At 44.1% G+C, this 288,358-nt stretch overlaps 2 protein-coding genes and 1 long non-coding RNA gene across 5 annotated transcripts in view; 2 read left to right on the top strand and 1 right to left on the bottom strand.

Annotated features, from left to right (window-relative positions):
- The first annotated feature begins 57,406 nt into the window (after window positions 1-57,406).
- PLXNC1 (plexin C1) lies at window positions 57,407-212,477 on the top strand. Of its 3 annotated transcripts, XM_056574326.1 has the most exons (31): window positions 57,407-58,560; window positions 66,730-66,864; window positions 67,504-67,638; window positions 68,393-68,493; window positions 70,777-70,885; window positions 72,071-72,230; window positions 76,717-76,804; window positions 77,112-77,211; window positions 81,883-81,933; window positions 88,084-88,214; window positions 89,890-90,060; window positions 99,721-99,808; window positions 102,781-102,978; window positions 120,656-120,832; window positions 121,954-122,053; window positions 125,207-125,308; window positions 131,299-131,405; window positions 132,021-132,074; window positions 133,866-133,999; window positions 134,178-134,376; window positions 134,979-135,125; window positions 138,623-138,800; window positions 140,897-141,000; window positions 155,523-155,577; window positions 168,760-168,794; window positions 176,206-176,310; window positions 180,784-180,947; window positions 187,301-187,448; window positions 195,476-195,616; window positions 208,953-209,027; window positions 211,115-212,477. In XM_056574326.1, the coding sequence occupies exons 1-31, from the start codon at window positions 57,658-57,660 to the stop codon at window positions 211,217-211,219; spliced, it is 4,500 nt and encodes a 1,499-aa protein (XP_056430301.1). In that variant the 5' UTR covers window positions 57,407-57,657; the 3' UTR covers window positions 211,220-212,477. The 3 variants fall into 3 exon arrangements, 2 of the variants coding, with proteins under 2 accessions (XP_056430301.1, XP_056430302.1); XM_056574327.1 differs by lacking the exon at window positions 195,476-195,616; XR_008892709.1 differs by lacking the exons at window positions 187,301-187,448; window positions 211,115-212,477 and having other exon boundaries at window positions 208,953-209,025.
- Window positions 212,478-231,933: 19,456 nt separating this feature from the next.
- On the bottom strand, window positions 231,934-274,605 carry CEP83 (centrosomal protein 83). The gene is made up of 16 exons (XM_056574323.1): window positions 274,377-274,605; window positions 261,330-261,604; window positions 260,331-260,481; window positions 257,812-257,904; window positions 256,313-256,444; window positions 255,667-255,918; window positions 252,875-253,006; window positions 245,385-245,499; window positions 244,685-244,829; window positions 244,459-244,608; window positions 243,684-243,759; window positions 242,826-242,983; window positions 240,362-240,491; window positions 238,420-238,523; window positions 234,183-234,366; window positions 231,934-232,290 (listed from the first exon to the last, which is right to left on the bottom strand). Exons 2-16 carry the CDS (start codon window positions 261,509-261,511, stop codon window positions 232,120-232,122), a joined length of 2,175 nt encoding a protein of 724 aa, XP_056430298.1. The 5' UTR covers window positions 261,512-261,604; window positions 274,377-274,605; the 3' UTR covers window positions 231,934-232,119.
- A 104-nt stretch (window positions 274,606-274,709) lies between these two features.
- Window positions 274,710-288,358, top strand: part of LOC130369277 (uncharacterized) — a 26,050-nt gene continuing 12,401 nt past the window's right edge. The window contains exons 1-2 of the long non-coding RNA XR_008892708.1: window positions 274,710-274,771; window positions 283,213-283,254. This is a non-coding gene — a long non-coding RNA (uncharacterized LOC130369277). The remainder of the gene's footprint in view (window positions 274,772-283,212; window positions 283,255-288,358) is intronic.

Raw genomic sequence — 288,358 nt, 5'->3', positions numbered from 1 at the left:
ACCACATATGTGGGCGTCAAATGTTCTGCAGGCGCACAACAGGGCTCAGGAGTTAGAGCACATTTGTACATTTGAAGCCTAAATTGCTGATTTGCACAGGGGGGGCTGATTTTACACCGTTCCTGACATGAACACAAAATAATAAATACTCACATGTGACCCCATTTTGGAAACTACACCCCCGATGGAACTTAACAAAGGGTATAGTGAGCCTTAACACCCCACAGGTGTTTGACGATTTTCGTAAAAGTTCTATAATTTCACTAAAATGCTGGTGTTACCCTAAATTTTTCAATTTCCCAAGGGAAAATAGGAAAAAAGCCCCCAAATTTTGTAACCCCATTTCTTCTGAGTATGAACATGCCCCAAATGTGGATGTAAAGTGCTCTGAGGGTGCACTACAATGCTCAGAAGAGAAGGAGCGCCATTGGGCTTTTGGAAAGAAAATGTGTCCAGAATTGAAGTCCCCATGGTGCCAGAACAATGGACCCTCCTGCATGTGACCCCCATTTTGGAAACTACACCCCTCATGTAATAAGGGGTGCAGTCAGCATTTACACCTCACAGGTGTCTGACAGATTTTGGAACAATGGTCTGTGAAAATGAAAAACGTAATGTACTGTTCCAAAGATGTTCAAATTTGGGGAAAAACACCTGTGGGGTGTTAGGGCTCACTGTACACCTTGTTACGTTCCTTGAGGGGTGTAGTTTCCAAAATAGTAAGCCATGTTTTTTTTTTTTTTTTGCAGTTCTGGCACCATAGGGTGGAGATCAGCGAAGATACAGTGATTTGATTCGTCACAAACTTCTCGGCTCAGCAGTTGCTGACTGTAGCCTGCTAAATTAGTTTAGCTTTCAGGTGCTCCGGTGGGCTGGAAAAGGTGGATACAGTTCTAGGAGACTCTCTTCTAGGACTGTATCCACCCTTTCCAGCCCACCGGGGCACCTGACAGCTGAACTAATTTATGCAGGCTACAGTCAGCAAATGCCGAGCTGAGAAGTTTGTGACTAATCGAATCACTGTATCTTCGCTCATCTCTACCATAGGGGCTTTCTAAATGTGACATACCCCCAAAAGCCATTTCAGAAAAACTCACTCTCCAAAATCCCATTGTTGCTCCTTCCCTTCTGAGCCCGCTTATGCGCCCACAGAGCACTTTACATCTACATATGAGGTATTGCCTTACTCGAGAGAAACTGGGTTACAAATTTTTCCTTTTACCCCTTGGAAAAATTAAAAAAATGGCTCGACAAGAACATGTGAAGATTTAGATTTTTCTCCTTCACATTGCTGCTATTCCTGTGAAACACCTAAAGGGTTAACAAACTTTCTGAATTTCTTTTTGAATGCTTTTTAGGGGTGCAGTTTCTATAATGGGGTAATATATGGGGTATTTCTCACAGAAAAGCCCCTCAAATCCACTTCAAACTTAACTGGTCCCTGAAAGATTCAGATTTAGAATTTTTTGTGAAAATTCTTAAAATTGCTGCTATACTTTGAAGCCCTCTAATATCTTCAAAAAGTAAAAACATGTCAACTTTATGATGCCAACAACATATTGTATTTGTGAATCAATATATAATGTATTTGTAAAATGTCAATTTTCCTTACAAGCAGAAAGTTTCAAAGTTAGAAAAATGCAAAATGTTCAAAATTTTCATGAAATAACGATGAATTTTATGATGTAACAACGAAAATTTACCAGTATTTACAGTATGTTTAAGTAGAATATGTCACGAAAAAAATAATCTCTGAATTAGAATAAAAGGTGAAAGCATCCCAGAGTTATTAATTCATAAAGTGAGAGCGGTCAGAATTGCAAAAAAGGATCCTTAAAGGGGCACTCCCATGGAAAACTTTTTTTTTTTTTAAATCAACTGGTGCCAGAAAGTTAAACAGATTTGTAAATTACTTCTATTAAAACATCTTAATCTTTCCAGTACTTTTTAGGGTCTGTATACTACAGAGGAAATGGTTTTCTTCTTGGAACATAGAGCTCTCTGCTGACATCACAACCACAGTGCTCTCTGCTCACATCTCTGTCCATTTTAGGAACTGTCCAGAGCAGCATATGTTTGCTATGGGGATTTTCTCCTACTCTGGACAGTTCTTAAAATGGACAGAGATGTCAGCAGAGAGCACCGTGGTCGTGATTTCAGCAGAGAGCTCTGTGTTCCAAAAAGTAAACCATTTCCTCTGTAGTATTCAGCAGCTAATAAGTACTGGAAGGATTAAGATTTTTTAATAGAATTTACAAATCTGTTTAACTTTCTGGCACCAGTTTTTTTTTTTTTTAAGTTTTCCACAGGAGTTGGCTGGGTCCCTAAGGGGTTAAACTGACAACAGGTTATCTTTTAGAGGATGCTCCTTTGGTTGAATTTAAACCTTTAACACCAGCATCAAAGGACAACAGCTGTCAATTGGGCCATTGTGAGCAACCAATATTTCTTTCCATGCTCTCATTATGGGATATTGAGTACAGGGGGGGAGGGCATTTTATTTTTTTGTTAATAAAAGTCTTCCATCAGTGATGACAAATGACTGTGTATAATGTTAATGGTATGGTTGGCCATTACTTTCATAATCAGCCATTTCTGCTGATTTTTTACTTGCATGTCTTTCCAGTTTTACACTTTTGCATAGTGAGATCAGTAATGCAGTTAGGCTAAGTTTCCACTTGTTTTTTTTCTGGTAGTTTTTGGAGATCCGCCACTGCAGTTTTTGAGCCAAAGTCAGAAGTGGATCCATAAGGGAGAAGTATAAGTCCTTCCGTTATATGTCCTATTCCTTTTGAATACACTTCTGGCTTTGGCTCAAAAACTGCCAGAAAAAAAAACAAGTGGAAACTTAGCCTTAAAGAAGACCTGTGGTCAATTCATTCCAAATAAGGGTGGGTTCACACTACGTTTGTAGTGTACGGTTGCTGGATCCGGTTGAGAGGGGTGAAAACCGGCCGCTCCTGTATCCCAGCCGGATCCAGCCAGAACCCCATTCATTTCAATGAGCCGACCGGAGTCAAACGCTGACTCTGGTTGTCTCATTTTTCCCTGTATACGGTTTTCTGATCGGACCAAAAACTGTGGTATACCACGGTTTAAGGTCTGGTCAGAAAACCGTATGCGGGGTAAAAATGAGACAACCGGAGTCAGCGTTTGACTCCGGTCGGCTCATTGAAATGAATGGGGTTCGGGCTGGATCCGGCTGGGATACGGGAGCGGACAGTTTTCGCCCCTCCCAACCGGATCCAGCAACCGTACACTACAAACGTAGTGTGAACCCACCCTAAATAAGATTTTACGATCAATAATAACTTAGGCGACCCGCTCAAACACCTTTTTACAGATTCTTCATATGCCATTTTGTTGCCAACATATGTTTATAGCTTGTTTGAAAATTTAGGAAATCGTCAGATGGGCTTGAATAAAAATTTGATAATGGAAGTAAATATCAGGTGATGGGTGGGATTATACAGTTGGAGGGTATATATTACACATGCACACCCCTCAATGTGAAACATTTACACCCCATGACTGCAGGCTTATATTTACCATAAGACACTTGTGGGCAGCACTTTAGCGATTAGAAAACAATGATAAATACTTTAAATGTAGATGCTGCTCCTATGCTGTGGCATAGCACATGGCTAAGGTCCTGAAATTTCTACTTTGCCTTTTCATATGCATTGTCGCACAATACTGGACTTAAAGGGGTATTCCAGGCAAAAAAAAAATTTTATATATCAACTGGCTCCGGAAAGTTAAACAGATTTGTAAATTGCTTCTATTAAAAAATCTTAATCCTTCCAATAGTTATTAGCTTCTGAAGTTTTCTGTTTAACTGCTCAATGATAATGTCACTTCCCGGGAGCTGTGCATGATGGGAAAATAACCCCATAGGAGCTGGACAGCTCCTGGGACGTGAGTCATCAGAAAGCAGTTAGACAGAAAACAGGAACTCAACTTCAGAAGCTTATAACTATTGGAAGGATTAAGATTTTTTAATAGAAGTAATTTACAAATCTGTTTAACTTTCCGGAGCCAGTTGATATATAAAAAAATTTTTTTGCCTGGAATACCCCTTTAATTTGGATGCTACTCTGACACATACCCCCTACCTAAACATTGTTGCAGACCAATTATTCGTCTTTGCTGCAGAATTATTATTTTATGGAAGTGGATTCTTTTAACAGAATAATGCTGCACTGCAAATAGCACAGGAATAGTTTGTGAAGCATGGCAAAATGTTTAAAGGGATACTCTGCTGCTAGACATCTTATCTTCTATCGATAGGTGATAAAATGTCTGATCGAAAGGGGTCCTTCCCACTGCTGCCCCCCCCCCCCCATGATCTCCCACAGCACCCAGCGTTCTAAACAAACGCAGGGTTCCTGCAGCAGTGGTCGTGATGTCATAGACATGAATGGAGGGGGCGGGGTGTGACAACACTAGGGGGCTTGGTCGTGACATCACGATTACGGCCTCCGGCTGCAAGCATTCTGAACAAAATGTTCAGAACACAGGAGCACCGGAATACCCCTTTAAGGTGTTGGCTTGTCCTCCAAGTCATCAGATCTCATGGGATGTGCTAAAAAAAAAAATCTATGGAGGTACCGTCTCTATGTTAACTAAACTTTTTTGCATTTAGATTCATGAAATACAATTGATCTTAAAACAAAATTGTATACTTAAAGAATGTTGACATATTTTTACATTAATTCTTTTCAGTGAGCTCAGAATGTATTGAAGTGCAGCCCCATCTCCTGGTTAAGTAAAATAGTTTTCAAATTTTTATCATTATGTAACAGAAGGCTCAATAACACTAAGAAAATGTACTAAGTATAAAGTCATATAAATTGAATATTTATATTGTTTTATGTTGTTGTGACATATGTTGGAACTTTATAAGTTTTGTATATTATTATCAAAATAATTTCTCTTATTGGGGAATAGCATAAGTATTGTTCACAAATCTATTGTTATTGTAGGCTACAAGCTGTTTGTGCCATCTCTAGAATGTGCTACAGGCCATAAATCATATAATTTGACTTCAGGACTACTGAGACCAAGTAAATCATTTATGTGGTCCTTGGTGTTGATCCTTATATTCAATATTGATTTATATGGCTAATTGTATGCATATTGTACATATGTTGCAGCTGGTTTCCAACAAACATCCATCACAGACTGTGTTGACCAAACTGAATCCAGATTTCTATTGTGTATCAGATTCAATGGATCCCATAGGATAGTTAGGTAACTCGTTTTTAGACAAAGCTCAACACTTTTTTTTAATGAGCCAGTTGTTGGATGAGAGTCTTCCATAGCTTTGCCATATTTAGCCATGTTGGTCTTGAGAACTGTCTTAGCATTATTACAAAAATGTTTTACACGCGGTCACCATTAAGGTAATAAGACAATGCTAGAAACCTTGATCATGTCACAAACACCAATTTTCTGTCTGTTTTTAGGTAAACCTTTTAGACATGGTTTTAAAAGTTAAAGGGGTTATCCACCATAAGGTGAATTTAGAATTTACCTGCCAGACAGTGGGGTTGACCAGTTATAATTGTCAAGGAAAGAACATTGTGAGTAAAAAATATTGCAGCCTAGAGCCACTGTTACCTGTGATATTACTGTGAAGGTTTTTGCTATTTTTTCCCTGACTCCAGCAGGATATTAGGAAAAAGACTGGATAATCCCCAAATTTCAAAGCTTCTCTTTACAAAGAAAACCAAAACAAATAAATGTTTGCCTGTTTTGAATTATTTATTGCACATAGACAATCTGTACTGGCCTAATGGTGTATCGGGGTGCCCATCATGGTAAGGATTAGGAATAAGCAAAGCACTGAAGACCTTAGAGCAAGGTAACAGTTTACTGAAGACAACAAATCTTCTTTATGATGGAGGCACAATGTATGATTACAGTAACAAATAGGATTTGGCCAAGGGTTTGAAGTGGCAGTGTATACTGGAGTATCTGTAAGTCACAGTCTTTGCTCTATTCTTGGTCTTTTAGTCCTTTCTGATTTTTTTCTTGAAAGCAGGTTGAAAACGGTTTGGCTTACAGTGTGTGGTAATTACTTGAATCATGGAAAAACAGGAGTAGAAGGGTCTGGTCTGCTTATCCGACTATCTCTTTGGTGTCCCTCTGGGAGACAACCTGCACTAGGCCCAGCCTGATGCCCTGAAAGGCCCTAGTGTTCAACTATGGGGTCCTTGTACATTTTATCCCCAAAGTCTAAGTCTCTCTTTTCTTCTCTCTCTTCCAGCATGTGAACTATGATCAATCACCAGGATATTCCAAATGTTATGTTTTCTTCACTAGAGCAAACAAGCCAAAAGCGATTGTGGGTCTTAGGCCCTGCTAGCCCTGCTCTCCGCTAAGGGGAGGCAGCAGAGACAGTTACCAAATCCTCTCGCTAGGAGAGGCTACTGTAGTCTCAATTAACTTCTCTCTCCACATAGCAGAGGGGACTGGCTTAGAGCTAATTCCACATTCAGATAGAATATTAGTAATAGCAAGTGTAAGGTTCATTTTCGATGTATTGGCCTAAGTGAAGTGCATGAATTAACCCCTTACTCATAGTCAAATACAATAACATGTAAACTTTTAATCAGGTCTATTTGGGTTATTTCTGTTTTAATTACAATTTAAAAAGGACCAAAACAACTATGTGATAATAAATGGCCTCATGTGATCACTATCCTTAAATTAGACAGTTTTGTGGCATGACTAGTTATATTTTCTAAATCATGCAGAAATTCTACAATTTCTGCCAGGGTATCCAAACTTTTAAACATAACTGTGACACCCAACCAACAGGCCCCACAGGGTTCTGAGTGGGGCATGGCACACCCATCTCACTTTAAAGGACAAGTTTCTTTATCAAAAACGTATCCCCTATCCGAAGCATAAGGAATATGTTTTAGATTGCGGGGGGGTCCGAGCGCTGGGGTGACCCCCACCCAAAGCGGAGGCCGCCACATAGTTCTATGGGAGAGCCGTTTGGCAATATTTGTCTCTCCCATAGAGCTATATGGAGGGGACATGGCAGCCTCCGCTTGTGTGGGGGTTGTGACGCACTACTGTGCTAGCGCATCGGGGCTCCAAACAGGAGATCGCGGGGGACCCCAGTGCTCGGACCCCCCGCAATCTAAAACTTATCCCCTAACATGAGACTTGTCCTTTAATGTATCTAAATAGCACCTTTCCTGCTACATCACTTAATAAACTGATCTGACATTTCTTATTATGTATATTGCATTTTGAACAGCATGTGTCCTTTTAGAAAGAATACAAAAAAAAATTCAAAAACCAAAATCTACTAAATCATCTTGGAACATCTATACATAGTGTGGTTATAAATATAATCTTACTTTATTCCTTGTATTACCCAGCAACACCAATGTATTCTTTCTGTACTGTATATTTTCTTCTCCATACAAAGCATCTCAGGATATGTAGGGAATGCGTTAAAAATATGGATACACTATTGCCCATGAAAAATGGCTGGACATCTTGAAAGAGTTTAGAAATCAAATATAGTAGAGTCTTTGGCATTTACTGTACATATGAAAATGTTAAGGCAATCTGATTCCTGGAAATAGCAACCACTCTGAGCTAGTTTAGTAAAAAAAAAAACTTTTGTGTACATTGTACCAGAATTTACAGGGCAAGCAGCCATTTCGGGTGATAAAAGTAGATGTTGCAGCTGTGATTCTCAAAGTACAAGACATGCTAACTGTAAAGGATATGGCTGATCTGTACAATGCTTTTGGTTCCCCATGTTGGGCCTCTGTACTGCTTTGTCCTGCAGGGTGTAAAACTGATAGGATGATCTTGAAGATGTTTTTAATGGAGCTTAAACAAGGTTCCAGCTGTTGCTATTTCCTGTTTTAATGAACATTGCTAAAAATCAATTGCTGGCATGTGAAAGCAGGTTACGTCAATAGGACATCTGAGGACAAGGCACGATAACAAGGAAGAAAATAATCAGGTTCTACTTAGGAAAACAATATAGATTTAAAGTTAATCTGCGCTTATGCTGACTGGCTGCATTTATCCTTGGTAACTACAGGCTTCTTATTGGGAGCTTTTCCCTTTGCAGAATGAAGGCACTATTTTCTACTGCAGTATTTTCTTCTTCTTCTTTGAAATGGTGACTTAAAGGGGTATTCCAGGGAAAAAAAAACTTTTTTTTTAAATTTTTTTTTTTACATCAACTTGCTCCAGAAAGTTAAACAGATTTGTACATCATATATATTAGTGTATCAAAAAGCCCCTACCATTAAATCCAATAAAAATCAGGGAGCAAAATGCCGAACAACCCACAACAATCAATTTTTGCAAATAAAAAAAATTTTTTTTTCCATGTAAAGCTTGTAGTGCCTGCAAAACAACTAGCAATTCCCACCCGATATTTGAGGTAAAAAACAAAAGGGATAATACTACATAAAAAATCAATAGCCATATCCATTGCAAAACTAAAGGGGTCATTTATGCTATAATTTGCCCCTGTGATAAAACATATATAGGTAGAACCAAGCGACAACTGGGAACGAGAATTAAGGAACATCTGTATAATATCCAACGTGGATATGATGGGCACCTCCATGCATTACAAATTTGTTCACAAACAATAAGCTGTAGGATCCCATTTCTTCGGTATAGAGAGAATTGCCCCACATTGGCGGGGAGGCAACTATATCGCAACACTATCTAGATCGGAAAGTAAATGGATCTTTAATTTAAATTCACTGGCCCCTTTTGGACTGAATGAAGAAATTGAACTTTTTGGCTTCTTGTCATAAAAAAGCATAGAAAACCAGAACTCCCCCATGTGTAATACAATAGCACTGCAAACTGTGTGTGATCTGTACAACACTCACCTGTTCCAGAGGTCAATTAAGGGTTAACTTTCAAACCAAACTCGCCTATAAATACCAGCTACACTTCCATTCGGCTGATCTGATGAAGGAAGCCTGCAGTACTTCCAAAACGCGTCATCACTAAGCCCTTTGGACCTCACACGCCCTTATAGTGACGTCACTATCTACGGCCTACTCCATCTAGCCAGTGTGCAGCGTGGACGCGGTCTGGTCGAGACGCTACCGGCCGGAGCGTTCTCCCACTGCCCCGCCAAGAAGATCTTGATACCTACCGGAACAGATCACGGACATCAGAAGACTACAGGTACTCTCTGGAAACAAAACCAGTCAGCCCTATACCATTCATGTTTAGCAGCAATCTACTTAAGAGTATTTTTTGTTGCTAGTTACAGCGCTGCAGTACCTGAAAAGTCAGCCCACTCAGTCTGGGAAGGAATCGCTTTTTTCCACACGCATAACACCCCTATCCTATATATTTTTTAGGACACTGTATCAGTCGCCTTAAAGCAGATATCCCATGCAGCAAAGAAAAAAAAAATACCTAGCCATTCCATAGTATATTCACCTACCACCTCTCTGACATGTTTGTGATTTTTTTTCCGCCCCCCATTCACCGGCTATTCAGCTCATAAATTCCAGTTACTTCCTGGTTATGGTGGCTATGCCTGTGATCTCAAAGACTACATTTCCCTGCATGCACTGCTCACATTTCCTGCTCTCAGCTGCCTGAGCAGAGAGCTTGTTACCACCCCTAACTTATGTTAGTCACTCCCACATAACACTGAGCTCCAATCATAGCCCTATACAGCAGGGTGGCCACGAGGAAACAAAATGTAATCTCAGTGCTCAGAGAGAGGGACCCTGGAGTTGAAGCTGCAGTTTTACACTGTAAAATCCCTCCCTCCCCCTCCTCCTCTCAATGAAACAGCTTTACAGTGGCACAATCACCTCCGCCCCTTCTCTGCCCTGCACTTCTCTCTCCCCAGTGCTCAGTGTGACAATTCTACTCTCCCTCCCCTCCATTCTCAGTGTGACAGGTCTATGCTGGCAGCTCCCTCCCCTCCCCCCTCTCCTCCGTTATCAGTGTAAAAACATTAGCAAGGAGAGGGGAGAGAACTATGATCTGAATCAGCCGGCATATAGGCAGTGCTGCTCAGCCAATCACTGCAGAACAGAGGGAGGACAGTGTGAATATTCATCAGATGGGAGGGGCTGCAGAGAGCTCAGGGAGCTCTCTGCAGCACAGGGGTTTTCTGGGTAATTGTGACGTCACGGCCCCTGGATGCTGCTGATAACAGCCTGAATAGGGGGTCGAAAGTCATGAAAACCTGGAACAGCTGAATTTCCTGTCAGACAGAAGAATGCAGATAAAGCTTGTTTCTAAGCAGCACTGGTAATGGAAGTGATTTACAAACCTATATAACTTTACCTTCTGCACTAAAAGCTGAACAATTGTTTACTGTGAGACTTGTCCTTTAACTGTTATCCAGGTATTATATTACATCTTTATTATTACGCATACACTTTAAATGCCTTTTTATCTGCACATTTTCAACTAGCTTATTTTCATTTTTATCTATTTTAGCTGTTCGCATCAGATGTTCATTCTATATTAGCATCAACAGTACGTTGTTACCATAAGGTAGGCTTATATACCCACCTAATTTATTTCATTATTTTCTTGCATCATTTTCTCAGCGCACACTCCTATTTGTATTTATTTTTTACAGATTTGTACATCACTTCTATTAAAAAAAAATCTTAATCCTTCCAATAATTATAGCTGCTGAAGTTGAGTTTTTCTTTTCTGTCTGGCAACAGTGCTCTCTACTGACATCTGTGCTTGTCTCGGGAACTGCACAGAGTAGAAGAGGTTTGCTATGGGGATTTGCTTCTCCTCTGGACAGTTCACAAGACAAGTGTCATCAGAGAGCACTTAGAAAGAAAAGAACAACTCAACTTCAGCAGCTCATAAGTACTGAAAGGATTAAGATTTTTAAATTAAAATAATTCACAAATCTGTTTAACTTTCTGGAGCCAGTTGATATATAACAAAATTTTTTTTTTTTCCTGGATAACCCCTTTAATCCTGCCCCATAGCTATTCATTTTAGATTTTGCTGTTTCAATTGAAACTTTTTTTACAATTGTAATTTGTACCAACCTGAGATGACTGGACAGTTGTTCCAAATATATATCTTAATTCAGTATTAGTAACAGACAATATGCAGCACATTTGACATCTATATTATTTTATCTGACTCATAAATGGCTGCTAAAAATAAGAACCAAATACTTTACATATTAATGATGTCAGTAATACTACCAAACTTCCTCAAAATAAATGATTAGAACTGTAAAAAGGCTAATAAATATTAAAACAAATAGACTGTTTTATATTAGAGCCCTGTGCGTGACTGTTTTCTTAATCCTGCTCCCGATGGATTTCTGACCATTACCACCCACTCCTGTAAGGTGTGTGTTCCACTCCCACTCGCAACACGCTTCCAATCTCACCCACTCTTGCAATTTTCTCACAGCTTTTAGAGATAGTACCCCTTGTGCCGTTTCATCACCCACTTTTGCCCGTTGATCACCCCTTTGTGACATTTTAGAGGTTTGCTGGACTGCGCAGGGTTTGCAGAACCCACTGTAGGTTTTGAAATTGCCAACTCTCGCCCACAACAACCTCATTACTGCTCATGCCTGTAATTTTTTATTGGGTCCTGCGATGTAAGGTTCTTTAGAAATATAGATGATAGATAGATAGGTAGTGTGAGAAGGTGAAGGGCATTGTGGTTGATGGTCGGTATGTGTCACCAAGGCTCCTGGCCTTGGTGAAATAAGAGCAGATAATTGTCCAGTGTCTGCTCTGCGATGCAGACTGACACTGTTGCTGTAGTATGGGTGGAAAGCCAATCCGGGACGGCTCATACTGGGAATGGTCAAGTGTAGGGTGGGGCCATTCCCCACAATCCAGGCCGCCTTTTGTTGGCCTTAAAGGCAGGCTGCTCCTCCAGCTGACGGGGATTTGCATGTTGCAGCTCTCACTGCCAGAGAGCTGAGTTTTAAGTTCTTCCTTGTGGAGTGTGGAAGCTGGTGAGCAGAGTGCCTGGAGGCTTGGAAAAGACTTGCTTGATGCCGCATGGCATGGACTCATGGCATGGTGTGAACAAACACCTTAGGACCACAGGTGGACTTTTGTTACTTTTTGTTTGATCTGCATTTAAGACGGTTTGCCAAGTGTGAATAAAACACTGAACTTTGATTTGAAAAGTCCTGTTTCCATGCCTCTTTACTGCAACCGCACCTGTCTAAAAGAGTGAGTCATCACATTTGTAGGAGGATGCGTGCAACGCAGTAAGGTCAGCAATTGAGTTGCAGCAAGCTGTTGCTAAGAACCAAGCCTGGGATAACCCTTCGGAGTTGTTGCTAGGGGCAACAATTCTGCCGACAAGTTACTGTCAGTACGGCGGGAGTGTCTTCTCCAGTGAGTCAAGGCAAAGCAGTGTTCCAGTGACCGCAGTGTTACCAAAATGGAGGCTGTTATAAAAGCGCTCATGGAGGCCAACTTGCAACAGCGGGAGACCAACAGGCTCCAGCAGGAAACTAACAAGCAATAGCAGGAGTCCAACAAGCAATAGCAGGAGTCCACCAAGCACCAGCAGAAGTCCAACAAGCACCCGCAGGAAACCAACCAGCTGTTACTACAGCATGTAATGGCACTACAAGTGGCAGTGACGACCCAGAACGCCCCTGACGCCCAGAAAGCTGTACGGTTGGCGATCCCCAAGATGACCCCCCTCGGATGACGTCGAGACCTACCTTGTGGTCTTCAAGAAAGTGGCCATGAGGGAGAAGTTTCCCCAAAAACAGTGGGCCGAGTTAATCGCTCCATTCCCGACCTCTGGACCCCAGCAGGCATACTTTGAGTAGCCTGCTGACCAGGCTGTTGACTATGATGTCGTCAGGGGTGAGATCCTGGCAAGACTGGGGGTGAATGTGTTGGTGCGGCCCAGTGGGTTCATCAGTGGGAATACAAGCCGGCTGAGCCTGCCAGGCTGCAGTATTATGACCTGTTGCACCGTCTGCAAAAATGGCTGCAGCCAGCGGTGCTAAGTCCCCATGCTATGCTGGACCATATCCTGGAGGGCTTTGCCTCATTCCCTCCTAAGCTGGATTGGCCAGGTAGCCCCACTAGGGATGGTGGACCTGGTGGAGAGGGTCGAGGCCGCCATGAAACTGCGGGAGGGGGTGATAAAATCCAAGAGGTCCCCACACTTGCCCAGGCGGCTAGAAAGCCCTAAAAATCACCAGGAGGTGTTTCCCAAAGGCCCCGCCCCGTTGCTGTGTTGAGGGTGTCAATAACCGGGAAATGTTAGGGCCAACTGTCCCCAGCAGGAAGAGCCCATGAACATGAACTATGCTCTCTGCCCCTCCATGTACGCCCAGATACTGTGTGCTACAGGTGTGCCCAGGGCAGCGGACTCTGGTCATCTCTGCCAGGTGAGAGTGGGAGATAGTGTCATGGTGGCCCTCATGGTCGCCATATGAGTTGATAATTGGGAGAGACTTTCCATGGTTCATGTCTTTGTGGCCTCAGACAGGAGTCCCCCAAACCCGTGAGGCAGGGGTGTTCCCAATAGACTGGCCATATTCAGGGGTGACCCCGGAACCCTGGGAACCTGAGCCAATAGGGACAACAGTTGGAGTGACCACCACTATGGTGGAAGAGGAGGTAATGGTGTAATGGTAGGAGATGTGGAAGAACTGCCGTCAGAACCAGAGTTGGCAGACCTCAATGTCTAAGGAGAAAATTTTGGTACAGCACAGCACAGCACCAGGACCCGACTATATCTCAGGCCTGGGAAAATGTATTAATTGTAGAAGGTGCACCACAACAACCGGGAGCCGAGACTGTATACCCCCGTTTTGTGGTCCACCAAAGGATGCTGTACAGGGTAAACCAGGTACGGGGTGAGAGTGTGGAACAATTGGTGGTGCCTAAAGCATATTGGAGGCTTGTGTTAGAATGAGCCCACCAACATGTTCTGGGGGGGGGGGCACCTGGGCCAGCAGAAGACACAGGACCGAATTTTGCAGCATTTTTACTGGCCCAGCGTGTATAAGGAGGTCGAAATTTGTGAATCTTGCCCAACATGCCAAATAACTAGCCCCTAACCACATTACCGTAGTCCCCTGGTCCGTTTGAATGGATTTCTCTGGATCTTGTAGGCCCGTTGCCTAAATCCCCTAGGGGGCACCAACACTTCCTGCTAGTCCTAGACTATGCGACTCGGTATCCCGAGGCGCTATCTCTGCAACATACCTCGGCCAAACTCATAGCTAAGGAGCTAATGGAGATGTTTTCCCGAGTGGGCTTTTGTTGGCCTTAAAGGCAGGCTGCTCCACCAGCTGAGGGGGATTTGCATGTTGCAGCTCACACTGCCAGAGAGCTGAGATTTGAGATCTTCCTTGTGGAGTGTGGAAGCTGGTGAGCAGAGTGCCTGGAGGCTTGGAAAAGACTTGCTTGATGCCACATGGCATGGACTCAGGTGTGAACAAACACCTTAAGAACGCAGGTGGACTTTTGTTACTTTTTCTTTGATCTGCATTGAAGACTGTTTGCTGTTTGCAAAGTGTGAATAAAACACTGAACTTTGATTTGAAACAGATTTGTAAGTTACTTCAATTAAAAAATGTTCATCCTTTCTGTACTTATGAGTTGTTGTATGCTTCATAGGAAGTTCTTTTCTTTTTGAATTTCCTTTCTGTCTGACCACAGGGCTCTCTGTTGACACCTCTGTCCATGTCAGGACCTGTCCAGAGTAGGAGCAAATCCCCATAGCAAACCTTTCCTGCTCCGGACATTTCCTAAAATGGACAGAGGTGTCAGCAGAGAGCACTGTAGTCAGACGGAAAGGAAATTCAAAAAGAAAAGAACTTCCTATGAAGCATACAACAACTCATAAGTACAGAAAGGATGAACATTTTTTAATTGAAGTAACTTACAAATCTGTTTAACTTTCTGGCTGATTTAAAAAGAAAAATGTTTTTCAGGGGAGTACCCCCTTTAAATGTGTCAAAATCCATACAAGGACACGCCAAAGAGGCAGACATTGCACTTGTTATGTATCTTGCTCCCATTACTCCTTATAGCCTTCATTATACATGTCTCCTAATGCTGATGACTGATGGTAACAGACAACAAACCAACCCTGTGTAGTCTGACTTTGCATTATATTTTTTACCTACTACTTCCTGTGGAGCATACAACAACTGATAAGTACAGGAAGGATTAAGTTTTTTAATAGAAGTAATTTACAAATCTGTTTAACTTTCTGGCGCCAGTTGATTAAAATTTTTTTTTTTTCCAGGGGAGTTCCCCTTTAAGGAGGAATATATGGGTTAAGGGGGATTTAAACCATGGGCAATTGATCATATAATGCCAGGGCATACCAACGATGTATAATCAGAAGTCAACTGACCATTGAGAAGTTATTTATGAAAAGCATCAAAGCCACCGTTAATAGGATACTGAGAGTCATGTAAGCACAGACAAGATGGGGACAGGTGAGTCTAGTTTCTGAGTAATGATAGGTGAAAGAGGCAGTCCAGTATCAATAAACGTATTCTGCGGATAGGGGGTAAGTGTCACTTCGTGGGGGTCCGAATGCTGGGAAGCTGTGGTCAACACATCCCCTCCATGCATCTTTATGGGAGAGCCAGAGATACCCGAGCGCTGTATCTCCAGCTCTCCCAAAGAGATGCATGGAGGGGACATGTTGGCCATTGCTTCATATGGAGAGAGGAGAGTAGGGTGCCTTACGGGAGATCGTGGGGGTTCCAGCCGTCGGACCCCCGCGATCAGACACTTATCCCCTATTCTTCGGTTTTTCGATACTGTATAACTCCTTCAATCAGATTTTGTCCTTTGTTTTAAACTGAACAATTTGTCCTAATTTTACCTATCATTTGAGACATTAAAATGATTCCATGTTTCCTACTGAAAGCATTTTCATCATCTGATTATAGAATATATCCTGAGAGCTATCGCAGGCCTCTGCTGTCATAATGATTAAAATCTGATTTAATAGAAAATTATATCATTACTGCTTTAACCATTTTATGTATTTTGACATTTATTGTCACAAGTGTAAATCAGTTTATCCTGGACAGCATCACACTCCTAAATAGGAGACAATTCCGTGAAAAGCATTACAAGTCTTCTACTGTAAGAACAAATACCTATCTCTGGAGAGCAAACATGCTAGGAAGAAAACTTGGGGTCTGGTACAATTTAGCCAGACACAATATTAGAAACCAGAGCACCACTGCAAAAACCAGAGCAATGCCAGAGTCAGTCACAACCAGCAAAGCATCATCAAAGGGAGTCACAAATAATGACAAATGTTATAAATCCACACACTATTGAAGATAGTTGTATATGGACCAGGAGTTTGTATAGAAGCACTCACCAGTTTGGAGAAATCTTTATTCATTAATGTAAGAACCCGAAGGGTTAATCTGCACCGAGGTCTTTTGTTATGCTGGTTTCTGTGGAAACGCCCTGTTCTCTGGATGGTCAGCTTACCTTGTTGGCTTTTCAACTGTTAGCTCCCTATTTAAACCCTCAGTATTCACTCAGGCGTCACCTGCGAAAGAGTTCATACTCCTAGCTAGCGTTTGAACTGTATCTTGTATTTCTGGCATATTTGACCCATTGGCTCCGCTCTCTGACTCCTCTCCTGTTTCTGCGATTTGGCTTTTCTGTGGGGCAAGTGGGAGTGGGTGAGTTCAGGGCTCCACTCTTTCATGCCCATACGTGACAATTAATACTGAGAATAAATGAAATAGCCATTGCTTAACTTCTTTAAGTATTAATAAGCTAGGCCCCAAACTTTCAAAGACCTTATAATCATAGGCGCAACTATAGGGGGTACAAAAAGTGCAGATGCACCTGGACCCAGAAGCCTAAGGAGTCCATAAAGTTTCCCAACCCCATGTGAGAAGACCAATACTATAAATATATCATTAAAGTTGAAGGTGTTATGCTCGCCACTAAATTACATATGTCTCTAGGAGCCTCTGAGGATTTTACATGGGAAAGTTATAACTGCAGAACTTCTGCCATCTTATTTTGACACATATTTTTACCTAAGGAGTAAAGACATTTTAAAACATAACATTTATTACTGCTATTAAAAAAACAGTATCCCCACTGACACAAACACAACGAAAATTTGTCAAAAGGGGCTCAGAAGCCATAACATGCGACAGCAGTCAGAGTCAATAATACCAATGGCCCAAGTAGATGACAATGTGGGGTGACAAGGGTGTTGAAGGAGACCAGATAGGATGGGGCTGTGGCCCTAATTACACCCTAAAAGGGGAGATGTACTGCCCACTCAACCTGCTCGCTCAGGGAACTGTCGGGGCACTCGTCCACAGAAGGATGAACCCTGCCCCGGTCAACCCCTTGGTCAGCCCCTATGCTAGAAAAAATAGTCAGCCCGCCCAACGCGTTTCCCCCACGTCACTGGGTTCATCAGGGGCTATAGGGCAATATGATAAGTCACGTCAATCAAACAATAAGCAACTCAATGTAAACAATAATACATAAAGTGAAACAAAATAGTAAAGTTCAAACAAAGCACATAGGCCAATAAGGTGCAACAGTGATAATAAAGTGCACCACTTAGAACAAACAAGTCCAGCACGCTGACAAATGTCAAAGCAACAAGCACATTTCCCTTAGAAGATAGCCAAGGGGCGTAATAGCATATGGCGTGCTGGTTACCCAGAGCAGAGCCCTGCTACTGGGTTTGACTCACGTGACCACAGTGACGGTCTGCGAGGTATCGGGAACTGCAGTGGCAGAGTGCACAGCTACAGCGTCTGTTTCCCGTTGGTCACATCAGTGAACCGGGGATCCTTAAATAGCACTTACCTAGCCGGCTGCTTCCACGCTCACTAGTGCGCCCGCCGCTTCCGGATGCCGACATCACAACTGTGCGCTGGCGTCACTTCCGTGGGCGCGTTTGTGCTACGGAGCAGAGCGTCCTTCATTGCCAGGCGATGCTGGTATTAAACTGCGCATGCGCCAGCGGCAACATAACTTTTAATAGTACAAACGAGTATTTAAAAACTGGTGATGGCAATTTAAACAGGTAGGTATATTTACAGAGAGAATATTAGTCACTGAGTCAGTAGTGAAAGTGAAAGCATAGGTAATGATGGTTAGAGCAATAGAAGTTGATGCAATGTAAATCTAAAAACGTGGCTGTACATGGATAATAGCGGAGATATGCTGGGTATGAATGTAGCAATAGGGGGAGATAAATGGGGGGACCATGTAGTGGATAGGTAGGACTACGGGGACAATGTCAGGGACATATTATACATAATAATTTTAATAGCACTAATAAATGTTATGTTTTAAAATGTCTTTACCCCTTCTGTGAACTGATTTTTGATGCAGGGTAATCGAATTGCTTTTTCTGTGAACACATATTTTTACGGATTTTACGAATGCCTTCTAACTTCACTACACTGACACTATGGGATCTCCATATTGTGGTCTTCCAGGTGAATAAAGTAAAATTACCTGTTACATTACAGTTCTTGTTTACAACATCTTCCTTGCTCTCTGTGCCCTGGGCTGAATTCCACATGTGTACCACCAAGGGGGCCCTAAGCCACCATCAGCCAGGCACTGTATTCAGGTGCATCTGTGCAGCCCAAATATTACTACTGCCATATAAAACAAGAAACTTACTTGGCCAGTAGTACATTCTGCCTACCGTGGACCAGTGAAGCGGGTCTAATTTATCCTCTTGTCCTCATGTCAGCTGCTTTTGGATGAGTTTCAAATGCAGTGACTCTAAAAGATCACCTCTTTGAGAACACCCCCTTGCACCTTATTTAGATAAGATTTTGTCTGACAGATTTTCAGTCCACTATACATCCACCATAGTCTTCTTTGACAAAACCACCCCATATTAGATAACATTTTCCAATACCATTTTGGCCAATTTTCTAAAAGTTTTCACTGCATGTAAAAAAACAATAGTAAAACACTCTATGTGGTGTGTCCTTACATTTTCCTGCACTTCTATTCAGGTTGTACTTCTATTCAGTGGTAAGTAGCTCCTTATCAGAAAATTAAAACTCCAATCTCTATAGAGATAGACTACATGAATAAAAATATTACAATACCAACAGGAGCTTTTAGGACATCCCATTCTAAATATAGGCATTAATATGGAGTTGGTTCCTTTCTCTACAGTTACAACAGCTTACATTCTTTTGGAAAGACTTTCTACAAGATTTTGGAGAGTGTCTATAGGAATTTTTGCCCATTCATCCAGAAAAACATTTGTCAGACACTGAGGTCAGACACTGATATTAGACAATAGGGCATGGCTCGCAATCTCTGCTCTAGTTCATCTCAAAGGTGTTTGATGGGGTTGAGGTCAGGGCTCTATACTGGTCAGTCAAGTTCTTCCGCATCAAACTCACCCAACCATTCTTCTATCAATCTTGCTTTATGTGTTTGGGCACAGTAATTTAGTTATTTCTCCACAGCAACCAATCACAGCTCAGCTAACTCACATGGCTGGTAAAGTGAACCCTGAGCTGTGATTGGTTGCTGTGGGAAAATCCCTCTATTTTTTCTCTCACACAGTTTGATAAATCTCGGCCAAATCCCTTTTGCTAGTTCAGACGTTCCTGGGGAGTTGTGGTGGTGCCATGTTGCATTTGTTCCTACAAAGGATGAACAGGAGACTGGTCTGATGGGAGGAGTGGAATGGGTGTAGATGAGCATTCCTGTTGGCATTCTCAATCGCTTGTCCAAGCATACAGCTAGTGTCATGGCCTTATCAAAAGTAGCTGGGGAGGATAACTATCAGGTCTTTGAGGGTATCAGACAGGCCTAGTCTGAACTGACATCTTTTTAAAGCTAGAGATTGTTCCACACACCATTTCCTAAAATCTGCACACTAATACCCAACTACAGTCCTGTGCAACCAACTGCCACTCTTAAAGGAGACCAAGAGAGGCAAAAAGATGGTGCAACAAGGGAAGTTCAGGCTCATTAGGGTAATGGGAAAATACCTATTTTTGGGAAAGATAACATTACCAACTTTTTGGGTTAAACAAAAATATATATTACAACTTTCTCAGAATGTCACCAAATCCTTTTTGACTCTAGAAAATCAGTCAGGAAACTTAACCCAAAGCTCTAAGGGAATCAGGGAAGGAGTAGCAAGTCCCTGAGGCATCTTGTGATGTCCGACTTATACAGTCAAGTTCTGGACCGACTGAGCTAGTCAGTAACTGCACTAATGGAACAAGAAAAAATATGTAAGGCCTGTGAAAATTTCATGTCTGATAGGGATCAGTACAGCTTTGCTCTCATCCGGCTACTGTCCCTACCTAGTTGGACTGAAGTATCCACCCTAAACGGTGGCCTCAAACTGGGTGACAGTCCCAACTCTGAGCTAAGTTCTCAAAAAGTTTAATGTTTTGCCAAGATTTACAACTTATAAAAAGTTTTGGAATCTAGCAGTGCCTATATAACCACTTAAGGACCTGGCCTACTTTGGCTTTTAGGATGCAGTAATATTATTTTCATCTCTTCCTTCTACTTCTCCCCCTCATCCTGACAAGTCATACCTTCATGATTTTCCCACTCAGCCAATCACTGGCCACAGTGGGGACCTGCCATAGCCAGTCATAGGCTAGATGAGCATTTCCTGCAGGGCGAAACATCAGAGGAAGCAGGATACAGCAGCAACCCCTAGAAATCTGAACAGCAGCTGTAAAGGATCAGAGCAAGTGTGTATGCTTCCTTTTTTATTTTGAAAGAATTCTGAATCTAATATAAAAAAAAATCTAAAATAAAAAAAATAAAAAAACATTGTATGCCTGGAATAATTTTTTTTAAAAGTACTTGGTAGTGGTACAAATAGTCTCTGCCTTGTCTTAGCCTTCACCACTTACTCTATAAGGCCTCTTCCTTCTATTGTGCAAAAACAATACTGGTAGTGAAATTTGCTAGAGATAGAAAACTGCTCCAATTGTGTGTTAATATTTATGATGCTCTTCCACAGGGTCCAATACTACAATACAGATGGTACAACTGCGACAATGTCATTTAATTTCCTAGGCTACACTATTGCTGTGATGACCTCCATATAGACCATGAACTTATCTTTACATCTTTATGTCCAGCCTTGGGCAAGTGCTTATTGATGGTAGTAATTTCACTTGAGTAGGTGCTGTCCTTGAATTTCTGTAACAGACTAGCTGTGTTACTGTGGAAATGCTGGAGATGCATTTAGAAGATTTAAAGGGGCATTCCAGGCAAAAACTTTTTGTTATATATCAACTGGCTCCAGAAAGTTAAACAGATTTGTAAATTACTTCTATTAAAAAATCTTAATTCTTCCAATAGTTATTAGCTTCTGAAGTTTTCTGTCTAACTGCTTAATGATGATGTCAGGTCATGGGAGCTGTGCATGATGGGAGAATATCCCTTGCATGATGGGAGAATATCCCCATAGAAGCTGGACAGCTCCCGGGACGTGAGTCATCAGAAAGCAGTTAGACAGAAAACAGCAACTCAACTTCAGAAGCTTAATAACTATTGGAAGGATTAAGATTTTTTAATAGAAGTAATTTACAAATCTGTTTAACTTTCCGGAGCCAGTTGATATATAAAAAAAAGTTTTTGCCTGGAATACCCCTTTAATATGTAAATTAAGAACCAATAATACCTGGATTACACAAAAACAGTCTCATACATTTCTTGTTGTTCAATTTATATGCAGATCCAATGACTCTTCTTTAAAAATAACTTCCAAGATTGAAATGTTTACATGAAAAAGTTTATTTTTTGCAAACTTGTCCGTAATAACTTTAGTTTATAATCCAGGACCCAACGTCTTCTTTTAGCACAAGCACAGAGAAAGGAGCCAAATGTCTTCTTTTCTTGCTGCCAAAGAGGAAATGAGACTGGAAGAATGTGAGATTAGGACGTACGCCAGCTCGCTGCAGATAACATTTTTGTAAAATAAAATCTATAATTTACTGTACTTCACCTGAGGACTTTGAGTCTTGATAAAGTCTGTGGCTGGTATGCAGCTGGAAGAACAGGATCTGTTCAGTTCTATCAGTCAACAAGATGACCTATTGAACATTTCCTGGAATAGTCTTGCCAAGTCCATCAAACGCTTTCTTGGAAATACTCTCAGAAAATGGCTTTAATCCAGGAGGGATATGCTGAAAGTCTGGCCTGGATTGGAAGATATATTAAGATGTTAAATATATTCAGGTGGTATTTTTCATTGCCCAGGGCTTTTGCCTTACAGTATAGAAATGTTCAATATGCATAGGTTAAAACACATTTGTGTGATCCTGCAGAATTGGTAAGAGACAGCAGTATAAAAAGATCACAACTTGCTAAGTTAAGATACTTTTGAAATGTACAATTTCTATTTATTATAGGTCTTTAATATTTTGCATACGGTTTACAATGCTGAAATGTGAACTTGATCGACAGCAAATGAATCTCCACAGTTGGAATTCTTTTATATATTTCCATTACTTATTTATCCAGAGGTGATTGGAAATCCATTTAGGAGTATATACCGTATTTATCGGCGTATAACACGCACTTTTTAGGCTAAAATTTTTAGCCTAAAGTCTATGTGCGTGTTATACACCCCCAGGAAAGGCAGGGGGAGAGAGGCTGTTGCTGCCCGCTTCTCTCCCCCTGCCTTTCCTGGGGTCTAGAGCCCTGCTGCCGGCCCTTCTCTCCCCCTGGCTATCGGCGCCGCTGCCCATTCTGTCCCCCTGACTATCGGTACCGGCGCCCCATTGCCGGCGCCGATAGCCAGGGGGAGAGAAGCGGCACCGACAGCCAGGGGGAGAGAAGGGGCAGCGGCACCCATTGTCTGCGCCGCTGCCCCGTTGCCTCGCCCCATCCCTGGTGGCATAATTACCTGGGTCGGGTCCGCGCTGCTGCAGGCCTCCGGCGTGCATCCCCGGCGTCGTTGCTATGCGCTGCACGGCGCGGTGCATGACGTCAGTGTGCCGCGCCGTGCATAGCAACGACGCAGGGGACGCGCACCGGAGGCCTGCAGCAGCGCGGACCCGACCCAGGTAATTATGCCACCGCTGATGGGGGGAGGCAATGGGGCAGCGGCGCCGGCAATGGGTGCCACTGCCCCTTCTCTCCCCCTGGGGGTCTACGCCGCTTCTCTCCCCCTGGCTATCGGCGCCAGGGGGACAGAACGGGCAGCGGCGCCGATAGCCAGGGGGAGAGAAGGGCCGGCAGCAGAGCTCTAGACCCCAGGAAAGGCAGGGGGAGAGAAGCGGGCAGCGACGGCCTCTCTCCCCCTGCCTTTCCTGGGGGTGTATCGGGGTATACACGCGCACACACGCACCCTCATTTTACCATGGATATTTGGGTAAAAAACTTTTTTTACCCAAATATCCTTGGTAAAATGAGGGTGCGTGTTATAGGCCGGTGCGTGGTATACCCCGATAAATACAGTATTTTCTTTTTAAACCTATCCGCAAAGATTTCAAATAATCTGATTATGAAAAAAAAACTTTTACTTTTTAGAATCAAGAGTTCTAGTCAATAATTATACAACTGTACATTGCAATTGATCTTCATTACTTAGTTATTTATATTCTATTTTTTACTCTGTGAAATGTAAGTAACTATCTCTTATTGGTACATGGAAATAGTCGAGTCGCTGCATATGTGTCTGTTTAGTGTATGGCTTCTGTTTATAACGGAGACAAAACAGATTTTTAGATCCATTTTCAAACGTGATCCTTTCAGTATTTTATTTATTTATTTTATTTTCTTGAATTGTTTTTTATTTGGTTTTCAAAATATTTACAGTAATAACATGTACAAGAATATTGAAGAATAAAATAAAGTTAAGTACCAATGTAATATACACTGCTCAAAAAAAATAAAGGGAACACTTAAACAACACAATTTAACTCCAAGTCAATCACACTTCTGTGAAATCAAACTGTCCACTCAGGAAGCAACACTGATTGAAAATCAATTTCACATGCTGTTGTGCAAATGGAACAGACAACAGGTGGAAATTATAGGCAATTAGTAGGTTACCCCCAATAAAGGAGTGGTTCTGCAGGTGGTGACCACAGACCACTTCTCAGTTCCTATGCTTCCTGGCTGATGTTTTGGTCACTTTTGAATGCTGGCGGTGCTTTCACTTTAGTGGTAGCATGAGACGGAGTCTACAACATACACATGTGGCTCAGGTAGTGCAGCTCATCCAGGATGGCACATCAATGCGAGCTGTGGCAAGAAGGTTTGCTGTCTCTGTCAGCGTAGTGTCCGAAGCATGGAGGCGCTACCAGGAGACAGGCCAGTACATCCGGAGATGTGGAGGAGGCCGTAGGAGGGCAACAATCAGGCAGCAGGACCGCTGCCTCGCCTTTGTGCAAGGAGGAGCAGGAGGAGCACTGCCAGAGCCCTGCAAAATGACCTCCAGCAGGCCACAATTGTGCATGTGTCCACTCAAACTGTCAGAAACAGACTCCATGAGGGTGGTATGAGGGCCTGACATCCACAGGTGGGGGTTGTGCTTACAGCCCAACACCATGCAGGATGTTTGGCATTTGGCAGAGAACACCAAGATTGGCAAATTCGCCACTGGCGCCCTGTGCTCTTCACAGATAAAAGCAGGTTTACACTGAGCACATGTGACAGACGTGACAGAGTCTGGAGATGCCGTGGAGAATCTTCTGCTGCCTGCAACATCCTCCAGCATGACCGGTTTTGGCAGTGGGTCAGTAATAAAGTGGGGTGGCATTTCTTTGGTGGGCCACACAGCCCTCCATGTGCTTGCCAGAGGTAGCCTGACTGCCATTAGGTACCGAGATTAGATCCTCAGACCCCTTGTGAGACCATATGCTGGTGCGGTTGACCCTGGGTTTCTCTTAATGCAAGACGATGCTAGACCTCATGTGGCTGGAGTGTGTCAGCAGTTCCTGCAAGAGGAAGGCATTGATGCTATGGACTGGCCCGCCCATTGCCCAGACCTGAATCTGATTGAGCACATCTGGGACATCATGTGTAGCTCCATCCACCAATGCCGCGTTGCACCACAGACTGTCCAGGTGGACACCTCATCAGGAGCATGCCCAGGCATTGTAGGGAGGTCATAGGGGCACGTGAAGGCCACACACACTACTGAGCCTCATTTTGACTTGTTTTAACCTCTTAAGGACGCAGGGTGTTCCTGTGCACCCTGCGCCTGGTCCCGGTATATAACGCGGGATCACGCCCTACTGGGTTAGTCCCGGCAGCTAATGAAAGGCGGGACCCTGGGCTAATAGTGTGCGTCATTGTGCCGTGCATTATTAACCCTTTAGACATGGCGTTTAAAGTTGATCACCATGTCTATAATGAAAGTGAAAGCTTTCCAGAAGCTCAGTCGGGCTAATCGGGAGCATCGGGGTGAAATCACAATTGCCTGAAATCCAGGCTTGAGCAATCGACTGTCGATAACACTGATCTTTGTCGTGTCAAGGCACGGCAATAATCTGTGTAACAGATCAGTGTGTGCAGTGCAATAGCTACTAGTGGAGCCTATAACACTGCAAAAAGAAAGTGTGAAAAAAAGTTAATAAGGATCATTTAACCTCTTCCCTAATAAGAGTAAGAATCACCTCCCTTTTCCCATAAAAAAAAACTGTTTAAATAAAAATAAACATATGTGGTATCGCCGCATGCGGAAATGTCCGAACTATAAAAATATATTGTTAATTAAACCGCACGGTCAATGGTGTACGTGCAAAAAAATTCAAAAGTCCAAAATAGCGTATTTTTGGTCACTTTCTATATCATGAAAAAATGAATAAAAAGCGATCAAAAGTCCCATTAATATAAAACTTCAGATCACAGTGCATCATATAAGTAGGTATACCTATGAGTAGGGTATCATTTTAAATGTATGGACCTACAGAATAAAGATAAGGTGTCATTTTTACTGAAAAACGCACTGCGTAGAAACGGAAGCCCCCAAAAGTTACAAAATTGCATTTTTCTTCAATTTTGTCGCAGAATGATTTTTTTTTTCCCTTCGCCGTGAATATTTTGGTAAAATGACTAATGTTACTGCAAAGTAGAATTGGTGGCGCAAAAAATAAGCCATAATATGGAATTTTTGGTGCTAAATTGAAAGTGTTATGATTTTTAGAAGGTGATAAGGAAAAAATTAAAATGCAAAAACGGAAAAACCCTGCGTCCTTAAGGGGTTAAGAGTGCATTACATCAAAGTTGGAACAGCCTGTAGTGTGGTTTTCCACTTTGATTTTGAGTGTGACTCCATATCCAGACCTCCATGGGTTGATAAATTTGATTTCCATTGATAATTTTTGTGTGATTTTGTTGTCAGACCATTCAACTATGTAAAGACGAAAGTATTTCATACGATTAGTTCATTCATTCAGGTCTAGGATGTGTTTTCTTAGTGTTCCATTTATGTTTTTGAGCAGTGTAAATCTGTCCATACACTTAACTGTCAGTGTATGTTTCCATTAATGCATGTTTAAGTATTTTTGATGGCAAACGGTCAGAAACTGCCCAAAACACAGAAACAGAGCAACATCCTTATTGTATATCTTTACATAGCACTTGTAATAGATACAAGATACATTAACATGTGCAAAATATTCTCAAAATAAAATTTCAGGGAAACCTATCCAATAAACAACTTCTTTGAAAAGACCACCCCCTTATCAAGACCAAATGTCATGTAACAGATTTTAAGTCCATCATACATTATTTTTAATCAGCATTTTCTTTGAGAAGACCTCCCATATAGAAGACAATTTAGTTTGTCTTCTCAAAGAGGCTTCACTGCAAATGCCTAATAGTTTATTTATTTATTTTTTTTTTAGAAGATCTCATTTGTATGTTTATTATGAATGTTTTCAGTGCTAGTATTCTCACAAGCTCATTCCCACGGTCAAGATCCTATTTTAACAGGTTCTTCACACCTTTTAGGTGGACATATTAGGGCCATTTACTAAAGTGATCCCAACAGATTTTTCTCGGGTTTTGCGCCCAAATTGTGTTGCATGCTTCGTGCAACAGAATTTGCGACAAAAAATCCAACCAAACCTTTCAACTGGCCACTGAGGAAAGGTGGTGTGGACACCAAAAAGGGATGTGTCCCCAACATTTTTTTTTTAAATCCCAACATATTTACTAATGTTCCCCCATAAATGTGGTGAATTTGAGCCGTGACAAATTAGTAAATACTACGGAAAAATACTTGTCTGAAACCCCCCCCCCCCCCCCCACAAAAATACTCCACTCCACTCTGAGGGCCACTGAGTGGAAATTAAAACACCAGAGAATGCCTTTACAAGTATGCAATTACAATCTATCGACACAATAGCATTTTAATTCCAAATAACAACAAGTGCAACCAATACATCAAAAGATAAACTGTGCAGTGCCTAAACACAAAAATAGTCCCCCCCCCCAAAAAAAAAAAAAAAACACTTCTAATAGAATATAATACTTATGTGTCAAAAAATATCTCTATTGTAAACATATAATAGTACAGCAACATAGGGGGACATTTATCAAAGCATTTAGCAGGTTTTTTTTGCTTAAAATTGTCACAAAAAAGTCACATGTGCGACTACTCTGTTTGTTGTGTGACTTTTTGATTGTGCAGTGCCCCACGCAAAAAACGAAAAAAAAAGAAACTTGCTTACCAAAGCAAGAAGTGATTTTTGACTTGTAGTAGTCAGAGATTTATCAAGTGCGGAAGTTGCAAAAAAGTCGCATTGCATGAAAAAACTTACTAAACTTACTCCAGCTCAGACATGGAGCAGAAAAAAACACTACCAATGCAAAAAAAAAAAATGTTAATATAAATAATTGCTTATGTGAAAGAAATTTATCAACAGGCTGAAACCAGTTGATAAATACATCACACATAAGCAAAAAAAATTGTGTGGAAAAATTACTAAAAAAGGAATACATAAGCAAACACTGATAAATGTCCCCCATAGAGTATTAGCACATGAAAAAAATCCATAGAAATGAATAAGTACAAACTCCGACTAACAAAAGTCTCCTACTGAGACTGCAGCAGCCTCAAGTATCAAGGGAAATAAGCCCTTTAATTCCCCTGATATTTGTAGCAACATTTTAGCTCCAATAAATCTTCTGGACTTTAGAAGGGCAAATTTAAAGGGGTTATCCAGCATAAGGTGATTTTAGTATGTACCTGGCAGACAGTAACGGACATGCTTAGGAAGGATCTGCGCTTGTCTTGGGGCTAATTGGCTATGTTGTGAGATTACCATAACACTGTGGCTAGCTTTCTCTGAACTTGTATTTCCTGTTTTCTGTTTTCTTGTTTGGCTACAAATCCCATGATACCATTTTCCTCCTTCCCACACATCAGCTACCCCACCCATTGAAACATAAATGAGCTGCAGACCTGTGGTTTTCAATCAGGGTGCCTACAGCTGTTGCATTAGTTGCAGATTGATCCCTCCACCCATTGAAGCAGACAAGCTCCCTGTCATCAGCTGACTAGTGAGTCAGGTCTCGGCCGCATTGCAAGCTGGGAAAAATTCCGAGACAGCAGTCATTTTGTATGCTGTTAAAAATAAATATTGGGATGAAAATCACATAAGAATTGTGAGAAAACCATCACACACAGGTACAGACACTATATTATGAACTACAGCCCCCTAACTTTACAGCCCCTGTAGCATAGTCAAATAAAAAAAATTCCTGGAATACCTCTTTAAGATGGAATCTTATACTGAACAGAAAAAATATTTTATTACTTTATTTCCAACATGATCAATAAATGGAAATTGGATTAGTGGGGGAAATTAAAAAAAAAAATGTTACACATAAAACAGGTTTAAACCCCTCCAAAATTACTTTAATTTGAAATTAATAAATTTTAGACTTGTGCACTAGAAAAATTTTCGTTTCGTTTTTTCGTTTTGGAAAAATGTTTTGGTTTGGCAATATTTTCGGTTTTGATTTTTCGGATACATTTGGTATTCGGGTACATTCAGTAAATCTTTTTATTCTTTTTTGGACTTTAGCGATCCTAAGAAATTATGGAGATACCTTTTTTTTTTAATAAAAATTTCGTAGGGTACCATAAAAAAATAATAATAAAAAAGATACAGTAGTGATGGAAAAAATTGTATCTAACGAAATGTATCTTTTTTATTATGAAATGTTTATTCATTTTTAAACAGGGATCAATTTATGTGAGCGGGTAAAGCACTAAAAATGTAGCCGACAATAATAAAAATGTATTGTGTGCGTGTTTTTCATTTTTTTTTTTTACATTTTTAGCTAGTACTACTACTCCCAGCATGGGACACACTGTTCCATGATGGGAGTAGTAGTTACCTGTACTAATTGACAGATTGCCGGGGTCCCTTGCGATCCTCTTGTATAATGTATAGATGCGGCAGCCGCTCTTCTATGGTCCCCTGCACTCACGTATATATACACATATTCATATTTCCCGCAGAGCTGTGATTGGCAGGATGGTTCCAGCGAATCACAGCTCTCTGTGACAAATAGGAATATGTGTATATATACGGCCGTGCAGGGGACCATAGGAGAGCGGCCGCCGCATCTATACATTGTACAGGAGGATCACAGCGGGCGTCAGGAGTGATACCCGCAGTCATCTTTCCTTTACTACAAGTACTACTACTCCCAACATGGAGTACACTCTGCTCAATGCTGGGAGCTGTAGTACCTGCATTAATAGACAGATCACAGCGGGTGTCAGAAGTTACACTCGCTCGATATGTCTATTAATGCAGGTACTACAGCTCCCAGCATGGAGCAGAGTGTGCTCCATGTTGGGAGTATTAGTACCTGCAGTAAGGGACACATCTTAGCGGATGTCACTCCTCCTGACACCCGCTGCGATCGTCCTTATGTGAATGTCGGGATCAGCTGTTCTCAAGGCTACAGAGCCGGGAGAACAGCTGATGCTGAGCTGTAGGTATACATCGTATATCTACTGCCCAGCAAGAACTTACAGTGAGCCTGCAATGTGTATACAGTATACACATTGCTGGCTCACTTAACCCCTTGCTGAGCTGGGCGCTATGTGCAAGCCCAGCAAGGAAAGAGTTAACTTACACTGCTGGACAGTGTAGGTTAACCCTTTGGGCGGTATACACTATATACAGCTATCTATAGATAGCTGTATATAGTGTATACAGAAGACGAAGTCCGCTTACTTCCCTCGAGTATCGGGCAGGTCCGTGTAGCTCCGCCCCCTAGCGATCATGTAATTAGGGGCGAAGCTACAGAAGGGAACTAGGCTAGTTACTCTGAAGCTCTGTTCTCATTGTCCGTTTTGTATAATGTGAACATACCCTTCTGGCAGTGTCTACCCAGACAGGGAGACTCCAGCTGTTGCTAAACTACAACTCCCAGCATGCCCAGACAGCCAAAGGTTGTCTGGGAATGCTGGGAGTTGTAGTTTTGCACCAACTGGTGGCTCCCTGTTTGGGTAGACATTGCATCATAGGTGCTCTCCCCAGCGGACAAATGTCATAACCAATTTTTTGTGTTTTTTTTCTTCTCGTTTCACATCTGTGTATGCAGAGGATTACTGCGGATTCGATGGATTACGACGGATTCATTTTTTTTCTTTTAATAAAATGGTTAACGAGGCCTGTGGGGGAGTGTTTTTTTAAATAAAATAATTTTTCCAATGTGTTGTTTTTTTTTTATTGAATTTTCAGGCTTAGTAGTGGAAGCTGGTCTTATTGACTGAATCCATTACTAAGCCAGGGCTTAGCGTTAGCCCCAAAAACAGCTAGCGCTAACCCCCAATTATTACCCCGGTACCCACCGCCACAGGGGTGCCGGGAAGAGCCGGTGCCAACAGGCCTGGAGCGTCAAAACTGGTGCTCCTGGGCCTAGGCGGTAACAGGCTGGTGTTATTTAGGCTGGGGAGGGCCAGTAACAATAGTCCTCGCCGACCCTGGTAACGTCAGGCTGTTGCTGTTTGGTTGGTATTGTGCTGAGAATGAAAATACGGGGAACCCTATGCGTTTTTTTATTTTTATCGGGTTGTGCACAAGATTCTGTCTCCTTGCACCAGATTCTGTCTCGTTGCACCAGAATTCTGTCTAATTGCACCTGAAATGAAATAAAACCCGACCAACTTTCCATTTTACTGAGAGAACCCGAAAAAGGGTCGTGGTCGTCGTGGGAAGGGGCGTGGTCACAGAAAACGGGGCGTGTCCCCGACATTTTCACAGAAACCCATCATATTTACTAAGGTTTCCACATAAAATGTGGTGGATTTCAGCTGAGATCAGAGCATGTGTAAAAAAAAGCAAAATGTAGGAAAAAGTGCAAAATGTAGGGAAACCTTAGTAAATACCGTAGACAAAAAATGTAGGGAATTAAAACCCACAAAGAAAACAACACTCCAATAAATACATAGAAAATTGGGCAAATTTGCACCTAAATCAATTATTTTGTGCTCCAACCCACCACCTCCCATTGTTGGTGCTGATGATTATTCTTGTGGGGAAATAAGAGAAATTATAATATTAAAAATCCTCAACTGTTCCTTGTGAGAAAAAGAAGAGGTGAGTCTGGATAAAAAGAATATTTTAGATGTATACCAATGCTAACTTTGTGGCCAGTTTTTGACCTACTGAACTCTTCAGGTAGGTATTTAACTCTTCAGCTCCAGCTGCCACACCACTGGGTTCTCTTCTGGGGGTCTGATTGAAGGTCTAAATAATTATAGGCTCTGGGTTGAGATCAGAATCATTTTGGGGTTTTAACTGGGGTCTGAAATAATATTAAGGTCTCCCCCATGGCCTAAATAAATGTAGAGGTCTGAACAATTTTTGAGTTTATACTGAGGTCTAACTTAATTTTGTATTCTGGGCTTTAAATGTAGGGTGTCTGGTCAAGGGTTTAATTTATTCAGCGTTCTAGTCTGGGGTCTGGTGCAAGGTCAGGTTAATTTTGGGGTCTGGGTACCTCATTAATTATAGTTATTTATAATTAAACTAGCAAAATACAGGTCTTCCTACCCAAACCTTGTGGGAAAGAAAAAGCAAATTATAAGGATGCCCTTGTCCTCAAATCCCAAACCTCCTATCCCGACCTCTGGTGAAGCTGAGCTGTGATGAAGATATTGTAGGCAGAAACTAGAAGTGCCACGGCTTTGTCAGAGGGGTGTGGCCTGCAAGCTATTTTCATTGAAATATTTTTAGCCATTTGGAAGTGATGCTGGAACATATACACACATTGAATTATATAGACATACATACATACACACATTTAATTATATACACTGTTATGGAAACTAAACAGTTAATATTCTCAAAGTACCGAATTTGTTAGAAAATAAGCTGAATTTCAGAATAGCTAAGAAGTTGGTTCTACTTTGTAACAGTGTAGGGTAACAGTGAGCTGAGGAGTTTCTGGGAGATTAGCCAAGGGCTGAGATAGCAAGCATGTGTCCTCTGGTTAATTGCTATGTATAATTGTATTCCCTGTGACGTACACTTAGTACATACCCAGTGTATAAGAAGTGGGTAGCTCTGCATAATAAACAGATCAGCACATTTTTGTCTTCGTACCAGCTTGTCTGTATATTCATTAATGGAACTTTTCTCATTTGGCCAAATCATAACTCTTATCCTAATTTGGACCCACACAGGTGACCTGTAAGTGGATGGTTATTCTGATTAACACATACACACATTGAGCTGACTTGGGGCAAGAAACATGGCACTTTATACATGATGAGATTCAGATCTATACAGCTTATTCCCTATCTTTTGGTTAGGGGATAAGTTGCTTTCCACTGAACAACCCCTTTAATTATACCAATGATATTCTCTGAATGATCCTCAGGCCCTGTTATCATGACAGTACTATATTTAAAGGAAATTGATAGCAATGGGACACCTGAGGGAGCAGGGAGCACGCACAGTATTGGTAGTTTCAGCAGAATGGCAGTGTAAAGAAGTTGTTCAGAAAAAAATCTGAAAGTATCTGGAGTCTGTTACTCATATCTACTTGCTAGTGCCTCTTGATACAGAACATGTGACTGCCGGAGCCATTCTATACTGAGGGTTTATTGACCTGAACTTACAACATACAGGGCTCTATGATGCTTTCAGCTCGAGTAAATCCAAGGTTGGGCTGAAATATGGTCTCAGAAATGTTCTGGTAATTCACCCATGTGAAACTGGCCTACATTATATGTCTTATTGACAGATTTGAGCGCTCTGTTTAATGGGCAGAACCCTACCCTTATGTCTGTTTATAAAATACATTTACTGCACTGTCTTTTCCTAGAAAGCTTGGTCAATGATTTGCATGAACTTTCTCTTCTCAGCCTTTAATGGAATACTGTACAAACATGTGACATTCATATCTTATCAGTAAGAATTATTGCACTTCAATAAAAAAAATATTTTGGCTCTATCCAATTATGAAGCGGACGCAAAGAGATATGTTGTCAAGAAGAAAAAGAACTTTCATTGCATGTACACATATAGGGGGAGATTTATCAAGGGATTTAGAGCTCTTTTATTGCTTACAAAAGTCGCATGTGCACCTAAGCAAATTTTTGTGCGACTTTTGGCGGTAAGCAAAAAGCTACAATAGAACCTATATAAGTGAATTTCATTTTTCACTTTGTAGTGGTCAGGGATTTATCAAGTGCGAAAGTCCCCCAAAAAGTCGCAACACCTCCAAAACTCTGTAAATGTAAGCCAGCTCAGACCTGGCGTACAAAACGGCTTTTGAGAGAAAATGTTTATATTTCCTGCTGGCAGCCATGATCACAGCTCCAGCGGAAATATGATTTAACAACTGTACAAAGGAACCTGGGCTGGCATCACTCTGCAGCCACCGGGTTCGTTCTGATTCTAACTCTGCTACCCTACCTAACATAATGATGGGGAAACTGCTTTACATCCCCCCGCTTGTCTCCCACTCTGCACATCTCCCATATGTCTGCTAACTGTTGTAAGACTACAACTCCCAGCATGTCCTTACAGTGAGGGAATGCTGGGAGTTGTAGTCTTGTAGTAGGTAGCGTGCGTGAGATGTGCGGCACAGGCGGGTGTGAGACAAGAGGGGTGGGTGATGTAATGCAGTATCCTCGTCATTAAGTTAGGGTAGCGGGGAGAAAATATGACGGAGCCCAAGCAGCTGCAGAGTGATGCTAGCCAGGGCTCCTTTTGACATACCTTGGCACCGTACAGTTTTTCTAGTTCCTAATGTAATTTCCCATTTCCAGCTGGGTCCCGTCATTGGCTGGGACCGAGCAGCCAATCACGGGACCTGGTGGGAAATTTGATATTACAGTATGGGGTATGGAAACTCCTTGGCTCTGATATATGTTAAAAGGAGCCCGGGCTGGCATCACTGCAGCAGTCCAGGCTCCATCTGATGTTATCCCCACTAATCTATCTAACTTAATGAGGGGACGGGGACGCTGCTTTACATACACCCCCTTGTCTCCCACCGCCCGCGCATCTCCTGCTCGCCACAAGACTGCAACTCCCAGCATGCTGGGAGTTGTAGTCTTGTAGCGGGCGGGAGAAGTGCGGCGTGGGCGGGTGGGAGACAAGGGGGGGATGTAAAGCAGCGTCCCCGTCCCCTCATTAAGTTAGATAGGGTAGCGGGGATAGCATCAGATGGAGCACGGGCAGTTGCAGAGTGATGCCAGCCCGGGCTCCATAACGGCGCTGGCGAGTATCTCTGCTCCTATGTAATTTCACATTTCCCGCTGGGTCCCGTGATTGGCCGGGACCGAGCAGCCAATCACGGGACCCAGTGGGAAATTTGATATTACAGTAGATATAGAAACTCTGCATCTCTGCCTGCGGGAGTCCAGGCTGGCATCTCTCTGCAGCCATCCGAGACTCCTGCAGATGGGCTGGGAGAGGTGCAGGAGCCGTCCCTGCCATCCCTCAGCACTGCGGTACACTCTGAAGGATGGCAGGGACGGCTTCTGCACATCTCCCAGCCCATCTGCAGGAGTCCCGGGCGGCTGCAGAGTAATGTCAGCCCGGGCTCCCCTTGCTACGGCGCTGCAGAGTTTACTGTAATTTCAAATTACATTGATTTTATGATTACCGCCGGCCAGGGAGCGGAGCGCATTACCGCTCGCTTCCCTGGCTTGCAGAACTACAACTCTCAGCATGCCCTTACAGTAAGGACATGCTGGGAGTTGTAGTTGTGCAGTGGGGGCCGGTCACAAGCTTGTCACCTGCCCTCTGCTGCATAACTACAACTCCCAGCATGCCCTTACTGTAAGGTCATGCTTGTAGTTGTGTGGTGGGGTGGGTGACAAGCTTGTCACCTGCTGCACAACTACAACTCCCAGCATGTCCTTACTGTAAGGGCATGCTGGGAGTTGTACTTGTGCGGCGGGGGGTAGGTGACAAGCTTGTCGCTCGCCCGCACATCTTCAGCACCACATGACTACAACTCCCAGCATGTCCTTACTGTAAGGGCATGCTGGGAGTTGTAGTCTTGCGGCACGGGAGATGCGTGGGCGGGTGTCAAACGAATTAACCTATTTTTCTTGGGTTTTTTTTCTCTCTAATTTCAGATCTGTGTATCCTGTGAACTACTTCAGATTCGGTGGACTGCGTCGATGACAGCATTTAATGTTATTAAAATGGTTAACTAGGGTTTGTGGGGGGAGTGTTTTTTTTTTTTAATAATTTTTTTTTAAATGTGTTGTGTTTTTTTTATTTACTTGATTGGCTTAGTAGTGGAAGTTGTCTAATAGACGGAATCCATTACTAAGCCTTGGCTTAGCGTTAGCCCCCAAAACAGCTATCGCTAACCCCCAATTATTGCCCCAGTACCCACCGCCACAGGGGTGTCGGGAAGAGCCAGTTCCAACAGGCCCGGAGCATAAAAAATGGCACTCCTGGGCCTAGGCTGTAGCAGGCAGACGCAATTTAGGCTGGGGAGGGCCAGTAACAATGGTCCCAGTCCACCCTGGTAACATCAGGCTGTTGCTACTTGGTTGGTATTTGGCTGAAAATAAAAATACCGGGAATCCTATGTGTTTTTTTTTGTTTTTTATATTTAATTATTTATGCAAAATAAACATAGGGTTCCCCCTATTTGTATTCTCACCCAGATACCAACCAAGCAGCAACAGCCTGATGTTACCAGGGTGGGCGAGGACCATTGTTACTGGCCTTCCCCAGCCTAAATAATGCCAGCCTGTTACTGCCTAGGCCCAGGAGCGCAATTTTGACGCTGCGGGCCTGTTGGTACCGGCTCTTCCCGACACCCCTGTGGTGGTGGGTACCGGGGTAATAATTGGGGGTTAGCGCTAGCTGTTGTTACGCCGAGCGCTCCGGGTCCCCGCTCCTCCCCGGAGCGCTCGCAACATCCTCGCTACGGCAGCGCCCCGGTCAGATCCACTGACCGGGTGCGCTGCGATACCGCCTCCAGCCGGGATGCGATTCGCGATGCGGGTGGCGCCCGCTCGCGATGCGCACCCCGGCTTCCGTACCTGACTCGCTCTCCCTCGGTCCTGTCCCGGCGCGCGCGGCCCCGCTCCCTAGGGCGCGCGCGCGCCGGGTCTCTGCGATTTAAAGGGCCACTGCGCCACTGATTGGCGCAGTGGTTCCAATTAGTGTGTTCACCTGTGCACTCCCTATGTATACCTCACTTCCCCTGCACTCCCTCGCCGGATCTTGTTGCTCTTGTGCCTAGTGAAAGCGTTCCCTTGTGTGTTCCTAGCCTGTGTTCCAGACCTCCTGCCGTTGCCCCTGACTACGATCCTTGCTGCCTGCCCCGACCTTCTGCTACGTCCGACCTTGCTTTTGTCTACTCCCTTGTACCGCGCCTATCTTCAGCAGTCAGAGAGGTTGAGCCGTTGCTAGTGGATACGACCTGGTTACTACCGCCGCAGCAAGACCATCCCGCTTTGCGGCGGGCTCTGGTGAACACCAGTAGTAGCTTAGAACCGGTCCACTAGCACGGTCCACGCCAATCCCTCTCTGGCACAGAGGATCCACCTCCTGCCAGCCGGCATCGTGACAGCTGTTTTTGTGGTTAACGCTAAGCCCCAGCTTAGTAATGGACTGCCTCTATAAGAAAGCTTCCACTACTAAGTCTGTCTAGTAAATAAAATAAAAAAACACATTAACCAAGCCCTTGTTAACCATTTTATTAACATTAAACCAAAAAAACGCTGGTCAACGTACTCCTCCGTATCTAAAGTAATCCACAGGATACATGGATCTGAATTGAGAAGTAAAAAAAAAAAATAATGAGTTAGTACATTTAGGGGAAAAAAAGTGATTAAAAAAATGTAATAAACACACATATATATCGCATTTATTTATTTTTTGCTTATGTGAGCCAAATTTATCAACCCCCTGTAGTAGTATAATAAATGTGTCATACATAAGCAAACCCAAAAGCAAAAAGCAAAAAAAAAAAATGACTACAGAACTCGCTTACCAAAGCAACCATGATAAATATCCCCGATAAACTTTTGTATGCATATAAACTCTTTGTAGTGACATTAACCCCTTAAAGACCCAGCCAATTTTCACTGTAGGACCCGGCCATTTTTTGCACATCTGACCACTGTCACTTTAAGCATTAATAACTCTGGGATGCTTTTACTTTTCATTCTGATTCCGAGACTGTTTTTTTCCTGATATATTCTACTTTATGTTAGTGGTAACATTTTGTCAATATTTGCATCATTTCTTGGTGAAAAAAATCCCAAATTTGATGAAAAAATAGAAAATTTTCAAATTTTTTTTTTTTTTTTTTTTACTTTGAAGCTCTCTGCTTCTAAGGAAAATGGATATTCCAAAAGTATAAAGTATATATTGATTCACATATAAAATATGTCTACTTTATATTTGCATCATAAAGTTGACATGTTGTTACTTTTGGAAGACATCAGAGGGCTTCAAAGCATAGTAGCAATTTTCCAATTTTTCACAACATTTTCAAAATCGAAATTTTTCAGGGACCTGTTCAGCTTTGAAGTGGATTTGAAGGTCCTTTTTATTAGAAATATCCCATAAATGACCCCATTATAAAAATTGCACACCTAAAATTATTCAAAATGACATTCAAAAGGTTTGTTTACCCTTTAAGTGTTTCATAGGAATAGCAGCAAATTGAAGGAGAACATTCAAAATCTTCATTTTTTAAACTGGCATGTTCTTGTATACCCAGTTTTTAGGGGTAAAAGGAGAGAAATCTTCCTAAAATGTGTAACCCATTTTCTCTTGAGTAAGGAAATATCTCATATGTGTATGTCAAGTGCTATGTGGGTACACTAGAGGGCTCAGAAGGGAAGGAGCGACAGTGGGATTTTGGAGAGTGAATTTTTCTGAAATTGTTTTTGGGGGGCATGTCACATTTAAGAAGCCCCTATGGTGCCAGAACAGCAAAAAAAAAACAAAAAAAAAACAAATGGCATACTATTTTGGAAACTACACCCCTCAAGGAACCTAACAAGGGGTGCAGTGAGCCTTAACACCCCACAGGTGTTTGACGGCTTTTCGTTAAAGTTGGATGTGTAAATGATTTTTTTTTTCACTAAAATGCTAGTTTTTACCAAATTTTTACAAGGGAAAATGCCCCCCAAAATTTATAACTCCTTCTCTTCTGAGTATGGAAATACCCCATGTGTGGACATCACTGCGGGAGCACTACAATGCTCAAAAGAGAAGGAGTCACATTTGTAAATTTTGCTAAAATGGTGGGGGGGGGGGCATATCGCACTTAGGAAGCCCCTATGGTGCCAGAACTGCAAAAAAAAAACACATGGCATACTATTTTGGAAACTTCATCCCTCAAGGAACGTAACAAGGGGTACAGTGAACCTTAGCACCCCACAGGTGTTTGACAACTTTGGATGTGTGAATGATTTTTTTCCCACTAAAATGCTGGTTTTCCCCCAAATTTTACATTTTTACAAGGGGTAATAGGAGAAATGCCCCCCAAAATGTGTAAACCCATCTTTTCTGAGTATGGAAATACCCCATGTGTGGTTGTCAAGTGCACAGCGGGCGCACTACAATGCTCAGAAGAGAAGGAGTCACATTTGCAAATTTTGCTGAAATTGGGGGGGGGGGGGGCATGTCGTATTTAGGAAGCCCCTATGGTGCCAGAACTGCAAAAAAAAAAAAACACATGATATACTATACTATATATAACTACACCCCTCAAGGCACGTAACACGGGGTCCAGTGAGCTTTAACACCTCACAGGTGTTTGATAAATGTTCATTAAGTGGGATGTGAAAAGGAAAAATTTGATTTTTTTACACTAAAATGCTGGGGTTACCTCAAATTTTTCATTTTCACAAGTGGTAAAAGGAGAAAATGTCACCATAAATTTGTACGTACATTTCTTTGGAGTGAGGACATACCTCATATCTGGGCATACACAGCTCTGCTGGTGCACACCGGTCATGGAAGAGCAGGAGCGCAGTCAGGGGCCTTGAGCTTCTACATAGCTGCATATGGAGCCAGAACAGTGGGACCCCCCCTCAAGGAGCGTTACATGGGGTAAATTACAATAATGGGGTACACTAAGTTACTAAAGTGGGGTACAGTGGGACGTAAAATCACAAAAAGGTTATGTTCCCAGAATGATGACCCAGAGCATAGCCAAAACTAAAAAATATGCCCACCCAAAACCCTATGCTCTGAATCATCATTCTGGGAATGTGATGTGTGTGGCCGTCCTTAACCTGTTGCCTCAAATGCGCACCCCACTCAGGTGGAGAGAGAGCACTGCGCATTTGAGGCAACATAAAAAGTATACAAAAAGAAGGTTGCAGCAGCACTCGGTCAAAAAATGGAGGCTCTTGGAGCACTTTTTGATCAAAACGTGTCCCCCCCATCCACCATGCGGAGGTGGCCTCATTTCGGATGGGCCCTAACACTCATTTCACTCACCTCTGCTGGGCATATGGCCTCTGACTGGGTGACATGCTGGATCCACTATCAATATAAAACACCTCCTGTGAAACGGGAGGGGTGCACGGGTACAGTGGGTGCCGCTCCCCCTAAATTGCACAGCAAAAACAAAAAGAAAAATAACCAGCAAAACTACCTAATACACGGGTGCACGCTGCTGTGGCAAATACAGAGTATGCAAAAAAATGGTTGCAGCAGCACTCTTGATCAAAAAATGGAGGCTCTTGGCGCACTTTTTGATCAAAACATGTCCAGGATATTTTTCTTTTTGTTTTTGCTGTGCAATTTAGGGAGAGTGGCACCCTCTGTAGCCGTGCACCCCTCCCCTGTTTCACAGAGGTGTTTTAAATTGATATGCCCAGCAGAGGTGAGTGAAATGAGTGTTAGGGCCTATCTGAAATGAGGTCACCTCCACGTGGTGGATGGTGGACACGTTTTGATCAAAAAGTGCACCAAGAGCCTCCATTTTTTGACCAAGAGTGCTGCTGCAACCTTCAATTTTGTATACTCTGTATTTGCCACAGCAGCGTGCACCCGTGTATTAGGTAGTTGTGCTGGCTATTTTTCTTTTTGTTTTTGCTGTGCAATTTAGGGGAAGTGGGACCCTCTGATGCCGTGCACCCCTCCCCTGTTTCACAGGAGGTGTTTTAAATTGATAGTGGATCCAGCATGTCACCCAGTCAGAGGCCATATGCCTAGCAGAGATGAGTGAAATGAGTGTTAGGGCCCATCCCAAATGAGGCCACCTCCGCATGGTGGATGGGGGGGACACATTTTTTGACCAAGAGTGCTGCTGCAACCATCTTTTTTGTATACTCTGTATGTGCCACAGCAGCGTGCCCCCATGTATTAAGTAGTTGTGCTGGCTAATTTTCTTTTTGTTTTTGCTGAACATACAAAAGTCCCCAATGATAGTGACTCAGTGACCCATGACCCATTTTTGGAAAAAAATACCCCCAGAAGTCTTATCAGGTTTTTATTTATAAAAGAGTTTTTTGGGCAATTTAGTGGTTTTATGGGATTACATTTTGGAATGTACTTTGGACTTGGTACATTGGGGTCAAATTATGGGAAATTAAAATGAAAAGGGAAAATTTAGTACTGCATGGAAGTGTGATACTCCCTGAAGCAGTTTTTAATGCAGAGGCCCGGATGATCGGGGCAAGTGTCACATTGTGTGATGGTCTCCTTCCATATCCCCCTCCTGTTGCACACTCTGCATTTTTTCTGGCACCTATAACTTCAGTTCCTTGGGAACTCCGGCCTGCTCTTTCCCGGTCACCAAAGATCAGGACCTTTAGGACTTCTTCTTGGAGTTGAAGGTATGTCCCTATGTTGCCAGCATACTGGGACAGTACAAAAGAGTTGTACATGGTAACCTGTACCAAGTAGACCGCAACTTTTTTGTACATTATCCATGTTTTGCGCATGGCCATGTATGGCTTCAGGACTTGATCAGTGAGATCAAATCCCCCCATATACCGATTGTAGTCCAGAATACAATCGGGCTTGAGGACCAGTGTTGTGGTACCTTGCACAGGGACAGGTGAGCTGCCATTACCATGAATTGTGGTCAGCATAAGGACATCCCTCTTATCCTTATACCTGACCAGCAACAGGTTTTCATGGGTAAGGGCATGGGACTCACCCTTAAGCATAGGTGTCTGGATCAAATTTAGAGGGAGGCCTCTCTGGTTCTTCCTCACGGTCCCACAAGCGGACGTGGATCTGGCGGCAAGGGATGTGAACATAGGGATGCTGGTATAAAAGTTGTCCACGTACACGTGGTAACCTTTATCCAGCAATGGGTGCACAAGGTCCCAAATGATTTTCCAGCTAACACCCAGAGTGGGGGAACATTCTGGGGGTTCAATACGGGAATCTTGTCTATCATAGCCTCTAAACTTGTAAGTGTACACTGAGGTACTCTCACAAAGTTTGCAGAGCTTCATGCCATACCGCGCCCGCTTCGAGGGAATGTACTTGCGAAAGATAAGTCTCCCCTTGAAGGGGTACTCCGCCCCTAGACATCTTATCCCCTATCCAAAGGATAGGGGATAAGATGTCAGATCGCCGGGGTCCCGCTGCTGGGGACCCCGGGGATCGCTGCTGCAGCACCCCGCTATCATTACTGCGCAGAGCGAGATCGCTCTGCACGTAATGACGGCCAATACAGGGGCTGGAGCATCGTTACGTCACGGCTCTGCCCCTCGTGACGTCACATCCCGCCCCCGTCAATACAAGTCTATGGGAGGGGGCGTGGCGGTCGTCACGCCCCCTGCCATAGACTTGCATTAAGGGGACAAGCCGTGATGTCATGAGGGGCGGAGCCATGACGTCACGCTGCTCCGGCCCCTGTCTCGCCCGTCATTACGCACAGAGCGAACTCGCTCTGTGCTGTAATGATGGCGGGGTGCCTCAGCGGCGATCCCCGGGGTCCCCAGCAGCGGGATCGCGGTGATCTAACATCTTATCCCCTATCCTTTGGATAGGGGATAAGATGCCAGGGGCGGAGTACCCCTTTAAAACTGATAAGAGACTCATCTACCGAGAGCTCCCTGAGTGGTACGTAGGCCTCCAAAAATTTGGCCCAAAGTGATCTATGACCGGCCTCACTTTGTAAAGCCGGTCATAGGTGGGATCACCTCTGGGGGGGACATGCCACATTATCGTCCGGCCAATAACAGCACTCCTGGGGGGGTGACGAAATCGCCACCTCCCCATAGATGCAGTATCTCCGGGTCATCGGGTCACACGTGACCCATATGACCCGAATCGCCGCAGATCACCGACATGGGGGGGTCTGATGACCCCCCTGGGCATTTGAGCGGGGTGCCTGCTGATCGATATCAGCAGTCACCCCGGTCCAGTCCCCGACTGGCGTGCGGCGGGGACAGAAATTCCCACGGGCGTACAGGTGAAAAATGAAACTTTTCCTCTGGACAGGTTTTGATCTCCCCCTAAGAGCCTACTGTATACATGCATTTTTCACAGCTTTTTTGTTCAATTATGTCATAGCCAGATGTTACTTTAATGTCTATAGCATAATATTGTAAAGTCTACCTGCATACTGAGTCAGACATGTTGCACTAAGAGAGCAATTGTGTTTGTGGGGGCAGTGAGAGGGCACTTGTGCATGGGAGAGTGCGGAACATACTTGTACACCTGCCCTGTCAGGTGGCTGTCACTTTATTGTGTCTACTCTGTCCCACAGCTCCAGGTTTAATTGTAATGTATGTTGGGATTGATGCCAATGTATTTTCACGTGAAGTGTTAACTGTAACTGTGAAGGAGGATGCATAGGAAATCATAAGAGCACTTTGTCCAATCAGGGCCTCCTGCCCTAACCCCCTCCCCCCAGGTCTTTCTAAATGAGGAGTTAGTTAGTCATTAGTAGTGTGAGTATGGTGACCTGTCACGTGTGTGACCTGTTTCTCCCCATATAAGGACAGGCCCAAAAGACCCAGTTTCTGCAAAGATTCTAGTTCCTGAGTAACCTCATCGTCCATCTGTCAAGTTCAAGTCAGCTTTGTGGACAAGTACGAAAGAGCTGTTTGGCCCTATAGCTAAATCAAAAAATAAAGTGAGTGAAGATCCTCTGGTCACTTCTGTCCATACAAGTCCACCCTGGAATTGGATTCCACAAAGTTAAATTGCAAGAGTCAGTGACAGACAGCTCCCAAGTCACACTAAGCCTAATTACAGTAAAGTCTCAGTCAATCAGTCTAGTCACATCAAAGCTAGCTCTGTTAAGTCTGTCCACATCAAGTTTGGACCAGTCAAGTCACATCTTAGTAGGAAAGGACCATAAGATTGCCATTAAAACAACTTTAGTTCCCTTTAGCATCCTTCAACAGAAATTGCACTAAAATTGAAATCGCCAGCAGCAGGCACAGGATAGTACTGTTAGAGGAGCAGCAAAATGGCAGGTTTGTATAAGGGGTGGGGAGGGCATCTACCACTATGTGGGGTTAACATTAGTTTGTACATAGTGGGTCTCATTTACCAAGAGTGGGGGGTAGTTTTATTTGTGGATTCTTTTCTTTTGTCTCCAACAGGTATTTTTCCACAGTATTTACTATTGTATCTTGTATTTCCTTATGTTTTTGCTTTTTGTGCACATGCTCTGAGCTGTCAGGCTTTCCAGAGCTTAAATCCACCACATTTTATGTGGAAACATTAGTAAATTTGTAGGTATCTTTTGAAAATGTAGGTTTTTTTTGGAGACTTGCCCCACTTCCCTGATGGCCACGCCTCTTTGTAGGGTTTTCTGAGTAAAAGTGGAGAGTTAGTAGGGTTATTTTTGATTTTTAGTCGGGAAATCTGACGCACGACACATGCGACACAAAAAAAGCTCTTCAACTCTACAAAAAACTCTACTCGGAAAAGCCTTAGTAAATGAGGTCCAGTGGGATTTATTTAGTAATACTGTAATGGTGTGGTGGTATTATTTAGTAGAAGTATGGTGATATTAATTAATCACCAATCAGATTATTGTGGTCAGTACTGGAGACCGTGGCCGGCATATATCATTGTAGGTGTGAAGCATTTTTACACCTTTTTTTTTGTGTGCTGGTAATGTGTAGGATCACCAAATTTATTAAATGGTCACAGAGCATTGATACATTTTGTACAGGTCACATTTCTTGAAATTTCTCTCTTCACATACACTAAAAAGCTGAGCTAAGTCTGGGCTTGTTTAGTTTAGAGACTTTTCTGTAGCTTTGGGCCTTTTTTGCACCTTTTCACAAAAAGGTGCAGTTCATAAAACCCATCCATATTATGTGTATTGCCAAAATCAGTGGATTGCAACTCAAAATCAGAAGAAATATGTTAACCAAAAGGCGCAAATAAACCTCACTTGCATCTTTTTTGCGCCTTTTGTAGACATAAAAAACTGCCTAAAGACAATGATAAATGTTGGCCACGGTATCTCCAGAAAGATATTGATATTTTGGAGAGAGTTCAGAGAAGATACTAAACTAGTACATGGATTGCAAGATAAAACTTACCAGGAAAGGTTAAAGGACCTTAACATGTATAGCTTGGAAGAAAGAAGAGACAGAGGGGATATGATAGAGACTTTTATACATAAAGGGAATCAACACAATAATGGAGGAGAGCATATTTAAAAGAAGAAAAACTACCACAAGAGGACATAGTTTTAAATTAGAGGGGCAAAGGTTTAAAAGTAATATCAGGAAGTATTACTTTACTGAGAGAGTAGTGGATGCATGGAATAGCCTTCCTGCAGAAGTGTTCACTGCAAATACAGAGTATAAGCATGCATGGCATAGGCATAAGGCTATCCTTCATATAAGATAGGGACAAGGACTATGGATAGTATTCAGAATATTGGGCAGACTAGATGGGCCAAATAGGTCTTATTTGCTGATACATTCTATTTTTCACCATGTGATGGTAAAATGTGGTCATTATTACTGTTTTTTTTTTTTTAGCCCCTCCCCCCTGATAAAATCCATCAAAAGTGCTGTTTTTTTTTTTTTTTTGGTTATTTAGTCGGATTTTTGCAGATGTTATTGGCATTTTTTTTTTCAAATGCAGCATGCTCTAGATAGAACATGTTATTTTGTTGATGCATTGTCTGCATGGAGTGGTGACTTTTTGCTATTTGCTGCATGTTTGTGGATGTACACGCACTGCCCACGTTATTATGTACACCTGTTTAATTGTTTGTTAGCACAAATGACTAATCAGCCAATCACAAGGCAGTACGTCAATTCAGTTAGGCATGTAGAGGTGTTGTAGACAGCTTGCTGAAGTTAAAATCAAGCATCAGAATAGAGAAAAAAGGAGATTTGAGTGACTATAAATGTGGCATTGTCTGAGTATTTCAAAAACTGCTAATCTACTGAGATTTTAATGCACAACCATCTTTAGGGTTTTCAGAGAAAGGTCCAAAAAATTAAAAAAAATACCCAGTGAGCAGCAGATGTGTAGATGAAAATACCTTGTTCATGTCAGAGTAGAACAGGCAGACTGGTTTAATATGACAGGCAACAGTAACTCAAATAACCACTTGTTACAACCAAGGATGCAGAATACCATCTCTAAATGCACAACACAGGAAACCTTGAAGCAGATGGGCTACAGCAGCAGAAGACCACACTGGGTGTCACTCCTGACAGCTAAGAACAGAAAACAAATGCTACAATTTGCACAGGCTCACCAAAACACAACCATACAGTTAGGGAACACTCTGGCCTATTCTAATGAATCATGTAACCTTTGCTATTGGGTCATTTGATATTCTATCTGTTATTTCGCTTATTAAAGTTATATATTAATAATATAGAACATAATATTTAAATATATCACCTTTGATAAAGGTGACTATGATTTCTGTAAAATGGAATGCGATATATATGTTGTATAAACACTAGAGGGCACTTTAGCTCTTGTTATGATTTCCTCTCAGCCATGCAAAGAATTACTCAAGGGATTATTGGAAACAATGTCAACTCCTAATGCTAGCATTTTCAACACATTTTGTCACTACATCAGAGGAATATTTCAGAACACCTCACTAGTAGACTATGCCTTTTAAGTCCTGCAATTTTTTTTAACATATACCTTCAGAAAGTATATTGAGGAAGAGTCTGTTGATATGATGTTGAGCCAGGTAGATTTTTTTTTGTCTATAGTTCCATAGCGTGGAATCACCGGCCGTAGCAATGTCCCACCCCGGTCGGTGATAGGCTGAGCCCACTGTCATGTAAGGAGCTCTGGCCGCCTTCTTACATGACAGTGGGCTCAGCCTATCACAGGCCGGGGTTACGGCCGGTGATACGCCGACGGCTCTGCGGCATCCCCGTCCCCAAGAAGTGGAATGACGTCAGCACTGCCGGACCGTGAGGCCTGTGCCGGACCAACGGGGGCTCGTAGGAAGGTATGTATGAGTTTATTTTTGAGCCACGGGCATATATAAAAGTGTACCACTATAGTTGTCCTTTAAGGGAGTGACATAGATGTAAGGAGACTGGCTGCATGAGGTAAGTGTATTACAGTGGTCTCCAAACTATGGACCTCCTGCTGTTGCAAACTACAACCCTCAGCATGTCTAAAAAGCATTAGTTTTGCAATAGCAGGAGGTCCACAGTTTGTACATGACTGGTGTATTGCATGAGAATGTGTTAGCCCCTTAGCCCCCATGTTAACCCTACAGGGACATAGAAAGTCAAAGTTTTTTTTAAAATGTGAATAAGCCTCCATCCCTAATAAAAATTAAAAAAAACTCTTTTCCCATTTTCAAAAAAAGTGTAAAAAAAGATAAAGATGTGGAAGTGGGACCTGAGGAGGATGATTTGAAGATAGAATCTGTCAAAGGGATAGGGGATGAGAAACCTACACAAGGTGACAGTGAGGATGATAATGATGATGATGAGGACCATAATGACCAACCTTGGCAGCATGGAACAGGGCAGGGTATAGCAACCTGGGCCCTCAGAAAAGCTGGTAAGGATGGTAAGCTGTATGTTTTCCTGCTTGCGCACTGACATTCATATTGAACACTTGAAGTAAAGAGATGAGTATGTGGTGTCCCGGTACAGTATTGCATACCGTACCTAGTGTAGAGGTACCCAAAGTCAGAGTAACTACGTTCAGGTAGGGTTCCTCAGGTGGGACAGCCCCTAGTCGCCTCTCCTCAAGTCTAATTCTCTAATGATAATATATGTACCGTATATATTTAATAATAGTATATATTTTATGATGATGTATAGTGCTTACCTTGTTCAGCGTCGCAGGACCTTCGGTCATGTGACCATGCTAATAACCTCTATGGTATGTTAGAGGACCTTTGGAGGTTCTTGGGTCATGTGTTACCCACAAGTCTTTGTAATGGTGATTGACATCAGTATGGAACAATTAGCACTAGTTCAGCCCCTGCCCATATATGGGAGCTGCGTCCAATTATCGCACTTGGGTTGCTGCTCTTGTGGATGCCGGACTAGCAGGATGGTTCTGCGCAACATTCAAAGACATGCTAGGCCTAACGAAACCTGCCGGCCTCAGCTGAACCAAAACCGTGAGTTCAAATCTAAATCCCCGCTAATGCTAGCGTGACTACTGGACCGCAACTAAACAGCGCACAATACTAAAAGACTCTAAAAGCTAAAGTCCCAATCTTTGTCAATCTCCAAGGAAAGCCGTTGTTATGCTAAGAGACAGTTCTGTTATTGAAGCTGGCAGAAATTCTTCAGTAAAAGTTAATCCTGTTTCAGAAAACTCTCCGGTTGTGGACAATCTATTATTTTATACCTCCCTATCGCTCTTGGGAAGAGTGGCGGTAGGACAAGCGTTACTGAGGAGCCCTCACTCTGGCGTCACGAATAGCAAGGGTTAACAAACACCCTTTAATTACAGCACAGCTACGCTCCCCATACCCTACATCCCCCAGGCTATCACAAGTACTTGCCATACCTTTCCAGCACCAAATGCCTTCCGAACAGGGGTCCACTCTTCCCGATGAGTCAATGCTCCCCTCCCTCTGCCATCACAACCCCTGCAAGAGGCTGGAGCAGCAGTGGCATTTTCACATTGGAGTACATGATAAAGTTTTTACTTTCAGACATAATGAGCCCAGATCCCATGGACTTCTTGGTCACCAGATTAGAACATTGGCCAGAACTTCTCTGGTTTTTCATGTGTGTTCTGTTCCTCCAGTGTAGCATTAGATAGAGTGTTCAGCTCAGCAGATGTTGATGTCAGTAAGCGAACATGACTGCCTGCCAGCAACGGGAAAATACTCCCTTTTGTTAAAATGAATCAGTGAGGAATTTGCAGCTTTGCCAGTTTGCACCAATTTGAAACTTTGACAATTCTACCATCACCCCTGCTGTCCACTGGATACTACGACTTCTACCAGTTCACCACTGGCTGCTGCCCACTGGCTACTACAACTCCCATCAGTCCACCACTGTCTGCTGGCTGTTACAACTCCCACTCACTACTGTGGTGTCCCAGAGCAGGAACATTTTTACTATGCTCTGTTTGGGTGGTTGTTGTCCCCTAAGGTGCCTGTCTCTGACCAAATTCTATGTCTTCATATGTTTTTCATAATTTCTTGCATACTGTGCCTTCAACTACTATGCAATAATAACTTTTCTGCTGTAAAAGCTTGTGAATAGCCACATGTCTCCCTGTAGCCAATTTGAGGTAGTCAGTCTTGCCTTCCCCTTTGTCCCCTGGGACAGGTAGGAGACCAAGATTTCTTAGCCAGTCTGGCTCTGGCCAAAAGTAAGGTCACATCTCCAGTCTGCAGTCCTTAGTGAGAGACTACATGCAAGCCAGCTACTCTTATACCTTCAATGAGAGTAAGCCCCAAGCATCACCAAGATCAAGTTCCTGACCTAGCTGCAGTCCTTAATGGCGAATCCTGCTACCGAGGTGGTAACATCGCTTAAGTGGCACTTTAGGGAAGAACCCTCTAGCAACTGGATGAAGGTATGGGAATCCTGCTGTTAGTCTGTCACAGCAGGATTCCCGTACCTTCATCTAGTTGCTAGAGGGCTCCTCCCTAAAGTGCCACTTAAGCTATGTTACCACCTCGGTAGCAGGAGTCAGTGACATTTTTGCTACACCAGAAAAAAAAGAAGTGGGGAGAAGGACTCTTCTAACTACCACGGACTGCCTCTGTGAAGATCATTGAGGTTAGCACTACTACTGGAACTCCGTCAGCTAAGAGCCTAGCTTAGTGTCTACAGTGCAACCACCGGTCAACTGCCTAGTGCCCCCAGAGTTAAGCAAAAGGGCCAAGCCAATTTTTACAGAGGTCTCACGTGTCGTAGCATCAAAAGTCAAATACATAAATAGTCTTCAGTCAGCCAAAATCCTGTCTAATCTAAGTCAAGTCTGTTAAGTTTGTACCACATAAATTCTAGAGTCCCAGTCACTAAAAGTAATACAAGTCTCAAACTCTCTACCAGACTGCGACTATGGCTGCTCACCAAGCTCACCTACTCCTGTGTAACCATACCACTGCAACATTGTCTGTGACATCTGGACTGTAAACTGTATTCTTTGGACCTGTAATATCTCAGTACTACAACCACCATCATCGCAACCTATACATACTACTACCACACTCCTGACATCACAAACTGACAAAAAGCCAGCCTAGTATCCCAAATATACTAATACACAGTATACTTAATCTTCCATCTACTACACTCCTACAACTCCCACCAATCCACCGCTGCCTACAGTCCGCTTCCTACTGCAACTCCTACCAGTCCACGGCTGCCTTCTGTCCTGTCCGCTGGCTACTACGACTCAAACCAGCCCTCCACTGCCTTCTGTCCGCTGGCTACTAAAAGTCCCACCATTCCACCACCACCTACTACTCTATCCGGTTGCTACTACAACCAGTCAACCACAGCCTGTTGTTTGCTAGCTATGACTACCACCATCACCCTTGCTGCTGCTATTACCAGCCAGGCCTAGACACACATTACTGTCCCATGTTTTGGGCTTTCCATACAGAAGTTATTTCTTGTTAAAGGGGTATTCCAGGCCAAAACTTTTTTTTATATATCAACTGGCTCCGGAAAGTTAAACAGATTTGTAAATTACTTCTATTAAAAAATCGTAATCCTTCCAATAGTTATTAGCTTCTGAAGTTGAGTTGTTGTTTTCTGTCTAACTGCTCTCTGATGACTCACGTCGCAGGAGCTGTGCAGTTCCTATGGGGATATTCTCCCATCATGCACTGCTCCCGGGACGTGACATCATCATTGAGCAGTTAGACAGAAAACTTTAGAAGCTAATAACTATTGGAAGGATTAACATTTTTTAATAGAAGTAATTCACAAATCTGTTTAACTTTCCGGAGCCAGTTGATATATATATATATATATATAAAAAAAAAAGGTTTTGCCTGGAATACCCCTTTAAGTGTTTTGGGACACCAGTCCTGTTTCAACTCCCAAAAAGGGATAATTTTTGTAACACTTTGAAAAATCAACTTTGACATTAAAGTTCAACTGTCATGAGTTTTAAGCCCCCCAGACTACTACAATGTTGTTACATATGTCCATATTGTGAGTGTAACCATACCTTGATGGGTTTTCCTCCTTCTTTTATTACTTATAAAACACATTTATCCAGCGGTCAGGCACAGTCGGATAGACGTGGCTTGGGGTTCGCAAAGCCCCGCCGCTGCCATGCCTATCCTCTCCTTTCAGCCCTGGGATCACTGTGCAGTAAGACACAGCGTATCCACAGCGCATGCGCCCCTCCTGACGTGCGCGCGCCACCGTCCTGCATTGACAGAGCATGCGCTTGCTCATGCTGCCTATGCACTCACTGCGCAGGTGCAGTACTAGAGGAAAGGAGGGGCACATGTGCTGCGTCTTAATACACAGTGATCCCATCGCTGAAAGGAGAGGATAGGCATGGTGGCGGCTGGACTTTGCGAACCCCAAGCCACTCTTATCCGACTGTGCCTGACCGCTGGATATATGTATTTTATAAGTTATAAAAGAAGGAGGAAAACCCATCAAGGTATGGTTACACTCACAATATGGACATCTGTAACAACATTGTAGTAGTCTGGGGGGGGGGGGGCTAAAAACTCATGACAGTTGTGCTTTAACTTAAAACTAAATGTTGGCACCCCTGAAATTTTTCAAGAAAATTTATTATTTCTCACAGAAAAGGATTGCAGTAACACATGTTTTGCTATACACATGTTTATTCCCTTTGTGTGTATTGGATCTAAACAAAAAAGGGAGAAAAAAAAGCAAATTGGACATAATGTCACACCAAACTCCAAAAATGGGCTGGACAAAATGATTGGCACCCTTAACTATGCAGGACGTAAATGTATGTCCTGGTGAGGTGGTACTTTAACGCACCAGGACTTACATTTACGTCCTATACATAACCGCGAGCAATCGGAGCTATGCTCGGGCCATGCGCGGCAGGTCCCGGCTGCTGATAGTAGACAGGAACCCGCCGGTAATGGCCGACATCCGGGATCGCACGCATGTCCGCCATTAACCCCTCAGATGCCATGATCAATACAGATCACGGCATCTGCAGCGCTGCGGTCACTAAAATGGATGATCAGATCACCCGCAGCGCTGCCATGGCGATCCGATCATCCATAAAGGCAGCCGGAGGTCCCCTCACCTGCCTCCGCTGCCTTCAACGGGTCTTCTGCTCTGGTCTGAGATCGTGCAGACCAGAGCAGAAGATGACGGATAACACTGATCAGTGCTATGCCCTATGCATAGTACTGAACAGTATTAGCAATCGAATGAAGTGTAAAAATAAAAAAAGTTTAAAAAAAATAGCAAAATCCCCTCCCCCAATAAACATGTAAATTGGCCCTTTTTCCTAATTTCACCCCCCCCAAAAAAAAAAAATTTAATAAACATATGTGGTATCGCCGTGTGCTTAAATATCTGAACTATTAAAATATAATGTTAATGATACTGTACGGTGAACGGCGTGAACGTAAAAAAAAAGTCCAAAATTGCTGTTTTTTTACAACATTTTATTAAAAAGAATTGTTAAAAAAATTATTAAAAGATATATCCAAATTAGTGTTGAGCAGCATAGGCCATATTCGAATTTGCGATATTTCGTGAATATATGGACAAATATTCGTCATTTATTCGCTAAATTCGCATATTTGTAATATTCGCGTTATATTTTCGCATATACGAAAATTAACATATGCGGAAATTCGCATATGCGAAATTTTGCATATGGTAACAGCATAAATGAAAATCCGCATGTGCGAAAATTAGCACATGCGAAAATAAGTGTATGCTAATTTTCCCATATGCGAAAATTCGTATGCCAGTCTCACACAGTAGTATTAGAGCCTTCTTTAGACCACACAAGCTGGAAGCAAAGAGGGATGATTACTGTGATGTGTACTGTAAAAAAAAAAAAAAAAACAATATTCGTAATTAGGAATATATAGTGCTATATTTGTGAGTATGCAAATATTCGTGAATATGCGATATTCGCGAATAAAATTTGCATTGCGAGTATTCGCGATCAACACTAATCCAAATATGGTATCAATAAAAAGTACAGATAACAGCACAAAAAATGAACCCTCATACCGCCGCTTATACGGAAAAAGGATAAAAAGTTATAGGTCTTCAAAATAGAATTTTTTACGTACTAATTTGGTTAAAAAGTTTGCAATTTTTTAAAAAACATGTCATTTTTGCCATAAATTGTACGGCGTGAAAACGAAACCTTCCTAAATTTGCAAATGTGCGGTTTTCTTTTTAATTTTCCCACACAAATAGTATTTTTTTGGTTGCGCCATACATTTTTATGGTAAAGTGAGTGATGGCATTACAACGGACAACTGGTCGCGCAAAAAACAAGCCCTCATACTAGTCTGTGGATGAAAATATAAAAGAGTTATGATTTTTTGAAGGCGAGGAGGAAAAAAACAAAAAAGTTAAAATAAACTTGTCTGAGTTGAGTCCTTAAGGGGTAACTTAATATTAGGTTGCACACCCTTTGGAAAAAAAATAACTGAAATCAGTTGCTTCCTATAACCATCAATAAGCTTCTTATACCTCTCAGCTGGAATGTTGGACGACTCTTCCTTTGCAAACTGCTCCAGGTCTCTCTTATTGGAAGGCGCCTTTTCCAAACAGCAATTTTAAGATCTCTCCACAGGTGTTCAATGGGATTTAGATATCTGGCCACTTCAGAACTCTCCAGCTCTTTGTTGCCATCCATCACATATGTCCTGCTGGAAGACCCAAGATCTCGGACGCAAACCCAGCTTTCTGAAACTGGGCTGCACAGTGCGACCCAAAATCCATTGGTAATTCTCAGATTTCATGATGCTTTGCACATCTAGTTGCACCTAGTGCCAGAGGCAGCAAAACAACCCCAAAACATAATCGAACCTCCACCATATTTCACTGTAGATACTGTGTTCTTTTCTTTGTAGGCCTCATTCCATTTTTGGTAAACAGTAGAAGGATGTGTTTTACCAAAAAGCTCTATCTTCGTCTCATCTGTCCACATGATGTTTTCTCAGAAGGATTTTAGCTTACTCAAGTTCATTTTTGCAAAATGTTGTCTTGCTTTTTTATGTCTCTGTGTCAGCAGTGGGGTCCTCCTGGGTCTCCTGCCATAGCGTTTCATTTAATTTAAATGTTTACGAATAGTTTGTGCTGACATTGATACTCCCTGAGCCTGCAGGACAGCTTGAATATCTTTGGAACTTGTTTGGGGCTGCTTATCCACCATCTAGACTATCCTGCTTTGACACCTTTCATACATTTTTCTAATCTGTCCATTAGCTACAGTGCCATGGATTGCAAACTTCTTGATAACGTTACGCACTGTGGACAAAGGCAAATCTAGATCTCTGGAGAGGCAATTTTAAGCTTGAGATTGTTGATTTTTTTTCCACAATTTTGGTTCTCAAGTCCTCTTTCTGTAGTCCATGCTTAGTGTGGCACACACACAATGCAAAGACTAAGTGAACTTCTCTCCTTTTTATCTGCTTTCAGGTGTGATTTTTGTATTGCCCACACCTGTTACTTGCCCCAGGTGAATTTAAAGGATCATCACATGCTTGAAACAATCTTATTTATCAACAATTTTGAAAGGGTGCTAATAATTTTGTCCAGCCCATTTTTGGAGTTTGGTGTGACATTATGTCCAATTTGCTTTTTTGTCCAATTTGCCTTTTTGGTTTAGTTCTAAACCAAATAAACATGTGTATAGCAAAACATGTGTTACTGTAATCCTTTTCTGTGAGAAATACTTGATTTTCTTGAAAAATTTCAGGGGTGCCAACTAGTGTTGCTCGCGAATATTTGCAATGCAAATTTTATTTGCGAATATCGCATATTCGCGAAAATATTCTCGAATATAGCACTATATATTCGTAATTACAAATATTCATTTTTTTTTCACAGTACACATCACAGTGATCAACCCTCTCTGCTTCCAGCTTGTGTGGTGTAAAGAAGACTGTAATACTACTGTGTGAGACTGGCGCACGAATTTTCGCATATACGAAAATTAGCATATGCTACTTTTCGCATATGCGAATTTTCGCTTATGCTAATTTCCACATATGCTAATTTTTCTCATGTGCAAATTTTCGCATATGCGAAAATAAACGGGAATATTACGAATATGCGAATTTAGCGAATATATGATGAATATTCGTCCATATATTCACGAAATATCGCAAATTCGAATATGGCCTATGCCGCTCAACACTAGTGCCAACATTTACGGCCATGAGTGTACATGTGTTGAAGCTTATTTCATAACCAAACTTTTTCAGAAAGTTTGGCAAAGCTGCTGGCTAAACTTTTGACCTTGGAGATATTATATGTAGCTTTGGAAAAATTATAAATCTGCAAACAAAACAGTTAAATTGGCACTGACAGATACAAAAACTTTTTATACGTTGTACATCTTGGCAAAATGTTAACTTCTCTAATATACTTCATGAGAAAATGTTATTTCCTTTTTATAGAAATCACAGTTTATAAAATCATGGCTTTGTCCAAGCTTTGTCTAAGGCATGGACAAAGTCCAGTAAGTGAGGGTGGGATAGCACTCCTGTGTGCTCTCTCCTGTCTGATAGGACAGGAGAGAACACAGATGAGTACTATCAGACAGGAGAGAGCACAGAGGAGTACTATCAGACAGGAGAGAGCACAGAGGAGTACTATCAGACAGGAGAGAGCATAGAGGAGTCCTATCAGACAGGAGAGAGCACAGAGGAGTCCTATCAGACAGGAGAGAGCACAGAGGAGTGCTATCAGACAGGAGAGAGCACAGAGGAGTACTATCAGACAGGAGACAACACAGAGGAATGCTAACAGACAGGAGAGAGCACAGAGGAGTCATATCAGGCAGAAGAGAGCACAGAGGAGTCCTATCAGACAGGAGAGAGCACAGAGGAGTGCTATCAGACAGGAGAGAGCACAGAGGAGTCCTATCAGACAGGAGAGAGCACAGAGGAGTGCTACCAAACAGGAGAGAGCACAGAGGAGTCCTATCAGACAGGAGAGAGCACAGAGGAGTCCTATCAGACAGAAGAGAGAACAGAGGAGTGCTATCAGACAGGAGAGAGCACAGAGGAGCGCTATCAGACAGGAGAGAGCACAGAGGAGTCCTATCAGACAGGAGAGAGAACAGAGAACTACTATCAGACAGGAGAGAGCACAGAGGCCTACTATCAGACAAGAGAGAGCACAGAGGAGTACTATCAGACAGGAGAGAGAACAGAGGAGTACTATCAGACAGGAGAGAGCACAGAGGAGTACTATCAGACAGGAGAGAGAACAGAAGACTACTATCAGACAGGAGAGAGCACAGAGGAGTACTATCAGACAGGAGAGAGAACAGAAGACTACTATCAGACAGGAGAGAGCACAGAGGACTACTATCAGACAGGAGAAAGCACAAAGGAGTCCACCCACACTTACTGGACTTTGTCGATGCCTGTGCTTCAGCTTGGACAAAGCCATGATTTTATAAGCCATTATTCTATAAAAAGGAGATACCATTTTCTCATGAAGTATATTAGAAAGGTTAATGTTTTGCCAAGATGTACAACATATAAAGAGTTTTTTTGTATCTGACAGTGCCCATTTAAGTATTGTTGTATTATATATTTTTTTACCATTCAAACTGAGAATTATACTTTAGAACTAAGGTTGGTACAGGGGGATTTGGGCCAAAAATGTTATTAACACATCTTAATTTCTACTCTGGGCAATATATTTCGCTCTCCAGAGTGGCTATGACTAAGTTTGTACTGTGACCAAAATGTTTTCAGAATCTTAGCCTATTGGTTGTCTGTATTTTATCTGTAACAATAAAAGATTGTGCATCTGAAGAAACATCTGTGCTGGATTTCCACTTCTGCATTTACATTTGGACTGTATTTTTAAAGTTAACACTTTAGAGACCGATCAGTAGAATGAGCAGAGAGAAGTGCACAGTTCTAGACTTCATTCTGCTGCCAATCTCTCTAATAGGTAAGCCTCACCAGCCCTCCATCCACCAGCACTCCTGATGTCAAATATTGTACTGGCTACAAGGAGACCGCAAACTAGAACCAGTACTCACTACTTCACAGGCCAGTAGCAGCTAGGCACAGCATACAGACCAGCTGCTCTCCCCTCTATTGGCATAAAACCTTCCCCATTATCTACTAGCTACTGTTCCTTCCAGCATCTACATGTCACAGTGCAATGGGCAGTGCATTAGCATCACCCTGCAAGTGTCCCATGGTCTTCATGGGCCATGACCCCCATACAAAATCCATGCCCGAGTGCATAAGCTCTTGTCCTAATTTCATTGTTTAGTGGTTACATCTAATAATAAGAAAATAATCTGCTGAACTTCCTGTTATGGATTTTTTTTGTTGGCAGACACAAGGAAAGACAGAAGAAATAACTATACAAGTGCCAGTTGTGTATATTCCTCAAACTCAACATAAAAATACAAATAAAGCCTCCTTGCACCTCCCTGTAAATGATTTCGTAATATAGGAAGTCAGCATTTTTAGAGACTGCAGATCAGTTATAATTTCAGGTTGTAAAAACAGGAACTAGTGCACAATTGCCAAATACCTTTCACATGTAGGGTTCCAGCAAAATGTACCACAAGACAACTTCAGGACTTGACACACAATAACTGCAGAGCTACAGTGTAGAGGTTGGTGGATCAAGATGTCACAGATTCTGCTCTTTCTGCTCTTCATCTTCACATTGACCGATCCTGTTTACAATGAAAAACCTTTTAGTTTCAAATATCCCATTAACAACATCGTTCTTGGGGGACAATATGTGATAGTCGCCACAGAGAATTGCCTGTACCAATTTAATCACACGCTGTATCCACTGAAAACAACGGGACCATTTGGAGAAGATGATTCAATCTGCACAGGGGACAGTGACCAAAAACCAACCTATCAAAATAAAATCTTACTTGTCTACAATGACACTCTGCTCACTTGCTGGAATGAGAGAGGAACTTGTAATGAGCGCCATGTGGACAACTTTACAACTGTGGAAAAAGCTGGAGATTGTATTGTTCCCCTGAACAGGACACATCCTGCAAGGGGTTTTATATACTTTAAAGAAGATTCCATTAACTTATTTGTTGCCAAATTTCAAAATAATGATGGTTGTGATAGCACTCAATACAACATTGCTGTAAGACCAAAAGATAAAATAAATAAGGACTTTACATTGGGGAGTAAAGCTTTATTAAAGGCTAGCACACCGGGTCTGAACTATGTTGATGCATTCCAATGGAAGCACTTGTTTATCTTCCCTTATTACCTGTCTGATTACAGTAGTGCCAGGGTTGTTGTGCTAAAAGAAAATAACTTGGATTTGGATTATCATACCCAGTCTAATCTCATATGTGGGAGCAAACCACAAAGAAAGATCATTTTATCCTCATTTGCATTTCACTCTTCAGACAGTCTCCTCTGGGCTGGAATATTTACAACAAACAATAAAGCATCCACAGATAGAACAGCATTATGCATCTATAATTTTACGGTCCTGGAGACAGCCAAAACATTGATTAAATATGAAGACTTTCACGTTAAATCTCTTCATTCTGTGAGTATTAACCACACTTATTTTAATTCTATTTTTTCGTTGTTCAGATTGTGTGATATGGCTTACACTTATAGCAGTACTGTTATGTTTACATATTTAAAGTCTACACATTTTGTTAAAATTATGTGAGCACACAGTTGTATCCAAATTTTTATAATTTAGGTTGACATTTTGGAGACTTTGGAATTACTAGTTATGATCTCAAAATATGGTGGTTTCAACATTAAGGGAACACATTCAAAAGGTTTTCACACCACTTTTTGTCGCAAAACAATCACACTACAATGTTAAAGAAGTTTACACCAAAAAAAAAAAAAAGCTTAAAGGGGTACTCTGCTGCTCAGCATTTGGAACAAACTGTTCCGAACGCTGGAGCTGGTGTCGGGAGCTTGTGATGTCATAGCCCTGCTATATATATATATATATATATATATATATATATATATATATATATATATATATATTTATATGTTTACTGGATAGGGAATACCATATCAGGGTGCAAAAAAAACATGAAGATACACAATCACCATGGTGGGACATCTATCACCAGGCTTATGATCAGCTAAGTGCTATATTTTTGTTATATACAGTGAGACCTAAGAACCAACTGGGATAAATATTGCAGGTTATATTCATCTCCTGCATCTTTAATCCCTATAAAATTTTCTATCACAGTTTAGATATCAATAACTGTTTTTCTAGTGCATTGCCTTTAAGATAAGGTCCACATTTATAAGATCTTAGGTATATACCATGTACAGGCACCGATTTATATCCATATCCATTAGCATACTGACATTATGGTAGCAATTATATATAAATTGAATGCAAATGACTGTGGCATTGCCATCCCTCTCTTTAAAAACAAAACAAAACAAAAAAACATATTTTATATGTGGAGAGTCATTAAGTGACGATTATCTTAGAACATTTTAATTCTGTTGTGGACCCAGTACAAATACACCCAGTTTTTTAATAGGAAATATTAAAGTTACATTTAATACTTATACCCATACGTGGAGGGATTATGTTAGAGGCGCATACTTAGCCCCGCTGGTGGTTGTATAAGAATAAGGAATAAGAAAGATAACAGATGAAAAAAACACATGGATCGGGGGTAGGTAAGTATTGATATCATCAGTGTCACCCACATTACCTGCCTGCTTAGTGCAGGTAACACTGATGACAGATTCCCTTTAAGTACCTTGAATATTTAAAATAAAATGTACATGTATGCATACAAATGGTAGTTGAATTTATGAGTTAGAACTGATAATGTTGGAGGAGGGATGGAGTAAGCTTATAAAATTTTGTTCAAAGGAGTAGTCCAGTGCTGAAAAACTTATCCCCTATCCTAAGGATAGGGGATAAGTTTCAGATCGCGAGGGGTCTGACTTCGATCTACTGTACGGGGCCCCCTGGCTCGAAGCGGCGGCTGACACGTCCCCTCAATACAACTCTATGGCAGAGTCGGAGCACTGCCTTCGGCAATCTCCAGTCCTACAGGGCCCCGTAGGGAGATCGCGGAGGGCCCCATCTGAAACGTATCCCCGTCTCCTTAGGATAAGGGAAATGTTTTTCAGCACTGGACTACTCCTTTAAGTCCAATCATATGGGATAACATTTGGTATAATTAAATTGTGTTGTCCATATAAGCATATTTGGAAGTAAAAACACTGCAACTGAGTATTGCTTCTTGTGATCAGCCATTTTAGACTTGGGGGAGTTTGGTTCTAATGGCCTTCCATTGGATAAGTAACATGAAGTCACCTCATAAAATGTTTCTGGGGAAAGCAAGGGATTGCACATTAGACGGTTAGTGTGATATGGATACTTGGCTGGCTGGTTGTCAGGACAGTGATGCCAGAAGTAGTAAAATAGTCTATATGTAGAATAATGATGATTGTTGTACTATAATGACAGTTCCAATTACCAATACTTCAAAGGAAGCATTCCATATAAAAGCCTTAGGAAAATAAATAACCTAAAAAGCCATAACATTGGATAACAGCTTTTAAATTTACTGAGGTGCAAGTCCAGAAATACACAATCAGTGCAGTAGATGCAAATTAAATATGACATCTTGCTGGACACTTGAATAAACTGGTCCCCGGTCTTGCAGTCTCTAGCAATTATGTGGCTTGTAGTTCTTCTTGGTAACTTTGACTAGAGACTAACTTAAGACAGACTTGATTAGTGACTGACTTGACTGAAGACAGACTTAGTACTGACTGGACTTGGGACGGATTTGTGCTAGACTTGACTGATAACAGCTTAGCTCCTCCTTTATTGTACTATCAGGCTTAGAGGCTTGCGGTCTCAGGATCAGTACAGTATGTGTTGACCTCTGGGTGCACCTGGTTTGTCCCTTTAACTTTCTCAGGGTTTACTAATCTGCAGATGAGTAGCTGATTTCCTATGGTAACAGGGATCGAGTAAGAGTGTGTACTGGTTGGGTGTTTACGGGGACAGTGTGTGGTTACTTGCAAGAGCATATCTCTTACATACATTCCCTTGAGTTTAGCTGAGAAGCCACTGCCCTGAGGGAATCCAGCAGAGACCCCAGACACTAGTCTGTCACGAGGACAGGCTGGCCCAGAGGATTCCTGTACCAACGTCAGACTTGCTAGAAGGCTCTTTCCCTAAAGCACCACTTAAAATGGTTCTACTCTGGCAGCGGGATTCACGAGGAAGGTTGCAGCATTGTTACCTACCCTGACCAGAAGCCGGGGCTAGACAGACCATGTGCTTTGGGTCACCGAACAGTGTCTGTAGGAGCACAAGGTGATCCCACTCTGGGACAACACATTTACATACATGTGCATTTTGTTAAGCTGTGCGGTTGTACCTCTTCTATTGTTGGATTTGTATTAAAAGAAAAGTGAAAGATCTTTTCTTTTTAGCGGTAAGATTTAAATGTTCTGGAGAATTGTCAGATCTTAGTCTAAAATGCAGTCAGGCAGTGGTTAGCTGGTTTGGTGTCATCTGAGGTGGTAAAAGATGGTGTCATGATATTTTTTTCTTCTTGATTTGGTGCAGACCACAAGAACTTGTTTCTCCTCTATGTAGCGTTTGATGCCCGGACATCTTTAGCCCTTAACCTCTGCAGCAAATCGTCATCCTCTACACCAAGACAACCTTCTCATAGTAGCTCACATTGTTGTCCCTGTAGCTCCACGCACATCCATCTCTTAGATTTTTCATCAATTTTCTTTTTGCGGCTACGTCCAGCGAGGTTGGCTAAAATGCCATCAACCTTAAAGGGGTACTCCGGTGAAAACCTTTTTTCTTTTAAATCAACTGGTGGCAGAAAGTTTTATAATATATATTTGTAAATTAAAAGGAGGATTTGGAGTGGCTCTTTGTTCAGACCGTAACCAATAGCAACCCGGGCTACCCAACAATATCACCTATACCCAAGGTGAATAAAAATATTACTAATTTACAAGAGAGAATTGGGGCTCAGGGTAAAGGATGTATGGGCACAACTGGCTTGTTATGTTAAATATTAATATTTATTAATTTATTATAGTAATAAATTTACTTCAATTATTAGACGTGGTAAGTACGGTGACCCACAGGGCCCTTGTAAAGCCACGGCACTCCCTACAAATAATTATATAGTATGAGATAAAATAAATATAAAATAATGTAATACTATACATACATATAAAATGTTAATAAAACATGATGATCCTACTGAGACCAATCAATTGTTTAAAAATTGAAAAGTTGAAAAGGTTTCAAGTTAAACAGATAGTCCTCTTTAGGGTTTGGACCTCTTTAAGTATTGGTAACTAATAGCAACCAAGTATAGCAAGTTGTCCACAATCTGATAAGTCTTTTGGTGAATAGCTTGATAGGTCAGTATGCAGTTCATTAAAGCACATCAATGTCCTGCAGCGCTGTTATAGATATATATCACTTGGTAACAGAGTTGCAAAAATAGTTGCCGGCAATTGTAACAGTTAGTAGAAATAGTGTAAGTAGTTTAGCAGTTACAGTTATGAGCGGTAGAATGATACAGTTATGCTCACCGCCCCGGGACCGGTACTTGTCAGGATGCTGTTGCTCTTTGGGGATGCTGCGATCCCTCCTGCGGTCCCTCCTGCAGCTCTTGGGGATAGTTGGGGATACTGCCATCCCCCCTGCACTCTCTCCTGTATACTTTGCTGGAACAAACACCGTTGAATCTCTCACTGCGGGAGAGGACACTGTTGGGAGACTCTGCTGTCTCCTATGATAGAAGTGCCGTGGCTGGCGGTGGGCTCCGGGTATTGTAGTTCCAGCGCTTCTGCTCAGAGTAGGGACCGTGTCCTCGTGGCTTCAAGGACTGGCAACTGGCCGGGTAGGACACCAATTGTTGTGGGGCTCACAGAGGGCTTGTGTGAATGGTCTCAATGGTCATATTTGGCAGGCTGGACGCGTTTCAAGACTATACTCAGTCTTTTCCTCAGCAGCAGGAGGATGATATATAATGTATACTGCTGCTGAGGAAAAGACTGAGTATAGTCTTGAAACGCGTCCAGCCCCCCAAGTATGACCATTGAGACCATTCACACAAGCCCTCTGTGAGCCCCACAACAATTGGTGTCCTACCCGGTCAGTTGCCAGTCACGTACGCGCTCTTTGAAGCCACGAGGACGCGGTCCCTACTCTGAGCAGAAGCGATGGAGCTACAATACCCGGAGCCCACCGCCAGCCACGGCACTTCTATCATAGGAGACGGCAGAGTCTCCCAACAGTGTCCTCTCCCGCAGTGAGAGATTCAACGGTGTTTGTTCCAGCCAAGTATACAGGAGAGAGTGCAGGGGGGATCGCAGTATCCCCAAGAGCCGCAGGAGGGACCGCAGGAGGGACTGCAGCATCCCCAAAGAGCAACAGCATCCTGACAAGCATCGATCCCGGGGCGGTGAGCATAACTGTATTTATCTACCACTCATAACTGTAACTGTTAAACTACTTACACTATTTCTACTAACTGTTACAATTGCCGGCAAATATTTTTGCTGCTCTGTTAAGTGATATATATCTATAACAGCGCTGCAGGACATTGATGTGCTTTAATGAACTGGATACTGACCTATTAATCTATTCACCAAAAGACTTATCATATTGTGGACAACTTGCTTTACTTGGTTGCTATTAGTTACCAATACTTAAAGGGTACCTCTCATCAAAAAAACTTTTGATATATTATAGATTAATGTATGCAGAATAACTTCACAATTGCATGTTATTAAAAAATATGCTTCTTTCTATTTAATTTTCCACTTTGAAGAAATGACCACTAGGGGTCTCCCTACCAGTCCTGGCAGCAAGCATTTCAGACTCATGCTGGAGTCCTAAACACTACGAGCTGCCAGTCTGCTTTGTTCACAAAGGAGAACACTCAGAGCTGCCAGCCTGCTTTGTTCACAGCCTGTTTGGCTGTGAACAAAGCAGGCTGGCAGCTCTGAGTGTTTAGGACTCCAGCATGAGTCAGAAATGCTTGCTGACAGGACTGATCGGGAAAAATACAATAGAAAGAAGCATATTAACATGCTATTGGAAAGTTATTCAACATTCATTAATCTAAAATATATCAAAAGTTTATTTGATGAGAGGTACCCTTTAAAGAGGTCCAAACCCTAAAGAGGACTATCTGTTTAACTTGAAACCTTTTCAACTTTTCAATTTTTAAACAATTGATTGGTCTCAGTAGGATCATCATGTTTTATTAACATTTTATATGTATGTATAGTATTTCATTATTTTATATTTTTATCTCATACTATATAATTATTTGTAGGGAGTGCCGTGGCTTTACAAGGGCCCTGTGGGTCACCGTACTTACCACGTCTCATAATTGAAGTAAATTGATTACTATAATAAATTAATAAATATTAATATTTAACATATTTGTAAATTACTTCTATTAAAAAAAATCTTAATCCTTCCAGTACTTATTAGCTGCTGAATGCTACAGAGGAAATTCCTTTCTTTTTGGAACACTGATGACATCACGAACACAGTGCTCTCTGCTGACATTTCTGTCCATTTTAGCAACCATGCATAGCAGATGTATGCTAAGGGCAGCATGGACAACAATAAATAAAGTGTTATTATTATTATTATTATTATTATAACATCAGCAGAGAGAACTGTGGTCGTGATCTCATCAGAGAACATTCCAAAAAGAATTTCCTCTGTAGTATTCAGCAGTTAATAAGTACAGGAAGGATTAAGATTTATTAATAGAAGTAATTTACAAATATGTTTAACTTTCTGCCACCAGTTGATTTAAAAGAAAAAAGGTTTTCACCGGAGTACTCCTTTAAACTTCTGAAAATATGTGCAACTGCAGTCACAGGAACATCAGGCTGCTCGTAGATTGTTTTATATCCTTTATCTTTAAAGGGGATCTGCAGCCATAGACACTTATAAGTGTCTGATCACGGGGAGTCCGAACATTGGGACCCCTGCAATCTCCTATACGGGGCCCTGACTCTGCCATGCAGGAGGCATGTCGGCTGCAGCATGATGTCGCGGCCTACACACCTCCTCCTTGTATCTCTGTGGGAGAGGTGGAAATGCAGCATTCTTGCATCCTCGCCTCTCTTATAAAGCTGCATGGAGGGGGCATATCGTAGAACTCAGTGAGGTTGATGACAAACGCAGTAGCCGTTCAGAGCTGCGGTAATGCCGTTCAGAGCTGCGGTAATGCCGTTCAGAGCTGCGGTAATGCCGTTCAGAGCTGCGGTAATGCGGATAGGGTCTAAGAATGCAGTACTCCTTTAACATTTATTTTCTTTCTAAGCTCCAGAGAGAACTGTCTCCTTTACTTTCTGTGGTATGTTTAATGTGGTGTACACCATAATACTAAACAGCACAGTGACTACTTTTCACCCTATAAATACGTGACTGACTAAATATAAGTTAGGAGACACCTGTGATGCTAATTGCAGGACATAACTTGGTTTAACTTGTCCCTATTGTCCAATTATTTCTTATCTTTTCTAGGGATCCCATCATTTTTGTCCAGGCCAGTTTCATTATTTTGTTTTTCAAAATGATTCTGTTGAACCACAACTTAAAAACAATGTCTGATTTTCATCAGTTAATTTAAAATTAATATATATTTATTATTACTATTGTCAGTTTCAACTTATTTCAGGGAGCATTGTGTTTTTTTTCTGTTTTGAACAGAAGGGTAATACTGCCTCATGCTGTGCCCAATTATAATACTGCCACATGCTGTGCTCCTTAATATAATACTGCCACACAATGCACCACTAAATACAATATTGCCACAAACTGTGCAACCGGAAATTAACTCTGCTACATCCTGTTACCCTCTAAATATAACCCTGCCACACACTGTAGCCCTGAATACAATACTGCCACACACTGTAACCCTGAATATACTACAACTATATACTTTTGTGGTGGACCACCAGTGTATGGCGGGACCACGGGTGTAGCAGTGTAGGTGGTCAGTCCTGTTTTGACCCTTGTTTGATACTGGATCTCCTAAGATTGAATCCTGTTCTGAGCCTTGTGCTAATCGGTCTATCTAGGAGTGTGTTAGTCTTGTGTCTGCATCCGTGTTTGCTTGTATTTAGGATTTTTGTTCCCTACTAGGCTAGTATCCTGTTCACACACTGTGAAGTGTGCTTGCTAGCTAGCAACCTATTTGGCTTTAGTATTGATGTCCCTCTATGATTGGAGTGGGATGTCCTGTGTGTTCCTTATTCATAGTCCAGTGGGAACAGTGCTCTTGATTTCCTGACATGTTCAGTGTTCTGACATTGTTAACCTGTTTATCCCCTGCATCTCCTTGTTTTGTCTGCATTATATTTATCCTCTTATCTAGTCTTGTTCATATTATCATACCTTCTGTTAATCTTGATGCTGGTTCTTGAACTGTTTCTTAGTATGCTATATCCTGCCTGGTATATCTGTTTGTAGTTTTGTAGTATTTCAATTATGTTCCTGACTTGTTTCCCAACATGTACAGTTTTGTTTGACTCTGACGCCTCAGCACTTTAGCGCAGTATAGGGTCCGTCCTCTTGGTTGTCGATCCATCATTTAGGGCGGATGGGCAATAGGAAGGGAGGAGGACTCACTAACTCCCTTTTCCCTACCACCCCCTTTCATGACAATATATACTCTGTTTATTGTAGGGTACTATTGATGATCTCTTACCATTACATGGAACTCCAACACTGACCCACGGAGACCTAACTGCTGTACATGTAAAAGAAGTGGAAAGGAGACTGGTATTCTTTCTTGGGACTGAAAATGGAAAATTACTTAAGGTAGGTCAGTGGAACAGTTTATAATACATCTTAAACAGAGTAATGGAGAGATGCCATCCAGATATATATGTGTACTTTTTACTCTAAACTGAAATGACAATTTAAATATTTTGAGTATTTGGCGTTAGCAACAAACATTTTTAATTGATCTTCCGTATGAGATATTCTTAGTGTTGCTGGTTATGCCACTGCCATGAGGCCCTGGGTTGGGAGGAGGTGATCTGGCATTAAATCATGGCTACTCTTCCCAATACTGAACTTGCTGCTTAAGGGAGGCAAATTACATTGCCATTTACCCTTCATATATTTTTCTTCCACTCCAGGAAATCTGTGAATATTCACACAATAGTGGGAGAAAAAGAAACTTATGTCAAATAGGGAGCCTATCAGTCTCAAGGACTGACACATGGAGAAAGCAGTGTGGAATTGCCTGAAAGTGTTTGTGTGGGTGATCTCAATAACATGCTTTTAACACCAGAATTGCCTCCTTTACGTGGCCTTCCTTAATCTAAGCTTCTGGATATGTTAATTGTTCTCTGAAAACTACTATAACATATAAAGTGATGTAAATCAGTCAGATCAAACATTATGCTATGATTTGTTCTTTGACTATATTTATTTATTTCATTTTGGACTCAGGTTACTTTAAACTCAAACTACACTGCAAACTGTCCAGAAGTGTTGTATACATTTCCAGATGAAGCTCCTATATTCCAAACAATGCACATTGACCCTGTTAACATCAACTATCTATATGTTGCCACTAAAAAGGAGGTTAGTATTTATTGTTATTGAAGATGGGGGTACCATATTTTCTGTTCTGTTGTGAAATTATAGAAAACTGTCACAGTGGTTTAAGTATCAGGGATGAATTTAAGGAGAGTTTATTATGCTTCTTTGTTTGCCAGTCCTTGGAGGGATATGCTTTGGGGGCATATAGTAACAGTTGCTTTGACCATGTAGCTGTCTAAGTTATACTTGTCTCCTTTCAAAATTATTCAGCAATTATATTGACCAGCTAAGGGTGCCATACATACGTCAATAGTGCCTACAATTTGGTGATTTCTAAGTTGGGCAACTAATAGATACTGGTCTTTTCTGTAACTGCAATGTAATTGTAGTCATATGGTACAGAGGGGGACATCAAAGTCTGGTGGTTTGCTCACCAGAGAAATTAGTGATTGCATTTATATGCAGAGATTTGTAGGTTATATGATCAAAACATTTAGCTTTTCTGAAAATCTGTAATTGCAGTTATGACTATAATAATTGATCCCCTACGAGTACTGTGTATAGATTGAAACAGTCATAACTACAATTAGTCTAAGCATACTTTTAGTAGAATACTTTTACTGAATCCACACTGACCACCATAGTTGTGTGGAACTGGACAGTACAGGATAATTATTACTTGTGACTAACATTACCCTTTAATAATAATAATAATAATAATAATAATACCAATATTGTACCAAAAGTATATGTATAATTTAATAACTTAAATACAAATGATGACTCCTTCATCTAGATAAAACGTCTGAAGATTGCAAATTGTGAACAATATGAATCGTGCAATGATTGCCTGTCAGCATATGATCCGCACTGTGGATGGTGTCATTCAATGAACAGGTTTGTTCATTACCATTTTTCTAATGTTATCCAGTTTAAATAGTTGTCAAGTCAGTCAGGGAAAGGTGCAGTCCTGAGCTTGCCCGCAAAATCCTGCCTATGCCTACTTGACGATCTTCCCTAAGCGACAGACCCCTCAACTGGGGGACGTTCCCTACGCTGGATGAATGCTGGCCGTAGAATGGTGTATCGAGCCAAAATGGTAACTGTCATACACGTCAGAAGCCAAATCAGGAAACAGAAGGGTTAACTAGGAAATAAGCCCAAGAACCAGGAGACAAAACAGACAAACAAATCCAGGGAGTCAGAACCAGGTGAAGAAGCAAGGTACAAGAACAGCAGGCAAGAGAGTAGTCAGGTAAAAAGCAATGGCACTGGCAGAAAAAATGAGCAGATACAATGCTGTGAGAGGGATATTTAGCCATTGCAGGGTTAAAAATTCCTAACCTGGAAGATGTGAGTGGAGAACATAGGACAGTCAACAGTTAGCGCTGTCATTCAGTGGCAAACAGTCCTGGAAGCGGAGTCTAAGTATTCTCCAGGTCCATTACCTTGAAATCCTGGTGGTGCATTAGGTCTTTGCTTGCACGTGTTTTTGTCACTAAATAAATTACCAATAATCAAAGGAATAAAGGGGATTTAAAATGTAGCCTTTATTACATAAGCTTAAAACATGCTTAGATACTAATGCTTATCTAGACACACAAACACGTAAATATCATAAATATCCTCAAATTAAGTGCATGATACTAGGACCACCTACAATTATGTGGACATACCTCACAGCAAAATGCTATACTGGCAATGTCTACAAATTTATATGGAGGGAAGGGATTGGTGCAATACTATTCTATACCCACCTCCTTGACAGGGTGGCCCCCCAACCACAATGTCAGGGCTTCCCTGCAATAAAGTAAGGTATAAAAACACAGGGTAGAAGCAATTTCAATATAGTGAAGCTCAATAGGCCAAGTCCCAGCCTATGCTCTAAACAACATTACTGGGTGGAGAGTTACACTCAGTGTGGGTTCCAATGCATTTTAACCAGATCAGTACCAAAAGGCACTCAATTGCATGCTCCAAAAATTGATTGCACCATATATACCCACAAAAACTGTGCCTTATTAATTGTACAGTTAGAATTACTAGATGAAATAAGAAATCCTCAGTTATGAACTGCAATGAGATATTAGAGTATAAGATGCGAAAATTACTAGGAAAAACTGTGCCCCACACACACACATATCGAGGATCACACTATAGGAACAGATATTACAGTATGGGAACATGATAAGAAAGATAAAATAAGTAGTTCTGTTCCCGAACTGGGACTAAGAAGCAGCTCTGGCACACAAACCCCACCATTCCACATACTGCATCACTCACCCACCCCATATTGCAGAAAACAATTTGCCGTAGTTGATCGCATCTTTTACAATTACCAATACTAAGCTACACCTTCAACAAGTAGGAAAATAACTGGAACTAGCAAACACATAATCACACAGAGACAGACATACTCACTTTCCATCTGAAATATACATACATTACCACTATACAAGCCCTAATATCACAACTAATATTCCTAATATTAAAATTGAAGTAGTTACATCCAGTGGCTCATAGGTGACGTTTTCTCTTATCATTTTTGTTTTCCTTTTCTTTATCCTCTGGCCCAGATTGCCATAAAGACTTCTTCAAGCCAAGACTCATCAAAATCTGTCAAACATCTCAACTTTTTCAGTATGTACCCATACTGAATCATAACAGTGTCCCCACAATAATAGTGCCTCTTTTGTACTTTCATACAGTTTTAGCCTTTTTTTTTTGTGCCCCTTACAAAACGTGTTACCCCTATATAGTAGGTAGGTAGACTCCCATTAAATAGATGGGGTATACCCCCATTTATTGTCCTCATTAGGCAGTAAGTCCCCCATTAAGTAGATGTAGGTAGTAAGGTCCCCGTTAAATAGGTGGGTATGCCCAAAAGTAACCCCTATTATATAGGTATCCCCTCATTTAAGTTAGCTAGGCAGGTAATAGGTAGCCCTCCTATTTTAGGTAGGCAGGTAGTAGGTTAGCCCCCCATTTTAGCTAGGTAAGTAGTAGGTATCCCCCTTGAACAGCCTGCTCCACTACGATGTTGGCGGTATGGTTTTGAAACATGTCTCAGAAACATGTCTTTGAAGGATTTCATTTATTGCAGCCTTATTATAATCTATAGTAGATAAGATTGATTAAAAACAACTCTGAATGATATGTCTTTATATTTAATGGAAACAGGTGCACCATGAAGACAGAATGCGAATCTACATCTCTGGGAAAATGGAGTGGAATTTCAGATAAATATGGAAAATGTCTTAAAATCAAAGTTATTCCCAAAGATGGAGAGGTTTAACACTTAAAAACACATTTGTATATGCTATAATTGTTTTTATTTCTGTAACATGTTTTTGGATTCAGCTATTGGCAAATGTCAAGGATTGTATGTTTGTTACTTAAAGGGAATCTTTAAAGGGGTACTCCAGCCCTAATACATCCTTTGGATAGGGGAATAGGGGATAAGACTTCTGATCGCGGGGGTCCCGCTGCTGGGGACCCCCAATCTGTCATTCAGCACTCGTCATGCCCCCTCCCAAAGACATGCATTGAGGGGGCGGGGCGTGACTTCACATGGGGGGTGGAGTCATGTCTCCGGCCATGCTGCACACTCGGAGCCTCCAGCGCTGCAGAGAGCTCGCAAAGGTGGGTGCTGAATGACAGATTGGGGGGTCCCCAGTGGTGGGACCCCCGTGTTCAGACATCTTATCTCCTATACTTTGGATAGGGGATAAGATGTATTAAGGCCAAAATACCCCTTTAAGCTTTAGACCATGCTTAGAGTTCAAGTGTTAGAGAGGCCATGCTGAGCCACAGCGTGCTTACCTCCTCCCTCCCCCACCCCTCCCTGCCTTATTAATGGGGCTCAGTACTGGAAGCTTTACCCTGTGCATCAATCAAGCAAGAGGTGGGTGGGGAAGGGAGAAGATGAGCATGTTGCAGCTCAGCACAGCCTTTTTGACACTTGAGCTCTGAGCATAATCTAGAACTGACAGATTCTCTACAATTTATTTCTTGATATATTTTTCAAAGGTTTTTCCATAACAATAAAAAAAAACATATAAATGGACCAAACAATTGAAACAGATTGCAGACATCTTAAATATCACATTATTTCTTACCAATCACAAAGTACATATATTATTGATATCCTGTGTACAAAATGATAACAAAGTTTACATTTACAATGCAATTAAATTATGTATAGATGGAGGGTTGATATTCAGATACTGGTGGTACCACTATATGTCATTAGTTCAGTAGTCAGGACAGACAGGAGAGGGGGGAGGGGAGGGAACAGTCAAATATTGCTGGGAAGAGAGCACATGAAGTAGAGTACACAAGGCTCTAAGTATTCAAGTTTCTTTATTTATGCCTAGATAAAGAGATATATATTTATACATATCCCTTCATATATTTTACAATTTCCCTTGTTTTACATTTCATATGTTCGTAAAAATATTCTTTGTGCATTTAGATTTCAGTACACATTGAGAAAAACCCTTCACTGGACCAAGATTCCTGGAACTGTGAAATAAGAAATAAAGATAAAAGGGAAACCCTTTGTACAGGCAAAAATGAAACTCCATCCTTGAACTGTTCCTGCCAGTTTTCTGCACGTAGGACATTTGAAACAGGTACAATCTACAGTCTACCTGAACACACATCCTACTTATTTGGAAGTAGTGCATCTTGTTAGTTTTGCAAAAAAGGCCATTAAAACCAAATAGAAAAATGCAATTTTCAATCATATGCAGAATTTCTTTGGAATTCATGCAAATCTTCCACATGAATTCCACATGAATAGTCAGGGCACGTAAAAAAAAAAGTGCCTGTATTCATTACAAAAGTTACATTTCGTGAGGAATGTAGGGCTGGGCGGTATACCGGTTCATACCGAATACTGAATTTTTTGGGCTGCACAATATGAATTTTCCACCATACCGCAATACCGGTTGGGCCCCTCCCCCTCGGGAATGTATTATCAGCCTAGCGCAGCACTGTCCCCACATCGGGGAACTAACCCTATGTTACCTGCCAGTGCTGTTCTGTCCCCCCCCCCCCCCATTAATGATCAGCCCAGCAGGGTACTACTCACAGATGTCAAGCACTGCCCTCCTCCTCTTTGTTTGGGGCTGCCGGGCGCTGGAACTCACTGTACGCCAGTGGTCTCCAACCTGCGGACCTCCATCTGTTGCAAAACTACAACTCCCAGCATGCCCGGACAGCCAATGGTGTCCGGGCATGCTGGGAGTTGTAGCTTTGCAACAGCTGGAGGTCCGCAGGTTTGAGACCACTGCTGTATCCCTATGCCCGGGCTGCAAAAGATACAGAAAATAAACTTTTAACTCGCCCACCTCGGAAGCACGCTGGGGACGTGGGGAGGACAGCCGTCAGCCTATCACCGGCCGGAGCGATACCCCGTCTGCTTCTTACATGACAGTGGGCTCAGCCTATCACTGGCCGGGGCGGGGCATCGCTACGGCCGGTGATAGGCTGACGGCTGTCCTCCCCCCGTCCCCAGCGTGCTTCCGAGGTGGGTGAGTTAAAAGTTTAGTTTCTGTATCTTTTGCAGCCCGGGCATAGGGATACAGCGTACAGCAGTGGTCTCAAACCTGCGGACCTCCAGCTGTTGCAAAGCTACAACTCCCGGCATGCCCAGACAGCGTTGGCTGTCCGGGCATGCTGGGAGTTGTAGTTTTGCAACAACTGGAGGTCCGCAGGTTGGAGACCACTGGTGTACAGTGAGTTCCAGCACCCGGCGGCCCCCAACAAAGAGGAGGAGGGCAGTGCTTGACATCTGTGAGCAGTACCCCGCTGGGCTGATCATTAATTGGGGGGAGCAGAACAGCGCTGGCGGGTCACATGATTTGGGGGGGGGGAGCCAAACACCGCGCGTGGGTCACATGATTGGGGGGGGGGGGTTGGGGGGGTCAGAACAGCGCTGGCGGGTCGCATGATTGGGGGGGGGGTGAAAATACCGTTATATACCGTGGAACCGCCGTAAGTAAAAAAAAATACCGTGATACACATATTTAATCATACCGCCCAGCCCTAGAGGAATGAATGCAAATTCTGCTCAAAATTTGAACCAAATCAGCATTTGGCTGAGAAAAATAAGCCCTGTTGACTTCAATGAGCTTCTGCAGCTAAAGTCTGCGAAAATATAACACATGCGCAGCGAAAATTCTGCTGTGTGAATGGGACTGCTGAATCCCACTGAACCTAATAGCTTTGAAACACATGCAGAATTTCAAAGTGCTTCTCCCAAGTTAGAATAACCCGGCACAGTTCCGACTTCATATGTCACTAAGGATATTCCTCTACTTGCAGGATCAGCACATCCGCATGTGCAGCCTATTCCCTCAAAGTAATAATGTAGATGGTTGTCGGCACTTCGTCAACAGGTGGTGCGCGTGGATGAGGTAACCAGGTGTGAAAAAAGAAGGTCCCAGCACTCACCAAATGATGCAATAAATCAAATTTATTTATTGTAGTTCATCTTAACTGTTAAGATGAACTAAAATAAATAAATTTGATTTATTGCATCATTTGGTGAGCGCTGGGACCTTCTTTTTCCACACCTATTCCCTCAAAGTGTCTGTCATGTGGTGCTCACAAATGGATCACAGTGTGAACATGAACTTAGCATTAGAAAGTAGACTTGGAGCACTCACCTCGTACACAATTCTTAAAACAGTAAAGCGTCTTGAAAGGTGGAACGATACGGACAGTCGACCACCCGCTGAACCCACCTGTCCCTGTTGCAGCTTTAAACCTCCCTGCTGTATGCTTACCTGCAACCTCAATAAAGACACTTTACTGCTTTAAGAATTGTGTAAGAGGTGAGTGCTCCAATGCTACTTTCTAATGCTAAGTTCTTATGCAGAATTTCCATGCAAATTTTAATGCAGAAATCCATACAGAAATTCTGCCGTGTGAACATAGCCTTAGAAGCAGCTGCCTCACATTGCATGCTGTTCTGTAGTCTATAATCTACAAGTACACCAATTCCTTTTCTACCAGTGACTCTCCCAGTTTTACTCCTCCTAGGACATATGATCTCTGCAGTTTATTGGTATCCAGATGCATAACTTTACATTTAACCACAGTGGATGCCCAAATACTCAGGGGGAGATCTATCAAAAGCTGTGCAGAAGAAAAGTTGACTAGTTGCCCATACCAATCAGATTGCTTTTTAATTTTTAAAAATAAAAGAAGCAATCTGATTGGTCGCAACGGGCAACTGGTCAACTTTTCCTCTGCACAGGTTTTGATGAATGTCTCTATCAGTGTGTCAAAGTCAGTTTGTAACTTGTGCAACCTTCCATAGACTGTACCATACTACAAAGCTTGATGTCATCTGCAAAGATAGAAACAGAGCTGATAATCCCATCCTCTGTATTATTAATAAATATGTGGTGTCCACAGGGTGTAAGTAAGACTACCTGATCACTTTGTGACGCCAGGGCACCGTTATCCTATACATGGTCCGAGGTTGGGGACAGCTTCTCCTGGGCCAGACACTGGGAGTAAATGAACACACCAATGTCAGGTCACAGATAACTGTTTTTACAGAGCTGAGTGCAGATGGTAATACACGTACAGCTGGCTTTAGGTGAGATAGTGTAGCATAACCCCTTGGGAGCGCTGTTGCCTTGCTGGGACTTGTGGTGCTTACACCAAACAGATTTATACTGACTTGTGAGACGGAAGATTGAGTCCTGGTAGCTAGGGTCCTGTCAAGGTACTGAAGATTTGTCCGCAGGGGCATGAATTTCCTCCTTGCGAGTTATACCTTCAGGATGACCAGTTAGGAGATTAGATTTGAGCTAGGCCTCTCCTCAGAGCACACAGCACCACACACCTGAACCACATTGTAGCTCAGACTATATTAAACTGACAAACTCCTCCCCCAGTACACTATAAAGGGGAGACTTTAGGGGGTTCCCATTGGCAGGCAGGGTCACATGGGGTTCACTGCTCTCAATTAAAGGTACAGGCACATGAAAAAACATATATACATATAACAATAATAGAATTTAATTTAATATATTATCTGACATTATAATATACACATAATTAATTAAACTGTGAAACTCTGGTGGGCCAAACACCTTGTGCTGCCAAGCTGCCCGAAACAGTCCAAAGCAGGGACAGCCAATGGTGATGGGGCACCACATAAATGTTAAACAAAAGCAGGCACAGTACTGAACCATGGGGTACACCACTAATAGCCGGGGACTAATCAGAGTAGGAATCATTGTCCACCACTCTCTGGGTACAGTCCTTAAGCCTATCCAGTTACAAAGTAAACTTTCTAAATCTAAAAACCTTAAAGTGGTATTCCAGGAAAAAACTGGCTCCAGAAAGTTAAACAGATTTGTAAATAACTTCTATTAAAAAATCTTAATCCTTTCAGTGGCTATCAGCTGCTGAAGTTGAGTTGTTCCTTTCTGTCTGACAACAGTGCTCTCTGCTGACACCTCTGCTTGTCTCAGGGACTGTCCAGAGTAGCAGGGATGTCAGCACTGTTGTCGGACAGAAAAGAACAACTCAACTTCAGCAGCTCATAACTACTGGAAGGATTGAGATTTTTTAAATAGAAGTCATTTACAAATCTGGTTAACTTTCTGGAGCCAGTTGATGAATAAAAAAAAAAAGTTTTTTTTCCCTGAATACCCCTTTACTTAACCCATCAGATGTCTATGAGGGACACTGTCAAATGCCAAGCAAACTATATCCCTTACTTCATTATTAAAAAGAAATGGGGTTGGTTTGAAAATGTCTGTCCTCAATAATACCATGCTGGCTATCATTTATTAAGCTTTTCCCCCTGAATAACGGAACATAAATTCTCTAAGAATTCTTGGGTGTAATCCATCTGGTCCTGGAGCTTTGCTTACATTGACATCTTTTCGGACCATGTGTACATTAACCCAGTTCAATATATTATGTGATGTATTACCAGATTGCTTAGATTTTGCTAATGAACAATTTAAAATGTACCAATGATATAAAAAAATAAAAATAAAAAAAATAAAAAGGGCTAAAATGCATGCAGAAAATCCAAACGAAAAAATATATCTAATAATAATCACACAATTATTCTTATTTTTTCAGACACATTAGCTGTTGTAGCACGGAGTAATGGCACAACTATCTCAGAACAATTCCAATTTCAGAAGTGCTCACAGTACCTAGAAAACAGGTACATAACTTTTGGTGTGTATGCATAATTGTCAGGGTGTGCAGAGGAAATATGGTCACTGACTAGTACTGAGTGACACCATATTTAGTGATTTACACCCAGTATTCTACATGAATATCTTGTAACCTGGTGTTGAGTATGAGGGACTTATTTAAGTTTTTATACAAATATTTCAAGGTTTGCTGCCAGAAACACAGAAGACATTCAATACGGTGTTTAAGAAATGTGGACTTTACCACATTATCTGGTGTTATTTCTTTACTGCATTGACTGAGATTTAGTATTAATCTGTATTTTTCTCTAACAGTTGCTTAGACTGTATATCAAGTGGTTGCTTATGGTGTATCAAAACTTCTACATGTATGTCTCCACTAAGCCAGTGTGAAAATAAAGACTTTGCAGATGAGGTAAGTGTAAAAAGCAAATGAAAAAAAAAAAAAGATCTAGGCTTGTTTGGGAAACACAGTAACATTTGTAGGTCGAGGACAAGCAGGGCTCTGTGCAGTGAGGACAAGCAGGGCTCTATACACTGAGGACAAGCAGGGCTCTGTACACTGAGGACAAGCAGGGCTCTGTACACTGAGGACAAGCAGGGCTCTGTGCACGGAGGGACAAGCAGGGCTCTGTGCATGGAGGACAAGCAGGGCTCTGTACACAGAGGGCAAGCAGGGCTCTGTACATGGAGGACAAGCAAGGCTCTGTACACTGAGGACAAGCAGGGCTCTGTGCACTGAGGACAAGCAGGGCTCTGTGCACTGAGGACAAGCAGGGCTCTGTACACTGAGGACAAGCAGGGCTCTGTGCACTAAGGACAAGCAGGGCTCTGTGCACTGACAAGGAGGGCTCTGTGCACTGAGGACAAGCAGGGCTCTGTGAACTGAGGGCAAGCAGGGCTCTGTGCACGGAGGACAAGCAGGGCTCTGTGCAGTGAGGACAAGCAGGGCTCTGTGCACTGGCGACAAGCAGGGCTCTGTGCACTGAGGACAAGCAGTGCTCTCTACACTGAGGATAAGCAGGGCTCTGTGCAGTGAGGACAAGCAGGGTTCTGTGCACTGAGGACAAGGAGGGCTCTGTGCAGTGAGGACAAGGAGGGCTCTGTGCAGTGAGGACAAACAGGGCTCTGTGCACTGACGACAAGCAGGGCTCTGTACACGGAGGACAAGCAGGGCTCTGTGCACGGAGGACAAGCAGGGCTCTGTGCACGGAGGACAAGCAGGGCTCTGTGCACGGAGGACAAGCAGGGCTTTGTGCATGGAGGATAAGCAGGGCTCTGTGCACGGAGGGCAAGCAGGGTTCTGTGCACGGAGGACAAGCAGGGCTCTGTTCACGGAGGACAAGCAGGGCTCTGTGCACGGAGGACAAGCAGGGCTCTGTGCACGGAGGACAAGCAGGGCTCTGTGCACTGCACGGAGGACAAGCAGGTCTCTGTGCAGTGAGGACAAGCAGGGCTCTGTGCAGTGAGGACAAGCAGGGCTCTGTGCAGTGAGGACAAGCAGGGCTCTGTGCAGTGAGGACAAGCAGGGCTCTGTGCACTGACAACAAGCAGGGCTCTGTGCACTGAGGACAAGCAGGGCTCTGTGCAGTGAGGACAAGCAGGGCTCTGTGCACTGAGGACAAGCAGGGCTCTGTATACTGAGGACAAGCAGGGCTCTGTGCACTGAGGACAAGCAGGGCTCTGTACACTGAGGACAAGCAGGGCTCTGTGCAGTGAGGACAAGCAGGGCTCTGTGCAGTGAGGACAAGGAGGGCTCTGTGCAGTGAGGACAAGCAGGGCTCTGTGCAGTGAGGACAAGCAGGGCTCTGTGCACTGACGACAAGCAGGGCTCTGTGCAGTGAGGACAAGCAGGGCTCTCTGCACGCACTGAGGACAAGGAGGGCTCTGTGCAGTGAGGACAAGCAGGGCTCTGTGCAGTGAGGATAAGCAGGGCTCTGTGCACTGACGACAAGCAGGGCTCTGTGCACTGAGGACAAGCAGGGCTCTGTACACGGAAGACAAGCATGGCTCTGTGCATGGAGGACAAGCAGGGCTCTGTGCACGGAGGACAAGCAGGGCTCTGTGCACGGAAGACAAGCAGGGCTCTGTGCACGGGGGACAAGCAGGGCTCTGTGCACGGAGGACAAGCAGGGCTCTGTGCACTGCACGGAGGACAAGCAGGGCTCTGTGCAGTGAGGACAAGCAGGGCTCTGTGCAGTGAGGACAAGCAGGGCTCTGTGCACTGAGGCTCTGTGACATGCTCCTGGCTCACACATCAGGGATATATTGGCAAGCCAGAAGCCAGCACAGAGCCCTACTTGTCCCATCCACACTTCCTGTATTTGGTCTACTCACCAAAACACACAGGTAATAGCTGCAGGGACAGCATTTTTTCACCCAAAAATATACATATTTTTTAACCAATATATATTACAAATATACATATAATGGTATTATCTACATTATATAAAAAAAAATTTTGATAATGACAGGTACACTTTAAAAATTGTGCCGTACTCATTTACATAAAAGGTATAAACCAATGAGAATTTTTGCCATGCTGTGATGTTTGCTTCTACCTGCTACACTGCTGCCAATAGTACAATGTGATGCACAGGGAGCCAGGGCTCATTCACACTACGTTTTTCACTATGGAATTCCACTGTGGAAAATGCGGTGCAGCAGGCTCCCATTGTTTTCTGTTGCACAATTCACACTATGGATTTTCCACTGCATAATGTCCATATTTTGTGCAGTGCAAATTGTGCAGCAGAATCCTTTTTTCCTCACTAGCATTCCGAACTCCAGACCCCACTAAGAGAATGCACATGTTTATTCTTTTGGCGGAAATGTATTGCAGTCCATGGAGACAGTGCATTTCCAAGCAGTCCTGCTTCAGATGGAGTCTGTAGTGTGAATGAGCCCTTATCTGTTTGCTATTTAGCCATGCTAATGTTTATTTTGGGTAACAGATGTAGTCATCATGTAACACTTGCCTAAAACATTTTACTGTAGACCTGAATATGAAACTATATATATATATATATATATATATATATACATATATATATATATATATATATATATATATATATATATATATATATATATATAGAGAGAGAGAGAGAAAGTTTTTAACATTAATCAATATGTGGAAACTTTCATAATAACACCTTACTGACCCCCCGAATTCTGATTTGTGGGTTACATTTTTTTCCTTCTCACCTCCTAAGACCCATAACTTTTTTTTTTCCACTGACAGTGTTGTATTAGGGCATATTTTTTGCAGGACACGTTGTGGGGAATTATTTTATCAAACAAAAATTATTTGCAGAGCAAAATTGAAATTGCACAATCTGCACAACAGGCAGGCTCCACACTTTTTCAGCACATTCCCCAACTGTTCCTTACCCTTAGTGCCACAAATAATGTTCCTCTTGGTGCCCTGCATAGTATGAGGGGTCTATGTAAGTGTGTTGGGGGAAATAGTAGAGGGATTGTGTGGTGGATAAGTAATTTCCCCTCCTCTTTTAGGTAATACCCCCAGTAGGTCGATAATGCCCCCATTAGCTAGTAGGTAATGCCCCCAGTAATGCTCCCAGGTAAGTCATGCCCCAAGAAGGTAGTAAGTATGTAATTCCCCCAGGTAGGGAGTAGGTAATGTTCCCAGTAGGATGGTAGTAGTTGATGCCCCAAGTTTGTAGTAGGTAATGCCCCCAGTAGGTAGGTAGTAGGTGATGCGCCCAGTAGGTAGTAGCTAATGTCCCAAGTAGATGCAAGAGATGATGTGAGACAGCACCGGGGACCAACCTCCGTGCATGTGAAACACCCAGGCAGCCAGCCCAGGATAAGTACAAGCAAAAGTCCAGAAATCACAGCAGCGACAGGTCGAGGATCTTCAACCTGTCGGAGCAGTGATTTCTGGACTTTTGCTAATGTCCCAAGTAGATAGTGCCCTCCAGCTAGGCAGTGCTTTCAGTAGGTAGTGTCCCCAGTAGTTAGTTCCCCAGGTAAGTAATGCCCCCAATAGATAGTGCTCCCAGGTCAGTCATGCCTCCAGGTAGGTAATGTCCCCAGTGGGTAGCAGGTAGGTAATGCCCTCAGGAGAAAGTGTCCCCAGGTAGGTAATGCCTGATGGCAGGCTTTAAGAATCGCCAAGCAAAGGAAGATGCTGAGGCCAAGGTAAGGCATTGGGCTGCCCTGACAGCCCATAGGCATTGTAATATCAGGAGGTCCAATGGGGCCACTAGACACCAATCACTATTTATCACGGCATTTAACAGTACTACTTGCAAAACCTGACTACACCCCCTAAACACAGTGATGCTGTGATTTTTCATAATCAAAGCAGAGCTGTCTCAATTTGTAATTAGCAATGTGAAACTGGATTAAACTTCTCTGGCAGAACCAGGACTAAGCTAACTTACTATACAACATGCTTTGCTAACAGGAAGCAACTCACAGGAGCTGTTCCCTGGGCTAGGCCAGGCCTAGACTACTTTCCAGCCTTAGCTATACTAGATTGACGTGTTTAGTTCCAGCCCACTGGGTAGAAAGGGTTGGACTTACGAGACTCTTCCCCTGAGAATATTCTGGTGGCTTTTATAGCAGAAGCCTGTCTGATGGAAGGTAATGTGACCCAATCCTAAAGCACCTTTACATGTTTCCACCAGTGGTGGCAGTACAGAAAAGGTGATCCTTGAACAACCTAACTCCTCCATGTATGCATGTGTAAAGCAGTGTAAAATCCATGTCATACATTTAAATAAGAAATTTGACTCACAATAACCAAACAGGAATTGATTGTAATGATAAATTCTAAATCCATGCTACAACCTTTATTCTACAGCAGCTGGTATATGGGTACTGGGACACTACGTATAAACTACCAGTCTATAGGGGCCAGAATTAGCATTATCTTAATTGTAATCCAGGTAATGTTTGTATGGCTATTATTTTCTTGTTATAGTTACAGGCTGGTATGGCAAAATAGAAGCGGCAAGCAATTCTAGTGTGTAGTTCAATACCATTCTCTAGAATTCAGCAAATGTTTGATGGAAAACATCAGATTATTTTTCTTACTTTCTGAACTTTATCTCCACAGGACAAATGCAGAATCATTGAAGAAAGAGCAGTACAGAAATCTTCATCCAATGTAAGGTTTCTATGCATAGTTTCACAGCTATCAGTTCATAGTCTAATAATAATTTCAGTACATAGCCTAATATTCTACAGCAGGACTTCTGCAAAAATGATTATTATTTGTTATATTATTAACAGTAAACATCTGTAGAAAACCTCCCTACTGAACAATAAAGGAAATGCATATTTTACTGACATCATTTTAGTACACAATATTATTCATAGTGTTCGTAGACAGAGTTAAAGGGTACCTCTCATCAAAAAACTTTTGATATATTATAGATTAATGTATGCAGAATAACTTTACACTTGCATGTTATTAAAAAATATGCTTCTTTCTATTTAATTTTCCACTTTGAAGAAATTACCACTAGGGGTCTCCCTACCAGTCCTGGCAGCAAGCATTTCAGACTCATGCTGGAGTCCTAAACACTACGAGCTGCCAGTCTGCTTTGTTCACAAAGGAGAACACTCAGAGCTGCCAGCCTGCTTTGTTCACAGCCTGTTTGGCTGTGAACAAAGCAGGCTGGCAGCTCTGAGTGTTTAGGACTCCAGCATGAGTCAGAAATGCTTGCTGCCAGGACTGATCGGGAAAAATACAATAGAAAGAAGCATATTTTTCATTAACATGCTATTGGAAAGTTATTCAACATTCATTCATCTAAAATATATGAAATGTTTATTTGATGAGAGGTACCCTTTAAAACCCACTGGGCACGGAGCATTTGCATGATAATACTAAATATCCATTCACAGAATGTCTTCATTTTTAGTTAGAAATATGTAAAACCTAAAATAAGGAACAGCAAGGGAAAGGCATATACTGTGTTTTACTGATAAGGGCAGGAAACAGAACTTTAACACGCCTCACACCACAGACTAAATGCAGAACCTTAGAATTGATGTTTCCTCTTCTTAGGTATCATGCAAACAGGCTTTTTGCAGAGGCTATATACCTCCCCAGTATAGAACTGCATGGCCTTTTGTAAGGTTGTACATGTTTAAACTTTTTCCGCCATATCTAAAATAACACTAGATGTGCCGGCATGTCAAGAGTATGTCAAGAAACTCCACCATTAAACTAGGATTGGCTTTGGGATGTGCTCAGCTTATTCCGCATATTCACTGTGCTATGTAACACCAGTAGCTTATTGAAATTAAGTAGCAGGCATTCAGTTTACTGCAGACGAGATGTTGGAACAAATAAGGCTGTTAGGCTAGAGGAGAAAGGTGGGTTTGAGGTGGGGAAGATATGGGGCTGGGATGATATGGAGCAGCTAACGTGCATACAGAGCAAAAGTGCCCATGTGATGTGTTCACTTTAAACCAAAACAAAAGTGATGGATTCCCTTTAAAACTGAAATGCTGAGAGATAACTAAACTGACATTTAATAGATAGATTATTACTAGGGAATAATGTTAAGAGTTTTGTGTATGCCTTGTGTATACCTACTTTAGTTGATGTGGCATTTATAGATTGTCTCCTACCTTTATCCCTACACTTGCCATGAAGCCTCTGGCTTTGTAGAGACAGAAGAGCAGAGTCTAGCGAACAAGGTAAGAAGACTACACCACACACTGTATGGTACTTGCACACCCAAATAATAACTCCAGTGGTATGAAATTTTTTTTACATGTTTTAATTGAATAAATAGCCATCACATACAAAACATATAAAAACAATTAAAAAGTGCCCTATACCAGGGACCCACAAACAATCACTGGAGGGGACCAGACGCTCTCCCTCCTGGAGCAAGGCACACAGGATATTATACAAATCACCACAATGCAACAATATACAGGTTGATACATGACATTTTTGTCAGGATGGTGGTAAACAATAATGCATGAGTATCCCCTGGCAAACTGTATCTATAAATACAATATCAAAAAGCAATAATAAAATGAACAGAGCCTAGGTGAATGCTGGCAGAGTACACATAAAGTCCGTCCTGAGAAGAAAAAACCTGAATAGCAGTCAGTGCAGAGTGGGGGATACAAGAGTGAGTCAGCCCGTGCTCCACATGACCCTGACATGAACTACCCTGAGGAAGTTACCATGAGCAACGGAACGCATGGGGTCATGTGGAGCATGGGGTCATGGGGTCATGTGGAGCACGGGGTCATGGGGTCATGTGGAGCACGGGGTCATGGGGTCATGTGGAGCACGGGCTGACTCACTCTTGTATCCACCACACTGCACTGACTGCTATTCAGGATTTTTCTTGTCAGGACGGACTTTATGTGTACTCTGCCAGCATTCACCTAGGCTCTGTTCATTTTATTATTGCTTTTTGATATTGTATTTATAGATACAGTTTGCCAGGGGATACTCATGCATTATTGTTTACTACCATCCTGAGGAAAATGTCATGTATCAACCTGTATATTGTTGCATTGTGGTGATTTGTATAATATCCTGTGTGCCTTGCTCCAGGAGGGAGAGCGTCTGGCCCCCTCCAGTGTTTGTGGGTCCCTGGTATAGGGCACTTTTTAATAGTTTTTATATGTTTGTTTTGTATGTGATGGCTTATCAATAAAAACATATACCATTTTTTTCATACCACTGGAGTTATTATTTGGGTGTGCAAGTACCATACAGTGTGTGGTGTAGTCTTCTTTCTTACCGGGTTTCTCCCTCTCACTTCTTAAAAGTAGCTACATCTTATTGGAATATGCTTTAGATTCTGCAAACTAGGTCAGCAGAGACAGGCAGAGTGAGTCAGGGGAGATTTAAAACTCTGCAGCTAATGAATGTACAGACTCTCCTCCGTTAGCCAGGACATGGGTGATCATGTAATCATGTAGTTCACATGAAGTCAGGGTTGTGTAAGGTGCAGAGGGCTCTACAACAGTCAACATCACGTATATAGAGAGATTAACCTGTCAAACATAAATGAGATTACACAAAGTACATTCATTATACAGTACAATTGCATCCAATAACCAATAAACAAGACAAAAAGTGGGCAATTACACAGGAAAGTGGTGATTTCATGACCAAACTGCAGTAATGAAAAAGCGTAAAATGTATGGATGTTGAATGAAACAAAGCACATTTCTGTAATATTTTTAGTGAGTTCTCGTTATATGTACAAAAAGATGTTTACCAGAGTATTTGTTTAAAAGTCTGTTATTTGACATCCTTCATTAAACAAATTAAGTGCAGTGGATAGGCAAAGTACAACTGGACTGATGGAAAATGTAAAAGGCACCAAGGGATTACGTAAGATGGTTTTGTACTAGTCACAGAACCAGATAGAGGTTAAAAGCAACTTCACAAGCTTACTTTTAGATCAGTAAACTTCTACTTCTGAGCCGAGCAATTTCCCTTTTTCTCAGACATGCAAATGATCAAAGATTTAGAGGGTGGCGCCAACCATCTCTCGTGCTCAGCATTTCCATCCCCTTTAGCTGCTTGCCTCCTTCTCCTGCGTATTAGGAAATAAAGGATATTAAAAAAAAAGTAGAATTTGCAATACATATTTTCTCTTTCTATATTTGTGTCTGTTTTTTTTTTTTTTTTTTTATAAAAGGATGTACTTTGTTTTTTTTTTGTTTTTTTACTGAACTACAACTCTTTGCAAAAATATATGAACTGGCCTGCTCCACCTACGGAGCTCTATCTTGCTCCGGATAAAAAGCTTATATCTTAGTAAATCATAAAACATTCAAAAGGCTTCAAAAAAAAGGAATTCACAGACCTAAATTGGTTCTTCCTTTTTTCATTTTGTTTATTCATAACTTCGACCAGACAACAGTACAATGTTTTTTCTCATTGCAGCATTATAGAAAATTGAAGCCTGGAGTTGGTTCTTACATAGCCACTATGGAGTTTGATGCTAGGTTTTGGGGTGTAGTCAAGTGCACAAACTACCACTCGTAGATGACATATTTACCCTCCAGTATGCGAGACAATAAGTCGCTTAGAAAATTTAGCAGGGCAATAATAAATATCAGACTATTAAATCAGAATATCAGAATATTAAATTATAAAATTAAACGGGTACTCCCTTTTTTCTTTCTTTTAAAACAACTGGTGGCAGAAAGTTAAACATATTTGTAAATTACTTCTATTAAAAAATCTTAATCCTTCCAGTACTTATTAGCTGCTGAATGCTACAGAGGAAATTCCTTTCTTTTTGTAACACTGATGACATCACGAGCACAGTGCTCTCTGCTGACATCTCTGTCTATTTTAGCAACCATGCATATTAGATGAATGCTAAGGGCAGCATGGTGGCTCAGTGGTTAGCACTGTTGCCTTGCAGTACTGGGGACTTGGGTTCAAATCCCACTAAGGACAACAATAAATAAAGTGTTATTATTATAATAATGTCAGCAGAGAGAACTGTGCTCGTGATGTCATCAGAGAGCATTCCAAAAAGAAAATAATTTTCTCTGTAGTATTCAGCAGCTAATAAGTACAGGAAGGATTAAGATTTTTTAATAGAAGTAATTTACAAATATGTTTAACTTTCTGCCACCAGTTGATTTAAAAGAAAAAAGGTTTTCACCGGAGTACCCCTTTAAATACATATTCAGACTATATATGGCACTACAAAAAACACGATAATTGTATTTCATTAAGGCCTTTCAGCTCCATTGTTTTCTATTCAATAATCCAGTAAACTTCCCTTTGCAGTAAACCCTGCCTGTTCAATTCCTCATTTGTGTTCACTATCACCTTCTCTATCACTTCCCACCTTAGATCTGTACATTATGCCCACATTTTGTATTTTCTTTTTTGTTATGCTTTAGGGTATGTTCACATGTAAAGGATCCTGCAAATATTTGATGCAAATTTCAATGTAAACTAAATGACTGAACACAGCTTCTAATCTGCAGTTACAAATCCTGTGCATCAAATATGCGCAGGATCCTGTTTGTGTTGAACGTTCAGATTAAGTGCTCATTTCATTCCATGTTCTTCCAACTTCTATTTTAGTAAAACATCTGTCTAAAAACTTCTGTCTTCTATCTTTTTGATATTTGAATTTATACCATTTCAAGATCTTTACTAGCTGTTAGTGAATTTAAATGGGTACTCCGCCCTTAGACATCTTATTCCCTATCCAAAGGATAGGGGATAAGATGTCTGATTGCAGGGGTCCCGCCGCTGGGGACCCCCGCGATCTCCCTACTGCACCCGGCATTCGTTTAGAGCGTCTGGTGCAACGCCGGAGGCTCGTGACATCACGGCCACACCCCCTTAATGCAAGCCTATGGGAGGGGGCGTGACGGCCATCATGCCCCCTTCCATAGACTTGCATTGAGGATGCATGGCTGGGACGTCACTGGTGGGGCGTGACCGTGATGTCACAAGCCTCCGCCCCTCATCGCCAGTTACCTGGCACGGAGTGAAGTTTGCTCCATCCACCGGATGTCTGAAATGACGTAGCCGATGGGGACCCCCGCGATCAGACATCTTATCTCCTATGCTTTGGATAGGGGATAAGATGTAAGATGTCTAGGGGGGGAGTACCCCTTTAAAGGGGTTATCCAGGAAAAAACTTTTTTTTATATATCAACTGGCTCCAGAAAGTTAAACAGATTTGTAACATACTTCTATAAAAAAAATCTTCATCCTTTCAGTACTTATGAGCTTCTGAAGTTGAGTTGTTCTTTTCTGTCTAAGTGCTCTCTGATGACACGTGTCTCGAGAACCGCCCAGTTTAGACCTATAGCAAACCTATACTACTCTGTGCAGTTCCCGAGACAAGCAGAGAGCACTGTTGCCAAACAGAAAACAACAACTCAACTTCAGCAGCTGATAATTATTGAAAGGATTACGATTTTTTTTAATAGAAGTAATTTACAAACCTGTTTAACTTTCTGGAGCCAGTTGATATATAAAAAAAAGTTTTTTCCTGGAATACCCCTTTAAGTATTTCTGAGGCTGAAAACATGATATAAGCTAGCCCTGATTTCACTAGCTTTGTTAGAATAACTTTCTCCTTGTTCTAGATGTCAGGCCAACTACCTTTACTAGCAATGATAAACTGTAACAAACTCTTGTGTAAACTACACTAAATATCACTGTGTAGAACAGTTGGGGAACTCTGTCTCATCATTTTCTGGATAGGTAGGGGTCCCCTAAGTGGTGATAGCAATGTTCCTTTTACTTTATTTTATTAAATCTAAAGTTGTTTCCTCTCCTCAGGTCAACATTACATTTGTGGAAGTTGACAGGGTTACCACAGTAGGAAAGAAAGATGTCCTTATTGGTGGTGAAAATCTGCTAAATCTGTCAATGGTATCTTTATTTGGTGCCAGCAGTTGCAAACCTCAGGTGTAAGTATGTCCCTGTATAAAATCTAAGAAGTTTTCCTGGAGTTTAAAGAATTAGCTTGGTTTGACCCTAGCCTAATGCAGGTGCACCACTATGACAGTATTATAGTGATCTATGTCAGATTGGGTCATTAGAACTGTGGTCTGGCTGGCTTTTGGCTATAACAGTGGAAAATGTGAAAAAATAAAAAATTACCATTACTCACCTTTGAAAGAACCCACTGCTCAATAACAGACAAGGTTATTGGACACATGGGGGGGGATTTATCAAAAACGGTGCAGAGAAAAAGTTGCCCATAGAAACCAATCATACTGCTTCTTTTATTTTTTAGTGACCTTTTTAAAATAAAAGAGGGAATCTGATTGGTTGCTATGGGCAACTGTTCCACTTTTCCTCAACACAGGTTTTGATAAATCTGAACTCTTCCATGCTTCAGGGATTTGCACAGTAAAGAGAAAGGGGGGCACAGTGAGTATAGAATGTGTAATGTCCCCCAGGGCACACCCTGTGTAGTGTCTGGTGGCAGGAAAGGGGTAAATAGTAGACAATCAGACGGACACCAGGATAACATAAGTAACACAGTTCTTTACTTGCAAAACTTGTAAAATAGCCTTCCACGGCAAATTGGGGTACAGTCTCTTGCAAAGTTACAGACAAAACAAAACATGTAGTGAGGAAGCACTCTTTGAAAAAACATGGTAGTGAATGTAGGGGTTCCTGAACAGTCTATGCATTCCTCCTAAGGTATAACTGTATTAGTCATGAGAATCTTCGCTCGGTTTACAGCAGCTATTACTGTTCCAAAGAATAAACTAGTCTAAACTAGATAGGATTTCCTCTATCTGGGGAGAGAGGCAGAGATAGGGAGGCTTTCCCCTACTATCTTGAATATTCTGCAATGCAATGTAGTGTGTAAGTGCATGGGCTACTTCTCTCACAGTACAAAGTATAAGGTAAACACAGTGTAGGTGCACAAAAACAGTACAAATATGAATGGCATAAAACAATGTGGCATCTGCAAAACACATTAGCAACAAGGCAGATATTCTACAACCGATACTCTTACATTACTGGAACATGTAGTGGGACACTGCACACATGACCTTTGCAGCCAATTACCGGCCCCAATGGTGATGCTTAAATATCTGACATAAGACAACTAGTGATTGGCTGTAGTGACCATGTGGACATACATGATGTAATCACTGCAGAAAAGTATTTAAACATTAACAGGTACCACAGAAGCTTCTGTGCTGGAGTCACATGGGATATAACAGGTGAGTTAAATAAATAAAAGTATAGTATATTTTATGCACCCACATGAATAGACTCTTAGATTTAGTTAGCTGTGTATTACCGACAGCCTTTTCTATACTATGGATGGAATACTGATGAAAAGGCTGTCGAATTTACTTGCAGACTTGCACAGTTAAAATTTATATCACATAACAACAACACGTAGGTGAAGATATTGCCTATCCCCACCACATGCCACAGACATTACTTGCACAAAAAATTTCACAAGCTACAGGCCTAGGGCAGTGATAAATCCCCCCCCCCCCCCATACTTTTTTCCATAGCCACTAACCAAATATAATCATCTGTATCATTTTGCTGTGATCATGTTATTTATCTTATTGAACTGTGCAATTTCTCTTTCTCTCATTTTTCTTTTAGAATAAAAGTGTCCCGTCACATAAATAACACTCATGCCCAGATCTCTCTGCCACAAAGTCAAAATGGAGTCAAGAGACTTTGTGTAGATTTTCATGGGAATTGTTATAAAAATGGTATTACCTATCAATCGGTGTCGTGCTCAGCCATTGTTCCAAATACTACGTGGCTCAGGTAAGATGACTAACCAGTTTACATCTTCTAGGGTGAGACTTTGATCTCAACTTGCCTGATCCTTGCTTCCTCTGACCCCTGAAAGAACCCCTATATGGTACATTGTATTTTTGGTGGCTATTTCCAAAATTAAAGATATATACAACTAAAGCCTGAATTATAGAGTAAAGAATCATAGAATAATTAAAATTATAGTCCCGCACCCATCAATATTTTTGAAAGCATATTCCAGGTGCAATGTCAAGGCCCCCTTCTCATTTTACTCACAAATGCCTTCAAGCTATTTTTAATCAAACTAAAAAAATCTGTAAAAAATGCAAAGGGGATAGGATAGAAAAACAGAGCTAATGCTTTCAAAAACCACTCCCTATCTGTCTCCAGGTTGGGTGTGGTATTACAACTTGGCTCCATTCACTTTAATGGAACTTAGCTGCCGAACCACACCCAACCTGGAGACAGACAGGGAGCAGTTTTTGAAAGATATTTGCTCTGTTTTTCTATTCCTGGACAACCCCTTTAAGCATTGACTTAGAAGCACAAGAGCTCTTATAGACAATGAATATGTATAAAGTTAATACATGCAGCTTATGTCTATCAACATGCATACATCTTGAAAAAATCATTGGAAATAAAGAAGCCTACATTTTATTTAAAAATAATAATAATAATTTGTAAGATTGCAAATCTTAGTTTTAAGAATCGTTTTTAACAGTATCAATATCTATATAAAAAGGATTAGACCCTCAGAAAACAAGTATACTCCAAACACAATTGCTACAGTCACTACAGCATAACCATATTATGTGTTTGTATTTATTTTTTTGCTAAAATTCCATGAATGTTTCGATTTTTGGACAACAGTATAAAAAAAGTCTACTATATTTTAGATAGCTAGTAAAAAGCCAATTACTATATTTTAGATAGCAATATTTTAGATAGCAAGTAAAAAGTTAATGTTTTGGAAACATGAAAAATGGGCAGAATAAGGATCTGAGCAACAATGGACTAAATTGTGATGGTTAACCGACATTACATTGCGGGGCCGACAGGCTGGTGTCAGCGATGAGGCTTTTCTTTTCACCTCAGTGGGAAGGTCAATTGTCACAATGCTAGAATTTGGGATAAGAAGAAACATGTGTCCTTATTGAGCACATGAGGGACTTCCCCCAAAGTAAATGTATATTATGTGCAAGGAGCAGGTGCAAAGTCTACTGTCACTGGCCACTCCTGTCACGATGCCGGCTGGCAGGTAGTGGATCCTCTGTGCCAGAGAGGGATTGGCGTGGACCGTGCTAGTGGATCGGTTCTAAGTCACTACTGGTTTTCACCAGAGCCCGCCGCAAAGCGGGATGGTCTTGCTGCGGCGGTAGTGACCAGGTCGTATCCACTAGCAACGGCTCAACCTCTCTGGCTGCTGAAGATAGGCGCGGTACAAGGGAGTAGACAGAAGCAAGGTCGGACGTAGCAGAAGGTCGGGGCAGGCAGCAAGGATCGTAGTCAGGGGCAACGGCAGGAGGTCTGGAACACAGGCTAGGAACACACAAGGAAACGCTTTCACTGGCACGATGGCAACAAGATCCGGCAAGGAAGTGCAGGGGAAGTGAGGTGATATAGGGAAGTGCACAGGTGATCACACTAATTGGAACCACTGCGCCAATCAGCGGCGCAGTGGCCCTTTAAATCGCAAAGACCCGGCGCACGCGCGCCCTAGGGAGCGGGGCCGCGCGCGCCGGGACAGGACCGACGGAGAGCGAGTCAGGTACGGGAGCCGGGGTGCGCATCGCGAGCGGGCGCTACCCGCATCGCGAATCGCATCCCGGCTGGAGGCGGTATCGCAGCGCCCCGGGTCAGTGGATCTGACCGGAGCGCTGCAGTGAGGAGAGTGTAGCGAGCGCTCCGGGGAGGAGCGGGGACCCGGAGCGCTCGGCGTAACAGTACCCCCCCCCTTGGGTCTCCCCCTCTTCTTAGAGCCTGAGAACCTGAGGAGTAGACTTTTGTCTAGGATATTGTCCTCAGGTTCCCAGGATCTCTCTTCTGGACCACAACCCTCCCAATCCACTAAAAAAAAGGTTTTCCCTCTGACCTTTTTGGATGCCAGAATCTCTTTGACGGAGAAGATGTCCGAGGAGCCGGAAACAGGAGTGGGAGGAACAGATTTGGGAGAGAAACGGTTGATGATAAGTGGTTTAAGAAGAGAAACGTGAAAGGCATTAGGAATACGAAGAGAAGGAGGAAGAAGAAGTTTGTAAGAGACAGGATTAATCTGGCACAAAATTTTGAAAGGACCAAGATAGCGTGGTCCCAACTTGTAGCTAGGGACACGGAAGCGGACATATTTAGCGGAGAGCCATACCTTGTCTCCAGGGGAAAAAATGGGAGGAGCTCTTCTTTTCTTATCCGCGAACTTCTTCATGCGTGATGAAGCCTGTAAGAGAGAATTTTGGGTCTCTCTCCATATGATGGAAAGATCACGAGAAATTTCATCCACAGCGGGCAGACCAGAGGGCAAGGGGGTAGGGAGGGGGGGAAGAGGGTGACGGCCGTACACCACGAAAAATGGGGATTTGGAGGAAGATTCAGAGACTCTGAAGTTATACGAGAATTCGGCCCATGGTAGAAGATCTGCCCAGTCATCCTGGCGGGAGGAAACAAAATGTCGTAAATAATCACCCAAGACCTGGTTAATTCTTTCTACTTGTCCATTGGATTGAGGATGATATGCAGAAGAAAAATTTAATTTAATCTTGAGTTGTTTACAGAGAGCCCTCCAGAATTTAGACACGAATTGGATGCCTCTATCCGAGACGATCTGCGTAGGCAACCCGTGAAGACGAAAAATGTGTACAAAAAATTGTTTAGCCAACTGAGGCGCTGAAGGAAGACCAGGAAGAGGGATGAAATGTGCCATTTTGGAGAATCGATCAACGACCACCCAAATAACAGTGTTGCCACGGGAAGGGGGTAAGTCAGTAATAAAATCCATACCAATCAGAGACCAAGGCTGTTCGGGGACAGGCAGAGGATGAAGAAAACCAGCGGGCTTCTGGCGAGGAGTCTTATCCCGGGCACAGATAGTGCAGGCTCGCACAAAGTCCACAACATCCGTCTCTAGAGTCGGCCACCAATAGAAGCGAGAGATGAGTTGCACAGATTTCTTGATGCCCGCATGACCTGCGAGATGGGAGGAGTGACCCCATTTGAGGATTCCGAGGCGTTGGCGTGGAGAAACAAAGGTCTTTCCTGGAGGAGTTTGCCTGATGGAGGCTGGAGAAGTGGAAATCAGGCAGTCAGGAGGAATGATGTGTTGCGGAGAGAGTTCAACTTCAGAAGCATCCGAGGAACGAGAGAGAGCATCGGCCCTAATGTTCTTATCGGCAGGCCGAAAGTGAATTTCAAAATTAAATCGGGCAAAGAACAGAGACCACCTGGCCTGGCGAGGATTCAGCCGTTGGGCAGACTGGAGGTAGGAGAGGTTCTTGTGATCGGTGTAAATAATAACTGGAAATCTTGATCCCTCCAGCAGATGCCTCCATTCCTCAAGTGCTAATTTAATGGCTAGAAGCTCTCGATCCCCGATGGAGTAGTTCCTCTCCGCCGGAGAGAAGGTCCTAGAAAAAAAACCACAAGTAACAGCATGCCCGGAAGAATTTTTTTGTAGAAGGACAGCTCCAGCTCCCACTGAGGAGGCATCAACCTCCAATAGGAAGGGTTTAGATGGGTCAGGTCTGGAGAGCACGGGAGCCGAAGAAAAGGCAGACTTGAGCCGTTTAAAGGCGTCTTCCGCTTGAGGAGGCCAAGACTTGGGATCGGCATTTTTTTTGGTTAAAGCCACGATAGGAGCCACAACGGTAGAAAAATGTGGAATAAATTGCCTGTAATAATTGGCGAACCCCAAAAAACGTTGGATAGCACGGAGTCCGGAGGGGCGTGGCCAATCTAAGACGGCAGAGAGTTTGTCTGGATCCATTTGTAGTCCCTGGCCAGAGACCAAGTATCCTAGGAAAGGAAGAGATTGGCATTCAAACAGACATTTCTCTATTTTGGCATAGAGTTGATTGTCACGAAGTCTCTGAAGAACCATACGGACATGCTGGCGGTGTTCTTCTAGATTGGCAGAAAAAATCAGGATATCGTCCAGATATACAACAACACAGGAGTATAGGAGATCACGAAAAATTTCATTAACAAAGTCTTGGAAGACGGCAGGGGCGTTGCACAGGCCAAAGGGCATGACCAGATACTCAAAGTGTCCATCTCTGGTGTTAAATGCCGTTTTCCATTCATCCCCCTCTCTGATGCGGATGAGATTATAAGCACCTCTTAAGTCCAGTTTGGTAAAGATGTGGGCACCTTGGAGGCGATCAAAGAGTTCAGAGATGAGGGGTAGGGGGTAGCGGTTCTTAACCGTGATTTTATTAAGACCGCGGTAGTCAATGCAAGGACGTAGAGAGCCATCTTTTTTGGACACAAAGAAAAATCCGGCTCCGGCAGGAGAGGAGGATTTACGGATAAAGCCCTTTTTTAAATTTTCCTGGACGTATTCAGACATGGCAAGAGTCTCTGGGGCGGACAGAGGATAAATTCTGCCCCGGGGTGGAGTAGTGCCCGGGAGGAGGTCGATAGGACAATCATAAGGCCTGTGAGGAGGTAGAGTTTCAGCTTGTTTTTTGCAAAAAACATCCGCAAAGTCCATATAGGCCTTAGGGAGACCGGTTACAGGAGGAACCACAGAGTCACGGCAAGGGTTACTGGGAACCGGTTTTAGGCAGTCCTTGGAACAAGAGGGCCCCCAACTCTTGATCTCCCCAGTGGACCAATCCAGGGTTGGGGAATGAAGTTGAAGCCAGGGAAGTCCAAGGAGAATTTCAGAAGTGCAATTGGGGAGGACCAAAAGTTCAATCTTCTCGTGATGAGATCCGATGCACATTAGAAGGGGCTCCGTGCGGAAACGTATGGTACAGTCCAATCTTTCATTGTTTACACAATTGATGTAGAGGGGTCTGGCGAGACTGGTCACCGGGATGTTGAACCTGTTGACGAGAGAGGCCAAAATAAAATTTCCTGCAGATCCGGAGTCCAAGAAGGCCATAGTAGAGAAGGAGAAGGCAGAGGCAGATATCCGCACAGGCACAGTAAGACGTGGAGAAGCAGAGTAGACATCAAGGACTGTCTCACCTTTGTGCGGAGTCAGCGTACGTCTTTCCAGGCGGGGAGGACGGATAGGACAATCCTTCAGGAAGTGTTCGGTACTAGCACAGTACAGGCAGAGATTCTCCATGCGGCGTCGTGTCCTCTCTTGAGGTGTCAGGCGAGACCGGTCGACCTGCATAGCCTCCACGGCGGGAGGCACAGGAACAGATTGCAGGGGACCAGAGGAGGGAGGAGCCGGGGAGAAGAAACGCCTCGTGCGAACAGAGTCCATATCCTGGCGGAGCTCCTGACGCCTTTCGGAAAAACGCATGTCAATGCGAGTGGCTAGGTGAATGAGTTCATGTAGATTAGCAGGGATTTCTCGTGCGGCCAGAACATCTTTAATGTTGCTGGATAGGCCTTTTTTAAAGGTCGCGCAGAGGGCCTCATTATTCCAGGATAATTCTGAAGCAAGAGTACGGAATTGTACGGCATACTCGCCAACGGAAGAATTACCCTGGACCAGGTTCAACAGGGCAGTCTCAGCAGAAGAGGCTCGGGCAGGTTCCTCAAAGACACTTCGAATTTCCGAGAAGAAGGAGTGTACAGAGGCAGTGACGGGGTCATTGCGGTCCCAGAGCGGTGTGGCCCAAGACAGGGCTTTTCCAGACAGAAGGCTGACTACGAAAGCCACCTTAGACCTTTCAGTAGGAAACTGGTCCGACATCATCTCCAAGTGCAGGGAACACTGGGAAAGAAAGCCACGGCAAAACTTAGAGTCCCCATCAAATTTATCCGGCAAGGATAGTCGTAGACCAGAAGCGGCCACTCGCTGCGGAGGAGGTGCAGGAGCTGGCGGAGGAGATGATTGCTGAAGCTGTGGTAGTAACTGCTGTAGCATAACGGTCAGTTGAGACAGCTGTTGGCCTTGTTGCGCTATCTGTTGTGACTGCTGGGCGACCACCGTGGTGAGGTCAGCGACAACTGGCAGAGGAACTTCAGCGGGATCCATGGCCGGATCTACTGTCACGATGCCGGCTGGCAGGTAGTGGATCCTCTGTGCCAGAGAGGGATTGGCGTGGACCGTGCTAGTGGATCGGTTCTAAGTCACTACTGGTTTTCACCAGAGCCCGCCGCAAAGCGGGATGGTCTTGCTGCGGCGGTAGTGACCAGGTCGTATCCACTAGCAACGGCTCAACCTCTCTGGCTGCTGAAGATAGGCGCGGTACAAGGGAGTAGACAGAAGCAAGGTCGGACGTAGCAGAAGGTCGGGGCAGGCAGCAAGGATCGTAGTCAGGGGCAACGGCAGGAGGTCTGGAACACAGGCTAGGAACACACAAGGAAACGCTTTCACTGGCACGATGGCAACAAGATCCGGCAAGGAAGTGCAGGGGAAGTGAGGTGATATAGGGAAGTGCACAGGTGATCACACTAATTGGAACCACTGCGCCAATCAGCGGCGCAGTGGCCCTTTAAATCGCAAAGACCCGGCGCGCGCGCGCCCTAGGGAGCGGGGCCGCGCGCGCCGGGACAGGACCGACGGAGAGTGAGTCAGGTACGGGAGCCGGGGTGCGCATCGCGAGCGGGCGCTACCCGCATCGCGAATCGCATCCCGGCTGGAGGCGGTATCGCAGCACCCCGGGTCAGTGGATCTGACCGGAGCGCTGCAGTGAGGAGAGTGTAGCGAGCGCTCCGGGGAGGAGCGGGGACCCGGAGCGCTCGGCGTAACAACTCCTAGCTGGAAGTGATAAGGGAATTGCTTATTCCACAGATACAGAAAGATTTGCCAAATGTACCTTCATATTTCCATTTGGATGTATGCCAATACCTAACTGAAACTCCAGAACATTGGATCAGCCATGCCGGGAACAACGACTTACCAATGTTTCACTGACCTCCAGCTAGACACAGGTTGTGGTTTTTCTTGCTCTTTACTATAGAATGTCACAACATAAACAGTATGCATTCCAGACAGAAGGCACAAACTTTGACTTAATAGAAATAGTACTGGTGTAATTATTTAACCCGTCTGGGTACTAGCTAAATCTGCTGTAAGTCATAGTAAACAGTGACAGTCTCTCTCAGCAGGGCAAAATGAGCATCCACACAGTCTTCACAGCTATTGGGCTTCCTGGACATCTTGTCCTTAGATAACTGTGTGTAGCAAATAAAGCATTTACAGTGACTTCTGTAGCAGTTGGCTTTTGCTGGACTACTGGCTTCCCATGCACCTAAGTCTCTCAGAACCCTGCCGATCACATAACAACTGCAGTAGTTTCTCCCTCCTAAGTCTGTCATTCTTCCTTAGGAACTTGGTTGCCACTTCCTGGGAAAAGCATGAAAACCAATGCATGTTCTCAGGAACATGAACAACCCCGTAATTGCAGGCTGCCACAGGATTGTTTAGGCTGGCTCCACATATGTCCTGCACCCGGCATAGGTGAATTCAGCCTAAATCTCAACGCAACTGATGCCATAACTAATGACAACTTACATTAGTTGTATGGCATCCAGCATCCATTGTTTGTGGACGCCGGACAGGGGAATGCAAAAAGCTACATTCCCCTTTCCAGTGCCATCCGGCGTGTCCAACCATCTGGCATCAAAATTGAGATGCTGGATGATTGCAAACTGTCCCATTCAAATGAGTGGGATCAGTTCTTGCATCAGTTTCCCTCCGGTGCACGTATGTGAACCCATATGTGAACATGTGACATGTGAACCCAGTCTTATATAGACCAGGGAACCAGGTCACAACACTGGCACTGTCAGCTTTTAGTGAATGGTCTCAGACAATGTTTTTTAATACCCAGTTGGCTATTTAGTCATACATTTAGGTGCAGATGCGCCAAATTTTCAATATATTTATAATGGAAGTACTTGAAATAACTCTAAAGCAAATTTTAGTTACAACATGCATGTCTGTATTTGTCTACGCTTTGGATCAAGTTTTCACCCATTTTATTTAAGACATTTTTTGGTAATGTTTTTTCTAAGTTTACATTTTTTAATCTATATTTTAAAATAATCTTCAAATCTTGCAGTCTTTATTCTGCCCACTAAGCTTAATAATAGGCTGATGCTTTCTGTTGTGTAGAGAAAACTGTTTGGCATCCTTCACACGATTATCATAAGTAGAATTACAATGAAAGATACACCTATAGATACACCTCTATATAGATAAGAGAGGATCACACCATTTACATAGGTGATAGAAACATCTCCCCTCCCTGTACAGAAACCCCTGCACATGTCACAGAGTATGCCTAGCAAACTCTCCAGTCGAAGTCAATAAGTCAGCTCCTAACTATTATTTCTTATGGTCAATTCTGCTGCTGTACAACATCTCTCTAAATAATGTTAAGAGAGCAGAGTAGAAGCTCAAACAATATGGCCAGACCCATAATTATGTACAAAATTTAAATAAGAAACAGATTACAAATATGAACATGCTCAAGTATCTGGTTCTAATCAGTACAAAAAAAATGTCCTTTAAGAACAAAAACCACTGTATCTACAGACATTCTCAGTTCTAGAAGCAAACAAACATCTGGTCATAGCATTTTGACCCAAGGACCGATTTCCCCCACCCACACACCCACACGCACACACACACTCTCTCTTACGGTTAAAATAAGAACACCTAAAATACCACAAAATGCATTGGGTTTTTGTTTTACATCTTTTTTTTTTTTTTTTATGAGATTATACAGTTTAACAGACAAGCAGGCCCATTGAGGTAGTGAATTACAAAGTTAGTTCACATCAATTAGAAAATACAATTGTTTGACTTTATGAGGGAGATCAGTCTTTAAAAGTTACTATAATTTAAATGAAAGATTTGACATATCTAATTGATCTATCCAGGTCTCAGTGATGAAACCCCCAACAATCACCAGAGCAAGCACTCAGCTAAGCATTTCCCCTTGCAGAAGATGGATTCTATAGAAATTCTGTTGAGCTCCTGAAGCAAGAGAGACGGGGAGAGAAGCACACACTTATGTCCGCTTGTTCTGGCGATTGGTGTGGGTTTCAGCACCCAGACCCCAACTGATCAAAACATTTAAGGTTTCTCAAGGCAAATATAGAAACAAAGCCAGCTCACCCCTGGTCCAGATATCGAGCACAGAGAGAGTGCGGACTTGCACTCGCAGACAGCAAGGAATATGGAAAGAACTCCAGCTCAGGTGCAGATGAAATCAGTATAGCTTTATTTTACATCATGCCAGAAGCAACAGGTAACAGGTCGGAAGTGACACGTTTCGGCCCGGTGCTGGCCTTAGTCATAACTAAGGCCAGCACCGGGCCGAAACGCGTCACTTCCGACCTGTTACCTGTTGCTTCTGGCGTGATGTAAAATAAAGCTATACTGATTTGATCTGCACCTGAGCTGGAGTTCTTTCCATATTCCATTTAAAGTTTCTCTATGATGTCCCTTTTTTTTTTTTTATTACAGTAAAACTTTAACAAAAGAAAGTGCTGGCTTAAGACTACCCTTCTAATTTATATATATGTATATCTTTTTTTTAGTGGTGGTCGAAATATCAGTATATCTGGTAGAAATCTGGACTTGGTAGACAATATTGTCATTTCAAAGAACATGTACAAAGATCAAGACGTAAGTGTTACAGATTTACTTTCACATATAATCCAAGATGTATTCTGAAATCTGATGTGATTTTAAACTGGCCTGAGAAAGTTGCCAGAACATGAAGCTAGCCTTAAACCAATTCATCACTTGTCATATCCCACATATCTAGCGCCTATATTTCTCTCACAAATACATCTGGTCTCTGTTGCTCATTAAGTTTTTCCGTCTTTGCTTTGGAGGGAGCATGTCTACACTGTGTCGTCATCTTCCTCCCCTAGTCTGCTGTGCTGGGTCTCTTCATCCAATCACTGCAGGCTGCTCTTTTACCCACTCCTCTCTGTTTTCATGCTGCAGTCTAATAGGACAGGAATGAGCACAGAAGAGTGCTAGTCCCACCCTCTTTGTCCCAGCCTTTGCTTCAGCGTGGACAAAACAGATGCTGCAGCCAGAGACTATGATTTCTCTGCAGCCTTTTTAAGGATAAATCATAAAACTGGTGAAAGGTTCCTTTTAAAGCGGAGATGTCCTCTATTGTATGTGGTTTTCATATTGTGCGTTCTAATCCACTAAATATAATTGATGTTCATAAAAGTTTTTATGTCCTCAGACTAGCAAAGTATATATACATATATGAGATCACATCAATGTCCCTTTAACCAAATACATAGTTTTGCCTCTGTATAAATCCCTAGTGAGACTACATATGGAGTATGGTGTTTACTTCTGGGCACCTGTATATAAGAAGGACATGGCTGAACTGGAGAGGGTGCAGAGGAGGGCAACAATGGTATGGGAGGATTACAGTACCAAGACAGGTTATCAAGTTTGTTTGTTTTTTAGCTTGGAGAAAAGACGACTTAGGGGCAATTTGATCACAATGTACAAATATATGAATGGACAGTACAGAGATCTTTCTAGTGATCTTTTTATACCTAGGCCGGTAACCATGACAAGGGGATTCTTTACTGTAAAAGCAGTGAGACTATTTTATAGCTGACTCAATAAAAGAGTTCAAGGGAGGGGGGGGGGGTAGATGTTTTCTCTAGAAAAATGTCATATTATAAGCTATTACAGGTTATGGTGAGTCTGTGTAAAGCTAAGATCACTAGATCTTCCTTTTTGAAACAGAAAACTATCAATAGCAGCTCAGTCATTACATCCCCTTTTGCTTCACAAAATTTACTTTTAGTACTTTAGTAAGCATTTTTAGTCAAAACCACAGGCGGATCCAAAACACAGTAAATCTTTCCATTATAGTTTTACACTGTAGGTTTTACTCCTATAAAAATTGACCAAAACAGTATGTGTGAAGATAGCCTTAGGCTTAATGCTCAAGGCAAATCCACATTGATGAAATTGTACAGAAGTGCTGTCATAGTATGCTACATATCCACTAGAAACAATGGGGATTTACTGGAACTGTCTAATTCTGTCTAAGCTCTTTCCTGTTTTGGTTGGTGCAAACAACATAGTATGTCTCAATTACTTTTTGTCTCAACTTTGGCGCTTGTGGAGCCAAAATTCTGGCTTATGAGGCCTAGTTAATGTGGGCTAAAGTTTCTGAGGCAGAATACTTCTGTACATTTAGAATCCAGTGGAACATGTCATTTTTTTTTAGTTAGATGAAAGTCAAAGTCAAAGCCTTGCGATATGCACTAAAGTCTGGGGATCAATTCAAGTCCAGCAAGTTAGTCAAGTCCAAGTAACTAAAGTCTAGCGTGGGTTGCAAACAAGTCAAGTCAGTCATATACATTAAAGGGTACCTCTCATCAAATAAACTTTTGATATATTTTAGATTAATGAATGTTGAATAACTTTCCAATAGCATGTTAATGAAAAATATGCTTCTTTCTATTGTATTGTTCCCGATCAGTCCTGTCAGCAAGCATTTCTGACTCATGCTAGAGTCCTAACCACTCAGAGCTGCCAGCCTGCTTTGTTCACAGCCAAACAGGCTGTGAACAAAGCAGGCTGGCAGCTCTGAGTGTTCTCCTTTGTGAACAAAGCAGACTGGCAGCTCGTAGTGTTTAGGACTCACGCATGAGTCTGAAATGCTTGCTGCCAGGACTGGTAGGGAGACCCCTAGTGGTAAATTAAATAGAAAGAAGCATATTTTTTAATAACATGCAATTGTAAAGTTATTCTGCATACATTAATCTATAATATATCAAAAGTTTTTTTTAATTAGAGGTACCCTTTAAGCCGATAAGCCTGTCAAATTTCACCCTGCATCTCCTTCATGCTAATCTGAGCTGTAACGGATTGTACCATCTTTCCAACCTCAGTAAAGCCAGTTATCCGTAACCTTGCATCGGAGTGATTATTTGCCCCGTGCCTTGCACAGGAGAAGCTGTTCTACCTCAACCACGCCCTTGCGTCAAAAAAAGGTTAATTACACATTACCCTCACCCGACACCACAGATTCATATGCCCAATTCACACTACAGAGATTTTGCACAGAATCCACCTTCACCAGTCTCCCGCTAATTTCAACAGGAGTTCCACTACTCTGTTCAGAAGTTTTGTTGCAGAATTGGATTTTGGCAGAAGATTAAACTTGATTTATCTTCCATCTTTCAATACGACAAAAGCTGCCCCCTCTCCCCAGTGTCCCCTTGCCCACACCTCTCCTTCCCGCACTCCTCTTCCACCGGCCGGAAATGCAGATGACACAGCCCAGGCCACAAAAAATGATTCCGCTTCATTTCTTAGGTACCATGTAGCTAAAAAGGGCATGAGTACAAGAGGAATGTAGCAAGGACATTTTTCTTCCATAATGTAAATATACTCCTACAAAATCTGACCAATAAAAAATCTCAGATGATATCAGATGCCAGGGCCCTAAATTTGTCTGTTAGTGCTGTATTATTATAATCTGTATGAAGCTGTAAAATATATAATAAAATGATAATATAACAGTTTACAATGATTATGGGATTTTCTTTTGTACTGATCACTTTATATTGATCACATACTTTACCCACATTTATTTTTTCCAGAGAAGTAAGTGCTTAGGAAATTCATCACACTGCCATTTTATAGCTCCAAAATTAGGCGAGACCATACAGAGCTCCGATGTGAACTTAGCAACTGAAGAAAGTACTGTGAGATGTGGGGAATTCATTTATAAGGCGGACCCTACTTTCAGTACTTATCAACTGAATGAGAATGATGCAGAGATTGAACTAAAAATAGAGGTAAGTGTTACTATATATTTATATATTTCATTTTATCCCAGCCAAACATGATCTGCTGAATGTAGCAGTGAATCTATATTTGTATAGAGAGGCGAGCAATTCTCTTCTCTTGGTTGAAATAATAAATGTATATACACCAGGCAGAAAAATAGAAACTGCAATAGAAAACAAAACATCTAAAAAAAATAAAAAAATAAAAAAAAAATTTTTTATTCCTGTGATTCCACAGGGTGGACCATAGGCTACATATTTGTTTCTCCTACTCAATATAGGCTTCTGCGCTCACTATTGTCTGCTAAATAAACTCTTTGGGAGATATTTATTAAAGCGAATGCTTGAGAAAAATTAAACTGTTGCCAATAGCAACCAATAAGTCTATATTTAATTTTTTGTTATGTCCTTTTAAAAAAGAAAACAGGGAAAGGATTGGTTGCTATTGGCAACTACTTCACTTTTCACTTGCACTAGTTTTGACAATCCCTCTCTTTTTATCTCCTACATAGGAGAACACAGGACTAGTGTTGGTCGCGAATATTCGCATTTCGAATTTTCATTGCGAATATCGCAAATTCGCGAATATTTCAAATATATTGGCTATATATTCGAAATTGCTTTTCCGCATATGCGCATATTCGCATATTCCTTCTTTTCACTTGTGGGCCAATTAGAATGATGCAAATACACTTGTCAGAGGTTATCAACAACATCCCTAGCAACCAATAGTAAAGTTGCCCACCCCCTCACTGTTTTCTTACGCGAATATGCAAATATTCACATATGCAAATATGCTAATATAATGAATACGCGAAATTCGCGAATATAAGACGAATATTCATCTATATATTCGCGAAATATGGCAAATTCGAATATGGCCGATGCCGCTCATCACTACACTGGACACAGGTTAACTAATTATCTGAATATGTTTCTGGCAAAGATTCTACACATGAGGGGGAGATTTATCAAAACTTGTCCAGAGAAAAGTTGCTGTGTTGCCCATAGTAACCAATCAGATCGCTTCTTTCAAAAAATGAATTTCCCATGGTTTTCCCACATTGAACTTAAAGCATTCTTGTTGTTTTAGTTAACTTTTTAAGATACGCTGTTGTATATGTACAGGAAGAGCATCATTGTTACTGATCATTATATAACATAAATGCATGGCTTTAGCATTAGCTTACTGCTCTGCAGGCTTCATCTCAAATTTTTTGTTTATTTCTGAGATAGTGGGTGGAGCCTAGCCTCTGTCATGCCTCCTATACACTGTACACACAGCGAAGATTTTGCTACCCTATATTTTTTTACCCTACATAAACCCTAAGGCTAAGTTCACACTGTGGAATTTCTGAGCAGAATTTCTGCCGGAGATCGAGTTGGCGGCACTAGGACCGCGCGGACTACATTGTCGTCCCCATAGACGGCAATGCATTTCTAAGCAGATCTCCAAAAAGATCCACCCAGAAATGCATTGCAGTCTATGGGAGCAGCAATGCAGTCTGCTCGGTCCTAGCGCCCCCGGCTCGATCACCGGCAGAAATTCTGCCCAGAAATTCTGCAGTGTGAACCCAGCCTAAGAAGCAGCAACATGAAGGACTTATAGAACAGTAGTGTGCACTAGTTCAGTGTTTCCCAACCAGGGTGCCTCCAGCTGTTGCAAAACTACAACTCCCAGCATGCCCAGACAGCCTTCGGCTGTCTGGGCATGCTGGGAGTTGTAGTTTTGCAATAGCTGGAGGCACCCTGGTTGGGAAACACTGCACTAGTGCACTGAGGTGAGATCTAATGCAGTAAGTTGTAGTTTCTTAACATTCTTGGGATCTTGGGCTGCAGGAAGATTTCTCATCAAAAAGGTAGCAGATACTTTTGGCGTCACAAACCTCCCATTTGCACAACTTAAACAGAAAAGCCAGTTATCCATTCCGCTTTACCACAATATAACTGAAGCCTGAGGAAGTCACTGAACAGGGATGAGCAAATTAACCATATCATTAACCCCTTCATGACCCAGCCCATTTTCACCTTCATGACCTGGGCATTTTTTGAAAATCTGACCACTGTCACTTTAAACATTAATAACTCTGGAATGCTTTTACTTATCATTCTGATTCCGAGATTGTTTTTTCGTGACATATTCTACTTTATGTTATTGGTAAAATTTCACTGATATTTGCATCCTTTCTTGGTAAAAATCTAAAAATTTCATGAAAATTTAGAAAATTTAGCATTTTTCTAACTTTGAAAGTCTCTGCTTGAAAGGAAAATGGATATTCCAAATAAATTACATATTGATTCACATATACAATATGTCTACTTTATGTTTGCATCAAAAAATTGACACGTTTTTACTTTTGGAAGACACCAGAGGGCTTCAAAGTTCCGCAGCAATTTTCCAATTTTTCTCAAGATTTTCAAAATCGTACTTTTTCAGGGCCCAGTTCCGGTTGGAAGTGGATTTTAAGGGTCTTCATATTAGAAATACCCCATAAATGACCCCATTATAAAAACTGCACCCCCAAAGTATTCAAAATGACATTCAGTGTTTTAACCCTTTAGGTGTTTCACAGGAATAGCAGCAAAGTGAAGGAGAAAATTCTAAATCTTCATTTTTTACACTCGCATGTTCTTGTAGACCCAATTTTTGAATTTTTACAAGGGGTAAAAGGAGAGAAATCACCCTAAAATTTGTAACCCAATTTCTCTCGAGTAAGGAAATACCTCATATGCTTATGTAAATTGTTCAGCGGGCGCAGTAGAGGGCTCAGAAGGGAAGGAGCGACAATGGGATTTTGGAGAGTGAGTTTTTCTGAAAGGGTTTTTGGGGGGCATGTCCCATTTAGGAAGCCCCTATGGTGCTAGAACAGTGGACCCCCCCACATGTGACCCCATTTTGGAAACTACACCCCTCATGGAATTTAATAAGGGGTGCAGTGAGCATTTACACCCCACTGGCGTTTGACAGATATTTGAAACAGTGGACTGTGCAAATGAAATATTTTATTTTTCATTTTCACAGACCACTGTTCCAAAAATCTGTCATACACCAGTGGGGTGTAAATGCTCACTGCACCCCTTATTACATTCCGTGAGGGGTGTAGTTTTCAAAATGGGGTCACATATGGATATTTATTGTTTTGCGTTTGTCAGAACTGCTGTAACAATCAGCCACCCCTGTGCAAATCACCTCAAATGTACATGGTGCACTCTCCCTTCTGGGCCTTGTTGTGCGCCCCAGAGCACTTTGCGCCCACATATGGGGTATCGCCGTACTCAGGAGAAATTGCATTACAAATTTAGAGGGTCTTTTTTCCCTTTTACCTCTTGTGAAAATGAAAAGTATAGGGCAACACCAGCATGTCAGTGTAAAAAAATTATTTTTTTACACTAACATGCTGGTGTAGACCCCAACTTCACCTTTTCATAAGGGGTTAAAGAAGAAAAAGCCCCCCAAAATTTGTAAGGCAATTTCTCCCGAGTACAGCGATACCCCATATGTGTCCCAAAACTGTTGCCCTGAAATACGACAGGGCTCCAAAGTGAGAGCGCCATGCGCATTTGAGGCCTAAATTAGGGATTTGTATAGGGGTGGACATAGGGGTATTCTATGCCAGTGATTCCCAAACAGGGTGCCTCCAGCTGTTGCAAAACTCCCAGCATGCCTGGACAGTCAATGGCTGTCCGGCAATACTGGGAGTTGTTATTTTGCAACAGCTGGAGGCTCAGTTTTGGAAACAGTAGCGTACCAGACGTTTTTCATTTTTTTGGGGGAGGGGAGGGGGGCTGTGTAGGGGTATGTGTATATGTAGTGTTTTTTACTTTTTATTTTAGGTTAGTGTTAGTGTAGTGTAGTGTTTTTAGGGTACAGTCACATGGGCAGAGGTTCACAGCAAGTTTGCCGCTGGAAGTTTGAGCTGCAGCGCAAAATTTGCGCCATCTCAAACTTGCAGCACTCACTGTAAACCTCCGCCCATGTGAGTGTACCCTGTACATTCATATTGGGGGGAGGGGGCAAACATCCAGCTGTTGCAAACTCCGAGCATGCCCTTTGACTGTCCGTGCATGCTGGGAGTTGTAGTTTTGCAACAGCTGGAGGCACACTGGTTTGGAAACACTAAGTTAAGTAATAAACTTTCAAGTGTTTTGCAACCAAACTTAGTGTTTCCAAACCAGTGTGCCTCCAGCTGTTGCAAAACTACAACTCCCAGCATGCCCAGACTGCCCAGGCATGCTGGAAGTCGTAGTTCGGCAATATCTGAAGGATCAGATGTTGCCGAACTACAACTTCCAGCATGCTTGGGCAGTCTGGGCATGCTGGGAGTTGTAGTTTTGCAACATCTGGTGGTCCACAGTTTGGAGACCACTGTATAATGGTCTCCAATCTGTGCTCTTCCAGATGTTAGAGAACTACAACTCCCAGCATGCCTGGACAGACTGAGCATGCTGAGATTTGTAGTTTTGCAACATCTGGAAGAGCACAGATTGGAGACCATTATACAGTGGCCAAAGGCTGTCTGGGCATGCTGGGAGTTGCAGTTTTGAAACTCCCAGAGGCAGCAGTGAGATCGCTTTACGGCGATCTCACTGCTGCCAATGAAGATGCCGCACTGCTGCCGGAAACTCACCTCCGCGACGCAGCGACGCCGGGACCGCCTGGAGGACGCCGCTCGCGCCGGGACCGCTCGGGACGCCGCATGGTCGGGTAAGTGATTCCCGGGAACGGGTCAGGGACACTTAGCAGAGCGGTGTGTGTCCCGATCCCCGTGATCGGGACTCACACACCGCGCTGCTAAGTATTCTGATAGCGAAACGCTGCTATCAGCTAGTCAGGTTTGACTAGCTGATAGCAGCGATCGCTGGGGGGGGATGAAACCCCCGTGGTCGCATGGTAAGATGGCTGGCTATCAGTGATAACCACCATCTTACCGGGCGCTGCGGGATGCCGCGAGTAGCGGCAAAAATGTTCATGACGTACCTGTATGTCATGGGTCGGGAACACCTTCCCACTCATGACGTACAGGTATGTCATAGGTCGGGAAGGGGTTAATACAGACTACCAAGGCCTCTGCAAAATGAAAGAAGCGATCTGATTGGTTGCTGTGGGCAACTGGGCAACTTTTCCTCTGGACAGGTTTTGATAAATCTCCCCCAATAACCCCTTTAAAAGGTACACCTTGCTAGTACTGGATTGAACTTCCTTTTGCCTTCAATCTTTGTGCCATACTTTCTACAAGGAGCTGGAAACAAGGGGGGAGATTTATCAAAGATGTAAAGTTGCCCAGTTGCCCATAGCAACCAAATTTTTAAAAAGGCTTCTCAAAAATGAAAGAAGCAATCTGATTGGTTGCTATGTGCAATTGGTCAACTTTTTCTCTATACAGGTTTTCATAAATCTCCCCCAGGATCTTTAGATATATTGGTCATATGCACATTACGGCATCCCACTCGCTACAGACTTGGCATTGTAATGCTAAAGGAAAACAGTCATCCTGTTCACCCACACCAAACCCACTAAATACACTGGGTTATAGTGTGGGTGAAAAGGATTCTGATGAGGGGTCACTGACTAAAATACGTATCTTCGGTCCAGAGATATGTCCCCACCGAAGATCTGCTTCCATCTTCTGTGAATTGCGCGCTGGAGGCGGGCCCACCAGCCCTATTTGAATATTCATTGTCGCTGGTCACGTGAGCGCTCAGGCATCGCGTTTGCTCATGTGACCAGCATCTCCACATCCTGGTGACTCCTTATTACTAGCAGCTAGTGCCGCCCCCTGCAGGCTGCCACCCTAGGCCCTCATCCATGAGTGCCTAGTAGAAAATACTGCTCTGCTCCTGCCACCATGGTTAGGGTGTCACTGCTACCATTGTATTTACATTGGAAAACATTTATCAAAAGTGCTCTAGGTGAACAAATTTTCTATACCATTCCTTTGTGTAATGGTAATGTGTACATGCACCAAATTTATGAAGTGGTTGCATTGCATGTGATAAATACGGTGCTAGTACATATTTGAAATTGCACTTTAGTACAGTACTTTGTATGGTTCCTTCTCTGTGACTTTTTCTGCACTTTTTTTTAACCCATTATGCCAAAATGTGTGACTTTTTACAAATTATGCACAAAGTCAGTTTTGCAAGCTAGGTTTTCGCCAGGAGTGCTTTTCGCCAAAAGTCACACCTGATAAATTCATGACCCCTGCAGAGAAACAACTTGATTTTGATACTTGATACCTATAAAATCATGAGAAAATTGTCTACTTGCAAAGTTTCAAAAAAGTCGCAAAAAAAGTAACTGCAACAAATGTATCTACAAATTTAGAGCAAAATATAGTCTACGTACAGTGATAAATTTCTCCCATTGAGTTTTGTACTATTTAATGGAAATAAAACTGTGATTTTGCGGTCCATATACTCCCTAAAGGCACAAAATAATTGCCTATGGCAGATTATATAGCACATCAGAGTACTGATACTCTATTCTGCACCTACATCATAGGGCCATTATACATCGTAGAGAGAGATTAGAATTATCACAAGGTATTAGTTGATATCTTTGCTAAAATATGATTTGCAAGCTTCATAATGGATCCTCATTTTCTTGACTGAAACAGAAACATAGAATATGTCGGCAGATAAGAACCATTTGGCATCAATAGTCCTTGGCCCTAACTTATATGAAGGATAGCCTTATCCCCAGTGCTGCCATCAGGGGGGGGGGTAAAGCCAGTACCCTAGTAAGGGGCCCAAGCTCCCAAGGGGGGCACCCCCCTGCAGCAGCCAGGGTCAGAACATTGGCAGTGGCTTGAGGCTAGGAGTCCCAACACACATATAAATCAGTCAGTGTGTCAGCCTGAGAACTCAGGACCTGTGCACATCGCAGCTACAGCAACACACACAGGTCCTGAGACTGACAAGTTGACACAGGGACCGGAGGTCTGGAGGCGACAGAGTCTGTACTACATACTGTACAGACAGGACGCTCACTGCTGCCTCTACTGTCTGCCTCCTCCTCACTGGTTCTGGCTCCTCCTGCTGACGACACACAGGAATAGGAGCTGCTCAGGGGAAGATCTGCTACACTGGGGAAGAGGAGAACCTGGTCTTATTACTATGTGAGGAGGGGGGCTGAGAGTCCTGCTGTGTGAGTGTGGGGGGGGGGGGCTCTTATGTGGAGGTGAGGGGGGCTGAGAATACTGCTATGTGTGAGGGGGAATTGGACAGGGGGGCTCTTATGTGGAGGGGAGGTGGGATTAGAGTCCTGCTATGTGTGAGGGGGAGGGGACTGAATAGGAGTGCTCTTATGTGGAGGGGAGGTGGGATTAGAGTCCTGCTATGTGTGAGGGGGGGACTGAATAGGGGTGCTCTTATGTGGAGGGGAGGTGGGATTAGAGTCCTGCTATGTGTGAGGGGGGGGGCTGAGTAGGGGTGCTCTTATGTGGAGGGGAGGTGGGATTAGAGTCCTGCTATGTGTGAGGGGGGGGACTGAATAGGGGTGCTCTTATGTGGAGGGGAGGTGGGATTAGAGTCCTGCTATGTGTGAGGGGGGGGGGGCTGAGTAGGGGTGCTCTTATGTGGAGGGGAGGTGGGATTAGAGTCCTGCTATGTGTGAGGGGGGTACTGAATAGGGGGGCTCTTATGTGGAGGGGAGGTGGGATTAGAGTCCTGCTATGTGTGAGGGGGGTACTGAATAGGGGGGCTCTTATGTGGAGGGGAGGTGGGACTAGAGTCCTGCTATGTGTGAGGGGGGGCTGAATAGGGGGCTCTTATGTGGAGGGGAGGTGGGATTAGAGTCCTGCTATGTGTGAGGGGGGGGACTGGATGCGGGGGGCTCTTAAGTAGAGGGGAGGGAGAGGCCTGTTATAAGGGGGGGGATTGGGAGTGAAGATCTGCTGTTACTACTGTGTGAGAGAGGGGGCAGTTTGTTTCTTTTTTTTTTTTTGCAATTCAAGTTGTTTATTGTATTTTAATTAAGTATATTTTAATATAGTTACTTACAGTTAAAGGGAACCTGCAATTAGTATTATGCTGCCGAAACCACAGCCAGTATAAAACAGGCATTGCGACTGCGGGACACTATGATATTTATCCTGTGTATAGGGGATAAGAATTAAGGTAGGGGAGTACCCCTTAAAGCTCTGTAGTATACAGTATTTGATCAGCAACAGTATGATGGTAATATGTATGGTGATATTTCCTCCTTCCTTCCTCATGGACTCACAGGCTCTTGTTTTTCTTGTCCTGTGTTTAAAAATTTTTTTTTTATGGATGATGGGGAAGATGGCAGTCTTGCCCTGGGGGAGGCTACAAGAGGTTTGGAGGTCAGGGGCCCAGGCTTTGAGCTGTGTAAGGGGCCCCAAAATTTCTGATTGCAGCTCTGCTTATGCCTATATCTATCTTATATTAAGGATAGCCTTATACCTATCCCTATCTTATATGAAAGATAGCCTTATACCTATCTCTATCTTATATGAAGGATAGCCTTATACCTATCTCTATCTTATATGAAGGATAGCCTTATTCCTATCTCTATCTTATATGAAGGATAGCCTTATTCCTATCTCTATCTTATATGAAGGATAGCCTTATACCTATCTCTATCTTATATGAAGGATAGCCTTATGCCTATCCCTATCTTATATGAAGGATAGCCTCATGCCTATCCCTATCTTATATGAAGCATAGCCTTATGCCTATCTCTATCTTATATGAAGGATAGCCTCATGCCTATCCCTATCTTATATGAAGGATAGCCTTATGCCTATCTCTATCTTATATGAAGGATAGCCTTATGCCTATCCTTATCTTATATGAAGGATAGCCTTATGCCTATCCCTATCTTATATGAAGGATAGCCTTATGCCTATCTCTATCTTATATGAAAGATAGCCTTATACCTATCTCTATCTTATATGAAGGATAGCCTTATGCCTATCCCTATCTTATATGAAGGATAGCCTTATGCCTATCTCTATCTTGTATGAAGGATAGCCTTATGCCTATCCCTATCTTATATGAAGGATAGCCTTATGCCTATCTCTATCGTATATGAAGGATAGCCTTATGCCTATCCCTATCTTATATGAAGGATAGCCTTATGCCTATCTCTATCTTGTATGAAGGATAGCCTTATGCCTATCCCTATCTTATATGAAGGATAGCCTTATCCCTATCTCTATCGTATATGAAGGATAGCCTTATGCCTAAAAAGCTCATTTTTTGCGCCGTGGTCTGTAGCTTTTGTCAGTACAATTTTTGTTTTGGTGGAACTTTTTGATAGCTTTTCATAATTTTTTTAGGGTATACAAAGTGACCAAAAATACGCAATTTAGAATTTTTTTTTAAATGTATACGCCATTGACCATGCGGTTTAATTAACATTTTATTTTTATAGTTCGGACATTTGCACATGTGGCAATACCACTTATGTTTATTTTTATTATGTTTATATGTTTTTATATGGAATTTGGGAAAAGGGGGGTGATTTAACCACTTCAGGACACAGGACGTACAGTTACGCCCTGATGTCCTGGTACTTAAGGATACCGGGTGTACCTGTACGCCCTGGACGTTTCCGGTCACCGCCGGTAATCCGGTGGTGAACGGAACGGCATGCCTGCTGAAATCATTCAGCAGGCATCCCGTGCAAACACCTGGGCGATTTGCGGCGATTCCAAGTCAATCGGGTCCCCGGTGACCTGGAAAAAAAGGGTGATAGGTGCCATCCGAGACGGCACCTATCACCCTATAGCAGCAGGAGTGAGGTGGCACTGGTGCCACCTCACGATCGTCCTGATTTGTAGGCCGTTACCGGCCAACGAATCAGGACTCCTGCTGTCGGGGTGTCCCTAACGGCACCCGCTCCGCCCCTATTCCGGAGGGCGAGTGCGGGTGCCGGGAGTTCATAGCTTTAGTGGGGGGCCCCCGATGCCTGGCATCTGTGGCAGGATCGGGGCCCAAGGAGCAGAGGCGTTGGCGGCAAGCTGGCGGACAAAGCGCAGCAGCAGGAGGTAAGGCTGTGCCTCCTGCTGTTGCCTAGTTACAGCTCCCAGCATGCACAAATGGACATGCTGGGAGTTAATATGCAACAGCAGAAGGCGCAACCACAACTCCCAGCATGCCCTTTGGTAGTTTGTGCATGCTGGGTGTTGTAGTTATGTAACAGTTGGAGGCACATTTTTTCTATGAAAAAGTGTGCCTCCAGCAGTTGCATAACTACAACCCCCAGCATGCACGGACAGCAAAAGGGCATGCTGGAAGTTGTAGTAGTGTGCCTCCAGCTGTTGCATAACTACAAGTCCAAGCATGTCTTTCGGCTGTGTATTTCCGTAATTGGGAGAAATGGCCTAACAAATTTCGGTGGGCTTTTTCTCCTTTTACCCCTTATGAAAAGGTAAATTTGGGGTCTACACCAGCATGTTATTCGAAAAATATATATTTTTCATTTAAACAAGAGGTAAAAGGAAAAAAAGACCCCCAAAAGTTGTAACGCAATTTCTTGCAAAATTTGTAATGCAATTGAGAGCGCACTATGTACATTTGAGGCCTAAATTGGTGATTTGCACAGCGATGGTTGATTTTACAGCAGTTCTGACATAAACGCAAAAAATAAATAGTAAACCTCACACGGAACGTAACAAGGGGTATAGTGAACCTTAACACCCCACAGGTGTTTGACAAATTTTTAGTTAAAGTTGGATGTAAAAATGAAAAAAAAAAAATTAGGAAAAAAGCCCCCCAAAATTTGTAACCCCATTTCTTCTGAGTATGGAAATACCCCATATGTGGATGTAAAGTGCTCTGCGGGTGCACTTCATTGCTCAGAAGAGGAGCGCCATTGGGCTTTTGGAGAGAAAATGTGTCCGGCATTGAAGGCCATGTGTATTTACAAAGCCCCCATGGTGCCAGAACAGTGGACTCCTCCACACCCCATTTTGGAAACTACACCCCTCACAGAATTTAATAATGGGTGCAGGGAGCATTTACACCCCTCTGGCATTTGACAGATCTTTGGAACAGTGGTCCGTGAAAATAAAAAAATGGAATGGTGCTCCTTTTCTGTAGGACATTGTAGTGCACCAGCAGAGCACTTTACATTACATATGGGGTATTTCCATACTCAAAAGAAATGGAGTTACACATTTTGGGAGGCTTTTTCTCCTATTACCCCTTGTGAAAATAAAATATTTGGGTTAATACCAGCATTTCAGTGAAAAAGATAACATTTTTCATTTTCACGTCAAACTTTAGCAGAAATTTGTCAAACACCTGTGGAGTGTAAATGCTCACTGTACCCCTTGTTATGTTAATTGATGGGTGTAGTTTCCAAACTAGTGTGCCATGTGTTTTTTTTGTTCTTTTTTTGCTGTTCTGGCACCATATGGGCTTCCTAAATGCGACTTCCCTTCTGAGCCTTCTACTGCGCCCGCAGAGCACTTTAAATCCACATATTTCCTTACTCAAGAGAAATTGGGTTACAAATTTTGGGGGCTTTTTCTCCTTTTACCCCTTGTAATAATTCAAAAACTGGGTTTACAAGAACATGCAAGTGTAAAAACTCAAGATTTTGAATTTTCTCCTTCACTTTGCTGCTATTCCTGTGAAACACCTAAATGGTAAACAAACTTTATGAATGTCATTTTGAATACTTTGAGGGGTGCAAGTTTTATAGTGGGGTCATTTGTGGGGTGTTTCGAATATGAAGGCCCTTCAAATCCATTTCAAAACTGAACTGGTCCCTGAAAAATTCAGATTTTGAAAATTTTGTGAAAAATTTGAAAATTGTTGCTGAACTTTGAAGCCCTCTGATGTCTTCTAAAAGTAAAAACATGTAAACTTTATGAGGCAAACATAAAGCAGAAATATTGTATATGTGAATCAATATATAATTTATTTGGTATGTCTATTTTCCTTACAATCAGAGAGCTTCAAAGTTAGAAAAATGCAAAATGTTAAAATTTTTTATGAAATTTTGAAAATTTTCGCCAAAATATTGTGCAAGTATTGACGAAAATTACCACTATGTTAAAGTAGAATATGTCACGAAAAAACATTCTCGGAATCATAATGATTATGAAAAGCATCCCAGAGTAATTAATTAGTGACAGTGGTCAGATGTGCATAAAATGCTCTGGTCCTTTAAGGTCATAATGGGCTTGGTCCTTAAGGGGTTAATGTGTCTTTTTTTAAACTTTTATTAAACTTTTTTTCTAACACTTTATTAGTCCCTTAGGGGACTTTTAGGAGAAATCATTAAATTCCTCATACAGATCAATGTTCCATAGAACTCCATTGATCTGTGTGGTCCAGATCATTTGGTCCAGCCAGGATCAATAAAATGAAGAGCCATGGACTGGACTACAGGAGAGGTAAGCCCTCCAGCTGCCTCCACAGGGGGGGGGGGGGCATTCACCCCACTGGACCACAAGGGTGTGTTTTAAGGTCCCTTTAGACGCCACTGTCAGCTTTGACAGAGGCGATCTGAAAGGTTAATAGCCGTCCGCATGTCGACTATTAATGGTGGCCCCCAGTGCGGGCCATATACTGGTTGCCATCTCCTTAGACGGCAACCGGTTAAACGGCTATCCTGTGGCTGAGCACTGCCGGATAGCCCCGGCACACAGCAGCATCGTATGTTGATGCTGCTTTCCACATACGATGGGCTCTGAGAGGCCATCATATGTTGAAACTATCGTATGTCGGGGGACCACTGTAGTGCTTCTTCTTTTGTTTTTTAAAAGGCCTCTGAAAAATGAAAGAAGCAACCTGATTGCTATGGGCAACTGCACCTATAAATCCCCCCCCACAGTATGTCCTCATGTGGTAGTTTTTCTTTTTTTAAACATTCTCTCCTCCTTAAGTGTGTTGATTCCCTTTATGTATTTAAAAGTTTGTGATATCCCCTCTGTCTCATCTTTCTTCCCAGCTTTACATGTTAAGGTCCTTTAACCTTTCATGGTAGGTTTGTCTTTCAACCCATGGACTAGTTTAATAGATCTTCTTTGAACTCTCTCCAATATATCTATATCGAGATACGGTCTCCAGGACATTACTTCAAGTGAGGTTTCACCAGTGCTCTGTACAGCATCATAAGCACTTCTCTCTTTCTACTGTTCATACCGCTCACTAGTGGGAGAGGTAGGTCCCTGAAGTGGGACCAAAATTGTTGATGAAAAACTCAACATAGTCTAATACAAGGTCAGGTGTAGGCATTAGTATGACCCAGTGTATCCCAACCTTTTTTGGGAATCACTGGTCTAGCACTTATATTTCTCTCACACATACCTTCTATCTGTTGCTCACTTCGTTTGTCATTCTGTTCTTTGGAGGGGGTGTGTCCTCATTCTGCATGACTCATCTTCCAACCTGAGTCAGCTGTTCTGTGATGGGTCTCTTCATATAATCTCTGCAGGCTGTCCTGTAACCCCATCCTCTCTTCTGTCTTTTTTTTCCACAATTAAATGTTATTAATTTTCAGTATATGTAATAAAACGTTACAAAACATTACAAAAATGCAATAAAAGAAAAGCACAATAACAGCATAATAATTTCAACAGTAGGTGTTGGTTACCACAATAGATAAGACCCCAGATAGGGCCACATCTCAAAAAGAGTACATCTCTACATATCCGAGACCCCAGGATAATAGGAGGCCAGCAGTGACGGGACTTGATACCATCTTGTAGTTATTTTATAGTTTACCTCCTGTGCTCTACAGGAGATGGAGGACTTATGGGCATTGGATAATATGCGGTGCCATTCACTATCCAGTAATGGTCGACCCAGATCCCTCTCCCATCCAGCCCTAAAGGGTAGTGGGCGAGTAGTAGCTGAATCCAATAAAAGAGTATAAAGAACACTGATAGCTCAGGTCAAAGGCTGGGATGTAGTGCATACGCTCTCAAATTTAGTCAGTTGGCGATGTAAGCGAAGGCCAGGACCCTGTGAGGCATAAAAGTGTTTCAATTGTTCATATTGGAAGAGCTGCATGGGGGAGGGGGGGTACCCTTGAGAATGTCAGACAAGGATTTCAGCGAGGAGGTGGAGAGGAAGGAGTGGAAGGTAACTTTGCTATCACGCTGGTAAGTGAGGAAAGACCAACATGATGTGGGAGGTAGGAAGAGTGGGTTGTCAAACAGAGGCATGAGAGGCCCATCTCGGGGGAATAAGTCCATTCGGGACAAGTAATAGCGTCTGGATTGATGTATTGAGTGCAAGACGGGGTAGTGGCTTGGTGGTGGAAGGGGAGGAAGGAGGCCGTGGGCACCATTAAGAAGCCTTAGACCACATTCGATCAGGAGGCCCTCCAAGGACACCCACTGTTTATCGTTGTGGTAATGACAGCAGTCTAGGACACGTGTTAAGATAGCAACTAAGTAGTAAGATAGTTAGTCCGGAAGGGCCAGACCTCCCTCTGATTTCCTTCTAATCAGGACGTGTCTGGCGAGTCTAGAGCATCCGCGAGCCCAGACAAATCCGGACTGGAGCGTGTTTAGGTCCCTGAAAAATGATCTAGGGAGATTCAAAGGTATGCTGGAGAAGAGATAAAGAAGGCATGGGAGCATATTCATTTTTAGGATATTTACCCTACCCAGCCATGAAAAATCCTTACGCTCCCATCTGGACAAGTCTGCCCTCAGGACACTCAGGAGTGGAGGAAAGTTCAGTTTGTAGGTGTCTGATAAGTTTTTGGCTACTTGAATACCCAGATATTGTAAAGAGGTTGTCTGCCAGTTAAAGGGATAAGACTCACGCAGTTGATTGACGACAGTTGATGGGAGGGTGATGTTCAGTGCCTCGCTTTTTGAGGGGTTTCGTTTATAATTGCTAAGAGCCGAGAATCGGCGTATAGTCTGCAGCAGGGAGGGGAGGGAAATAAGCGGAGAGGATAAATATGAGAAGGTCGTCGGCAAAGGCCGAACATCTGTAATGGAGGGGCAGAGTAAGGAGACTCTTTATGTCCGAGTTTTGTCGGATAGCCAACAGCAGATGTTCCATACAGAGAATATAAAGGATCAGGGATGGAGGGCAGCCTTGTCGCGTTCCATTACAGATGTTAAAAGGGGCTGAATGTCGGCCGTTAATACGAATTTGGGCTTGGGGTTGGGTGTACAGCGCCATGATACGAGATAACATGGTGCGACCAATGCCCACTTGCGTCAAAGAGGCCGACAGGAAGTCCCAATCCATCAAGTGATAGAAGGAAAAGCGGGATATCGTGTCTCTGGGCATAATGTATGACCGAGAACGTCCGAAGGGTGTTGTCTCTAGCTTCTCTACCCCGTATGAAGCCCACTTGATCCGGATGGATTTTGGAGGCCATGTGGGACACCAACCTGTTGGCAATCAATTTAGCAAACAATTTTGTGTCAGTATTAATTAGGGAGATGGGGCAGTAGCTGGGGCATAATAAGGGGTCTTTACCTTCTTTGGGGATAACAGTTATAAAGGCTCTGAGAAAGGAAGGGGATGAGGAGAGGATGTTGAGATGTCGTTGGACCATCCTCTCTTCTTTCATGCTGCAGTCTGATAGGACAGGAGTGAGCACAGAGGAGTGCTAGTCCCGCCCTCACTTACTGCACTTTGCCCCAGCCTGAGCTTCAGCATTGACAAAGATGATGCTGCAGCTGAACAGAATTATGTTCTGGATGGTATGGGGACTTCTAGTGGTCTTTTTTTATAAGCCATAATTTCTATAAAAAGGAAAGAAAATTCTTATGAAGTGACAGAGGGATGTACATGGGTGACAGGTGGTGTACATGGGTGACAGAGGGGTGTTGGGGTGTAGAGGAGTGTACATGGGTGACAGAGGGTGTACATGGGTGATAGAGGGGTGTAGAAGAGTGTACATGGGTGACAGAGGGGTGTATATGGGTGACAGAGGGGAGTACATGGGTGACAGAGGGGTGTAGAAGAGTGTACATGGGTGACAAGGGGGCATAGGGGGTGAATTAGGAGTGGACAGGAGTGACAAGGTGGTAACAGAGGGGTGGACAGGGGTGACAAAGGGACGAAGGGGTGAATAGTGGGGGATGGACATTGGTGATAGGGAGTAGATTGGGGGTTGTCAGAGGGGTGGTGAACATGGGTGACAGGGGTGGACAAGGTGGACATGGATGACATTAAAGTGGACAAGGGTTAGAGGGGGTAACAGAGGGGTCACAAAGGGGGGTGGACAGGGGTGACAGAGTGGAGAGGGTGCACTACCTTAATTAAGCTGAGTTGAGCCGTTCTTCGCGGGAAGAATCGCCGGGCCAAGAAGAATCAGGTGGGCCAGGTAGAATTAGACGGGCTGGGTAGAATCAGGCAGGCCGGGAACAATCCAGGGGGACAGGAACAATACGGGGGGGGGGGGGCGGGAACAATCTTGTCTGCTGCAGTCTAATAGGACAGGAGTGAGCACAGAGGAGTGCTAGTCCCGCCCTCACTTACTGGACTTTGCCCCAGCCTGAGCTTCAGCATTGAAAAAGATGATGCTGCAACTGAACAGGATTATGTTCTGGATGGTATGGGGACTCCTAGTGGTCTTTTTTTTTTATAAGCCATCATTTCTATAAAAAGGAAAAAAAATTCTTATGAAGTGACAGAGGGATGTACATGGGTGACAGGTGGTGTACATGGGTGACAGAGGGGTGTTGTAGTGTAGAGGAGTGTACATGGGTGACAGAGGGTGTACATGGGTGATAGAGGGGTGTAGAAGAGTGTACATGGGTGAAAGAGGGGCGTACATCGGTGACAGAGGGGTGTAGAAGAGTGTACATGAGTGACAGGGGTGTAGGGTGTGACAGGGGTGTACATGGGTGACAGATGGTTGTAGGAGAGTGTACATGGGTGACAGAGGGGGTGACTGAGGAGTGTACATGGGTGACAGAGGGTGTACATGGGTGACAGAAGGATGTAGAAGAGTGTACATGGGGGACAGAGGGGTGTACATGGGTGACAGAGGGGTGTACATGGGGGACAGAGGGGTGTAGAAGAGTGTACATGGGTGACAAGGGGGCGTAGGGGGTGAATGAGGGGTGGACAGGAGTGACAAGGTGGTAACAGAGGGGTGGACAGGGGTGACAAAGGGACAAAGGGGTGAATAGTGGGGGATGGACATTGGTGATAGGGGGTAGATTGGGGGTTGTCAGAGGGGTGGTGAACATGGGTGACAGGAGCAGACAAGGTGGACATGGATGACATTAAAGTGGACAAGGGTGAAAGGTGGTAACAGAGGGGTGAAAAGGGGGGTGGACAGGGGTGACAGAGTGGAGAGGGTGCACTACCTTAATTAAGCTGAGCCGTTCTTCGCGGGAAGAATCGGCCAGCCAAGAAGAATCAGGCAGGCCAGGTAGAATTAGGTGGGCTGGGTAGAATCAGGCAGGCCGGGAACAATCCAGGGGGACGGGAACAATACGGGGGGGGGGGGGGGGGCTGGGAACAATCCGGCGCAATCTCTATTGCATTCATATCCTTCCCGGCCTGCATGCCTTTGACTAGTTGGGAATCACTGGTATGACCAATTTGTTTAGGTATGGTACTACACGCAATAGATAATATTATGCACTTGAACAGGAATTGTTTGTTTCATGTCTTGTGAATTTATTATTAAGTTTATACATTTTGTGGATTTTTGTTTTCTCGTATTACATTTCAGCTAACCTTAGCCTATGATAAATATTACACACTGCTTAATCCCCAGAAAAAAAAGGATGAACTGAAAATTCAGCCACATGAAATTGAAGTCCAACTACACTATGAGGCAGAGGTACTAAACTGTACAGCCTGGAACATAACAGGATTCACTAAGGATTATATATATTGTAAAGCAAAGAAAAGTTTAACTGGGAAAGTTATGGGCATGCCATTGTGGGTTGAGGTAAGTTATTGTAATCCCTTTTTTGGGGATGATGCATAAAAAGTATTGAAAATATAATGGTGTTCTTGATAGCAATAAAGTGGTAAACAACTTTGCTATGGGCATTTCCTCATGTTTTATTACAGGTATGTGATACATGAATGTAAACTAATCTATATGAAAGTATCTCTGAAATCTATAATTGTATAATTTTAATAGACAGCTGATAATAAATAATAAATGTTACTGTTAAATAGTTAAAATACAGACATGCTTCTTCCTTTTGCTATACTGTTTAGAAAAAGTGTCGCTTAGGCGACACATTGTTAGTGCCATGAGTCACCTTTAGCCTTGACACTTTTTAGTTTCACTTGAAAACCCGTTAGTGAATAAAAACAAACAAAACCAAAGAATCAAAAAAACAAAACAAAACAAAAAAATAACAGATAATATATTAAGTGAAATCCACCATAATTTATCAAATACATGCTTTAAAAAAAAAAAAATGAAATGACATTTTCACGGATCAGGCAAGTTTTTATTTATCCCCCTAATATATAGTACCTGCTTTTATACAAAGATTGTGGGTGTTTAAACAAGGGTGATACCCTAGCCAAAAAAAAAGACAGTTCCTTTTTGACAGACCTTTATCATGAGCTACAGTATATGTTTGCTCTAGTTTGGCATGACATTTGACACGCAGGATGGTGATATCCCAAACAGGCACTAGATTAAAGTGACAAGAGTAGATAGATAAGATGGGATCATGCCATTCACAATAGGTGATTGTCCCACTTCCCTTCCCTCCACGGTGACCTCAAAATAGGCCATAGAGCATCCCTAGAAAACTCCCCCATAGAATTTAATTATTCTTGGCCAGTCTTTTGTTGCCTATGTACATGTGGCCACTGTAGAACATATCTCTAGATGCTGTTAACAGAGCAGAAGCTTAGGCAATATGTCCCCATAATGTACAAAAATATAACATTTAAATATTTACAATTATAAAATAGAAACAGATCATTAAAAATAATCTAAGGACAGGAGTAGTGCTGTACCTGAAAATAGGCAGATCCTATTTTTTACTTATTTCTTTTTAACACTCTAAAATGACTCATTTTATTATTTCATTGTTCTTCAAGGTTATATTAGGCAACTTGAAAGTAAGAGTAACAAATCCAAGCTCTTTCCTATATCTTTTCATTCTCCTGGTTGTTCCACTTCTTGTAATTGTAGTTATCGGTAAGTGTATAGCTGCATTTCTTCCATGTATAATTTTATTTTAGTTTAGTACTTCTTGTCAACTTGTTACGCGATTCAATTCAGTGAACATTGTAAAGACTTTCCAACCATGCTTAGCACAACTTTATTATAATAGCCAGTGTTGTATACATTAAAGGAAAAGTGCATTGAAATTGAGAAAAAGATTTTCCGCTCACCTCCCACTGGTTTTGCACCAATCCTCAGCCTCGCCTGGCCTGGTACGTATTGTAGAAAAGAGAAATGTTCTGGATCCAACAATTCCGTTAAACATCCAAGTTTATTTGAAATCCAAAAACATTAAAATCTTGCACACCACCTAACCAGTGATACACTGAATCGTGGACCCGTTTTGAGCGCATGCGTGCTCTTAATCATCAGGTGATCATGGTGATCAAGAGCGCGCATGCGCTCGAAACAAGTCCATGATATGGTGTATCACTTGTTAGGTGGTGTGCACTAAGTGCTTGTTTGCAAGATTTTAATGTTTTTGGATTTCAAATAAACTTGGATTTTTACGGAATTGCTGGATCCAGGACATTTCTCTTTTCTACAAAACTGTACATTAAAGGAAACCTTTTTTGTCTCTAGTCATAGCTTTGCTTTGCTTAGAGACTGGGGCAAGTGGTTTATAGGTTCACAGAAATCAATAGAATCTCTATTCCTTTATGCCAGTCTTCGAGCAAAGACAAGTTTTTTATAAGTACATCTATAAGATTTAATTTTTAGCAAGAAAAGATCTTCATGTGTCTTATAGGGGGAGATTTATAAAAACCTGTCCAGAGGAAAAGTTGCCTAGTTGCCCATAGCAATCAATCAGATTGCTTCTTTCATTTTGCAGAGGCCTTGTTAAAAATAAAAGAAACAAGCTTATTGGTTGCTATTGGCAACTGGGCAACTTTTCCTCTGTACAGGTTTTGATCAATCTCCCCCATAGTGTGCAGTTCGACCAACACTTTGCCCACTCACCAAGGAAACTGTGCAACCTTCCATAACTACACAGTCTTTTACCTTCTTCTTCCAGGCGTTGACCCCTGTAATCGGTGCAGGGCAGGAGAAGATATGGTATAGGATGTGCACATCACATCTAGTTTCTTACAAGAGGTCCTAAAAAGCAGTCACGTGATCAGTCACATTAGCGGGAGGAGGAATAGCTTGGTAGTGAAGTGTACAGGGACTTTTGTTTATTAAAATGTGTGTGTGTAGCCAGATAGGTAGCTAGGTTGCAAGATAGTTAGGTGGGTAGCTAGGTAGCCAAGTAGTCATGTGGGTAGCTATGCATCCAGGTGGGTAACTATATAGGTAGGTAGCCAGCTGCTCTACCCATAACTCCTACTCCACTGATCCGAGGGTAAAAAAAAAAAGTATACTCACTAGATCATGTCCCACACAGCCATCCACTCCAGAGCACAGGCTCACGTGTCTTTCTTCCTCCACAGTGCAGGAGCTGATGAGTGATTTTACATGTCCTCTTAGTGTAGGCTGCAGATGCAGCTTACACTTGGAGGAAGATTTCAATAAAGGAAGATAGCAGCAGCAGGCCATTTCCCCAGCCGGGCCCTCAGACCACATTTGAATTGACCGACCAGTCAGTCTGCCCCTGGGTATAGCAGAGTTGTGTGTGTGTGTGTGTGTGTGTGTGTGGTGCGCCACAGGGTGTGATGTAAGGTGTAAGGGGGCAGATGTTATGGCCCCAGGGGTAGATGGTATTAACCCCTTCTTGTCGTGATGCCAGTTCGTGGTTTGGCCTTATAACCAACCAAAGGTAGTACCGCTAATCCTAGGTTAGGCAAGCACAATAAAGAGTCTAAGGCCAGGTTAAGGGTAACAGTAGCTTTACTGAGGTAAGACTGATGGTACAGTCTATACAGTTCAGCCAATATCCCAGAGAGGTGGCCAGTGACACAGGGAGATCTCATGTCGGCTATTAACGCTCGCCCCCAGCTACAAGAATCATTTGGGGGCCGGCATAATGTGGGCTCGAGTCGGGAGCCCCCGCTATACCAGGTTAACGGCACATGGACGAGTATGCATGTCCATGGTTGTTAACCAGTTAAAGCAACAGGATATGACCACTGTGGGCAAGAATACCATTTCTTAGGTGGGGGAAAGGGGGGAGACCTGGCAAGACATGTGCTTTCTATGGGTGTTGGGCTGTAGACCTAGCTCTCACTATACAGGCCTAAGGAGACTGCACAAGTGTTTTTGTTTGTATGTTCGTTTGGTTCAGTAGTTTAAATCTGTTGGTTTTCTTGTCCTCTCATGTACTGTGAGATAAAACCCAATATGCTGATGTCACTCTAGTATGCATGTTGCACAAAACGTGATGATATTTTGCTTTTATTTGCTGGAATGAATGGAACTTACTGTTTTCTTTCATTATATGCATATTTTAAGAAAATGTATTTAAAAAAAAAAAGCAAAAAAAAAAAACTCTCTGCGTCACAGGGTGCGGACCACATTTAATGACACCCCCATATGGGGTGGGTGACACCTCCAGGTGCCTAGTTGTACTGCCCAGTCGTGCCACCTGCCCGTGTGACAGCAACATTCTGACTTCACAATGTAGCTGACACACTGTGGCTGAGCAGCTCTGCAATACAGAGCTAGCTGAGGGCAGGGCAGCACAGAGGCTGAAGGCTGGGTGCGCAGAGCTCCCTCTGCTGTGTGCAGCTGCTGCCCTTGAAGTGCTCCTCTGACCTCCCCCACCACCACCACCACCACCTTCCTCCCACAGCAACAACAGCATCCGGACAGGGGACAAAGGGGTATGGGGGAGGACAGAGGGGTCTGGTGGAGGGGAGGGAGGGTTTTGTTAGAGAAGACAGAGGTGTGTGGGGGTGAAGGGGGGAAAAGGTGTGAGGGGGACGACAGAAGGACAGTACAGGGGTGAGATTCAGACAAACTAGGAAGAAAGTAAGTGGTAGTATTATGTTCAGAGGGTAAATTGTGTGGCAGTATTAGCCAGAATGAGCATGTAAACATGAACAAATAAACACTTTGGAATACTCCAATGATGTAAACACAGTTCAGTAATTCAAGGCGAATTCAGATAAAAGCTAAAATAAAAAAAAATAAAAAAAATGATGTTTAATAAAAAGTCGTCAGTATTTTCATATAAGTTTTTATATTCAGCTGCCATTTTAATCACAAGACACAAATCCAAACAACTGAGCAAGAAACTGGGCAAAGATATTGAAGAACTGGAGTGTGAAATAAGGAAAGAGATACGTGAAGGTAAGTCCACCCAGCATAAACATTGACAAGAACCTGAATATTATGGATAATAGCTCCACTTTTCCTTTGCAATAGTTTGTATGTAAGTGAAAATGTGAAGGTAAATGTATTGTGCACAGTAAACAATGCCACAAGTAGCAAGCTGTTATGGTTAAAGAGTACCAGTCATCAAACCATATTTTCTATACTAACTCAAATTATATTTCCTAACTACTCCTAACACCCTGTATCATACCTTTCTCTGTGCTCACATTGTGTAAGCTCCCAGCAGGGTAAAGTGGGCGTTCCCCCACCAGCCGCAACGTCACTGAAGCCTGCGAGAGCTGTGCCTTGCCATGCCCTGCATGCACTTCCTGAGTTTGGTCTCCAGCCAGGCCGGGAGGAGACCAAACTAACTGTTTGACTTGCGCAGAGAACAGAGCCACCTAGTGGACATTTTTTCAATCACATTAAAAACAAATAAAGGTTGAGAATGTTAACAGCAAGTAAATGGCAAAGTGTCATATAATTAAATAAGGACTAAAAGTTTATTTGGTGACTGCTGATAAGTAGAGGTAATTTACAAATTTGTTTGACTTTCTGGCACCAGTTGATTAACCCCTTAACGACCATGAGCGTATATTTACTCTCGTGGCTCCCATTATCTGAAGTGCGCTCAGGAGCTGAGTCAGTTGCAGAGCAACGCTCAGGAGCTGAGCAGGTCCCAGTTGCTATCAGCAGCCAGGACCCGCGGCTATTACCGGACATCGCCGATCGGGCTGATGTCCGGTATTAACCCTTTAGATGCCGCAATCAACGTTGATCGTGGCGTCTAAAACGGGAGAAAACTGCTGCTGGTTAGGTCAGTGGGCTGTTCGGGACTGACGCAGTGAAATCGTGGCGTCCCAAACAGTTTGAGAGGACAGCGGGATGCAGCAGAGCACCAATAACACTGATCAGTGCTATGCTATGGCAGAGCATTGAACAGTGTGTGCAATCCAAGGATTGCATGTAATAGTCCCTTATGGCGACTAATAAAAAGTGTAAAAAAAAAAAAAGTTAAAAAAAAGTTCATAAATGTGATTTAACCCCTTCCCTAATAAAAGTTTGAATCACCTCCCTTTTCCCATTAAAAAAATGTAAACAAAATTTTTTTTTACATATGTGGTATCGTTGCGTGTTAAAAATTTCGGAACTATAAAAATATCATGTTAATTAAACCACACTGTCAATGGCGTACACGTAAAAAAAAAATCCAAAGTCCAAAATTGTCACTTTGGTCACTTTGTATACCCTAAAAAATGTATAAAGAGCGATCAAAAAATTCCATCAAAACAAAAATGGTACCGATAAAAACTTCAGATCACGGTTTAAAAACTGATCCCCATATAGCCCTGTATATGAAAAAAGAAAAAAGTTATAGGGGTCAGAAAATGACAATTTTACACATCATAAAACCTACATACATTAGGTATCCTTGTAACCGTATGGACCTTCAGAATAACGATATGGTGTCAGTCTTATGAAAAATGCACTGCATAGAAAGCCCCCAAAAGTTGCAAAATGGTGTTGTTTTTTTTTTTTTCAATTTTGCCCCACAAATATTCTTTTTTACTGGGTTCGCCGTAAATTTTGTGGGGAAATGATGGATGTCATTACAAAGTAAAATTGGTGGCACAAAAAATAAGCCCTCATATGAGTCTGTAGGTGCAAAATTGAAAGATTTATGATTTTTAGAAGGTGATGAGCAAAAACGAAAGCGGAAAAACCTGTGGTCCTTAAGGGGGTTAAAAAAATGTTTTCCCCCTGAGTACCCCTTTAATTACATTATAAATGGAAAGCTATACAATCTTTTAATATACATTAGATTTCTATTACTATTTTCAATTAGAGATGAGCGAACTTACAGTAAATTCGATTCGTCACAAACTTCTCGGCTCGGCAGTTCAGGGGCGGACATATCGCCTGTGCAGCAGGTTCAGCTGCACAGGGGCCCAGCGTGTGAGGGGGCCCGCCCTCACACGCTGGGCCGGTCCTACCATCGGACCCAGTGCACAGGGCCACCATCAGGGGGTAAACCCATACACTTGTATGGGGCCCGGAGCTTCAGGGAGGCCCGGACGTCCCTGTACTTTTTTTTTTCCGGCTAGTCAGTGAGTGACTGCGACTGTCACTCACTGACTCCTGGCTGGGTACCTGTCAGAACTATGACCGGGCCTCATAGTCTGGGGGGCCCGCAGGACTATGAGGCCCGCTCTTTCTAGGGCGCAGGCCCCTTAAGAAGTACGGCAGGGCCGGACAGGCCAGGGGCTGATGGGAGTCGACGTGCCCCGCGCAGGCACACACGTCTACTCCAGTCACCTGACCTGTCCCGGCGCGATCTCCAGTCAAGCAGCCTCCCGACGGATCCTCCCCGTGCAGTGGAACACTGTGACAGGAGCAGCAGCTGCACCGAACCCCGGCAGGGTAAGTGAACGGGGGGTTCGATGGGGGCTATGTTGTTTGCAGACTACAATGGTGATGAGAGGTGCAGGGGAACAGGTGCTTGGGGTGTTATAGGGGTGATGAGAGGGGGGTTATGGGGGGTAATGAGAGGTGCAGGGGGGTGTTATGGGGGTGATGAGAGGTGCATGGGGAGGTTATGGGGGTGATGAGAGGTGCAGGGGGGTTATGGGGGTGATGAGAGGTGCAGGGGGGTGTTATGGGGGTGATGAGAGGGGGGGTTATGGGGGTGATGAGAGATGCAGGGGGGTTATGGGGGTGATGAGAGATACAGGGGGGTTATTGGGGTGATGAGAGATGCAGGGGGGTTATGGGGGTGATGAGAGGGGGGTTATGGGGGCGATGAGAGATGCAGTGGGGGTTATGGGAGTGATGAGAGATGCAGGGGGGTTATGGGGGTGATGAGAGATGCACGGGGGTTATGGGGGTGATGAGAGATGCAGGGGGGTTATGGGAGTGATGAGAGGTGCAGGGGGTGTTATGGGGGTGATGAGAGGTGCAGGGGGTGTTATGGGGGTGATGAGAGATGCAGGGGGGTTATGGGGGTGATGAGAGATGCAGGGGGGTTATGGGAGTGATGAGAGGTGCAGGGGGTGTTATGGGGGTGATGAGAGGTGCAGGGGGTGTTATGGGGGTGATGAGAGGGGGGGTGTTATGGGGTGATGAGAGGTGCAGGGGGGGTTATGGGGGTGATAAGAGGTGCAGGAGGGTGTTATGGGGGTGAAGAGAGGTGCAGGGGGGTGTTATGGGGGTGGTGAGAGATGCAGGGGGGTTATAGTAGTGATGAGGAGAGGTGTGGGGGGGTTATAGTAGTGATGAGGAGAGGTGTGGGGGGTTATAGTAGTGATGAGGAGAGGTGCGGGGGGTTATAGTAGTGATGAGGAGAGGTGCAGGGGTTATAGTAGTGATGAGGAGAGTTGTGGGGGGGTTATAGTAGTGATAAGGAGAGGTGCGGGGGGTTATAATAGTGATGAGGAGAGGTGTGGGGGGGTTATAGTAGTGATGAGAGGTGCCTGGGGGGGTTATAGTAGTGATGAGGAGAGGTGCGGGGGGGTTATAGTAGTGATGAGGAGAGGTGTGGGGGGTTATAGTAGTGATGAGGAGAGGTGCAGGGGGTTATAGTAGCGATGAGGAGAGGTGCGGGGGTGGTTATAGTAGTGTTGAGGAGAGGTTTGGCAGGGGTTATGGGGTGATGAGGAATGATGAGGACACAGAGGATAAGAGGTATTATATTTAGTGGGTATAGTGTGTGGCAGGATTATATTTAGTGGGTACAGTGTGTGGCAGGATTATATTCAGGGTACAGTGTGTGGCAGGATTATATTTAGTGAGTACAGTGTATAGCAGTATTATATTCAGGGTACAGTGTATAGCAGTATTATATTCAGAGTATGGTGTGTGGCAGGATTATATTTAGTGGGCACAGTGTATAGCAGTATTATATTCAGGGTACAGTGTATAGCAGTATTATATTCAGGGTACGGTGTGTGGCAGGATTATATTTAGTGGGCACAGTGTATAGCAGTATTATATTCAGGGTACAGTGTATAGCATTATTATATTCAGGGTACAGTGTATAGCAGTATTATATTCAGGGTACAGTGTGTGGCAGTATTATATTTAGGTTACAGTGTGTGGCAGGATTATATTTAGTGGATACAGTGTATAGCAGTATTATATTTAGTGGGTACAGTGTACAGAAGTATTATATTCAGGTTACAGTGTCTGGCAGTATTATATTTAGGGTACAGTGTGGGGCAGTATTATATTTAGTAGGTACAGTGAATAGCAGTATTATATTTAGTGGGTACAGTGTATGGCAGTATTCTATTCATGGTACAGTGTGTGGCAGTATTATATTCAGGGTACAGTGTGTGGCAGGATTATATTCAGGGTACAGTGTGTGGCAGGATTATATTCAGGGTACAGTGTGTGGCAGGATTATATTCAGGGTACAGTGTGTGGCAGGATTATATTCAGGGTACAGTGTGTGGCAGGATTATATTCAGGGTACAGTGTGTGGCAGGATTATATTCAGGGTACAGTGTGTGGCAGTATTATATTCAGGGTACAGTGTGTGGCAGGATTATATTCAGAGTACAGTGTGTGGCAGGATTATATTCAGGGTACAGTGTGGGGCAGTATTTTATTTAGGTTACACTTTCTGGCAAGGTTATAATGATTATTGTCTTCATGCAGAGGATGAGGATCTGCTGACAAAGTGAGGAGCCAATGATGTCCGGATGTCAGACTCTGTAGAGAAGATGGAGCTGGAGGAAGACCTGGTCTCTGGACGAGATGAAGAAGAAAAGATTACAGAGAAGATATCACTTAAGTCAGAAGACGTCACTCAGGTCACTGACATCATTGTGTGTTGTTATGACTGTCCCATCAGAGCTGTAGTCACTTGTAAGTTCTGCAGTGATGATGGGTAAAACTGTGTCCAATCTGTGTCTCTTCAGCTGTTACAAAACTATAACTCCCATTGCCAGAGGCTCTTCAGACATGATGGGAGTTTTAGCTTTCCAACAGCTGGAGAACCACTTCAACCAAGGTGATCGGTGGGGGTCTCAGGCCTTGAGTTGTGTAAGGGGCCCCGAAATTTCTGATGGCAGCCCTGCCAGTGCACATATGACAGGGAAACCAGTCTTGCCCAGTCACTAAACTGCTACTTACATCTGCCCATGGGGACTTCCTGGCTGAGGTGCGTGCGGTGAGTGACGTCATCGCAAGCACCTGGACGCTGACGTCCAGCGCAGAGCGTTTGATAACGTCACTTATAGCGCGCACCTCTGCCAGGAAGTCCTCTCAGGCAGATGTAAGTAGTGCAGGCAAGGTAAGAGTGTGTGGGTGAGTGAGAGTGTGTGTGTGTTTGTTTGTTGGGGTTATCCTACACTACCTTATGTGGGGAATCTATGCTACCTAATGTGGGGAATATATGCTATGCTACCTAATGTGGGGAATCTATGCTACCTAATGTGGGGAATATATGCTATGCTACCTAATGTGGGGAAACTATGCTACCTAATGTGGGGGAACTGCTGCCTACCTAATGCAGATTAATGTGAGTTGCAGTGCAATTTTATGGCATATTACTTTTTTTTTGGGGGGGGGGGGGGCCCAGGCACATTCTTTGCACAGGGGCCCTCTGTTGTCTGTGTCCGCCCCTGCGGCAGTTGATGCCTTTTCCTGCATAAATTAGTTCAGCTTCCAGGTGCTCCGGTGGGCTGGAAAAGGTGGATACATTCCTAGGAGACTCTTTCCTAGGAATGTATCCACCTTTTCCAGCCCACCGGAGCACCTGAAGGCTGAACTAATTTACGCAGGAAAAGTCATCAACTGCCGAACCGAGAAGTTCGTGACGAATCGAATTTACTGTAAGTTCGCTCATCTCTATTTTCAATGTATTTGTTTATACTAAGAAGCAGTAATTGTCATACATTGTAGCAAAATTACAGAAGGAAAAGATAGATGTGACTTTAGAAAATGTATTTCATTTTTTTGTGAAGGTTTTGCAGAACTTCAGACAGATAAAGAAGATGTGGCTGAGGAAGCCCTTGGAACTACTCCTTTCTTTGACTACAAACATTTTGCTATAAATATCTTCTTTCCTGAGGTAATTTTTGCATTTTAACAGTTTGATATGTTAAAGGTAACACACATGTCATGCTTCTAGTTTTTAGCCCCTTAAGGACATAGCCCATTATGTCCTTAAAGGGGTATTTCGGCCAAAAACATTTTCTCCCCTATCCAAAGGATAGAGCCTAAGATGTTTGATCACGGGGGGCCCGCTGCTGAGACCCGCCGCAATCTCCCTGCTAAATCTCCAGTTTCGGAAACCTCCTGGTTTCCGGGACTGGGGACGTGATGTCACGCCACGCCCCCTCCATTCATGTCTATGGGAGGGGGCGTGACATGAAAAAAGGTATTGGCTACTGTATATTCACCAATACTGATATGGACATATAGTTATGGTGTGCTGGTTAGCCTCTTTGTTGGCCTGTTAGGCATTGTTTCCTTTGCAAACAGTGTGCTCCAAACGAAACTGACATGCAGATCAAAGCTGAAATAGCCTTGTATAGAGAAGAGATATACAGTTTGGTTGTATCACCTAGTATCCTCCATCATAGACTCTATTACTAATAATATTGCTATAAAACAGATAGGCGATAGATGGCAATGGTATGTACACTATCATTATTTTAATGATTTTTTTAATGTGTTTTCCTAGTCTGAAAAAAGCAAGCAAGACATATTTGAAAAACTGTGTGATACTATTCCATCAGTAAGTAAACTCTTTACAGTACAGGATTGGGAGTTCATATCTTGTACAGCACCATAGTTTGAGTGGCAAATGATATGCAGTGTGACATTGCACAAGCATAGCCTGTTATTGATATGTAGTGAAAATGAACACTGGAGAGGGAGGCGGTTATTTCTTCCTAAAATATACATAAAGTTGATACACTGAAGTATGGATTCACTTATATACATATATACACAATTCTGCTAACTACAACCCGCAGACAGGAACACCCCTAGAAAAAAAACTAATAGAATAACAAAATTACAGCCCAATTGGGATAATCTAGTGGCAGTTTGTTGGACAAATTAATGTTTTTTTTTTTTTTTTCTGTCAGATTCTGTATAATTATGGCATCCCTCCAATACAAAAATATTTGCTACTATACCTCTGTAATAAGCAGTCACAGGAAATCCATATTTCTTATAAAAGGGGGAAAAGGGCAGATTGGCGTAAAAACTACTTATGTGATTTCACCAGATTTTGTTTTCTTTACTGATTGGAGGCAGATACTGAAACATGTTGTTTTTCTGGTGTTTATTTTCTGATTGCAATTTTTTACATTTAATTTTTTTGTGTATTATTATGGAGGCTCCCGTCTTGCCCGAGCAGTTTTTAACAGAGTTTAGTGACATGCTTTACAGAAGGACCCACTGATATAGACACCAATAGACGAATTGGAGACACTACTGGGCATTCTCTGTGAACATGTCAGAGCTAATTTTACAGGGATGCTGATCTCTACTGAAAAGCTTGGTGGATCCAGTGTTCTCTCTCTACTGGCATCACCTTTCCCTGAAATTCTGGCATTACTGGCAAATGAGCTGTACAGACCATGAAGTCTCAGCTTAGTATTAGGCTTAGTGGCCATAATGCAAACTGCAAGATTTTAGGATTATTATAAACTAAATATATAGATGGTAAAATAAAAAACTGGAAAACCTGATTTAAACAATAAGTAATTCCCTTTAAGCATTACTCACCTACTGATGCCATTCTAATGCTCACTGGGCTTCTGGTAATTTCCACTTCCTAATCTTGATATACAGGACATACTGTATCTGCTTAGGCAATCACTGGCCTTAGTGGTGACATACAGACTCCGACCAATCAGAAGAACAAGCCAGGAAAAAAACACATGGCTGCACACTCCTCTCCCTGCTCTGTGTCATGTGCTCAAGAATTTCTCCAGGCTCGTTCTTCTGATTGGTGATCACTCTAACTCCTACCGATCAAAACTTTTGATATGTCTCCAGGACACAGTGTCCATGTAACTTTTTTTTTTTTTTTTTCAAATCTCATTTCTATTTCTACATTTTAAACAACAAACACAAGTGAGTTACATAGATCGCACAGTGCAAGTAAAGCAATGCGTAAACTGACAATTAAACAGAACTGCATGCAGGCCCAATCAAATAACAGCTCAAATATTAGAAATAGGCCTAACATATTAGTGAGACATGAGAGCTTGCACGCACACAGGGTTGAAGGGGAGAAAGGGGGGAGTGTGGGAGGCAATGTAGGAGTGGAAGAGAGAGTGGGGGGGGGGGAGAGAAAACACTGGAATACATTCAAAGCTTGTGTCCATTTACCTAAGTAGATATTTAAGATTTGATTCTATCATTGTCTGAAGTGTGTAAAAGGTGATTTTATTACGTCTATGAGACAGAGAGAGAGAGAGAGAACTTATAGCATGCCAAGCTATACCACCTTTAAACTGCAAATTTTCTATGGGCCAACAGTGAGAGCAATATGTAACCTGTGTTTTTGCAGCCATTCCAAGCTAGAAAGTCAACGCAAGATGAGGAAATAGTATCCACTATGAAGACATTATTTGAGAACCAAAATTTTCTGGTTCTGCTTATCCATACCTTGGAAAAACAGAATGATTTTACAATAAAGGACCGGTGAGAACCACATTCATTTATATACTTTCTCTATGGGAAATGTGCTGCTAATGTGCTTGAATGCCCCTCTTAATCAAACACTTTCTCAATGTCAACAGTAAAACGGACTATAATACATAGGAGATTTCAATTATATATTGGAAGCTAATTGGAACCTGTAACTCTCCCTTTTTATTAGATGTATGTTTGCATCCTTCCTGACCATTAACTTCCAGTGTAATCTACTCTACCTCACTGGGCTACTTGAAAAATTAACTAAAGATCTTATTGAGCAATCTAGTAACAAACATCCAAAGCTGATGCTAAGACGAACAGAGACAGTCGTTGAAAAGTTACTGACCAACTGGATGTCTACTTGTCTGTATGGTTTCTTGAGAGTAAGTACTTGTGTGTCTATTTGTCTGTATGGTTTCTTGAGAGTAAGTACCTCACTTAGAACAACTACTGAAAATAGGCTGAAAATACAGACTGTAAAATTCCTACATTTTACATTATAATGTTTTTGTTAAACATTACAATACCAATGATAAGGATCGGCTTCCCCTGATGGGATCGCGGGGAGCCATTATCACAGCAGTCTGATGCCTTTGTTGAAAAAAAAAAAAAGATTTTACATTGTCTGATCTATCAAATATAATGTTATAGTTTTACACACACATATATATATATATATATATATATATATATATATATAAATGGTAAGAGGAAGCAGAAGTGTGATGTCCTTCAGAACAGTAGAGTAGACAGGGTGGTTTTTCCAAACACAAACTGTGAAGTTTTTGTGGTTAACCTGTTAAACTATTCTGCAAAAACAACTACTTTATTCAGACCTTAAAACCAGTTACTTAGTATACCCCTACTTGAGCTTTGTTGCATACATGTGTGCAAGTAAATATTTTCTTTGGAACTTACAGCTGATATAAAAAATTGTCAGGAAGTCTATTTTCTCTTTTATTGATCATACTTGTGCTTTACATAGGAATATGTGGGAGAACCTCTGTACGGTCTTGTTTGTACACTAAATCAGAGGATACACAAAGGCCCAATAGATGCAGTGACATGTAAAGCTCTCTATACTTTGAATGAGGATTGGTTGCTATGGCAGATAACAGAATTTAGTAGTGTGGTAAGTATTATTTACTAACTGCTCATTTTACCAACCAAATGTACCGTATTTTTCGTCCTATAGGATGCACCGGCGTATAAGACGCACCCAATTTTTAGGGTCAAAATCTAAAAAAATTAAGATTTTTAACCCAATAGTGGTCTTTAACCTGCGGACCTCCAGATGTTGCAAAACTACAACTCCCAGCATGCCCGGACAGCCGTTGGCTGTCCGGGCATGCTGGGAGTTGTAGTTTTGCAACATCTGGAGGTCCGCAGATTGAAGACCACTGCATAGGAGGTAATACTCACGTGACCCCGCCGCTCCGGACCCGTCACCGCTGCCCTGGATGTCGCTCCGTCGCTGTCGCCGTGTCCCCGCCGCTCCGGAACGTCTCTGCTGCCGGCCGGGTATCCTCGCTCTCCGTCGCCGCCATCACATCGTTACGCACGCCGACGCACGTACGTGACGACGAGGAAGGAGAGCGCCGGCCATACAGGGGATCCCTGAACGGAGAAGACACCGAGGAGGCAGGTAAGGTCCCCCCCGGTGTCCTGTAAGCACTAACCCGGCTATTCAGTCGGGCTGTTCGGGACCGCCGCGGTGAAATCGCGGCGGTCCCGAACAGCCCGACTGAACAGCCGGGTTAGTGTCACTTTCCCTTCAGACGCGGCGGTCAGCTTTGATCGCCGCATCTGAAGGGTTAATACAGGGCGTCACCGCGATCGGTGATGTCCTGTATTAGCCGCGGGTCCCGGCCGTTGATGGCCGCAGGGACCGCCGCGATAGGGGTGTATTCGCCGTATAAGACGCACCGACTTTTTCCCCCCAGTTTTGGGGAAGAAAAAGTGCGTCTTATACGGCGAAAAATGCGGTATTCTAACAATATCATTTTAAAATAGAGACACAAGAGTCCTATAGAATAGAGCTCATCATAAAATATTTATTACAATGTATAAAATGCATGGGAACCAGAAAGCCAATGGACTCCTGTAATGAACGTGCAATAAAAACAACAACTGAGAGCAAACACGCCAACTCTAAAGACTCCATTGACCTATGCAGAGGCAGCAAACCGCATGCATACTCATAGTGCTGCACCAATCCAATAAAGATGACCTTCACAAAGAATAGTGAGACAACACCAACTCTAAGTGTCAGCTAGAGTTGGTGAATATAGGTAAAAGGCCTCCCAGGTTTGTATTAACCACAGTCTATATATAAATCTCCAGCTGTGGTGATGAGGGATTAGATAACACCCTAGTAGTGCCTAATGTCCCAGTATCACTCCCTTTAGTGGATGCCAAGGTAGTACTCAATCTCTATAGGCACCAAGCATGATGTCACAAAAATAAGTACGGTGCCTAACAGTGGCCAAAAACAGATCTTTTCATAAGATCAGGAGTATCCTGTTTGTAGACCGGAATGAATCATAAATACCCAATAATACTTCTATTTCTGAGAATATAAGTTTTTTACGTAATAAAACATTTTAGCGTTTCTGTGCTGTCAGATGCCAATTTGGTCTGTACATCTATTAGATGATAAAAGAAGAATTTTAAATCTCTTAGCCTTCTTTATCTTCATATGGACCGATAGGTCCCCATAATTGTTTTATCCATTATTGTCTGAACAAAGTGAGGTCTACTGTTTAACTCAGATGGATTTTGTCTATATATATGTTCTGTGATAACTTGAAAACACCTAAACATCCATCCAGTCTATGCAGAGAAATGGATGGATCTCTCGAATGGTTTCTCCGGCTAATAACTCACGATCGCAGCAGGTTTCAGAAGACCTGGCATGAAAAACTTTTGACATGTCTGATTAACATGTCAAAAGTAGTTTCTAATGACTGTAATAATAAAACAAAATAACATATTACACTATTAAATTTGTCTGAAATCTTTTAAGCAGAAGGAAATGGATTTTTAAAACATAAGAATCCTGTTAAAATATTATAGCAAAAGAATGGATTTAGTGGCCCTGATTTACTAACATGATACCGACTCTTTATTGGGTTATGCGACACAATTTGTGTCGCACGTCCTCTGCGACACTTTGTGCAACACATTTTACTGGTAAAAACCCAATGGTTTTCTAGTAACTCTGAGTATTTGGGCGTGTTCCCAATATTTTCCTGAAAACCCGACAGTTGTATTTAAAAACCCACTAGAAAAATAGTGAAATACTGAACTTGAAAACCCAACTGCCTTGAGGTGTTGGGAATCTGTTAAAAAGTGTGTTTTTAAAATAAAAAAAACTGTTACTTTGTCCCCTTAGTAGTTTTTTATATTATATTTTTTATTTTTTTAAATAATTTTTGGGGAATTTCTCATTTTTCTTTTTTATTTATTTTTTTAATGTTGGCTTTCATTTCTTTTTTTTTTCTTTTTTACTTTTTGTTTGTTAACTTTGCTTTACACTTAATTTTTCCTGTGCAACACTTTTTTTCCCCTTGCGATAGAATTTAATATCTTGCGACAGAATTTTCCCAACATGTGCAAAGAATTGATAAATACGTGTGAGAAAAAAGTAGTGGGGGGGGGGGGGGGGGACACACTCTGAAAATAACCAGACACTCTTAGTAAATCAGGGCCAGTGTGTATATGTCAGATGTATTTGCAGCTACAGACACCATTAGATAGCTGTAAGGCTGGGTTCACAGTACGGAATTTCCAATATTTCTCCTTAAAAAATGATGCTCAATAATTCGATAGCTAAATCATATGGCTGTCTGTAGGATTTAGCTGCACAGTCCAAACTACAGAATTTTACCACCTAAATAATTCTCTCGGTCACTCTTTGAGCAGAATCCAAGTAGAGTACATTGTACATTGGTTCAATCTACAGTTTGCTGACAGACATTTGGCACAGTTTGTTGGATCAATCCATTATTGTAGGTAACAACTGTGCATTGGTTTGGTCCACAGTTAGAGACAGTTGGAAGTTAGAGAGGAGAACAATGTATTGAACGAAAAAGCAATCTCATTTTCGTTCACCAAACTACATACATACTTTATCCTATGATGAATGCAGATATTTTCTCAATCATCATCATGACATTCCATCACCCTCTTAAAATCTTTGGTAAAGAGTTTATTGTCACTTCCTTACAAAACCACTGGCATAAAAAAGTAGAACCAAGGCTCAAGTATTATTCTGTATGTGTACATGTGTAATAAGGACATTTCATTTGCAAAAGCATAAAAACTTTTCTAAGTTCCATATGTTCTATTGACTTATTCTACAACAATTATTCATTGAAAATGTTTTACAATTTTTAAGCCAAAGCTTTAAGAATGCCATTGTGTTACATAGGAATTCCATGAGCCTATTGGTGGCCGGGAAGCTGCCACATTGACCATGTAGCCTGAAACAAGATATTTTACTCACCATTTGGTAGAGTAGCACTCTGAATAGCCCTAGACAAAGTATTAATGATCTAGAAAAAAATATTTTTTTTTTATTGCATTGATAAGGTATCAAATGAATAATCTAGTTTCTTGTTATTTCAGGAGATAAATGTGCATTTTCCAAAAACATCAGATCAAGAAGGGGAAGATACTAAGGAGGGCCTTAAAGTAAATGTATTGGATTGTGATACGATTGGACAAGTAAAAGAGAAAATACTTCAGTCTTTCCAGAGTAAAAAAGGATATCCTTTAGGGCTTCCTCTTTGTGATATTGTTTTAGGTAAGATTTAAATAGGCACTCTCATTAAAACTAATTTTTGCTATTGCACACCTTATGGTAAATAAAAAATATTTCTAATAATTCTATGTTTTATATGTGCTTAAAAAACTCAAGAGCACATTTTCCCCCATCTCATACACAGACTTTGGCCTGAAGCCCAAACACAGGGAGTTCAGCCTGGAGTGCTGAGGGGTGTGTCCAAGCAACAGCATATGGCAGTTAAGTGTGAGAGGAGCTATGATTGGATGAGGCTGGACACACCCCTCTCAGCACTCCAGGCTGCACTTTCTGCATTTGGACTTTGGTCCAAAGTCTGTGTATGAGTTGGGGAAAAATGTGCTCTTAAGCTTTTTTAAGCACAAATAAAACATAGAACACTTCACTTTTTTTAAACAAAGTATATTAGAAATATTTTTTATTTACCATAAGGAGTGCAATAGCAAAAACATTTTTTAATGAGAGTTACCTTTTAAGTACATTTGTTTTTTTTAAACACTGTATTTGTTTCTCCCTTTATATGAAGAGTTTAGTATGTGCAGGGTAATTATGACTTCCTCTTTTATACAATTCTAACATTTTTAATACATAAAAGTACTTGGCTTAGAGGTATCTGTCAGGTGTAATTGCTGCTAGGAGTTTCATATGCCATTGGATAGTTGTAAGGCTGGGTTCTCATTTGGAATTTCCAAGTGTAATTCAGGTTGGAAATTACATTTAGTAATTCTAATGCTGCAGAATCATATGACTGTCAATAGGATTCAGCTACACAGTCCACACTCCATTTCAGTTCCATCGGTAATGTCCGCACCATCCTAGGGCCAACTGATTTTCCCAGCCAGAGATTCTTTACGGTGAACCTAGCCGTAGGTTATAAAAGCAAAATATACCTTTTTCTGGAGATGATGGTAGTTGCCAAATTTATACTTAACTTAATTTTTACTATAAAGTCATCTTTTTATTTTTCAAGTGTTAAGGAGGCAGGGCTTAGCTACTGAAGGGCCATAGCCTAGCACACTTCCTCACTCGCTCTCCCCTTCCAGACCCTCCTTATTTGATGTAAAGAGCCCTGGATATCACTCAGGGAGCGGCTGGGGGTGTGGTCAAGTGAAGAGGAATTGAGAGGCTGTGGCACTTCAGCAGCTCAGCTCCGCCTCCTTGACAGTTGGCTGAGAAATTTAAAGCAATTTGGCCACCACCATCAGCTCCAGGAAAGGTACAGTTTGTCTTTATACCCTAACAGCTATCCAATGGCAGCTGCCACTCTTAACAGGAAATACAGATTATAGAGTCCCCTTAAAAAGGTTAGGCAAAATGGTTGGTGTTGCTTTTAACAGAAAGTAAGCCCTTTTTTTCCAGAACTTCTAGTCTCGAGCAAATTACTCAGAACGCCGTGAATGGTCCAGTCAGCAATCTACTATGTATAATCAAATGTGTATTTAGTGCATTTATAAACCTCATAGCCAAATACTGGAAACAGACCTTCGGAAGACGATGTTGTTGCACGCATTCATGAGATTCCCCCCCCCCCCCCCCCCCTGTACTTTGAAGTTTCTCATTGCCTACTGTCTTATGATGAGGCTTCCACCTGATGTACTCATGGATTTAAAGTTCTAGCTACACTATTTTTGCCAGACAGGGATTTGTATACCTTTCTTAAAATGTTTTTGCCTATTCTGGCTTTTTTCTATAATGGCTATTATGTGCTTGCTGACTTTGATGTTTAATTTGTCATGTTTGGCTTTCCTGTGTTCTTTGTTTCTATGAAAAACCTAATAAATAATGACTAATGACATTCAGCTGGCTGTGGTTAAGGATTATAAAACTTTTGGGTGAGTTCAGTATTAAGTGCTGTGTCAACCCTAGGCATAGATGTTGAAGAATAAAGTCATCTGAACTGAACAATACAGGGGAGAACAGTTGCTTTTACACAACTTCTTCCCAACTGTTATAGCTTCACTGAAAAGTGACCCAGATAATAGTTTGCTTTGGTTAGTCTGCATTTTCTGCTGACAACTTTTTTTTTCTACAGATAAGGGTACAAATGTGGTTCCAATATTCACTTTTGTATTTTTATTTTGTTTCCTCTTTATTAACAGAGCTTCACCATGGTCAGACTTTTAAGGAACTCTACGACGTAGATTCCTCTAATGTGATGACAGAATATAATATCAGAAAGTTGAACACCATAAAACATTATCAGGTATGCTTATATGGAAGATTAATTTCTAAATAACTTTAATAAAGGCAAGACAATGGTAACATGGAAGGAAAGAAAAAATATAACTGAGATTGTACCAACATTTTGTTTATTGTGAAAAATAATATAAAATCAGCTTAAAGGGAATGTGTAACCATTTTTTTAAATAAACGTGTTCTATCAAGATAAAGCATTTCATGTATGTATTTAGTTTTAGGACAATGTAGTTTTAATCTTATTTATTAACAAAGTGTGTACTCGGGGCTGCCATATTGTAGCCTCTTTGTGGTGTGCCACTTTACGACACCTACACAGGTGCTTTATGGCAGGCACAGGGCATAAGAAAGTTAAGACCCAGAGTGTCTCATAGAAAAGCATGGACTGCTTACTGCACATGTGCAAAGTACAGGCTAGGTGAAATGATAGGGGGAGCCAGAGCCATTTTCTTGAAGTCCCTGAGGAGCAGTGACCTATCAATGGAGCAGAGAGCATCAGAGAGGTGGATGGGGGACCACAGTCACACACATTACACAGTCCTCCCCTGGTCTCCTCTTAGCTCACTCTGCAGACATGGGACAGAAGAGAAGGTTTATACAAAGTTTAGAGCTGCAGTCCCTTCCGTTCTTCCATCCGCTGGCCTCTGTGACCTGCCTGTCAGTCCTGACCTCAGCTCCCTGCACAGCCCCGACTTCCTCATGTGTAGACCTCCTCACTGATTGTCACACACAGCTTTCCAAGGCTCTTGATCTGCTTTGTGCTGAAACATTTCTGGCCATTAAGGAAAGCTATGTGTGGCAGTCAGACCCTATAATGACTCATGGCCTGAAATGATAACAAAGCCTGACTGTCACACACAGCTTTCCCTGAATGGCCAGAAATGTGTCAGTACTAAGCAGATCACATGCCATTTAGGAGATTGGGAAAGCTGTGTGAGATAGTCAAGCTCTGTTTTCATTACAGGGCATAACTGTAAAACACAGCTTTACCAGGTTCCTTAATTATTATAAACGTTTCAGTACTAAGCATATCATGTCCCCTTCAGGAGCCAGGGTAAGCCGTGTGTGAAAGGTCCATGAGTCATAATGGGTCTGACTGTCATTCATGCTCTGGAATGAATGTATGTCGGAACATTTAGGGTATGTTCACACAGGAGAATGTCCAGATGGAAAATTTCCATGCAGACATTCACTTGCACACCAGAACATGCCGGTGCTAGGATCGCTTTGAAATGTGCATTTCCGTGCAGGGTCCGCAGAAAGAATAGACATGTCTATTCTTTCTGCATAGCCTGTAATCAGGATTTCCACAGCAGAAACTACTACAGTGGAAATTCCGCCATGTGCACGGTGCAGCAGAATCCTATTGATATCAAATGGAATTGCGCACAGAAATTCCATAGTGTGAACATAGTCTCACCTCTGTCCCATCTCTTTCACCCCCTGTTCCCTGTTCACTATTCAGGTGCTGTCCCCACTTTCCCCAGAGCTGTAGTCACTATTTTACCGTTACATTACATCTTATCCTCCAGTCACCTCCAGAACCGCACTCATTATTCTGCTGTAATATAACATCTTATGCTTTAGTCACTTACAAAGCTGCACTTACTATTCTGCTGTTTCCTAGCCTCTTATCCTCCAGTCACTTTCACAGCTGCACTCACTATTCTCCTGTTATATAACATGTTATCCTCCAGTCACCTTCAAAGCTGCACTCACTAGTCTGCTGTTATCCAATGTCTTACCCTCTAGTCACTTCCAAAGCTGCACTTACTATTCTGCTTTTACATGAAGTCTTATCCTCCAGTCACCGCTAAAACTGCACTAGCGATTCTGATGTTATATAATGTGTTATTCTCCAGTCACCTCACTATATTGAGCGTGCATATGCATTTGTTTCTGTACTAAGCGTACCTCGGTACCAGACTGTACTGAGTGTGTGTGTGTTCTTTTACTGTACTGACCACACTGAGTGTACCTGACTGTGCTGAGTGTGCATGTGTCTCACTGACTGTACAGAGAATGCATGTCTCTACTGAGCATACATGTGTACCTTACTATATTGAGCATGCATATGCATGTACCAAGGGGCAGACTGACAACACTCAGGGCCCCCTGCAAGACTCCACCCTGGCCACGCCCCCATTCCACCCAAATCCCTCCTCATATCTCACCCCTACACACAAAATAAAAAAGGAATTTGGATTATATATATATAATGTGTGTGTGAATTCAAATAGAGAAAAAAATCAGAAATGGTCGCACATCTACAAAATGCACAGTGATCCTCAGCAAAATGTATTAGACTAATGGGTTGTTAGTGTACTTGATGATCATGAAGAACAAGCCCGCTAGCCGCGTCACAGCCACCTGTACGTAGTGGGTCCCTAACATCCCTAGCACAAAAGAAGCAAAAACCTCCAAACTCCACAAGGACTTGAATCGGCACAGAATGGATGAGGAACAAAAGGTATTCCACAATGCAGCCAGTTCCACCACCGCAACGGTGTAGCAAATGTAGCAAAAACCTCCAAACTCCACAAGGACTTGAATCGGCGCATGGAACGCTTCTTGTCTTTTTACTAGCACAAAAGAAGGGGTTGGGGGGGGGCAATTATAAAATGCTACATACTCTATATGCCACCAGGATTTAACAGTGCCCCACACTGTGCTGCATGGATACAATAATAGTAGAGAAGTAATTCCAGCACTTACCATATATTCAATGAAGTTTATTGCATAGCATTGCACATATGGTGAGTGCTGAGATTACTTCTCTACTATGTTCTGGGCCTAATCCATCCACGTGTACCACCATGCTAGGGAAGTGCCGACCTCCACCTATTATGAATATAATAATATCACACACTGTGCTGCCAGGATATAATAATGTCACACACTGTGCCACTAGGGTATACTAGTGCCGCACACTGTGTGCCATGACATAGTATAGTAGTACATAGACTGTGTGCTCAGTACATAGTTGTACCATACAAAAGACCCTTAAAACATAAGTGTCCACTACAAAGGATTGTGCCAATCCAGTGTGCCTGCCTGACCTCTCAATTTTGGACTATGCTGGAGAGCCCTAGGCATGATGGGAGTTGTAGTTTTGTAATAGCTGCAGAGCCACAGGTTGGAGTACATTATCAACCATCATCCCTGCAGAACTTACAATAGACTCCAGCTGATGGGACAGTCAGACAGACTATACAATGATATCAGTGACCTGAGTGAAGTCTTCACTGTTGTCTTTTCTTTTCTTTCCTTCTTTATCTGGTCTAAACGCCATGGCTTCTTCCAGCTGCATCTTCTCTGCAGAGTCTGACACAAGCACATCATAGGTTAGTCACTTTGTCCACAGATCCTCATCCTCCATAAGAAGACAATAATCATTATAACACTGCCAGATACTGTGCCCCCTAAATATATCCCTTACAGACCCATCTGTCCCCTGCACCCCTAAATCCTCCTCAGGGGTGTGGAAGTTTAATAAAAAAAAACTACTGGCACCAGCAGGGCTAACTGGCACTTTGACGTCAGTGCCGCCTGCCGCAGCGCCACGCTGCTCATCAATATTCCTCCCTACTCTCTTCATTACAGAGCGGAGAGAAGAGGGAGAGGCGGAGGGAAGGAATATTGATGAGCTGGGTGGTGCTGCGGCAGGCGGCACTGACGTCAGAATGCCAGTTAGCCCAGCCAGTGCCAGTTAGCACCTCATTAGCATATCCCGAAAATAGAAGATTAGGGCCGAACAGCGCGGCGGATCCGGGCATGGTAAGCATCAAACTGATCAGTAATCAAACTGATCAAACTGATCGCTGGTTAGTGCGGGGGGAGAAATCTTACAGTTTTCCTTTAATACTGTCAGTTACACATGTATACTGAGTGTGCATGTGTCTCTGTATGAGTGTACATGTGTACCTGACTGAACTGAGTGTGCATGTGTCTCTGTATGAGCGTACATGTGTACCTGACTGTACTGAGTGGACATAAATAGTTAATTGTACTGTGTGTGCATATCTCTGTACTGAGCATACGTATATAACTGATTGTAGTGCGAGTGAAGTAAAGACCAGCTCACCCCGCTCAGGCGCTTGAAACGCGTTACTTGTATCCTCCTTGTCCTATGGATTAAAATCATTTCATCTGCACCGAGCTGGATTCATCTCTCTTTGTATACCTGATTGTACTATGCATGCATGTGTATGTGTCTCTATACTGAGCATACGGGTGTACCTGACTGTACTAAGCAAGTGTGTGTCTCTGTAATTAGCATGTGTGTACCTGACTGTATTGAGTGTGCATGTGTCTCTACTGAGCATGCATGTACTATTATCTTTTTACTAAGTGTACATGTATACCTGACTGTTCAGAGCGTGCATGTGTCTCCGTACTGAGTGTACATTTGTATTTGAGTGTATTGAGCGTGCATATGCATGTGTCTCTTTACTGAGCATACATGTGTACCTGACTGTACTGAGTATGCATGTGTCTCTTACTGAGTGTACTTGTACTGAGAGTCTGTCCCTGACTGTACTGAGCCTACATGTGTACCTGTCTGTACTGAACATGCTTGTGTGTGTCTCAGGACAGTCATGTATAGACGTATGCTTAGTACAGAGTCTGCATGTGTCTCTGTACTGAGCATGCGTGCGTCACTGACTCTGTCTGTCCCTTACTGGGTCACTGCAGACTGACTATAGGGGGAGATGTTTACACTACACTGTGAACCATGGAATAGATCTGTTAAAATGTCATCCACTGTTATTGTAATATGCTGCAGATTTTTTTACCTGAAAAATCTGCAGCAGATTCTTTATATATATATATATATATATATATGTATATATATATATATATATATATATATAATTATGCCATTAATCTGTAGCAGCTGTACTTTACCACTGTTAAGTCACCAACAAGATGGTGCGGCACAGTGGAATTTCTCCCCCTCCTCTTGCACAGACACAAGAGGAAGGGAGTTGTGAGGTCACCAGCAGGGAGAGGGGTGGGTCAAATTTGTAGCAGCCAATTCTCATTTTAGCTCCCTCTACTGGTCAACAGTGGGATCTAAAAAAAAAAAACTTTAATAATTATGTTTCATATTTTCTGACAAGTGAATTTTTTTTTAAAGATTTCCAAAAATATTCAAAACATATAAACACATGTATTTAACCTTTAATAAAAAAAATGTAATCTGGTGACACATTCCCTTTAAGGGCAGATTCACATTGTGTTTATTTCCCTCCATTTAGTGCATATGCTGGAAAAAGCTTATGATATATATATATAGATGCCTGAAATGCCTAAAAATGGCATCCATCACCCATAGTGTAATATGATATCCATTTAACAGACACATGGTGAACTGTATCCTACATATCTGTTAAATGGATCCAGCACCATAGGATATAATGGCTTCTGTTCTAGGGTAGAGTCACACATGCTGTATTTTGCTGCATTATTTGCTGCTGAAGATTTTCCTACCCATTGAAGTCAATGTGTAGCAAAATTTACCTGCATATTTTGCAACCCATTGACTTCAATGGGTAGGAAAATATGCAGCAGCAAATACGTAGCAAAATACTCTGCATGTGACTCTACTCTAAAACATACATCATGAAAAGCTGCTATTCTTGAGGTTTTTAATATGCCAGTCACCCACAGATTAGTAGGTATCCTTTTTAAAGAATACTGTTGGATGTTATAGCATAGTCTACTATGTTATTCCATAATGTACATCATTCTGGCCAGACGGACACTCTTTCCGACTCTCTTTTTGTTTCAAATTTTTTATTGAAAATTTTCCGTTAACAAGAATAGTAATAATACAATCACAACAAGTCTCATGTCCTGTAAGAGAAAAAATAAATGTGAGAACTTTCAGTACACACCATAAGTTACTTTGATAGAACTGATTTGCATCCCAAATGATACTGTAGGTTATATTATGCAATTCTTGAGAAGCCTCCAACTTCACAGGAAACCGGGTCTTAACCCATATATGTGGTATAAGTCAGTGGTTCCCAACCTTTTTTGCGACTGTACCCCCAAAGGGTGAAAGTATGTCTGCGGGTACCCCTTGTGCGTAAATTTGCAAGGAACTTAAGCGCAAGGGGTTCCCGCGGACAAAATAAGGAATAAAATTACTTATTTTCATAATGGCGTGTGCTTACCTTTATACTAATGTGATGCTTAATCCCCCTGTGCCATTATTCCTCTCTTAATTTTAATCCCCTTGTGCCATTATTCCCCAACCCTCTGATCCCCTTGTGCCATTATTCCTCCCTCCATTTTAATCCCCTTGTGCCATTATTATCCAATATGGCAAAATATAATCATAGAGAGGGGGGAATAATGGCACAAGGGGATAAAGATGAAGGGGGGAATAATGGCACAAGGTGATTAAAATTAAGGGGGGAATAATGGAACAAGGGGATTAAAATAATGGCACAAGGGGATTAAGATGGGGGGATATGGCACAAGGGGATTAAAATGAAGGGGGGAATAATGGCACAAGGGGATTAAGATGGGGGTAGGGATAACGGCAAAAGGGTATCAGAGGGAAGGGGGAATTATGGCACAGGGGGATTAAGATGGAGGGGGTAATAATTACCCCCCCCCCCTCCATCTTAATCCCCTGTGCCAGTATTCCCTCCTCCATCTTTATCCCCTTGTGCCATTATTCCCCCCTCCCTCTGATCCATTATTGCCATTATTACCCCTCCATCTTAATGCCCTTGTGCCATTATTTCCCTCCCCCCCCCCCTCCGATCCCACTGGGCATATATATATATATATATATATATATATAGATAGATATAGATATATATATATATATAAAGAGTATACAAAAAAAGAAGATTGCAGCAGCACACATTGGTCAAAATTTTTTGTCTCTTAGCGCACTTTTTGATCAAAACGTGTCCCCCATCCACCACAGGGAGGTGGCCTCATTTAGGATGGGACCCTAACACAAATTCTGAGCCTAACACTAATATCCACTCACCTCTTGGGCATATAGCCTCTGACTGGGTGACATGCTGGATCCATTAACAATATAAAACACCACCTGTGAAAAAGGGGGAGGGGTGCACAGCTAAAGAGGGTGCCATTCCCCCTAAGTTGTACAAACAAGCAAAAAGAAAAATAGCCAGCACAACATATATATAGATATACAATAACATCCCTCCCTCCCATACACTTTTTTTTTTTTTTTTTTATTTTTTTTTAACATTACCCTGCCTGTTCGGGTATACGGCACTCCCAGAGCCCCGTTCCCAGAGTCCCGTTTGGCGGGGTGACGTCCTCCTGCGCTGTGAAGCACCTCCGCACAACATCAGGGGACGTCACACGTCTGCCTGGCAACCACGCAGCTCCTGTAAAGTATCTGCGGCTGGAGCTGCGGCCGCAGTACTTTACAAAGAGCAATGGTCAGCGCATTACGTACACCCCACAACCTGTGGCGTACCCCTAGGGGTATGCGTACCACTGGTTGAGAACCCCTGGTATAGGGGGTGCACATAAAAACTCAGAATAAACTGTAGAATATAACATAGGGGGAATACAGGGAAGGGAAAGGGACATCTGCTAAAAACAGTTGCAAACTTAAGTAGTTGACAAAGCAGATAAGGATTTTGCCCATGGTTGCCAATTAGTCAAAATCCGTTGGCTGCTGTCTGTGTTAAAGGCCACTGCCCGTTCACTAAGGAAGGACTGTTGTAACAGATCGATAAGCTCTGTGGAACTAGGAGGAACTGTTGACTTCCAATGTCTGGTGATAACTAATTTGGCCAACACCAGAATTTTACAGGTTATGGGTCTGAGGGAGTGGGGAATATCACTTATTCCTATCAGCAGAAGAGCCAATGATGGAGTTCGTTTAATATGGCATCCACACATGTCTTGCAACAGAGTTTCTACGCTACCCCAGTATGACCTCAGAATTGGGTAGGACCCCAAGATATGAGAGATTGTTTCCCGTTCACCGCATTGTCTCCAGCAACAAGGAGGAGTGTCAGGGTATATGGTTTGTAATCTATCGGGGGTTAAATACCATCTGAATCTGGTTTTAATAGCTGCCTCTAGCTGAGTAACACAAGGTAGGGATTTACGGGACCATTCGAATGCTTTGTGCCAGTCATGGGTAGAGATAGAACAGGAGAGGTATCTTTCCCATGCTTTAATAGGGGCATAAGAGGAAAGAGGGTTTGTGGATTCTAGGAGATTATATATTGGATGGAGGCCTTTGCGATTTTGAGTAATAATGTTATAAATGTTATAATGTTTTAGAGTGTGTTTGGATATAATGTCTTATCTGTAGGTATTTATAAAAATCACACGCTGGCAATGAATAATTGGTGCATGAGTGTTCAAATAAAGATATGATATTGTCATGGAATAGTTGAGTAATTTTAGTCAGACCTTTAGCTATCCAGGTGGAAAAATCTAATTCCGGGATGGCTTTCATCAAAAGGTGTAAGGGAAAACCAGAAGGGAACTTCAATTGAAGTTTGCCAGTCGCCTCATGTAGAGGCGACCAACAATTCAGACCAGCTTGTGTGAAAGGAGAGATATCAGGAGGGGGAGCTAATTTCCATGGAAATAAGAATAGTAAAGATTTGCCATCAATGGATGAGCACATATGCATCTCTAGTTGGGCCCAAAGTGGAAGTGAGTTTGTATTCCAAAAAGCAGTTAGTTGGGATATAAGTGTAGCTCTGTAATATCTGCGCAATCAGGAAGGCCGATCCCTCCTTTGTCCTTAGTAATCCAAAGACTCACAGACTGTACGTCTGCCATTTTTTCATATATATTTTGACATGTGTCTCGTAGCTTGATCTGTCACACCCCCTCCCATAGGCTTGCATTGAGGGGGCGGAGCGTGATGTCACAATACTCCGGCCCCGTCAACGGCAGTCATCAGACCCGGAGCGAACATGATCCGGGGGCTCATGGTAACGGAGTGCTGCGGGACCCCTGCGATCAGGCATCTTATCCCCTATCCTTTGAATAGGGGATAAGATGTTTTAGCGATGGAGTACCCCTTTAAATTCTCCTGTTAACCCCTTAAGGACCAAGGACGTACCGGTACGTCCTTGGTCCTGTTCTTCTGATATAACGCGGGGTTACACAGTAACCCCGCGTCATATCATGGCGGGCCCGGCGTCATAGTGAAGCCGGGACCCGCCACTAATAGCGCGCAGCGCCGATCGCGGCGCCACGCGCTATTAACCCTTTAGCCGCGCGCTCAGAGCTGAGCCGCGCGGCTAAAAGTGAAAGTGAAAGTTCCCGACTAGCTCAGTCGGGCTGTTCGGGATAGCCGCGGCTAATCGCGGCATCCCGAACAGCTGACAGGACAGCGGGAGGGCCCCTTCCTGCCTCCTCGCTGTCCGATCGCCGAATGACTGCTCAGTGCCTGAGATCCAGGCATGAGCAGTCATGCGGCAGAATCGTTGATCACTGGTTTCTTATGAGAAACCAGTGATCAACATAGAAGATCAGTGTGTGCAGTGTTATAGGTCCCTATGGGACCTATAACACTGCAAAAAAAAAGTGAAAAAAAAAAGTGAATAAAGATCATTTAACTCCTCCCCTATTAAAAGTTTGAATCACCCCCCTTTTCCAATAAAAAAAAAAAACACAGTGTAAATAAAAATAAAAATAAACATATGTGGTATCACCGCGTGCGGAAATGTCCGAATTATAAAAATATATCATTAATTAAACCGCTCGGTCAATGGCGTGCGCGCAAAAAAATTCCAAAGTCCAAAATAGTGCATTTTTGGTCACTTTTTATATCATTTAAAAATGAATAAAAAGTGATCAATAAGTCCTATCAATGCAAAAATGGTACCGTTAAAAACTTCAGATCACGGCGCAAAAAATGAGCCCTCATACCGCCCCATACACGGAAAAATAAAAAAGTTATAGGGGTCAGAAGATGACAATTTTAAACGTATTAATTTTCCTGCATGTAGTTATGATTTTTTCCAGAAGTCCGACAAAATCAAACCTATATAAGTAGGGTATAATTTTAATCGTATGGACCTACAGAATACATATCAGGTGTCATTTTTACCAAAAAATGTACTACGTAGAAACGGAAGCCCCCAAAAGTTACAAAACAGCGTTTTTTTTTTTCAATTTTGTCGCACAATGATTTTTTTTCCCGCTTCACCATAGATTTTTGGGCAAAATGACTGATGTCATTACAAAGTAGAATTGGTGGCGCAAAAAATAAGCCATCATATGGATTTTTAGGTGTAAATTTGAAAGAGTTATGATTTTTTAAAGGCAAGGAGCAAAAAATGAAAATGCAAAAAACGGAAAAACCTCCGGTCCTTAAGGGGTTAAGAGTAGGTGACCTTGCTGGTGTTTATTCACAATTCTGAAGACCTTCCTCAAAAAGCGGATCTGATGCCGATTAGGAGTGTAAACAGACATAATGGTATATTTAACATTGTTAAGCAAACACGTTAAAAGCACATAGCGATCTTGTGGGTCAATAACTGTATTGATTAATTGAAAGGCAACCGTGCTTTTAATTGCTATAAATACCCCACAGGACTTGGATGTGTAATGGGAATGAAATATATGAGGGAAATTAGCATTTTTAACACGAAATGCATCAGTTGACAGCAAATTTGTTTCTTGCACGCACAATATATCACAAGAGGCCAATTTGGCCTCAGACCATATATATGAACGTTTTTGTGGAGCATTGAGACCATTGATATTTATAGATAATACTTTAAGTACCATTGTAAAAGCAAGGATAGCATACATATGGCAACCAATTAAACATTACATAGACGGAAGATGATTTCAGCAGCAGGTAGGATGTTCTTGAGAACTGCAGATGTCTGAAAGACAAAAAAGGGGAAGGGGAGGAGGGAAAACAAACAAAGAAGAAAAAACAGGGCTCCAAATAAATACCATAGCGAAAAGTTCTGGAAAAGATGATTGTTGTCATCATTCAGTGTAAAAAGTGGGAAAATGTGTCACTTCAGGGGAAAAAGTGTCACTTGCAAGCTGATCTGGTAGTGTTGAAGTACTGGAACTGGAGTCCCAATGATTTTCAGCGGTAGCTTCCTTTGTGCCCTCCAGCCACCCTCAATTCCAAATGAGTTCTTGCAGGTGGAGATGCCACTCTGGATTCTGGTATGTCCACTGTTATGCCCCAGGAACGGAGCACTTTGGCGCCTTCAGCTACAGAACTGATAACATAAGAGGTATCATCCTGTTGGATAATGAGACGTGTCGGATATCCCCACTTGTAAAGCACTTTCTTATTTCGTAGCGCTGCAGTGATAGGACCCAATTGGCGTCTGAGTTGTAATGTGGCGGTGGACAAGTCTGTGTACAAGGATATCATATTAAAGTGCTCTGGAATAACCGTGCGATCTCTGGATTTCACCATTATAGCTTCTTTTATGTGAAAAAAATGTACCCTTGCAAGTACGTTGTGTGGTACTTCGTCAGATAAGTGTTTTGGCCGGGGTACTTTGTGCGCTCTGTCCAAGAGTAGGTCTTTAGGGGAGACCTCAGGAAGGAGTGAGCCCATAAATTCTCCCAGATAGGTGAATAAATCTTTAGCTGCTATATTCTCCGGAATGCCCCTGAATTTTATATTGTTGCGTCTTGAGTAGTCCTCGAGATCGGAGACTTTTGCTTTAAGATCAAAGAAGTCACCTTCAAGGTCATAATGGGCATCGATCAGATTGTTATGAGTCAATGCAAACTCCGCCATTTTATGCTCTGTATGATCCAACCTAGTTTCCACCTCAGCTATGGCAGAGCGAAGAGGCTATATTGTCTGAGCCAGGTGAGTGGCTATGGACGAGTTCAGCATAAGTAACATGCAGTTTAATGTTACTTCGGTCACAGGGACATCAGAGGCAGGAATAGAGCCATCTGCTGAGAGAGTCAGGGAGTCTTCAGGCTCTGTAAGGAGGGCTTCACCCTCTATAGTGGACTCTAATCTCGGACATTGTTTTAGAGGGCTATCAGATGCAGGAGAACTTGGGGCCGAGACACAAGCGTCATATTTGTTCTGAGATGAGCAGTGGGATGAGGAGCTATCCCTCCGGAGAATCTCTAGAGCATCTGCCAATTCCTCCCCAATGCGAGGGGACCGGCGTAGAGAGGAACTACGCTGGGAATCAGGCTGCTGATGCCTTTTACTAGCGCTGGAAGGCGCCTAAGGAGACTTATGGGGAGTCTGCCTGGGGGAGCATAGAAGTCGGTAAGCTTTTTCAGCTTATTGTTCGTTTTACCTCTCTGGCGGGTGGACATGTTGTGGAGGAGGGTTTCCAAGGGTAGATGGTTGTCGGGAGAAACTGGTGCAGAGGCTCAGGTCACTGGTTCAGTTGCATATAGCTGGAGCTCTAGGATCAAGCAGCTATCTCGCTCCGCGGCCAAGCCACATCCCCCTCTTTTCTACTCTCTTTACTGATGTACACACTAAACAGACATTATAGACATGATGTGAACCTCCTCTTATGCAGGGTCACAATGAGCAACCGATTTGTCTTTTTTGTGTTATGTTTCCATTTAGGTTGGCAACACCCCTTTAGGCACAAATACATTTAAATCAATAGAGAGTACTTCATATGTCTAGAGATTTAATTCTATTCTATAAATTATATTCCAGCAATTACAATGCATTCAGGAAGTCTTCAGACCATTTGATGTTTTTTCACATTTAGTCATGTTGCAGGCTTGTGCTAAAAAAAAAGTCAAGTTTTCCTCCATCATTCGGCACAATACCCTATAGGGACAAACTGAAAACAGAATGTAAGAAAGAATGTTAGAAATCTTTGCTAATTTATTAAAAAGGAAAAACTAAAATATTGCATTGACATAAGTATTCAGACCCTTAACTCTGACCCATACTTTGTTCAAGCACCTTTTGGCAGCGATTTCAGCCTCCAGTCTTCCTGGAGATTATGCCACAAGGTTTATATACCAGTATGCAGACCAGTATATGGAGGGTTACTTCACGTTTGTCAACCCATAGACTACCATACAGACAATCCAAAAATACCCATTGTTTCCCATATGCCTAAAAACCCATAAGCTTTATTATACAATTTCACACACTTAAGTTTAAAAAACCTAGTCCTAGTCTCCTATCTGAGTTAAATGTGATGGATTGTAAATAGGGTCACCTGACCTCACAACAACAAGATATGATACATTAGATGCATGTACCTGCAGTGTACATGCTGCCCTCCAGGAGCTATGCACTTTATTAAAACTTGTCACTTAGCCCCCCTCAACATGTTTTGCCACAATACAGTGGCTCTGTCAAGAGGCCCGCTGCCATCTGCACACAGGATTTTTGGAGCTTAGCTAGACTCACCATTGGCTTCTTGGTCATCTGTCTTCCCAAGGCCCTTACCCCCATTTACTTATTTTGGTGTCGTGGCCAACTCTAGGAAGAGTCCTGTTGGTTCCCTTTAAGAATTATAGAAACCACTGTGCTGTTGGGAACTTTCAGTGCATCAGAAATGTTTTTGTATCTTTCTCCAGATCTGTGCTACCTTAGGCTAGGTTTTACACTACGGGACATCTGCCTGCAATTCTTTGAAATTGCAGACAGAAATTCTGCTTACTAAAATGTATATGATAGTAAATGGGTTTTCCGTTCACCAATTCACACTTCGCAATTTTTTAAGCAGAATTTGTCAGCGGAAAATTCACCAAAATTCAAATTTCCGCCTGAAGAATGGTGATGCTCATTGTTCAGGCAGATCTACTCTCGGAAGACATAGCAGTCTATTGGAGACGGCAATGTCCGCGCGGTTCTAGCGCCGACTGATTCAGTGGGCGCTGGCACTGAATGTTTCCGTCTGGAGATTCCGTAGTGTGAACCTAGCCTTACAATCTATTCTTTTAGCTCTTCCAGCAGTTGGCAGTTGGGTTGGTTTTTGCTGTAAGACCTTTATATAGACAGGGCTGTGTCTTATCAAATCCTGTCCAATCATCTGAATATACCACAGGTGACTTCAATTATGGTATAGAAACTTCTCAGAGATGATCAAGAGAAATGGAAGGAGCCAGAGCTAAATTTCATGTGTTATAGCAAAAGGTCTGCAAATGTCCACGTGAAATGTTAGTTTTTTCCTTTTTAGTACATTTTCCAAAATTTCTAGTAGGTTTCACATTCTCATTATGGGGTGCAGATTGATGGGAGAAAACTTGAACTTATTTATTTTTTTGGCACAAGGCAACAACATAATAAAATATGAATAAACTAAAAAAAAGTCAGTGTGCAGACTTTCCAAATGCATTTTATTGTTAAATTTTGTAATACATTTGCGGTCATGGATTTAACTCAGGATTCACCATAGAGTATAAATTCCAGGATTAGATCAGATCCTCTGAGATGGTCTTGGAATGTAAATTGCAATAAAACTCCAGTTATATAGGACAACATCAAAACTACTGTTGCCACAGTATTTGTATATTACCAATGTTGTATTTGTAATTGTTCTTAATTTTTACAATGTTTTCTAGATTACTAATGGTGCCACAATCAACGCTGTTGTGAAAAAAAACGGTGACTCGGCAGGTAACATACTGATTGTTTTATCTATCAAGTTGTAATGGCATGTTGAAAAAAAAACTTTTTATTAGTTTAAAGGGGTACTCCAGGGAACTGAACTTATTAGATACTTATTCCCTACCCACAGTTTCCTAAAAAAAATAATTATGTTTTTGTACCTTCAAAAACTATCTGTTTTATTTGCAGGTTTGAATAATAGACAAAAACATCACAGGGGTTCGACTACTGGGACTCCCACGATCTCCTGTATGGGGCCCCGGTTACTTACCCATTCCCGGCATTCCTCTGCACCCACCTTTCTGGACGAGAGTATATGACGACCCACTTAGCCAAACACTGGCAGCAGCAATGTCTCGTCTCAGCTGCGGGTGCGGGCTTTAACTTTCTGTCATATAGGAAGGTTCTGATGGTGCAGAGGATGGGTAAGTAGCTAGAGCCCTGTACATGAGATCATGAGGGGTCCCATCCATCGAACCCCTTACAATCCGACACTCATTGCTATCCTGTGGGTAGGTAAACTGTGTCTGATAAATTTACTTACCTGGAGTACCCCTGTAACTTTATAAGCAAGCATCATATGGCTTGATGTAAGTGAATATCTGAACATAACATTTAGGCTATGTTCACACACCATTTTTGCCCATATTTTAAACCCTTAAATGAACATTTCATGGCTAAAAAAAAACTGTCAAAAACTTTTCCCTTTGGGTTTTGTTAAAGTCAATTAAAAAATAGCTCTTTTATCCAATAATTTTTATGGCTGAAAATGTCATTGTAAATGCTATTGTCAAAACCTTCCTTTCATCCCTTTATGGCCATTACACAAGGGAATACTCAGTGGTAGCAAAGGCATGTGATCTCAGCTCTCAGGCAAGGGCACTGTACCTACAGTAGATAGGGAGAAAAGAAGCACAGGTGCTGTGTAGTGAGTCAAGACCACACTTTCTGGAGTTTCTGAGGATAGCCGCTATTCCTATAAACTTCCTATCAACTTCCTATAAAATACCTATAAAGTATTCATATGGGTTGGCAGTATTAGTGTACTTTCACACGTGCATATGTGGTGACCCACGGTGATGGCAGGACCACGGGGTGTAGCGGTGTAGGTAGATGGGGCAAGATGGTATTAACCCCAGGGACAAGGTGTTATTAACCCCTAAGGTTTGTGAAGCCAGAGTGTTTTTTGGGTATTGGCAACAACCCAAACAATATCTCCGCTATCCCAATAGCTAGGCAGTCAAAATGAGAGTCCACAACCAGATTATGGTTTAACAGAGGCTTTACTGAGGTCAGTTAGGTGTTATTATCTTCACAGCTTGGCCAGAATCCCAGAGAGGTGGCCAGAAACACAGAAGGACCTCGCAGCTTGCTGGGACAATTATACTTGTAATAGACTTTAGATAAACAAGACTGTAGATAGTGATAGCAGACATAGACTTGACTTACTGGAATGACTGTAGATTTGAGGCCTTCCAGGTACTGGACACTAGCACTGAGATCTCTGGTGTTTGCTGGTCTCAGTAAATTGATGATGGTATAAGAGAGAGAATTGTAAAGGCCGCCACCTTATATAGAAGAGGGCTGAGCCAAAGCCCATTGGTCAAGCTGCGAGTCATGTGTTAAACTGGTGCCCTCTGGGTAAGATGTGATAACATAAACATAACACGTGACATTTCACAGGTCCTTTAGACATTTACTGGAGTCCTCCAAAGGTCCTTTATACTGACTATACATTGGCATACTGACTATAATCCTAGTACATTAAATAACACTATAATAACAGCAGGGGAGACACTGCAGGAGGGTCCCCAGGTCATTGAGGGACTCAACCTGACAGGGCCTAAGTGTAATGCAGGACCATGTCCTGTACTGGGACATCACACATATTTTTCTGCAGATCTGGACAGCAAAATCTGCTGAAGCAAATCTGAAAGAAAGAAAATATGCAGGTGTGAACGCACCCTTAAAGCGGATATCCAGTAATAGAAAAAAAAGAGCTAATTTTTTTCAAGGTTGTCTGCATGTTGTTAGTGGTATTACAACTTGACTTTATTCAGTTCTATGGAACTGAGCTGCAAAACCAACTCAACATGCAAATATGGTGCAGTGTTTTGAAGAAATCAGCTCAGTTTTTCTAATGCTGAATAATTTCTTCCATTGGAATATATACCATTTCTTCCATTTGGAAAATACTATGAGAAATCGCTCTCCCAACTACCTCATTGCAATTTCCTTCCATCCCAGAAGGAGGGTCTCACAGAGAAATAAAAGACACCACCCCTTCATCTAACACACCAAACAACAAATGAGTGATGAAGCCTTTAAGTTCATTTTTATTAAAATACATTAAACTTCTGCAACAAATGTATACAGATGTATAGCCAGTGGGTCCAAAGATCAGACACCACATCGAAAGTCTGAGATTTTTTAATTTTTTTAATTTTTTTTCTTAAACCTGAAAATGAAACAGATAGTTTTAGAAGTTACAAACTTTAGAAGTTAGGAACATTAAAACAAAAAAGAACAATAAAAACAGTAAGAACAGTAAAATGAGGAAATACTCGATTCTCTGCAATATTTAAATTGACACCAACAGAACAAACTACGGCCGAGGTTTGAGCCGTCACTGGGTCATATAAACATACATGCACCAACAGACAAAACACCAGTCACTTATTCCAAAATTGCAAAGAGCTTTATTAATCAAAATAATATAAAATTAAACATATACATAAAAACTGAGAATAAACAGATACAGATGAAAAGCAGTACTTGTGATGGATGTACATGTACATAGTGCAGGAACAACACAGGGCTCAAGTAATTACAGGCAATAATATCCAAAGATTCTATGTACCATAGCAGCATAGGACAAGTGCCTAGAAAAGCTAGGTCAGATAAGGTGTATTCACGGATAAAGAATAAAAAGAAAAGTATTACAAGGATATCGGCCGACATGTATGTCATCCAGAGCACAGTACCACCTACCCCAACATATGTTTAACCCACAATGGATTCCTCAGGGTGCGTGACGCCCCCTGAGGAATCCATTTTGGGTGAAACATATGTTGGGGTAGGTGGTACTGTGCTCTGGATGACATACATATTGGTTGGGGTAGGTGGTACTGTGCTCTGGATGACATACATATCGGTTGGGGTAGGTGGTAATGTGCTCTGGATGACATACATCTCGGCTGATATCCTTGTAATTCCTTTCTTTTCATTGTTTATTCTTGAATGCACCTTATTTGATCTAGCTCTTCTAGGCACTTGTCCTTTGCTGCTATGGTACATAGAATCTTTGGATATTACTGCCTGTAATTACACAAGCCCTGTGTTGTTCCTGCACTATGTACATGTGCGTCCATCACTATTACTGCTTTTCATCTGTATCTTTTCATTCTCAGTGCATATGTTTAATTTTATATTATTGTGATTAATAAAGCTCTTTGCAATTTTGGAATAAGTGACTGGTGTTCTGTCTGTTGGTGCTAATATTTAAATTGGATCAAATTGGATCACTACAATAAGTATGAGGGAGACAGTGTCGCGCCATTCCCATGGACAAGATCTTAGCCTATACACTGAACAGCTTATAGGAACAAGATAAACTCAGCATCAGTTACTGATAGAGAAAGTGTATGAACTCCCTGAACCCTACATTGTACAACACTTCCCCAATGAGGACTCTCTCTATAGGTCGACAGTATTAGCTGATGTGTCCCTTGTGCGCCTGCAGCTTGTTCCCTTTACACAGCACTATAAACCACTACACCGCCTCCATGTGTGGAGAAGCAAGAAGTTTGGGTAGTGCAGGACGTGGCAGTTTTAACAATATACTTCTCATGCCACTGCAAGGCAAAGGAGATGACATCAAAGTCACATTGCAAAATAACAGCTTTGTAATAGTGATTGCTCTACTGGAGAATTTTCTAGAGCTAACTATTGAAGACCTGGTCAAATCATGGCTTATTGTGAAAAACATTCCTAATTTGCTTAGATATAGTGAATTAAGGGTGATTTTATTCATCCCTATGATTAGTGATCATTGTGTTGTCTTAGATATCACTAAGATGGCATTTCTGGTCATTGTTCACCTAATAAAAATGTGTGCGTCTCAGTTTTTTTTTTATTTTTTCCCTTAGAAAATCTCATACTAGTCAGCATTTTAGCAACAGAAAATATGAATTCAGATCCAAATTAAGGTGTCAGAAGCCGAAAAGTTAATGTCACATTATTGCTAAACAGTTTCTAAGGGAGCTGTACATGACCTCTAAAAACTCCCGTTCTTCGGCCGGCAGCGACGCCCCTCCGCTTGATTGATGGGCCGCGTCATTGTTCCGCTCACTAAACAGACAGAGCAGAGTGATGACGCGGCCCATCAATCAAGCGGAGGGGGCGTCGCTCCCGGCCGAAGAACGGGAGTAGATGAGAAGAGCTCCCCGCCCAGGTGACTACTTACGGCGGCGGTGACTAGTTTATAACTTCCTATCTTCACCATCCCTGGGGGCAGGAGCGTCCCCCGGGAATGGTGAAAATAAAGATTTTACCCTATATAACATTTTGCCAAACGTTATATAGGGTAAAATCTGATGATTGGTTCCCTTTAATAAAAAAAATGGCTCTTAAAAATCCTACCACTAGGAGTCCCCATACCTACTAGGGCACTAACCAGTTCTGAAGCAGCGTCAGGCTTGTTCATGAGTCACGCCCCCTTCCCCTGAGAGGATTTATTACACTATGAGCTAATGAAAAGATGGATTTTTATAATAAATATAGATGATAGAGACATAAAAAATAGACGTACAGGGTCAGGATTAAGTACTAAGTAACTTTTTTTTTTTGGGGGGGGGATTTGAGAACGTAAATTAAATGGAACCTGTCACAAGTTTAACCCTTTAAGGACCAGGCCAATTTTCACTGTAGGACCAGAGCGCTTTTTGCACATCTGACTACTTTCACTTTAAGCATTATTAACTCTGGGATGCTTTTACCTATCATTCTGATTCCGAGATTGTTTTTTCATGACATATTCTACTTTATGTTATTGGTAAAATTTTGTCGATACTTGCATCGTTTCTTAGTGAAAAATTCCAAAATTTGATGAAAAAATTGAAAATTTATCATTTTTCTAACTTTGAAGCTCTATGCTTGTAAAGAAAATAGACATTCTAAATAAATTATATTTTGATTCACAAATAAGATATGTCTACTTTATGTTTGCATCATAAAGTTGACATGTTTTTACTTTTGGAAGACATCAGAGGGCTTCAAAGTATAGCAGCAATTTACAATTTTTCACAAAATTTTCTAAATCAGAATTTTTCATGGACCAGTTCAGGTTTGAAGTGGATTTGAAGGGCTTTCTTAATAGAAATACCCCACATATGACCCCATTATAAAAACTGCACCCCTCAACGTATTCAAAATCACATTCAGTAAGTGTGTTAACCCTTTAGATGTTTCACAGGAATAGCAGCAAAGTGCAGGAGAAAATTCAAAATCTTCATTTTTTACACTCATGTTCTTGTAGACCCAGTTTTTTAAATTTTTACAAGGGGTAAAAGGAGAAAAATCCTCTCAAAATTTGTAACCCAATTTCTCTCGAGTAAGGAAATCACTCATATGTGTATGTCAAGTGTTCGGCGGGCGCAGTAGAGGGCTCAGAAGGGACTTTGGAGAGTGAGTTTTTCTGAAATGGTTTTTGGGGGGCATGTCACATTTAGGAAGCCCCTATGGTGCCAGAACAGCAGAAAACCCCCCACATGGCATACCATTTTGGAAACTACACCCCTCAAGGCACGTAACAAGGGGTCCAGTGAGCCTTTAAACCTCACAGGTGTTTGACGACTTTTCGTTAAAGTCGGATGTGTAAATGAAAAAAAAAATCACTAAAGTGCAGTTTTTTTCCAAAATTTACCATTTTTAAAGGGTAATGGGAGAAAATGCCCCCCCAAAATTTTTAACCTTATCTCTTCTGAGTATGGAAAAACCCCATGTTAGGACGTAAAATGCTCTGCGGGCGAACTACAATGCTCAGAAGAGAAGGAGTCACATTTGGCTTTTGGAAAGCAAATTTTGCTGAAATGGTTTTGGGGGGGCATGTCGCATTTAGGAAGCCCCTATGGTGCCGGAACAGCAAAAATACCCACATGGCATACTATTTTGGAAACTACACCCCTCAAGGAACGTAACAAGGGGTACAGTGAGCCTTAACACTTCACAGGTATTTCACGTCTTTTTGTTAAATTTAGATGTGTAAATGAAAAAAAAAATTTCACTAAAATGCTGGTTTATCCCCAAATTTTACATTTTTACAAGGGGTAATAGGAGAAAATGATCCCCAAAATTTGTAACCCCATTTCTTCTGAGTATGGAAATACCCCATTTGTGGACGTCAAGTGCTCTGCGGTTGAACTACAATGCTCAGAAGAGAAGGAGCGCCATTGAGCTTTTGAAGAGTGAATTTGTTTGGAATGGAAGTCAGGGGCCATGTGCATTTACAAAGTCCCCCCCCCCCCCCCCCTGTGGTGCCAGAGCTGTGGACCTCCCCACATGTGACCCCATTTTGTAAACTACACCCCTCACAGAATTTAATAAGGGGTGCAGTGAGCATTTACACCCCACTGGCATTTGACAGATATTGGGAACAGTGGGCTGAGCAAATGAAAAATTAAATTTTTCATTTTCACAGACCACTGTTCCAAAAATCTGTCAGACCCCTGTGGGGCGTAAATGCTCACTGTACCCCTTATTACATTACATGAGGGGTGTAGTTTCCAAAATGGGGTCACATGTTGGGGGGTCCACTGTTCTGGTACCATGGGGGCATTGTAAACACATGTGGCCTTCAATTCCAGACAAATTTTCTCTTCAAAATCCCAATGGCGCTCCTTCTTTTCTGAGCATTATAGTTCGCCAGCAGAGGACTTTACATCCAAATATGGGGTATTTTCTTACTCAGAAGAAATTTGGCTACAAATTTTGGGGGGCTTTTTTCCTATTTTCCCTTGTGAAAATGAAAAATTTAGGGTAACACCAGCATTTTAGTGAAAAAAAATATTTTTTTTCATTTTCCCATCCAAATTCTTCAAACACCTGTGGGGTGTTAAGGCACACTATACTTCTTGTCAAGTTCCGTGAGGTGTGTAGTTTCCAAAATACGGTCACATGTCGGTATTTATTTTTTTGCGTTTATGTCAGAACCGCTGTAAAATCAGCCACCCCTGTGCAAATCACCAATTTAGGCCTCAAATGTACATGGTGCGCTCTCACTCCTGAGCCTTGTTGTGCGCCCGTCGAGCATTTTACCCCCACATATGGGGTATTTCCGTACTCAGGAGAAATTGCGTTACAAATTTTGGGGGTCTTTTTTTCCTTTTACCTCTTGTGAAAATAAAAAGTAAAGGACAACACCAGCATGTTAGTGTAAATTTTTTTTTACACTAACATACACTAACAGGCTGGTGTAGACCCCAACTTTTCTTTTTCATAAGCGGTAAAAGGAGAAAAAGCCCCCAAAATTTGTAGTGCAATTTCTACCGAGTACGGAAATACCCCATATGTGGCACTAAACTGTTTCCTTGAAATAGGACAGAGCTCCGAAGTGAGAGAGCGCCATGCGCATTTGAGGACTAAATTAGGGATTGCATAGGGGTGGACATAGGGGTATTCTACACCAGTGATTCCCAAACAGGGTGCCTCCAGCTATTGCTAAACTCCCAGCATGCCTGGACAGTCAGTGGCTGTCCAGAAATGCTGGGAGTTGTTGTTTTGCAACAGCTGGAGGCTCCGTTTTGGAAACACTGCCGTACAATACGTTTTTCATTTTTATTGGGGGGGACGGTGTAAGGGGGTGTATATGTACTGTTTTACCCTTTATTATGTGTTAGTGTAGTGTAGTGTTTTTAGGGTACATTCACACTGGCGGCGGTTTACAGTGAGCTTACCTCTAGGAGTATGCGCTGCGGCGAAAAATTTGCCGCAGCTCATACTTGAAGCAGGAAACTTACTGTAAACCTGCCCGTGTGAATGTACCCTGTATGTTCACATGGGGGGGGGGCAAGCCTCCAGCTGTTTCAAAACTACAACTCCCAGCATGCACTGACAGACCGTGCATGCTGGGAGTTGTACTTTTGCAACAGCTGAAGGCACACTGGTTGGAAAACCTTCAGTTAGATTCTGTTACCTAACTCAGTATTTTCCAACCAGTGTGCCTCCTGCTGTTGCAAAACTACAACTCCCAGCATGTACTGATCGCCGAAGGGCATGCTGGGAGATGTAGTTATGCAACAGCTGGAGGTACGCAACAACAACTCCCAGCATGCAGAGACAGCTGTTTGCTGTTTGGGCATGCTGGGATTTGCAGTTTTGCAACATCTGTAGGGCTACAATTTAGAGATCTCCAAACTGTGGACCTCCAGCTGTTGCAAAACTACAAATCCCAGCATGCCCAGACAGCAAACTGCTGTTTGGGCATGCTAGGAGTTGCAGTTTTACAACATCTGGTGGGCCACAGTTAGAGATCACTGCCAGTGATATCCAAACTGTGGCCCTCCAGCTGTTGCAAAACTACAAATCCCTGCATGCCCAAACAGCTTTCTGGGCATGCTGGGAGTTGTAGTTTTGCAACATCTGGAGAGTTACAGTTTAGAGACCACTGTATAGTGGTCTCCAACTGTACCCTCCAGCTGTTGCTAGGCCACTTACAGGCTTCCGTCGGATCCAGGGAGGCAGCCGCACGACATCGCCGGATTCCGATCTCCTCCACCGATCGTCACCCGCAGACTCGCCCGCGGGGTAAGTGGACGTCGGCGCCGCTCCTCTATCGGTTCCCTGTTCTGCCCTGCCTATTGTGGGTGGGCAAAACGGGGAAACCGAAAGTAAATCCCCCCTGCCCCCCAATCTGCTATTGTTGGTCGCGTCTAGACCACCAATAGCAGGGATAGGAGGGGTGGCACCCCTGCCACCTCACTCCTATCCCTTCAGGGGGATCGTGGGTGTCTTGGACAACCGCGATCCCCCTTATTTTCCGGGTCACCATAGACCCGTATGACCCGGAATAGCCGCAAATCGCAATTCCGACATGGGGGGGGTCTGATGAACCCCCTGGGCATTTGTGCGGGGTGCCTGCTGATAGATATCAGCAGTCACCCCCGTCCGGTCCCCGCCCGGCACGCAGCAGGGACCGAAATTCCCACGGGCGTACCAGGGAGCAAAGGCGTACCTGTACGCCCTTGGTCCTTAAGGGGTTAAAGGGGTATTCCAGGATTTTTTTTTTATTTGACTATGCTACAGGGGCTGTAAAGTTAGTGTAGTTCATAATATAGTGTCTGTACCTGTGTGTGATGGTTTTCTCACAATTCTTCTGTGATTTTCACCCCATTATTTATTTTTAACAGCATACAAAATTACTGTTGTCTCAGATTTTTCCCAGCTTGCAATGCGGCCGAGACCTGACTCACTAGTCAGCTGATGACAGGGAGCCTGTCTGCTTCAAATGATGGAGGGATTGCTTGGTGGGAGAGAGATCAATCTGCAACTAATGCAACAGCTGTACGCATCCTGATTGAAAATCACAGGTCTTTTGAATGGATGCAGCTCATTTATGTTTCAATGGGTGGGGTGGCTGATGTGTGGGAGGGAGGAAAATTGAATTATGGGATTTGTAGTCAAAAAAAGAAAAGTCAAACAGGAAATACCAGTTCACAAAAAGCTAGCCACAGTGTTAAGGTAATCTCACAACATAGCCATTTAGCTCCAAGACAAGCGCAGATCCTTCCTATTACTGCCTGCCAGGTATGTACTAAAATCACCAATGGTGGATAACCTGTTTAATGGTGCCCGTACTACGGTCAGGATGAAAAACTGACAGGTTTCCCTATCTGTGGTATGGACAGCATGAAACTAGTGACAGGTTTCTTTAAAATAGCAAATATTGCAAACTGTCAGAGATATTCTTCCACTGTCACCTGACTTGCACTGCATTTCTCATAAAGAGTAAGCATTTAAAGAGCGAGACATCGAAGCCTTCAGTACCCACACATGATACTGTATGGAATATTATGAAATCATGCCTGGATGATAAATAGAGGCATGCCAAATATTAAGAGATTCTACATTCCACTCAAATATGATGTGTTATGCTAGGAATTATTACTATGAGAATAATATAACATTTACAGCAAAATATAGAGAAATGATGCTTCTGCACTCACCTATTAATAGAAGTCTTTTATTTCCACATCAAAGCAAAAGAGCAGCTGGCCAGTGGTGGGGAGGGTAGGAGAAGATGTGCGAGCTCCGGCTGCGGCATCTTCTCCTACCCTCCCCACCACTGGCCAGCTGTTCTTTTGCTTTGATGTGGAAATAAAAGACTTCTATTAATAGGTGAGTGCAGAAGCATCATTTGTGGTGCGCCACGGGTGTGATGTGAGGTGTAAGGGGGCAGATGTTATGGACCCAGGGGTAGATGTTATTAACCCCTTCTTGTCATGGTACCAGGGGGTGGTTTGGCCTTATAACCACCCAAAGGTAGTATCGCTAATCCTAGGTTAGGCAGGGGCAAAGAGTTCAAGGTCAGGTTAAGGGTAACGGTAGCTTTACTGAGGTAAGACAGATGGTACAGTCTATGCAGTTCCGCCAATATCCCAGAGAGGTGGCCAGTGACGCAGGGGGACCTCACAGGCTTGCTGGGACTTGCAGTGACTTGACAGACTATAATGCAGGCCACGGTAACTATAGATGACTTGACTTGCGATGGTGACAGACAATTGAGATGACTTGACTTACTCAGGACCGACTGGTGTCTGAAGTAATTTAGACTTGAGGCCTCCAATGGCTGAACACAGGCACTGGAACACTTGACTGCACTGGACCTCAGCAGAAGCAGCAATGTGCTAAGAGAGAGATTGCAGCTCCTCCCCTTGTTATATAGGGGGGCTGTCCAAGGAGCCCAGAGGTCACTTGGGAGGTCACCAGGTCACAATACAATCATGTGGTACAGTTTTAAAGGTATATTACACTTATAATGCATAACTACACATAAACTGTAAATACTATAGGGTTTGCTACAGGACAGCCCCAAGGACACGCAAGGACTCTGCCTGACAGGGCAGAAGTACAGTACAGAGCCACATCCCGTACTGGGACATTACACATTTCTCTATATTTTGCTATTGGACATTTGCCCAGATTTATCAAACCGTGTGAGAGAAAAAAATGGAGTGATTTTCCCATAGCAACTAATCACATCTCAGCTAACAAGCTCTGGTAAAGTGAAACCTGACCTTTGATTGGTTGCTGTGGGGAAATCACTCCACTTTTATTCTCACACAGTTTGATAAATCAGGGCCAATGTGTTTTCTGGCTTCATTGCACCCCTATGATATACCGTATCACCACTACCCCCATCAGTGAATACACTCTTGGATACACAGTGCGGGTAGTTGTACAGTCTCTCTATTTTCCTCTGGTTCCTACAATATAACATTTTTATTGTTGCACTAAATTAGAACTGAATGTAAAAAAATGCCTTATTAAAAGTGGTCTCCTAATATGTACATACATATCTCTAGAAAGCCCAAAAGCTCCCTTGGTAGGATTTAGTCCTAATATAGTGAAACTAGACCAAACTATAAAAGGTGTTCAACCGTATAAAAGAGAGAGGTCAAAGAAGACATACATATGGAGAAATACAAAGCTTCAGTATATCCTGTGAATGTTCTTGCAAAACTTTTGTAATCATTGCTTCCTCTTGAATGTTGTGTCACATGTATCTGATGTAAGCTTCTTCTATATGCAACAATGGATGGTACAGTGGTCCCTCAAGTTACAGTATTAATTGGTTCCAGGATGACCATTGTATGTTGAAACCATTGTATGTAGAGGCCATAACTCTATGGAAACCTGGTAATTGGTTCTGAAGCCACCAAAATGTCATTAAAAAAAATAGGAAAAAGTGAGGATCAAACAAAAATAAGTAGATAACTAATACAGATAAAGCAAGTTCTTACATATAAAAGTAAGAAAGAGCTGCTGGGAGCTGTAAATCACTGTCTATGTAGAGGACAGGAGCTTCTTCAGGGTCCTGTACAGTACATGCAGTGTCCTAAAAAAGTATAATGGAGCCGCACTTACTTGGTGTCCAATGGATCAGCTAACTGTGGCATAGGTTAAGAGTAGTACAGAACATGTAATACCTCCCTGTACTGTAGGGGGCGCTACCAGACAGGAATTCAGTGCATACGCTTCAGTAATACAGGTGTTTTACGAGTGAATGCCCATTCTGATTGGTCATATCTTCCAGCCATTGACACGTTTCACAGATCTGGACTGTCTGTAGTATTGTATGTTGAGTCTGGTTTCAAGTTACAATGGTCCAGAAAAGACCATTGTATGTGGAAAATTTTGTATGTTGAGGCCATTGTAAGTTGAGGGATCACTGTATAAAAATGGTTAGGAAAATGCAGAAAATGTTACTTCGAAGAATGTTATATAAAGGTACATCCAAGTGGTGTACATGGGGTGAGGTGAAAACTTTTCCAGAGGTTACACTATTCCCCCCCCCCCCACCTATTTTATTTTTCACTCCTGGCAGTGAAAAGGCTACTAACACCCAAGGGTCCACCTAGCACCACTCTGTTCTTCATTTACATTTTTAGGAATAGTAGCTTTAGGAATAAGCAGATCTCCCAACTTCAGTATAAAGTAGGACAGTAACTAGTTAACCACTAAGTGCAGACTTGCATGACAGTAATATAATAAGGAAATACAAACAGGATATAACCACAGTCTCAAAGCAGAAGCCACAAAGTTATGACAAGGCTATGGTAGCAAGATAGGTGGCTGCAGCTGCATTGTACAAAATACAATGAACAAACTGGATATCTTTATAGTCACTTCTTTTGAAATGTCCTAAAATTAGCAATTTTCAAGAAAAAAAAACACTCCTTTCTGTAAAGTGAAGCAGATCACCACATTTTTATACACATTTAGGAATGTGTTTTAGAGTGCTGACAGTGCACATTAGATCAGTACACGATGGTGTTGCTGCATAACAAGGGATCATATAGTAACACGTGAACACGGAAACTGTGTGATCCATACAACAAAAATACAAACGTAATCTTTGGTAACATGAGAAACCACATTTACCTTAATCTTGTTTTCTGTGTATTTTTTGTTCAGATGTGGAATATTCCAAGGATCAGTACTGTCATTTGGTAAGTATATATATGTCACGATGCCGGCTGGCAGGTAGTGGATCCTCTGTGCCAGAGAGGGATTGGCGTGGACCGTGCTAGAGGATCGGTTCTAAGTCACTACTGGTTTTCACCAGAGCCCGCCGCAAAGCGGGATGGTCTTGCTGCGGCGGTAGTGACCAGGTCGTATCCCCTAGCAACGGCTCAACCTCTCTGGCTGCTGAAGATAGGCGCGGTACAAGGGAGTAGACAGAAGCAAGGTCGGACGTAGCAGAAGGTCGGGGCAGGCAGCAAGGATCGTAGTCAGGGGCAACGGCAGGAGGTCTGGAACACAGGCTAGGAACACACAAGGAAACGCTTTCACTGGCACTAAGGCAACAAGATCCGGCGAGGGAGTGAAGGGGAAGTGAGGTGATATAGGGAAGTGCACAGGTGTAAACACTAATTGGAACCACTGCGCCAATCAGCGGCGCAGTGGCCCTTTAAATCGCAAAGACCCGGCGCGCGCGCGCCCTAGGGAGCGGGGCCGCGCGCGCCGGGACAGGACTGACGGAGAGCGAGTCAGGTACGGGAGCCGGGGTGCGCATCGCGAGCGGGCGCTACCCGCATCGCGAATCGCATCCCGGCCAGAGGCGGTATCGCAGCGCCCCGGGTCCGTGGAACCGACCGGAGCGCTGCAGTGAGAGGAGTGTAGCGAGCGCTCCGGGGAGGAGCGGGGACCCGGAGCGCTCGGCGTAACAGTACCCCCCCCCTTGGGTCTCCCCCTCTTCTTGGAGCCTGAGAACCTGAGGACCAGACTTTTGTCCAGGATATTGTCCTCAGGTTCCCAGGACCTCTCTTCTGGACCACAACCCTCCCAATCCACTAAAAAGAAGGTTTTCCCTCTGACCTTTTTTGATGCTAAAATTTCTTTAACGGAGAAGATGTCCGAGGAGCCGGAGACAGGAGTGGGGGGAACAGATTTGGGAGAGAAACGGTTAATGATAAGTGGTTTAAGAAGAGAAACATGAAAGGCATTAGGAATACGAAGAGAAGGAGGAAGAAGAAGTTTGTAAGAGACAGGATTAATCTGGCGCAAAACCTTAAAAGGACCAAGATAGCGTGGTCCCAACTTATAGCTAGGGACACGGAAGCGGACATATTTGGCGGAGAGCCATACCTTGTCTCCAGGGGAAAAAATGGGAGGAGCTCTTCTTTTCTTATCCGCGAATCTCTTCATGCGTGAAGAAGCCTGTAAGAGAGAATTTTGGGTCTCTCTCCATATGATGGAGAGATCACGAGAAATTTCATCCACAGCGGGCAGACCAGAGGGCAAGGGGGTAGGGAGGGGGGGAAGAGGGTGACGGCCGTACACCACGAAAAACGGGGATTTGGAGGAAGATTCAGAGATTCTGAAATTATACGAGAATTCGGCCCAAGGTAGAAGATCTGCCCAGTCATCCTGGCGGGAGGAAACAAAATGTCGTAAATAGTCACCCAAGATCTGGTTAATTCTTTCTACTTGTCCATTGGATTGAGGATGGTATGCAGAAGAAAAATTTAATTTAATCTTGAGTTGTTTACAGAGAGCCCTCCAGAATTTAGACACAAATTGGACGCCTCTATCCGAGACGATCTGCGTAGGCAACCCGTGAAGACGAAAAATGTGTACAAAAAATTGTTTAGCCAACTGAGGCGCTGAAGGAAGACCAGGAAGAGGGATGAAATGCGCCATTTTGGAGAATCGATCAACGACCACCCAAATAACAGTGTTGCCATGGGATGGGGGTAAGTCAGTAATAAAATCCATACCAATCAGAGACCAAGGTTGTTCGGGGACAGGCAGAGGAAGAAGAAAACCAGCGGGCTTCTGGCGAGGAGTCTTATCCCGGGCACAGATAGTGCAGGCTCGCACAAAGTCCACCACATCAGTCTCTAGAGTCGGCCACCAATAGAAGCGAGAGATGAGTTGCACAGATTTCTTGATGCCCGCATGACCTGCGAGATGGGAGGAGTGACCCCATTTGAGGATTCCGAGACGTTGGCGTGGAGAAACAAAGGTCTTTCCTGGAGGAGTTTGCCTGATGGAGGCTAGAGAAGTGGAAATCAGGCAGTCAGGAGGAATGATGTGTTGCGGAGAGAGTTCAATTTCAGAAGCATCCGAGGAACGAGAGAGAGCATCGGCCCTAATGTTCTTATCAGCAGGCCGAAAGTGAATTTCAAAATTAAATCGGGCAAAGAACAGAGACCACCTGGCCTGACGAGGATTCAGCCGTTGGGCAGACTGGAGGTAGGAGAGGTTCTTGTGATCGGTGTAAATAATAACTGGGAATCTTGATCCCTCCAGCAGATGTCTCCATTCCTCAAGTGCTAATTTAATGGCTAGAAGCTCTTGATCCCCGATGGAGTAGTTCCTCTCCGCCGGAGAGAAGGTCCTAGAAAAAAAACCACAAGTAACAGCATGCCCGGAAGAGTTTTTTTGTAGAAGGACAGCTCCAGCTCCCACTGAGGAGGCATCAACCTCCAATAGGAAGGGTTTAGATGGGTCAGGTCTGGAGAGCACGGGAGCCGAAGAGAAGGCAGACTTGAGTCGTTTAAAGGCGTCTTCCGCTTGAGGAGGCCAAGACTTGGGATCGGCATTTTTTTTGGTTAAAGCCACAATAGGAGCCACAATGGTAGAAAAATGTGGAATAAATTGCCTGTAATAATTGGCGAACCCCAAAAAACGTTGGATGGCACGGAGTCCGGAGGGGCGTGGCCAATCTAAGACGGCAGAAAGTTTATCTGGGTCCATTTGTAGTCCCTGGCCAGAGACCAAGTATCCTAGAAAAGGAAGAGATTGGCATTCAAACAGACATTTCTCAATTTTAGCATAGAGTTGATTGTCACGAAGTCTCTGAAGAACCATACGGACATGCTGGCGGTGTTCTTCTAGATTGGCCGAAAAAATTAGGATATCATCAAGATATACAACAACACAGGAGTATAACAGATCACGAAAAATTTCATTAACAAAGTCTTGGAAGACAGCAGGGGCGTTGCACAGGCCAAAGGGCATGACCAGATACTCAAAGTGTCCATCTCTGGTGTTAAATGCTGTTTTCCACTCATCCCCCTCTCTGATGCGGATGAGGTTATAGGCGCCTCTTAAGTCCAATTTAGTAAAGATGTGGGCACCTTGGAGGCGATCAAAGAGTTCAGAGATGAGGGGTAAGGGGTAGCGGTTCTTAACCGTGATTTTATTAAGTCCGCGGTAGTCAATGCAAGGACGTAGAGAGCCATCTTTTTTGGACACAAAGAAAAATCCGGCTCCGGCAGGAGAGGAGGATTTACGGATAAAGCCCTTTTTTAGATTCTCCTGGACGTATTCAGACATGGCAAGAGTCTCTGGGGCAGAGAGAGGATAAATTCTGCCCCGGGGTGGAGTAGTGCCCGGGAGGAGGTCGATAGGACAATCATAAGGCCTGTGAGGAGGTAGAGTCTCCGCTTGTTTTTTGCAGAAAACATCCGCGAAGTCCATATAGGCCTTAGGGAGACCGGTTACTGGAGGAAGCACAGAGTCACGGCAAGGGTTACTGGGAACCGGTTTTAGACAGTCCTTGGAACAAGAGGGCCCCCAACTCTTGATCTCCCCAGTGGACCAATCCAGGGTTGGGGAATGAAGTTGAAGCCAGGGAAGTCCAAGGAGAATTTCCGAGGAGCAATTGGGGAGGACCAAAAGTTCAATCCTCTCTTGATGAGATCCGATGCTCATTAGAAGGGGCTCCGTGCGGAAACGTATGGAACAGTCCAACCTTTCATTGTTTATACAATTGATGTAAAGGGGTCTGGTGAGACTGGTCACTGGGATGTTGAACCTGTTGACGAGAGAGGCCAAAATAAAGTTTCCTGCAGATCCAGAGTCCAATAAGGCCACAGAAGAGAAGGAGAAGGCAGAGGCAGACATCCGCACAGGCACAGTAAGACGTGGAGAAGCAGAGTAGACATCAAGGATTGTTTCACCTTTGTGCGGAGTCAGCGTACGTTTTTCCAGGCGGGGAGGGCGGATAGGACAATCCCTCAGGAAGTGTTCGGTACTAGCACAGTACAGGCAGAGGTTCTCCATGCGGCGTCGTGTCCTCTCTTGAGATGTCAGGCGAGACCGGTCGACCTGCATAGCCTCCACGGCGGGAGGCACAGGAACAGATTGCAGGGAACCAGAGGAGAGAGGAGCCGAGGAGAAGAAACGCCTCGTGCGAACAGAGTCCATATCTTGGCGGAGCTCCTGACGCCTTTCGGAAAAACGCATGTCAATGCGAGTGGCTAGGTGAATAAGTTCATGAAGATTAGCAGGCATTTCTCGTGCGGCCAGAACATCTTTAATGTTGCTGGATAGGCCTTTTTTAAAGGTCGCGCAGAGGGCCTCATTGTTCCAGGATAATTCAGAAGCAAGTGTACGGAATTGTACGGCATACTCGCCAACGGAAGAATTACCCTGGACCAGGTTCAACAGGGCAGTCTCAGCAGAAGAGGCTCGGGCAGGTTCCTCAAAGACACTTCGAATTTCCGAGAAGAAGGAGTGTACAGAGGCAGTGACGGGGTCATTGCGGTCCCAGAGCGGCGTGGCCCAGGCTAGGGCTTTTCCAGACAGCAGGCTGACTACGAAAGCCACCTTAGACCTTTCAGTGGGGAACTGGTCCGACATCATCTCCAAGTGTAATGAACATTGGGAAAGGAAGCCACGGCAAAACTTAGAGTCCCCATCAAATTTATCCGGCAAGGATAGTCGTAGTCCAGAAGCGGCCACTCGCTGCGGAGGAGGTACAGGAGCTGGCGGAGGAGATGATTGCTGGAGCTGTGGTAGAAACTGTTGTAGCATAACAGTCAGTTGAGACAGCTGTTGGCCTTGTTGCGCTATCTGTTGTGACTGCTGGGCGACCACCGTGGTGAGGTCAGCGACAACTGGCAGAGGAACTTCAGCGGGATCCATGGCCGGATCTACTGTCACGATGCCGGCTGGCAGGTAGTGGATCCTCTGTGCCAGAGAGGGATTGGCGTGGACCGTGCTAGAGGATCGGTTCTAAGTCACTACTGGTTTTCACCAGAGCCCGCCGCAAAGCGGGATGGTCTTGCTGCGGCGGTAGTGACCAGGTCGTATCCCCTAGCAACGGCTCAACCTCTCTGGCTGCTGAAGATAGGCGCGGTACAAGGGAGTAGACAGAAGCAAGGTCGGACGTAGCAGAAGGTCGGGGCAGGCAGCAAGGATCGTAGTCAGGGGCAACGGCAGGAGGTCTGGAACACAGGCTAGGAACACACAAGGAAACGCTTTCACTGGCACTAAGGCAACAAGATCCGGCGAGGGAGTGAAGGGGAAGTGAGGTGATATAGGGAAGTGCACAGGTGTAAACACTAATTGGAACCACTGCGCCAATCAGCGGCGCAGTGGCCCTTTAAATCGCAAAGACCCGGCGCGCGCGCGCCCTAGGGAGCGGGGCCGCGCGCGCCGGGACAGGACTGACGGAGAGCGAGTCAGGTACGGGAGCCGGGGTGCGCATCGCGAGCGGGCGCTACCCGCATCGCGAATCGCATCCCGGCCAGAGGCGGTATCGCAGCGCCCCGGGTCCGTGGAACCGACCGGAGCGCTGCAGTGAGAGGAGTGTAGCGAGCGCTCCGGGGAGGAGCGGGGACCCGGAGCGCTCGGCGTAACAATATATATATATAACACCCAACGTCCTAGGTGCATCAGAGCTAGCTTCTACCTCTCCCTCCAAGGAATCCAGCATGGAATGGCTTGGAGCAGAAGCCGTCCAACAATAGAGAAACAAAAGAGGATTCTAGCTGGTACACTAAAATTTTGCTTTATTGATACAAATAAAAATGTATTTCCACACGCTCAGAGGTACAGATAGGCTCAAGATCTGACGTGTTTTGGTGAAAACACCTTAGTCATAGCACCAAGACAAAGGTGTTTTCACCGAAACGTGTCAGATCCTCAGCCTATCTGTACTGATAAGCTCCTGGAAATAGATTTTAATTTGTATCAATAAAGAAGCATTTTTATTGACATTTACCAGCTGGAATTCTCTTTTTATGCTCTATGTCATAATTGTGTTCTATGGGGTTTATGTTTTTAAGGCATGACCTAAGCTGGTAATATACAGTGAATCCTCTTTTGAGAAGACCATCCAAATTCTATAGGGATGGTCTGCGCAAAGAAAATGGCCACAATGCACAATATATGGTGAACTGAAAATCCATCACATGAAATCTAGTCTGGATAAGGAGGTAATCTATATGAGAGGTTTTACTGTACATGAAGATTTTCCCTGATACACGTTCAGACGCTGTCTGCTATCAGAGTACTCTTCAGGACAGGGATATACAGTGACCCCTCGACCTACGATGGCCCCGACATACGATAATTTCAACATGCGATGGCCTCTCAGAGGCCATCGCATGTTGAAGGCAGCATCAACATACAATGCTTTTTTATGTCGGGGCCATCGCATAAACGGCTATCCGGCAGTGCAGACTGCTTCAGCTGCCACCGGATAGCCGTTTACGGTGCCCCGTGAGCTCCGGTGATGGTCACTCACCTGTCCTCGGGGCTCCGGTGCGTCCTCTTCGTGATCCTCTGCATCGTCGGCGCTCTCCATCGACGTCATCACGTCGCTGTGCACGCCGTCCCGTTATCCAATAGGAGCGGCGTGCGTAGCGACGTGATGGCGTCGACGGAGAGCGCGGTTGCCGGGGAAGCAGAGGCCTTGCCGGAGCGTCGGGGACACCTCGGGGACGCGGCAGCAGTGATGGACGGCGACATCCCGAGCAGCGGTGACGGTCCGGAGTGACAGACCCAGCATGCCTGGACAGCCAACGTAGACCACTGTCCTATACTTTACATTGCACGGATCCCTCAACATACGATGCTTTCAACAAACGATGGTCCGTTTGGAACGGATTACCATCGTATGTTGAGGGACCACAGTACACTTAGCAGATAGTGCTTACACCATAGAAAATACCTAGATTGCCCTATATGATTTTTCCTTAGTCAGTAGTTATTTTGTTGTGATATAGTTGTGATGTTTACCACTAACATTCGAGAAACATTATGTAGTATGAAGTTAGGTGTAACATTATTGTTAACAATCCATATAAACTATAAAGCCAGCTATAACCTTTCAACCACTGTTTTTACTAAAAGCCAAACCTTGGTCAGTTGTTTGGTTACTATTACTGTGCATGATTTTGGTGCCTAGAAGAATGCAAATGTCAAAACTACTAATGTGAGGCAGAAAAGGAGAGCACTACTGCACAAGGTGAAACAACCACACAAAAGCTAAAATATTTTTATATTACTTTTAGTATTGTTATATTAGTGGCAGAATGTTCACTACCGTGCATTTGCATACATGTAAAATTGAACTTAAAAGTAAAAAGTCAAAACTAATATGAAAAACTACTTTCTCTCTAGGAAATGCCTGAATCTGAGGAACATGTACTACAAAATCCTGAAAACACAGGCAAACACAAGTTTAAAGTAAAGGAATTATATCTCACAAAGCTACTTTCTACGAAGGTAAGACATGCTATACATAAAGTTTATACAAAAATGAGGAACAAGGGGATGGTATTAATGGATGATGAAAATCAATACTTAGATACTTTTGCTATTATGAAATGAATCAACATGGGGGGGGGGGGGGGGGCGGACTCACAGTTACCGTAACTGGCATGATCAGCAAAGGGCACTGATGTGAAGCCCCCCACTGCAGTGCTTTGCCATATGTCAAACAAAATTGTGCCATAGGCAAGGAGTGTGCTTATAATAAACAGTTGTCTTAGACAAGTAGATAAGTGTAAAGCAAGCTGATGGTTAAGCCCTCTCTAGAAGGGAAGTAGGTATGATAGGACAGGGCATAATGTGAGCTACTTACCATCCCAGCGCCTTCCTACCAGTAAATATATAGTGCCAAATGCCCAGGAGGGGTGCTGGGGTTTAAATTATATATTGTATTACCAAAACCTGCGCCTGGAGAGAATCCAGGTGGGGGTGCAACACCCCTTGAAAAGTGCACCCTCCCTTCCTAATAAAACGTAACTTTTATTTTAGTGCTTTAAAATATAACAATTGGAGAACCAAAAATGTTTTTTTTAATTCCTACCAGTAAATGCACAGCACACAGAAAAAGAAACAATTCAGCATGTAGGTTAAACTACTGACAGGAAGCAACTGCTTATCATAAGAATGAGGAGACTGATCCTTTTCACCTTCCCAAGCTTCCACGCAACCCAGTGGCTATATTATGTATAAAAGCATGTTTATCAGCTATATTGAAGCTTGGGCTGCTGAACAGGATCTCTCTCTCTCTCTCTCTCTTACGCTGCAGCAACTAACCTTGGACACCCCCTTCTTTGTTAGTGCCACAGCACAAATCTGGCATACATTAACATAGCTTTAGTGAATACACAAACACCAGTAGCCAACCTTGGCTCCTGAAACCAGCACTTAAGAACCAAACTAGAATGTGAAATATATGACTTAGTTGCTGCACTAAATGTTTATATAAAGAAATTATCGGACAAGGTAAATATTCAGTACAGCTCACCTCTACCAATTTCTGTGCACGGGTTCCCACTCGGCAAAGTGCTGATATCCAACGCAGAAGAATGAACGAGGATCCGGCACCAGATGAAAATTATGCAGCTTTATTTTCTCCGTATCAAAAATAGACAAACATCACACAGTAAAACCGACTCCCTCCATAGACATACGCGTTTCAAGTGCATGCGCACTCTTCCTCAGTGACATCATGTGTCCTTGCATAAAGAAATTATATATGCAAGGACACATGCAAAGTTTCGGCAAAAGTTGCCTGTATGTATGTTTGATAAAGGAAACGTTGCATGCTTATGGGAAACAAAAAAAAAGTTACAGACTGAACACTGACTATCCTGAGCCTCCTTGCATGCTGTGACCTTGGATATACTCTTGTATTAAAATCTGGACTGGCGGTTTGCATGGTGGATAATTTTCAATCCTGTCTTATTTTCTTTTTTACATTTCAGTTTATCTAAGGGTGTGCAGGACCATTAATATATACTAACTATATTCATGCTTAAACATAGTTATGAACTTATTAATAACTTGTCCTAATTGACCTGCACTAACCTGCTGGGACAGCCTGTTAGTGGGGGGTGGAAGTGGGGGGTGGGGGGGTGAGGCTGCTGACAGATTCCCTTTAAATATTATCGAATGAATTAGAAATGTCTACAAGGAATACATTGGGTAACAAAATGGTTGAAAATGTGACTGCATTTGTAATACTCTCCTTTGTGGGTTCTCTAGTTAGTTTAGTGAACTTCCAGAGTATGTGTTTGAACTAGGATTTTAAGCTCCCAGGGGGAAGGGAATGTAGGGAGTAACTACTCCTAGGATGAGACCATTTTGATCAGTGTCACCTGCACTTACAGGAAGTACCAGCAGGGTTTTCAGGGTGATGCTATGGACATATTCCCTTTAACCCCTTTAGGACCAAGCCCATTTTCACCTTAAGGACCAGAGCATTTTTTGCACATCTGACCACTGTCACTTTAAGCATTAATAACTCTGGGATGCTTTTACTTTTCATTCTGATTCCGTGACATATTCTACTTTATGATAGTGGTAAATTTTTGTCGATACTTGCATCATTTCTTGGTAGAAAATTCCAAAATTTGATGAAAAAATTAAATATTTAGCATTTTTCTAACTTTGAAGCTCTCTGCTTGTAAGAAAAATAGACATTCCAAATAAATTATTTATTGATTCACATATACAATATGTCTACTTTATGTTTGCATCCAAACAGCCCAAGGCTAGAACTCACAACCACGTGGTTGGGAGGTGGCAGAGCTGAGGCAGCACCACAGAGGAGCTCTAACAAACTTCCAAACGGACAGAGGCTAGAACTCACGACCATGTGGTTGGGAGGCAGCAGAGCTGAGGCAGCGCAACAGAGGAGCTCGTTCATGTTTGCATCATAAAGTTGACATGTTTTTACTTTTGGAAGACATCAGAGGGCTTCAAAGTTCAGCAGCAATTTTCCAATTTTTCACAAAATTTTCAAAATCGGAATTTTTCAGGGACCAGTTCAGATTTGAAGTGGATTTGAAGGGCCTTCATATTAGAAATACCCCACAAATGACCCCATTATAAAAACTGCACCCCTAAAACTATTCAAAATGACATTCAGTAAGTGTGTTAACCCTTTAGGTGTTTCACAGGAGTAGCAGCAAAGTAAAAGGAAAAAATTCAAAATCTTCATTTTTTACACTCGCATGTTCTTGTAGACCAGTTTTTGAATTTTTGCAAGGGGTAATGGGAGGAAAAAAAGGAAATTTGTAACCCAATTTCTCTTGAGTAAGGAAATACCTCATATGTGTATGTAAAGTGCTCAGCGAGCACAGTAGAGGGCTCAGAAGGGATGGAGCAACAATGGGATTTTGGTTTTTGGGGGGCATGTCGCATTTAGGAAGCCCCTATGGTGCCAGAACAGCAGAAAATCCTCCACATGGCATACCATTTTGGAAACTACACCCCTCAAGGCAGGTAACAAGGGGTCCAGTCAGCCTTAACACCCCACAGGTGTTTGACGACTTTTAGTTAAAGTCTGATGTGTAAATGAAAATAATTTTTTTTTCACTAAAGTGCTGTTTTTCCCCAAAATTCACCATTTTTACAAAGGGTAATGGGAAAAAATGCCCCCCAAAATTTGTATCCCCATCTCTTCTGAGTATGGAAATACCCCATGTTAGGACGTAAAATGCTCTGCGGGCAAACTAAAATGCTCAGAAGTGAAGGAGTCACATTTGGCTTTTGGACAGAAAATTTTGCTGAAATGGTTTTTGGGGGGCATGTCACATTTAGGAAGCCCCTATGGTGCCAGAACAGCAAAGAAAAAAAAACACATGGCATACTATTTTGGAAACTACACCCCTCAAGGAACGTAAAAAGGGGTACAACGTTAACCCCCCCGCCCCTGATTTGCTATTGGTCGTCGCTTCTGAACGACCAATAGTAGGAATAGGAGAGGTGGCACTCCTGTCACCTCACTCTTATCCCTTCAGGGAGATTTTGGGTGTCTTGGACAACCCCGATCCCCCTTATTTTCCGGGTCACCGGGTCATTGGAGACACGTATGATCCGGAATCGCCGCAAATCGGCAGTGTGAATTCACTGGCGATTTGCAACGACATTGGGGGGGATGTCTCAGGACACTCCTTGGCATTTGTACGGGGTGCCTGCTGATAGATATCAGCAGTCACCCCGGTCCGCTCCCTGCCCGGCGCGCGTACCAGGGAGTGAAGGCGTACCTGATCACCCTTGGTCCCTAAGTGGTTAAGCAATCTGGTAATGAATGGATGACTGGACTAAAATATTTTGTTTATCATAATGGAAGAGGACGCTTTTAAGGGGTTCTCCACTGGAATTTTTTTTTTTTTTTTTAATCAACTGGTGCCAGAAAGTTAAACAGATTTTTAAATTACTTCTATTAAAAAATCTTAATCCTTCCAGTACTTATCAGCTGCTGTATAATCCACAGGAAGTTATTTTATTTTTGCATTTCCTTTCTGTCTGACCACAGTGCTCTCTGCTGACACCTTTGTCCATGTCAGGAACTGTCCAGAGCAAGAGAGGTTTGCTATGGGGGTTTTCTCCTACTCTAGACAGTTCATAAATGGACAGAGGTGTCAGCAGAGAGCACTGTGGTCAGACAGAAAAGAAATTCAAAAAGAAAAGAACTTCCTGTGGATCATACAGCATCTGATACCAGTTGATTAAAAAAAAAAATTCTACCAGAGTACCCCTTTAATATTTATTTTGTGCTCTTTGATGAATGATTTTATTAAACAGAACCAAGATAAGTTTAAGTCTGATCTCATGTAAATATTTCACTGTAAACTTGTGGTAAGAATTTAAATCTGTAACATTTTATGCAAATCACAATTCTGATATCCAGTTTGCAGTTAAGATGTACAATAAAAATACAAGTTCTTACATCTCTTTCAGGTTGCTGTACATTCTGCAGTAGAAAAGCTGTTTAAAAGCATTTGGACAGTCCCTCAAAGGAAGCCTCCAATAGCTATAAAATATTTCTTTGATCTACTGGATGCCCAGACAGAAATAAGAAAAATTACAGATCCAGATGTGGCACATATTTGGAAGACAAATAGGTATACATTTTTTGATATGTTACTGAACGTGCAAATAGCAACATTTTCTTGAATTTGAAGAATATGTGAAGAGAAAAACAAACAAGCAGTGTGCCATTACTAAAGTTGAGCGAATCGAAGCTAATGAACCTGAATTTGTTACGAATTTCATGAAATTTGATTCATAAAGAATGCAAGATATGTCGGCAGAAGGTGAAGTGTGGCCAGGGTCCCAATGTTGGCACCATGGCCCTGCGTCAACATATGCTTTGCCACCATAAAGTGGCCTGGGAGGACCATGGCTCCGATGTAGTAGTCCAGCCGGCTGCATCACCCAGTGGCACGTCGTTCCCTCTATCAGCCAGCCAAGGCTCCACCACCTCAGCCGAAGGGAGCTGTGTGTCATACCCTCCTTCTGTCACTCCAGATGCTCCTGCTCCTGCTCCTCCTACATTTAGTCAGCCATTCTGCCAACAACCCATTGGCGAAGCCATGTCCAAGAGACAACAGTATGCGCCCACTCATCCAACGGTGCAGAAGCTGAATGTGCTTCTGTCCAAGTTGCTGGTGGACTCTGGACTTTTCAGAGAACTGATGGCTTGTGCCGAGCCAAGGTGGAGAGTGCCAAGCCGTCATTTGTTTGCAAAGAAGGCAGTACCAGCCCTGCACAATTTTGTGGAAGAGAAGGTGGGCCAGTCCTTGAGCCTGTCGGTGTGCACCAAAGTGCACGGCAGTGCCGACGTCTGGAGCTGTAACTATGGTTAGGGAAAATACATGTCCTTTACGGCTCACTGGGTGAATGTGGTTCCTGCACAGCCACAATACCAACTTGGACAGGTCACGCCACTTCCTCCTCCGCGCTCTCAGGCCGTTGGTCCTGCGACAGTGTGCGACTTCGCCTCCTCATCCTCCACCGTGTCCTCAGCCTCCACTGCCTAGACAAGTCTCAGTGGCCCTTCAGCATACCATGTGTGCAGGGCACAGTGGTGTCACGCTATTCTTCACATGGTTTGCCTTGGTGAACGGAGTCACACAGGGGAGGAACTGTGAAAAGTCATTAATAAAGAAATCGGTGCATGGCTTACTCCACGAAAACTGGAAATGGGAACCATGGTGACTGACAATGGGAAGAACATCTTGCATGCACTGCGACTGGGAAGGCTGAACCATGCGCCCTTCATGGCATACGTGTTCAATCTGGTTGTGAAGCAGTTCCTGAAGTGTTCTTCCCATTTGCAAGACATCCTAACAATGGGAAGGAAACTTTGCATGCACTTCAGCCTCTTGTACACCGCAAAGTACACCCTCCTTGAGCTGCAGTGTCAGAACGGTATCCCCCAACATAGTCTTATTTGTGACATTGCCACACGTTGGAATTCCACCCTGCATATGTTGGACCGACTGTTTGAACAGAGAAAAGCCATTACCGATTTCTTGATGAACCAAGCAGATAGGAGTACTCCCCTGTGTAACTTCAATGTGAACCAGTGGCAGCTCATACGTGACACCTGCCGTTTGCTCGGGCCCTTTGAGGAAGCCACATTATTAGTAAGTCGCCAGGATTACGGGATGCACAACGTCATTCCACTGCTTCATTTCTTACAACACTCGTTGGAAACGATGGCTGGTCAGGGCAATGGAGACATGGTGCCTACATCTCATGGCCACATGAGCCCTGTGGGGGCTGAACTGGAGGAGGAGGGGCAGGTGCACAGTGGAGCACAGTTTAGGTTTCGCTAAATGGGTGTTTTTTCTAGTAATCTGACAGGAGAGGAGGAGCAAGGAGCAGCCAGAGGAGCTAGAGGGTTATGAGGAAGGCGAGACACACCATGGCAGTATGCAGTGGAGATGGAGGCAGGGAGTCCCTCTGAGTCACTTGTACAAATAGCACGATGCATGCTCACTTGCTTGAGTAGTGACAGCCGAATTGTCACCATTTGACAGCGGGATGCCTTCTGGATCTCCACCTTATTGGACCCTTGCTACAGCCACAAAATAGGGGCCTTTTTTACACCCACTGAGAGGGAGGACAAAGTGACCTACTACAGAGGCATCCTATCTAGTCAATTGGCCGATGCCTATCGGTGCCATGGTTGATCCGCTCGCAGGTCTGAATCGGGGGGGCCCCGTGCGCTCACCTTCCACTGCCATGGTTGCTGGGGAGAGGTGGGGTGGCAGTACCAGCTCCATCAGCAGCAGTCTGAGTCTACAGACGCTGATGAGTAGCTTTCTTCACCCGCATAGTGTAGCAACTCATCAGCAGCAGGTAGACCTGGACCAGCAGGTGGTGGCATGCCTGATGCATCAGAGTAGATTGACCATGGTGCCACACCAACACTTCACAAATATGGAAGATTTAAGTGCTGCTTCCCAGTTACAACCATTCCTCCACATCAGACCTTTTTTCACCCACCTGTCACCGGGTACTGGTATTGCCACCCACAGCACCACTCGGTCACTGCTGCCACCTCCAGGCTGTCTCATTCAGCCACTATATGGTCTCTTCATGCTTCAGCCACCTCCAGGCTAAGCAATTCAGCCACTATATGGTCTCTTCATTCTGCCACAAACTCCAGGCTGTGCCATTCAGACACTATGTGGTCTCCTCATGATTCAGCCACCTACAGGCTGTGCCATTCAGCCACTATATGGTCTTCTCATGCTGCCACAAACTCCAGGCAGTCATTCAGCCACTATATGGTCTTCTCACACTGATGCCACCTCCAGGCTCTGTCATTGTGCTGCCATGTGACTCCTTGTTACATTTGGTCCTTTGTACCCACACGCCGGAGCTCGGGACACTAAAACTTGGGAGTTAAAATTTCAATTTCAAAATACAAAATTTCTATTTCAAAGGTTTCCTCATGCTTCTGCCACCTCCAGGCTATGCCATCCAGCCACTATATGGTCATTTCAATGGTCTCCTCATGCTTCTGCCACCACCAGGCTGTGCCATTCAGTCACTATATGGTCTCCTCATACTTCAGCCACCTCCAGGCTGTGCCATTCAGACAATATATGGTCTCCTCATGATTCAACCACCTCCAGGATGTGTTATTCAGCCAATTACTGATGCTGCTGGCCTAAAAATTTTTATGGTAGCACTAGCTACTAAATCATCAATTTAAATTTCAAAATTCTTCTTTTAATCTTAGGGATTGTGAAGCCCTAGTGTCTACTCATGCTGCTGCCAGCTCCAGGCTGTGTCATTCAGCAACTCTATGGTCTCCTCATGCTGCCATCACCTCCACGCTGTGTCATTTAGCCACTATATGGGCTCCTCATGCTGCCAACACCTCCACGCTGTGTTATTTAGCCACTATATGGTCTCCTCATGCTTTAGCCACATCCAAGCTGTGTCATTCAGCCACTATATGATCTCCTCATGCTTCAGCCACCTCCAGGCTGTGCCATTCAGACAATATATGGTCTCCTCATGATTCAACCACCTCCAGGATGTGTTATTCAGCCAATTACTGATGCTGCTGGCCTAAAAAATGTTATAGTAGCACTAGCTACTAAATCATCAATTTAAATTTCAAAATTCTTCTTTTAATCTTAGGGATTGTGAAGCCCTAGTGTCTACTCATGCTGCTGCCAGCTCCAGGCTGTGTCATTCAGCAACTCTATGGTCTCCTCATGCTGCCATCACCTCCACGCTGTGTCATTTAGCCACTATATGGTCTCCTCATGCTGCCAACACCTCCACGCTGTGTTATTTAGCCACTATATGGTCTCCTCATGCTTTAGCCACATCCAAGCTGTGTCATTCAGCCACTATATGATCTCCTCATGCTGCCAACACCTCCACGCTGTGTCATTCAGCCACTATATGGTCTCCTCATGATTCAGCCACCTCCAGGCTGTATTATTCAGCCACTATATGGTCTCCTCATGATTCAGCCACCTCCAGGCTGTGTCATTCAGCCACTAAATGGTCTCCTCATGATTCAGCCACCTCCAGGCTGTGTTATTCAGCCACTATATTGTCTCCTCATGATTCAGCCACCTCCAGGCTGTGCCATTCAGCCACTATATGGTCTCCTCATGATTCAGCCACCTTCGGGCTGTGTCATTCAGCCAAAATATGGTTTGCTGATGCTGCTGGGCCTGGGCCTAAAAGTTTTTATGGTAGCACTAGCTACCATAAATCTTCAATATAAATTTCAAAATTCATCTTTTAATCTTAGGGATTGTGAAGCCCTAGTGTCTCCTCATGCTGCTGCCAGCTCCACGATGTGTCGTTGAGCAACTATATGGTCTCCTCATGCTGCCAACACCTCCACACTGTGTCATTTAGCCACTATATGATCTCCTCATGCTGCTAACACCTCCATGCTGTGTCATTCAGCCACTATATGGTCTCCTCATGCTGACAACACCTCCATGCTGTGTCATTCAGCCACTATATGGTCTCCTTATGCTGCCAACACCTCTGCTCTGTGTCATTCAGCCACTATATGGTCTCCTCATGATTCAGCCACTATATGGTCTCCAAATGATTCATCCAACTCCAGGCTGTGTCATTCAGCCACTAAATGGTCTCCTCATGATTCAGCCACCTCCAGGCTGTGTCATTCAGCCACTATATGGTCTCCTCATGATTCAGCCACCTACAGGCTGTGCTATTCAGCCACTATATGGTCTTCTCATGCTGCCACAAACTCCAGGCAGTCATTCAGCCACTATATGGTCTTCTCATACTGATGCCACCTCCAGGCTCTGTCCTTGTGCTGCCATGTGACATGTGACTCGTTGTTACATTTGGTCCTTTGTACCCACATGCCGGGGCTCGGGACACTAAAACTTGGGAGTTAAAATTTCAATTTCAAAATACTAAATTTCCATTTCAAAATCTTACATTTCAATTGTTTCCTCATGCTTCTGACACCTCCAGGCTATGCCATTCAGCCACTATATGGTCATTTCAATGGTCTCCTCATGCTTCTGCCACCACCAGGCTGTGCCATTCAGTCACTATATGGTCTCCTCATGCTTCAGCCACCTCCAGGATGTGCCATTCAGTCACTATATAGTCTCTTCATGATTCAGCCACCTCCAGGCTGTGTCATTCAGTCAATATATGGTTTACTGATGCTGATGGGCCTGGGCCTAAAAAATTTTATGGTAGCACTAGCTACCATAAATATTCAATTTAAATTTCACAATTCATGTTTTAATCTTAGGGATTGTGAAGCCATAGTGTCTACTCATGCTGCTGCCAGCTTCAGGCTGTGTCATTCAGCAACTGTATGGTCTCCTCATGCTGCCAATACCTCCGCGCTGTGTCATTTAGCCACTATATGGTCTCCTCATGATGCCAGCACCTCCACGTTGTGTCATTCAGACAGTATATGGTCTCCTCATGCTTCAGCCACATCCAAACTGTGTCATTCAGCCACTATATGGTCTCCTCATGCTGCCAACACCTCCACGATGTGTCATTCAGCAACTATATGGACTCCTCATGCTGCCAACACCTCCACGCTGTGTTATTCAGCCACTTTATGGTCTCCTCATGCTGCCAACACTTCCAGGCTGTGTCATTCAGCCACTATATGGTCTTCTCTTACTGATGCCACCTCCAGGCTCTGTCATTGTGCAGCTCTGCAGCAGTGATTCTGATAGCGATGCCTGTAATCTGCATGACATACCGAATAATAGTATTATTTCACTACCCCAGCACACTCCATATGCGTGTTAGAGCAAAGCAAAGTGTTCTATCCCCCTATTGAGGGTCTCTGTAGGCCAGAAATAGCTGTTTTTAATATAGATTCTCCACGAATAAATTCGACCCAAAACAAATTTTTTCAGATAATTCGGCAAATCGGCCGAATCAAATTTTTCAAAAGTTTACTTATCTCTAGCCATTACCTTCGGATAACCAAGATAACCAATATAGAGAGAAATGCACATAAGCCCTAAGCCCAACACTTCAGGTAAGCAGTTTAACACCGAGTAGCAAATGTAGTTTTAAACGTGGTGTTCAGCGGCTACCTGCAACCCAGAACAGTCAGAAAAGGTCCTGTCTGAAGAGAAATGGAAATCCACAGGGACTTACTGAAAATGGGGTGCACATCAGCTAGCGACTACCAATGACCACAGACACCCAAAAAAAATCATAAAGAATAATCTTTAGTTTGGGACAATGCATTTTGAGAGAATAATTATCTCTTCATCAGGTCCATGGGTGATGGGTGAATTTGGCTTTTCCTGAGAAAAGTAGGAAGTGGGACCTGCAGGGCATATAACATACATTCCTGCTTCATTGTGAGTGACCAATACAACTTAAGTGACAAACAAGTAGAGGAGAAAGAAGGGAGGAGAGAAAACTAGTTCTATAAATATCCTATTCTTATTCTTTTCTATTACAGCCTTCCTCTGCGGTTCTGGATTAATATACTTAAAAATCCACAATTTGTCTTGGACATAAAAAAGACTGTTTTGTTGGACATCTGCCTGTCAGTGATAGCCCAGGCTTTTATGGATGGATTTTCTCTTGCAGAACATCAACTAGGAAAAGTAAGGAACAAAAATGTTTATATTACCAATAATGTTTGCTGTTGTCTATATTGGTTACAGACATAGTACAGATCAGAGCTGCAGGCAGAGGCTTGTTCTGTGAGTCTACCATTATCCATTGTTTTGTCATTCTTATTTAAAAAGTATCGGTCATCAAACCATATTTTCTAAACTAACACAGATTAAAATCCCTAACCACTCCTAACTAGTGTTGCTCACGAATATTCGCAATGCGAATATTCGTAGCGAAAATAGCATATTCGCGAATTCGCGAATATGTAGAATATCGCGAATAATATTCGCGATTACGAATGTTCGTTTTTTCCCCAAACTTGTTTAAACACAGATCACATTATAGTGATCTCCATCGACGGATAATTGCATTGCTGGTATGATTAGAGACCATGGAGGGAGAATCTAAGGCGATTAGTTTGTGCATGCGAATATTCGTATTTTCCACGCCCTTCTTATGCCTCTGAGCCAATGATAGTTCTGCAACCACAGTTGTCAGAGGTTAGCAACCTCCCTAGCAACCAATAGAAACTTGCTGGCACGACCAGTATATAAGATCACTCCCAGCAGTATTTGCTTGCAGATTCACATGGTGGTTTTGAGAGTGGAGTGCTTCTGTCATTTTTCCAGCGTCCTTTAAGCTTTGAGCTTTGTGCTTCATAGTACTACCTTAGACCCAACTGCTTTTTTCAAAGCAAAAGCCCCAACTGCTTTTTTCAAAGCACATTTGGGAAACACTGCGTGATCTTATATCATGACTAGATTAAAAGTTATGATTCATAACTTTTAATCTAGTCTAAAATGCAGTTAAATATAATTAACTAACAGTGGTGAAAATACTTACACACATCAGAACCCTCTCCTCACTTTCGCTGAAATTACTTCCCACCATCTTCGCTTCGCTTAGCTTATTCGCGATCTCACTGGCAAGCATCCAGGAAACGATCTCTGTTATCGCATGATGTAATAGCGTGCATGCGCGCGAGCGACGTAATTTTCGCAATCAGTTATTTTCGCAATTGCAGAAAATTGGCAATGTTTAAAAATCAACTCGAATATAACGAATATTTGAAATTCACGAATATATGACGAATATTCGTCCATATATTTGCGAAATATCGCGATTTTGAATATGGCATATGCCGATCAACACTACTCCTAACACCCTCCTACCCTTAAAATTTTTTGCAGAGCTTTAAAAAACTCTGTATCATACCTTTCACATTGTGTGAGCTCCCAGGAGGAGAAAGTTGGCGTTTCCCAGCAGGCGCAAAGTCACTGAAGCCTGCGAGAGCTTGGTCTCCTGCCAGGCTGGGAGGAGACCAAATTAACTGTTTGACTTGTGCAGGGAACAGAACAGAGCAACCTAGTGGACGTTATTCAATCACATTAAAGACATATAAAGGTTGAGAATTTTAACAGCAAGTAAATAGCAAAGTGTCTTATCATTACATAAGGAACAATATATTAAAAGTTTAGTTTGGTGACAGGTACTCTTTAAGGAACAATATTCTCTGGATCATTAATTTCTCAATAAATGTTTATGGCAGCCAGAACTTCATATTGTTACGCCGAGCGCTCCGGGTCCCCGCTCCTCCCCGGAGCGCTCGCTACACTCTCGCTACTGCAGCGCCCCGGTCAGATCCACTGACCCGGTGCGCTGCGATACCGCCTCCAGCCGGGATGCGATTCGCGATGCGGGTGGCGCCCGCTCGCGATGCGCACCCCGGCTCCCGTACCTGACTCGCTCTCCGTCGGTCCTGTCCCGGCGCGCGCGGCCCCGCTCCCTAGGGCGCGCGCGCGCCGGGTCTCTGCGATTTAAAGGGCCACTGCGCCGCTGATTGGCGCAGTGGTTCTAATCAGTGTGTTCACCTGTGCACTCCCTATGTATACCTCACTTCCCCTGCACTCCCTCGCCGGATCTTGTTGCCATTGTGCCAGTGAAAGCGTTTCCTTGTGTGTTCCTAGCCTGTGTTCCAGACCTCCTGCCGTTGCCCCTGACTACGATCCTTGCTGCCTGCCCCGACCTTCTGCTACGTCCGACCTTGCTTCTGTCTACTCCCTTGTACCGCGCCTATCTTCAGCAGTCAAAGAGGTTGAGCCGTTGCTAGTGGATACGACCTGGTCACTACCGCCGCAGCAAGACCATCCCGCTTTGCGGCGGGCTCTGGTGAACACCAGTAGTGACTTAGAACCCGTCCACTAGCACGGTCCACGCCAATCCCTCTCTGGCACAGAGGATCCACCTCCTGCCAGCCGGCATCGTGACAGTAGATCCGGCCATGGATCCCGCTGAAGTTCCTCTGCCAGTTGTCGCCGACCTCACCACGGTGGTCGCCCAGCAGTCACAACAGATAGCGCAACAAGGCCACCAGCTGTCTCAACTGACCGTGATGCTACAGCAGCTACTTCCACAGCTTCAGCAATCATCTCCTCCGCCAGCTCCTGCACCTCCTCCGCAGCGAGTGGCCGCTTCAGGCCTACGACTATCCTTGCCGGATAAATTTGATGGGGACTCTAAATTTTGCCGTGGCTTTCTTTCACAATGTTCCCTGCACTTGGAGATGATGTCGGACCAGTTTCCTACTGAAAGGTCTAAGGTGGCTTACGTAGTCAGCCTTCTGTCTGGAAAAGCTCTGTCATGGGCCACACCGCTCTGGGACCGCAATGACCCCGTCACTGCCTCTGTACACTCCTTCTTCTCGGAAATTCGAAGTGTCTTTGAGGAACCTGCCCGAGCCTCTTCTGCTGAGACTGCCCTGCTGAACCTGGTCCAGGGTAATTCTTCCGTTGGCGAGTACGCCGTACAATTCCGTACTCTTGCTTCAGAACTATCCTGGAATAATGAGGCCCTCTGCGCGACCTTTAAAAAAGGCCTATCCAGCAACATTAAAGATGTTCTGGCCGCACGAGAAATCCCTGCTAACCTACATGAACTCATTCATCTAGCCACTCGCATTGACATGCGTTTTTCCGAAAGGCGTCAGGAGCTCCGCCAGGATATGGACTTTGTTCGCACCAGGCATTTTTTCTCCCCGGCTCCTCTCTCCTCTGGTCCCCTGCAATCCATTCCTGTGCCTCCCGCCGTGGAGGCTATGCAAGTTGACCGGTCTCGCCTGACACCTCAAGAAAGGACACGACGCCGCATGGAGAATCTCTGCCTGTACTGTGCCGGTACCGAACACTTCCTGAAGGATTGTCCTATCCGTCCTCCCCGCCTGGAAAGACGTACGCTGACTCCGCACAAAGGTCAGACAGTCCTTGATGTCAACTCTGCTTCTCCACGTCTTACTGTGCCTGTGCGGATATCTGCCTCTACCTTCTCCTTCTCTACTATGGCCTTCTTGGATTCCGGATCTGCAGGAAATTTTATTTTGGCCTCTCTCATCAACAGGTTCAACATCCCGGTGACCAGTCTCGCCAGACCCCTCTACATCAATTGTGTTAACAATGAAAGATTGGACTGTACCATACGTTTCCGCACGGAGCCCCTCCTAATGTGCATCGGACCTCATCACGAAAAAATTTAGTTTTTGGTCCTCCCCAATTGCACTTCCGAAATTCTCCTTGGACTACCCTGGCTTCAACACCATTCCCCAACCCTGGATTGGTCCACAGGGGAGATCAAGAGCTGGGGTACCTCTTGTTTCAAGGACTGCCTTAAACCGGTTCCCAGTACTCCCTGCCGTGACCCTGTGGTTCCCCCTGTAACCGGTCTCCCTAAGGCCTATATGGACTTTGCTGATGTGTTTTGCAAAAAACAAGCTGAGACTCTACCTCCTCACAGGCCTTATGACTGTCCTATTGACCTCCTCCCGGGCACTACTCCACCCCGGGGCAGAATTTATCCTCTGTCCGCCCCAGAGACTCTTGCTATGTCTGAGTACATCCAGGAAAATTTAAAAAAGGGCTTTATCCGCAAATCCTCCTCTCCTGCCGGAGCTGGATTTTTCTTTGTGTCCAAAAAAGATGGCTCCCTACGTTCTTGCATTGACTACCGCGGTCTTAATAAAATCACGGTAAAGAACCGCTACCCTCTACCTCTTATCTCTGAACTCTTTGATCGCCTCCAAGGTGCCCACATCTTTACCAAACTGGACTTAAGAGGTGCTTATAATCTCATCCGCATCAGGGAGGGGGATGAATGGAAAACGGCATTTAACACTAGAGATGGACACTTTGAGTATCTGGTCATGCCCTTTGGCCTGTGCAACGCCCCTGCCGTCTTCCAAGACTTTGTTAATGAAATTTTTCGTGATCTCTTATATTCCTGTGTTGTTGTGTATCTGGACGATATTCTGATTTTTTCTGCCAACCTAGAAGAACACCGCCAGCATGTCCGCATGGTTCTTCAGAGACTTCGTGACAATCAACTATATGCCAAAATGGAGAAATGTCTGTTTGAATGTCAATCTCTTCCTTTCCTAGGATACTTGGTCTCTGGCCAGGGACTACAAATGGATCCAGACAAACTCTCTGCCGTCTTAGATTGGCCACGCCCCTCCGGACTCCGTGCTATCCAACGTTTTTTGGGGTTCGCCAATTATTACAGACAATTTATTCCACATTTTTCCACCATTGTGGCTCCTATCGTGGCTTTAACCAAAAAGAATGCCAATCCTAAGTCATGGCCTCCTCAAGCGGAAGACGCCTTTAAACGGCTCAAGTCTGCCTTTTCTTCTGCTCCCGTGCTCTCCAGACCTGACCCATCTAAACCCTTCCTATTGGAGGTTGATGCCTCCTCAGTAGGAGCTGGAGCGGTTCTTCTACAAAAAAATTCTTCCGGGCATGCTGTTACCTGTGGTTTTTTTTCTAGGACCTTCTCTCCGGCGGAGAGGAACTACTCCATCGGGGATCGAGAGCTACTGGCCATTAAATTAGCACTTGAGGAATGGAGGCATCTGCTGGAGGGATCAAAATTTCCAGTTATCATTTACACCGATCACAAGAATCTCTCCTATCTCCAGTCTGCCCAACGGCTGAATCCTCGCCAGGCCAGGTGGTCTCTGTTCTTTGCCCAGTTTAATTTTGAAATTCACTTTCGCCCTGCCGAGAAGAACATTAGGGCCGATGCTCTCTCTCGTTCCTCGGATGCCTCGGAAGTAGAGCTCTCTCCGCAACACATCATTCCTCCTGACTGCCTGATCTCCACTTCTCCAGCCTCCATCAGGCAAACTCCTCCAGGGAAGACCTTCGTCTCTCCACGCCAACGCCTCGGAATCCTCAAATGGGGTCACTCCTCCCATCTCGCAGGCCATGCGGGCATCAAGAAATCCGTGCAACTCATCTCTCGTTTCTATTGGTGGCCGACTCTGGAGACGGATGTTGTTGATTTCGTGCGGGCCTGCACTGTCTGTGCCCGGGATAAGACTCCTCGCCAGAAGCCCGCTGGTCTTCTTCATCCTCTGCCTGTCCCCGAACAGCCTTGGTCTCTGATTGGTATGGACTTTATTACAGACTTACCCCCATCCCGTGGCAACACTGTTGTTTGGGTGGTCGTTGATCGATTTTCCAAGATGGCACATTTTATTCCTCTTCCGGGTCTTCCTTCAGCGCCTCAGTTGGCAAAACAATTTTTTGTACACATTTTTCGTCTTCACGGGTTGCCCACGCAGATCGTCTCGGATAGAGGCGTCCAATTCGTGTCAAAATTCTGGAGGGCTCTCTGTAAACAACTCAAGATTAAATTAAACTTTTCTTCTGCTTATCATCCTCAATCCAATGGGCAAGTAGAAAGAATTAACCAGGTCCTGGGTGATTATTTACGGCATTTTGTTTCCTCCCGCCAGGATGACTGGGCAGATCTTCTACCATGGGCCGAATTCTCGTATAACTTCAGAGTCTCTGAATCTTCTTCCAAATCCCCATTTTTCGTGGTGTACGGCCGTCACCCTCTTCCCCCCCTCCCTACTCCCTTGCCCTCTGGTTTGCCCGCTGTGGTTGAAATAACTCGTGATCTTTCCACCATATGGAAAGAGACCCAAAATTCTCTCTTACAGGCTTCATCACGCATGAAGAAGTTTGCTGATAAGAAAAGAAGAGCTCCCCCCATTTTTTCTCCCGGAGACAAGGTATGGCTCTCCGCTAAATATGTCCGCTTCCGTGTTCCCAGCTACAAATTGGGACCACGCTATCTTGGTCCTTTCAAAATTTTGTGCCAGATTAATCCTGTCTCTTACAAACTTCTTCTTCCTCCTTCTCTTCGTATTCCTAATGCCTTTCACGTTTCTCTTCTTAAACCACTCATCATCAACCGTTTCTCTCCCAAACTTGTTTCTCCCACTCCTGTTTCCGGCTCTTCGGACATCTTCTCCGTAAAGGAGATACTGGCCTCCAAGAAGGTCAGAGGGAAAACCTTTTTTTTGGTCGATTGGGAGGGCTGTGGTCCTGAAGAGAGATCCTGGGAACCTGAGGACAATATCCTAGACAAAAGTCTGGTCCTCAGGTTCTCAGGCTCCAAGAAGAGGGGGAGACCCAAGGGGGGGGTACTGTTACGCCGAGCGCTCCGGGTCCCCGCTCCTCCCCAGAGCGCTCGCTACACTCTCGCTACTGCAGCGCCCCGGTCAGATCCACTGACCCGGTGCGCTGCGATACCGCCTCCAGCCGGGATGCGATTCGCGATGCGGGTGGCGCCCGCTCGCGATGCGCACCCCGGCTCCCGTACCTGACTCGCTCTCCGTCGGTCCTGTCCCGGCGCGCGCGGCCCCGCTCCCTAGGGCGCGCGCGCGCCGGGTCTCTGCGATTTAAAGGGCCACTGCGCCGCTGATTGGCGCAGTGGTTCTAATCAGTGTTCACCTGTGCACTCCCTATGTATACCTCACTTCCCCTGCACTCCCTCCCATCTTGTTGCCATTGTGCCAGTGAAAGCGTTTCCTTGTGTGTTCCTAGCCTGTGTTCCAGACCTCCTGCCGTTGCCCCTGACTACGATCCTTGCTGCCTGCCCCGACCTTCTGCTACGTCCGACCTTGCTTCTGTCTACTCCCTTGTACCGCGCCTATCTTCAGCAGTCAGAGAGGTTGAGCCGTTGCTAGTGGATATGACCTGGTCACTACCGCCGCAGCAAGACCATCCTGCTGGGCTCTGGTGAACACCAGTAGTGACTTAGAACCGGTCCACTAGCACGGTCCACGCCAATCCCTCTCTGGCACAGAGGATCCACCTCCTGCCAGCCGGCATCGTGACACATATGTTCTCATATAGGGTCTGAAATGCCTTGCCCAGCTTGTTAAAATACAAGACCATATATTGCTCAGATGGCAATCGAAAGGAAGAAACAGAAACTCCCATTAGCTATTATGATCATGGGCTAAAAAGGATAGCGACCTAAACCATAAGTCACCATATATGTGTTTGCTCACCTGAAAAGGGAAGACCATGAAATGTGAAAACCCAAAATATCTCCCAGCGCCCTTAGTATCCAGTTTAACCTTACAAACCATTAGTCAGGTTTGTGCAGCTAGCTGCTCAGTCTAGAATCACCAGTCATTAGAGCAGATGACTATTAATTATAAGAGAAATTATTCAATACAAAGGTCACAAGGAAAAAAAGGAAAGTGCTATGGGTACATAAGGACCTTATCAACACCTCTTGATACATATGCAACTCCGCAGTACTTTCAATTAATTACAGTATGAGAGAAATACCTATAGGCCAAGAAAAATCACATGCATACATAAAAGGCTCAACATGTTTTGGTGGTGAAGCCGCCTTCATCAAGGGCATACACAACAAACATAGCGATTTTGACATTATTAATGCAGTGCCTGACAGCTCGTCGCAGATGAATAATGCAAAATCGAATTTTAATCCATATATTTAATCAGTTTTAATGACACATTTTTTTACATTTTGATCCAATTCCAGTTTGAGTGGTAAACCCAATAAAAAGCCCTATAATCATAAATATACAACAAGCTGCACAAAAATATAGCATTCATTTTGTGAATATAACTTGAGAAATGTCAGACAACATGTAACAAACAGATCTTTGTATATTACATTTCTTTATTCACAGTCAGCTCCAACTAACAAACTCCTTTATGCAAAAGACATTCCTTTATTTAAAGAAGAAGTAAAGGCTTACTACAAAGAAATTCGAGATGCTCCTCCTTTATCCTCCACAGAGTTGACTGACTTCTTGACCTCTGAATCAAAGGTAATAAGAAAGACAAATAAACTTACATATTTGTAAAACAAATATCTGCAAACTTTTATCCTTCAGTTTAGTGCTAACTATAACAAGAGTAGAGCAAAGCAAAAGTACTGACATATCTGATGTGTAAAATGTATTATACTGTATATACTATGTAGTAAAAAGAATGTTGTAGTATTATACCGTATTATTGTTGTATAAGTCATTGCTTGTAATGTCTAAATCTGACTAAAAAAATTACACAAACACTCCATTTGGTAGCAGTTATCTCTCCCAACCTGCCCATACAGTGGGGATCAAAAGTTTGGGCACCCCAGGTAAAAATTTGTATTAATGTGCATAAAGAAGCCAAGGAAAGAAATCTCCAAAAGGCATCAAATAACAGATAAGACATTCTTATAATATGTCAATAAAAATGTGATTTTATTTCCATCATTTACACTTTCAAAATAACAGAAAACAAAAAAATGGCATCTGCAAAAGTTTGGGCACCCTGCAGAGTTAATAACTTGTACTGGACTTCCGGTTCCGGCGCCATGCTGTAGAGAAGTGTCCGTGAGAGCTCCTCGTCCTCCCTGCTAATACCGGCAAATTTACCCGCATTCTTCCCCGTTGGAGGAGCCTGACCCCCTCACGAGGTGACACAGGACTTGCATGGACCGCTATTTACTCCGCACCCCCCGGAGCTTGCAAGCACAGACCCCGGGCACGGAGTCGGGACGGCGCGCCAACAAGCCTAAGATGGCCGACTCACCTCTCCCGAGCAGAGCGCCTTCCCCAGTACTCTCAGACAGAGGCTCTGCGACGAGGTCCGACACGCAGGACCCACCGAACATTTATTATGACAAACTGGCTGCAGCGGTGGCGAAAGTGGTGGTGCCGAGGGATCAGGAGGCCGTGGCGGCCGACGATGCAGGACTCACTCCAGCAGTTGCAATCTGCTACAGAGGCGCATGGCGTGCGATTACAGGAAGCGGAAAACAGAGTGGCCCTTGTGGAAGATCGCATGGACTCTTCAGATGCCAAGATGACCCACTTGGAGTCGGAGTGCCGCCAGCTCAGTGAAAAAGTGGAAGACCTAGAGAATAGGTCCAGGAGGAGCAACCTCCGCATCGTGGGATTGCCAGAGTCGGTCCCTGCCAAGGACCTCGTTTACATCTGTGAGGTACAACTCCCCCAGGCCCTGGGATTTCCACGACCTTGTAAAGTAGAAAGGGCTCACAGAGTGGGGCCTGATTTGAGAGAGCCCAGGGATGGTTCCACCGGGCTGGGCCTGGAACATCGCAATTGGCCCAGACAAGTTATAGTCAAGTACCTCGATTTCACTGATAAAGTGGCCTTACTACGAGCCTTTCGCCGGAGGAGGGAGGCCCTACAATTTAAGGGCCATAGGCTGTTGCTATTCGGTGACTTTTCTGCGGATGTGACGCGTAAGCGCAAGTTGTTTGCACCGCTCTGCACTGATCTGCACAAACGGGGGCTGCGGTTTGCCCTCCTGTACCCTGCTATTCTACGGATCTTCTTTCCTGACGGTTCTCTGGGCACTTACCATAGTCCGGACAAGGCGTCGGATGCGATTAATACCTACCTGCTTCCTCGCTCTGGGGCCGCCATTCCTTCACTGGGGAGCCACCTGCCTTCCTCACAAGATCAAGATGCGACGCCACCGGAACAACAGTCTCCAGCGATGTGGCTTTCTCCTACTGCTGTACCTGGACCTCCCTCTCCTAAAGCACAAAGGGTCCGATGATTCCTGCATCCTACTGTGAACTTCTTGGAGTTTCTGCACTGCACGACGCCTCACCTCTGCTGCTCGGAGGCCGCACAGTCTGTGATCCTTCTACACCGATGGCAGCACCGGTTTGAGACCTAAGATGATGGACGTCTCCATATAGTTTGAAGGTTTTTGGTTCCAATGGGGGGAGGAGGGGTGGGTATGGCGTCAAGACCTTGTTTTGCAAGACTGATTATGTTAATGATAATGTTCATGCTTCACTGATACCTCTTACCTTTTGGTTGTCTCTTACTGAGACCATGTTACGGGGGATGTTGGCAGGGGGGGGATAGTTTGGGTGGAGAGAAATGAGTGGGGGGGAGAGGCCTTTGGAGAGGATGGATAGCTGGGGAGGGGGAGGGAGGGTGTTTCGTTTCTAGAGGGGGGATGGGAGGGAGGTGGGGGAGGAGGGGGGAGAAGGGAAATTGGGGGGGAGGGGGGGTCATGAACAAAAAAAAAATGTTTTTCTATTGTTATACAGTCAATTTATGATTTGGCTGTACCCTAGGTAGTTTATTGCACTTCTACTTCCTCGCGGGTGCTCTTACTGGATACTCTGATGTCCGCACATGGCTTGTGCTACCTTGTGTTCCTATGGTGGGGGGGGATAATGCCTTATATTCTGTTGCTTATGGGGGTCCCAACAGGGTCCAACGGGGGTTCTCTTGCTTGCTAACTTGTGCCGGATTTCTTGCTAGTTAGTTTATGTGGACTGCGTAAAAGGGGATTGACGGGGGGCCTCTACGGAATGGGTGGGACAGGGCTCTTAGCATGGGAAGATGGAAGGGTCCATTTAAGTGGTGGCCACGGGAGTCTGATGGAGGGAGGGGGCTTTTTTGTGTTTTTTTATTTTTTATTATGTCGTTACTGGGGGAGGGGTGGGAGGGAATGGGGAAACCTGGTGGTTCATGTTGGGTTTTGAGACATCTTTGCCAAATGGCCTTACGATTACAAGCTATCACACCTTTCTACGTGTTATTATTATATGAAGGTCATCTCATGGAATGTTAAGGGGCTGAAGTCCCCCAACAAGCGCAGTCTGGTTTTACGGCACCTTAAACGTTTTTCTCCTGATATAGCACTTCTGCAGGAAACTCACCTGCTGGAGGGTGATTTTTTTAGACTCTGTAAATGGTGGGTGGGAAGAGTGGAGGGTTCCCAGGCAGTTGACAATAAGGGTGGGGTACTGATTTTGTTCCATAAGGCTTTCACCTATGAGCTCTTGCAAGTCTGCAGGGATTCCGAGGGACGCCTGTGTAAAGTACATATCAATACCCCGTCGGGGGAGTTTTGGATACTAAATGTGTATGGCCCGAATGGGGATGACGGCTCTTATTTTACCTCGCTGGCCCATCAAGTGGTAACGAGTCATGGGGGACAGGTCATTGTAGGGGGCGACTTTAATGCAGTACTCTCCCCTGCTGAGGATAGGAGATCCAACCGAAATAGGCGTATTCCAGTACGCCCTTATGACCTACTTCTTGAAAAATGGGCCTCGCAGAGAGGACTGATAGATGTGTGGCGCTCTGTTCACCCCGGAGAGAGGGAATATAGTCACTACTCGTTTGCTCAGGACTCTTGGTTGAGGCTTGACTATTTTTTTGCCCCTCCTTCCCTTCTTCCCCGGGTGGACAGGGTGGACTTGGAAAACCTAGTCATATCGGACCATGCACCGCTAGTGCTCATAGTGACTGACTCGGCTCCTAGGGGAACAGACTATTTGTGGAGGTTTCTGGTGGGTTTATCCCGGGATGAACAATTCCAGGCAATGTTAAAAGGATGGTGGTTAGAGTATGAGTTGGATAATGGTAACCACAGGGACAACCCCGAGCTGTTTTGGGACGCGGCTAAAGCGGTCCTACGGGGTCGTATTATGGGTTATGTCGCTTCCCTTAAAAAGAAACTGAATGATAGAATATTGCTTCTGAGCCGTTCTTTGCGCTCGGCGTCCACTAACTTTTTGATGACTCCTTCGGAGGCTTCGAAGACTGAGTGGGCCTTGGCAAAGGAGAAATTTGAGTCCTGGGTGGAACGTAGGGACAGTCTATACAGGTCGCAATTTGAGGCCACTTTATTTCGTCATGGAGGCAAGCCAGGGCGTCTATTGGCTAGATTCGCTAAAGGGCGCCTACCATCGTCTAATATCCCCGCACTAAGAGATCACACTAATGTCCTCCACAGGGACCCCAAAAAAATAAATGAGATACTAAGTTCTTACTATCAATCACTTTACTCTGATGGTGGCGCCCGGACCCTCCCCCAGAAGGACTGGTTGGCTGAGACAGACCTTCCTTCCCTTACGGAGCCTGAGAGACACCTATTGAATGCCCCGGTCACGGGGGGGAGTTGGACGAGGCCATCAAGAGGACCCTCATAAAGCCCCGGGACCGGATGGTTTCTCGGGAGGTTTCTTTAAACTTCTTAAACCTAATATTTCCCAACCGTTCTTGACTTTATTTCATTCCTACCTTCAGGGAGCGTCCATCCCCACTTTAGCGAACACCGCCCACATTAAAGTCCTCCCCAAGCCCGGTAAAGACCACCTGACCCCTGATGGCTACCGCCCAATATCGCTTATTAATGTTGATCTTAAACTGCTCTCTAAAATTATGGCGGATCGTCTGGCTACGATATTGCCGAGACTGATAGCTCTTATGCAGGTAGGCTTTGTCAAGGCTAGATCGGCGGTGACTAATGTGCGAAAGGTACTGGTGGTCTTGGACGAAATACAGCTGAGGCCTACTCTACATCCGTCCCCAGTCATGGTGTCTGTCGATGCTGAAAAAGCTTTTGACAATATACGCTGGGGATGGATGTGGAGGGTTTTGCATGCGATGGGTTTTGAGGGCCCCTTTTTATTTTACATACGGGCACTATACGCTTCACCTAGGGCTAGGATATCTACCCAGGGGTTCCTCTCTCCTTCATTTACTCCTCAAAAGGGAACTAGACAGGGATGCCCACTATCCCCGTTGTTGTTTAATCTTGCACTCGAGCCATTATCGCGAGTCTTAGCTTCCTCGGAGGATCTTGAGGGCATAACGGTGGGGCGGGGAACGATTACTCATGCACTCTTTGCGGATGATTTACTGGTGTTTTTAGCTAACCCGCAACGAGATATACCAAGGCTGTACGATCTTTTAACGGATTTTGGTAGGGAATCGGGATATAGGGTTAACGTTTCCAAGAGTGAACTACTTGATCTCTCGCCGAGGGTGGGCCGCTTAGATTCGTCCTCCTTGCGAGTGCCAATCGGATAGGGAGAAATCTGGGTTCGATCTACTCACTTAATTACCCCCCGCTGATTCGTAAAATAGTAGAGGAACTTAAGCGCTGGACGGGTCTATTGCTACCCATCTTGGAGCGTAGCCATTTATTGAAAATGGTCAGTTTCTCGAAACTCTTATATCCTCTCCAGACTATCCCCATGCTCTTGAAAAGGACGGACATTGCTACCCTGACAACGGCCTTCACGAAGTTCTTGTGGAATAATAAAAGACCACGTATAGCGTTGCAGAAGTTGATGCTCCCAAAACACAAAGGAGGGTTAAACTTCCCTGATATACAACATTACAACCTGGCTTGCCTCTATCAACACTGTATTGATTGGCTTAGGGGTGGGGAAATGTTCTCGAATACTGCATTGGAATCGGATTTGGTTCACCCATGGTCATTGGCGGGTTTATTACATACCAAATTAGATGCTATCCCTAAGGGTATAAAGGGCTCTTGCATAGTGAGGGACACAGTGGCAGCGTGGAAGAAGGGTCGCTTGCTGATACGACTGCCATTTTCACTTAGTAAGCATATGCCGCTATGGACCATGGCTGAATTCCCCATGGGTAGGGACAACAGCATGTTCGGAGTGTGGAGAGAGGCTGGTATTATGAAGGTCCAACACCTGTTGAGCCAGACGGAAAATAGATACTTATCCTTTGAGGAATTGTCCTCAGCCTACTCTCTTGGCCCCGAACACTTTCTTCCATACCTACAATTAAAAGCCTTCCTGGAACCTAGATTGAGGGACCTTGCTAGAGAGAGCGTACCCAACTCATTTGACCTCTTTATAACATCAGACACAGGTTTCCACTCCCTGGCGGGACTATATAGACATTTACACAGAAGGGGGGAGGATACAACGTTTCAGTCCATGTTTCGTTATTGGGAGGAGAAGTTAGACAGGCGGGACCTAGCACTTCCCATAGTAGAGGGTTGGACGAAGGTTTGCAAGGCTGCCATTAATGAAGTTTGGAGGAAAACACAGTTTAAGCTCATGCACCACGCCATGTATGGGTTCACTTTCCCTAGGACCCCCGATCGTCCAGACCGTATTGAAAATTGCCCGAAGTGTCATACCTACAGGTCTGACTTAATGCATGGCCTGGTGGGATGTTCTGCTGTCAAATCCTTGTGGGTATCGCTCTTTGAGATTCTGCGGGGTAAATTACGAATCTCTGTGCCGGTAGATCCGGCGCTGGTGATTCTTCATGTGTCCCGGGAGGGTAGTGACCTGACCCTTCTGATTCACTTGTTCATTTTAGTAACTAAACGATGTCTTCTGGCTCATTGGCTGAAACCCTCATTGCCTTCTATTGGGGAGATTTTTCTACAAATGAAGAAATACCTATTTTTTTATGTCACTGATCTCCGACGCTCTAAAGAAAAATCGGCGAAGGCCTTTTTTAAGAAATGGAAGTCTTTTCTGACTTTCTTCTGTACAGATGACGAAATTAGGAGGGTGATGGAACAGTTTAGAGATACATCATGGTATCTCACACGCTCTATTTCAGGGACTTTGGGAAGGTTAGAATTATAGACTGTTTGCTGGAGGGTCATTCTTCTGATCCAGGGCTGTCAGGTGCTGGTGAACCCAGACTGCGCTTATCTTTTGATATCTGATACTGTTATATCATAGGTTTATGCTTTCTCTTCCTTTACTGGATGTCTCACGTATTGGACCGAATAATTACCATTGGGGGGGGATTGGGTTGCTTTGGGGTTTTCTAGGGGCAAGGGAGGGGGGTTGTTTGGAATCTTTTCGAATCTTGTTATAATGTTGTGTACGGTTTTGCATCAGATATCTACTTTTGTAATTCTCCCAGGGGATTGTCCTGGTAAATATTCCTTTATACTTGTGAAAATCAATAAAAATATGTTTAAAAAAAATAACTTGTACTGCCCCATTTGGCAAGTATCACAGCTTGTAAACGCTTTTTGTAGCCAGCCAAGAGTCTTTCAATTCTTGTTTGAGGTATCTTTACCCATTCTTCCATACAAAAGTCTTCCAGTTCTTTGAGATTTCTGGGCTATCTGTCACACGCTGCTTTTTTAAGGTCTATCCATAGATTTTCAATTATGTTGAGGTTAGGAGATTGTGAAGGCCATGGCAAAACCTTCAGTTTACGCCTCTTGATGTAATCCCCCGTGGATTTCGAGGTGTGTTTAGGATCATTATCCATTTGTAGAAGCCACCCTCTCTTTAACTTCAGCTTTTTCACAGATGGCATCAAGTTAGCATCCAAAATTTGCTGAAATGTTATTGAAACCATTTTTTCTTCTACTCGTGAGATGTTCCCTGTGCCACTGGCTGCAATACAACCCCAAAGCATGATTGATCCACCCCCATGCTTAAAAGTTGGACAGAGGTTCTTTTCATTAAATTCTGTTCCCTGTCACGATTCGGCTTCCAGGTAGTGGATCCTCTGTGTCAGCGAGGGATTGGCGTGGACCGTGCTAGTGGACCGGTTCTAAGAGGCTACTGGTTTTCACCAGAGCCCGCCGCAAAGCGGGATGGTCTTGCTGCGGCAGTAGCAACCAGGTCGTATCCACTAGCAACGGCTCTACCTCGCTGACTGCTGAGAAGGCGTGGGACAGAAGGACTAGGCAGAGGCAAGGTCAGACGTAGCAGAAGGTCGGGGGCAGGCGGCAAGGTTCGTAGTCAGGATGGGTAGCAGAAGTTCAGGTACACAGGCTTTGGACACACTAAACGCTTTCACTGGCACAAGGCAACAAGATCCGGCAAGGGAGTGCATGGGAGGAGGTTAGATATAGGCAGGGAGCAGATGGAAGCCAATTAAGCTAATTGGGCCAGGCACCAATCATTGGTGCACTGGCCCTTTAAGTCTCAGAGAGCTGGCGCGCGCGCGCCCTAGAGAGCGGAGCCGCGCGCGCCAGCACATGACAGCAGGGGACCGGGACGGGTAAGTGACCTGGGATGCGATTCTCGAGCGGGCGCGTCCCGCTGTGCGAATCGCATCCCCAACGGCCATGACAGTGCAGCGCTCCCGGTCAGCGGGACTGACCGGGGCGCTGCAGGGAGAAAGACACCGTGAGCGCTCCGGGGAGGAGCGGGGACCCGGAGCGCTAGGCGTAACAGTACCCCCCCCCCTTAGGTCTCCCCTTCTCTTTGTCCGGTAACTGCCTCCCCTGGGATGAGGACACCGGGAAAGAATGGAGGGTTTCCTCAACGGCAGGCAGTACAGCAGGAGTGGGAATGGGGAGGGAGGGCAGAGGGCGAGGCCTGGCACGGGGCAGTGTGACACCAGGACGGGGGCCATGGGGAGGCACAGAGGCTTGCCTGACGGGACTGGGAGGGGGGGAGAGGCACCTCCTGTGGCAGGCAGAGTCCCAGTTCCTGATCTCCCCGGTGGTCCAATCAATGGTGGGGGAATGAAGCCGGAGCCAAGGCAGACCGAGGAGGACCTCAGAGGTACAGTTGGGGAGAATGAAGAACTCAATCCTCTCAAGGTGGGGTCCAATAGACATGAGGAGGGGCTCTGTGCGGTAACGCACGGTGCAGTCCAATCTGGCTCCGTTGACCGCGGAAATGTAGAGCGGCTTGACGAGACGGGTCACCGGGATGCTGAATTTATTAACAAACGACTCCAAAATAAAATTTCCAGAGGCACCAGAGTCCAAGCAGGCCACGGCTGAGAGGGAGGAGTTGGCTGTAGAAGAAATCCGCACGGGCACCGTGAGACGTGGAGAAGAAGACTTAGAACCAAAAGATGCAACACCCACGTGAGCTGGGTGCGTGCGTGCGTTTCCCAGGCGTGGAGGACGGATAGGGCAATCCACCAAGAAATGCTCAGTACTGGCACAGTACAGACAGAGATTTTCTTCTCTACGGCGATTCCTCTCTTCCTGGGTCAGGCGAGACCGATCCACTTGCATGGCCTCCTCGGCGGGAGGCCCAGGCGAAGACTGCAAAGGATGCTGTGGGAGAGGTGCCCAGAGATCTAAGTCTTTTTCCTGGCGGTGCTCTTGGTGTCGCTCAGAAAAACGCATGTCAATGCGGGTAGCCAAATGGATGAGTTCTTGGAGGTTGGCAGGAATCTCTCGTGCGGCCAGCACATCCTTGATGCGACTGGATAGGCCTTTTTTAAAGGTCGCGCAGAGAGCCTCATTATTCCAGGATAGTTCAGAAGCAAGAGTACGGAATTGTATGGCGTACTCGCCAACGGAAGAATTACCCTGGACCAGGTTCAGCAAGGCAGTCTCAGCAGAAGAGGCTCGGGCAGGTTCCTCGAAGACACTTCGGACTTCAGCGAAGAAGGACTGGACTGTGGCTGTGGCAGGATCATTGCGGTCCCAGAGCGGTGTGGCCCAAGACAAGGCCTTTCCTGAAAGAAGGCTTACTACGAACGCCACCTTAGACCGTTCTGTAGGAAACAAGTCCGACAACATCTCCATATGCAGGGAACACTGAGACAAAAATCCACGGCAGAGTTTAGAGTCCCCATCAAATTTGTCCGGCAGGGACAAGCGTAGGTTAGGAGCGGCCACTCGCTGCGGAGGAGGTGCAGGAGCTGGCGGAGGAGATGGTTGCTGCTGTAGCAGAGGCAGAAGTTGCTGTAACATGGCGGTCAACTGCGACAGCTGCTGTCCTTGTTGGGCAATCTGCTGCGATTGCTGAGCGACCACCGTGGGAAGATCAGCGAGACTTGGCAGCGGCACCTCAGCGGGATCCATGGCCGGATCTACTGTCACGATTCGGCTTCCAGGTAGTGGATCCTCTGTGTCAGCGAGGGATTGGCGTGGACCGTGCTAGTGGACCGGTTCTAAGAGGCTACTGGTTTTCACCAGAGCCCGCCGCAAAGCGGGATGGTCTTGCTGCGGCAGTAGCAACCAGGTCGTATCCACTAGCAACGGCTCTACCTCGCTGACTGCTGAGAAGGCGTGGGACAGAAGGACTAGGCAGAGGCAAGGTCAGACGTAGCAGAAGGTCGGGGGCAGGTGGCAAGGTTCGTAGTCAGGATGGGTAGCAGAAGTTCAGGTACACAGGCTTTGGACACACTAAACGCTTTCACTGGCACAAGGCAACAAGATCCGGCAAGGGAGTGCATGGGAGGAGGTTAGATATAGGCAGGGAGCAGATGGAAGCCAATTAAGCTAATTGGGCCAGGCACCAATCATTGGTGCACTGGCCCTTTAAGTCTCAGAGAGCTGGCGCGCGCGCGCCCTAGAGAGCGGAGCCGCGCGCGCCAGCACATGACAGCAGGGGACCGGGACGGGTAAGTGACCTGGGATGCGATTCTCGAGCGGGCGCGTCCCGCTGTGCGAATCGCATCCCCAACGGCCATGACAGTGCAGCGCTCCCGGTCAGCGGGACTGACCGGGGCGCTGCAGGGAGAAAGACGCCGTGAGCGCTCCGGGGAGGAGCGGGGACCCGGAGCGCTAGGCGTAACATTCCCCTTCTTCTCCAAACGTACCTTTGCTCATTCCGGCCAAAAAGTTCAATTTTAACCTCATCGATCCTCAGAACTTGTTTCCAAAATGCATAAGGCTTGTCTATATGTTCATTTGCAAAGTTAAAACGCTGATTTTTGTGGTGAGGACTAGTGTTGCTCGCGAATATTCGCAATTCGAATATTGTTCGCGAATATCGCATATTCGCGAATTCGCGAATTTCGCGAATATAGCGCTATATATTCGTAATTACGAATATTCGTTTTTTTTTTTTTTTTCTCTTCACAGTACACATCACAGTGATCACCCCTCTCTGCTTCCAGCTTGTGTGGTGTAAAGAAGGCTGTAATACTACTGTGTGAGACTGGCGCGCGAAAATTCGCATATGCGAAAAGTAGCATATGCTAATTTTCGCATATGCGAATTTTCGCGTATGTTAATTTTTTATATGCTAATATTCACATGTGTTAATTTTCGCATATGCGAATGTTCGCAAATGCGAAAATAAAACGAGAATATAACGAATATGCGAATATTCGCGAATATATGACGAATATTCGTCCATATATTCGCGAATATTCGCGAATTCGAATATGGCCTATGCCGCTCAACACTAGTGAGGACGTAGAAGAGGTTTTCGTCTGATGACTCTTCCATGATGACCATATTTGTACAAGTATCTCTTTATAGTGGAATAGTGTACCACAACTCCAGTGTCTTCCAGATCTTTCTGGAGGAATTGAGCAGTCAAACGTGGGTTTTGAATTGTTTTTCTCCCAATCCTGTGAGCTGTTCTGTCTGATATTTGTCATGGTCTTCCAGATCTTGCTTTAACTTCCACTGTTCCTGATGACTGCCATTTCCTAATTACATTCCAAACAGAGGATATTGACATCTGAAAATGTTTTGCTATCTTCTTATAGCCTTCTCCAGCTTTGTGAGTGTCAACTATTTTCAGTTTCAGATTTCTAGACAACTGCTTAGAAGAAGCCATGGTGCTGATTGTTGGGGCAAGGTCAGATGAGTCTGGGCATTTAAAACCTTTGAGATTGACATCACCTGGTCTTCCCAGATGATGATTGAGAACAATCCATGACACTGGCAGGTCTCAGCTTTGCAAAGGGGCAGTGCATGCTATAAATTCTGCAGGGTGCCCAAACTTTTGCAGATGCCATTTTTTTGTTTTCTTTTATTTTGAAAGTGTAAATGATGGAAATAAAATCTAACTTTTGTTGACATATTATAAGGATGTCTGATCTGTAATTCGATGCCTTTTGGAGATTTTTCCTTCTTTCCTTGGCTTCTTTATGCACATTAACACAAAATTTTACCTGGGGTGCCCAAACTTTTGATCCCCACTGTACACTACACTCAGACTAAGCTAAGTATACATGTGTTCTTAATTTCTTGCAGCAGCTTATCTTCTGGTAACAAAAGGATCTGGCACCTGGAATCCAACTGCTTGACCCTTATTTTACCAGATATCTACTTGCTGCTAGCACTTATTCAGATAAGTTACACAACATCTTCAAACAGTCCAGAGTATAACTTGTTTATTGGTCAAAAGGAAAAAAAAACAATTACACATTTCTGGAGTAGGCTCACCCTTTACCAGATTGGATCCTAATGAAGGGGGATTCTACCTCCAAGGTATGTAATTGTTTTTTTCCCTTTTGACATTTAAAAGTTCTACCCTGGACTATTTGAAGATGCATGCTGTATGACTTCACTAAATTAGAGCTAGCAGTGCCTGGTACTAAGGGTCTATTTATATTAACCTACTTATTGCTTCACTACAGAACAGGTTGCCCATGTTCCTGCAACCTTCAGGCATGGCAGCTGTTTTTAAGTTTAGTACCCCTCTGGATCCTTGGTCAATAGGCAAATTTATGATCTCTACCAAAAAATCAAAAAATGGAAGAGCACAGTGTGGGAACTTGTAGTTCAGTAAGGATTTCTAATCCCAAACTAGCACTCAGCTCCAGAACCAGACCTATTGTCCAGAATACAACAGAATTAATCTGGAGCAGAAGCAACTCACCACATGTCCAATTGTAAATAAAAATAAATTCACCCATCTGGATACAGCAACATTTCAGCTTAACAATAGAGAATAGGAAAGGCTCAATTGTTAAGATGAAACATTGCTGTAACCAGATGGGTAATTAGAGTCACCATTTTTTTTCACAACTGGACATGTGGGGTGCCGTTTCTTGCCAAGGTTTAAAGAGACATCTGTTTTTATGTGAGAGTCTAAACGACACACCTTGGTAATAAACAAGACGCTGGCCTTCAGTCTTGGTTTTTCTCTTTTCTAACAGGAGTAAGATGGTTGTCCAGTGGCACTAAAATCAACAACTTTGGACAACATGTATCTAATGTGTATGATCAGCTTAAATTCCCTTTAAAGTTTACTGACTTTCTTATAAACTTTTCACGTTATCCATACATTTCAAAAATTTTAAATCACACTGGGTATCGGCACTGAGACCCCCTATACTCATGAGCTATACCCAGGTGAGGTGTGCAGTAGTGCGCTTCAGTCCCCGGCCAGCCGATCTGACTTCTCTTTTTCCACCCTTGAGACTATTTAATTAAAAGCTAGAATAGTATATGCTAATAAATATGAGATAAGTCATCCATAGTGAGCTGACTGTATACTTTCATTTTTTTTTTTTTTTTTATGTAGATTTTTGCTTCTTATGTCTTCAGTAACTTTAGTATTTTGAGGGTTGTGTGACATAGAAACAATTGTAATTAGAATTATTCAGTGTTTGGCTCTGACACAAACTCTTGTTGAATGTGCTTCTGTGGTTTAGACACGTGATTTTATGAGAAAAAGTCACGGATACTAAAATGTTTTTATGTACTATTCAGAAACATGCCCACGAATTTAAAGAAGATGTGGCAGTAAAGGAACTTTTCAAGTACATTGAGAAATACTTTCATGTGGTATGTAAACAATTGTATGTACTTTATGTCTATAATTTATAAATATTGTGCAAAAATGTTAGAAATTGTACCACTATTTTCTTAACTAAGCATATGGCAATTTATGATCTAGAGGTGAAAAACATTTAGGTTTCACTTATGACTTTAAATGTGGCACAATTTATAACTCCTCTGAGCATTGATCTTTTTCTTACAACACCGACTAAAATGATACATTTATTGAAAACCTATGAAGTGGTGCATTCCAATAAATGGAGGCAACCAAAGATGAAAGAAAGTGCTCATCATAAGAACATATTTTAGTTAGGACGCAGAATTTTTATCATAAGTCATGTGATTCTTTCATCATGTGACTCACGGATTTCTGCTGAAGAACTGGGGGTGGAAGAACGCAAGAAAATATGCCCATGCTAAACCTACATGCCACCGAGCCGAAAACTGCAGGATTTTCATAAATCCCTTTTGTTTTTCAGCTAGCATCTGGCTGCAGTGTTTTTTCACATAAAAAAACAGTGTGGCATTTGTGATATTTTTGAGAAAAAAAAAGCCTAGCTGCCATTATATATGTCTCCTTTCTAACCAAAAGAAAATGTATATTATAGAGTTAATAAGGTTGAAAGCAAGACAAGGGTCTACCAAGTCCATTATATAATCCCACTGTGTTGATTCAGAGAAAGGATCTGGAAAATGCCTTCTCAAGTCCTAGCTTTAGAGATCAAGCAATCATAACCTGTAAAATTATATTCTTTTTATGTGGCGCTGTATTGCATTCAGAACACTCAGCAAATGAATATGTTTATAAATGTATTAATGTGCTCTACACTGTACTCCTAAATATTACATATATAGCTTCAATGACTGATGAAAATGCTAAATAAAAAGTTAGGCAGATTTGTCCAGAACAATGCACACAGGCATTTTTTTTATAGGATGCACAAATACCTCTTTCTTCACTTAATCTTCGTTCACACACACAAGACAAAACCTACTAAGGCCAAGTGTGCATCTGCATCATAACTCCATTTGGGGAGCTTCGTCACAGACTCTGTTCAGCACCACAAAACTGAGCCAAGCGGTCGGCTGATGGATCCCGAAAAGATCTCTTTGACTTTTCTGGATCTATTGGGTTTTCTTCTGGTGTCCCTTTATTTTGAACCAGAAATTACTGCTTGCAATATTTTTTTTTAACTGCTCAGGCTCTGCAAAAGAAACATAACCTGTAACAGAGCTCCTCTAATGGAGCTCCAACACAGATATAAACTTAGCCTAAGGTGGGGTTAATTTTTCATCAGACCCTGACCAATCACTAGAATGAGCCGGAGGAAGAAAGCAGTAAACATGTTTTTTTGGCCCAATACTACATGACTAAGACAGACACAAAATGCAAGTCTATAATGCTGTCTTGGTCCAATTGACAGAGAGCGGGGAGAAAAGAGCTCAGCTGCATGCTTCTCCCCCAGGTAGTTCTTGAAATCATTCAGGGTCTGAACATGCAAATCGGCATGTCAAAAGTTTTTTTCAAGCAACAAGTTAAAGGGGTATTCCAGGCCAAAACTTTTTTTTATATATCAACTGGCTCCGGAAAGTTAAACAGATTTGTAAATTACTTCTATTAAAAAAATCTTAATCCTTCCAATAGTTATTAGCTTCTGAAGTTGAGTTGTTATTTCTGTCTAACTGCTCTCTGATGACTCACGTCCCGGGAGCTGTGCAGTTCCTATGGGGATATTCTCCCATCATGCACAGCTCCCGGGATGTGACATCATCATTGAGCAGTTAGACAGAAAACTTCAGAAGCTAATAACTATTGGAATGATTAAGATTTTTTTAATAGAAGTAATTTACCAATCTGTTTAACTTTCCGGAGTCAGTTGATATATATAAAAAAGGTTTTGCCTGGAATACCCCTATAAGAGTTGACAATTATCGTTAAAGGGTAAAAACAGAAAGAAAGGTATTGAAAGGGTGGATGAATTTGCAGTGTAATTTTTATAGAAAAAAAATGTTTTTATACAGAATAGTAAGGTCTTGACATGGTAGTATAATTGGTTGTAATACTTTTAATGCTTATGGTTTTCCTATTTTAGATTACAAGCACCCTGGAAAAGGAGACAGGATTTGACTCTGAACTGAGGAAGCTCCAGCAACTTAAAAAAATACTTGAGGACAAAAATAAATGTGGATGGGAATAGTAATGTATACTATTCAGCATTGATCCGCTGTCTACATGCTAGTTTGCCCTTAATAGCACACACAGAGATATTTTAAAACATCTTCTATCCTCATAATGTGAATGCTGCTCCTGTGGCCCTTGTTTATTAATTATGTGTAACCACTTTCCCCATTAGGTTCAATTATGAGACTTAGTGCAACTATCCCTAAGGGAGTCTATGACAGTAATGTAAAGAGATGAGCCCTGACTGTTCTGGACTTGTGGCCAGTAGGTGTGCGTCTTATAGGGATTTGTAGGATCTCAATGTAAAACTAATGAAGCACTTGTACTTAATAGAATTGCATCAAAGATCTCATAACTGGCTATGCTTCACTTATAATGTATGTTATCATATTGCATAGTATACCCTGGTCCATATACTGCTGCCTCAGCTAAAACATTTAAAGAGATATATACTGTACAGGGCTTTATTTTCTATGGCTGCCACTTCAATGGCATCAAAACATAAAATATACGGTTTACGCTCCTTTTTTAAAATAGTAAAAAACATAATAGGCATCACTATTTTTCTAGCCAAAACGGCACAATGATCAAAAAGTCCAAAGGGGATGTTAACAATAACATTCTTCTAAATCAGTGGTCTCAAATTGGTGGCCCTTCAGCTGTTGCAAAACGTCAACTTCCAGCAGCCAACAGCTCTCTGGGCATGCTGGGAGTTGAACTTTTGCGACTTCTGGAGGGCCACCAGTTTGAGTCTTCTGTTCTAAAGTGATGGCGCATTACAACACAATGGTGTAGAAAAATGGCGTATATACAGTATATGTGACATTCAAAAAATTAATTCCATTTATTATGTTTAAGTTTAAAGGACTATTATTATATTCAAACATTATGCTTTCTAAAATGCATTTAATTTAATAAAATACTGACCTTCATCTTTGGGTAATGTCATGTTGAAATGTTTTGATGGGTGGGTGTCCAATTGCTGGAACCCCTTACATTTGATAAAAGGAAAGGACAGAAGTGCTCTGCGGTCGAAATGGATGGATTCCGTCTATTAGACAGCTTCCACTACTAAGCCTGAAAATTCAATTGAAAAAAAAAAAAAAAAACACGACACATTGGAAAAATTATTTTATTAAAAAATACACTCCCCCACAGCCCTCGTTAGCCATTTTAATAAAAAAAAATCCAGTTAATCCGTAGTAGTCCACCAAATCCGCCGTAATCCTCTGCATACACGGATCTGAAAAGAGAAGAAAAAAAAAGCTGCTGTCTCTAGGAGGTATGACACTATGGCAACAAAAAAAGGTCAGCTCCTCCCAGCAGGATATACCCGCCTCCAGGCCCTGAGCTAATCACTTTTAGCACCAGAGCAATAGGAGAGGATCGACAGGTCAAGGGAAAAACACGAACTGTACGAGAACCAGAAGAAAAAATATAACTGAACACACCCTCGGACAGAAAACCAAAGAGAAACCCAAAAGGGTGGGAGCTATTTCCCCCAATGGATCCTTCGAGAAAGAGATTTTACGGTAAGTGTTAAAAAATCTCCTTTTCTCTATCGGCTCCATTGGGGGACACAGACCGTGGGACGTACCAAAGCCGTCCCTTGGGTGGGCAGATAATCAGTTAGGCAGACGGCTGTTCCACTGCCGCCTGCAGCACTTTACGGCCCAGACTAGCATCAGTCAATGCGAAGGTATGAACCCGGTAGAACCTCGAGAAAGTGTGCAAAGACGACCAAGTAGCCGCCTTGCAAATCTGCGAGGCCGAGGCCTTGTTCTGGAGAGCCCAGGATGCCCCAACAGAACGGGTAGAATGAGCCACAACCCTGAAGGGAGGAAACTTCCCCCTACAGCGATAGGCTTCCGAAATGGCAGACCGGATCCACCGAGAAATGGTGGCCTTGGAAGCAGGTTGTCCCTTGCGACGACCTTCCGTAAGGACGAAAAAGGAATCACACTGACGAAACGAAAAAGTGATAGAGAGATAAGACCTAACAGCCCGAACCCCATCCAGTTTGTGGAGTACATGCTCCTTAGGATGAGAAGGAGCAGGACAGAAGGACGGAAGAACAATGTCCTCATTGAGATGAAAGGCCGAAACAACCTTAGGCAAAAAGGAAGGATCTAGCCGGAAGACAACCTTGTCTTGATGAAGCACCAGAAACTGAGAACGGCAGGAGAGAGCCGCCAATTCAGGCACTCTCCGAATGGAGATGATAGCAACAAGAAACGCCACTTTCCAAGAAAGGAGGCGCAGGGACACCTCCCTAAGGTGTTCAAAAGGTTCACCTTGGAGAACCCCCAGAACCAGATTCAAGTCCCAAGGGGGAGAATGTGACCGATAAGGAGGGGCAGCATGTGTCACTCTTTGAAGAAAGGTCCGAACATGAGAATTAGAAGCCAGAGGACGCTGGAAAAGAATAGAAAGGGCCGAAACCTGACACTTAAGGGAACTGAGAGACAAACCCAGTTCCAATCCCGTCTGCACGAAAGAGAGAAGATGGGGAACAGAAAAAGTAACAGGAGACAAAACCTGAGCTTCACACCAATGAAAATAAGACCGCCAAGTACGGTGGTAAATTTTTGCCGAGGAGGGTTTACGAGCCCTGAGCATGGTGCGAATGACTTGGGAAGAGATGCCGCGGGCTCTCAAAACCGCAGTCTCAACCGCCATGCCGTCAAATGCAGCGACTGTAAATTTGGGTGGCAAAGAGGACCCTGAGACGTAGGTCCGAATGAAGTGGAAGGCGTAGTGGAGTGTCGTCAAGGAGCCTGACCACGTCGGCGTACCACGACCTTCAGGGCCAATCCGGAGCTATCAGTATGGCGGGAACCTCCTCCACTTTGAGCTTCCTCAGAACCCTGGGAAGGAGCGGAAGGGGAAGAAACAGATAGGGCAGAGCAAACCCTGTCCAAGGAATCACTAGGGCGTCCATAGCTAGCGCCAGGGGGTCCCGGAACTTCGCCACAAACGGAAGGATCTTCCGATTGTGCCGAGACGCGAAGATGTCCATGTCTGGAATGCCCCAGAGGTCGCAGATCTGCGCAAAGACCTCCGGATGCAGAGACCACTCGCCTGGGTCGGCCGAGGACTGGCTGAGGAAGTCTGCTTCCCAGTTGAGCACACCCGGAATGTGAATCGCCGAAATGGCCGGAACCTTGTTTTCCGCCCAGATGAGAATCTTTGTCACCTCGGCCATGGCTGCCGAGCTGTGAGTGCCGCCTTGCCGATTTATGTACGCCACGGCCGTGGCATCCGACTGGACGCGGACAGGGCGGGACTGAAGCAGCGACTCCCAATGAAGAAGACAAAGAAGAATTGCCCTCAGTTCCAAGATGTTTATCGGAAGAAGAGCTTCCCGGGGAGACCAGAGGCCTTGAACCGTCCAGTCCCTGAACACACCGCCCCAGCCCGACAGACTGGCATCCGTTGTAACCACCTGACAGTGGAGGGGAAGAAATGATCGCCCCTGAAGAAGAAGGGGGGAGCGGAGCCACCAGAGCAGAGACTGACGGATCCAACGAGGGAGAGCAATCTTGCGATCGAGAGACAGAGGAGATCTGTCCCATCGAGAGAGAATCGCCAGTTGAAGGGGACGGTAATGAAACTGGGCAAAGGGTACGGCCTCCATGGCCGCTACCATCCGACCCAAGACTTCCATGCAAACGCAGATGGAAACTGGGAACTGGGCCCGAAGGGAGCAGACTCCTGACAGGACGTTTGTTCAGCGGAAGGCAAATCCGGGCAGAGTCCGTGTTGAATTGATGTCCCAGGAAGATCAGAGACTGAGTGGGAGAAAGGACAGACTTGTCCCTGTTGACCATCCACCCAAAGCGATCCAGGGTCTGGAGGGTGAGATCCACATTCTCCAGGGTCTGGACTCTGGTGGGAGCTTTGATGAGAAGGTCATCTAGGTAATGGCCGGAACGGTTGGTGTCCGACTTCCAAGATGGGCGTGCCCGGAACGAGGGAGCCTTCTTGTCCCACGAAGGTGCCTGCCCCGACCCCTTATTGGGGCCAAAAGTTCACCAGGAGAATGTGAACGAGTGGAGGCAGCCCTGGAGGGGGGTGACGCTGATCGGTTACGCGGCTCTGGCGAGGCAAAGTGGCAACTGCGGGAACGTCCTCTGGAGGAGCGACGTTTGTGACCAGATGACCCGGGGGCGGGACCCACGAGGGGAGCGCCCACGTCTACCTGAAGACTCAATGGAAGAGTCAGAAGATGCACCCCTAGTACGCTTGTAAGAGCGTGAGGTATGTGGAGAAGGGGAGTGGGTCCCTTTAGAGGTCCGGCGCAGGCAGACTTCTTCAAGGCAGACACCAAGTCACGGGAGGCCTCAGCCACCGAAGGGGAGACTTGAGTCAAGTCAGCCCTATATTAGGATAGGGAAGAAACCCAGGCTGGAGGGGCGGCCGAATCCACCGGAACTGAAAGAGCATCCGGGGGTACTATGGGGTTTGGGGCAGCAGAGGAGCAGGCAGAACAAGTGGGTTCAGCAGAACCAGGCATTTTGGAATTACAGTTCTTACAGACAAAATAGGAAACTGATGCTCCAGTTGTCTGTTTAGAGGGAGGAACAGTTCTGGGTACGGACATAATGAAAAAAGAACTCTCCCACCCGAGTCTGTGTCCCCTGTGGCAGCTGCTGTGAGGAGAACTCCGCTCTGAGTGAAAGAGAGGGAGAAACAGGCCAGCCAATAGCCATAGAGGGGCGTGCCTGGAGCAGGGGCACTGTCTAATTGGCCTCTACTCCCAAAAATCGCGCGCACGGCGCTGATTGGAGGGCGATTCACACCTCCAGTAAGCTCCGGCGGCCCTGTGGGCGGAGCTATAGCGCCCTGGCTGCCGTGAAGAAGAATAATAATGGCGCCTGCTCCTTGTCCCGGGCGCACGTCAGTCGCGTCTGCGCCCGCGGGAAGTGAGCGGGCGATACACATGTCCACCGGCAGCTGTCTGCTTCCGAAACTGAAAGTAAGTCGGCGCTCCGTGCGCCGAACAGTACAAACGCCGCAGCTGTCAGCCGCATAGTAAGCGCTGCGGCTGACAGCCACATAGTATAAAAACACACACACATGTACTTAGTAATAAAGTAACCCCTTCCTTCCCAAAATGCCATTGCTCGCCCCTGCTATGAATTAAGATAGAGCCCCAACACAGGCCAGCCCCTTAGATCCTGAAAGGTGGTCCAAAAAATTAGGGTCTCCAGAGGTTGCAAGTCAGCACCTAAAGGGAGATAAATATAAACTCACCTCATTCAGAAGAACTTACCTAATGGAGTCTTCTGCGAGGTCTTCAGTCAGCTTTCTGTTACCTGCATCACGCCGAGCTACCATTTGCGAGTGAGGCGAGCAGGGAATAGGGGGACCCGGACCCATGAGGTGCAACCCCAGGCGCTGACCGTTGGCAAGAGGGGGTGAACAGCGCATATACGCAATGTCTGTGCCCCCTCAATCGCAATAGGGAAACAGTGAGCCGCAGTTTCTGAGTCCCCACCTTAAAACGTGAAAGAAAAAGGAATAAAAAACTAACACATTCCCTAACTAGGAAAATAAAAAAAAACATAAGACCTGGTCTGGAGAAATCCAGACCATGTCCACCTCCTTCAGACACTAAGCTAAAACTGATTAGCTCAGGGCCTGAAGGTGGGTATATCCTGCTGGGAGGAGCCGACCTTTTTTTGTTGCCATAGTGTCATTCCTCCTAGAGACAGCAGCATACATCCACGGTCTGTGTCCCCCGGTCTGTGTCCCCCAATGGAGCCGATAGAGAAAATAATTTGTTAGTGCATTTTTGGTGCTCTCCACTGGGAGGAGCGCCCATAATGCAATATCTTCCCAAACAGGGAGACTACAATTGTTGCAAAACTACAACTCCCAGCATGCTCAGACAGCCTTCGGCTGTCTGGGCATGCTGGGAGTTATAGTTTAGTAACAGCTGGAGTCTCCCTATCTGGGAAGAAACTGCCAGATGGATCTGTTCACATTTTATAAAACGTACAATGTGAACAGAGCCTCACACCCTTACTGGCTCCCGTCTGAAGCTCCGCCCCTAATGACGTCATCACTAGGGGCAGAGCCACTAGGGACTGGAGGGAGGTAATCGGACTTCGTCTTCTGTATACACTATATACAGCCCAAAGGGTTAACCTACACTGTCCAGCAGTGTAAGTTAACTCTTTCCTAGCTGGGCTGGCGCATAGCGCACAGCTCAGCAAGGGGTTAAGTGACCCAGCAGGGACCGGAACGCAGCGTTGAGGTGGTGTCCCCTCAGGTCCTCTTGGAGCATTTTTATATAAGTATGCGTTTTACTGCATTATTACTTGCTGGTTTTTGTAGTCCTCCTTGGACACTGTTTTATTGTAGTGTTGTTTTATACACTCCATTCACCTCCATGCATGTTTTGCCTGCTTTTGCTCTTTTGTGTGACCTGAGGGGTCACCCTTGATGTTCTCTGCCCCCCCCCCCCCCCTTAGGTGGGAGTCCTGTATTTTTATGTATTTTTGTTTATTGAATAAAATATTTTGTATTTTTCTTTACAAAGGCTCAGTTTCTCTGTTTGTACCATCCTCCTGTATAATGTATAGATGCGGGCGGACGGCCGCTCTTCTATGGTCCCATGCACTGATGTATATATACACATATTCCTATTTCCCACAGAGTTGTGAATGGCTGGAACCATTTGGCCAATCACAGCTCTCTGCGGAAATATGAATAGGTGTATATATATGTCAGTGCAGGGGACCATAGAAGAGCGGCCGGCCGCATCTATTAATTGTACAGCAGGATCGCCGATCTGTCAAATAGTGCAGGTACTACTACTCCCATCATGGAACAGTGTGTTCCATGCTGGAGTAATAGTACTACCTAAAATAAAAATAGAAAAAAATTAAAAAAGTAAAACACACACACACATATTTATTATTGTCGGTTACATTTTTAGTTCCCTACCCGTCCACATAAATTGATCCCTGTTTAAAAATGAATTAAAATTGTTATAAAAAAGAAATTTCATTAAATACAAATTTTTTCCATCACTACTGTATCTTTTTTATAATTTTTTTTAATGGTACCCTATGAAATATTAATTAAAAAAAGGGATCTCCATCCCTTTTTTGGATCGCTAAAGTCCAAAAAAGAATAAAAACCGCCTGCAAAGATGCCAAAGTTAAAACCCACATGGCGTTTTTTCACTCCCATAGACTTCTATGGGAGGAAAAAGCCAAGATTTTCCCCAAAAAACGCCAAAGTCTCAACAAGAGGTCATTTTTGAAAAACTGCCAAGGAGCCCAAAATAGCAGAAAAACGCCAAAAGGATTTAAAAAAAACCCGCCTAACTGAAAAATGCCAAGTGGATATGGCATTTTGCAGTTCCTATTGACTTGCAGCTAAAAAAAAAAAAAAAACACCATGCAGCAGAATGGGCGTTTTTATTGTTGCTTTTGCCCAAAAATAAATAAATAAATTAGTGGAAACCTAGCCTACTGCATGCTTGACTTGCTGAACCAAAAAGGGCTCAACGCTAATGTGAATGGTCAAAAGCACTCAAAAAAAGGAGATTTTTTAACACTTACCGTAAAATCTCTTTCTCGAAGGATCCATTGGGGGACACAGACCGTGGGGGACACAGACCGTGGGTGTATGCTGCTGTCTCTAAGGAGGTGTGACACTATCGTAATAAAAAAGTCAGCTCCTCCCAGCAGGATATACCCGCCTTTAGGCTCTGAGCTAGTCAGTTTAAGTTCCAGAGCAATAAGAGGAGACCAATAGGTCAAGGAAAAACCCAAAACTGTCCGAGAACCAGAAAAAAAAACCATAACTGAACACACCCTTGGACAGAGAACCAAGGAAAGAACCCAAAAAAGGGCGGTAGCTGTGTCCCCCAATGGATCCTTCAAGAAAGAGATTTTACGATAAGTGTTAAAAGATCTCCTTTTCTCTATCGGCTCCATTGGGGGACACAGTCAGTGGGACATACCAAAGCCGTCCCTTGGGTGGGCAGATAAGTAATCAGGCAGACGGCCGATCCACTGCCGCCTGCAACACTTTACGACCCAGACTAGCATCAGCCGATGCGAAGGTATTAACTTGGTAAAACCTCGAGAAAGTGTGCAAAGACGACCAGGTAGCCGCCTTGCAAATCTGCGAGGCCGAGGCTCTATTCTGGAGAGCCCAGGATGCCCCAACAGAACGAGTGGAATGAGCCACAACCCTGAAAGGAGGAATCTTCCCCTTACAGCGAAAAGCTTCCGAAATGGCAGACCGAATCCACCGAGAAATGGTGGCCTTGGAAGCAGGTTGTCCCTTCCGTAAGGACGAAAAAGGAATCACACTGACGAAACGAAGAAGTGATGGAGAGATAAGACCGAACTACATCCAGCTTGTGTAGCAAGTGCTCCTTAAGATAAGAAGGAGCCAGACAAAAGGACGGGAGGACAATGTCCTCATTGAGATGAAAGGCCGAGACCACCTTAGGTAAAAAGGAAGGATCTGGCCGGAAAACGACCTTGTCCTGGTGGATCACCAGAAACAGAGAACGGCAGGAAAGAGCTGCCAGTTCAGACACCCTCTGGATGGAGGTGATAGCCACAAGAAACGCCACTTTCCAAGAAAGGAGGCGGAGAGACACCTCTCAAAGGGGCTCAAAGCGTGCACCCTGAAGGGCACTCAGAACCAAATTCAAGTCTCAAGTCCCAAGGGGGAGAAGGTGACCGATAAGGAGGAACAGCGTGCGCCACTCCTTGCAGTAAGGTCCGGACATGAGAATTAGAAGCCAGGGGTCGCTGGAAAAACTCCAGTTCCAGCTCCGACTGCAAAAAAGAGAGAAGGCAGGGAACCGAGAAGGTCACCGGGGAGAAGTCCTGAGCTTCACACCAACGAAAATAAGACCGCCAAGTACGGTGGTAAATTCTTGCGGAGGAGAGCTTACGAGCCTTGAGCATGGTGTGAATGACTTGGGAAGAGAACCCGCGGGCCCTCAAAACTGCGGTCTTAACAGCTACGCCGTCAAATGCAGCGACTGTAAATTGGGGTGGCAAAGAGGACCCTGAGAGAGTAGGTCCAGGCGGAGCGGAAGGCGCAGAGGAGCGTCATCCAGGAGCCTGACTGTCGGCGTACCACGACCATCAGGGCCAATCTGGAGCTACCAGAATGGCGGGGACGTCCTCTGCCTTGAGCTTCCTCAGCACCCTGGGAAGGAGCGGAAGAGGAGGGAACAGATAAGGTAGGGCGAACCTCGCCCAAGGAATCACTAGGGCGTCCACGGCCAGAGCCTGAGGGTCCCGGGACTTGGACACAAACGGAAGAATCTTCCGATTGTGCCGGGACGCGAAGAGATCCACGTACGGAATGCCCCAGAGGTCGCAGAGCTGCGCGAAGACCTCCGGATGAAGAGGCCACTCGCCGGGGTCGGGAGAGGACCGACTGAGGAAGTCTGCTTCCCAGTTGAGCACTCCTGGAATGTGAATTGCCGAAATGGCCGGAACTTTGTTCTCCGCCCAGGTGAGAATCTTGGTCACCTCGGCCATGGCTGCCGAGCTGCGAGTGCCGCCCTGACGATTTATGTACGCCACGGCCGTGGCGTTGTCCGACTGAATGCGGACAGGACGGGACTGAAGATGCGACTCCCAATGAAGAAGACAAAGAAGAATCGCCCGTAATTCCAATACGTTTATCGGGAGAAGAGTCTCCGGGGGAGACCAGAGTCCCTGAACCGTCCAATCCCTGAACACACCGCCCCAGCCCGACAGGCTGGCATCCGTCGTAACAACCTGCCAGTGAAGGGGAAGAAAGGACCGCCCTTGGAGAAGAAGGGGGGAGCGGAGCCACCAGAGCAGAGACTGACGGACCCTGCGAGGGAGAACAATCTGATGATCGAGGGACAGGGGAGACCTGTTCCATCGAGAGAGAATCGCCAGTTGAAGGGGTCGTAATGAAACTGGGCTTCCATACAAGTGCGGATGGAGATTGATACCTGGGTCCGAAGGGAGCGGACCCCCGACCGGAGCGCCAGACGTTTGTCCGGCGGAAGACAAATTCGGGCAGAGGCCGTGTCGAATCGAAGTCCCAGGAAGCGAGTCAGAGTGTGGAGAGTGACGTCCAGATTCTCCAGAGTCTGGGCTCTGGTTGGAGCCTTGATGAGAAGGTCATCCAGATAGGGTATCACCGAGATCCCCCTTGACCGTAACAGGCCCATCACTGGTGCAAGGATCTTTGTAAAAACCCGAGGAGCCGAGGCTAGACCAAAGGGGAGGGCCACGAATTGAAAGTGCCCCTCCGGAACCGCAAAGCGGAGGTACCGATGATGGCCCGGAAATATTGGCACATGGAGGTAGGCATCCTTCATGTCCACCGATGAAAGAAACTCCCCTTGTTCCAGGGACGCCACCACCGAACGGAGGGATTCCATTCTGAAGTGGCGGATGAGAAGGTGACGGTTGAGACACTTGAGGTCTAGGATTGGTCGCACAGAACCCTCCTTTTTGAGGACCACAAAAACATTTGAATAGAAACCCCGAAACCATTCCCCTGGAGGAACGGGGACGATAACCCCTTGTAGAAGCAGAGACTGGAGAGCCGCTCGAAATTGCTTCGCCAGAGGAGGAGACCGGGGGGCCCGGGATCGAAAAAAGCGATCCCTCGGAAGGGAGGCAAATTCGATCCGGTAACCGTTGGACACCACATCCCTGACCCAAGAGTCCTGAATGTGCGAAGTCCAGATGTCTCGGAAAAACAAGAGACAACCTCCCACCCGAAAAGAAACCGCGGGTAGGGGCCTCACTTCATGCGGAAGTGGGTTTGCGGTTGCCCGATTTGGCCGCAAAACGGCCGGACCGGTTGGAGTCAAACTACCAAGACTGGCGTGCCCGGAATGAGGGAGCCTGCCCGGACCCTTTACGGGGGCCAGAGGTCCGAAAGGACCGAAAGGAAAAGGACTTCCTCTGGGGAGTAGGGCAAGCCTTATTTTGAGGTAACAAGGAACTTACCTCCCGTCGCCTCAGAGATAATCTCATCAAGGCGTTTGCCAAAAAGACGGCCACCCGTAAAGGGAAGCTCAGTGAGAGACCTTTTGGAAGCGGCATCCGCATTCCAAGGTTTAAGCCACATAGAGCGGCAGAGAGCCACTAGGTGACCCACATCAAAGGCAGAACAACGGGCTGACTGCATGGAAGCTGTGCACAGAAAGTCCCCAGCTTTAGCGCATTGGAGAGCCAGAGCAGATAGATCCTCTGGGGGGGATCCCGCTGAGATATCCTGATGGAGCTTTTGGCACCACTCCGACAGGGCCTTGGACACCCATGTCGAAGCGAAGATGGGAAGAAGAGAAGAGCCAGCTGCTTCAGAAGCGAACTTCGCTAAACATTCTACCTTCTTGTCCGCAGGATCCTTGAAGGCAGCGGCATCTGCCAGAGGCAGTGTGGTCGCCTTAGAGATCCGGGAGACTGGTGGATCCACTGAGGGAGGGGAAACCACCTTAGTGACAAAGTCCTTGTCAAATGGATAACGTTCTTGAATTGACTTGATTCCTGGGAACCTCTTGTCTGGATGTTTCCATGTCTCCAGAGGTTGCGAGTCCGTACCTGTGGAGAAAAAGGGGGGGGGGGGGGGAGTACTTACCTCAGTCAGAAGAACTTACCTAATGGAGTCTTCAGTGAAGTCTTCAGTCAGCTTTTGTCCTTGCATCACGCCTGGCTGCTATGCGCGAGCGAGGCGAGCAGAGAATAAGGGGGACCCGGACCCATGAGGTACCACCCAGACGCTGACCGTTGTCGAGGGGGGGGGGGGTGTACAGCGCATATACGCAATGTCTGTGCCCCCTTACTCGCAATGGGGAAACAGGGAACCAAAGTCTCTGAGCCCCCACCTGAAAACGGAAAAGAAAAGGAATAAAAAAAACTAACACGTCCCTATACTAGTTAAATCCAGACCATGTCCAGCTCCTTCAGACACTAAGCTTAAACTGACTAGCTCAGAGCCTGAAGGCGGGTATATCCTGCTGGGAGGAGCTGACTTTTTTATTACCATAGTGTCACACCTCCTTAGTGACAGCAGCATACACCCACGATTTGTCGAGTACTACAGTGAGTTAGATGGGCAGCTCCATATTAAATGTTTGTTCACACACACATTCATTGAAAATAATGATCATATAATTATCAGGGCCTCACTTTGGACTGTTTAGGGCCAGAAATACTACAAAATAAGACATTGTTTTGGCTATATTTTGGCACATATTAAAGGGGTACTCCGCTGCTCAGCGTTTGGAACAAAAGGTTCCGAACGCTTAGAGTCGGCGCCGGGAGCTCGTGACGTCATTACCCCGCCCCCTTGTGATGCCACGCCCCCTCCCATAGACTTGCATTAAGGGGGCGTGGCCTGATGTCATGAGGGGGGCGGGGCTATGACGTCACGAGCTCCCGGCTCTAAGCATTCGGAACATTTTGTTCCAAATGCTGAGCAGTGGAGTACCCCTTTAAGGGCCATAAAAAGTCCAAGATACAGGGTGAGTTAAAGGGGTACTCTGGTGGAAAACTATTTTTTTCAAATCAACTGGTGCCAGATAGTTAAACAGATTTGCGAATGACTTCTATTTAAAAATGTTTATCATTCCAGTACTTATCAGCTGCTGTATGCTACAGAGGAAGTTCTCTTCTTTTTGAATTTCTTTTTCTGTCTGACCACAGTACTCTCTGCTGACACCTCTGTACATGTCAGAAACTGTCCAGAGTAGAAGCAAATCCCCATAGCAAATCTATCCTGCTCTGGACAGTTCCTGACATGGACAGAGGTGTCAGCAGAGAGCACTGTGGACAGACAGAAAATAAATTTGAAATGAAAAGAACTTCCTCTGTAGTATACAGCAGCTGATAAGTACTGGAAGGATTTAGATATTAAAATAGAAATAATTTACAAATCTGTATAACTTTCTGGCACCAGTTGATAAAAAAAAAAAAAATGTTTTCCACTGGAGTACCCCTTTAAAAATTAAAGGCTGGGTATTCATTACTGAGAAAACATAGCACAAGCTTATTAACATGAAAAGATACCTTATCTTTTCATGTCCTTTCACATTAATCCATGTAATTTCCATTGGCGACACAGCTTATGTGCAGACACGTACCAGTATATCCCCAGATATGAACGCCACTGTAATTCAAAGCAGAAGTCACAGGGGAAATGTATCAAACCCTGTGCAGAGAAGAAGGTTGACCAGTTTCCCATAGCAACCAGATTGCTTCTTTCCTTTCTTTATTAAAAAGAAATAAAAATAAAGGAACTTTCCTCTGCAGATTGCAGATTTTATTGGTTAGTTGCCTGGTTTCAGCATCTGAAGATGTGTAACCTGTATGAATTTTGTAAGATATACAGTCATGGCCGTAAATGTTGGCACCCCTGATATTTTTCAAGAAAATGAAGTATTTCTCACAGAAAAGGATTGTAGTAACACATGTTTTGCTATACACATGTTTATTCCCTTTGTGTGTATTGGAACTAAACCAAAACAGGGAGGAAAAAAAGTTGGACATAATGTCACCAAACTCCAAAAATGGGCTGGACAAAATTACCGTATATACTCGAGTATAAGCCGACCCGAGTATAAGCCGAGACCCCTAATTTCAACCCAAAATCCCAGGAAAAGTTATTGACTCGAGTATAAGCCTAGGGTGGGAAATACATCATCCCCCCCTGTCATCATCCAGACCCGTCATTAACATCCTCATCATCCCACACATCCCCCCTTCATCATCCCCTTATCATCCCACACATCCCCCCTTCATCATCCCCTTATCATCCCACACATCCCCCCTTCATCATCCCCTTATCATCCCACACATCCCCCCTTCATCATCCCCTTATCATCCCGCACATCCCCCCTTCATCATCCCCTTATCATCCCACACATCCCCCCTTCATCATCCCCTTGTCATCATTCGCCCTCAGTGGTCTTCAACCTGCGGACCTCCAGAGGTTTCAAAACTACAACTCCCAGCAAGCCCGGGCAGCCATCGGCTGTCCGGGCTTGCTGGGAGTTGTAGTTTTGAAACCTCCGGAGGTCCGCAGGTTGAAGACCACTGCGGCCTTCGACATCATCCAGCCCCCTCTCACCCCCCTTTAGTTCTGAGTACTCACCTCCGCTCGGCGCTGGTCCGGTCCTGCAGGGCTGTCCGGTGAGGAGGTGGTCCGGTGGGATAGTGGTTCCGGGCTGCTATCTTCACCGGGGGCGCCTCTTCTCCGCGCTTCCGGCCCGGAATAGAGGTGTTGCCTTGACAACGACGCAGAAGTACGTTGGCAATCAACGCACCTCTGCGTCGTTGTCAAGGCAACGTGACTATTCTGAGGCCGGGCCCGAAGCGCTTAGAAGAGGCCTCCCCGGTGAAGATAGCAGCCCGGAACCACTATCCCACCGGACCACCTCCTCACCGGACAGCCCTGCAGCACCGGACCAGCGCCGAGCGGAGGTGAGTACTCAGAACTAAAGGGGGGTGAGAGGGGGCTGGATGATGTCGAAGGCCGCAGTGGTCTTCAACCTGCGGACCTCCGGAGGTTTCAAACTACAACTCCCAGCAAGCCCGGACAGCCGATGGCTGGCCGGGCTTGCTGGGAGTTGTAGTTTTGAAACCTCTGGAGGTCCGCAGGTTGAAGACCACTGCGGTTGGGGGGAGTTCACTCGAGTATAAGCCGAGGGGGGTGTTTTCAGCACGAAAAATCGTGCTGAAAAACTCGGCTTATACTCGAGTATATACGGTATACACACAAAGGGGGGAATTTATTATTGTATATAGAGCTGTTTTGTGTCTGTTTTTGTACAAAAATATGAGCAAGGGATTTTTTTTGTGTCTTTTTGATAGAATCACCTTTTCTACGGTTAAGTTTACCATAGAGCATTTTCTACTGTAGAATCAATTTACTAACTGCGTTTTTTTTTTTGCGCTATATAAGAACTGTATATAGGAGTCGGCGGGCACCGCAGTGTAGACGCATGTACCGCTGGCTTGTATAGTTAATAAATACAGATCGCAGCAGGTCTCTGGAGAATGATCTGCTGCGATCTGCCCCTCTGCCCTTGGACTACTACTCCTATCATGGGACAGTCTGTCCCATGATGCGAGCAGCTGTAGTACCGCGGTGCTGCTGAGGGATGGTACTTGCACATCCTCCGGCTGCGGGACATTTAGAACTACTACTCCCATCATGGACAGACTCTGCTCATGATGGGAGTTGTAGTCCAGGGGCTGAGGTGCAGATCGCACCGGGTCATTCTCCAGAGACCCTCTGTGATCCACATTTATTAACTGTAAAAGTCGGCGGTACATACGTCTACATCGCGCTGCCACCGGCTTCTATATACAGCTGTCATCATTCATAATCCCCACCGCCAGGAGAGGGGAGCTCTGATTGGTCAATAGCTATCCACCAATCAGAGCTCCTGTCTCCCGGCGGGGATTATGAATTATGACAGTGTATATAGGAGCCGGTGGCAGCGCGACGAAGACGCAAGTACCACCGGCTTTTTAATTTAAATGCGGATAGCAGCAGATCATTCTGGAGATCTGCTGCGATCCGCATTGCATAATGCCCATGACGGCGGATTGCGCATTCCGCCATTTTAAACAGCATTCAGTTAACCCAGCGATGCGCGGCATCGCACGCGTTAACTGTCAGAAGTCCCACTGTTTCCAGCAGGGGACAACTTCTGCAACACTCCCCTGGTCAGCGATCACTGTGATTGGTCCCTGTGGACCAATCACAGTGAATGAGCTGACTGGGGGGTAAAGTTCATTTCCCCTGCTCTGCCCGGCGCTAGAAGTCCGGGCAGAGCAGGGGAAGATGATGCCGAGAGCTGCGGCAGGGACCACGGCACTTACCAAGTACCGGCGATACAGTGGGGACTGGAGACAGGCTCTCAACAGCTGGAGGCACACGGGTTGGCGGCGGCTGCATCAGAGGCAGAAGTGAAGCTCTTCACTGCTGCTTCTGGTAGTTTCAAAACTACAACTTCCAGCATGCCCAGACAGCCTTTGGCTGTCTGGGCATGCTGGGAGTTGTAGTTTCGCAACATCTGGAGGGCCGCAGTTTGGAGACTTCTGTGCAGTAGTCTCCAATCTGTGCTCTTCCAGATGTTGCAAAACTACAACTTCCAGCATGCTTAGACAGTCCAGGTATGCTGGGAGTTGTAGTTCTGTAACATCTGGCCCTTCAGATGTTGCCAAACTACAATTCCCAGCATGCCTTGGCAGTCTGGGCATGCTGATAGTTGTAGTTTTGCAACATCTGGAGGGCTACAGTTTGGACACCACTAAACAGTGGTCTCCAAACTGTTCTCCTCCAGTTGTTGCAAAACTAGAACTCGCAGCATGCCCTTCGGCTGCCTGGGCATGCGGGGAGTTGTAGTTTTGCAACAACTGGAGGCGCACGGGTTGGGAAACACTGAATTAAGTAACAAACTCAGTGTTTTGCAAACAGTTAACTACAGCAACCCCCCCCCCCCCCCCCATGATGGGAGTTGTAGTTTAGCAACAATTGGAGGCTCCCTGTTTCGGAACACGCTGCATTATGTACGCTCTTCCTAGGGGAGAGCGCAAAAAATGTACTAACCCATATTTCTGGTTTTTCTTTTCTTCTCATTTCAGAGAATGCGGAGGACTAAGTCACATTCGGTGGACTGCGACGATGACCAGCGTTTTTTTTTATTTCAATAAAATGGTTAATGAGGGCTGTGGGGGAGTGTTTTTTTTTTTTTTTCAATGTGTTGTGTTTTTTATAATTGAATTTTCAGGCTTAGTAGTGGAAGCCGTCTTATAGACGGAATCCATCACTATGCCAGGGCTTAGCGTTAGCCCCAAAAACAGCTAGCGCTAACCTCCAATTATTACCCCGGTACCCACCGCCACAAGGGTTCCGGGAAGAACCGGTACCAACAGGCCCGGAGCGTCAAAAATGGTGCTCTTGGGCCTAGGCGGTAACAGGCTGGCTTTATTTAGGCTGGGGAGGGCCAGTAACAATGGTCCTCGTTCACCCTGGTAACGTCAGGCTGTTGCTGCTTGGTTGGTGTCTGGCTGATACTGAAAATGGGGGAACCCTATGTGTCTTTTTTTTTTTTTAATAAATAAAAAAAAACGTGTGAGGTTCACTCATTTTTTTTCAGTATCAGCCAGATATCAACCAAGCAGCAACAGCCTGACGTTACCAGGGTGGGAGAGGACCATTGTTACTGGCCCTCCCCAGCATAAATAACGCTGGCCTGTTACCGCCTAGGCGTGCCATTTTGATGCTCCGGACCTGTTGGTACCGGCTCTTCCCGGAACCCCTGTGGTGGTGGGTACCGGGGTAATAATTGGGGGCTAGCGCTAGCTGTTTTGGGGGCTAACGCTAACCCCCAGCTTAGTAATGGATTCTGTCTACAAGACGCCTTCCACTACTAAGCCTGAAAATTCAATTATAAAAACCACAACACATTGAAAAAAAAAATTTATTTAAAAAAAAAAAAAAAAACACTCCCCACAGCCCTCGTTAACCCTTTTATTGACATTGAAAAAAATAAAAAAAAATTAAAAAAAATTTTTTTTTTTTAAATGCTGTTCATCATCGCAATTCACCAAATCTGACATAGTCCTCTGCATTCACGTATCTAAATTTCAAAGAAAAAAGACAACAAAAAGTAAATTTTTTTGTTTCCAAACACCAGCAAAAACGCTAGGAAAAAATGCAAGAAAAACTGACAAAACGCAGGAAAAAGCTGGGACAGTTTTTCTGGCATTTTTGCTGATGGACAAAAAACCTCAATGGAATCCTGGCCTCAAAACAATAGAACAAAATCCCTATGTCCACTTTTCCTGTGAGGTAGAGAGGAGTGTACGGTAGAGCGAGGGGGGCGTTTCTGTATTTGCACAAGATTTATCAAAAGGAGTGCAACAGCCTTAGTAAATTCTGAGCAAGAGTGTACAATAGACAAGCAGTGTAAAGGGGTAGAACTGTGTCTACAATAGACACCTAATGATAAATTCCCCCCAAAGGGAATAAACATGTGTATAGCAAAACATGTGTTACTGCAATCCTTTTCTGCGTGAAATACTTAATTTTCTTGAAAACATTTACGGCCATGACTGTATAATAATAATGTCTCAAAAGGCAAAAACGGCTGCAATATAGCTGTACTAATGGAAGATGAGTAATACAGACGGACAGGATTTTATAAAGCCCCATTCTTCCGCCTTGTCAGATGTCAGGTCATGTGCTTCCTCATTTCTGAAGGGGACAAATGCATAGTTAAATGGAAATGTTTATACAATTTACCTGTGGACAGCTGTGGGGTGGAAACATGAGCTTCTAAGACTTTTGGTTGTTAGAGAACATAAAGGCATTTTTTACTAATTTAATTATACACCAATATGTATACATTTCTTCTTTATTTATTAGTCAAACACTATTGTGACAGGGATCCTTAAATTCCTTTAGGGTTAAGACATGTATTTGGCTTTTCTTTTCCAAGCTAAACATGGCTGTACAGTTTAAACTGCAGTTGTACTTACGAAATTATGTGAACAGTAACACGCTTTGGGAATAAATCTCACGTTATGACAAATTAATGTGCTGGTATAGTTTTTGGCAATAAAAAGGACCTTAGTTGAACAGTTAAAGGGGTACTCCGGCGCTTAGACATTTTATCCCCTATCCAAAGGATCCCTGTCATGCCCCCTCCCATAGGCTTGCATTGAGGGGGGCGGAGCGTGATGTCACACAGGGCGGAGCCTTGACGTCACAACGCTCCGGCCCCGTGATCGACAGTAATCAGACTGATTATAAACTGGGTGCGGCGTGCAAGATCACGGGGGTCCCCAGCGGCGGGACCCCCGTGATCAGGCATCTTATCCCCTATCCTTTGGATATGGGATAAGATGTCTAAGTGCCGGAGTACCCCTTTAAGGGCATGTATGGCTTTACTTTCAATCAAACAGGATCCACACAGAATTCAAATCACACTGGCTCCCATCTTTGAGGTTCTTAAAGGGGTACTCCAGTGGAACAAATGTTTTCAAAACATCTGGTGCCAGAAAGTTATACAGATTTGTAAATTACTTCTATTAAAATTTTTTCTAGTATTTACCGTATTTTTCGCCGTATAAGACGCACTTTTTTTTCCCCAAAACTGGGGGGGGGGGGGGGGGGAAGTTGGTGCGTCTTATACGGCAAATACACATTAAAACTCTGTCCAATCGCGGCGGTCCCTGTGGCCGTCAAGGGCCGGGACACGCGGCTAATACAGGACATTCCCGATCGCGGTGATGCCCTGTATTAACCCTTCAGACGCGGCGATCAAAGCTGACCGCCGCGTCTGAAGCGAAAGTGACACTAACCCGGCTGCTCAGTCAGGCTGTTCGGGACCGCCGCGGTGAAATTGCGGCGTCCCGAACAGCTTACAGGACACCAGGAGGGACCTTACCTGCCTCCTCGGTGTCTGCTCCGTGCCGGGATCCCCTGCATGGCCGGCGCTCTCCTTCGTCGTCATCACGTCGTTGCGCACGCCGTCCCGTCATCCAATAGGAGCGGCGTGCGTAGCGTAGGAATGGCGGCAACGGAGAGCGAGGATACCGGGCAGCAGTGACGTTCCGGAGCGACGGGGACACCCCGGGAACGCGGCGACAGCGATGGAGGGCGACATCCAGGCCAGCGATGACAATCGGTGACGGGTCTGGAGCAGCGGGGACAAGTGAGTACTACCTCCTATACCAGTAGTCTTCAACCTGCAGACCTCCAGATGTGGGCATGCTGGGAGTTGTAGTTTTGCAACATCTGAAGGTCCGCAGGTTGAAGATCACTGTCCTATACTTTACATTGTATTTGGTTCAGAATCTTTATATGACGAAAAATACGGTAGCTGCTGTAATGTCCATTGGAAGTTATGTAGTTTTTACCAATCTGACCACATTTCTCTATGCTACCACCTCCAAGTCAGAGCTTAAAAAGTCCCCCATAGCAAACCTCTCGTGCTCTGGACAGTTCCTGACACAGACAGAAGTGGCAGCAGAGCGCACTGTAGTCAGATTGGAAAGACTATACAGCTTCCTCTGGAGCATACAGCAGCAAATACGTACTGGAAGGATTCAAGTATTTTTTAATAGAAGTAAATTTACTAATCTGTAACTTTCTGACAAATGTTGGCTTGAATTTTTTTCTCTGGAAGTACCCCTTTAACAACAGAAGTCATGAGGCTAGTGTAAACAGAGCCTAATACCCTAACCCTTTTTTTTTTTTTTTTTTTTATTATTTTGCACAGCAGAACCAGCATCAACAAATGGTGGAACTAGTGTGATCTTCTGGGCAATGTTCTGTTGGGAAACCTTGAGTTCTGGCGTTTATGTGGTTTTTGCTTTGGCACGTGCCACTTACCTAAATGGTTTGAGGGGCATAAGAAAGGGTTACAATGGGCCAATTCAATTTACACTGAGACATTCTGACATAATATAATGTCTCAAAGTCACAACCTCCACTAATAAGCCAGATCGGTCAGCATCTAGGATTTAAGCTGCTACTGTACAGTTTCCATGTGTTGGTGGTGCTGCAGTTAAATTGGGCACTGCCAGGTTCACCTCAGATTAAAGCAAGTAACTTGTACTTCGAGTAACAGCTAATTTTAGGGTAACCCTACCAAAAAATGGATTGTCTGAAGTGAAAATAAACATCTTTGCAAGTACCCTTGATCAGAGAAACAGGGGCAAACTGAACCAAACAGCTTTTTATGAAAGTGGAAAGCCTCTTTAATGTTATCACAGTTTCTTAAGAAATGCAATCTATATGAGTTACCCAATGTTCAGCATTTTATGAGGTATACACACCAGTGTCAGCAAAAATAAATACATTCAATGTACAAATGTCTAAAAAAAAAAAAAAAAAAAAAAATAAAGTTCTGCTGTTTCAACTTGTCTCTTCTGCCTCCTCATTCCCTTGCAGATACCGGGAGCTGAAGTTTTCAGCCTTGCTACGCTCGGCAGGAGAACCAAGTTCTTCTAGTTGTCTTTCCTGAGTGGTTTCCAGTTCCTCAAGTCTTTTTCTTAACATGGAAAGTTCTTTTTGATGCTGTTCTTCCTGCAAACGAAAAAGATCCCTGTATATTTATGCATGTATGCGTTCAGGCAGTCTGTTAGGCTTTACCAATTGTATGACCTGTCAGTTTACCTGGCAATAACACGGTCATATACTGAGAATATTAAAGCTTTGATATTCTCAGTATAGGAAGATTGCATAGTCACATCCTGTAGAAGAGCAGTATTTTTACACTTCACTTTTTTGGTCTATCTAGATCTGTGTTTTCCAACCAGGCAACGCCATGCCTTTGTGTTCTGTTTAGGAAAGTGCAACAGACTCTGCCCAATGTATAGCAATTTTTCTTTGCATTTTCAGTAGCAATCGGCCGATGTATGCAGTGTGAACATAGGAAAAGTTTTTATTTTTTTTGTCAATGGAATTGTAGGAGTGCATGTGGTTTGCTTTTGTACCATTTTGGGGTAAATTTGTCATTTTTTATGGCAATCACAGCACCCTGACCCCTTTCAATATGAAAAACTGACATATCAGAAGTTTGGTAAAATTTTTGTTTGTTAGCATGCTTTTATTGTGCAAAAATACAAAAATGTAAAAACAACCCTATACATATTTGGTACTGCTGCATTTAACCTCTTCAGGACGCCGGGCGTATGCATACGCCCTGCATCCCGAGTCCTTAAGGACGTGGGGCGTGTGCATACGCCAGTGGTAATTCCGGTCCACGCCGCTAGCCGGTTGGGGACCGGGATGCCTGCTGAAATCATTCAGCAGGCATCCCGGCACATCGCCCCATGTCGGTGATCACAGAAAATCGCATGTCAATTCAGACATGCGATTTTCTGCTATTCCGGGCTGATCGGGTTTCTGCTCACCCGATCACCCGAAAAATAGGGATGATCGGAGCTGTCAGTGACAGCCCCGATCATCCTGAGGGCTAGGAGTGAGGTCGCAGTGCTGCGATCTCCTCCTAGCCCCTGCCATTGGTCAGAACAGATTCTGACCAATGGCAGCGCAGGACAGCGGGTTGCCATGGCAACCCCCCGTTCTGCCCATCCCTGGATATCGTGGGGAGAAGATGGAGGCCTGTACCTGGAGGAGAAGATGCATGGGGACCGCTGATCGTCACTGGAGACTGCAAAGATCATGGCTCAGGTAGGGAAACGACAGTGGGGGGGAGGGGGGGGATGCCCAAACGGTAGCGCTCCAGATGTTGCCAAACTACAACTCTCAGCATGCCTAGACTGCCCAGGCATGCTGGGAGTTGTAGTTCTGTAACATCTGTCCCTTCAGATTTAGCAGTTTTCATGACATTTTTGAAAATTGCTGCTCTACTTTGAAGCCCTCTAATTTTTTCAAAAAGCAAAAATATGTCCATTTTATGATGCCAACATAAAGTGGACATATTGTATTGGTGAATAAAAATTAAATTTATTGGGAATATCCATTTTCCTTACAAGTAGAGAGCTTCAAAGTTAGAAAAATGCTAAATTTTTAAAATTTTCATGAAATTTTGGGATTTTTCACCAAAAAAGGATGCAAGTAACGCAGAAAATTTACAACCAAAATAAAGTAGAATATGTCACGAAAAAACAATCTCAGAATCAGAATATTTGGTAAAAGCGTTTTCGAGTTATTAATTCGTAAAGCGCCGGTGGTCAGAATTGCGAAAAAGGGCTCAGTCCTTAAGGTGAAAAAGGGCTGCGTCCTTAAGGGGTTAAACAAACCCACAGAATAAAAGGTTTCATGCTATATTTAACATCATGCTGCAAGGGCTTCATAAATATGCTGTTTGCTTAAATGCCAATGTAAATGTATGTATGCACTTATAAATCTTAAACATATATACTTAAAAGTTATCTGAGGTTTCTGAAGAATAAAACATATAGGGCTGCAGAGTCAATACCATCACTATACTCTTAAAGATCACTGCTTACCTGAGCATTCTGAAAAGAAAAGGCCTCTGGAACAACTGTGGATGACAGGTAGCTGCCTGGATTCAAGAACCCAGAGACTCCAATATTTGGACCAAGTATTAAAGTACGGAACTCATTATGTCTGCGCTGAAGATCCTTCATTCTTTTCTGAAGACGTACATATTCTTCTTGGGGAATGTTCTGTCTAAAACAGCAGGAGATTTAAAAAAAAAAAAAATGCATGCATCATGGTATGGGTACAGTATACATGGACAGAAAAGCAGCTTTTACATTGCACTATTAAGGGTCTATTCACACATACAGTATTCTGCGCAGATTTGATGCGCAGGATTTTCTGCTGCATATTCCAAACTGTAAACTAAATGACTGAACACCGCTTCAAATCCTGCACAGAATACTGTACTTGTGAATAGACCCTGTAGATGAAAGTGTAGTTCTTATTTTAAGCAAAATTATGATAAATACCAGCCAAATGGATGCCTAAAGGACACTTGATAACCTTCAGGTAATGAAGTCCTCTTAAAGCGCAACTGTCATGGAAATTATACCCCCCAGACTAAGAACATGATAGTATAGATGATGATACGTGTAATGCGGCTGTACTTTTGGCTGCTGATTATCACTCTTTATCAGCCAGAAAATTGCTTTATCGTGCGGTCAGCAACAGACGGATAGGCGTGGCTGGGGATCGTAATGCCCCGCCTCCACCACGCCTATCCCCTGTAAGTGAGCGCTGGACCACTGTGTGATTGACACACAGATCCCCACCCCCGATGTGCGGGTCGGTGTGACTCCACTGAGCCTATACATATAATGTGCACCTTTATGATATACAGTGCCCGTACTCCTCTTCTCATGGTGCCGGAGACGCGCTGCTTCTGCTTTCACTAGAGGCAGAGAACTCGCTCCCTGCCTCTAGCACTGCGCAGGTGCACTGAGCTGGTGGCAGACAACGGGAGCGAGCTCTCTGCCTCTAGTGAAAGCAGAAGCAGCGCGTCTCCGGCACCAGGAGAAGAAAGAAGAGGAGTACGGGCACTGTATATCATATAACATAAAGGTGCACATTATATGTATAGGCTCAGTGGAGTCACGCCGGCCCGCACATCATGGACATCGGGGGGTGGGGACCTGTGTGTCAATCACACAGTGGTCCAGCGCTCACTTACAGGGGATAGGCGTGGCGGAGGCGGGGCATTACGATCCCCAGCCACGCCTATCCGTCTGTTGCTGACCGCACGATAAAGCAATTTTCTGGCTGATAAAGAGTGATAAACAGCAGCCAAAAGTATAGCTGCATTACAAGTGCCATCATCTATACTATCATGTTATTAGTCTGGGGGGTATAATTTCCATGACAGTTACGCTTTAATATGCTTAGCATGTACATCAGACATCACAAAATGTTATCAGACCACAGCCTTAAACTTTCACAATACTGTTGAGAATATTCCACAAAATACAAGAGCTATGAGTATTGTTCCGGCCTCATGCAGCCACACTTACTGTGAACTATCCCGCACATGAAATCAGAGCAAAACAAATATAAGGATAGTGCTGTTTTTATTGCAATGTAAGTGCTCAACACAATAAATACAGAAGGAGAATATCAAAAGCTGGTGGTGAGACATTCAGATATCATCCGACACCATGCCGGAAAAAGGAGGATCAATCATCAGCATGACACGAGCAGATACATCAGCAATGAACCAAACTAAAACACAGAAAACATTGAAACCAACCACCATATGGTGGGAACGCAAGAACTACGGAAAGGGAAACAGACAAACACAAAGACAAGACACTACAAACACAAAACACCACACAAATCCGTCCAGGTCAGGGGGAAGAGGTAGATGGGAGAGAAGAAAAAGAAGAACAAGAGAAAATAAGGGAAAAGGAAAAGAAAGAAGGGAAAGGAGAGAGGGAGACGAAGAAGGGGGGCAGAGTATCAGCATAGGTCAGACGAGAAAAGAGGAATCAAGTAGCCGGGGGAGAAGACTGTGATAGAAGGAGGTCTCTTGCAGCCAAGAACCTGGAGACCGTGTATTGGGCATGGGGGGAGGCACACCAGGTTGCCCATATTTTATAGAATTTGGCAGGGTTCTTACGATGCTTATAAACCAGATACTCATAGTTCACTGAGGTGTTCACAAGGGTTTTCCAACCAGCAACTGTGGGAGTCCTAAAGTCCATCCAACGCAATGCTATGGCCTTGCGTGCAAGGAAAAGAACTTCCCTGAGGAAGATAATCTCAGCTGGTGACCACAGTTCCTCATCAAAAAAATCCAGAAGGCAGTACCTCGGGAGGAGCGGCACCGGTCGCCGAGTTAAGGTATTGAGAAACTGTATCACCTCGGACCAGAACGATGCTATATAATGGCAGGACCACATCATGTGCATAAAGTCAGAGTCAGGGTGCCCACAACGGTGGCAAGAGGAGTCAGGACACCTACCCATTTTAGCCAAGCGTATCGGGGTAAGGGACGACTGGTGGAACATGTACAGCTGAATCAGTCGGTTGTTAATAGAAGGTGAGACATAGAGATGTGAGGAGAGGGCATCATCCCACTCCTCATCGGTCATGTCAGCTACACAGCTCCTCCAGCACGCCTCAACCGATAACGGCCCCCCCCCCCCCCAACTTAGCATTCAAAAGGGCAGTATATAGAGCCGATATAAGGCCCCGAGGCCCCTGAGTGGTGAAAACCCCAATAACCGGGAAATGGGAGAATGGAGCACTAGACCTAGGGAATTGTACTTGGAAGGCGTGTCTGAGCTGGAGGTATCGGTAAAATGATCGCCTGGGGACAGACTTAACATCAATGAAGTACTGGAAGTCCCTAAAGGCACTACCATCATATACATCACTAATGAAGATCACACCATAGGACCTCCAAAAGTGCGGGTCCAGTTGGTCATAGAAGTGTGGCAACGTAGGATCATGCCACAGTTGTCGATACAACATGTCTGTAAACGAGAGATTAGAGATATATTCTGGCTCACTGGGCCTTGAGGATGATTGTAGAGAAATGGGGCCTATTCCAGATAGACTTACTTGCCTCAAGAAAAGACCACAAGGTGAACAGATTTTATTCCCTCAATCCCAGGACTCTCTCCGATACTAACTGATAATTCTCCACGACAGCACCCAGACATCCCAGACCAATCATTTGGTGATTATTATTTTTTTGGTAGCATTTATAGAGGGGAACAACAGGCACTGAAGGTCTAAATTCAGTTAGTAGCCAGACTATAGGCTGAATGCACAAAGCGCTGGTGTGCCGTACTAGGGTGCTTATACAGTTATGGCCGTAAATGTTGGCACCCCTGAAATTTTTGCAGTAACACATGTTTTGCTATACACGTTTATTCCCTTTGTGTGTATTGGAACTAAATCAAAAAAGGAGGGGAAAAAAGCTAACTGTACTTAATGTCACACCAAACTCCAAAAATGGTCTGGACAAAATTATTGGCACCCTCTCAAAATTATGGAAAAATAAGATTGTTTAAAGCACGTGATGCTCATTTACAGTGAAATATGAATATCAATGATGTTTTGGGGTTGTCTTGCTGCCTCTGGCATTGGGTGCCTTGAATGTGTGCAAGGCATCATGAAATCTGAGGATTACCAACAGATTGTGGGTCGCACTGTACAGCCCAGTGTCAGAAAGCTGGGTTTGCGTCCAAGATCTTGGGTTTTCCAGTAGGACAATGACACTAAACATATGCCAAAAAGCACCCAGAAATGGATGGCAACAAAATGCTGGAGAGTTCTGAAGTGGCCAGCAATGAGTCCAGATCTAAATCCTATTGAACGCCTATGGCCTGTGGAAAGATCCTAAAATCAATAACCATGAACCTGGTGATTGTTATTTGGGTGTGGTATTACAACTTGGCTCCACCCACTTCAATGGAACGGAGCAGCAGAACCACACTCAACCGGGAGACACAAAGGGAGAGGTCTTTGAAAGAAAATAGGTCTGTTTTTCGATTCCTGGATTACCCCCTTTAACCTCTTCGTGATTATCCTGTCCCAATCAGGTAGAGGCAATCTTTAAGGGGTGCTGTTGTAGAGATATCCTTGAAATCGAATCATTGGCGAGTATTCACTTTTTGTGCACATATCATCCATGAATTTTTGTTCTGTACACAAATGGTACAATGGTTGATCTATCGATCACATGACTATCCCAGCACCAGACGACATATTTGGTGATCTAGAAAAAACTAAACTCACCTATTTAATATAGATTTTTCGGTCTCAAGCTCCTCTTTCTTTGCCTCCAAGAGTTCTATTTTTTCTTCTAGTTTTCTGCATCTGTTTTCATGTATATTCTTTCTCTGGAAAAGTAATAAAAGTGTCAAAATTATACCCAACAAAGTCTGGAATGATCCAGACTGTAAAAATTTATATATATATAAAACTCAACGTACGTGTGTGTGTATGTATATGTGTATGTTCCAGCATCACGTCCAAATGGCTAAAGATATTAACATGAAACTTGGCACACATGTTACTCATATGTCAACAACAAACATAGGATAGGTGATTTAACCCTTACTCACCCCCATTTGCCAGGGGTGGGGTTTATGTTTAAAGTCCCATACAAGTCAATAGGAAATATATGTTACTGCATAACTTCCAAACGGCTGGAGATATTTCGATAATACTTGGTCACATGTTACTTATATGTCAACATAAAATATAGGATAGCTAATTTAACCCTTAACTACCCCAATTTGTGAGTGTCGGGATTTTTGTTTAAATTCCTATGCAAATCAATGGGAAATGTATATTCCCACATAACTTCCGTACGGATGGAGATATTTCAATACCTGGTACACATATTATGGGTCAGGATATGAGGACGGGATGGGAGGTCGGGATAGGAGGACGGGATAGGAGGACGGGATAGGAGGACGGGATGCGGGGTTGGGATATGACAACAATATATGATGACGGGATATAAAGTCAAAAGCTTCCTCCTTTGTTTATTTTCCTCCCCAACAAGGATTAGGAAGGAAAAAAACGGGCAACGCCAGGTATTAAGCTAATATATATATATATATATATATATATATATATATATATATATATAAGAAGCTTTTACTTAACAGTGGTCTCTGTTTAACTATTGCATGAAGGCTTTTCTTTGTTTGACAGCAATGAAGTTCCTTTGCACACTACTCGCTGCCATACAGGGTAAATTACATGGTAGATTGCTTGTAGAAATGTGTGCATTTATCCTATATATCAGAACGAGCTTTGTAAAATCTATGCATATGCATCAGAAATAACTTCATTCAAAAGTATGGAAAACAAATCTACCTCAATAGAACATACCTTATCAGGCAAAAAGTACCTAACCGGTCATCATAAAAAAAAAAAAAAAATGTCCAACTTTATTTCTGAATTATCTTTGGTCACAAATATTATAGGAGAGTTTATTTGTAGTAACATCAACCAGTAAAACGGATTGGGGGTCAAAAAACGTAAAGGGACACTGGGACCTCCCTGCAAGCCTGATCTACTAAAATAGGGAAAGAAGAATGTATCTGAAGCAAGAACACAACCTTACCGCAAAGCTACAAAATAAGATTTCAATAAATACATAAGACTTTTTAATGAGTTATTGTCCAAGTGTCCTATCACGGTCAGTGAGCGTTAGGTCCTGTTCCGATCTCTCGTCTAGGTAGCAGGAAAAAGACAGATGAAGTAGGGGAAGGGAAGGAGAAAAACAGGAGCTCCATCAAGACCAGCAAGTATCGCTTTTTTGGGGGTCCCAGCAATATGGGATTTATTTTATTTAATGTATTTTTTTTTTAAACCTGTAATGACCCTTTGCATTAAAGCTGTGTTCTGCCAACAGCACATGCAGGAATTCAAATTCCCTTCCAGTCTCCAAAGACTTTTTAACCACAATTCTACATGTAAAGGGTTTTTGACAATGCTAACCCAAACTTTTGCAGCACTGGGGTTCTGGGTTCAAACACCATCATAGACAACATCTGCTCTACAACAAGATACTGAGAAGTGAAAGTAGACTGTAAGCCCCGATGTGGACTGGGAACAATTTGAGTAATGACAACAGCTGTACATATACATTATTATATTATAATATATAGGAATTATTCTTATTACAATAAAGGAATTAAAATACAGAAGAAAGTGTAATTACCTTCTTTTGGGCCTCAGCTGCTCTATGCATTTTCTCTTTAAGCTGCTTATATTTTTCTTTCAGCTGAGACAGCTCCTCCTGTAGTATGTGTTTATCTTGTAGCCATTCTACTTGATGGCCTTCTAATTCTCTGCATAGAAGATACCGGAAAAACACAGATATGTGCAAATTTCCCCACATACAGTCCTTTTAATAATACATATAACACAAATATCCACAAAACCAACCCAGGGTACCGATGGAGCCAAACTCTTACCCGCTTACCATTCTTTAAAGGGTTAGTATATTCGGGAAAGCTTCTTTTTTATCAGAAAGCTCTGCACCAACAATAAGCTGTCCCTAGAGTGTCCAGCTACTGGAAACATGAGCATTTAGCTTTACTAGGTTAAACTCTATGGACTCTTGTCTTTTTTTTTTAACCTTACAAACTAGGTTACTATGTGTGGTCTACTTTCAATGGACATCTTGGGTGAAAAATCACCTCCAGAGTAAAAGATGATCATTTTAGGTATAGGTTGCAAATAGATGGGCAACCTATACCCAGGAGCCTTGTCTACTGACTCCATTGAATTCCTTGATAGGGCAATCGAAAGTGTATTTTTGAAACTCATTTACAAAATATTATATGTACTTACACTGCACATACTACATGTACTTATTAACAGATTAGCGAAAAATTCTAAAACAAACAAAAAACACTTTTTTTATACAGTTGCAGCAGTCTCAGACAATAGAAAAAATACTTTACCCCTTAAGGACACAGTCCAATTTAGACTTGAGGATGCAGGCAGTCTTCTTTCTTGTTTTTTTTCTTCCTTATCTTTTAAGAGCCATAAGGCTAGGTTTCCACACAGGATTCTTCCGGCATTTCTTGGAAATCGGCCACTGCAGTTTTCGAGCCCAAGTCAGAAGTGGATGCAGTAGGAAGTATAAGTCCTTCCTTTATATTTCAGGTTCCTTTTCAACAGCCTTCTGGCTTTGGCAGATTTTCAAAAATTGTCAGAAAAAAAACCTGTGCGGAAACAGCCTAAATCTTTTCCATCCACAGACCCATGTTAGGGCTTGGTTTTTTTTGCACAACCAATTGTACTTATCCTTATTTTAAACATAAAATGTGCGGCATTAAAAAAATAAATAAATAAATAAAAAAATAGATTTGTGGTGGGGGAAATGAAAAGAAAACCGCAATCATGCGTGGCTTTATTTTTACACAGAGCACTTTATGGTAAAACTGACATGTTATTTTTATTCTGTGGGTCAATCCATGTTTTTCTATTATTGGTTTAATTGGTATTACTTTTGCATTCATGTGACTTTTTAATTCCTTTTTTTTTTCCCCCGGGATCTGCAGCTTTGGACTTTTTACATTTACGTAATTCAACGTATGAGAATTTTATAATTGAAATTTGAAAAGTTAGGGCGTTTCCGCACATGGCAAATACAAATCATATTTATATTTTTGTAAAATGGAAAAAGAGGGAGCAATTTAATTTAATAAAAAAATAAATATTTTAAATAAAATTATTTAAAATTAGGGGGACTATCAATGGCAGTAACTCGATTGCCATTACTGTTCATTGCTATAGTGGTCCAATGAGTGTCACTATGCCTCACAACTACTTTAAGGGTGCGTTCAAATGTGCGTATTTTTGCTGCAGATTTGCTACCCGTTGACTTCAATGGGCAGTTAAATCTGCTGAAGCAAATCTGGAGCAGATCTCCAACAGAAAATACACAGATGTGAACATACCCTAAAGCTGTATTGATCACACAGCATCTAAAGGGCAAATGACAGGCATCAGCATGACTCGCAGTCTTCTTAAATTGTACGCACTGCAGGACGTAAATGTAAGCCCCGGTGCGCTAGGGTGTACATTGAAGCCCTCTGTTCTCTAGAGGTTAAAGGGGTACTCCGCCCCTAGACATCTTATCCCCTATCCAGAGGATAGGGGATAAGATGTCAGATCGCCGCGGTCCCGCTGCTGGGGAGCCCCGGGATCCCCGCTGCGGCACTGCGCTATCATTACTGCACAGAGCGAGTTCGCTCTGCACGTAATGACAGGCAATACAGGGGTAGGAGCATCGTTACGTCCCGGCTCCGCCCCTCGTGGCGTCACGGTCCGCCCCTTTCAATACAAGTCTATGGGAGGGGACGTGTCGGTCGTCACGCCCCCTGCCATAGACTTGCATTAAAGGGACGGGCCGTGATGTCACGAGGGGCGGAGCCATGACGTCACGCTGCTCCTTCCCCTGTATTGCCCGTCATTACGCACAGAGCGAACTCAATCTGTGCAGTAATGATAGCGCAGTGCCGCAGAGGAGATCCCGGGGGTCGCCAGCAGCGGGACCGCGGCGATCTGACATCTTATCCCCTATCCTTTGGAGGGATAGTCTTAAGTTTATTACTGATAGAAAGAGACATACAATAGGGGCACTAAAAAGAAAAGAACTCAAGAAGCCTTACCGCTCTGCGTCGTGTTGGGCTTTTTCTGCCTGACTTCTAGCACAACGATTTTCTTGTTTAAGTCGCTGCACCATGTCCCGAAGTTTTTCATTTGCATGTAATAAACTGTTTTCTGACTCCGACAATGACAGTACCTGAGATTTTAAATCACTAATTTCCTGCAGGTAAAAGCAAAAATGAAAAAAGCGATCTGATTGGTTGCTATGGGCAACTGCTCCACTGTTCCTCTGCACAAGTTTAGAAAAATCTCCCCCATAGCATATAATTAACTCCCTATACTAAAGAATACTTGCTGGGGTATTCCCAACACAAAAAGACAACCCCTATACAAAGGATAGGGAACATTAACTTTATCAGTAGGGGTCCAACCGCTAGGACCCCCACCAATCTGTAGAACAGAGGTCAAAGGTCTACAGGAATTAAATGAGCGCACCCCACGCATGCACAGACCATGCTTTATTCTTTGTCTATGGGGCTTTGAACAATACAGAGCTCATTAGTTTTTTCAAATCAGTGAAGAAATGTCTGTTTTAGATTTCTCTAATAAGTTTATGAGAAAAAAAAATGTTGTGGGTTCACTTCATTTTTTATTTTACATATTATGTGCCCCATAACATCATAAAAGGTCTGCTAAGACCCACCAAAATCTGCACCTCACTGGCGATTACATGAGATGGCTTATACTTCCTGCTAAGCTAGTCTTTGCCTTGTCTCGGCCACTGTAGACTCTGCCAATGCCTTTCGGAATGTCCTTGCAGAGTTAACTGTGGACCACCTGGAGATTTAGTCTAGGGGTGGTTAAATAAACCAAAAAACTTTGGGACAAACACCGGGACAAACTGTATGCATAATAGTTACCCGTTTTAAGTCTAATTCTTCAAGTTTCTCCTTCTTAATTTGCTCCGCATAGGCCACTTGCTGTTGGAGTTTTGACCTAATCCCGGGAGTGTAAAAGAAAATACTATGACAGCTCAGCTATTCAAATTAATATGAACCAAACACAGCCTGACTGTAAGAGCAGAATGTCAGAAGAAACCAGAAGGAGCTCCTGTTTGCTTAAGATTACTTTACTAAAGTAGTTTTGCCCAAGCTTTCTTTTGCATTAACTCTGTTTATTTTCCCTCCCAAGAGCATGTGTTGATGGAAGAGTATAAAGGTAAAAGGTAATGGCTTATATCACTGCCAAAAGATGTGCTTGGACAAACCTGTAAGGTTCTGTATACAAGCAGCACATTCACTGCAGAAAGATGTGTGACTGACTAAATCTATTCTATACATGGGGTTGGATTTATATCTCATTCAGTTGAATGGATCATTTGCAGAAAATTTAAAGCAAGTCTGCTGTGCGTGAATATACCCTAGAGAAGCTTCTATGCACCCACTTTACAAAGAACTGCAGTATGGACCCACATAAGCGAATAGTTGGTAGAATGTACCATCCTTGTTAGAAAGCCCTAGCATGCTTTAGGAAGGGGGGGAAAAATGCATGAGTGATTCTGGCCAAAAGTTAATAGGTCACATATAGTAATATTCATATGTGGAATATTCTATCCATTAGGTATCTCTTTTAGCAGCACTAACAATGACAATGAAAAGTTTCCCAAAGTAGTGCATCACATTAAAGTTTCTTAACCTTAAGCTGAGAAGTTCTCTTCTAGCAGATTCCTCTGCCAACTGTGCAATACGCAGTTTTTCTTCCAGCTGACTGATTTCAGAATGTTTACGCTGTTCTTGCTCCTCTTTATACTTTTCTAGCTCGGCTATTCTGTTTTCCAGTTCAAGCCTAATAGGAAAATCCACATGAATCAAAAAGGTCATAGAACGAATACCATTCAATATAGAAAAGTTTTATAGTCCACCTTTCATCTTGAATTGTGGCAATCTGTTGAAATCCTGCTTCTTTAGCTGCCTGCACTTTTCGGATAATTTCCCTTTCCTTTTCAGCAAGTAACTCTTTTTGTTGTTGCCCTGATGCTTTAAGGATTTCATTTTCAGTCTCTAGTGCTAAGGAAACAAAAGTTAAATTACCATTGTTTGAAAACAACATACAACTACAAGGGCGGCATATAAACTTATAATAAAAACTAAAAAGGGTGGAAAATCAACTTCTCTTATATGGCTTCACAACACAAAATATTTACAATATCTTCATATGCATCTATCCAAAAAGACACAATGGCAAACCAAATTGGTGAGAAGATCAAAATGTAGGTTTATTCCATCATACCACAAACAAAAGAAAACATTTTTTTTTTGGGTCCTGATCCAGGCCCTGGATCTGCTGCCACCCAACTATTCAATGCGATAAGGATTTCTTAGAATTTGTGTAAATATCCATCTATGTATCTATTTAGAAACCTTTGTTTTACACACAAGGCCAATATGCAAAGAAGTATTAAACATCTGTCACAGGATTTGAATCTACTTTTTAAATATCCTACATGTTATCAGGCCACTAGTAGAATAAAGTTGGAAACAATATTAATACAATAAATGAGCAATTCAGAATAAGAAATAGAATAGCAATGGATGAAATAAACAGAATAAGAGCTTTATTACCATCAAGCTGATTTTGAAGCTTGTCTTTGTCTTTTTCAGAATCATTCTTTATCCTGGCAGCTTCCAATTTTATATTGTCAATTTCAATTTTCTGAAAATGTTTGAGCTCATCAATCTAAAAAAAACAACAAATACATTAAAAACTGAGTTAGCATGGTATTGCAGCTTTGGTAAAATCACTAGAAAAAAAAAAAATTACAAAATTACCAAGATTTAACTTATCACAAGTAGCTTCAATCACTTAGAGAACTGCATTCTCTAAGGCCATATTCACATGTCAGAAGTTCCCTGTCAGATTCCGCTGCAGCAGTGTTCCATTGAATTCAACAGGATTCTGCTGTGCGTCGGAATTTCCGTGCCAGATGATTCCGGCATGGATATTCCAATTTCCACATCGGCACAAAAAACGAACAAAAAACATTTTGTGGAGTCCGCATGGAATGCCTAGTGGTCTATGAGACGGAGTATTCCTGTGCGGTCCTAGCGCCGGCATATGCCAGTCCCCGCAGTTTGCGGAATGTCCGCACTGAGATTCTCAGTGAGGACATTCTGACGTGTGAACATTTTGTGTCTTCAGCTACATTCATATGGCAGAATTTCCGGGTGGAATTAAGCAGAAGAATTCCGCATGGAAATTCTGCAGCAGCAGGGTCACACTAATTTCAATGGGATTCTGCTGCACTGTGCATACGGCAAAAATGATTATTTTTTTTTGTACTCACCGTAAAATCTCTTTCTCGTAGCCTTCATTGGGGGACACAGAGACCATGGGTATATGCTCTTGCCACTAGGAAAAAAAAGTCAGCTCCTCCCTGGCAGGATATACCCGCCCACTGGAAGTGAGGTAATCAGTTTTGTAACAAAGCAGTAGGAGAAGCCAACCAAGAGACAAGACCGAAGGACCCTAGAAAGGAATCCCGGAGAAACACCCAAGAACCGGAAAAGGCTATCCGGACAAGAATGGAGAAATGGGTGGGTGCTATGTCCCCCAATGAAGGCTACGTGAAAGAGATTTTACGGTGAGTACAAAAAGAATCTCCTTTTCTCGCTCTTCATTGGGGGGACACAGAGACCATGGGATGTACCAAAGCAGTCCCTGGGGTGGGAAGAACAACACAAGAGGAAGGGAGTCAGTCTGGAGACCGAACCCCATCTGGCCGTAAGACACACAGACGAAACCCTGGACTAAGGTAACCGAAGCCTGGAACTGAGAATCTGGATGTACCCAATGTCCATGGAGATGGACTATGACGCCAAGGAAGGGACCATCCGTAGAAGAGACTCTAAACCAACAGGCCACAACGAGAGACAAGAAGGGACAATGCAGAGACCCAATGGGCCGAACCAACCTGGAAGGAAGTAGGAAACCAACTGTGAGACGCACGGAACCAGACAGAGGGAGAGCCCGGTTTGAAACAAAACAGAAAAAAGGGAGTGACAAGAGAACCCCATACAGCGGACCAGCAAAATCCAGAAAACATGGCGAGAAATGCCAGGGAGAGCCGAAGGCGAGCAAGTCAAGGTGAAGACCAGAAACTTCTGGAAAAGAGAGACCCAAAAAAAACGTGAAATGCCCTGGGAGGCATACTGCTATGTCGGGACAAGAAGAAGAGTGGTGCAGAAAGCCCGCCCCACAATGGAATTGCGGAGAAGTCTGGGCAGGGGCACTACACATGCCTGAGACTACAAACATCACAAAGCCTGAAGAACCAGGAGGACTGACCAAGAAAATAAGGTACGCCACAGCAGTCTAAGAGACAGACCAAAACAAGGAGATCAATTGGTCATGGATGCAGTGGTCCGAGCAGACCAGAGTACTCCGAGCAACATCCCGTCAGAACAGGAACAGAGGGAAAGCAAAAGGGAACCCAGCCTGGACTCAGATGCTCTGGGCACAAGAAGGTTACTCCAAAAGATCAGAGTGGCAGTGTAGCACCACTGACAAAGGGAAGGATGTTGCGCCAAGGAAGGAACAGAGCAGTGGCAGACTAGCTGTCGCTGAGCTATACACTAATGCATAAACCCCTCCTACAGAGGAGAGTGCCCTACTTGCATGAGCAGCAGTAGACAACCAAAAACAGGAGGAGAGCCAGGCTGCAACAGTGAGCAGTAAGCACAGAAGCAGAGCTGGCAAAATGCACTTTTGATCGCTTCCAGCAAAAAAAATAAATAAATAAATAAATAAAAAAACAAGGCCCAGCCAGGTACCCCACCAATGTAGGGTGAAGGGGGAGATGGCTCCATCCTGGCAGAAGAAAATGCAGAATATTCAGCTAAATATTCCCCCTAGTAGAGGGGAAAACAAGGGGAGGTGGAGATGAAACTCAGGCACTAACCGTGCCAAGCTTCCTGTTCCCCGTAGAAGGGAATTTTCCAAGAGCACCATGTACCGTACTAGCAAGGAAAATGACGCCCTACGGGAACGGATCAAAGTACTGGGTGGACGTAGCCCTCAGGAACCCTGCGAAAACACACCGAGATACAGAGGAGCCACTTTGTGTTCCAAGAGGGAGCTGGGAAGATACAAAAACCATGACTACAAATTAAGAAGCACACGCAGCAACCTACAGCATTGGGAGGAAACACCCCAATTGGGGCAAACCTTGGACCCTGTGGCAGATGACTAAGGCAGCAGAGCAGGTTCTTGAGCCACCCGGTACAGGAACCCAGGAAGATCACCCCATCAGGCCCCATACCAGAAGTAGTGCTCACCCACCATAGACCTGCGGAAATAATCACACAGGAGGGCCTGAGGTACACCAAGACTGCCACCACGAAAGGAACCACAGACATACAAATGTCCGGAAGCCTGGAAACCAGTCTTAGCACCCAACAGCGTGCCACAACCATGCCCTGAGAAGACTAATGTTATGCTGTTAGAAAGGGGAACAGAGAGTGCTGCTGCGAGGTCCATAGAACCTGCAGGAAACGCCCACACCCCATCTCTTAATGGCGCTACACACCAGAACTGCAGTAGCAGACGTAAGAGATGAGGACGAATGAGGTGCAGGAAATATGCAGACAAAGTCTGACTTACAGGTAGAAAGGTCCAATTAACCCGCAGTCACTTCTTCAGAACTTCACACTGAAACCGGACGGCAGGATAAGGAAGGTGACCTGGTGGATGAGAAAACCATGCAGACCGTCTGGCTAAATGTCACACAGACACACCGTTCCCGTCTTCAGAACCACACAAGGAAAGTGGCTTACCAGCCCTTATCCATGATAGCAGTAGGCATGTGGAGATGGACCTGGGAAAGTAGGGAACCCTGCGAACCAATGTGGTGCATTGTGAAAGGCCCATGGAGCAACATGGGGTCCCTTATTCAGAACTATACCTCAGAAGTCGGTTACCTGACCATCCACCAAGATGTGGGAAGTGTATGGTAGGTGACCCGACATAGTAGTAAACGATGTAGACTACCACCTGGCTGACTGGTATAGGATTCCTGAAAGCACAGGGTCACTTCTGCAAAACCTCCACGGAATGTCTGACTGACTGACATCAGACCCGTGTACCTGCCGGGAAGCCTCTTCCAGATTCCTACCACCAGCAGTGAGGTATGGGAAACCCTAATCATGCACGCGGCAGCCCAGGGATGGGAGACCGATTACATCGGAAACCATGCAGACAATGGTCTGGCTGAACAAGTACACCTCCAGGTGCTGGTGAACAGGGCAAAACCGTCATATAGCCGACCACTGTGCCCCATTTGTCGCAGGTGGGAGGATAGGGAGGTCTAGGAGCCATGAATAGAATCCCTGCCACCCTTGGAGATCGGGGGAGGCTGAAGAGTCATGGATGGTATCACCCATCGCCCAGTAAAGTGGTCCATAGGACACGTCAGGTCACTTCTTCGGACACCATGCACTAGCAGTGGGGTACCAGTACTCCAGCAGCAGAGACATCAGGCATGTGAGAAGTGACAGGCAGCAGAGGAACCACACAGACCACTGTCTGGCTTACTGGTATGGGTCCATAGTATACAACAGGTATCTCCGTCGGACACCTCACACTGGCAGAGGGGTACCGGAACGTTAACCGCTGATGCAACAGCTATGAGATCGGTGAGGAGGGAATCATTGCTTCGGATGCCAGTACCCTCCCTTGAGTCCCTACAGAGGTAGAACCCCAAAAGGAATGCAATAGCCCTGTAAGGGCACCGGACAGGAGACGTGCCCTGTTAGGGAGGGACTAGGACCAGCCATGGGCACAGTAGACATGGCATGGTACTCAGTGGAAGGGGAAACCAGGCGCACTGGATGTAACTTCGCAATCTACAGGGACCACGTAACGACCCGCAACAGCGGTCCGCATATGCTCCCTCACAGAGTGAGAACTCTGCAAAATTAGGTATACCAGAGGCATAGGGCAAAAAACATTGTGCCGATAGCGCCATCGGGCAGAACCCATGTACAGTCCCAGAAAAGGACCCAGCAGATATTAATCTGATAAAAACAGATATTAAGCAAAGAACTGTAATAGCTATGGGCTGCCACAAGAGGGAGCCCACAAAGGCACAATACAACTAATAGCCACTAGAGGGCTCAGACAAAGAGATCGGGGGGGAAGACAATTTATATTTTGTTTTCCTTCTTCTTTCAATAAACCTGGGTGGAGCGCCCTGAACTCGGGGCATTAGCCCCCGAGCCCAAACCTGAATGCGCTACAGGGGAAAGGAGCGGGGCAGAGCTAAACACCGTCTGAGAGAGGCGCATAAATGCACCGATCCTTGCCCGTCAGGAACGGGAGGAGAGGAACTATGGGTGACCTGTGAGACACCCTGGGGGAACGGCCCTCCCTCCAGTAAAGAGATAGGCAGGCTTCCGCTGAGTCTGAGGAGGCCATGGCCCTGAATCAGGAAGTCAGAGGAGGGAGACAGCTTCTGACATCCCATTTAGTGTTAACGACCCCTGCAGCGCCCTAAGCCTGGAGGGGGGGGGGGGGGGGGGGGGCGAGCTAAGCCCCGTTCATGAGAGGCGCAGAAAAGACACTGAGCTTTCCCTCTCCGGCGCTCACAAGACAGTGCTGAGGGGGGGGAGGGGGGAGAGAGTCCTCCCTCAGCTAACCTACAGATTCCTGCGCCAAGCACGGGGAGAAGGGGGGCGGAGCTACCTGCCTCCATTATGGGTCCCGCTGGCCAGCAAGCGCCAGAGGAGATCCGACCAGCTGAAGAAGATAAAACTAGTGGCCGCAGAAAGTAAAGGGAGCTGCTGCAAAATCCGGCAGCTGCCCTGAGACAGAAACGGCTGCTGTAACTGTGAGTCCACCGTCCTGCTGGCTGGCTGGCTGGCTAGCTAGCTGGGGGGGGGGGCGGGTACTCACCCTCGGTCTTCATATACTCACCCAGATGGCTTCAGCCAGCTTATGGCCAAGCTGCATCATACCAGGCTAATATAGCAGGGCAAGCAGGAGCAAGTGGGGGACCAGGGGTACAACCTCCAGCCGCTGGCCATTGGCGATAAGGGGTTGACGGCCCATGCCCTTATGTTCCGTGCCCCTTTGTCGCCTATGGGGGAACAGGTACCGCCATTCTCCTGAACCCCCACATGAAAAAGGGAAACAAAAGGGAAATAAAAACCTAACTAGACAGCCCTTACTAGAAAATAATCTTGCCTCCCACTGACACGAGCTAAAACTGATTACCTTACTTCTAGTGCAAGAGCCGACTTTTTTTTCCCTAGTGTCAGCACCTCCTAATGGCAATAGCATATACCCATGGTCTCTGTGTCCCCCAATGAAGAGCGACCAAGAAATTTCCAAACCAGAAGTTTCTAGCATGAAAATCCTGATTCCGGTGTACACAAAAATATTGAACATGTCAATGTTTTTGCAGATTCCGCAAGGAAATGCATTGCCATCTATGAAATGGTGCATTTCCAAATGGACCAGCGGCTGTCGGTTAGTCAAATGTGCAGAATGTTGATATCTGTTTTTCATGTGGACATTCAGCACATTCTTTGCATGAGTGAACATGACCTTAATAAGAGCTTAAAAAGGTACCCAATCATTAGATTTTACCTTTTATAAAACTGTTGGCAACATGTTATACTTGGTAAAATAAGCTCTCTTGCCATATCCTGATTTACTCCAGGCCATCAACAAAGAAAATATGTTTTAAAAGTCTCCTGTGCCGTTTGGTAATGAGGCGCAAGTGGTCATCGGGACATGCACAATCCTAAAGTAGTCACAGTACTCCGGGCTATAATCACTTCTATACTGAGAGATTGACAGTTTAAGCAAAGCAAACATCACCGCTCTTGACTGAAATTTCGCTCAGGCCCAGAAGGTGCGTTATTCCTGGGCTTGCAAGACTTCAGGGAGCAGAGCAGTGATGTTGCCGATGCCCGGGGTGTCAATCACGCTGGAGTAGGGGTGATTACAGCCCGGAGTGCCATGACTACTTCAGGATCACCCACTTGAGCTTTGTTAACATATGGTGCGGGAGACTATTAAAATGTATTTTCTTCACTGAACGATGACAGCTAGATACAATTTTATCCATCCCTGAAGTGAATGCAGGACTAGGTCTTAATGCTTTCATCAACTAATGGCAAACTGTTATCTGGGAATCTATGATGAATTAGAAGTGATAGAAAGGATATTCTCATGAAGACAACTCCTACCTAGATCCTCCTTTTCAGGTCATATAGACCTCAATAAGGATGTTCTACACTTGACCTACTTAATGAGCCAGGGAGGAGATCCATTGTGTAAGAGAGGCTCCCTGGTGGTGGCTTCAAGTTATCGCTAAATTAAAGAGTACCTGTCACCAAATAAAACTTTTAATATAGTTTTCCTTGTGTAATTAGCAGACACTTTCCAATTCACTTGCTTTTAAAAATTATCAACATAAAAATGTTTAAAATGTAATCTTAAAAACGGCCACTAGGTGGCTCTGTTCTGTTCCCTGCCACAATTAATAGTTAGTTTTGTCTCCTCCCGGCCTGGCAGGAGTCCAAACTCAGGAAGTGCTTCTGGCTGCACTGAGCTTGATTGATAGCTGCACAGAAAGTGAAAGCGCCACAGATTCTCACAGAAAGCTGAAGGAGAGCCTCACTGAAAGCAACACAGACTGAAGCATGCACAGAGCCTGAGGTCTTCTATTCATTACAGCTCTGCAACTATGTGAGGGTGGAAGTGGCCCCCCCAGCAGGCTTCAGTGATGTCATGCCTGCTGGGAAACTGCACTGTGTGAGCAAGAATAAAAGGTAAGACACACAGCATTTTAAAGCTCAGAATTTTTTTTTTAAGGGCTGGAGGGGTGTTAGGAGTAGATAGAGAACATAGCCTGAGTTAGTGCAGAACAGTTTATTTGGTGACAGGTATTTTTTAAATAAAGAGACATTCATCTGAATGTTGTGGCTACTGTGTCTGGCTGGTCTACAGCTATTGGCTGATTGCTGCCTCAACTCAGACAACAGCTTTAAGCGCTACTAGCATAAAAATGCCTCTGGCACTATGTACGGGATTCATTCTTAATACTTACTTTGCTAGTTAGAGAATGCACCTCTCTCTCAGCTTTGTGCAGCTTCTTACTTAGGGTGTCATTTTGTTCTGTAGCTCCCTGAAGTTCGTTCTCCAAACGTTCATGCTGCAGTTTTAAAGACTGCTTCTCAGCCTGCAGAATGTGATGAAATAGACAAATACTTTAGCTTTAACTAGCGTATACTTTTTCCTTCATGCTATTTCGGTCTACTAGGTGTAGGGATCGACCGATATCGTTTTTTTTAGGGCAGATACCGATAATCTGTGGAGGTTAGGGCCGATAGCCGATAACTTAAACGGAATATCGGTATAAGTTATCGGCAATTTATCCCCCCGTGACACCGCTGCAGATCATTGATTTAAAGTGGGCGCTTTAAATCAATGAACTGCAGTGGCTTTTGCGGTGCCATAGACCGCCACCGCCACCCGCTTCTCTCCCCCTGCCTATTCGGGGGTCCTGAGTCCTATCACCGCCACCACTCCCCCCACCGCCCCGCGCACCCTACCGCTCTGGCCCCATTGCCTCCCCCATCCCCGGTTTTATAATTACCTGCTTCCGGGGTCCACTCTACATCTGGCTCCGGTGGCGTCCTCCTGAGCTTTCACTGTGCGCATTGACGGTGACGTCACGTCGCATCACATCATGTCACTGTGCACAGCGTAAAGCAGGACGCAGCAGGAGCCAGAAGTCGCGTGGACCCCGGGAACAGTTAATTATAAAACCGGGGATGGGGGAGGCAATGGGGCCGGGGCGGTGCCGTGGGGGGTGCGACGCGGTGTGGCAGGTCGGGGGGGGGGGGGGGGAATCTTTCTGCGGTGCGGTGGGGGCGGTGCGGGGTCGGGGCATTATCGGCTTATCGGCAAGATAATTGCCGATACCAATAATCCCCAAAATCGTGATTATCGGCCGATAATATCGGACAAACCGATAATCGGTCGGTCCCTAACTAGGTGGACTAGCCAGGCATGACAAGACTCCTACATGTCTGCAATAATTAAAGGAGTAGTCCAGTCCTGAAAAACTTATCCCCTATCCTAAGGATAAGGGATAAGTTTCAGATTGCGGGGGATCCAAACGCTGGGACCCCCCGCAATCTTCTGTACGGAGCCCTGCCAGCCCGCGGGAAGTGGGCGTGTTGACCACCACACGAAGCGGCGGCTGACACGCCCCCTCAATACAACTCTATGGCAGAGTCGGAGCGCTGCCTTCGGCAATCTCCGGCACTGCCACAGCACTGTATTGAGGGGGTGTGTTGGCCAACACGCCCCCTTCTCCTGGGGTCCTGTACAGAAGATCGCGGGGGGCCCCAGTGGTCTGAAACTTATCCCCTATCCTTAGGACAGGTTTTTCAGGACTGGACTACTCCTTTAATATAATCCTACATTTAAGGCCTCTTTCACACTATCGCCATGTTCCTGCATTCTGACTAGGGATCGACAGATATCGTTTTTTTAGGGCCGATACCGATAATCGGTGGGGGTTAGGGCCGATAGCCGATAGCTTATACCAGAATATCGGTACAAGTTATCGGCTATTTATCCCCCCTTGACATCGCTGCAGATCATTGATTTAAAGCGGGCGCTTTAAATCAATGCACTGCAGTGGCTTTTGCGGTGCCATAGGCCGCCGCTGCCACCCGCTTCTCTCCCCCTACCTGTCAGGGTGGTCCGGGCCATCCTTCCTGTAGTGTCCGGCGGTATTCCGGGTGGAGGGTGAACCGGTCCGGGCTGTCCTTCTCCGGGGGTCCGCTTCTCCACTCCGGGCAGGCTCCGGCCTAGTACGCTGCATAGACGCCGCTGCAAAGTGACGCCCGTGCGCAGCGACGCACCTGACGTCACGGCGTAGTGGCGCCTATGCAGCGTACTAGGCCGGAGCCTGCCCGGAGTGGAGAAGAGGACCCCCGGAGAAGGACAGCCCGGACCGGTTCACCCTCCACCCGGAATGCCACCGGACACTACAGGAAGGAAGGATGGATGGCCCGGACCACCCCCATTACGGGTAAGTTTAATTATTTTTATTTCGGTGGGGGAGGGTCCCATACCGGTATACCGCCCAGCACTACGGTGGGGGGGTGCGACGCGGTGTGGTGGGTCGGTCGCAGTGTGGCGGGTCGGGGGGGCGGTCGCGGTGCGGTGGGGGCGGTGCGGGGCATTATCGGCTTATTGGAAAGGTAATTGTCGATACCGATAATGCCCAAAATCGTGATTATCGGCCGATAATATCGGCCATACCGATAATCGGTCGATCCCTAATTCTGACACCCCTAATTCAGCAATAACAGGTCATGAAAAAAAATGGATAAAATAACTGAATACAACGGATGATAACTGATGACCAATTTTGACAGACATTCTGTCAAAATAACGGACAAATGCCATCCGTTATCACCCGTTCTAGTCCGTTATTTTATACGGATGTTAACAAATGACTTCCATTATTGTCTGTTTTTTTTTTTATGTTCCGTTATTGCTACTGAGCATGCTTAGTACAGCATCACAACCATAATGGTAGTCTGAAAGGGGTCCAAGGAAGTATTTACGGTTAGTTATTTTTATCATTATCATACACACATACATACATGAAGGTGTAGACTTAACTGAAAAACTTGCTATTTGTTTTGAAAGTGCCAACTTTGTTCTCTTTAACTAAAGATACATAAGCCATGGTTCTTCACTTTTGAGAATCTGCCTTGTCTAAGTAAATTTCAATGGTTCCCATCTAATAAATCATTTTCCCTGCAACCTCTCTAAACACTGCATAAAAGATACTAAACAAAACAAAAAACATACAACCTCAAGAGATCGGAGAGCTGCTTGAGTCTCAGCCATCTGTCGCACTTGTATCCTCTGGACATTTTCAGCCTGTGCACCGTAATGCTCTCTCTCTGCTCGCAGCTCTTTAACCTCAGCCTTCAAACTCTCTACCTTTTGGCACAATAAGACTTTTTCTCCAAGCAAAGCCTCTAAATGTTTGTTATCTCTTGATGAATCAATATTTATTATCTGAGTATGAAGATCTTCTTTATCTTTTTCAAGCTGTGCTAGCTACAAGAGTGAAAAGTAAGAGGAAAAATATTAAAAACCATCAGTAAAAAACCTGTACAGTACTTTATATTTTCTGTTTGCAGTGTACATAAGACAAGAATAAATTTAGCTTGGCACGCCAATAACACGCAATGCAAATAAACACGTCTACTGAGCTTTGGCTCCATGTGCACATACATAACACGAACGGGGAGATTTATCAAAACCTGTCCAGAGAAAAAGGTGCTGAGTTGCCCATAGCAACCAATCAGATCACTTTTTTCACTTTTGAAAAGGCCTCTGAAAAATGAAAGAAGCAATCTGATTGGTTGCTATGGGCAACTCAGCACCTTTTCCTCTGGACAGGTTTTGATAAATTTCCTCCTTAATGTATATATGACAATTAAAATGTTACCTGAGCTTCATATTGGATTCTTTGATCTTCTAACATTCGATGTGGTTCTTCTCTTTGGTGTTCAAACTGAGATATAAGCATACCATTTTCATATCGAAGTTTGTTATATTCCGCTCTGTATTTTTCAACTTCCTGCAAATATAAATAATTTTCATACCAGCTGCCTGTTAATGTAAGTTCTGTCATACTAGATCTGGATTGAAATATAAAATCTGTTTACTTTTCTACAACAGTGTGTCACACTATTAGAGCATATGGACTCTACAGAGGAAGGTACTTATTTATGACCCTCACTGTTAGAGTGGACAGCTGGCATGTAGTACAATGAATGCCAGTTCCTCTGCATTAATGTTTTGTAAGGCTATGTTCACATATTCAGAGGAAAAAAGAAAAAAAGAGACACAAAAGCGCCCCTGGTGAAGTATGTCAGGCACAGATATGGTATTGCAGGATAAAAACACTCACCCTGTGATGTTGCGCTTAGAGCACAACATCTATTAGCATATAGAGAGTACAGTGGGGTCTCCTGCAGCTTGGTTCCCCCTGATCCCAGGAGCCTTCTGGTCCGGTAATGGAGTAGCAGGAAAAAAAAAAAAAAATGGGACTATTCAAAGTGCCAGACCCCGTCGGGTAGTCAGTCCAACAAAGTGTGAACCAAATACATAAAATGGCGTCTATTCAGAGCACATAACGCGTTTCTAGCCCGGAGTGCTCCCTTCGTCAGGACAGGGTGTCCTGACGAAGGCTCCACAACGGGCCAGAAACGAGTTGATATGTGCTCTAAATAAACGCCATTTTATGTATTTGGTTCACACTTTGTTGGACTGACTACCCGACAGGGTCTAGCGCTTTGAATAGTTCCATTTTCTTTGTTTTTTTCCTGCTATGTTCACATATTGGAATTTCCGACAGGAATTCCATACAGATATTCCGCTCAGAAGTTCTGCTGCAGCAGAGTCCCATGATCTCAAGGGAATTCTGCTGCACTATGCATATGGTGGAATTTCTGACTCGAAAATCCAGATTTTAGCGTCCACAGAAACAATGAACTGGTTTCTGCAGATTACTCCTAGAAATGCATTGTAGTCTATGAAGATGGAATATTTCCGAGCGGCCCTGGCTCGACGAACAAGTAAATATGCGGAATAATTCGCACATATTCCGCTGTGTGAACATAGCCTAAGACCAAATTTCCCATTCAGTGTTGCAGTGCGGAAAATATGCAGCCACCTACAGCTTCACCTGACTATAACAGCTGATCTTGGTTTAGGGTTGTTGAAACCATGTAGCAATCATGAGCAGTGCAGAACTTCTTTTCCTTGTACTAGCTGATGAGGCCATGCACAATAAGAACCCCACAGTAAAGTACCCAGCAAAGGCACATCCTAGTAACTTTACACAAGTGGTTAAAGAAAAAAAGCACAAAGAGAAAACACCACGCCATTGACCCTGAAAACTGATGAATGCAGAAATGTAAAACTAAGTTGAGGTGGACCTACATCATTGAGTTTTCTAATATGTTCCCGCATCGGAGCTTCTACTTCCTGCTGTATTTCAACCTTTAGCAGCTCCAGTCTTTGAGGTGACAGCACCTAGATTTAACACAACACAAGAAGATTTTATTTTTTTTTTTTAAACACACATACAATATTTGTCTTTTTACAGAGGTAGGGTGCCCCCGAAAAAAGACAAGAGGTAGGGTGCCGCTTACTATACCGTTGTATAGCTGAGGTAACTGAAAAAAATAACTCCTATACACTGGAGTGAAATATATATGTGATTATATGTCGGAATAATAGGAGAATTTTATTATTTAACGGCTACATTTTAGGGTAAAAACCTTTACTGGTTTTGTCCACAAGAGCCCTGTGGTTCACCAGTACGATTATCATCTTTTTATCTGTATAATAAAGTAAATGTATCTGTATAAATAAAGTAAATTTATATAGTTTAACTTAGGACTGTGTTTGGTACATTTTATTACATTTGTCTTTTTGACGATTTATGCTGCCTTTGCCAAGTGGACAGGACTTAGCGTAATGGGGTCACAAACAGGAGAGGTTTGCTATGGGGATTTGCTCCTACTCTCGACAGTTCCTGACATGGACAAAGGTGTCAGCAGAGAACACTTTGGTCAGACAGTAAAGAACTACACAACTGCCTGTGGAGCATACAGCAGCTGAGAAGTACTGGAAGGATTAAGATTTTTTAATAGAAGTAATTTACAAACCTGTTTAACTTTTTTGGCACCAGAGGATTTAAAAAAAAAAAAAAAAAAAAAAAAAAAAAAATGTGTTTTCCACTGGAGTACCCCTTCTTTAAGGAATGCACGATTTATTAAAGTTGTATAAATTTGCTGAATCTAACTGTAGCAGGATTTTACTTAAAGAGGTACTCCACCACTAGACATCTTATCCCCTATCCAAAGGGGATAAGATGTCTGATCGCGGGGGTCCCGCCGCTGGGGACCCCCGTAATATAGCATGCGGCACCCACCTGTTTCTGCTCCGGGAGCGCTGAAGGGTCTGGGTCCCGACCACCGGAACGGAAGTCCATGACGTCACGACTCCGCCCCCATGTGACGTCACGCCCCATCCCCTCAATGCAAGTCTATGGGAGGGGGCGTGACTGCATTGAGGGGAGGGGCGTGATGTCACACAGGGGCGGAGTCGTGACGTCACGGACTTCCGTTCCGGTGGTCGGGACCCAGACCCTCCAGTGCTTCAGGAGCAGAAACAGGTGGGTGCCACATGCTATATTGCGGGGGTTCCCAGCGGCGGGACCCCCGCAATCAGACATCTTATCCCCTATCCTTTGGATAGGGGATAAGATGTCTAGGGGAATTGGAGATTCAGTTCATTAGTATTGAACTCTAAGAACCCGGACATAACTATGTGCCAAAACAGAAATTAAGACCAGCATGTGATGCGGCACTCTTAATAAATTCACCCCAAATTATTTCAGATGTAACAAGCTGGGGTTCATTTGCAATGTAAAAAATGTAATAGTTGCTGTCCAGAAAAATTTGCAATACAAAAAATAAAATATAAAAAGGAGACTGGCTATGTGCCAAAACAGAAATAACTGCATCATCATAAGTTTCCATATTTAATATTGCTGACTATTTATGTGCTCTTGTATTGTACAGAAGGCTCACACAGAACATATTTGCCAGTTGCTATGGCAGTAAAGCAACAAGACAATATAAGTAGTCCCAGAAGACATAAGTAGTCTCACAGGATGTAATGTATCTTTAGGATTATATTCAAGTCAAAAGGAACACTTCTAACAAAAAAGAATATTAAACCGCATAAAGCCTCATTCACAAATCACTAAACAGAATGCTATATTTTACTGCAACTAAACTGTAGAAGGTGTATCAGATATACAGGCAGTCCTGAAAAAAGATCAATATGATAAACTGTAAAACTTTTCTACCTAGATAGTCGTGTAGTTTTCTGTGAAGGATGAAATGCCTAACTGACCCACTGCTGTATGTAAGGGCCTTATTACACAGGCTGAGCTGGTCCCAATTAGGCTAAGTTTCCACTTGTTTTTTTTCTGGCAGTTTTTGGAGATCCGCCACTGCAGTTTTTGAGCCAAAGTCAGAAGTGGATCCATAAGGGAGGAGAAGTGTAAGTCCTTCCTTTATATGTTCTATTCCTTTTGAATACACTTCTGGCTTTGGCTCAAAAAATGCCAGAAACAAAACCAAGTGGAAACTTAGCATAAGCGCTATTCCATGGATTGGAAGGCTGCACTAACAATCCCTGGATAATTCATGTGGCCCTTTAATTTCATTATTGTTGGCTGCACATGCCCTTTTACAAGTGACAAAGTGCCGCCAATAACAATTTTTAGGTCTGCCTACGCTATAAGATCAGTCAGCAAACAACTGTTTACTTGTTTGACAGCTGATGGTGTAAAAAGGCCTTTATTTGACCAGTAAGGTCGTTGGGGTCTAGGTGATCAAATGTACTATGAGGAAGCTAAAAAAAAAAAGTGCCTATACTCTTACTTGAAGCTTCAGTTCCTCCATGTCTCTTGTTTTCTCTAAAAGTTCCCCTCGTAGTTCAGCAAGTAGGAGCTGAAACTTTTCCTGTATGTTCTGCTTCTCTGCCGACAGGTGTTTACATTCATTCTGAGACAACATGAAGTCAGCATGGAGCCTGCAAGGACAAGATTATAAATACTTACAATGCCAAAGTAGAATCAACTCGACAACATAACAGGCCAAAATATAGTAGATCCCAATGACAGACATACTTTAATCTGACCTTTAGGGCCAACAGCAGAAAAATTCCAGCCGGACATTGCGTGGACAGCAGAACAAGCCAGCACTAGGACCGTTCAGGAATGTGCTGTCTCCACAGACGGCAACGCATTTCTGAGCGGATTCTGCTTAAAGAATGCACATGTTCATACTTTCAGCAGAGTACAGGATTTGAACTTCAATGGCAGAAGTTTCTGCCACAGAAATGCTGCTGTGTACACGGTGCAGCAGAATCTCATTAAAGGGATACTCCACCCCTAGACATCTTATCCCCTATCCAAAGTATAGGGGATAAGATGTCTGATCGCGGGGGTCCTGCTGGTGGGGACCTCCACGATCTCCCTGCTGTGCCGAAGGCTCGAGACATCATGTCCATGCTCCCTCAATGCAAGTCTATGGGAGGGGGTGTGACGGCAGTCACACCCCCTCCCATAGACTTGCATTGAAGGGGCGTGGCACATCATGAGCAGGTGTGACCGTGACGTCACAAGTCTCCACCCCACATGGCCAGCCATCCGGCACGGAGCGAAGTTTGCTCCGTGCACAGGATGTCTGGGGTGCCGCAGCAGAGATCGTGGGGGTACCCAGCGGCAGGACCCCCGCGATAAGATGTCTTAGGGCAGAGTACCCCTTTAAGAACAATTCGAGGCTGCTGCATCGGAATTTTCAAACATAATTTTTCTGCCCAATTCTGCATGGAAATTCTGCTTTGTGAATAGGCCTTTAGAATTACAAGGGTTTTACCTGGAATGCTCAGCTTTTAGGGTTTCATAGTTGGTCCTGTGGTTTTCACATCTCATCTTTTCACTGATTAAGAGTTTATGAAGCTCAGTATCCGACATATGGGCACTAGGGCTGACGTTCAGCTGGGGTGGCAACACGGGCATGGATTCCATCTTGTCAGCTGTAGGAGTACTTGCTACCATGAAAAATATCACAGAACAGACAGGAGAGAGCAGTGGATTCGTTCTTTATTCCTTCTGGACATTATCTCCCACAGGAGTAAATTACATCTGTACCTAGAAGGTAAAGGGAGGGTTAGAAAAACAAAGCATACCAATTATCAGAACATTTGTATAGATGATACAATATAAACAACCCTGTAATAAGAGTCCTCAAGAAGACTGTGCCAGTCTAGATCCCACACAGCTGGCACAATACAGAAGAAGGTCCATGGCAGAAAGATGTTGCTAACATACACTGAGCCATTCCCCCTCCCCGATTCATACTGATTTCTATTAAAATTATGTCCATGGTAACGCACACATACACTACCCAAAGAATATAGCATACACTTACTACAGGAAAGACTATGTACACAGACATATCCCCACTCTTCAAGCTGCAACCTGTGCCTGGAATGCTATGAACAATAGGGAGATTTTTTTGTACGCACCGTAAAATTTTTCTTGTAGCCTTCATTGGGGACACCTATACTGATGGATACATGCTCTTGCCACTAGGAGGCACTGACACTAGCAAAAAAAAAGTCAGCTCCTTCCTGGCAGGATATACCCGCCCACTGGAAGTGAGGTAACCAGTTGTCACAAAGCAGTAGGAGAAGCCAACAAAGAACATGTCCGAAGGACCCTAGAAAAGAATATGAATAAAAAATAAAAACATAAAAAGATAATCCGGACCATAAGTGAAGAAATGGGTGGGTGCGGTGTCCCCCAATGAAGGCTACGAGAAAGAGATTTTATGGTGAGTAAAAAAAAAATTTAAATAAAAAAAAAAAAAAATCTCCTTTTCTCGGTCACTATTCATTGGGAGACACCTATACTGATGGGACGTACCAAAGCAGTCCCCCAGGGTGGGAAAAACAACCACCAGAGAAAGGGAATCAGTCCAAAGACCGACTTCACGTGTCCACAAGGCCTGAAGACGAGACCCCAGGCCAGAGATAACCGAGGCCCAGAAACTGAGCTCTCTGAAGATTCCCATGTCCATGGAGATGGGCAAGGATGCAAAAGGAAGGAGCCATCCTCTGCAAAGACCCAAGATACCCGGGCCAAATAGAGAGAGACAAGAAAAGGTTGACGAGGAAACCAGATGGGCCGGAATCATCCCTGAAGTAGATAGGAAACAAACTCCAAGAAACACAGCAGGAAGAGCAGTGTACGCATGAGCAGAACGCAAGCACAGGAGGTGGAGACCAGAAACCACAGGAAAAAAAATAAGAGACGGAAACTGGCTCTGGATAGGTCTGGTGCATGAGAACAAAGACCTGAATAGCTGCAGACCAAAAACCCCTGTCTCAGAGGCCCACCGTGTACACCCGGAAGGAGACAGTAGCTTGACAGGTGTTATCCGGGTGACCGGAGCGCCCTTCAACTCGAAAGGACATTGACCCCAAAAGGAGGAAGGAGCGAAATGTCCTGAATAGGGACATCCCGAAAAATGGAGAGAGTTACATTGAAACGAGTCCCCTGGAAGACTTACACCTGAAGAGTAAGGAAAACAAACGTCCGCGAAATGCTCTGGGCAACAAACTTCCATGACAAGAATGAAGAAGTGCAGTACAGAAAGACCGCCCCACAAAATGGGATCGCAGAGAAGTCCGGGCCAGATCACTAAACATGCTCGAGACCTCAACCATCCCCAAGGCCCAAAGAACCGGGAGAGCTGCCTAGAAAGAAGGCACACCACAGCATCCCAGAACAGTGTCCAAGACAAGGAGACAAACTGATCATGGACCCCAGTCCAAGCGGACCAGAGCACCCCGAAGAAACATCCCCTCAGAACGGGAACGGAGGGGGAAACAAAGGGGAACCCAGCTGGGACTCTCAGGTTCTGGGCAAAGTAAGTATACACCAGAAGACTGTTGTCAGTGCAACAATGCTGACACTGTCAAAAGGGAAGGAAGAACCCACCCTTTCAGGGAGAGTGCGCCAAAGGAGGAGGAGAGCAATGGTAGGACCCAAACAACAGACTGTGGTTAGTCCGGCTGTCGCCGAGCCATACATGAATACATAAACTCCTCAAACAGAGGAGAGTGCCAAGGCTGCGTGAGCAGCAGTAGATAAAAACAGAAAGTGAGCCAGACTGCAATAGTGGGCAGTAAGCACACAAGCCTAGACAGCAAAAGGCTGTTGATTGCTCTCAGCAAAAAAACAAGAGCCCAGCCAGGTACCCCACCTATATAGTGGGTAAAGAGAGATGGCTCCATCTTGGCAGCAGAAAGTGCTCAGCAAAATAATCCCAATAGTAGAGGGGAAAACAAGGGGTGGTCAAGAAGAAACTCAGGTACTGACCATGCCAAACTGCCTGATCCCCATATCCCCTGTGGAAGGGGGACTCTCAAAGTATGCCAGGCCTGTAGGAGCAGAGAAATGCCGCCCCACAGCCACGGTAAAGTACTGGGTGGACGGAGCCCCCAGGGACAACCCATCGAGGTATGGAGGGCCGACTTGTGTTCCCAGAGGGATCGGAATCCTGCACACTGGAGCTGGGCAAAAATATAAAAGACATGACTACGAATGCAATTAATAAGCACACATACACACACACACCCAACTGCGTCGAGAGCAATTCCCGGCGATGACTAAGGCCCCTTTCACACTATAAAATTAATCCGTTAAAAGAGCAGTTATAAACGTCCGTTAGAAAATCCAATTCAAGTCTATGGGATTTTTTGATTATCCGTTATGACCCATTATAGCCCGTCAAGAATAACGGAAGTTAGTTGTGACGGAAGAAAAAAACAGCACATGCACTAATTTTTCTTCCGTCACAAGAAACGGGTAAATTAACGGCCGTTATTTTTAATATTGAAGTCCATAGCAAACGGATGAGCCTTTATGTAATCCGTTTGCACCTGGTTTATAATATCCGTTATTACTTCTTAGCATTCTCAGAAGAGGTGACATCAGCAGACTCCTGCAGTGCTGAGGGACTACTACAACTCCCATCATGGAACAGACTTGTTTCCATGATGGGAGTAGTAATTCCCCGGCTGCGGGAGTCTGCCGGTGGCTGGGGAGGCAACATTAGTGTTTGTACTACAACCGCCATCATGGAACAGATTATGTTCCATGATGGGGGTTGTAGTACAGGGGCTGAGGGATTGATCGCACCGAGTCTCACTTCTAAGACACAATGCGATTAGAAGTTATTAAGCAGGGGAGCGGACGACATGCTCCACTCCCCTGCGATGTACAATGTTTTTACTATCATTTTTATATTCCCCGCCGGGAGCCCTGAATGGTTGGTACTGAGGAGCCATTGAGGGCTCCCGGCGGGGTTTTTAAATTGAAGCGCTGCGGTGTTGAAGGAAATAAAGAATTGCTGGGGGGGGGGGGCGCTTCTATATATCTTGCCCCCCGCAGCGCATTTATATATGTTCCCCCTGCAGCGCTATCATAAGCCCCTGGCAGCGCTATGAATGAAAAGTATTCTTCTGCAGCGCATCTGGCCAGCGCGATGGGCTGCTGAAAGAATACTTGTCATTCATAGTGTTGCAGCGGCATCTGTATATAGATGCACTGCAGGGGTCAGACATATATCCATAAGTCTGGCCCCCACAGCGCTTCTATCATATGCCTTCGCAGCGCTATGAATGAAAAGTTTTTCCAACAGCAGCGCATCTGGCCAGCGCTATGCGCTGCTGAAAGAATACCTTTTCATACATAGCGCTGCAAAGGCATTTGATTATAGAAGTGCTGTGGGGGGGGGGGGGGGGGGCAGACATATGGATATATGTCTGAACCCTGCACCACATCTATATACAGATGTTGCTGCAGCGCTATGAATGACAACTATACTTTGAGCAGCACATCGCAGGGGAGTGGAGCATGCCGCCCCGCTCCCCTGCTTATTAACTTCTAATCGCATCGGGTCTCAGAAGCGAGACCCAGTGCGATCAATCCCTCCTCTGTTCCATGATGGGGGTTGTAGTCCAAACACTAATGTAGCCTCCCCAGCCACCGGCAGACAACCGCAGCCGGGGAAATACTACTCCCATCATGGAAACAAGTCTGTTCCGTGATGGGAGTAGTAGTATTCCCGGCTGTGGGAGTCTGTAGGCAGAGGTGTTAAAACGGCCGTACATGAGGGATGCTATCTTAACAGACGAATATGCCTGTTATTTTGAAGGACATTATTCAGCCGTTAGTACCCGTTATTTAATCCGTTATTATACATCCGTTTTTACACAGAAAACGGATACTTAATAACGGATGAATGCTCATAGTGTGAAAGGAGCCTTAGGCAACAGTGCAGGTACCTGAGCCACCCTGCGCAGGAAACCAGGAAAGACACCTGGAGGCATAAGGGGGGGGGGGGGCTGAATTGACTGTCTCCCCATCAGGCCCCATACCAGAACAGAGGTGCTCAACCGCCACAGACCTGTGGAACAAAAATCACAGGAAGGCACACACACCCGAACAGAAGGAAAGGGCTCATGCAGAGTGGCCTTAGCATATGTAGGGACACAGACATGGGTACCTCACGATAGTAGTGGTGTACCAAGACTGCAGACACGAAAGAAACCACCAGACATCCAAAAGGACCGGCAGGATGGAAGGTATGCCCCGAATACCCAAACGTTGCAACCTTAGAAAAGGGAACAGAGTGCTGCTGTTGTTGCGGTTAAGGTCCATGGAACCTGCAGGGAAAACCCACACTCCATCCCCTAATGGTGCCACACACCAGGACTGCAGGGGCAGACACAAGGGATGAAGGATGTATGTGGAGCAGGACACATGCAGACACAGTCTGACTTACAGGTAGAAAAGGTCCCATGAACCCATAGACACACACTTTGTGGAATTTCACATGTAAAGTGAGACACCGGCCTGCAGCCGCAGTACCGGCAGGAATGGGGGAGGTGACCTGGTGGGGGTAGAAAAACCATGTAGACAAAATCTGGCTATCTGGCATACTGACCAATGCCACGCCGGGTCCCAAATACAGAACCACACACTGAAGAGAGATACCAGCCGTCAGACTGAGAGAAGCAGGCATGCAGAGAGGGACCTGGTAAAGTAGGGAACCCTGTGAGCCAGTATGTGGTGCATTGTGTAGGGCCCATGAAGCAATTCACTCGGAACTACACCTTGGCAATGGGTTACCTGAACTACCGTCCACGGGGTGGAAAATGTAAGGTAGTTGACCCGACGTAGTAGTAAGCCATGCAAACGCACAGGGTCACTCCTTCGAAACCTCCCACAGAAAGTGGGGTACAGGAGAGCGGCCCTCCCAACGGGCGAACTGGTTGTGTAGGAGACCCAGCAGATGAAGGACTGGCTGATTGGCAGCAGTCCAGTGTACCTGCAGGGACCCTCCTCCAGATCCCTCACCCCAGCAGTGAGGAACGGGAAACCTGGCCATGCCCGCGGCAGCCCTGAGATCAGAGACTGACAGCGGCAGAACCCGTGCAGACAACAGTCTGTCTGAACAAGCACACCTCCAGGCGCTGGTGAAAAGCAGGGCTGTGGAGTCGGATGAAATTTTGGGTACCTGGAGTCTGAGTCAGCAAACAATGCACCGACTCCTACAAAATTTAGATTGGAATAAAAAAATAAAGCTTAAATGTCCCAATTCACAAAAAGTTATAATTAATGACTTCTCTACTGTATGAATAAAGACCAATGCATGCAGTGCCTCACGTAACCGCAAAACAAACATGTTAAGTGAACGTGAAGAAGCATGCTTTTCATGTGCTTCACTATATGGCACGCAACACACTATTAGGAGCGGCAATACTTATACTTTCCATAGTGTTGTGTTCTGCTGTTACAGGGAATCCATGGGTAACCTAGCCTCTCACTGATAAGGGATTAAGTAAATATGTTTTTTGCAGGACTAGAGACACTTGTATAAGTGAAGGGAATGGAGGGTCAATAGTTCAAGACTGAAGCTGGAAACCATTGGAAAAACTGCTGCCATTCAGTTAAGGCTATAAAAACTTGTAAACTCTGATTGTTACCTTAAAAGGGGTTCTCCGGTGGAACATTTATTTATTTATTTATTTTTTTAAATCAACTGATGCCAGAAAAAACTTAATCCTTCCTGTACTTATTAGCTGCTAAATACTAAAGAGGAATTTTTTTTCTTTTTGGAACACAGAGCTCTCTGCTGACATCTCTGTCCATTTTAGAAACTGTCCAGTGCAGCATGTGTTTGCTATGGGGATTTTCTCCTACTCTGGACAGTTCTTAAAATGGACAGAGATGTTAGCAGAGAGCACCGTGCTTGTGATTCAGAAGAGAGCTCTGTGTTGCAAAAAGAAAAGTATTTCCTCTGTAGTATTCACAGCTGATAAGCACTGGAAGGATTAAGATTTTTTTAATAGTAGTAATTTACAAATCTGTTTAACTTTCTGGCACCAGTTGATTTAAAAATAAAAAGTTTTCCACCAGAGTACCCCTTTAAACATGACTATGGGATTCTACTAGGGAAATCATGTTTTAGAATAAATGCCCCTTCCTGGATCCTCCCACTGCCCTATCTTCAGCAGCAGATCAGAACACAAAAAGGAGAAGGCAGCAGCTTCTACCCAACTACCTTTCTGCTAGAAGAGCTTAGAAGAACTTGGAACAGCTTCTTGGATTCAACTGTGTTTATAAATACATTCGCATATTAATACAGAGGAGTCGGAAGTTCAAAAAACTGTGGAGTCGGAGTATTTATCTACCGACTCCACAGCCCTGGCGAAAAGGGGACTGTCAAATAAGCGATCATTGTGCCCCTTTGTCATAGGTGGGAGGGCGGGGAGGCCTTCCTGGGAGATCAGGGGAGGCTGCAGAGCAGTGGATTGCATTCCAGTAATCCCATATATGGTCCGTAGGACACGTTGGGTCAAGTCTTTGTATACCGCGCACAGCAGTGGGGTACCGGATCTACAGCCGCAGATACCTCAGCCGTGTGACAGGCAGCAGAGGAAACCATGCAGACCACTGTCTGGCTTACTGGTATGGGTCCACAGTAGACAATTGATCATTCCTTCAGACACCTCGCACAGCAGTGAGGTACCGGACTCCGGCTCCAGAAACATGAGCTGTGTGATGAGAGACAGGCGTCAGAGGAAACAACGCAGCCCACTGTCTGGCTGACTGGTATGGGTCCATAGTATACAACAGGTCACTCCTACGGACACCTCGCACCAACAGTGGGGCACCGGAGTGCTAGCCATGGATGTGGCAGCTGTGAGATGAGTGACAGGCGAGACAACACTCTGGCCTATTTATATCAGGTCCAATCCATGCCCACGCAGAGATACTCCCATGGAGACCTTGCACGGGATGAGGGGGATCTATAGCACTAGCCGTGGATGCAGTAGCCTGTGGAGGAAGGGATCATATAGCTTGACATGCCAAGAACACCCCCAGGATGGGTGGCCGGCAGACCTGACAGAGGAGGAAACTCAAAAGATACCTGAGCGTCTGCCAGGAACACAAAAGAGCTTACACACAGCATGGCACTCAGTGGTAGGGGAGAATAAGAATTTAATATATTCCCGGGAGTTTACAGGGGGAAATCGCAAAATCCCTGGCAACAACCTGCCACAGCGGTTCGCATATGCTCTATGACATTGAGCAACAATGCAGAAATAGGGACGCCAGAGACATACCTTAAAGAAGTACTATTGTGCAGACTACTCCTGCTCCATCCTGCCTGGGCTGCAAAAAAAAGAAAAACCATCACTCACCTTCCTGGGTTCCCGCGGAGCGCCACTACAGCTGATCGGTCCTCTGGTCCATCTTCTTCATACTTCCGTGTGAACAAAGCATCACATGGCGCACAGCCTATTATGGGCCGAGGAAGAGCATCGCGGCGGCCGGCAATAGGCTGAGTGCCATGTGACGCTTTGTTCACACGGAAGTGATGGTTTATTTTCATTTTTTTTTGCAGCCCGGGCAGGACGGAGCAGGAGTACTCTGCCCCAGAGTACTCCTTTAAGTGGCCCAATGTAATTTGTGTATGGCAGGTCACCTTACAGGTTGACTGAAGCAAATAAAACAGCCCCCAATACAGACCCAAAGAAGGGGACAATGCAGATATTAAACTGATAAAAACAGATATGGCCAACTAAGGCTGCAATAGCGCATGATTGCCACAAGGGGGAGCAGCAATAGAAAACAGTACAAGTATAGGCCACAAGAGGGTGCCAAACTCCACCTCATGGTCAGAGTGACCGGGGAAAATGTACTTTCTTATTTACAGGCAGGATGAAGCGTGGGGAGCAAGGCACCCTGCGCTGCGACGACCACACCACAGGGACAGTAAGGAAAAACCACATGTCGGCAGCCCCAGGAGCGTCAACGGCACAGAGCAGGACACTTAGAAGCGCCTGCTAAGCTGGTGCACAGCTCCCAGGCTAGGTAACCGAATGGGCCGGATGGTAAGATCTCCCGCCGGGCTGTAGCTTAGGGAGGCCGACGGAGCCGCTCTGCTACAGAGCACCGCCGACCCTCGCATGATAGAGGGGCGGAGCTAAACTCAGCTGGAGGATCACAGCATCGGTCGAATGAAGAGGCTGTGGCGGGTGGGAACCTGGAGGGGAGGCACTGCCTAGCCTCACTGTTTGCGCAGTCATGTGCCACCATAACTCCCGAATCACATGCTGACATGGGGGAGAAGGGCAGAGCCATGTGCTACCATAACCCCCCTCACCCAGTGTGCTGCCGACCCCAGTGGGGGGGAGGGGGGGGGGGGTTGGGGAAGGTAAACCATATAGTTGGCCGAATAGAAGGACCCCACACATTACAGAAAGCTGTGCAGAGGTGAGCAGGGAAGAACGCCTGCGGAGGGAGCCGCTGCAAAGAGACAGCGACTGTCCTAGTACACAGAAACACATACTCGCCTGCGGACACCATCTACTTATACTTACCCCGGCATCTTAATCCAGCTTATGCCCCGCTGCATCATACCAGGCTAAGATAGCGGGGCAAGCAGGGGCAAGTGGGGACCCGGACCCAGGGGTACAACTTCCAGGCGCTGGCCGTTGGTGATAAGGGGTTGACGGCCCATACTCTTATGTTCCGTGCCCCTTTGTAGCATATGGGGGGGGACAGGAAGCACGATGCTCCTAAACCCCCACCTGAAAAATGGAAATAAATGGGAAATAAAAACCTAACTAAAAAAAAAAAATGACCTCCTTCTGACACTAGCTAAAACGGATTACCTCACTTCCAGTGGGCAGGTATATCCTGCCAGGGAGGAGCTTACTTTTTTTTCAAAGTGTCAGCGCCTCCTAGTGGCAAGAGCATATATCCATCAGTATAGGTGTCCCCTCAATGAAAAGCAACCGAGAAAGGGGAGATTTACCACTCTTGCTCTGCACAGTTTTTGATAAATCCCCCCCCCCCCCACTATACCCAGAAACTAGCATTTCTTAAAAGAGGTGTATGTGTTGTAACAGCATCATAAATAATATACTGTCATTCTTATAAATAGCGGTGGCTCCATGGACCCTGATCATTATCTTAATTTCTGTTCAGTTTTACTGACAGCTTAACAGTACGTTCACATCTGTTGCGGAAAATCCAGAGCGGATTTTTCTATTATTGACTTCAATGGGTAAGCAGAAAAACTGCAAATTTTCCTATGGATCCATTAAAGTCAATAGTAGGAAAATCCGCAGGTAATTCGCTCGTGTGAACGTACCATAAAGGGATTTTACCATGAAATGAAAAAAAGTCTGAACTGATTATGTGAAATTAATTATATTTGCAAATACAAGTAATTATTCAAAATCAATAGTTTTAGAAACGCAGCACTACTAAGGGTGGGTTCACACCACGTTTTCAGTGTACAGCTGCGGGATTCTGTTGGGGGTGGGTGGAGTGAAAACCGGACGCTCCCATATCTAATGCATTTCAATGAGCCGACTGGAGTCAAACAGTGACTCCGCTCGGCACACTTTTGCCCCGTATCCGATAGGGATCAACCGATATGTTTTTTTTTTTTTTTTAAGGCCGATACCGATAATCGGTGGAGGTTAGGGCCGATAGCCGATAACTTATACCGATATTCCGGTATAAGTTATCGGCTATTTATCCCCCCGCGACACCGCTGCAGATCATTGACTTAAAGTGGGCGCTTTAAATCAATGCACTGCAGTGGCTTTTGCGGTGCCATAGGCCACCGCCACAACCTGCTTCTCTCCCCCTACCTGTCAGGGTGGTCCAGGCCATCCATCCTTCCTGTAGTGTCCGGTGGCATTCCGGGTGGTGGGTGAACCAGTCCGGGCTGTACTACTTCTCCGGGGGTCCTCTTCTCCACTCCGGGCAGGCTCCAGCCTAGTAACGCAGCATAGACGCCCGTGCGCAGCGACGCACCCGACGTCACTGCGCAGCGGCGTCTATGCTGCGTTAGTAGGTCGGAGCCTGCCCGGAGTGGAGAAGATTACCCCCGGAGAAGGACAGCCCGGACCACCCCCTATTACGGGTAATACTGGTATACCGCCCAGCACTACGGTGGGGGGTGCGACGCGGTGCGGTGGGGGCGGTCGCGGTGCGGGGCATTATCGGCAAGGTAATTGCAGATACCGATAATGCCCAAAATCATGATTATCGGCCGATAATATCGGCCATACCGATGATCGGTCGATCCCTAGTATCCGATTTTCTGACCAGACCTAAAACCGTGGTATACCACGTTTGACTCCGGTCAGCTCATTGAAATGCATTAGTCACGCGCCGGGTCGGCTGGGATACGAGAGCGCCCGGTTTTCGCTCCCCCCAATCCGGCAGCAATACCGGCTGGGTGCTCTCTTTTTTTCTGCCATGGGATACGTCCTGTAAGCAGTTTTTTCTTCTGGTCAGACATGCTCAGTAGCTCAGATCTCCAGCAGCCTTGTTATGGGGTGACATATCCCTGTACCACACCGGCAGCCTTGTTACGGGGTGACATATCCCTGTACCACACCGGCAACCTTGTTACGGGGTGACATATCCCTGTACCACACCGGCAGCCTTGTTACGGGGTGACATATCCCTGTACCACACCGGCAGCCTTGTTACGGGGTGACATATCCCTGTACCACACCGGCAGCCTTGTTACGGGGTGACATATCCCTGTACCACACCGGCAGCCTTGTTACGGGGTGACATATCCCTGTACCACACCGGCAGCCTTGCTACGGGGTGACATATCCCTGTACCACACCGGCAGCCTTGCTACGGGGTGACATATCCCTGTACCACACCGGCAGCCTTGCTACGGGGTGACATATCCCTGTACCACACCGGCAGCCTTGCTACGGGGTGACATATCCCTGTACCACACCGGCAGCCTTGCTACGGGGTGACATATCCCTGTACCACACCGGCAGCCTTGTTACGGGGTGACATATCCCTGTACCACACCGGCAGCCTTGTTACGGGGTGACATATCCCTGTACCACACCGGCAGCCTTGTTACGGGGTGACATATCCCTGTACCACACCGGCAGCCTTGTTACGGGGTGACATATCCCTGTACCACACCGGCAGCCTTGTTACGGGGTGACATATCCCTGTACCACACCGGCAGCCTTGTTACGGGGTGACATATCCCTGTACCACACCGGCAGCCTTGTTACGGGGTGACATATCCCTGTACCACACCGGCACCCTTGTTACGGGGTGACATATCCCTGTACCACACCGGCAACCTTGTTACGGGGTGACATATCCCTGTACCACACCGGCAACCTTGTTACGGGGTGACATATCCCTGTACCACACCGGCAACCTTGTTACGGGGTGACATATCCCTGTACCACACCGGCAGCCTTGTTACGGGGTGACATATCCCTGTACCACACCGGCAGCCTTGTTACGGGGTGACATATCGCTGTACCACACCGGCAGCCTTGTTACGGGGTGACATATCCCTGTACCACACCGGCAGCCTTGTTACGGGGTGACATATCCCTGTACCACACCGGCAGCCTTGTTACGGGGTGACATATCCCTGTACCACACCGGCAGCCTTGTTACGGGGTGACATATCCCTGTACCACACCGGCAGCCTTGTTATGGGGTGACATATCCCTGTACCTCACCAGCAGCCTTGTTACGGGGTGACATATTCCTGTACCACACCGGCAGCCTTGTTATGGGGTGACATATCCCTGTACCACACCGGCAGCCTTGTTATGGGGTGACATATCCCTGTACCATAACAAGGGCAGCCTTGTTATGGGGTAACATATCCCTGTACCATAACAAGGGCAGCCTTGTTATGGGGTAACATATCCCTGTACCATAACAAGGGCAGCCTTGTTATGGGGTAACATATCCCTGTACCATAACAAGGGCAGCCTTGTTATGGGGTGACATATCCCTGTACCATAACAAGGGCAGCCTTGTTATGGGGTAACATATCCCTGTACCATAACAAGGGCAGCCTTGTTATGGGGTAACATATCCCTGTACCATAACAAGGGCAGCCTTGTTACGGGGTGACCCGTCTTTTGATTTTCGGCTGTTTGGTGATTTTTCAAGCATTACATTATTACTGGGATTTGACAATTGGAGTAAACAGCATCTTTTCCTATGAGAAGAATGTTTGCTGACAGAAATAATAATATAATAATAATACTCCTGACCATTACCGATATGATCATGGATGTGAATGGTGTGAACTAGGATATCAGCTTACTTTGTATCAATGACTGCAGCCTGCAAATCGCATTACTACCGCAGGGGAGATGACCGGTAAGTGTACAGGTGCAGAGCTGGAGAAGCGTCCTGTTACCACAGCAACAGTCCATCCCGCCTGGAAACCTGTAGAGAGAAGTGCGGGTCCCACAGCACAGTGCCCACTAAATGCCAGCTGCTGCGGTGACTACCAACCACTTACCGGCTGCGGCTGTACCGGACAGGAAGAACAGAAGAGCCCGCTGGTCGCCGAAAGACAAGAAGAGTATTCCTGGAACATTTTAAAAATGGCGCCGTAGCTCCTCCCTCCCGAGCGCCCCCTCTTGGATCTGGTACGGACTTGTCAGTGGATGTGGGAGGGAAAGGTGAATCCACAGCGGCGGCGTCTCCAGGAGGCAGAGTCTAGCCACAACTCCACGTCAAGCTGCCAAACCTTCGGCCGGAGATGCGCGCATGCGCGATAGAACGGCAGGAAATGGAATTGTGCTGTGCTGCCGCGGGAGGGCGCGCCTTGAGCTTCGAGCGGGAAGACTGGCGGCAGCACTGTGCAGGATAGTTCTATGTGGCACGGCGGATAGGAAACATATAGAAAAAAAGGTTACTACTCAAAACAATTTACAGGTGTACATTTGCTCACCCCCTTCTTGCCTTAGAGCCACAACCATCAACTGGGCTACATGAGGCTAGGCATAAGATTGTCGCCATGCTAGTTAAAGGGGTACTCCGGGCAAGTTAAGAAAAATAAAAATGCCCCAAAGCCACCACAATACCTGTTCCCTTACCCAGTGACACAGATGGGATATTTAGGCTTGAGCATAACACTAATCTTTGCCGTGTCAATGCATGGCAATGATCTGTGTAGCAGATCAGTGTGTGCAGTGTAAGGCTGGGTTCACACCACGTTTTTCAAATACGGTTACCGTATACGGTTTTCCGCTAAAAAACGTATGCAACCTTATACAACCGTATGACTCCAAATTAAAACGTATACGGTTTTTCCCCATACGGTTCTATCCGTTTGCATCAGTTTTTGCCAACGGTTTTGCTATTTTGTTGGAATTAGTTTTCCAGCAATTTAATAAAGTTACTATTGTTCTATTGAAATTCCAATCTGCGCATGTGTCAACTCCAAAAGCGGATTAGAAAAAACGTGTGCAACCGTATTCTGAAATTCTGCATACGGTTCCCATAGACAACAATGTTAAAAGAACCGCATACGGTTCACATACGGTTTTCCAACCGGAGGCAAAAACGTGGTCGACAGCGTTTTTGCCTACGGTTGAAAAATCGGCAAAACCGTATCCGAGGCAAAACGGATGCAACCGTACACAACATTTGGAATACGGTTTACAATGCATTCTCTATGCATACGGTTTCGGATACGGTCGTATACGTTTTTTTGCGGAAAACCGTATACGGTTACCATATTTGAAAAACGTGGTGTGAACCCAGCCTTATAGCCACTAGGGGGAGCTATAACACTGCAAAAAAAAAAAAAAGTGTGAAAAAAAAGTTAAGATCATTTAACCTAGTGGTCTTCAAACTGCGGCCCTCCAGATGTTGCAAAACTACAATTCCCAGCATGCCCGGACAGCCGTTGGCTGTCCGGGCATGCTGGGAGTTGTAGTTTTGCAACATCTGGAGGGCCACAGTTTGAAGACCGCTGATTTAACCCCTTTCCTAATAAGTTTGAATCACCCCCCTTTTCCCATTTAAAAAAACAAAACGGTGTAAATAAAAATAAACATATAAGGTATTGCCGCATGTGCAAATGTCCAAACTATAAAAATATATTGTTAATTAAACTGCACGGCCAATGGCGTACACGTAAAAAAAATTCTAAATCCAAAATAGCGTATTTTTGGTCACTTTTTAGATCGTGAAAAAATGAATAAAAAGCGGTCAAAAAGTCTGATAAATATAAAAAAAATTGGTACCGATAAAAACTTCACATCACAGCACAAAAAATTAGTCCTCATACCGCCCCATACGCGGAAAAATAAAAAAGTTATAGGGCTCAGAAAATGACAATGTTAAACGTATAAATTTTCCTGCATGTAGTTATGATTTTTTTTTATTTATTTTTTTTTTTTTTAAGTACAACAAAATCCAACCTATATAAGGCTGGGTCCACACTACGTTTTGTCCCATACGGGAGCGCATACGGCAGGAGGGAGCTAAAACCTCGCGCTCCCGTATGTGACCGTATGCGCTCCCGTATGCCATTCACTTCAATGAGCCGACCGGAGTGAAACGTTCGGTCCGGTCGGCTCATTTTTGCGCCGTATGCGCTTTTACAACCGGACCTAAAACCGTGGTCAACCACGGTTTTAGGTCCGGTTGTAAAAGCGCATACGGCGCAAAAATGAGCCGACCGGACCGAACGTTTCACTCCGGTCGGCTCATTGAAATGAATGACATACGGGAGCGCATACGGTAACATACGGGAGCGCGAGCTTTTAGCTCCCCCCTGCCGTATGCGCTCCCGTATGGGAGAAAACGTAGTGTGGACCCAGCCTTAGTAGGGTATCATTTTAACCGTATGGGCCTACAGAATAAAGAGAAGGTGTCATTTTTACCAAAAAAATCTACTGTGTAGAAACGGAAGACTAATGTCACTGCAAAGTAGAATTGGTGGCGCATAAAATAAGCCAGAATATGGAATTTTAGGTGCAAAATTTAAAGCATTATGATTTTTAGGTGATGAGGAAAAAATGAAAATGCAAAAATGGAAAAACTCTGCATCCTTAAGGGGTTAAAGTGCTCTGTGCAGGCTCCTGACTTGTCAATCATCCTCATGTGTGAGCCGGGAGTGTATCATAGAGCCTCAGTGCACAGAGCCCCGCTTGTCCTCCCTGCACAGAGCCCCGCTTGTACTCAGTGCACAGAGCCCGGCTTGTCCTCAGTGCACAGAGCCCCGCTTGTCCTCAGTGCACGGAGCCCCGCTTGTCCTCAGTGCACGGAGCCCGGCTTGTCCGCACTGCGCGGAGCCCCGCTTGTCCTCACTGCGCGGAGCCCCGCTTGTCCTCACTGCGCGGAGCCCCGCTTGTCCTTGGCGCATAAAATAAGCCAGAATATGGAATTTTAGGTGCAAAATTGAAAGCATTATGATTTTTAGGTGATGAGGAAAAAATGAAAATGCAAAAATGGAAAAACTCTGCGTCCTTAAGGGGTTAAAGTGTACCTATTGTCAACAAAAACCTTTTATATAATGTAGATGATACCATTATATGTATATTTGTAATATACATTGGTCAAAAATGTGTATATTTTGGGGTGAAAAAATGCTGTCCCTGCAGCTATTGTCTGTGTCTCTATGAAGAGTCCAAATACAGGAAGTGAGGGCAGGACAAGCAGTGCTCTGTGCAGGCTCCTGACTTGTCAATCATCCTCATGTGTGAGCCGGGAGTGTATCATAGAGCCTCAGTGCACAGAGCCCCGCTTGTCCTCAGTGCACAGAGCCCCGCTTGTCCTCCCTGCGCGGAGCCCCGCTTGTCCTCCGTGCGCGGAGCCCCGCTTTTCCTCAGTGCGCGGAGCCCCGCTTTTCCTCAGTGCGCGGAGCCCCGCTTGTCCTCAGTGCGCGGAGCCCCGCTTGTCCTCAGTGCGCGGAGCCCCGCTTGTCCTCAGTGCGCGGAGCCCCGCTTGTCCTCAGTGCGCGGAGCCCCGCTTGTCCTTGGCGCATAAAATAAGCCAGAATATGGAATTTTAGGTGCAAAATTGAAAGCATTATGATTTTTAGGTGATGAGGAAAAAATGAAAATGCAAAAATGGAAAAACTGCGTCCTTAAGGGTTAAAGTGTACCTATTGTCAACAAAAACCTTTTATATAATGTAGATGATACCATTATATGTATATTTGTAATATACATTGGTCAAAAATGTGTATATTTTGGGGTGAAAAAATGCTGTCCCTGCAGCTATTGCCTGTATGTCTCTATGAAGAGTCCAAATACTGGAAGTGAGGGCAGGACAAGCAGGCCTCTGTGCAGGCTCCTGGCTTGTCAATCATCCTCATGTGTGAGCCGGGAGTGTATCATAGAGCCTCAGTGCACAGAGCCCCGCTTGTCCTCAGTGCACAGAGCCCCGCTTGTCCTCCCTGCACAGAGCCCCGCTTGTCCTCAGTGCGCGGAGCCCCGCTTGTCCTCCCTGCGCGGAGCCCCGCTTGTCCTCACTGCATGGAGCCCCGCTTGTCCTCACTGCGCGGAGCCCCGCTTGTCCTCCCTGCGCGGAGCCCCGCTTGTCCTCACTGCATGGAGCCCCGCTTGTCCTCACTGCATGGAGCCCCGCTTGTCCTCACTGCATGGAGCCCCGCTTGTTCACCCTCACTTCCTGTACTTGGACTCCTCATAGAGACACTCATGCAATAGCTGCAGGGACATAAATAAATACATATGTTTTAACCAATGTATATTACAAATATTCATAAAATAGCATTATCTACATTATATAAAAAGTTTTTGTTGATGACAGGTACACTTTAAAGAGTACCTCTTGATCTTGTTAAAATTTTGAAATCCTCCCAGTTCACTGCCCCCATCATGATAAACCACCCCCTGCTTTATTTTGATTATTTTTCACTTTTCTACCTTGATATTGCTCTGTATTTTCTGCTTAGTCAGTCAGATTTAATACACCAACACTTCTGGGCCGAAGCCCGGAGTGACTAACACCCCTACAATGTGTCCTCCCTAGAAAGTAACTATTATTATATACTTCAATAAAACCCTGTATAAATTATTAAAATGATACTGTGATGGTCTTAAAGTTGGATATATGAATCACAGGGACTTTCCCTGTTATAAGTATGAGAGCGGTGCTGCAGGCCACCTATTATACCCCCATCATAGTGTGCTGTTTAAAATAAAATCTCTTTGCCACCCTCAACATGTTTCGCCATTACAAAGGCGTTATCAAGAGGCTAGAACATGGCAAATGGCTGCCTACAATGAGCTGTGCTCATATTTATAATGGTTGGTGATAAGCTCATCCATCATCACCCGCATCACATAAACCAATGTCTGTTAGGCTGGGTTCACATCACGTTTTAGGCAATACGGGACCGCATACTGCTGGTGGGAGCTAAAACCGGGGGCCCCTGTATGTAATGTATTTCAATGAGCCGACCGGAGTGAAATGCTGACTCCGGTCAGCTCATTTTTGCTCCGTATGCGGTTTTTCCAGCCCCGTGGTCATCACGCTTCACACTCTGAGCCTCCAATGACAGATTGTGGGGATCCCCAGCAGCGGGACCCCGCGATCATACATCTTGTCCCCTATCCTTTGGATAGGGGATAAGATGTATTAGGGCCGGAGTACCCCTTTAAGGACCAGGCCAATTTTATTTTTGCATTTCGTTTTTTCCTCCTCGCCTTCTAAAAATTGTAACTCTCTTATATTTTCATCCACAGACTAGTATGAGGGCTTGTTTTTTGCACGACCACTTGTCCTTTGTAATGACATCACTCACTTTATCATAAAATGTATTGCGCAACCCAAAAAAATACTATTTGTGTGGGGAAACTAAAGAAAACTGCAATTTTGCTAATTTTGGAAGGTTTAGTTTTCACACTGTACAATTTACGGTAGAAATGACGTGTTCTTTATTCTGTGGGTCAATATAATTAAAAGGATACCTATACATTTTCTATTATTGTTGCACTTAAAAAAAAAATCGCAACCTTTTTAACCAAATTAGTATGTTTAAAATCCTTCTCTTTTGAGGTCCTATAACTTAAATTTTTCTGTATAAGTGGCGGTATGAGGGCTCAGTTTGCGATTTTTTTTAAGCGGTTCAATAATAGAAAAGTATGTAATCATGGGTATCATTTTAATCGTATTGACCCACAGATTAAAGAAAACATGTAATTTTTACCATTAATTGTACCGCGTGAAGACAAAATCTTCCAAAATTAGCTAAATTGCGGTTTTCTTATGAATTTCCCCTCGAAAATAGTATTTTTTTTGGGATGCGCCATACATTTTATGGTAAAATTAGTGATGTTAATACAAAAGGACAAATGGTCGCGCAAAAAACAAGCCCTCGTACTAGTCTGTGGATGAAAATATAAAAGAGATTTTTAGAAGATGAGGAGGAAAAAAACGAAGATGTAAAAATAAATGTTTTAAATGGGCTGAGTCCTTAAGGGGTTAAAGGGTTATACACAAAGAAAAGTTTGAGGCACTGATGGAGATTCGTCAAAAGCTGTCCAGTGGAAAAATTAAAGGGGTATTCCAGTGGAAAAAAATTTTTTTCATATCAACCGGCTCCAGAACGTTAAACAGATTTGTAAATTACTTTATTAAAAAATCTTAATCCTACCAGTACTTAGCTGCTGAGTTGTTCTTTTCAGACCTCTGTCTGTCTCAGGAACTGTCCAGCGCAGGAGAGGTTTGCTATGGGGATTTGCTCCTACCCTGGACAATTCCTGATTAAGACAGAGGTGTTAGCAGAGAGCACTGTGGTCAGACAGAAAAGAACAACTCAACTTCAGCAGCTGATAAATACTGGTAGGATTAAGATTAATTAAATAATTTACAATTTTTTTTTTTGAGGCAGTTGATATGAAAATCATTGTTTTTCACTGGAATAACTTTGACCCTTAAGGACCATGCCAATTTTGTTTTTGCATTTTCATTTTTTCCTCCTCGTCTTCTAAAAATCATAACTCTTTTAGATTTCCATCCACAGACTAGTTTGAGGGCTTGTTTTTTGTGTCACCAATTTTACTTTGTAATGAAATCACTTATTTTACCATAAAATGTACGGCGCAACCCAAAAAGTATTATTTATGTTGAAAAATTTTAAAGAAAACCGCAATTTAGCAAATTTTGGGGGGTTTTGTTTTCACGCTGTACACTTTACAGTAATAATGACATGTTTTCTTTATTCTGTGGGTCAATCTGATTAAAATGATACCCATGGTATACATCTTTTTATAATTGTACCGCTTTAAAAAAAATCTCAAACTATTTTAACAAAATTAGTGTTTAAAATTGCCCTATTTTGACCCCTATAACTTTCTCATTTTCCTGTATACGGGGCGGTATGATGGCTCATTTTTTGCGCTGTGATCTGTAGTTTTTATCGGTACCACTTTTGCTAAAGTTGAAATTTTTATAATTTTTTTTAATTAATATTTTGGTAATAAAATGTGACAAAAAAGTAGCAATTTTGGACTTCTTTATTTTTTTTACATTTACGCCGTTCACCATATGGGATAATTAACAATATATTTTGATAGTTCAGACTTTCACGCACTCGGCGATTCCAAATATGTTTACATTTTTTAATTTACACTTTTTGGGGGTATGGAAAATGGGAAAAACTGATGATTTACATTTTTATTGGGGGTAGGGGATTTTTCACATTTTCAATTTTTTTTTACCCTTTAATACACTCAATATATTGGTCTCAGTGTCCGTGTGTCCATTTATTAGGATTTTTTAATGGATGTGCACATATGCCGGCATTTCTGCATCATCCTGTATACTGTACATTCACTAACATTTTTTTTTTTACCATACATCCAATTCTCTGCCCACGAGTGCTGCATCACACGTCATATATACAAGTTCCAATCAAACACTGACAGCGATCACACTACTAGTGATGTCGCTCTATAGGTTTCTTCTCCAGTGACAGCTACTACATCTCTGGCTGCACTGTGAGATGCTGGCGTGGCCCGCTCCGGCACCTCATTGGCTATGCGCAGGCACGAGGTCACTGCGCTTAGCAACACGTCTGTGGCAACCAGACGCTATGACACAGCCGGAAGTCGCCTCCTGCTCTTGGGCAGGCGAGCACTTCCGGCCCTGCGCCTCACCTGTACTGGATCTTATAATCTTATATCAGGATCCCATAAAGCAAATTCTATGTGTACCTGGCGATTTTTTCCACTAAATGTTGGTTTTAGAGATGGGCGAACTTACAGTAAATTCGATTCATCACAAACTGTCAGATTATGCCTCAGGCAAGGGAAAAAAAAATCCTGAAATTCATGTAGAGACACCAGGATGCACAAGATAATGCTCCAAACATGGCAGTTTAACATGCAGTATTCTAATAATATACATTTAAAAGTCTAGTGTTAACTGTTCCCAAACAAATCAGGTACCGTAATAAAGAGCCCCTTGTGTTAAAGAGTACTCCAGGATGGAAAAATTGTCCTACATACTGCCAGCAGTAAAAAATTTGAGATGAGCGAACTTACAGTAAATTCGATTCGTCACGAACTTCTCGGCTCGGCAGTTGATGACTTTTCCTGCATAAATTATTTCAGCTTTCAGGTGCTCCGATGGGCTGGAAAAGGTGGATACAGTCCTAGGAGACTCTTTCCTAGGAATGTATCCACCTTTTCCAGCCCACCGGAGCACCTGAAGGCTGAACTAATTTACGCAGGATAAGTCATCAACTGCCGGGCCGAGAAGTTCGTGACAAATCAAATTTACTGTAAGTTCTGTAAGTTTACTGTAAGTATGTTTTTACCTCTGTGATGTCAATAAGCCACGCCCCCTTACCTGCACTTTGGCGGTCTTTTTATGTATTTATATGTCTGTATGAGTAGCAGCAAGCATCCTGATCTGAGGAAGGGAGGGCACCTCCCGAAACACATCATCGCCTCTTCATTTGAGGGAGCCGCAGCGCCATCACAAAAGGTTTTTTTCCTCCGGCTTCTTCTTCTCTGCATCCAGGCCAGCAGCACTGCTGGACCCTGCAACCCTAGAGGCAAGCAGCGGCTACATCTCTACTAGTACCCCATTTTCACTGGGGTGATAGGCTTGGTTATATCGTACCTAAGGTGAGCAGCCATCCATATGGTCCTTGGGCAAATCCCCTGACCTACTGCTCCTCCTACCAAGGGTAATGCACTAGGCGCCAGTCTCTCTTTCTCCAAACAGATTCTCTCCTTTTGTCTGGTTTTATGGTGCTTTTATCCAGGGCAGTATGCTCAGTTTTTGATGCGGTTCTGAAGTACAGACCAGGTGTAAATCATGATGAATTAGATAAAGAACAGATGCTTATTTCTGTTTCCCTCTAGGGTTTGTAAGGCCACATGTGGGAAGGCCGTCTGAAGTTTCAGGTGAATTGTGTTTTGTCAATTGAATCAGCCATTAGCTGTACTGTATAACTAAATACTGCATGTGTGTTTTTGATTCAGTACTGCACTGTGTAAAGCCACCCGTAAAGAAGTACTTCAAGCAGAAAAAAAATTCACATCGACTAGTGCCAGAAAGTTAATACAGGTTTGTAAATTAAATCTGAAAGGGGGACTCAGTACTTAACTACTTATCCCCAATCCACAGGATAGGAGATGTGTATGATCGTGAGGGGGGTGTCTGACCAATGGGGCTCCCTTCATCTCCTCCCCGGCGCCTCGGCTCTCCTTATGCATGGAGCACCCACCGTTCTACAGCTCTAGTTTATTGCCAACTCTCCCATAAAGATGCAAGGAGTGAGTGTGTCCAAGCTCCATGCATTGGGGGAGTCGGGAAGGAGAGTCTTAGCGGTCGGATTCCTTGCCTCCCAGAGTTCTCCTTTAAGCCTTCCAGTACTTAGCTGCTGTATGGTCCAGAGGTAGTTGGGTAGTTCTTTCCATTCTGACTGTCCGTGTCAGGAACTGGCTAGAGCAAGAGAAAATAACCATAGCCAATCTCTTCTGCTGTAGTCTGTTCCTGACATGGACAGAGGTGGCTGTACTGTGTATGAAAGTGTGTCTGGAAAGAACTACACAACTTCCTCTGGAGCATACAATAGAAGTAATTTACTCATCTGTATAACTTTCTGGCACTAGTTGATTGAACATTTACATCACTACACTAGGAGCCCTAAAAGTCATGTATAACAGTGTTATTTCATCTAGGAGTGTATCTATGTACTTCCGAGTTTTTTATTTATTTAATTTCTGGAGACAGATTCCTGGTATTTATATGCACACAAAGGTAGCGAAAGAAATAATTTTTTTGGAAGTAGCAACAGTTGTGCCTGGAAAGTGAAGAAACAGATTTTTTTTTTTTTTAAACAACCTGTGAAAAATTCTTCATATTTTGGGGCATAGCAACGTGATTGGTTTCTTTAACCACCTTAGGACCAAGCCAATTTTGGCATTAACCCCTTCCCGACCTATGACATACATGTACATCATGGGTCGAGTCCGCATCAGAAGTTCTTTTCTTTTGTAATTTTTTTTTCTGTCTGCCCACAGTACTCTCTACTGAGACTTCTGCCATGTCAAGAACTGTCCAGAGCAAAAGCAAATCCCCATGGCAAACCTATCCTGCTTGGACAGTTCCTGACACAGACAGAGGTGTCAGCAGAGAGCAATGTGGTCAGACTGAAAAGAACTCCAGAAAGAAATAAAACTTCATGTGGAGCATACAGCAGCTGATAAGTACTGGAAGGATTAAGATTTTTTTAATAGAAGTAATTTACAAATCTGTTTAACTTTATGGCACCAGTCTCTCAGTCTCGATCTCAAAAAAATAAAATAAAAAGGTGTTTTCCAATTGAATACCTCTTTAACCCCTTAAGGACTCAGCCCATTTGGGCCTTAAAGGTGTACTCCAGGAATTTTATTTGACTATGCTACAGGGGCTGTGAAATTAGTGTAGTTCATAATCTAGTGTCTGTACCTGTGTGTGACTGTTTTCTCCCAATTCTTCTGTGATTTTCACCCCACTATTTATTTTTACCAGCATAAAAAAAGCCTGTTGTCAAGGATTTTTCCCAACTTGCAATGCGGTCGAGACCTGACTGGGAGCCTGTCTGCTTCAATGGGTCTGTTCCTGACAGGGGGCCTGTCTGCTTAAATGGGTGGAGGGATAAATCTGCAACTAATGCAACAGCTGTAGGCACCCTGATTGAAAACCACAGGTCTTTTGTTTCAATGGGTGGGGTGGTTGATGTGTGAGAGGGAGGAAAATGGCATTGTGGGATTTGTAGTCAAAAAAACATTAGTCAAACAGAAAATACAAGTTCACAAAAAGCTAGCCACAGTGTTATGGTAATCTCACAACATAGCCATTTAGCCCAAGACAAGCACAGATCCTTCCTAAGCATGTCCATTACTGTCTGCCAAGTACGTACTAAAATCACCTTATGGTGGATAACCCCTTTAAAATAGAACTCCAGAATATAAAAATTGTCCCCCATACTGCCGGCAATAAAAAAAATAAAGATGTACATAACTTCCTCCGCTCCCCCGGGGCCTCCGGTCTCCGCCACGATCCTCTTCCTGGTTGCCGGTGGTCGGAGAATCATACTGCGCTCAGCCAATCACCAGCTGCAGCAAAGTCCGACTCGGCCGGCGATAGGCTGAGCGGCAGTGTGAGAACGCTTCAGGACACAAAATTCTTCACTACACTGGCACCTGCTGCCGGGGCCGAAAACGACACACTGCCGCTCAGCCCATCGCCGGCAGAGTTGGGACTTCACTGCGGCTGGTGATTGGCTGAGCGTAGTATGACTCTCCGACCAACCGCAACCAGGAAGAGGATCGCGGCGGAGGCCGGAGCCGGTTACCGGAGGCCCCGGGGGAGCGGAGGAAGTTATGTACATCTTTATTTTTTTTACTGCCGGCAGTATGGGGGACAATTTTTATATTCTGGAGTTCTCCTTTAAGGACGAGAAAATGGGTCTGCTAATTTATTCGGGTCCAGCAGCTGGACCTAAATCATATTAGTGCTCCCAAGCATAAACAACAACAAAATAAGCCTATTCATTGTAGGCTCCCGCCTTATTTTGCACCACTGAATAGGCTTATTTTGTTGTTCTCCTTTAAAGGACATCTGCAGTGCTGGGCAAAAAAACTTTTTTTACCTCATTTAATAGGTCTTTGAAAGACCTTTCCAACGATGTCTCCCCCATCAAAATTGGCCCAGTCTTTCTCCCGTTATCAGCACACGAATTACGGAGAAGTGAAAATAAAACTACATCTCCCATCATGCCTTGTGCTTACTTCCTGTAAGCTGCTGCCCTCCCCCTGTTCTATCCCCCCGAGCAAATTATTATATTGTAACGCCCACATCTCCCTTCCCTATGCATACACCCTCCCCTTCTGCTCATCTCCCCCTCCCCATGCTGCTCCTGTCCAGTGATGAAGCAGCTGCCTCCGTGCTCACTGTAGTGTGGGCACTGGAGAGTGGAGAGTGAAAGGAAAAATGGTAAAAAAACATAATTGTTTGTCTATAAAACTGTCCTGATAGGGGTCCCTACATCTTTTTCACAACTACAACTCCAAGCATGCCCAGTTATTCTATATGCTGTTCGGGCATGCTGGGAATTCCAGTGGTGCCTCCAGCTGTTGCAAGACTACAACTCCCAGCATGAGTCATTCAGTAGTCCCCCTCTCACACACAGAATCATCTCCAGTATGATATTTATTCCCTGTAGTCTATACACCACCAGCCCGTGCAGTGTAATATGTCTCCTTCACACACACGTCCCCCCCCTCCCTGCTCTGTGGTTTGCTCTGTGTTTCCCCCATGAAAACTTGAAACCTCCCCGTGATAAGTGAGGTCCTATGTAGACAGAGCAGGGGAGGGGGGAGGAGCTATGGCTGCCTCAGAAAGCACCCGCTCATGCATATGCATAAGCAGGGAGGAGCTGACAGAGGCTAGGGGGAGCACAAACACTGCTGGGAGGAAGAGATCTCCGTCCCCAAGATGGCGGCTGCAATGTAATGAATAGGGGACGGACGCAGGACTACTGGGCTATGCTGGCAACTCTAATATCTCAGAAACGGCTGCATATAGGTAAATAGAACTAATTGACTGAATTGTATAACTTTTGTTTGGGGAACATTTGGGCAGGGATTTTTGACCACTACAGTTGTCCTTTAAGGACTTTAAGTTTTTTCCTCCTCGCTTTCAAAAATTCATAACTCTTTTATATTTTCATCCAAAGACTAGTATGAGGGCTTGTTTTTTGCACAACCAGTTGTCTGTTGTAATGCCATCACTCACTTTACCATAAAATGTATAGCGCAACCCAAAAAATACTATTTGTGTGGGGAAATTAAAAAGAAAACCGCAATTTTGCAAATTTTTGAAGGTTTCATTTCCACGCCGTACAATTTATGGTAAAAATGACATGTTCTTTATTATTTGGTTCAATACGATTAAAATGATACCCATGATAACATCTTTTTCTATTACTGTTGCGCTTAAAAAAAAAATAATCGCAAATTGTTTAACCAAATTAGTACGTTTAAAATCCCCCTATTTTGACCTACAACTTTTTCATTTTTCCGTATAAGCGGCGGTATGATCAATATAAGTGCTAATTTTTTGCGCCGTGATCTGTACTTTTTATTGATACCATATTTGCTTATATAAAACTTAATACTTTTTTTTTTCTTTTTTTGTGGAATAAAAGGTTATAAAAAAGCAGATATTTTGGACTTTTTATTTTTTTACATTCACGCCGTTCACCGTACGGTGTCATTAACATTTTATTTTAATAGTTGGGATATTTACACACTTTTTGGGGGTGAAATAAAGAAAATGGGACAATTTACGTTTTTATTGTGGGAGCTGGTTTTTCACATTTGTTTAAACTTTTAATTTTTACACTTTAATAGTCCCCATAGGGGACTATTTATAGCAATCATTCGATTGCTAATTATGTTCAGTGCTATGCATAGGACATAGCACTGATCAGTATTATCAGTCATCTTCTGCTCTGGTCTGCTCGATCACAGACTAGAGCAGAAGACCCATAGAAGGCAGCGGAGGCAGGTGAGGGGACCTCCGTCTGTCGTTCTGGATGATCGGATCGCCGCGGGCGATCCCATCATCCATTTTAGTAACCGTGATGCTGCAGATGCCGTGATCTGTACTGATCACAGCATCTGAGGGGTTAATGGCAGACATTCGCGCAATCGCGGATGTCCGCCACTAGGTGCGGGTCCCTTGCTGCTATCGCGGTTATGCATATGATGTAAATTTACGTCCTGGTGGGTTAAGAACCAGCTCACCAGGAGGTACATTTACGTCCTGCGTCGTTAAGGGGTTAAAAAGAGACATGGCAGATTTGAAAAATTGGGATTGGTCATTAACCCCTTAACCTCTTAAGGACCAATGACGTCCTGGGACGTCATGGCACCCTGGGGCCTTAAGGACCAATGACGTCCCACGACGTCATGGCCTTTTCCGGTCCCTGCCGCTCGCCGGGCAGAGATCGGATCT

Source organism: Hyla sarda, chromosome 4 (assembly GCF_029499605.1).
Source record: "Hyla sarda isolate aHylSar1 chromosome 4, aHylSar1.hap1, whole genome shotgun sequence".
NCBI lineage: Eukaryota > Metazoa > Chordata > Amphibia > Anura > Hylidae > Hyla > Hyla sarda.
This window is presented reverse-complemented; position numbering and strand designations above follow the sequence as displayed.

Bases quoted from the DNA above. Each gene is read 5' to 3' on its own strand.
- CEP83 (XM_056574323.1), bottom strand. From the start codon at position 261,511: ATGGTAGCAAGTACTCCTACAGCTGACAAGATGGAATCCATGCCCGTG. The intron at 260,482-261,329 runs GTAAAACCCTTG...TTGTCCTTGCAG, and splicing joins CTAAAAGCTGAGCATTCCAG to GCTCCATGCTGACTTCATGT. The intron at 242,984-243,683 runs GTAACTATTATG...TTTTACCTGCAG, and splicing joins AAGAATTAGACTTAAAACGG to GAAATTAGTGATTTAAAATC.
- PLXNC1 (XM_056574326.1), top strand. From the start codon at position 57,658: ATGTCACAGATTCTGCTCTTTCTGCTCTTCATCTTCACATTGACCGAT. The intron at 76,805-77,111 runs GTACATAACTTT...TTTCTCTAACAG, and splicing joins TCACAGTACCTAGAAAACAG to TTGCTTAGACTGTATATCAA. The intron at 134,377-134,978 runs GTAAGTACTTGT...TGCTTTACATAG, and splicing joins GTCTGTATGGTTTCTTGAGA to GAATATGTGGGAGAACCTCT.